Source organism: Peromyscus californicus, unplaced genomic scaffold (assembly GCF_007827085.1).
Source record: "Peromyscus californicus insignis strain IS unplaced genomic scaffold, ASM782708v3 Scaffold_16__1_contigs__length_79575227, whole genome shotgun sequence".
Taxonomy (NCBI): Eukaryota; Metazoa; Chordata; class Mammalia; order Rodentia; family Cricetidae; genus Peromyscus; species Peromyscus californicus.
The window spans coordinates 10,156,965-10,385,538 of NW_026294458.1; the positions used below are offsets into that span (position 1 = coordinate 10,156,965).

At 45.5% G+C, this 228,574-nt stretch overlaps 1 protein-coding gene, 1 long non-coding RNA gene and 1 pseudogene across 3 annotated transcripts; 2 read left to right on the top strand and 1 right to left on the bottom strand.

Moving 5' to 3' along the window:
* Positions 1-35,952: 35,952 nt before the first annotated feature.
* On the bottom strand, positions 35,953-163,757 carry St6gal1 (ST6 beta-galactoside alpha-2,6-sialyltransferase 1). Its single transcript, XM_052740312.1, is given in 9 exon segments — positions 35,953-38,725; positions 40,886-41,060; positions 42,606-42,704; positions 70,832-70,882; positions 70,885-70,931; positions 76,266-76,907; positions 80,585-80,712; positions 135,814-135,956; positions 162,990-163,757. Coding segments are annotated over 6 exon segments (1,209 nt in total). The 5' UTR covers positions 76,861-76,907; positions 80,585-80,712; positions 135,814-135,956; positions 162,990-163,757; the 3' UTR covers positions 35,953-38,483.
* Positions 161,689-164,688, top strand: LOC128111862 (uncharacterized). 2 transcript variants are annotated; one of them, XR_008218777.1, is made up of 3 exons: positions 161,689-162,359; positions 162,489-162,543; positions 163,766-164,688. It is a non-coding gene; the product is annotated as an uncharacterized LOC128111862 (long non-coding RNA). The 2 variants fall into 2 exon arrangements; XR_008218776.1 differs by having other exon boundaries at positions 161,698-162,359; positions 163,806-164,688.
* Positions 164,689-190,599: 25,911 nt separating this feature from the next.
* Positions 190,600-192,272, top strand: LOC128111669 (L-lactate dehydrogenase A chain-like; annotated as a pseudogene).
* Positions 192,273-228,574: the final 36,302 nt, after the last annotated feature.

Genomic DNA, 228,574 nt, shown 5'->3' on the forward strand with positions numbered 1-228,574 from the left:
ACTTCTCATCAGTGGTTTTGTAACCATCCCGGCAGCAGGGGAGATATTCAAAGGAGAGACACCTGGGCCCTTCCTTTGGCCATCACCCCAGTGAAACAAAGAACCCAAAGAATTAAAATTCCCCAGGAATCCCATGCTGGGGGGAAAATCCAGGCAGGGAGGGATTCACATTCCAGGAGGGGTTCACACAGTTCTGACAACCTAATGTGCGGGCATTTCCTAGGGACTGTCTATCTTTTTTTCTCTTTCTTTCTTTTTTCTTTCTTTCTTTTCTTTTCTTTTCTTTCTCCCTCCCTTCCTCCCTTCCTCCCTCCCTTCCTTCCTTCCTTTCCCTTTTCTTTTCTTCTTTCATCTTCTCCACAAATACAAGGGAAATTGGGGTCCCCTTTTGAGGGTCTTACTCTCTCTAATAAAAGAATTTTAAAATAGTCAGATAGAAGTGCCCAGACAATTTTTATTAGACTTTAAAAGGAAGCCGGCACGGTGACAAGCTGTAAATCTTGCCCAGAGGAGGAGAATGGAGCAGGGGGATGGCGGCCATGCTGTTTGAGTTAAGCAGGTGTGGAGGTCAGCCACAAGGAGGACAGGCAGCCCCGGGGCAGGGATGGGCACCTTAGGGGAAAAGTCAAGCCATACATGTTAGGGAAGGCATGCTGAGAAAGGGTAGGAAGAACAGCAAAGTTACTCTTCTGTGAGAAATTCAGAAAGGTGAGGAGGCTACCACCACCGCAGCGTGCCTGTCCTCCGAAGGAGGCTGTGCTGGCAATGGGGATTCTGGGAAGGAAAACACATTACCTCATTAGAGGGATAAGGAGTACTTACCCCTTGAGGTGGGTCATTTTTTCTGAGGGGTGGCTCCTTGGTCAGGTGATTGACCTGCCCCCTTGCCCTCAGATTAACTCTTAGTCAGGGAGACTGTAGCTTGTCTCCATGCAGAGGCAGATTCCACTTTATTATTCCTTAATGGGTCTCCAGGGATGCTATAACCCTACAGAAAGGGAGGGGAAGGGCTAGGAAGCTCACTCTCTCTCTCTCTTCTCTCTCTCTCTCTCTCTCTCTCTCTCTCTCTCTCTCTCTCTCTCTCTTTCTCCATCATTTGCAAAACTACAGGTAACTCCATCTCCCTTCATCAATGTTTTCTAATCTCTTTTTCCGGTGCAGCGGCTTTGTGGGCCCACAGTCTGCAATCACTTGCTTCCTTGCAAGAACAGGAAAGGGAAATAAGAGGTTAAGGAAATGCAGGAAACACTAGTTTGCAGTGGCAGGTGTGTGTATTCAAGGGGGCACAATAAAGAAACTGCCAGCATGACCGCTTCATTCCTGGGGGCGGGGTATTGTAGCTGGGAGAGAGAATAGCCAGAGGCATCAGGGGAGTCGGAAGTGGCTACCTCAGAGACAGAGAGAAGAGGAGAGAGAGAGAAAAGGGGAGAGAAGCAGACTGGCGATTGCCAGGGCTGTGGGAGCCAAGAGACAGCAAAACTAGTGGAAGAGACCTGCCGGTTCTAAGGGGCTATGGGAGGAGGGCACTTTAGCTGGAACAGTCCGGGAACTAGTGTGGGGCTCTACTCCGTTAGAGGCCTCTGAGTCCATAGAGAACTAGTTCATCTCCCAGATGATGGCTCTGGGAGACTGGGGGGCCATACGAGCAGATAAGAAAGTATTAGCTTTTCCTGGCAAACAGAAACCCACTTTACACGGTTTCTGAGAAATGTTGAGTGTCTACTGGTTCAGAGACCAGCCTGAGCTGAGCCCAAATTGTCATTTTGGGGGGTTGAGACCTGACAGCACACACTTGTAATCACAGCACTTGAGAAGTAGAAGCAGAAGGATTAGGAGCTCAAGGTCAGCCTTGGCTGCATGCTAAGTTCAAGGCCAGCCTGGGTTACATCACACTGTTATAAAACAGAGAAGACCACTCGGACACAGGTTCAAGACAACAAAAAGTATTAGTCAGTCCAGAAGTACACTGAGTGTTCGGGACTGGAGCACAGGTCTGAGCCCTTCTTAGGGTGGGCTTTTACACGCAAAAACTACATCCTGGGCTGACACACCTCAGTTAGCAAGAACAGTCAGCTAGAAGCAGAACTACAGAAACGAAAAAGCAGGGTTAGTACATCTAGGGACTTTCCCAGAACTGTGGACTTGGATGGAGGAGGTCTTTGTTTTCATTTTGGCAAGTGTTGCTGACTATGTGCTGAATTCCAAGTGGTACTTCCATCATGGCCTTACTGGTGCTGAGGTCTAGGAGCCTGTTACATTCCCAATAGTTCTTTGGGCATGAGTCAAAGAGTGCACCTGTCTGGGGGCAGAGGTTATATCGTCTCCTTAGCACTTAGTTTAGTGGAAATTATTCTCTGTTTTACAGAGTAGGAAGTTGAGCAAGCAGGGTCCTATCTATAGTGAGGACTAAGAACCAGAGAATTAAAGGTCCAGCCATGGCTGTAAGTGGAGTAGTCAACCAGGGGACCAGGAGAACAGAGATCGGCACCGGTTGTTGGATTCTTGACATCTCCTTTCACTGTCCTGAAGGTTGCTTCTGACCATGGCTAAGCCTTCTCTAATTACCCCTGACTGACTGACTGAGAAGCAATGAGTTTCTCCCAGTGTCCTCCAGAAACCTCCTTGTCTTCTAAAGAGGAAGTCCAGTCCTCTTTGACTCTGAAGAACAACCTCATCTAAGGAGTCTAACTGGGCTTCCAGATAGGAAGCAGAATTTTCCAGATGGCTCAGGTCTATGTCCACTTGAGCACTGAGTTCCTTAGTTTTTATCCCCCATAACTAAGACTGAAGTCCTGACTGCAGCGGAGCCCACGATGTCCACCCCACCAGCAGGGGAAAGAGAATGGGATGGTTTGCCACTCACGGGGGAGCCCAGAATCTAGATTAGGTGGACCCCGCCCTCTTCTCCATTACAGACAGACACCTGAGGTATAACATGCATGAGGATGCAAAGGAGAGGGTTTCCTCCAGTGCAAACAATTCAGAAGATGCAGACTTGGTTAAGCCATAGTGTGAGTGAGCCAGGTAGTCTATGGGGCTTGGAAATACACTTGGCCACCATCCCTGGAATTAACCTGCTAGAATCTGCATAGGGGGAACCGTCTTGTTGACATTAAATAGGCATCCTTCCCTTGGATGTTCCCAGGGGTGAGCTTAGGTTGGTCCCATTTACCGTTGTTAGTGTTGGAACTCTCCAGTTCCAGTCGTTCTTAATTTTCATACCCAAGGTCCTGACTAATGGGGATTTGGGGCCTTTCCCATGAGGAATCAAAAAAAAAAAAATAGGACAACACAGGACCTGTGTCAGTCTTATCTGCAGTGGGTCAGAAGAGTTGGTGATGATCCATCTGCCGGTTTCTTCTGTGGCCTCCTCAGCTGGGTGTGGTGGGTCCTCGGGATGACACTGGTGACCTTCACTGTTGTAGGGCTGGGGAGAACTACAGGATACGGGCCTTTCCATGTTGGCTTCAGGCTCTGGGCTGGATTCGCTTTACCCACATAACGTTGCCAGGCTGCAATTTGTGGGCAGGCTCAGACATGGGCAAAGGCTCAGCCTCTCGAACCATCTGATGAATAGCCCTCTGGGTCTATGGCAAGGCCTGTAAGGACTTGAGGAAAGAATGGTTAGTAATTTCTGTCTTATGAACTTCACGATATGGGGTGCACCTGGCCCTTAAGGGGTCAAAGGGTAGGAGGTTGGTCCAGTTTTTACCAGTCTCACCAACATATTTAGTTTACCTGTTCTGAGATTACAGCTTCTAGGAAGAAAGTAGTTTCTAATCAATATTTAGGATCTTTGTAAGATGTAGGGAAACTTTGGCTGTGAAGGTTGGGCCATCCATCATCAGACCCCAGGGAGAGGGGCAGCCCAAATCTATTGTTATATCTGGGCCCAAGCAACTCGGCAGTTTTAGTTGCCCCCCCAGATGGGTAGCCTGGTCGTGTTTGGCCACCTCTGTCTTCTGATAACACCAGGGAGAATGGGTCTCTCATCTGGCAAATACCACCACCCATTTGCCTCCTTTATTGGGTCTTTCCTCTTTGTCCACTTGGTTTATTTGTGGATGGATAGGTTGGGCTCTGGAGAAGTTCAGGTTCAGACAGGGTAACCAAGATCTGGAGAGGCCACACTGTTCTAGGGCACCTCTGCGTGGCCAAGTCTGCTGGCCTGTTCACGTGGGTCTCCGGGGATTCCTCTGTTGGGACCCTCTGCAGAAGACAATGGCTACTTCTCTTGTCAGCCGTATGACCTCTGGTAGGGCCAGGAACTCTGTTTTTGGTTTGTCTGTTTGTTTTTTTGTTTTTTCCTTTCTTGGCTAAGGTGTGGAGCCCCCTCGCTATACAGAGAGGGTCCCACGAGCATGGGCCCTGGTAGATGTTTACCGACTGTCCATGCACACAGTGATGGTTTTGCCCTTCCCCCAGTGAAGCGCCTGGGTTAACCCCAGAAGCTCAGCCCTTTGTGCTGAAGTCCCGCACCACACTGGCCAAGGTGACAGTTGTGGCCTGACTTCCTCTTGAACAAAACTGTTCCTCTTCCTCTTCTTGTAGCCAGACATCTGTTGGGTCAGGTTTGACAGATGGGACAGCATCAGTCACTTTCATGAGAATCTAGGATCAAAAAGTGGAGCAGGGGCTGCAGGTTCCCAGCCCACCAGCCCCAAAGTAAAGCAGAGGGAAGGATCCAGCAGGTGTGGCCACAGGGGTGGCAGATAAGCAGAGCTTCGAGCTCCTCCTGGCTGGAGCCAGGGGGGCCAGGGCCAGGGCAGTACCCAGACAGCACCTTCCCCCACAGCAGTGCCAGAGGATGACATTCGAATCCACTGCACCATCATAGAATCACACTTTGCTGTGCCTTCTATCTGGTTGGTGGAGTCTGATGACCCTGATGTGGCTGCTGTCTTGATGATGAAGCTCTCTGTTGGGTTATTGTCTAGGAGCAGGCTGGCTGGGCTGGCGGCTGAGGTTTTATAGCATCAGATATGGGTCTGATAATGTAACAGATGAGGAGAGAGCCGAGAGGAGTCATTGAGCAGAAAGTGAAGGACCAGGGGGAGTTGTTTTGGCCAGGTTAGGCCAGTTTGCAGAAACCTGGATTGGAGTCCTGAGCTGCAGAGGGGTTCAAACTTGCAGTGGGTTTAAACTAGAAAGCGAGGGTGCCACAGAGTTAGATGCCAACAATGGCAGCAGAGCACCTCTTCAGCAGTTCTGCAATACACAGACCAGGCAGGAACTGGGCCGAAGTAGGTTGGCGATCCATCCCATGCAAGAAATGATAGACTCAAGACAACACAGCTATCCATCCTTTTGGAGACTTTCAGGTAAAGCCCACTAACATGCTCACTCTTTGCCTGGCTCTCTCCCATCTGCATACACTCCTACGTACTTGTCAGGGGCCCTGGATTGTCAAGAGAGAGCAGTAGTCTCTATGTTGGAGAAGCAGTTAAATATGCTAGGGCATTCTCCATCCCTCTGCTCGGAGAAACGCGTTTATTCGGAACTGTGGCACTAACAGTGGTGTTGATCTGTGAGGCAAGAGCATTGGTTGCCCTCTGGGCCTGGGTACCATATCCGTGCCCACTACCTCAGCTGCCCTACGTGTAGTCAGGAGTTTGGGTCCTCAACATATCCTTTTCTTTTTCACCAATTCTGCTTTCTTCCTCTATTCAAAGGGTGCCTCCCCTAGACAGAGACTGTATCAAAGGCAACCCTGGAGGACTGATCCTCATCATCTCTGATTTGTTTAGAAGAGCCTTTCTTGCCATGGACTATAATAATCTATCTAAAACTCAGACCTTGGGCTGACTCATGCAAGGGTTCACTGGAAGGAAGGGAGGGCGGAAGGAAGTCTGTGTGGCTCCTGGTGCTCTTGGGAGCCCGAGGACACAGCAAGCCAGGGAGCATGTGCCTCCCTGCCTCAAGTGGGGCTTCCACTTTAATCAGACTCTTAAGCAGTGTACATCTAACTGCCCCTTCTGGGTCTTTGTCAGATGTAGTTTGGAAGCCATGGTTTTAATTCCTCTTCTATGTAAACTTCACAAAGGCATTTTTTTAAAGGTGCAAATACCGAGTAAAGAGGGTTGAGGATTTCATTCCGTGGTAGAATGGTTGCTTTGCAAGCAGAAGGCCCCAACACTAAAAATAACTAAATAATTTTTCCAAATTTGAGTGACAAGGCCAGCAAGAAGGCTTAGTGGATAAAGATGATTGCCACGCAACTCTAATGACCTGAGTTAAATCTCCTGAACCCATAAAAAGGTAGGAGAGAACTGACTCCACAAAGCTGTCTTCTGACCTCCACATGCATGCCATGGCATACAGCCCCTGACACACACACACACACACACACACACACACACACACACACATCACACAATACATACACACCACAATATATACACAGCAATCGTATTTTTTTTTAATGGAGTAATTATTTGCAATACCTACAGCAAAGAAAATAGTGGTATCGGTTGACCAAGAATGCAAAGACATTTTGTGGGGAAATTACTTTGGTGGGATGAGACTGCAGAAAGTCTTGACTGGCCCCACCACATGTGAAGAGATGGCCTGAGAGAAAAAGTAAGTGAATAAGACCATGTTAGAACCTTCGGGAACCACCAAAGCAGAGCACAGGAGCCAGGGCAGGCCAGAGACAGCTGTGGGTTATCTGATCAAATGATGGGATAAGAAGACAACAGCATTGGGTAGCAATGCCGTCATCGCAGCTTCCGATAGGAAACTAGGATGTGCTGAAAACTCATTCTTGAGAGATGAGTGGAGATGCCAGATGTTCAAAAGTCTATGGACATCACACCAGATGTGGGTGGCTATTGCAGGCATTCTGCTAAATGCTTCCCATGTGTTTGTGTCAGTATTGAATTCTGATATAATACCTATATGCTAGATACATAGTTATAGCCATCTAAAGAAGTGGTTCTCAACCTTCCTAATGCTGTGACCCTTTAATACAGTTCCTCAGGTTGTGGTGACCCCCAACCATAAAATGATTTTTGCTGCTACTTCATAACTGTAACTTTGCTACTGTTGTGAATCATAATATAAATATCTGTATTTTCAGATGGTCTTAGGTGACCCCTGTGAAAGAGTTGGTTGAACCCCAGAGGGGTTGCAACCCACAAGTTGAGAACCACTGACCTAAAGGATGAGGAACCAAAGACTCAGAGAGACTTTGCCAAGGCCCACACAGCTCCAAACTGCTTCCTGGACTGATCTGGCACAGACTCCCATCTTTCACAACACAAAATACTTCCTCTCATGTAATTCCCACAAGATCTAAAGGCCCAATCAGAAGGAAGAGCCATTGGGAAAGCTGTGCTTGCTTAACTGCTGAGGAGAAGGCTCTGTGTGATGTGTTCAGCTTTCCTCGCGATACAGAAAGTGTGGTCAGATCAGAGCACCAGCCCTTTCATCCCCTTCTCGATTACGCAATTTGTCATGCTGACCTCTGGAGGCTCTGTGGGGAAGGGAGGGTGGGTTCTGGTTGGGTTACTGTCTGTTTAAAGGCTCATGCCTGATGTGTGATGGTAATAAGAAAGCGATCATCTACCTCTTTCTCACTGTGCTGTTTTCCACGCTCGGCCTCTCAGTGCCCCTGCTAACCAAAGGAACCCAGTGGCCAAGAACAAACCACAGCACAGAACAGCATTTTCAACTCTTACTTATTTACAGTCCTACAGGAGTTCTGAACATGTGCTGAAATGTTCTAGAAGACTGGGAGGGGTTCTGCTGCCTACTCATGCTCAGCAGACAGAGCTTGTTATGAATCACAGTATATACAATACCATCAAAGAATCTTGAACAATCCCAAAGAGATTTTTGTTTAATACAAAATGAAATTTTTGTTTGTTTGTTTGTTTTGTTTTTTTTCAAGACAGGGTTTCTCTGTGTAGTGTTGGTGCCTGTCCTGTATCTCGTTCTGTAGACCAGGCTGGCCTCGAACTCACAGAGATCCACCTGGCTCTGCCTCCCGAGTGCTGGGATTAAAGGTGTGCACCACTACTGCCCGGCCCCATGTCAACTCTTATAAAGGAAAAACATTTAGTAGGGTAGCTTACAGTTTCAGAGGTTTAGTCCATTATCATCATGGTGGGACATGGCAGCGTGCAGGCAGATATGGTGCTGGAGCGGAGAGTCTTCCATTTTGATCAGAAAGTGAACTGAGACACTGGAGATGGTTTGAGCATATATGAGACCTCAAAGCCCATTCCCACAGTGACACACTTCCTCCAACAAGGCCACACCTCCTAACAGTGCCACTCCCTATGAGCTTATGGGGGCCAATTACATTCGAACTGCCAGAGGCAGTGAGTTCATGAGTGTGTCCAGTGTGCCATGTCCAGTGGAGACTTTCACAGCAGTACTCCCACTACAAACTCCAACTCTCTCTGAACCTTGAAAGGGTGACATGCATGTCCCATGTATGTCTGAGCATCTCACAGTCACTTAGTCTCTGTCCTTTGATGACTGATGAGTCTCTGTATTAACCGCAGTCCACTGTAAAGAGGAACTTCTCTGAGGAGGGTCGAGGGCTGCACAGATCTATGGGCATAAAGATAAGTATTTAGAGGGCAGTCTAAAACCATGGGGTGTTTTGATATGAAAAGTCGAGGTGGCAAGTTGGATGACAGAGGCACACATACTTTAAGACAATATTCTCCTCTGTGGAAGCAGAAGAGAGTCGTGCTAACAGAAAAGGCCCACAGCCACTCTTCTTCCATTACAGGGAATAAAGGCATAAGTAAATCTCAGAATTTTAGAAAAAAAAATTCTGCTCAGGCCTACCTATCTCAAACTACACATACAACTTCTATAAATATCTGGCACATCCAAAGTTTACTTTCCTTAAGACTGGGGTCATCAAAAGGAGCCAGAAAAGGTGTGTGCTGAATTTTAAGAACAACAGAGAAAAGGGACAAGAAAATGAATTGAATTTAAAAGACACTTATCCAGGAGAAAGAGTCACCCTGGACATTCTGAAACTTCTCAATATTCTGTCGTTAAATCTTAACACACATGAATGTACATATACATGCACACACACATGTATGCACACACGCATGTACACAGAAATATAAAAGCTGGAACAGTTCATGGGGGAGTGAACAAAAATAGAACCATCAAAGAAAGAAAAAAAAAAGACTATCATGGGAACACCACAGAGAAAGTACAAACTCCGAACCTCACTAATGGACACAGAAAAAATGAGGGAATAGACCCAAATTAGATGGAAATAAAGGTCAGAGGCATTACAGGGAAACTACACAAAACCCAGTATGCACTGGCATCTCCGTGTTTAAACACACGACAGGGGAGCAAAAGGGTGGTTCAGATGCAGTTTTCAAAAACAGGAGATCTGATTAAAACCTGAGGTGACACGCCATGTCCCCAGGAGAAGGAACAAAGAGACATCCTATAATAAAAGTTGCAATCTTCAAAGACAAAGGACTCTTTGGGCGACCATGGAAAAATGTTGTCACTTAAAAAGAGAGGAAAAAAAAAATAAAGCTGACCTCCAATTTCCCCAGAGTAAAACTCCAATCCCGAAAACAGTGCAGAAATGCCTTAAAGTCCTCAGGAAGACGAAGCTAAGACATGGACACTTGGACTATGTGATGAGCCCTTCTGATAGAAAATACGAACTGACGGACTTCAGTCGGCCAAGGGACCGACGAAAATGCAGCCGAACTCACATTGAGATTGAATCTACTTTGTTATCTGCCAAGGCTTAGAGGAATTCAGGGGCTGTAGTAACAGGGAAGAATGCGAACTTGTGGAAATCCTTGGCACAATAACTTTATACTCAGGCATATTGAATCATGTATAGAAAGGAGTGAAATGATATCATTAGAAGATGCCAAGTCAAGCAAAAACACTGAAAAGTTATTTACAGGACAGAGGTAACTGCTAAGAAGATAGAGTATTGCATTAGGTAGAAGAATACAAGGAAGAAAATTTGGACCAATTTGAGGATACTCATGGTATGGTCAGAAGATTATGTCTACCAAAGGGTTAAAAATTTCATCTTAAATCATGGGTATAGTAGTAGCCTTTATACTAAAAACAATACTCTGAAGTATTAAGTAAGCCTACACATTTAAAAAAAATCCTACCAAATATATTTCATGATAGATACGACATGAAAACATGAGTAATCTGACAGAACTAAGGCGAGCTGAGAGGTCCTGGTGCTGGCCATGCTTAACAGACAGGGCGTACTGGAAAGAGGACATGGCGTCTTCGTTGGTGTCCCCAGTGGACAGAGTCCTGCCATGGCCAGTATCAGCTATTGATCCGATATTGCTGATGTCAATTTGAGAAGAAATGGACACTTTTTTTTCTCTTACGAGTTGTGAACTGGCTTTGACACAGCAATACATGCGGCAATAAATAGAGTTCAGATAAGGAGAGAGATTTCTCCTTGGAGCACAAAGCAAAGCCAGTTTGGGGCTGTCTGCGAAGGGTCCTTTACAATGTGAGAGTTGAACGCTTTGACAGTGGTGGCTTGGGTGCTGTGGGGCAGAGGAAGGGCAGGAGGAGAGAGCACACTTGAAGACAACAGTATTAAATGAGATGTTTTAAAGAATGCTTCATAGTAATAAAGCGCACAGAAACAGAATACCGATTGTGAGAATCTATGCACCAAACAAGGAATATATATATATATATATATATATATATATATATATATATATATATATATATATATATATATATATATTCATGAATTAAAAACACTAGATGCTGCAAGGAGAAATGGATAAAGATGTTTGGGTTAAAAGAGATTTTTATCACTTCCATGCCAAGAAATCCTAAGTGAATAAAAATGAGTAAGTAAGGATATAAAAGGTCCAGGTGAAGCAAGTCATTGAAAAACAAGAAAACATAATCCTTTTTTTGTCAAATCTCCTACGCAGGGACCTTGCCTTCTTTACTAGAAGCCACAAAGGGACAGTCATGACAACCAATCACACACCAGACTATAAGAATATAGTAATTTTTTGTTTTGTTTTTGTTTGTTTTTTTTTGTTGTTGTTGTTTTGCTTTTCAAGACAAGGTTTCCCTGTGAAGCCCTGGCTGCCCTGGAATTCACTATGTAGTCTAGGCTGTCCTTGAACTCAGAGATTCACCTGCCTCTGCCTTCTGAGTGCTGGAATTAAAGATGTGTGCCACGATTGCCTGACTAGTAATATTTTTTTTTTTATTGGAGAAAACCTATTTGGGCTACTTTCTTTAACATAAATAACACAACTATGACATTTACACTAAATTTTAAATAAAATTCCCCTAACACTTGGAAATTTCAGCTTTACAACTTTAAAACAATTCTTGAATCAAATTTAGAGCTCAAATTATAGAACATGTGAGAGTGAATAATAATTATCAAATTATACCCAGAGTCCAGGGGTGTAACCAGAGTGTTCAGAGAAAATGAAGGAGTGTGTGCAGTAACCAGCAAGAGAGAACCCTCAGAACTGAAGGACACAGCCACCTGTTCGGGTCAGAAAAAAGAAAAAAGGAAATAAACAGTGAGTGGAGAGCATTCAAAAGAAAAATGCTGGGGATATTATGAATTCAAATTTTAAAGCCCACATGCTTGTTCTTTAGAGGACCATAAAGACAGCAGTAACGCTGGTCTGCTGTTGGTCTAATTTCGTAAAATTAAAAATTCAGTTATATAAAATGAACTGCAACAGAGGAAATCATTGCAGACAGAACCACACAAGATGCTTTTGCAAACCCAGGCGACTAAATTTGAAAACGGTGATGAAATATATAATTTTCTAATAAAGCTAATTTTATTGAAATATAACTCAGCCAAAACTGGTCAAAATAGATCAGTTGTTACCACAAACTTACTTAAAACCTTACAAAGGCCTGTCTTCTCCGCTCAAAATACTATTTCAAAACAGTTTCACATGGGACTGTTTCTGAATCTAAAATAAACAGATAATCCAAGAACTTCCATTTTGGAACCAGTTCCTTCAACAAAAGACAGAGGAGAGATGGAAAGAGTGAGTGAGGGAGGGAGGGAGGGAGGGAGGGAGGGAGGGAGGTGATTAGAGGAGAGGAGAGGAGGGATGGAGGGGAGGAGGAAATGAAAGGAAGACAGAGAGAGAGAAAGGGAGAAATTGTACACCCATACAACTTCATTCGGGTACATATATACAAACTCCTAAATAAAGATCCACAACCAAAGCAACACATTCAAGAACTTTCTACCCTGATCAAGTTAGCACCGTGAGATAGGACCGAGGTGCCTGCAGGGAAGAATGAGAACTCGGTGGGAATCCCTGGAGGTGTGAAGAGCGTGGAACTAGGCTTTGGAAACATCCTGAATCCTGGACTTCCTGGCATTTCCAGCATGCTCAAGCCTACCTCCAGACACTGAGTGACACACACAGATGTGGACCAAGAAGGGCTGGCATCATCCTACCCTCTGGCTGCTGGTGGTCACGGGTTTCTGATATGGTCCTGGCTTTTTTGTGTCTTGATACCTCTTTTGGCTCTTCTACTTCCAGATACTGGTCATTTTAATTTTACCAATTGTCACTATTAATGTAACGGGTCCCCAGACCTTAGCACAACTGGTTCCATGATGGAAGTACCATTCAGGGCTCAGAACCCAGCATGTAGGCAGCAACACCTGCCAACATGAGAACAAAGACCTGCACCATGGAAGTCTGTAGTTCATGGAAAGTCCCTGAATGTGCTAACTTTGGCTTCTGTAGTTCAGCTTCCATCTAACTGAGGTATGTCAACCCAGGATGTGGTTTTTTGTGCTTAATAGCTCACCCCAAGGAAGGCTGGGGACTGCACCCACGTCTCGAATACCCAGTGTAGTTGCTGGTTGGCTAACAAAGACTTTCTACTGGCTTGAACCTATATCAGAGCAGTCTCCTCTGGTGGCTATGTCACAACTTTAACATTTGGGACTGGGAAATTCTTTGTGCACAGGGTTGACCTATGCCTTACACCAGCCCTCTTGGCATTACGACTAAACACAGGCAACTCTACACCCCAGTGCCTACTGTCAACCCCACCACAGCAACAACCATGATGTCTCTAGACACTGGCAAACGTCTCCCAAGACTCAAAATTGCCCCAGTTAAGAATCATTTCTGTAGATGAGTTTGCCTGCCAACATGTTTTCTGATTCTAACATTTCCACTCGACACACATAGTTTTTAGACTCTACCAAAATCTCCCCTGACATCCCTCTGTGCATACTTTTGTCTCTTTTCCCTCTAGATCCTTTCATATAAACGAGGACCATGCCAACGTTACTCCAAATTCCTTCTTTCATATTCTAACACATAGGTTGTGCCTGGTTCTGTGGACTACCTTCTCTCTTAACTGAAATGGTTTAGCAGTGAATGAGGTTATTGCCAGAGTTAGAGACACAGCCTGTGTCCTTAGCAGCCCTAACAAGATAGTGCCCCTTCCCCCACTTCTAGCCCATTCTGGCTCCTTTGTGTCAACCACCAATAGCTAGAAACACTGTCTACCTGGGAACCCAGGGGCCATGTCGGGCTAGAAATCAAGTAGGTGACTTTGCTCTCCTTCCTGTCCTTCACTGCCAACCCCCAGGTCTCATCTGCAGCCCTACAGCAAATCACTTTTAGGGACCTGTCCTATGTTCCTTGGGGACTCAGTCAAAACCTTGCAGTGGACCCAGTTTTCTTCCTTCATGAGGACTCTCTCAATCCTCCCTCCTAGCCAGTTCCTTTAGCACAAGTTCCAACTGGTCTTAATAAAAACCCGGAGCCAGATATCAGGGTAAACACTAAAAGATCAGAGAGACAAAGGAAGAAGCCACAGCTACCTCTTACCTCATCAACTCCTCAGCCAAAAGGGAGTGAGCTCCTGTCTCTTCCCACCTTACATTCCTCTCTCTGCCCAGCCATATCACTTCCTGTTTCTACCTCCCAAATGCTGGGATCAAAGGTGTGTGCCACCTCTGCCTGGCTCTGTTTCTCTTCTAGACTGAATCAATCTTATGTAGCCCAGGGCGGCCTTGAACTCACAGAGATCCATCTGCCTCTGCCTCCCAAGTGCTGGGATTAAAGGTGTGTGCCACCACTGACTGGCCTCAATGGCTAACTAGTGGCTTCGCTCTGCACTCTGGTCTTCAGGCAAGCTTTATTTGTTAGATCACAAACAAAATATCACACAAACTCCCACCCTTTCGTGTCAACCACTAACACCTAGAAACACTGTCCACCTGGATTGCCAGCAGCCTCACCATACTCGGGCTGCTTGTCCTGCAGTACAACCACCCCCATTTTCATCCCCAGTCCTATAGCAGACTGCTGCCAGGGGCCCATCCTCCCACCCTACCTCCAATCCCTGTGGACTCGGCCGAACCACGTGAGGGACCTTCTGAGTCCCCTTATCTAGCCTGTCCCCATTCCTTCCTGTCAGACCCCCAATACCTTGAAACACATCCTACCTGGGACCCCCAGTGACCACCCCTGGCAGGAACTCAGAAGCGCTCCCACCAGACAACTGCAGCCACCACACATTCCTAAGATCCAGAAAGGGCGACGGAAACCCAGGAATGGAACATGCGCCCAATAAAGACAAGAACAGATATCAAAGCCTACAATCACAATCATCCCAAACCCAGATGCCGAGACATCAGCAGAAAACCATGATCATTAACACCCAAGACAACATGTCTCCACCGACCTAGCAAGCGTACTACAGTAGCCCATGAGAAATGCAATATAACTGAACCACAAGACAAAGACTTCAAAATAGCTATCATGAATATGCTCAAGGGCCTCAAAGAGGACACGAGTAACTCCACTAGGGAAGTCTGTGGAAACACAAATAGTGGAATGAAGTGAAGAAAATAGTTCAAGACTTGAAAGTAGAATCACTGGCGTTCCCTGGGCACCCGCCGGCCCTGCCAGCCAGGTAAGCTGGTAGGTGATCTTCAGACCTTCACTCTCCTTCCTATTCTCCATACTCAAGTCCCCAGTTTCAGCCTCATCTCTGTAGCAGACTACCTACAACAGGCTCCTCTTCCTCTCTGTCCCTATCTCCAGCAGATCACAGAGATGTTCTCCTACTGGCTCCTTCACACACACACACACACACACACACACACACACACACACACACCATTTTCCCTCAGCTGCCAACTCCCACAGACATTTCCTGGGAACCCACCCGTGAGGCTGCCCAGGGAACCAGGTAGGTGATCTTTAGATCTTACAAATCAGGTAAACAACACTCTCACAATAGCCCAAGATATATATATATATATATATTGGATAACTTTAACCAAGCAAGTGAAAGACTTTTATAATAAAAAAAAATTGTGTGACATTGAAGAAGACACCAGAAAATAAAAAGGTTTCCCATGCTCATGGATCAGTTAGACTAATATAGCAAAAATGGTCATCCTACCAAGAGCAATCTAAGATTCAGTGCAATCCCCATCAAAATTCCAGCACAATTCTTCACAGAAATTGAAAGAAGAATTTTTAGCTTCATATGGAAACAAACAAAACAAGCACACAAATAAAAACATAATAACTAAAACAATTCTGAATAATAAAAGAACTGCTGGAGGTATCACTATCCCCAATCTCAAATTGTATTTCAGAGCTATAGTAATACAAGCAGCATGGTATTGGTATAAAAACAGACGTATTGATTAATGAATTAATCAAATTGAAGGCATAGACATAAGTTCACACATCTGTGATATCTGATTTTTAATTTAAAAGATCAGGACTGCACACTAGAAAAAAATAACATCTTCAACAAATTGTGCGGGTGAAACTGGATGGCTGGATTCAGAAGAATCCAAATAGATCTATATCTATCACCCTCTACAAAACTCAACCCCAAATGGATCAAAGACTTCAACATAATGCCAGATAGACACCCTGAATCTGATAGAAGAGAAAAGTGGAGAATAACCTTGAACTCATTGACACAAGAAAAGTCTTTCTGACTGAACACTGGTAGCACAGGGGCTGTCTTAGTTACAGTTTCCATTGTTGTGAAGAGACACCATTACTATAACAACTCTTACGAGGAAAACATTTCACTGGGGCTGGCTTGCAGGTTCAGGGGTTTAGTTCGTTATCATCATGGTGGGAAGCATAGCACTGTGCAGGCAGACATGGTGCTGGAGAAGGAGCTGAGAGCTCTACATCTGGACTGGCAGGCAGCAGGAAGAGAGAGAGCCACTGGGTCTGGCTTGGACAGTTGAAACCCCAAAGCCCAACCCCCGTGACATTTCCTCCAACAAAGCCACACCCACTCCAATAAGGCCACTTATCCTTTCAAATAATGCCGCTCCCTAGGTGTCTATGGGGCCCATTTTCATTCCAACCACCCCCACCCCCAACAGCGCATGGGTGGTACTTCCCACAGTGAGCTGGGCTGCTCCTGTATCAGTGAAGAAATTGAGCCGCAGTTCTGCCCACAGGCCAGTCAGATGGGGGCACTTTCTTAACTGAGGTTTCCTCCTTCCAAATGACTCCAGCTTGAATCCAATTAACACACAGCCAGCCTTCACAGTGGACACCTTGTCAACTTGACACACAAACACACCACTGTTCTGCTAGAACTTTTCCTTTCCTTTGTCTCTGAAATGACTTGTCAATATTAGTATCACAATATAAAACATTCCGTCTTTTAAAATCCCACACACTAAAAATTCAAATACTTTAGAAGTTCAATCTCTTAAAACATCTGAAGTCTCTTTAAAGTTTCTATAAAACATCCAGTTTCTCTGAAACATCCAAAGTCTCTATAAAATTCCAAAGTATCTTAACTGTGTGCTTCTATAAAAAAAAAAAAGTAAAATACTTTCTTATTCCTTCTTCTTCCAAGAAGGAAGAACCAGGACACAGACACAATCACAAAAACAACTCCAACTGTGTAAATAACTCAGTATCCAATGGGCCCCAGTAGGCCTGGACAGCTGCATCTCTCTGGCTCTGCCATCCACACCACATACATCTTGTCTCCTAGGCTCAGGCCGGCTCCACTCCACAGCTCCTGCTCTCCTTGGTGGTCCTCCCATGGTACTGGCATCTCCAAAGTGTTATATCTCCATTGAAACTGAGCTACACCTTCACCAAGAGCCTGTCCTGGTCTCTCTTCGGGGACTCTGACCCTGTCACATGGTGTCAGGCCTCAGCTTGTCTCCATGACCCCCTCAGTCCTGAGGGCTTCACTGCTCCTGAGGTTATACTTGCACCAATGGCCTCTCACCATGCCAAGCCTCAGCTGCTCTCCCATGACTCCTTTGTGCTTTCAAAACCAATCCTACCTGGGAGGCTCTTGTACATTACCAAGTTCAGCTGCTATCATGAGATGCAGCCTTGGTCTCCTCTGGACCAGAGTTTCTGGGGAAAAAATACTCCCAGAAGAGTTCATCTCAGTGGAGCTGGTATCTTCTTAACCATCACTGACTTCTCAGCTCTAGGTAACCAACATCAATGGTCCCAGCAAAGCAAAGGTTTTATTTTAGTGGGTCTGGTTTCTTGTTAATCACTAATCACAGCTGACCTGGGCCACAGAGTCTTAATTCAAAATATCTAATGACCCTGGTAGTATGTTTAAGAGACTCTCAAAACTTCTCTCTGAAACTTCGCAAGCCAGGCCTCCGTCATCTGCCCGTGGCACTCTTACTTCCCAAGCTCCCACAGAATTACCCACTGAGCTCTAAGCACTCTATGGGTTTTCCAGCCCCAAGTTCAAATGCCACTCAGTTCTCTCCAAAACACATGGCCAGCTCTGTCACAGCAATACCCCCCAACCTGGTACCAATTTCTGACTTAGTTGGGGTTTCTATTGATGTGATAAAACACTGTGACCATGAACAATGTCTTTAAAGTTTGTACTAAACACCACGAGGATTCTTTTCCCTGCATCCATGTTGCTCAAGCATTCCTAAAGCCCACGTGGAAGGGCAAAGATGAAAAAAAAGACAGCTGAAAACCTTCCCAGGAGTCTATCACATGATTTCCCCCTCCAGCAGGCCAGCTAAGAGCTCGGAATGAGAGGTCAGCACCTGCTCTGTATTGTGCTCCAGGAAGGGTAAGAAATATGAACCTGTAATATGAAGAAAAACTGCCACCTCTCCAATATTGATCTCTTTTCCCTTACAGTAATACTTATTTTTCTCTGGGAAACTGCTACTCATCTAGTCTATGTAATTCTGGATGCTTCTTGTTAGAGTATCTTGGGACTGAGGGTGTAGTTCAGTGGAAGCACTCACCTAACATATGTGAGGTCCTGGATCCTATTCCAGTAAAATACACACACACGCACACGTACACACACATGCACACGCACACGCACACACACACACCTCATAATTGAGGCCTGTATAATCACAGCAGTCCCTTTTTCCAGCTGCAGTGATTGGATGGGAGACAGGCATTAATCATATCAGCCCTCTCTGCAATTTTATATGAGTCCTTAAGGGACAGGCTTTCAGTTTCTTCCAGGTTGTAAAGGTTATAAAGGTTGGAGGTTGCCATATACTTTGAGAAACTCTCATAGTCAGTGATATTCTTCATAGCATCTTAATGGCACAGAAAACAAAAGAAAAAAATTGACAGTGGGATTACATCAAACTAAAAAGCTTCTGCAAAGCAAACCAAGACAGTGAAGAGACAACCTACAAAACGGGAAGAACTATCTGCCAGCTATTCATCTCACCAAGGATTAGATCCAGATACGGAGAGACCTCAAAAGATTTCATAATAGTAGTTATCTAATTTCAAAATGTGGAACTGATTTGAACAGATGCTTGTAAAAAAATAAATAAATACAAATGGCCAACGAACATGAAAAACATGTTCACTGTCTTATTCCTTCTTCTTCCATTAGCCTGTCATTAGCCACCAGGGAACTGCAAACCCAAACTATAACTAGATACCAGCTCACCCCAATCAGAATGGCTTTCATCAAGACAAGAACAAAAAAACAAACAATTCCTCATTGCTTTTATATTTCCTTTCAAGAACTCCTGTCACAGATGTCCTGTCTCAGTTTAGGTTTTCATTGCTGTGAAGAGACACCGTGACCACAGCAACTCTTATAAAGAAAACACTTAATTGGGAGCTCTCTTATAGCTTCAGAGGTTCAGTCCATTATCATCGCAGCAGGGAGCATGGCGGTGTTCAGGCAGATGTGGTGCTGGAGCTGAGAGTCCTACATCTTGCAGGCAATAAGAAGCCGACTGAGACACTAGGCAGTATCCTCAGTATAAGAAACCTCAAAGCTGGCTCCCATGGTGACACACTTCCTCTAACAAGGTCACACCCACTCCAACAAAGCCAAACCTCCTAATAGTGCCACTTGCTATGAGATCATGAGGGCCAATGACATTCAAACTACCACATATGTCTGGCTCTCTTCCATGTCAGTTGTTTTATTCATGACTGTTTTTACTACATTATTTCATTAAATTCTCTTGGGGTTTGCTCATCCTTCTTTTTTTTTTTTTAACTTTTATTGATTCTATGTGGATTCCACATCATGTACTCTGTTCCCAATTAGCTCCCCGTCCCCTCGAATCCGCCTTCTGCCCTTACAAAAACAAAGCAGAATTTAAAAGAAAAATCCAAAACTAAACAAAGCAAACTAACCAAAAAAAAGGGGAGGGGAGAATAATCTCGTTGTGGAGCCACAGTGTGGCCCAGTGTGTCACACAGTTCACCCTTTAGGTCTCTCATCTTTACACGCAAGTGTTCATTGCCAGAGTAATTGCTACGGCTCGAGGCCTCTGGCTTCCGCTACACCACCAATAATGGGCTGCTCTCACTGGGGCTCCTCTTGGATGTCCTGTGGTTGTCCTGTGTCGTGGAGATTCTGATGTTTTGGATATGTAGCTTCGTCCCCTTCACATGCTCCAGCAGCTCATAGATGAGGTGGATGTTGGAGTGGGCCAACTCACAGCCCTGGTTCTGAGCCTGGGTGGTAGCTGGGTTGGTCAGCCCACCAGCTTTCCCCCATGGTCACTACCCGGGCGAGCTCTCCAGTACTGCCTCAGCCAGGCCACCCAGTGCAGCCTGCAGCAAGAAGCGGGGCCAGTTAGTTCTCTGTCTCTCAGGTCCTCAGATCTGGGCCACCCACACTCACACCGCTAGGGGCCAGCTCTACTGTTTTGCCCAGGCGAGGTGCTGGGCCCTCTCTCCTGATTGCTGTGGGTGTATATATATATATATATATATATATATATATATATATATATATATATATATACATATATATGTATATATATGTATATGTATATGTATATATGTGTGTATGTATGTATGTATGTATGTATGTGTATGTATATATATATATATATATATATATATATGTATATGGGGGGTGGTCTGCTGTCCTGCTCTCACACCCTTGGAGCTGGCTCATCTATGCCCCTGACAATAGGGTCTTTTGCTCAAAATCTAAATGGTCTTGTAATAAAAAAAAAAGAAAGAAAAAGAAAAAAAAGAAAACCCCGGAGCCAGATATTGAGGTAAATGTTGAAAGATCAGAGAGACAAAGGAACAAGCCATTGCCACCTCTTACCTCTAGCACTCCTCAGTCTGAAAAGCTTCAGTTCCTGTCTCCTCATGCCTTTTATACCTTTCTCCGCCCAGCCATCACTTCCTTCTTAGTGCTGGGATTAAAGGCGTGTGTGCTTCCCAAGCAAAGGCATGAGATCTCAAGTGCTGGGATTAAAGGTGTGTGCCACCACTGCCTGGCTCTGTTTCTCTCCTAGACTGAGTCAATCTCATATTGTCCCAGGTGGCTTTGAACTCACAGAGATACAGACAGATCTCTGCCTCCCAAATGCTAGGATTAAAGGTGTGTGCCACCACTGCCTGGCTTCTGTGTTTAATCTAGTGGTTCTGTCCTCTGATCTTCAGGCAAATTGTATTAGGGTACACACTAGATCACCACATTGTCAGCTCTAGTGTGCTCCCCAGACGGGGTGCAGGGCCACTACCCTGTGTGCTGCAGCTGGTAGTGGGCAGGGCCAGCTCTCTCACTTTCCATGACCCCCGGGGCCAACTCCCTCACCTGCCACCCCTAGCAAGGGGCAAAGAGGGGCAGACATCTTTCCTTCATCCATGACATCACCTGACAGACGAGGGGGAAGACGCTCTGTTGCTCTCACTCCCTCAGGGCTGGCTGGCCTGCATCCCTGACACCAGGGTCAGCTCTAGTGTGCTATGCAGACGGGGTGCAGAGTGCTCCTCTTTTTTTGGTACTCATTATTAAGTTTTCACAGGAGTATATGCTCCATGGGAAACTACAGTGGGTTGAATGATGACCTCTTTCCAAAGAAAAAATTAACAAGTTTATGTATAAGACCCATTTTGCAGGTCATGAGAAAAGTTACCCTAGGTCAGTGGTTCTCAGCCTGTGGGTTGTAACCCCTTTGGGGGTCAAACGATCTTTTCTCAGGGGTCTCCTAAGACCATCTGGATAGCAGATATTTACATTACGATTCATAGTAGTAGCAAAATTACAGTTATAAAGTAGCAATGAAAATAATTCTATGGTTGCAGGGGGTGGGGGCCGCCGGTCACCACATGAGGAACTATATTAAAGGGTCACAGCATCAGGAAGGTTAAGGACCACTGCCCTCGGTGATCTTGGTGAGCCCTAATTCCAATAGTAGGAGCTCACAAAAAACAGAAGAGAGAAAGGATAGGAGAGGACCAGAGAGGAAAACAGAGAAACATTCCAGGATGTAAACACTGGGAAGAGCATTCTGACTAGAATCCCAATAACACAGCAAATATCCCAGCAAGTATGATTAGTTGAAAATAAAAATCTTCCAAATAGCAGAAGAAGCTATCAGCAGTATGAACACACAGCGTACTGAATGGGGAAGAAAAAAACAACAATTTTGTTTGCTATACTTTAGACAAAGGGTTATTATACAGAATATATAAAGAACTGCAAAAAAATAAACACCAAACACCCTAAAACTGCCTACCAATAAATGGGTCAATGAACTGTACAGACGGATCTAAGAAGAAATGCAAATGCCCAATAGATATTTTATGAATTGTTCAACATCCTTAGTCACAGGAAAAGGCAAATTATAACAATTTTGAGATCATACCTCACTCAAGTCAGAAAGACTATCATCAAGAAAACACATGACAATGAATACCCATGAAGATGTGGAGAAAGAGGACTCTTTACTGATGACGGGACTGTAAATTGGTGCAGCCACTTTGGAAATCAGTACAGAAGTTTTTCAGAAAACTAAAAATAGAACTACCACATCACCCCACTATACCCATCAGGGTGTGTACCCAAAGAACTCTACATCCTACCACAGAGGGAATTGTACACCATGTTTACCGTCTTCTATTCACAACAGCAAGGAATTGGAACCAGCCTAGATGTCCTTTAACAGATTAGTGGGTTATGAAACTATGGTGCACACACACAATGGGATTCTATTCTGTCATTTAAAAAAATGAGATTAATAAATTTTCAGAAAGTAAGTGGAACTGGAAAAATACTGTATTAAAAGAAGTAATTTAGGTTCAGAAGGACAATTTCCTCCATTAACTCTTACATGTGGATCTTGACTTTTAATTTTTATACATGCATTTATGTGAGGTGAGTATGGACAGAGACCAGGAAACTAGAAGGGAGGAAAGAGATTTAAAAGAGGAGGTTGAGCATTGGAATAGCACATGTGATATGACTGTGGGATGGAAATAGTACAAATGGGGATGGGGTCCTGGGAGACAGGGGACAAGAGCAGGTGTGGAAGATCAACCCAAATTAGGCATATATAAAAATACCAAAAGGAAACTTGCTACCATGGGTACTAGTTCAAAAATAAAGAATAAACTATGCACGTTATAAATAAAAAAAATAAATAGCAAATAAATTTTAAAAAGAAAATTCCGTAGTCGTACCACATTTTAATTCCTTATTTTTAGTTTTAATTTGTTGTGTGTTATTTTAGTGTATGTACGTGTGTGTGTGTGTGTGTGTGTGTGTGTGAGACGGCCAAAAGTACCTTGATCACTTTCCACATTAATGTTTTGAGATAGGGTCTTTCTGTTCACACCGCTAATAGTTTCTTTTGCTATTCAGAGGAGTTTTAATTTCAGCTGATCATTTTTGCGTGATTACAAGCGTGTGTCTCACAGCTTTTTAGGCATGGGTCCGCACCCAGGTCCTGATGCTTCCGTGGCAAGCACTTCACGGACTGAGTCATTTCATCACCTTTTCCGTTTTCCTTTGGACACTCCAGATGTAATACATCCGTACTCATGGTTACACTGTTTTCCTTCTCATTTACCACCCCATTGGATTCCTTCCTAAAAGCGCCCTTTTACGTTTGGCCATAGTGTCAGCACGTAACTGTCATACGTTCTTGTAGAGTCTGTGGGCTCTCACTCCTAAACTTACTTGGAGGTTAAATATAGGGACAGCCATATTACACGCGATAATAGATTTTGATATTCTAATAGCACATGAGGAGGGTTTATGCCACTGTTAGAGTGGCATATCTCACAACTGAAACAATATGTTCTCGGTCCTCAAAGATCCACACATCCAAATTAACCTCTGCCAGATTCTGCCTAACCAGGTACCTGGAGACAAAGAAGCCCTGCTCTTTCTGGTGCCCCTTTTAGATGTAACAATGTATGCTGTTGTTGTTGTTGTTGTTGTTGTTTGTGAAATTGACAGAAACCTAGAGACATACCTGAGAAGAGAAAATCTTAATTGAGAAAATGTTTGCAGGCAAGAGAAAATTGGATTGTAAGCAAGTCTGTAGGGCATTTGCTTGATTAATGACTGATGTGGAAATGCTTCACCCACTGTGGATGGTTGCCATCCCTGGGACGGTGGTCCTGGGTGGAATAAAAAGGCAGCTGAAAAAGCCATGAGGAGCAAGTCAGTAAGCAGTGTTCCTCCAGGGCCTCTGCAGGCTCCTGCCTGAGTCCCTGCGGCGACTTCCCTACATGACGGACTGTTACCTAGAAATGTAAGATAAGCCCTTTCCTCCCCTGGTGGCTTTTGGTCAGGGTGTTTTAGCACAGCAATAGAAACTCTCGGACGGTTTCATTACTTACATACGGTTTGACATCTTGAGTAATAGCATCCTCCTCCGGGGTTCTATTGAATGATGCCAACACAATCTGCAAACTCAGGTGCTCTCATGTCCCCCTTAGATGCCACTAATGAAGACTGTCAGTCCCTGAATAGGGAGTGTCTAGCTCCCTGTTTAGTACCAAGTAAGTGACAGAAGATAGATTTTCAGCCTCATAAACCCTGAAGATTAAGTGATCAAAGTCACAGAGGTGGACATTGAGGCAGGATCGAAATGTAGAAGAGTCCTGGGGACATGAGAAGGAAGTGGAAAGAAAAACTCCTTTCACCCCTGAGAATAAAGAATCCCAACACAACAGTGTGTGCATGAGCCCCTTCTCCTTCTCCCTCCCCAGCTGTACACCTGCAGTTTCCCAGGAATCTCACCTGAAACCCCACTGAGAGCGAGAGGACAAGTCCTAACCCCTCGTGCGTCCCGGTGGCTCCTGCTCTTACCTCTTCAATCACAACTCCATCAGAAGCACCTCTGGAGCCACCCTAACCTCCATTATTGAAAAGAGGCTTAGAGACAGAGAATGGGAGGGTCTGTGCTTTTAGCTCAGTTTTTAATTTTAGGAGATTTTCCTTTTTCCTTTTTGTCCTGACTTCAAGCAGCAGTCTTAATTTCATCCTGTTTTTTTCCCAAATCATTCATCATTTATTTAATTTCTGATTAAAAGTCGTTTCCCGTATTTCCAGATATTTGTTTGAAGTCTCTTGATTCAAGTCTTGTTTGCCTTCCTGGCCATGTTTATTTACTTTGTCTCTGTTCCTTGCTTAGGGTGCACTGAGTTGCCGGCTCCTTTTCTTTAAATGGTCTTGCAATGACTTATTCGACCCAATTCTTTGTGGAGTTGGGATGAGTTACAGTATTCTTGGATTAATGGTGCCCTCTTCTGTCAGCATGGCAAAGAACAGTGATTTTAATGATTTTGTTTTGGATATTTATCCTCTCTGTGAATCCAAATTTGGGAAATATCGAATCATGCAAAGCTCTGTCTAATCCACCGTGGTCAAAATTAATATGAAAACAATATACTTTGTAGAGATAGGGGGCATTGGTGGGAATGGGAGGGAGATAAGGGGCCAGAGGAAGGGTAATCAGAATGCGTTATATACAGGTATGAAATGGTCAAAGAATAAAATTATTCAGCAAAAAAGTGAGTGGTAAGACTAATTACTATCATTTCCCACTTGTGGAATGCATACTTCTTGTCCCTCAAACTCATGCTCAGTGTATCTAAAGCCCTATTTCCTAGAAAATATAATCCCATCAGAAGATACATTATGAATTGTATTAAACTTCAAGCTTGGTGACTAACTGGTTACTACCTGTCAGACAAAAGATACAGACATCCGTACTAACAGGGCAGTTGACACTCAGCATCATGAGGTAGAGCTGTGCTACATAATGAAAGTAGGGAGAAATGTGCTGAGTATTCAGACAGTTCTTTGGAAACTTCTCATGGCTAGCATCGAATGTAAATGGGTGACTATAGCAGCCATGGTCTGGAAAAACATGGCAACCATGGGCTTGGACTTCCTGTTTCTAAGGTCCAACTCCCAGCACCCAGAAAACCATCTGAACCATCACTAGTAGTAGTAGTAGCTAAAGACAAGGAGAAATCTAAAAAAAAATAAGATAACAGAGGGGGAACTGACAGTTAAATACAAAGCGAAGATGAACTGCCATGGAGGGGGCCGTGGCTTACACCGTTAATGTATTCCTTGTAACTGTCCCCCTCAAGCTTTATCCATCCAGAATTTTGGAAAGGTGTGAGAAGACAGAATGAACTCAGGATGGAGAGAAGCCAGTTTGTGTGGGAGATACAAGATGAACAAGCGGACCACAACAGAACACATGATGTGTCTCCAGACCCTCTTCACCACACTTTTTCCGTTCTGTGCACCCACACCGCAGCTCTGCATGTTTGACTGCAGATAATAACAGGATTGATCTTCTGTGCACTCACACCGCAGCTCTGCATGTTTGACTGCAGATAATAACAGGACTGATCTTCTGTGCACCCACACCACAGCTCTGCATGTTTGACTGCAGATAATAACAGGATTGATCTTCTGTGCACCCACACCGCAGCTCTGCATGTTTGACTGCAGATAATAACAGGATTGATCTTTAGACACAGGAACTTACGATGGTCGATCTTGGTTGCCAAGATGATTGGCTCTGGAGACAAGCAGGTGACAGGCTTCAGGGTGGATCTGTGAAGGTTACTCCAAGAAGGAGCCACTGAAGGGGGAAGCCCCCCCACCCAGAGTGGGCAGTGCGGTCCTGCGGTGGTCCAGGTATAAAGAGATCAGAAAGGAAAGCGGCGTTGCCTGTTTGTCTGCCTTCACTTTGTCCTGGTGAGTGAGTCCATCTTACTCCAGCCACCATCCTCCGCTGGCATCAACGACTAGCATCTTTGGCTTGCCGGTACTGACTGAAGACCAGCATCTCTCCAGGAATCCTCCAGGCCTTCAGGGCCAGACCGGGACCGATTCGGCCTCCAGCCTGGGATTTGGGCAGCTACTGGGTTCTCAGCCTCTTTGGCACACTGCTAGCCATTGTTGGACTACCTAGTTCATATTGTGTAAGCCAGCCTAATAAATCTCACCTGTAATGAATTGGTCCTGTTCCTCTGGACAGCCCTGTGAAACACAGAACACTGTAGGCTTGTTCCATTACTCGACTGTCATACCCAAAGAACCTGGGGATTTTACACCTCCACACACACAGGGTTCTGGTTGCCAATTACTGGCTGGCAGGAACTCAAAACCCCAGTTTCCTTGTTTCTATACAGGTTAAGGTGCAATTTACACTCTTGTATTCCCCTTAGGCTCAGATTAAGACTGGAATTTCATCTGAAAGTACTCCTTTGCTGACACTTTATGTCTCTATCATGCATCCAATTCCTTTTTTTTTTTTTTAATTGGTTTTTCGGGACAGGGTTTCTCTGTGTAACAGCCCTAGCTATTCTGAAACTCTCTTTGTAGATCAGGCTGGACTCGAATTCACAGAGATCCATCTTGCCTCTGCCTCCCAGGTATGGGGATTAAAGGCATGCATCACCACATCTGGCATGTATCCAATTCTTATGGATTCCTTTGCATAGGTGTTCAGTCTTTTTGCATTGAGGCATGACAATCTAATCCACAATTATATTGGGACACATTAATAACTATCTTGGGACACTTCGGGTCCACAGGCTACAGGTTGGATGAGCTGTTTTGGAGGGTGCCTCTTTAATCAGTCACAACCACTGAGGTCCTTAACATTGACTTTTGAAAGAACCTAAGACATAGTCCTTTGTCCCACTTGAAATCATCCTATATCATGCACTGTTCAGGCTTGGGCAGATACTTGGATCTAACTGTGGACCTCACTGCACATAATGTTGCACATCTGACTGCTCTGTAAATGCCTTTGACAACAGGGGTCACGTCTAACTAATCTGCCCTTTTGTCTGCACAATGATAATGACAGTGTCTTCTCACTGGGTTTAATGACTTCTGAGAAGCTCACCAACTTCTCAATGGTTGCTGACAAGTCCCATACAAGAAACTGTCACTGATGTTGCCACTGTTACTTTTGTAACTATATCTTGTGGTACCAGGTCTGAGCACAATCTATGTAGACTAATATTTGTTGGTTGAATAAATGAATAGACAGGGAGATGCATGGGTGGACAAAGAATCACAGCTGGCCAGCGTTGTATAGAGCACAATTTGGCTGTGGCTTCCTCATTCCTAAATGAGACATCTGTATCACACCCTCTTCCCACAAGGCTCAGGAAGCATTGAGGAAGAAGGGGAAGAAAGACTGTAAGAGCCAGAGGTTGTGGGGGACTGTTGGGAAACAGCATCTTCCAGGCATGGCGTGGCTGATGCACTTATGGACTCACAGCCACTTGGCTCCCTGTACAAGGTCATCGTAGGGAGCAGAGGAAGTCCTGAGTGGGTGTATATTATTGATACAGGCTCGGCTATGTCAAGGACTCCATGCTTCAGACCCTTGGAAATGCCACAACCTTCCCCTGGCCCAAGCACAAATGTTGACAGCATGTGCAGAGAGCATGGTCCACAGCTTCCTCCTTCCAGATGTTGACAGCCCGAGACTTCTCCCCTTCAGAGACCTCGCACCATGACCAGCTCAGCTCTCCTCCTTGTGCTGTACATAAATGCTCTGAGTACTGGGTTACATAGTAGGTGGCTTCCATTAGAGTGGGTGCAGCAGCCCACCCGATTCCAGCTGTTCTGTGTGTGTGTCTGTCATGTCTCCACGCCCATGTCACCCCGGTCAGGTTTCCAGGACTAAGCCCCGCAGGATGCTGCGGGTCAAGTCAGTCAGCATTCCAGCTGGTGGTGGAGGGATACGGGAGGTTTCACCTTTAGCTGAGGAGATCTTGGCAGATGGCCGTGGAGAGGAGAGTCTGTTTTTTAGGGATGTGGCCATTGATAAATTGCTCATGCTTTTATCAATAGTGAAATAGTCCTACACCTAGACATCTATGGGCAGCACTAATTGGACTCAGAGGGTCATAAAAGTTAATTATTTGTTTTTAATCAATTTATTTTTATTTTATTATTTTATGTATATGGGTATTCTGTCTGAACATATGTCTGTGTACCTAGTGCATACAGGGCCCACTGAGGTCAAAAGAGGGCATTGGGATCACGTGGAACTGGATTTGGAGACAGGTGCGAGCTGCCGTGTGGGTGATGGGAATAGAACCTGGGTCCTCTGGAAGAGCATCCAGTTTTCTTAACCACTGAGCCATCTCCCCATCCCCCTATTTATTTATTTTGATAAATTCATTAATAGTTAAACTATTAACTTATTTAAAATTTGTTAATATGTTTTTAAGACATTAAGTTGAGAGGGATAGTTCAAGAAGAGTTAGAGCAGGAGGGAGGGCGATGGATATTATCTGTAAACATTGTATACATAGATGAAATTTCCAAAGAATAAAAAAAGACGTGGTCTATATACACACACCGGAATATTATATACTTATTAAAAAAAAAAAGAATGCGATCTTATTTGCAGCCAAACAGATGGAACAGGAGAAAACAATGTTAAGTGAACTAACCCAGACACAGAGAGACAAGCACTGTGCTTACCTCCCATCTGTGGTAGCTAAAGAAAATTGGCCTGAAGATAGATTAGTCCTAACTAGAGGCCAGGAAGGGAGATTAGATTAGTTCCATGTGTACTGTACGCGCGTGCTGATAAACTGGATGGATCCCCATTAATATGTACAATCCATCAATATGAATCAAGTGTACAACCTTTTTTTTTTTTTTTTTTTTGAGACAGGGTTTCCCTGTGTAGCTTTGCGCGTATTCCCGGAACTCACTCGGTAGCCCAGGCTGGCCTCGAATTCACAGAGATCCGCCTGCCTCGGCCTCCCAAGTGCTGGGATTAAAGGCGTGCGCCACCAGCGCCCAGCCCAAGTGTACAACCTTTAAAGTTCTAAGGAAAAGGATGGGAAGGCGTTGGCCGTGGCGAGGACGCCACAGTAAGAGTTTACGGTGCGCTCCGGGTGTGTTAGAGACTCACGGTCGTAAGTCACTGAGCCAGGTAGCAGTAAAGGCTCCAATGTGAGGAGAGATTCGGAAAGCCAGCAGAGCGCTTGGGAAGCAGGCTGGTAGGGCTGTTGTTCTCTCAGCTAGTAAATGTGAAACGTAGCCGTGTGGTTTCGGATGGCGTTTACCGTGATCTGATGAATGAGTTATTTTCACTGGGGTCAGAGTGGTTCCCACAGCGAGACCTGCATCTTGCTGTTCCTCAGTGTTGCTTGGGGTGCTGCCACCCAGCACGGCTGGATGATCTCATTAGAAAAGGGGGCTGCTCGGGGATTCTCTGTTGACTGTCTTCTCGAACTCCTGCGGAATGTCCCTTTAGTACATCACGCACCTCTCCCGTGCAGTACGCTGCTGCGGCAGGAATCAGGTACTTCACACTTGCTGAGGGGTCCTCACCACAGCTTTGCACATAGTTAGTTCTCTTTTGATCTCCGTCAATGGAGTCACAGCGCTGTCGTAGACTTTCTCTTAGCCTTGGCTGTCGGGTTCAACTGGTTTCCAGCCATCTTCTGAGCAGTATGCCCGTGTATGAGACTGCTTCTTTTCCATCCTGTAACCAGGACGCCACAGACGGCAGAGCCAAGTGGTTTTCAGAGCTTCCTGAAGAATTTTATGGAGCCTTTCCCCACCTGCTTTAAGGCTCTCACAACCCCCCTTTGGCAAAAGCTTAAAAGAGACCCCTGAGAAGGCACCACTGAGACCCTCTGGCAATGCCAGGCTTTAGGCTTGTACTCCTGGGCCCAATTTATTCAGCCGAGCTGTGGGTTTCCACAGAGCTGCACGGTGGCCATTAGAAACAAAACAAGCCCTGGTCACCACAGAAAAACAGCTTAGCTGTAACATCCAGAAAGAACCAAAGACTTTTAAAATCCACTTATTCAAACCAAACACACCAACTTGTGGTCCACTGCCACCCCGAATCCTGCCCTCATCCTGCCTGACCTATTTGCCGGTAAGCACAAGTAAACCCTACGTATCCACTTCCCTGTTGGGAGCCATTTTTACTCCCCAAGGTCTTGCTGTGACCCTGCTCCTATAGTTAGAAATCCAGGTCTCTCAGATTTTGACTGAAATGGGGCCAAGAGCAAGGCTCTGAGGGGGCTTTATCTTCACGGCAGCCATTGTGTTCCTCATTTTTTTTTCTTTTGTTAACACTAATGCTAGGCACCAGATATTTTTGTTTCTTCCTCCATGCTACCATATCCTGTTATTGGCGCTGTAGACTGTTCATGCCATGCTCGGATTTCAAATCCCATAGGTCTGAAGAATTAGAACTTGCACATCTTCTATTTGCTACATTCTCAAGATGGAGAGATTCATCTGATGACTGTCCTCCCTGCTCCCATTTCTATAGGCTCTTGTTATAGGCAAATGGCTAGAAAGTTCCCTATGGATGAGGCAAACCAATGCCCAAAGGATCCCTACTTCCTGTCTCTGCTGCAGATCCAAATGACTGAAAGAACTGTTCCCCTGAAGTACACCTCCGGTAACAAAAGTATCCACTTCAGTTTCAAATGAAGACCTTCAGAGGCCTGACTCTGCTGAAAGTAATCGGATTCCTCTCATGAACTCGGTGGTAATAACAGGTAGTAAGCAACCATGACCCTTAAGAACTAGGGAGGAAACAAACCTGCAATCAGTTTCGAGAGACAACAAATCATTGCCAGGAAGCTTAACTGTAATCCTAAAACAAAGCTGAAGATATCAGAATCCAAAAGTACACAGTAGGCGAGAAGAAACTATTTACAATGCCTGGCATCCAGTCAAAACTCACCAGGCAGACACCTAAGTAATCAAGCTATGCTGTTTCCAGGAAGAGAATATAGCTGCAGGTGGTTACAGTAAGTGAATAAAACCAATTTTAGAAAGAAAAATACTGTGCTTTTTTCGCTCATTTTTGGTTCTTAGATTTCATAGAGATACATAAAGTCATGTGTGTGTATGTGACATGAGAGACAAAGCGAAACCATCCAGGGGACAAAGGGACTGACGGGAGGGGACAGGTGCACAGGAAGGAGGTGGAAAACACACTTGGTGTATAATATACACTTGTAAGAAAATATTCTTATAGTTTCAGTGCACAGATGCCTATAACATGTGGTGACATATTGTGTACCCCAATAGAGCCAGCTGCTAGATTAGACTTAGAGGCCAGACAGTGGTGGCACACATCCTTAATCCTATCCCTCAGGAGGCAGAGATCCATCTGAATCTCTGTGAGTTCAAGGCTACCTTGGAAACAGAGCCAGGCAGTGGTGGCACACACTTTTAACACCAGTACTGGGAAGCACACACGCCTTTAATCCCAGGAAGTGACATGACTGAGCAGAGAAAGGTATATAAGGCGTGAGGAAACAGGAACTAAAGCAGTTCAGCAGAGACCCTTTCGGGTGAGGACTCAGAGGCTTTCAGGCTGAGGAAACAGGATCAGCTGAGGAGTTGGCGAGGTGAGGTTGGCTGTGGCTTGTTCTGCTTCTCTGATCTTTCGGCTTTCACCCCACTATCTGGCTTTGGGTTTTTGTTTTTTTTTGTTTTTTTTATAAGACCATCTAAGTTTCGAACAACAATAATAGAACACAAAAGACAGGAAATAGAACACCACAGGAAGAAATAATTAGGTTCTAAAAGATAAACTCTGAAGAAATGGAAATACACGGAATGATCAATAATTAATGCAGAATAGTTGATTTGTTGAACTTTTTTTAATCATGAAAGAATAATGAATTGTCGTTGAATGGCCTAGTATGTCCATTTTGGTCAAAGATGTCCAATACTGTGCTGAAAAGAAGTGTCAAGCATGCTATTTTCCTCTGGTTCCGGATCTTAAAGGAAAGACTTTAATTATCTGCCACTGAGGAAAATGTTAGTTATAGACTTTTTTGTTTGTTTGTTTGTTTTTTGTTTTTCAAGACAGGGTTTCTCTGTGTAGCTTTGGTGACTTTCCTGGAACTCACTTTGTAGTCCAGGCTGGCCTCGAACTCACAGAGATCTGCCTGTCTCTGCCTCCTGAGTGCTGGGATTAAAAGCATGTGCCACCACTGTCCGGCCAGTTGTAGTCTTTTCATAAAAAGCCTTTATTATGTGGGGTGTATTTTTTCTATATCTAATCTGTTGAGTTTTTCATAAGGAAAGTATATTTATTTTTAAGAACTTAGATGAAAGGATAATGTATTTTTAACTCATAAACAATATGAAATTAACAGTGACATAAAAATAAGAAAATTAGAGCCCCTAGAAATACAGAATTTCGATAACTGAGCTAAACATTTTAGTAGAAAACATGAGCCACAGACTAGTCAAACAGAAGTATCAGAGGATGTAAAGATAGAACGTTTGAAATTATACATTTCAGACAAGCGCAAAGAGTGCCGGGAGAGGACTCAGTAGGTAAAGGTCTAGCTGTGTAAACCTGACTCACAGAGTTCAATGCCAGACATTGATGTAACAAGCTGGATCAGGTGGCACGTGTCTGTAATCTCAGAACTCATAGTGGGATGGGAAGTTCACAGGCCAGCTAGCCTGGTGTACACAGCACGGCAGAAACAAGACAGTTCCTGCCTCCTCCCGGAAGAAAGCCAATGAGAGGAAGGAATAATCGCACCTGTAATTCCAGCAGCCCACCAGAGGAGGGGGAAGAAAAAGAGGAGGGAGGCAATGGAGGGAAGGAGGAAGACCAGAAGGGAAGAAAGAGAAGAAAGAGGAAGAGGAGGAGGAAAGAAAGGGAAAATCCTGCCGTGTTTCAAAATTGGTGTCCACCAAGGCTTCCCTATGTCCCATTGACTCTTCAGCCTCCTCTTTGAACTTGACCTGCACTACCACGTTTCTCCACTTTTTTTTCTCCATTTGCATGTATTTTCTTCGGGGCAATTATGAATGTGTGCTCAAGAATATAGCACTGTTGTCCAGGTTAATGTTGCTGAAAATGTCTATACGTAGGCAGGGCAGGCCCATCTCCCAGGCTCCTGTTTCACGGAGGGCAGAAGCCATGACACACATCATTATCTTTCGGTGCCAGGCACACAGTAGGTGCTCATGTGCACACGCCTTTGATCCCAGCACTCGGGAGGCAGAGACAGGCGGATCTCTGAGTCTGAGGCCAGCCTGGTCTACAGAGTGAGTTCCAGGACAGCCAGGGCTACACAGAGAAACCCTGTCTTGAAAAACAACAGCAATAAAAATTTGTTTGCCAATTAATCCTGAGAAAGACTGGGTATGAGCATGACAACATCCTTTGCACTCTCCTGAACTGATGGCAATCTCCCAGCCTGTGGGAGGAACTTTCTGGAGCACTCCTGCCTCCCAAGAGAGGGGAAATCCAGTCCAGGGCCATAACACACATCAGAGTACATCCTAGAGGCTGTGCTGAGGGCGACAGCATCTCACCAAGGACAAGGAGCCGGGAATAAGGTAGTTGACAGTCCCTGAGATCTGACATGCCCTTCCTCCCATTCCTAGTCTGGCGTTTGACTAGGGGGCAGATGTCAGTGGGAGTTCAGTGCACTAACAGTTTGTGAGCTGGCACAGAAGAACTTTCTCTAAGACACTGAGCACTGGGCTGACAGTGAACAGAGCCCTACAGGTGGGGTGGGCATGGAGGGTCAGGTGAGCCTCCCTCTTAAGGAGGCGTGCTTCTTCCTTCTTACAATCAGCCAAGGAACCGGGATCCCACTTTCCACAGCCCCCATCATTAACATGTATACCTTAAAAACAGAGTCAGATCCCAGAGTGAAGAACAAGAGAAAGCAGTCTCCAGACACAGATGGAGACGCACCCACCAGCTCAGCAGCCCAGCGGGAAGGTCCTCAGGCACAGAGCCACTGGAAAGTTGGCCAAATAGAAACATTTTCCTGTAACTTCTGCTTCCAACTCCCATTCTTGTGGGATCTAAATAGCAATGCTTCTCTATCAATTATGGAGATGCAGGAGGCCAAGGAGTTCACAAAGCCAAAGCATCGGATGAAGGGTCGGGGATACACTTCAGTGTTCTCTGGCCAAGCAGGAGGACTCGGGTCAAGGTGTGACCACACGTGGCTGCCAAGGGTCCTGTCTTCCGGAAGAAGCCCCACTCGCCTCAGTATCTATGGCTGTATTTCCCAAAGTCCTAGCCGGGTAGTAGGTACCACCCTTCAAGGGCCTTTCCCATCCCCAGCCCAGGAAGCTGCAGCTGAAAGTCGCAAGATGGGGTGGGGTGGTGGTGGCGCACGCCTTTAACCCCAGCACTCAGGAGGCAGAGCCAGGCGGATCTCTGTGAGTTCGAGGCCAGCCTGGACTACAGAGCGAGCTCCAGGACAGGCTCCAAAACGACACAGAGAAACCCTGTCTGGAAAAACCAAACCCCCCCCCCAAAAAAAGTGGCAGTGGTGGTGTGGAGGGAGGAGGCATTAGGCTTGATTTGTTAAGGGCCTCAAAGTGTGTGGCTTTGACAACACAAGTGTATTGTCTCAAACTTCTAGAAGCCAGAACTCCCAGACTGAGGTTAGTCCCTCTGAGGACTGTGAGGGAGAAATCTGTTCCAGGCGGCTTCCCCAGCTTCTGGCAGGTTTCTGGCAATCTTTGGCATTCCGTGGCTTGTACATCACCCCGACCTCAGCCTTCATCATTACATAGTGTTTTCTCTGTGTGTGCCTGTCTCTAGATTTCTCCTTTTTATGAGGACACCAGTCACACTGGAAGAGGGGCCCACCCTGCTGCAGCATGACCTCATCTTAAATAATTCGATGTGCCATGATCCACTTCCAAAGAGGTTCCATTCTAAGTCCTAAGGTTAGGAACTCAATATTAAGGATTTGGGGAGACGCCCTTATCTTGAAAGCCAATTTAGGGAAAAAGAAATCCCCCTCCAAAAACTCGGCTCTTCTTCAGGATTTTTCTCCGAACTCTCTTGGCTATTCCCTTGAAACGTTACTACCCTAAAAATCTAAGGGTTCTGGAATCTGGAACAAGGGCTTTCCTTTCATTCTGTGCCCTCCTCTCTCCTAAAGTGTAGTGTGAATGAAAGCTTCATCACCTGTGTCTAGCAAAAGTAAATAGAAAAATCAATAAACCATCAACATTTCTAAGATTCTGTCCTTGACAATAAATACAAACACCTGTACACCTTTTCCTGGAGTGGTAAAGAGGGAGATTAAGGCCAGAGACTCCTAGGGGAGTACGGGGGACTTGGCAGTCTAGATGTGTCTTCTCGGGACAGAAGAGTGGACCACTGGTCATCCCCTTTAGCAGGTATGAAGAAAAGAGGCAGATTTTTGGAAAAGATTTATTTTAAAATTTGTACAGTCTTTGGATAATTTAGAATTAACAGGTATGCTGTTAAAGTCTCTGTCACACTCTCAAACCCCAGACCAACAGTAGATTCAATTGGCAGAAAGATCCCATGATTGAGGATGCATAGATGGCTACTGAAGTCAGTGCCTGTGTACACGGAGGCCTTCCTGTCAATCACAGACTGTAAACTGTCTGTCGCAAATATTAAACATCTCATCAAATCAATAACACTTACATCCATGTCATAGTCTATTTTACTCAGGCCTCCACATTTACAGAACACAGAGAAAGTTTTACAGATGCCAGAATCACATTACATTTAATTAATTTATTCCTCCACATTAATAACAGTTAAAAACTAGAATCTACCCAGTGTAGTCTCCATCCCTACATCAACATGTACCTCCTGCTGACGGAATGTCAGCTTCCTGGGCGCTCCGTCCCCAGGTCCTGATGCGTTATAATGAGCACGTGAGACGAGAACTTGAAGGAAGCCAAGGATTCCCTAGCCTCGTCCCACACAGCAGCCAAGCAGGCCAATGCTCCGTGCACCCTCAAGCAGACAGAGACCTGAGGCGCAGGCAGGCAGGAGGGCAGGCTCGTGAGTGTTGCAAATGGGGCAGTTGCCATGTTCCTCCCCACTGCTCTCCCTTGCAACATGCATCACTGAGCAGGCCCTTCATGAGTAAATAAGGACAGCAGGGTACCTACTTCCTATGCACCATGGACACAGTCCAGCCACATGCCCTCCTGTGGTCCCCACACAGCCCTGTGAGGTAGGATTGTCACCCCCATTTTACAGATATGCAAACAAAGCCTTGAAGAAGAGACTCTGTGTAAAGTGGCACAGTGAGTCAGTGGGGGTCAACCTGAAAACCCAGGGCCTTTCCCTTCAGGCTTTCTATTGTCTGTATAAGGCAAGGGGTCAGCAGTAAACAGGTGTCTGAAGCTCAAACACTGGAGCCCTGTGAGCACACAGGGCCAGGCTTGGGAGTCCACTGGACTGTATCTCGGTGGCCTCGTTCCATTTGCACTCATTTTTTTTTTTTTAACCATAAACAAGTCATTGGACCACGGGCTGAGTGGACCACTGCAGTTCCCCACCAGGGAGAGAGGTCTCAGAAAATCCTTGTGAGAGTATGCTTGCCAAACACCGTGGGTGCTTCCTGCCCAGAGACCAATGTCACTCCCTGGCAGGGAACTGGTGGAGAGAGCAGGACAATCATCAATCACACACCTCACACCTTGTGAGGATCAGTTCTGATTAAGATTCTAACCTAAGTCCTAGAAAACATAGTCCCCATGCCCTGAGAGACCTTCCATGAGGTCAAAGAAGTTGGGGGTCAGGATATCTGTCAAACAGAAAATGATTAAAAGTAATCTGGGAGGGGTGACTGAGTTAAGGGAAGGTAACGAGAGCAGCTAGAAGGCTAGGGAGTAGACATTTAAAAAAGATAAAAAGAGCCCCAGGTCTATCTGACTCGCCTGGTGTCTACTGTGGGGCAGCACTTGCTGCCGGAGTGGGTAGGGGCATCCTAACAAAAATATCTTGGTCCCATGTCCTACCAGGTCTTAGAGAACGTAAGGGGATGATAACAGGAGAAAGGAAAACGCAGCCCTTCTGATTCAGGTGACATCTACTTGACATGTGTCTTCTCCTCTAAGACGGCCCCAATGCCACACACAGCTTTACAAGAACATGGTGGAGCCGGCTCCTCCTGGGTGTACAGACAGCAGCGCCCTCTCTCTAAAGCCCAGCACCCTGAGCACATGGAATGTTTACATTCGAGCTGCCTGTTGGGTGTCTGTCTCGTCTACTCAAAGTGAATGGGTTGAGGACGGAGACAGGGGGTTTCTGTACCTTTCGTCTCCACATGGAGAGGGAAGGGAGCTACTCCAGAGCCTTTGCTCATCAGCACCCAGGCTTAAGGATCAGCCTCGCCAGACAGGGTGACAACAGGGACTATGTCCCCAGGGAAGCGCCCTTGGGAATGACTTTGCTCTGCAGTCACTGAGCAAGCTTCCATGTCCCACACCAGTGGTTTGTTTTCCCTCCTCTGAGCCACCCTGCATCTGGAACAAATCATGCCTTGGGAGGGCTTCTTTAAGGTGTGAAATCAATACCTGCGTAGAGATTTCAAGCCGTGGAGGGTGCTGGTTTGGGAGGATGACATCATCCGGTTGGGAAAAACAAAGTCTGGTTTTGGCAACCCTGCTGAGAACCGTGGCTCTTTTCCCTGCCCGTGTGGAAGGAGAGGAGGGTGCCATCTAGGGTGAATGTGTGTGGCAGGAGTCTGAGCTCCTATGCTCTGTGGCTGCAGGGAAGGCTGGGTCTGCCTCCTTGCCATCAGGCTCTGGAAGCCCCAGGGTTCCTGCCAACAAAATTCCCTAGAGTGTAAGAAGCAGGCTTGGGCCTGGCTACCCCTCCTCTAAGCAGGGGTAACCAGGAGACTAGCCGTATAATGACCTAGGGAGAAGAATGAGAGTGCCTGGCTCGAGACACGTGCTCAACAGCGAATGTTCCGGAAGCCAGACAGCGTGGCTTTCCCAAACAAATAGATGTCTTCGTCTGTGCCCTCATTGAGATGCTTCACCATATTCTTCTCGAAGAGGAGGGGGTGGTAGGCACCCATCGTGCAGGCGTTGTCGAAGAAGTTCTGGTGGTAGTAGCACACGTCAGTCTTGCGCTTGGATGGGATGAACTCATAAACATCTACCTGGTCACACAGTGTCATCATGATGATGATGCCTACAGAAGGAAGCAGAGGTGAGTCACGCCCAGCAGCCCGGAACTCTGCCCGGTGACTGTAACTGCTCAGCACCTTGAATTTGGTGAGCAGTCACCCCGAGTCCTATCTATTCCTACGATCCCCAGTCTGGGCTTTTCTGATAAGCCAAGGCCAACAGACTGGTCCATTTTATAGCTTTGGACCCCCAGCACCAAGGCTATGGCTTCGGACATGTAGAACCTTCCACCATTCTACAGGATTAAAGGACTCCGTCAGTGAATTTATCAGTGGAGTAAGCTACAGTAAGTCAACGTGAAAGAGACAATGAGTGACACAAGGCTATCACTGTACTTGGCACTTCCTAGCATTACTACACCCTGCCAAAGCCTCACAGAGAACAGTTAGGAAGACTGACTCAGAGAATACCTGTAGGACACAGTTCCGAGGACAGAAAACTTCCCCCCTTTAGTTGGGGTGAGACAAGAGGAAAGCAGAACCAAAGCACGGCCCACTCTGGTGCTGTCCAGAGAAGCAGCGGAGTGAGATGCAAGCCCATCCAGGTGCAGAAGACTCATCTGACCACCCAGACTTGACCCTGACTGGCGGGGGTGTCTTGTGCAGGAAACAATGCCTCCATGTGCCTTCAGCTCTTCACATGCCCTAGGAGGGAGAGCCTTGCAATGCTCCTACTGTGTAGGTTATTGTTTGGGTCCAACAAGACCTCAACGGAAAGAGCCTTTTTCAGTGACTATTAATACAGGGTATCTTTAAAATGGAGCAGCTCCCAACCAGGGGTGAAGCTAGAGACGGTGGCGGCAGCTTTGTTCTGGAAGAATCACGTGCTGGAAGAACACTTCTGCCCTCCAACTGCTCCTGGCTCCATGAGGAAGAAGAGCATCTCTCTGACTGACAAAGGCACCCTTAGGAATGACGGGAAGGGACACTTCTCCTCAGCAAGGCCTGAGAGCACTGGTGTGGGGTCAAAGGGCAGTGTACTTCGGAGGGAGGACAGGGACACAGCCAACAGCAGGGCAGTGGGGCCACAGGCAGCGTGCTCCTTGGCATGTCAGCCGTAGCCGCTCTAGAAGCCCCGGGAAGAACCCAGACGCATCTACCTAAAAGCTGAAGCGGAGGTCACAGAGGGGATGACACACCGTAAGGGCCCTAATTTCCTCTCTGCCTCTAATAGGAGAGCTACTCATTCACTCCGGGAACATTTACCATGCCAAACCCACGAGGACAAATAAAACACAGTTAGCACCCGAGCCTGGGACGTAGACAGATACAACTGCACAGTGGTGGGTCCTGGAACCACCTGGTTCAGAGTGTCCCACTGTAGGTATCCATGGAAGGCGTGCCCATCCCTCTGCACAGACAGCCTGCACACTCACGGAAATGTCCCAGTGATCCATCCAAAGAGAAAGGGAGGGAAGGATAGATGGGCAGTGGGAACCAAGGGACGTGGAAAGAGCTTAAGAAGAGGGTCTTTGACCAGCAGTCAATCCATCCCACGTCAGCTTCCCGCTTCCAACATGACCCCACACGGCAAGCTTGCCCATCTTCTCTCAGGGTTGTGACCAAGGCATCCACAAAGCAGGAGAGGTACGACTGATTCAGGTTCCCAGCACGATTCTACAGAGCCGTGTTACCAGCTCTATCTGTATTTAAATATGTAACATTTTGTTCATTATAATTTTTGGCATTGTGATTTTTAAAGACACTGACTTAAAATATTACTTGATTAATGAGTTTTGGCATATGCTTTAAATTGTAAGCCTAAGACGGAGTCTTGCTCGCTCCATCCATCCAAGGTCCTATTTTCTCACTCCCTTCTCTTTGCTTGTTCTTCCCTTTAGTCTACTGCTCCATGTCAAACCCTCCACAGAACTATCGTCCTGACTTCTCTCCTCCACAGAACTATCTCTGACCATCCAGCTAGCGGGGTTCTTCTCTCCCAAAACAGCAAGGGTCTCTTTATTGTGGCACAGACCGAATATGGCCTGAGCTGTCGGACTGAACTCCCTCGGCAGACGTCCTAAGGAGAAAAATTGCATCTTATTTGATCTAGAACTTAGTACAGTGTACAAACTGAGCGACTGTTCTGGTGAATGACTGAGACCCAAGAAGAAAGCCAACCGCTTGTACAAAACAACACAGGACTTCTCCACACACGGACTCACCCAGCATGCCGGAGGACGGAGGGTTTGGCTGAATCCAATCCGAAGAGATCTCCTGAATGATGTCCCACAGTTCCCATGGCATCTGAGGCCTGAGCATGTAAAAGGGCTGGTTGGGGTACAGCCTGCGATAACTCTTATACGTTTCGAAGAAGTTGTAGTCTGGCTTCCGGTACCACTGGAAAAAGAGGAAGTGGTTGGATCAGTAAAGGAATGGGCTCCTTGCACAAACATTCTTGCCAGATATCAGCCTGGTCTTGCCGCAGATCACAAACATCTCCAAATCTCAGCCCTTGGTGGGTGGGACACACACACACACACACACACACACACACACACACACACACACACACACACATACATATATATGTATAGTGAGTAGGGCCCAGGACATAGTCTATGCTTATAGGAGTGTTGGACTGGTGACCTTGGAAGGGCTTTAGATGTCAGAGTCTGGGAGTGGTGTCAGCTTAAAGGGGCCTCTGCACCATCTAAACTGTCCTTTATTTGCTGCTCATTTGTTTGTGTGTAAGCAGTTCTCACTATTTGGCAAAGGCTGTCCTTGAGCCCCTGGTCTCAAGTGATCCTCCTGCCTCAGCTTCCCCAGGAGCCAGGACCAGTATACCTAAGTACTCTTACTATTGAAGGCGAGGAAACTGGGGCCCAAGTAGTTGCCTCTGTGGGTTCAAGAGTCCTTCATCTGACTCAGGCAGACTTGGGATCTAACTGAGATCAGTGGGAAACCGTCGACTTCAGAAGTGAGGGCACTGGTGATTGCCACAGCCAACTAGCCATCAGTGGGCGTTTCAGGATTAAGTGTGCCAAGAGAAGAGCTTTCTGTCCTGCTTCTGTAAAGCTATTCTCTCAAGGCTACTATAGCCCATGTCAAGAGAGGCTAACCTACATATATAACAAAAAATGAGGGGACAGTTTCAGATAACCTGTGACTCACATCTTTTTCCCTAAAACAATTGATATTGCAGATCTATGACATTGAGTTAGGAAAGCTAGCCTTGGCACAGGTTTCTCCTCGCTACACTCAGCTTACCCATCTGTAAAATGGGAGCCGCCACACTTCCACAGACTTCTTGATAGTGTTACAAGAGTGAGATGAGAATTCTAGACTTTGGAAGTGAGGAGCAGAAATGAGACAACATTATTGAGAGGAAAGATGGTAAATTCTTCTCCCACCAGGGCTCATCAGGAGTAAGCTGCCTTGATGATGAATACAGCAAGTAAGCATTGAGGAACACTGTAAGCATTGAGGAACACAGTAAGCGTTGAGGAACACTGTAAGCATTGAGGAACAGACCTTACTCCAGATTACCACTGGTCCAGGCTCCATCCCTCCCAATATGTGCCAGCACTGGAAAATACGCAAATGAACTCCAGGGAAGGCATGCAGAGGGGCTGGTTAGGATGGGGGGTCTGAATGTGCTAGCCCCCACGTAATGGGCTGCCCAAACCTCAGCCAGCCAGAAATGGCTCAGTCAGCTACGACTTCAAAAATCTAGAAACAAGCCGGGCGGTGGTGGCGCACGCCTTTAATCCCAGCACTTGGGAGGCAGAGGCAGGCGGATCTCTGTGAGTTCGAGGCCAGCCTGGGCTACAGAGTGAGTTCTGGGAAAGGCACAAAGCTACACAGAGAAACCCTGTCTCCAAAAAAAAAAAAAAAGAATTCTAGAAACACAGAAATCTAAGGGCAGATGGGAGGTCCACTTACGTTTGGAATATCTGCATGGTACAAAGATGGGTCCCACACAATGAGGATTCCTTCGTTGTACAAGGTGTTCTTCAGGAAGTGCTTTTCTGTGGTGATTAGCTGCAGTGAGAAGGAGACAAGATGTAAGGTAAGCATTTATGTGTACACATTTGGCTCATAATTACAATTTCACATCATCAGGTTGGGACCATCTGCGACCCAGAGCTCCATATGAGGACCTAAGCTGGTTTAGCGCTTACCTTCAATGGAAAGACAGGGACGATGCTCACGTGAATTGTGTTTATAACAAGCTGTTAGCCATGGAGTAGGAAGGGCCCCACTCAGACTCTGAATCTAAAGGGTCACAGTGAAATGGTACAGAACCCTAGTCCTATACTCATACCTTGCCAGGGGAAGAGAAATGAAAAGTAATGGCCCATTTTCAAAGATGCCACAGGCAAGCTTGGACCCAGTTACAGATACACTGAGGATACTGGGTCCCTGCTAGCGTCTGCCAGTCCAGCTACAGTCCCTCTCCAAATTCCTAACAGCCAAGTTTGCCGAATCACCAGGGACGTGACAAGGTCACGTGCCTGACAAGCTTTAAATAAACACGACGTAAAATATAACGATGAGCCCACCCACTATCTTTGGTAAGAAATAGACAATCCTAAGTGGCAGAGGGAAGGATAAACCCAGATGGCACGGACGCCACAGCACTCCTTGGCATGTGCCCAAAGACTCAGCATCCTAGTTCACAGACACTTGCTCAGCCATGGTCATTGCTGCTCTATTCATAACAGCTAGGAAACGGAAACAACCCAAATGTCCTTCAGCTGATGAGCAGATAATAAAAATGTTACCTATGCACCTTGGAATGCTATGGAGCTGGAAAGAAAAATGAAATCACAAACTTGGTGAGGAAATGGATAGAACTAGAAAAGATGATACTGAGTGAGGTAACCCAGGCCTCGAAAGACAAACGTCACATATTCTGTCTTAGTGGAGGTTCCTAGCTCCCAATCTTCAGGTGTGAGGACGCAGCCTGCAGTAACTACGGAAAGCAGGAAAGTGAAAGAGGACCACTGCCTGGACAGCGGGGCTGGGGAGTCATGGAGAGGGAACAGCGGGTACAAGCAATATAATCAGGGAAACGGAAAAGCGAGGCTCCCTGGGGAGTGGAGAGGTAAATACTGGGAAAGGAGGGATATGGGAAAGAGCAATACGGATGCCTGAAAAAGCCACAGAACTCATACTATTAACTATTTACCTTAAAGAAACCCTACACGTGTAATTTCATGTATAAATATACAAATATAGTTTAATTTTTCAATCTAGGCTAACAGTGCCCCCTCCAAGAGCCAAAGAGCACCTAACAAAAATGTCAATACCAGACACAGGAAGCCCACTTTTGAGTTGCTGGTCAGGGCTGTCCAAGAGACTCCCAAAACATACAGCCCATTGCTGTGCCCTTGATTCCAATGACACTAAGTGAGATCTACGTATGGTACAAAGAATAGCTATGTCATGAACTTCTCTATCCCTTCCAATAGACAGAGGATCCCTACAAGCCTGCAGACATAATCTTTGCAGAGCATGCTCTTCTAAGAGACAGGAGCTACCAGTGGAGGACTCACATCAGCCAGGATTTGTATAGTTAGATCGGTTGCTAGGAAGCCAAGGGTTACACACAGTCCCTGCCCTCCAGGTGGCCAGAGCCAGATAGAGATGGTAAACAATGAAACCATGTCTAGACATACAATAGTATGACACTAGAGACTATATAAGGATGACAATGGGGTGTTGAAACATTAAGGGATGATAAATATGAACATGCCATGCCATATGAACATGGGGGTGGCATGGTATTCTTGCTTGAGGGAGCAAGAATGTCCTGAACACAGAGAACAAGTGCAGATCCCCAATACAAGAAGATGTGAGAGTCTGGTGAAAATGAAGAGCTGTCGTCATGAACTCTTTCTTTCTTCCTTCCTTGGGAGCACCTCAAATATTTATTTCATTGAGTGGCAACCTAGAAGAGGCTATCTGAAAGAAATACTCGCCAGCTTCTCTTGTAGTTAAATGGCTATGTAACACATTCTAACCAGTAATATGTAATGAGTGTGGCTTCCCAGAGGGGACCCTCCTGTCCTGGTGGCTGAAATGGGGAAGTGGTGTCTGGAGCTTGAATGGTCATCATGATGTCGCATGCTGACAGCAGCAGAATAAAAAGTAGAAGGGCCTGGCATTTTGTTCCAGCAGATAATGTGCAACTCCACAGTGTCTGCCCTGAACTTTCAGAAGACGGAGGAATACATTTTGGTCTAATTAAGAAAGTTTGGGGGAAGAGACGAGGTGGTTCCTGTCACTTATAGCCAAACCTAATTTCCATTCTATAAGTGAGGTGTCTGTTTGGGGATTATAAGTTGTGGTTAGAATAGAGAGACAAATGTGGGCAGGAGCCAAGTGGTTGGTACTTCCCATCTGTATCCCAAAGGTGAGTCAGCTTCTGGTAGTCTTCGGGCGCGCGTGCGCGCGCACACACACACACACACACACACACACACACACACACACACACACACGCTCACAGCCCCCAGGAGTTTATATAAGTGGTACACGTAGGGAGAGGAGAGCAGAAAGTGGCCAGGGCTGGGATCTTCTGGAGGGAAAAGGGGAAAGCCATGAAGCATCACTGTACCCATCCCTCCCACACTCCCAATGACACGGTTCTGAACACATCCACATCCATTCCTACCAGGTGAAATTGAAACACTACCTCAAAGAAAGATTCCCTGAGACCTATGGAGGGCTGGCAGTGTGAATCTCTGCCCTGCTCCCCCCATAGCTACCTCTGTGGTCTCGGTAGACTTACCTCTCCTCTCTAGGTCTAAAATGTTTTGTTCACACACAACACATCCTATAAGGCCTTACCTAAGGTACCAGTCAATATTAGAAAGAGCAAAGCTTTTAACTGAGGGCCCTGTACTTATGTGGCAAAGCAGTAAGACCTGGTTCAAAGGATCCTGATGGGGGAGGGGTGAAATCATGATGAGGAAACTCAATCACCCCCACAGCAACAGAGCTTAGAAGAACATCTAGCAAGAAAAGGCTACTCCAGGGAGATATGTGTTGCTGCTCAAGGCAACCTTCCCAACCACAAAGTAACAAATACTAATATATAGAAAACAAGTGGAGAACGCACCCGCACACACACACACACCACACACACAGAAGGGGGTACTCATCTATGATTGCACATAACTCCACTGTTCAGACCTTACCTCTGACTAGTTCTCATTGGGACTTTTTTCTTCCCAGATCACTTTCTCTCTATGTAGGGCTGTGCTCCATTCAAATGATGAAAATCTGATTCATGGTGTGTCTGTATTTAGAGACAGGACCTCTAGGGAGGTACTGAGGGTTAAGTGAGGCCATAGGGTAGAGCCCTCATCCACTAAATGTGATGACCTTACCAGAGGAAGAGGCACCAGGGTCTTCGTGCATGCACTGGAAGAAAGGTTAAGCGAAGACACAGCACGAAGCTGGCCATCAGTGTATATGCGCGTGTGTGTGTTTGTGTGTGTGTGTGTGTGTGTGTGTGTGTGTGTGTGTGTGTGTGTGTGTGTGTCCTATGAGTATGCGTTGTTAGATACAGAAATATATCTGAACACCAGAGAAGGAATCTAAGGGCTTGAAGCTTCCAAAGATAAAGGCAACCACTTTTGGGAAGTCCTTGCCTGAGCAGTGTCTGGCTAGTATTCGGGACAACGGTCCAGGCTTTTGATGGATCATCTTTAACAGCAAAAACTTAGGCAAATGGGGTTGACTCATTAATTACTTCTTATTTAGAGGCAAGGTCTCTCTGTGTTACATGCCCTGGCCTTGAGTTCCTAGGTGTAAGTGATCCTCCTGCCTCAATATCCCATGTAGCTGGGACTCCAGGTGTGCACCATTATGCCTGCCTCTCACTCTTCACTGTACAGTATTTACTAAGGAACGTATCTCTGATCCCGAACATCTCACATGTACATTCACAACCAAATTAATAGTTAAAGCCCAACAAATATTCTGGAACATCTCACTATATCAGAAAGCACAATAGTGCTAAAAAAAATATTAGAGAGAGAGAACGGTGGGGGAGAAGAAGAAAATGTGAGGCTGTGTACATCTCAAGAATAATAGGATAATTTGCATACAACAGGAATTCAGAACAGTAATGAATTATAAACCACCGAAAGAATAACAATCTGTGATACCATGAAGGAAAGAAGTGGGGGGGGGGGGGCTATTTAGCTTGTACTGTAATAATCTGCCTCTTAACCTGCCTGTCACAACCTCACTGGGATCATGTATCACTGTGAGGATTTAAAAAAAAAAAAAAAACAATGTGGCAACAGGAAAGGGTTTCAGAACACACAACCACCAAGAAATAGTTCAAACGCCAACGTGCAAGGAATCTGAGGTGTCTGGGAACCGCTCACTCATACTGCATTACGGGACCTCCTTGTAGCTGTGGGTAGGAAGGAACACAGGACACTGCGTACTGCTTGCTGGCTGCCATGCCAAGCCACACCACAAACTGCCTAAGCCTCTTAGGCTCAGATGTGAAACTATTATGTGCTGTGAACTACGCATTTTTGCTGTACATAACAAAATTTTCTGCTCTTGCATAATAGTTTAATAACAGAAAAAATAAAATATTTTCAATTAAAAAAAAAAAGAAGTCTTGCTATAATGGGATTCTGAGGATTGACTCAGTAGTGTGGAAAGAGCTGCCACCAGCTGGAGCAAAGATCGACTCAAACTAAAGTAACTATTAATGCTAAGGAGGGAGAGAAATTTTGATGAACAGAATACAACCGTTCACTTAAGGAACACAGAGACAAGCAGTAATTATATGATGGGAAGGCAGGTAATGCTACATCTAGTGATCAAAATAAAGTCAACAACAAGAGGGAGATGGACATAGTCTCCTTATCATACAATATTTTGAGGCAATTGTAAGAGGCGTGGAGGTCCTTACACTCATAGGTAAGTACCAGGGAAAACAGGAATGTTAAACACTGGCGGGTTATCTCTTCAAAGGGAGAGGTGTATAACTTGTTTTCCACCCAGAAGACTGAGAGTGGACATGGTTGATAGCCTGGTGATCTCTGCACTATCTGTAAAGCACATTGTCCAACCCCCAACACTTAGGTTGGTCTCAGTCAATCTATGACGACATCCTCCCCTGGACCCTAACCATGAGAGCACTGCTTACCTTGAGCCTGCTTCCTTAGGTAATCTACAGAACCTATCTTTATGGAAGATGTCACTTGTACTTTACAAGAGTTTTGATGCAATCATGTCTTAAGCTTTGTTATACAAACAGGATTGAGTTAATTATCACCAGGAAACGTTTTTCCAAATTGTGCTGTACTTAAATATGCCTAAAACTACCTGGTGTCGGACTCCCTGAAGTTTGAACCGACACCAGCTACTGAGTCATATTGAACCTAGGTTCCTTCTTGTCTCCCCAGGATCAACACTCTGCTGGCCTTGGTGGTCGCAAAGTGCCCGCCAATAGGCAACAACATCATTTATGTAATTTTCCATGCAGGAATGCTTAAAATTAATCTAATACTGAGAAAACAATGGAGAAACCCAAAGTAAGAAACATTGAAGAAAACTATTAATTTCCCAAAATGTAAGTGTGTTAAAATATTTAAAAAGGAGCTTTGACACACAGGACAGCAGGATCTGTACCCTGTCTGGGCAGTACACTAGAACTGACCCTGTTGGCAGTGGTACAGGTGAGTCGGCCCTGGGGGTGAGAGAACAGGAGAAATGACCTCTCATGCCCCCGCCACCTGCATGTGGTGACATGGGTAAGGGAAAGATACCCTCCCCCTCCCCCTTGCTACTTGCAGCAGGCAAGAGGGCTGGCCCCAGGGTCGGGAGCTGCAGCACACAGGAGAGGGGACCCTGCACCCCGCCCCAGGAGCGCACTATAACTAAACCTGTTGTTGGGGGCAGGCACAGGTGAGCCAGTCCCAAGGTGGGAGAGCAGGAGAGCTGACCCTTGCATGCTCCCTAGAGCAATCAGGAGAGCGGGCCCTGCACCTTGCCTGGCCAAGACAGTGGAGCTGGCCCTGGTGGTGTGAGCAGGACCCGAGGGCCTGAGACCAAGAGAACTGGCCCCGTCCCTTGCTGCAGGCTGCACTTGGGTGGGCTGGCCAAGGCGGTGCTGGAGAGCTCACCCTGGTGGCGACAAGAGGAGAAAGCTGGCGGGCTGACAGCTACCAGCCAGGTCCGGGCTACGAGCTGGCCCACCTCAGCATTCACCTCATCTATGGACTGTTGGAGCATGTGAAGGGCATGAACCTACAGATCCAAAACTGCGGGATCTCCATGACACAGGACAACAGGCTATCCAAGAGGAGCCCCAGTGAGAGCCCATCATCAATGGTATAGCAGAGGCCAGAGGCCTCAAGCCAGACGAAGGACTCATGGTAATGAACACTTGCCATGGAAGGTGAAAGGTCTAAAGTTGGAACTTAAAGACAGCAGTAGCGCCTGGCAGATGGCTGTGCTGGGCACTTCCTGGCACATGCAGAGCCCTGGCCTCCGTTTCCAATGTTGTAAAACTAATAAACAAACAAACAAAAACACAAAAGCCGCTTTGGGGTTTCAGGTAGCACCGGGAAACAGACCATATCCAACCCCACCTCTGGCCCGCATTGCTTACTTTTTGCATGGCTCAGAGTAACAACTCCCTTCAGCTGCTTGAGCCTAAATGACCTTGTGTAACACAATGATCAAGCTTCACGTCATAAAAATCCAGCGAGCTAAGACGTGGAGCACCTTGGCAGTTGTTTAATAAACGGGGCTCACTGTTACTTCAGGATCAGCCCCAATAACCATCTAGAGATGTCCTGGATGAACCTACCAGTGCACTTATGGCTCACGTGACATAGGTTCTCTTCCTGGGCCTCCAGATGCTTCTAAGGAAGCCACTATATTCTCCTGTACTGGCATCTCTTCTTTGAGGTCCCCTGAGCACAACAGGTACACAGCTGAGTCTCACAGAAACCATCTCGAACTGAGAGTTAAAACCAGAGCATTTTCCTGCTGAATCTTACCACACCTGGCACGGGACATACATGGGTCAGCTGAGCCAAAGCTTTAGGTATGACACTCATTTCTATAAAAAGTCATTTTCTTAATGACAAAGGCACCAAGTTTGTTTCCTGTGCCTTTGTCTCAGCCCAGCTCTGCCCAGGGCTAGCCTCGGCCACAAAGACACAGGGATTATGGAGGCGTTTTCTCAACTGAGGTTCCCTGCTTTCAAATAACTCTAGCTAGTCTCAACTTGACATAAAACTAGCCAGCACACTCATTGTTGGTGTATGTTGTATAAAAATTCAACTGTTTTTCTACGTGTGGAATTGGACTCTGTGATTTTTATCAAACTAGTTATTAGTCCTAACTTTAGCTTAAGGGGGGTAAAATTTAAAGTTTTTACGGATAAGATGGTGATATTTGTAAATAGATGAAATTTTACTTCCTGTTTTCCAACTTCGATCTATTTTACTTTTTTCTTTCCTAATTGCTGTGGTCAGGACTTCCAGCGATATTTCAATACAAAGAGCACAAGCAGGTAGCCTTGTCTTGTTCCTAATTTTAATGGAAGGCTTTTGGTCTTTCATTGAGTACAGTATCTGCCTGTTTTTCATAATGGCACTTACTATGTTAAGGCAGTTTCTAGTTTATTGAGTGTTTTTAGTCATGAAAAAGAACTGAATTTTGTCAGGGACTTTTTGACCATCAGGTGAAATTATCATTTTTCCCTCATCCTATTAATTCAGCATATTATGTTATCAACATTTTATGTCAAACCATCCTTGCATTCCAGAAAGAAATCCCACTCGGTCATGGCTGCAATCCTCTTACAACACCATCTAATTTGGACTTTTGAATAGTCCATGAGGTACGTTGATCTAGTTTCATTCCTTCTGGGGTCATTGCTAATTCAACTATGAGGACAATGTTCACAGAATGAGTTAGAGTCTTTCTTCCTCCTCATTCTTTGGGAAAACGTTTGAAAAAAGAATGCTGTTAGCACTTTAATATTCAATATAGTTCACACCATGACGTCATGGGGTCCTGGGCTCTGTCTAGAACCTTTTAAAAATATTGATTCAGTTTTGTTACTAGTTGCAAGTACCAAAGGCTTTATGTTTCATTATGGTTTAGTTTTGATAGGTTTTGTTTCTAAAAGTTTGTTTATCTAGGTTGTACTATTGATTAGTGTAACTGTTCATAGCATAGTCTTTTTTAAAAAAAAATTCTTCAGAATTATAGTAATGTCTCCATTATAATTTCAGAGATCTACCTGCCTGCCTCTGCCCCCGAGTGCTGGGATTAAAGGCATGCGCCACCACCGCCTGGCTTCTTCTCTCTTTTTACCTTTGTTCCTTGAGCTAAGATTTATCAATATTGTTGAATTTTTCAAAGAACCAACTTTGGGGTCCTGGTTTTTCTTCACTGCTCTTTCTCTTCTCTTTTAAAAATCGCTCATCTTTATCATTTTCTTCCTTCTGCTTGCTTCATATTTAGCTTGTATTTCTTCTTAGGTTGTAAAGTTATGTTAATTTGAGGTCTTTCTCATCTTTTTTTTTTTTTTTTTTTTGGTTTTTCGAGACAGGGTTTCTCTGTGTAGCTTTGCGCCTTTCCTGGAACTCGCTTTGGAGACCAGGCTGGCCTCGAACTCACAGAGATCCGCCTGGCTCTGCCTCCCGAGTGCTGGGATTAAAGGCGTGCGCCACCACCGCCCGGCTCTTTCTCATCTTTTAATATAAGAATTCAGAGGTAAAAATTTCCCTTTATTGGTATTTTAACTGAATGTGTAAGTTTTATATACTTCATTGTGTTGTAAATCATTTCTAAGTATCAGCTGATATCCCTTGTTGTGGGCCACTGAACTATAGTTATGACATATCAGAAAAAGTATTCCTAAGAATACTGTATGTGCTAAAACAATCTTGGGTAAAACTGGTCTCAGGGCTAGCCCTAAATTCCTATGCAATATGACTCTGAGCTAAAGGTTAACTGCTGTCTCTCTGCTTCAGTAAACAACACTTGCTTGCTGCAAATGTGCAGAGCTGCCTTTCTGTATATGTCATAATTGAGTCTTGTGACCTTCAAAACTTGAACCAGCTGGAGGTCACGGCTGATTCCCGAAAATCTGTTTGGGAAAGTCCCACCAGTGGTTAAGACTCCATTGAACTTATTCAGGCCTCTCAGCAGTTTCTCTCTTCAGGGATCCCACAACACCTTTGTGATTTCTTTTATCCATTGGTTACTTAAGAGTGGGCTGTATGATTTCCAGAGTTTTAAAAGGATATTGGAGATTTTAATACTACACTCTCAGTAAAGGAGAGAACACACAGAGGATAAGGACATGAAGAGAATCACACAATAAGCTAATGAGATCTGATCTAATAGGCATGTGGAGGTGCTCTCCAACCAAGAGCATATCTACTCTTCTCAAGGGCAAATGAGATATTCTCCAGGATAAATTATAAATTGCATGACATACTGGGAGGGCTAATGTTACGTTTTAAGTTTAAATTATTGTATTTAAGAGATCTATAGAGCACAACCTGTAAGCCCCACTTGCCCGAGGACAGATAACTTCCTGAGATGCTGGGGGCTGTTGTTCATGTAAGACAACAAGTCATGTGTTTTTGCTCCTGTAAAAAGCTTGGTTGCCCCAACTGCACAGGATGTGCTTGATTACATGTATGCAGGAGATACAGAGGCAGGAAGTATGTCAAGATGTGTGCTTGCCCCTAATTGGATGAAGGTGGGAAGTACATAGCCTTGTGGGTTTTGCCTTTATAAACCTCCGACTAATATAATTGGCGGCTAAACTCTGGGAATCTTGGGTATGGACCTGGTTAGTATCTATAGTCCTGGCCATTTAATAATGCTTGCTTCAAATTTGGCTCAGAAATTGTGGCAGAGGCCTTATTCTTGCCCAGTGGGATGAACATTTTCTGGAAGCCTTCAGTGAGATCAGACCACCCACCCAAATTCTAAAGCCAGACTCCGGGATTCCAGGGCTGAAGGGCCACCTCAGGAGGTGCGCACCTTGAGACATTCCAAGGCTTCGAGGCTTGCTTTCAGTTCTGCAAACTATCAGAGTGAACTGTCGTGCTGAAAAAGACAGCAAGTATCTACGAAGGCCTCCCTTTTCTGTGACATCTGGCTCTGTTGGGATTCCAATCTGGGATGAGAAAGGGTTCCATGGGACCCAATGTCCTCCTGTCCAGGATAAAAAAGCAAGATATTGACCCCTCCCTTGGTTCTAATTGCTTGGATACTGGAAGCCTGGACAGAAATTGATTAGGCCCAGTTAAATGCCGTAAAGTTTTGTCTGTTTTGTGTGTACGGATAGGTCTGTGTTTTCTGGTATACAAACATGGGAACCTAGAGAGAAATTGATCAGACTCAGTTGAATGTGTGAATAGTGGTAGCCACCACGCTTTTGGTTAAAAATCTGTAAAATCTATAACAAAAAGGTTAACTGAAAACTCGTAACATGGGGTTGATAGTTAAAAATCTATCCATAGGTCATCTTACAGGAACCATGTGGGCACAATCTTGGATATAAGCAACAAGTGGCTGGCCACCGTCTTGGCTGCTGTTCCCACTGGGATGAGGCAACCATGTGGCTGGCAACCATCTTTGCTAGAGTGGATGCCATGGGACTTCACAACCATCTTAACGAAAGGGGACATGGCATAAGCTAACCAAGGAGGCAACACCAGGTCTCCAAGATATTTTGGACTAGGATGGACTTTTTTGTATGGTAATTCTTGTCATAAAAACAAGGTTTATGGGGGGCTGGAGAAATGGCTCAGAAATTAAGAGCACTGACTGCTCTTCCAGTGGTCCTGAGTTCAATTCCCAGCAACCACATGGTGGCTCACAACCATCTGTAATGAGATCTTGTGCCCTCTTCTGGCATACAGGTACATGTGAGGGTAAAACACTGTATACATAATAAATAAATAAAATTTAAAAATAAAAAAAAAGGTTTATGAAAGATTTTTAAAACAATGCTTGTTTAATAAGGTCTGAAAGCTGCAGCTCCATGTATTAATATATAAGAATGTATCTCATGCTGGCAGCCACACTTGGTCGCTTAAGAGCCTCCCAGGTGGTATTTGTTTTAAAGACCTGAAGGGGTCCGGGAGAGCAGCTGAGGTATGGCACTGTGTGGCAGGGCTGGAGTTCCTAAAGAGAGTCCAGGTGCAATGGGGAACCTCAGCAGTTTTGGAGGTGCCGGTGCCACGTGACAGCCACTAGAAACACCGGCCACAATGAAAAGGAGCTGGCTGGAGCCTGGAAGACAGGCTGTGTGTGCTGGTGAGGCCGGGATGGGAGAGGTGACCCAAGCGCCTTGGGGAAGCCCAGAGGATTGCAAGAGAACCCCCGATGTTGAGCATTGAGTTTAGTTGGCGTTTAGGCCTTGTTTTGTCCAGACTGTGGCTGTGTCCTGTTTCTCCCCTCTTGAAGTAAAAAAAGGTACTTAATTTATTTTTTGATGTTGGAGGAGCCCACAGTTGAGATATTTTAAGCTTTTTCTTAGTAGGAAAATTTTGGTGTTTTGTTAAAAAAAAAAAAATTAAATTAAAAAACTGGATATTTTCTTTAAATGCTTAAACTTGTGAGACTATAAGACATTTTAAGTTCATAAAATGTTTTATATTATGTTGTCTTTATTAATATGTAATCTTAAAGTAAATAAATAAATGAGTGAATGAATAAATAAATAAAAAGCTAAAGCGGTAGGGTCACAGCTATGAGCACCAAACACTAAACACCAGAAACTGGAATATTCCTTTCCTATGATACAGGAAGACAATGACCTAAGCAGTCTGGCAAAGAGCCATAGAATGTCTCGCCTTGCCAAAGGTCTAGCCAGGCTAATGAAGACTAACTTAGAAATGCATGTCTAACCTCCTGGGTCTTTGCTAACTTTGTTCAGCTTTAGCTATTTTGATAAATTGAGTCACACAAGAAACGGATATTCTGTAACAGCGCACCATAAAAGGACCAGGAAAATAAAGTTGCCAGTCTCCCTGTGGACTGTATTTATGATTCAAAGTTTTCTTCTGATACTAAAAGAGCTTCAGTCCAAAAATGGTTATTTTTTTTTAAAGCTACTTATTGTAAACTGTTAAAGACGATTAAGACATTCGCGTTAATAGCCACCTTATAAATGGTCAAATTCTTTAATTGGTTCAGAACCATACTTGTAGTCTTGCTACGTACTAATGTAATTTACTTATAGGAATAAGCTTTATTTAGCCTCTTCTACATGTTGTCAAGGTTAAGCCGAAAGCAAGTAACTGAAAACCAGTGAAGTCTACTTGAAATCAGGCATGTTAATAGATGGTCCTCCAAACTTCTCCGAGGCCTGCTGAATACGGCATTTAAAATGTTTAACGGAAAAAGATTCCTGTGACAGAGAGAAATACCAGTTCCTCGCGGCAACCCTAAGGCCTCCAAATGGCTCACAAAGCTGGACTGTGGTGACACTAACCACTGCCCCATGCCTTGCCTGCTGCCCGGGCCCTGCACAAACTGTGAGCACTGTTGAGTGGCTTGCTTTACTCTGCCTACGTCAAACAAAGCAGGCCCCAAGTTCCTCATCCACAGGAAAATCTCAGACCTTCTGGGTCTGGCAGCTGGAGGCCTATGCTGTCCTGTGTGACTACCAAAGACCTTTGACATCTGCCCCCCAATGAAGCCATCAACACCACAGGCAGCTGATGAGTGTCTGTCATTTTAATCGATACAGAGGTCATTTGGTTTATACTCCTTGCTATAATTTATCTTCTCAGGTCTCTGATGGCTGTTGGTAATAACTGTTGCTTTTTTGGCAACAGCGGTCAACCAGGTTCATCCCCCAAAGCTACAGCCACCTGGTTAGTTCATTTCATATGTAAAAATCAGGCCTTGCCTTTTCTAGAGCTACTAAGTCTCCTACTGAAAAGGTGGACAGGTTTGGCTGGCTAACAGGCTTCATGTTTAAGGATCAACAGGTTGCAGATGTAACTTTTTACTTTTCCTTTATTTAAAAGAACTTGCAAGTCCTTCTCCGAGTTCCAGGGATGCCTAGGGTGCTCAGGTTTTGGACTTCTGTCTGCCTCATCCATAGGAACTGTGTCATAGACCTCTTCGCTCCTATTGGGACATTTGTTGAAGACCCTCTGACCATCCCTTTCAAATCAAGTCGGGCCTCGGTGTACCATAGACTGAGTGGCCAGGGAAACAAGAAAGAATTCTCCACTCTGTTTCTTTTTCTTCGCTCCAACACCTGTTTGTTTCTGTCTGCTCTTTCTCCCTAAATGGCGTAAATGTCCTGTTCATATGTTTGTTGGAACGTGGGAGTCAGAGCCGGAGAGGCCAGCTTCAGCGTGCTCAGCAAACACCTGTCCCCCTGCAGCGTCTGCTGATTGGCCCGCGGCAAGGTATGTATGAATCATTTGTCTGTGACTGAATCTGATTTCAAATGTTAGAGTCCGATTCTTCAGCGGCTGCTTCCCTCTGCCCTGCGTTACCTCCACCTGGGCTCCTGCAGCCTGCTGCACCCACGTGGACATCTCCTCTCCTGCTCGCTCCCCTCTCCCAGCAGCCTGGGAGACCCAGGTTTAAGCTCTAGACTGCTCTATTCTCCACGTGGCTCTGGCTCTTTCTGCCTGCTGATCCACATGGACACATCCCTTCTCTCTGCTCCCTCCTGGCTTTCTCTCACCTGTGCAGCCAGCTTGCAGACCTACTGCACTGTCTCTCAGTTCCCACCTGCAGTCCTGCGGCTCGGCCTTCACTCTCATGGGCACAGTATTCCACTCTGCTACCCCCCCCCCTTCCTCCACAGACTCAGATTTTATTGCAACAGCCTGGCCTCAGTGCAAATCAATGGCCAACATCGGCAAACTTTATTTCCAAATTCTCACAAATCATTAACAACTGCCACTGCCACAGACAAATGACCCCAGATATCTCTATCTGAACTCACCAAGCTCTACACTTACCTCTACTTCCCCACTCCTAAAAATCTTTTATCTCTATGATTTCTTTGCACTCTGTTCTCACACACAAATATATATATATATATTAGATATACATATCTTATATATCTATATATAAGGTATATATCTATATCTATAGATCATGCTGTAAACTCTTATCTCAGGATTTGCAAGTTGCTCCCTGGGCATGACTTAAAATCTATATAATTTGTAACAAAGTCTGTTTTCTGGAGAAAGTTTTGTCCATCTTGTTGGAAAGTTTTGTCTATTTCTTGAGAAAGTTGTGTCTGCCTGTGTCATTGGGAAGTTTTGTCTGTTTGTGTTTTCTGGTGTGTCCATAAGTGTTGTTTAAACATGCTGAGACAGAAATGGGTCGGATAGTTTTCCTGTCTCTCCTACCACCATGTGAGTTCTTTGGCCACTGAATTCAGCTTAGCAGGAGCTCAGATGTCTTTTTAGTGTGGATAATATTAAAGTTGTTTTATGTTATTTTATTTTATTTGAAAGCTGGCTCTAGAGTTGGATCATGGCTCTCCCTTCTCTAGACTCAAGTATATTTAAAACTTTCCTCTATAAATTAGACTTAGTTTATGTGAACATTCTGTACCTCAATATTTATGTTTATTGGATATAATTAAAAATTCTATAAAATCTGTGAGAAAAAGTTAACTTAAAACTAGTAACACTGGGAGTTGATAGTTAAAAATCTATGAATGGATGATATTAAAGGAACCATGTGCACGATTCCATTTGGGGATACAAACAACAGGTGACTGGCAGCCACATGGCTGGTCACCATTTTGCTACGGATGTCATGTGACTTCACCACCATCTTGACTAAAGGTGGTCATGTGGAATGGGCCTACCAAGGAGATAACAACAGGTCTCCAAGATATTTTGGATTAGGATAGAATCTTTTTTTTTTTTTTTTTGCATGATGATAAAAACTTAAGGTTATATCTACTACGACATTTCGTATATGTGGTTCAACTCTTGTTTAGGAAAACATGTTTTAAATAGCAAAACATGTTTTAAATAGCAACCATGTGGCTCTCCTCCATCTTGGCTGGTGACCTCATGAGGATGTAGGCGGCTACATGACTGGCAACATCTTTCCTAAAGTTAAAGAGTACATGTCATGTGACAACTCTTAGTCCTAATGAGCTCTGTTCATTGTATCTCTTTTTAGACCAAGGAAGCAACAAGTCTCAAATATTTTGGATTGGTATGGACTTTTTTTATGATCATAGAAATGTAAGGCTATATTTGCTACAACATACTGTATATGTGATTCAACTCTGGTTTAGAATATACTCTATAGGGTGATAAAAATCTAAGGTTATAAAGGTCTATCCAGATGAACAAAAGCTAACTTAGAGATTAATGTCTAAGTACTTACGTCTTTCCTAAGTGCTCAACACCAAGCTTCTAGAGAACTTAGATAAGTCTGATAAATAATATATTTGATAAATAAGATTTATAGACTCCGAAGGTCTACTCAGGTTCACGGTAATATTTGTCTAGCTTCAGCTTTGCTCACTTTAAGCTTCAGCTATTTGGATAAACTAAGCCATACAAAAAACTGCGATATTCTATAATATGAGTGTCTGGTCCCCCAGAGGGTCCTTTTTCCCAGGGCTGGGCATTTGGGCATTTCCCCCATTCCCTCCAGTGCGTAAGGAAAGTTGCTGTTTGCTAGGAAGAGAGTCACCCTCCTTCTCTCTGGTGGGGGAGCTTGTGGCCCTTCCATTATCATGTGAACATGGTGTCCATTGGCTTGTCAAGGGCAGTGCTGGCCTCTGGGCTCCCTCAGTCCCTGGCTCATGGGTTCCACCCCAGCTCACAGGCCCCCTTTTCTCCTGTTCTCAGTTGACCCTGGGGATCTTTCCCTTGTTGCCTTTTCTTGACTTCTCTGGAGACTGTCTTGGCAGTTTGGAACAAACTTGTTTTGCTTTCACCCACAAAATGGCTATTTTGGTTTCTTTACTGAGCCCATTTTCTATGATACTACAAGAGCATCAATTCAAAATTTGCTTAAAAAAATTTTTTTAAGGCTAAATCTAACAGGAATGGAAAATGGAGTGTAAAGTCCTATTCTTATAAAAAGCTACTAACTTATTGTAATCTGTTAAGGATAATTTAAAAATGCAAGTTAATGGTCGGTCACCTGAAACAGGGATGGGACATTCAAGTCCTAGTCTTACAAAAGCCGCTTGTTGTAGACTGTCAAGGAACACAAACGAACAGTCAGTCACCTCATAAAGGATCATATTCTTGGATGTGGTCAGATTTAACTTCTTATATATGTTTTTCAAAGTTAAGCCTAAAACAAGTAACTAGAAACAAGCAATGTTTGTCTAGTTTAGCTATACTTAACAGGTAATGGTCCTCAAATGCTTCAGAGATCTGAGAATTTGGCATTTAAAATGTTTAAGAAAACAGCTTTTCCTGAGAGAGACATGCCAGCTCCTGGCAGTCCCCTTATCTTCTCAAAAGATGATAGGCACAGAGGAACCTCCACCTGGAGCTTGCTTTAAATGTGGCAAAGCCAGCCACTGAGTCAAAAACTGCCCTTCACCTCAACTGCTGCCAAGACCCTGTCCAGACTGTGGACAAGCAGGACACTGGGGAGTTGACTGTCCTGCTTTGCCTAGACATGGTAGGCTGGTCCCTGCCCACCCCCCCAACACACACACCAAGTTCATACTCCACAGGAAAGTCTGTCAGCTCTTCTGGCCCTGGCAGCCAAAGACTGATGTTGCTCTGAGACCTCTGCCCCCAACAACCACGGAGGAACCTAGAATGGCCGTCTAGGTAGCCAGTTTGTCTGTCATTTTTAGTAGATTCAGAAGCTGCTTAGTCTGCACGTCTGCTTACTCAGGTGAAATTTATCCTTCTCAGAACTCTGATGGCTTTGAAGATGAGGCTAGTGATGACTTTGTTGGATTAACAGCAGCAACCAAGTTCTTTGTGTGTAAAATTCAGGCCACAGGCCACACTTTCCTAGAGCTCCTATTAGGTCTAGACACAGTTTATCTTGTTACCAGACTCAGAAAAGAGATTTAAAAAACACACTCTACAATGACTGCCCTCAGTAATCAACCACCTGTGTCTCCTGGTGAATGATTAGATAGAAAGAAGGTGTTTTAAGGTATAAAGTTTATGTGAGGATGTGAAAGCTTAAATTGTGATAAGAAAGTGACTTAAGGTGTGTAAATCCAAGTTATTAAGGTGTGTAAATGCAAGTTATAAAGGCCTGAGGACATGAAAAGCTTAAGTGGTGATAAGAATGTGATTCAAGGTATATAAAAGAATGAAGTGTGTTTCAGATTTCTTTCCTTCGCTATGCTACTGTTTAATTAAGAGTTCAAAAGTTCAGTCTTAACTTTAACCAATGGAGTTCTGATAAGCTATTTATCTAGCTCTGGCACAGTACTACCTATTATACTATACCACTATATTATCATAGTCACAAGCTCCCTTTGGAATTCCCTTTGGTTGTTTTCTAACTATAGACTTTAAAGTGCTTCTCATTGTGATAAAAACATCTGTATAATCTATCTATACATATCTAGTGTTCTAGATAGAGGAAAGAGTGTTAATATTTTTAACCAGAATCATTTTTGTGTCTCTATGACTCAAAGGCGAGAGTCTACTGCCTTCTCTACAATGTGGATTCCAGTACAGATTACAAACAGTGGGAATACTAATGTGTCTAAAACTTACCTCTTTTTGTAAACTCAATAAATTCTTGTAAGCTCTAGGGAGTCAACTTGAATCCACCTCAAACAGGTCAAATGGATCCCAGACAAGTACTGTCAATCAACAGCTTTAGTTTTCCCACCCACTGCCTGTTCCAAAGGGTGTGATCTCCCCCCACCTTTTCTGGGTCTTGGGACTCCCCTCCCTCAATTACCAAGAAAAAAATTTTCCCTAAAACTTAACTTTATCTTCTGCCAGTATCCTGCCAGGTCCCCTCAAAAATCTGCATCCTGGACAGCTTCAAAATGGCTACCCCCATGTGGTCCAACCTCACAGGATGCTTCAACTAGGGCTGCACTTTCCTAGTGCTGAACGGTCCCACAGAGCCTGCACAGCGAGTGAAACATCCAGCTATCCCAGCTTTCTCAGGTCCCCCAAAGATGCTGATGCCCCCAGATAACAGAAAGCAGTCTAGAGAACACGGCGCTCCCATCCCCGCCTCGCCAGCTACCCCTTCCTAGTTCCTCACTTCTTAAAATAAACAAAATGGAGGAATGTCAGTTCCTGCCATGGCAGCAGCCGGCCTTGGCTGCCAAGACAGTTACACCATCACCAGTTGCCATGTGCACCCCTGAAAAGTGTCCGCCAGGCACAGTTCTCTCTCTTGCCTTTCTTGTCTCTTGTCTCACTTCTTGCCTGTTCCGTTTGTCTGTCTGCCCCTCTCCTGTCTCCACTCTGAGACAGTCTTTCATTCTTTCACTCCTCCGTCCCCACTCCCCCAGTAAACCTCTTGCACACACACACACTGAAGTTGCTCTGCAATGACTGCTCTCAGCAATGACTACTCCTGTCTCTGGTAATGATTAGACAGAAAGAAAAGGATTTAAAGTTACAAGGGTCTAAGAAAGTAATTTCTGAGGATGTGGAAGCTTAAGTGAGTTCTGAAGGTCTAAGGAAGTTATTTAAGGTATGTGAAAAATGAGAAATGCTTCAGACTTCTTTCCTTTTCACTGTGCCAATATTACACTAAGACTTCAAAAGGTCAGAGTTTTGACATTGATCAATGGAGTTCTGATACGCTGGTAAAGCACTGACCACTATTATTCAGTCACAAGTTCAAGATTTTAAATTTCTTTTGGTTGTCTTCTAAGTATAGACTTAAAGGTGCTTCTCACTGGGCTAAAAACATTTCTGTCCAATCTATATATCCAGCCCTCTGGACAGAGAAAAGAATGTTCATGCTTTTTAACCCAAAGTCATAGCTTTCGCTATTAGGCCTGAGTCTACTCCAGCTGTTCTACAGACACCTGTTAGCTGCTTTTTCTACACTATGGATTTCAGTACAGACTACAAACAATGATGATACTAATAGATTTAAAAATTTTATCTCTTTTTGTACACTAAGAAAATTCATGTAAGCTTCAGGGAGTTACAATTTGAATCCACCTCTCACAGGTCAAACAGACTCCAGATAAGTACAGCCTGTTTCCCCACCTGCCTATAAAACAAAACTGGTTCTCAATCTTGCCAGTGCTGTGACCCTTTAATATAGTTCCTCATGTTGTGGTGACCCCCAACCATAAAATTATTTTTGTTGCTACTTCATAACTGTAATTTCACTACTGTTATGAGTCTTAATGTAACTAATTATCTATGTTTTCCAATGGTCTTAGGCAAATCTGTGAAAGGGTCATTTGACCCCATAAGAGTAGTAACTGCTCTAACCTGTATGCCCCACTTGCCCAAGGACAGATAACTTTCCGAAATACTGGGTGCTGTTGTTCACTTATGTAAACAAGGTTGGTTGTCGCAACTGCACGGGATGTACTTGAGCACAAGTAGGTAAGAGGTACATAGGCAGGAAGTACATCAGGATGTGCTTGCCCCTGATTGGACAAAGGTGGAAAGTGCATAGCCTTTTGGATTTTGCCTTTATAAGCCTCTGACTAATGTAATTTGGGGACACATCCTTGGAATCCTGAGTATGGACCTGGCCAGTGTCCATTATCCTGGCCAGTATTTAATAAAGCTTGCTTCAAATTTGGCTCAAAAATTTGTGGTAGTGATGTTATTCTCATTTGGCAGGATTAACAATACTAAGTCTCAGTAAACCTTAACAGGCAGGTGTCATTCAAAAGGTCTTGTCTTTTGAAAATAGGATGAAGAGAGACAATAGAAGGAAAACTGGCCATTAAAGGGATTGCATTTGCTACCTTAAAGTTACAGCACTCTAGTCTGAATCTACAGCAACTGAATTCTAACAACACACACCTCTGATCTTCCCTTTTGCTGATAATTCTATATTTTGCTGCACCATTTAAGAAACTAGAGTATTGAAATTATTAGTTTAATATTTTAAAGTTACAGCACTCTAGTCTGAATCTTCAGCAACTGAATTCTAACAACACACACCTCTGATCCTTCAGCACCTTCCAGTCTACACTCCTTCCAGTCAACGAGGGAAAATAATCACATCCTCACACACTGTGTGCCCCAAAACACAAACGAATAATTTTAATGCGCTAAGGTTCTTAAAGTATGCGGCAAAATATAGAGTTAGGAGCAAAAAGTAAAGCAGCATTGGCTTTTAGACTAATAATCTGGAAGTCAGGTTCTCTTTTTCCTCAGGGTTAGCTGCTTCCGGGTTCTGTTTCTTGTTGGTAATAGACTATGAGTATGCTTAGGGTATAAACTCGCCGTCTCCTCAGGCCTACTCTAAGCTAGGTCCTTCCTCTGCACGGCGACTTTCTAGGTTCCCCCGTGACATAGCACGCATCTGGAATGGCCCTCAAAGTCCCACGGTAAAGGCTGGCTCCTCCTAATGGCTCTATTTGGAGGTCATGGAACATTTAGGAGATACACTTGTTTGTTAGGATCATATCTTGGAAGAGGGCACTTGGGTGCCCTGCTGCTCTTTCCCTAGTCCCAGACACGAAGCAAGCCACTTTCCTCCCAGCCATGATACGCTGTCTCCCACAGCCTCGAAATTTAACTGTGAGACAAAGTCAGCATTTTCTAGTCTTTAAGATTTATGATCATTTTAAATTGTGTGTAGGGGTGTGTGTTCACGAGTGCAGGTGCCCCCCAGAGGTCAGACTCTCCTAAGCCAGAGTGACAGACAGTGGAGGGTCACCTGGCATGGATGCTGGGGTTGATTTAATTATCTCACCCTTGTAATTCTACCAGCTTCCCCTCTTAAGGCTTCATAAACCTATTGAACTCCACCGCAGCAGTCACTTAAATTGCTGCCGATGACATCGCTGTGGCTTATGAACTTACTGTCATTCAATAAATCCCGGCATGGTGGAGAGCCACTGTAGTAGGCTACTGAACTATAGTTACACCATCTCGTGGAAGGATTCTTAAGAAAAAACTTCAACTGCTGAAATTATTCCTCCTGTTTACTGGCTTACGGGTAGGTACATTCCTTAGAGAGGGAGATTTTTCCGTTTGAAATTCCTTTGGGCAGACTTCCTCCTCTCCTACCTATACTACGAGATGTACACTCAGTGGAAATTTCTAACCATTCCTTTCTCTAGGCCCTGCGGGCCCTGCAACAGGTTCTTCAGCATGTCTGCAAAACCTCAAGAGAAACTCAGCCAGGAGACTCCAACATGATACCCCACCCTTACCAGGCTGGTAACACTGTCTGGGTTAAGAGACATCATCCAAAAGACATTTGAGCCTCCTCGCTGGAAGGGACCATATCCCATGGTTTTTACCACATCCACAGTTGTTAAAGTTGCTGGGATCACTCCTGGATTCATTAGACCCAGCTCAAGTGAGCAACAGACACTCCTGGCCAGTGAGTGAGCCATGACTCGTTCGGAGGAGCCTTTAAAGGTTAAGTTCACCTGGCTCCCAGAGGTGGATCCTGGTCACAATTTCCATATAAAACACAAAGACACCTCAGTACTCTCAAATTTGGTTCCCCTTTCTACTGTCTTCTCTGCCTTGACTACCCAATTCTAGGACAAAAAGAAATAGAAATAAACTCTGTTATAATAGGACAGTGTTTACATTATAGCACCTGGGTAAACTTAGCTCATATTGTAAGTACTACTGACTTCTGTCTAAAAGAGAAGTCAAATGCTGAATGTTTGTTAGGCACATGTCTTACACCCGTTTGTAAACTTGGCCAGGATATTGCCAACCTAACCAGGTGAACTCTTCGACAGGTATCCTAAAGCCCGTCAGTTATAAAGATGCTTACAATTGGGAAAGAGCTTCTAATGATGAACACTAGATGCCACAGGACTCCATACTCCCGGGGTTAGAGTGCATCCAAACTACAACACTGCCCCCAGACACGTTCCACATCCCCAAGGGACAAATAAAAGTGTTCCCGCACCGAGGCCGTCCTCTATGGGCCAGCCATATTTCTTTCCCTGAAGGATGGTTTTTCACTTGTGAACAATACACCTATAATTATATTCCTATATACCTATAATTACATTCCTGTTAACTTGTCTCACAATGCCCATTGATACTTAAAGAGACCGTCTATTGTTTTTCCAGCGGTCCAGGAAGAAAGAAGCACAATATGACACTGATGTCAGAGACACAGCAAGCCCCTAACTAGAGGCTGCGTGTAGGAGGCCAGCTCCCACCTTTTAAAGGGTTCCTATGAGGAGGAGAGAGGAATAAGAAACTTTTAGCTAGAAAGACAGCGGAGAGGAGACAGACAGAAACACAGGATAGCTTCAGGAGGACCTGGATCAAAATCCACCAGCCCCTTCTGGCTCTTCCAAAGGGCTCTTTATAACAATGCCAAGGGCGGGCAAAAGACCTACCCCCTTGCTAAATCAGAGCATACCACACAGCCAAGTGCAGACCTTTCCAAACACCTGGGAACCATGTCTGTGGTCAAGCCATCCCATTATGCAGCCCTGCTGGGTAAAGCAAGCTCAGATTCTTGGATCCTGAGTAAGTTCTCACTAAGAAACCTCTGTGGGTCTCCACAGCTGTGGTGACAAAATAGCCCTGTCACAAAATCTGAGGCTGTGGCCATCACTCTCCTGCAATAGGTCTCCCCAGTCAGGTTGTGTACACCAATAAGGAGCTTAGCCAGATGGCCTGTAAAATAGTTAAAGGTTTAAACGATACCTCCACAGCCACTGCATTATTAAATAAAGAACAAAAAGAACGTGGACAGGCTATACTAGATAACAGAACCACTATGGATTACCTACTGTTACTACTCAGAAGTTAGAGAAATGTGCTGTTTTAATCTGACAGGAGCAATTCAATTAAAGAAAAAAAAAATCAGAGAGTGACAAGACGAGCGCTGAGATCTGATTGGGCAGCTCCCTTCAGGACTATCAAATTTTACTTGGGAAAAGCAGGTGTTCATTTTTCTCTGTCTTGTTTTATGCATCCTGATGCTCATTTGTGAGTGGCAGTGTTTACCCGTTTGTATCTTGCCCCCCCCCCTCCAGCCAATCAGAAGCCAAAGACACTAGAGACACCAAGGGCCCTAAAAGGAAATTCCCCAGACTGACCCAATCATTTGACTCATTCTACGAGAACCAGAGAAGAATGTGGTGGGCTACTAAACTATAGTTACGCTATCCCGTGAGAGTATTCTTAGGAAAAACTTTAAGTGCTAAAATTATCTTGGGTAAACTGGTCACTGGTTACACAACCGTCTACACAGTGCGTCCCTGACCTCAAGGTTATGAGAAGGCCGAGTCTCTGCTATTTCTCCGCTGCTGCAAACAGCACTTGCCTGCTTCCCACCGACGTCCACAACCACCTTTCTGTCCAATCACACAACTGCAGTTTTGCCTTTAAAAGCTCAAGCTTTTAAATCTGAGGTTGGGGCTGCTTCCAGCTACTCTGTGTGGGACAGCCCTGCCGTTGGAGAATAGAATTTGACTTATTCAGGCCTCCTGGGTGGTCTTTCTACAGGTAGCCCATACAACAGAAAAACATGGTCTGAGTTGCTGACATGGAACACGGATACACTGGCCCTGGACATCTCAACCCCCATCTCTCCCCGGTCATATAGAACTAGAATTCTCAACACAAACAAACAACAAACCCCAAAAGTCTTGCTAAAGAGAGAAGATGCCACTCAGCCTTCGCCTGAACTGGCTCCTCAGCAGCAGCTAATGCAGCTCACTGTTCATCTTCTCTCTCCTTAGTTAGCCTAAGCTCCTGGTAGGACCTCCCTTCTTCCTCTCTCCTCCCTGTCTTTCTGTCTGTCTGTCTCTGTCCTTCTCTGCCTCTGTGCGCGCTCTCTCTCTCTCTCTCTCTCTCTCTCTCTCTCTCTCTCTCTCTCTCTCTCTCTCCAACCCCATTGTTTCCTTACCACATACATGCAGACAGGTCCCAGCTCCTCCTCTCCCATCCAGAGCTGCCTAAACTCCATCCCTATCTGGGTAAATGTCTACCTGACCTTTCTCTACAGATACCTAAAAGACATCTTAAATAAACCCCATTTTGTCCCAGCTCTGCCCTTCCTGTCAACCATAGAGTGAAGAAGCTCTTACTCACATGCTCCCACTACAGTACTCTGGGTCAATAAGAAGAGGGACCAAATAACCATGGCTGACCCATCTGAAACTGTGAGCCCAAAGTGTCCTTCCCCTTAAGTGGGTCTTGTGTGTTTAGGTCATAGTGATGAAGAAGAAACTCAGAGTAATAGAAGCGATTTGCTTAGGAGACATTAAGTAACACTGTGGTGGTCTGAATAGGAACGGCCCCCATACACTCATGTGCTTGGATGCTTGGCCCATGGGAGTGAAACTATTAGGAGGTGTGGCCTTGTTGGAGTAGGTGTGGCCTTATTGGAGGAAGTGTGTCACTGTAGGGGGTGGGCATTGAGGTCTCAGAGGCTCAAGCCCAGGCTCAGTGGCTCACAGTTATTTTCCTGCTCCTGGAAGACCAGGATGTAGCAACTCTCAGCTACCTCTCCAGCACCATGTCTGCCTGCATGCCGCCATACTTCCCACCATGACGATAATGGACTAAACCTCTGAACTGTAAGCCAGCCCCAATTAAATGTTTTCCTTTATAAGAGCAGCCATGGTCATGGTGTCTTTTGACTAATAGAAACCCTACTAAGACACACACAAAGTAGAATTCAGCTAAGGGAGCACTGCCTCCAAAGTACACCCTGTATAAGCAGTCTGCTAAAGAGGCCTGTCAGGGCAAAATTTAGGATGCTAAGATGTAAATACTTGTTCACCAGGTTTGACCTGCCACTGGACCCCATTCCCATAACAAAGGAGACAACCCTGACTTAACAACCATCCATTAGGCCTATCCCCATCTCAAGGACCACGCCTTTAACAGGCAACTCAAGGGGGCAGCCCCCAGTAGTTCACTTCTTGAAAAAACAAAATCCTGCCAGGTGAGCAAGATGACCCTGAGTAACAACTGTTTCAACAAAAACCACACTGGCGTACTTAAAACAATTCTTTAATCTACGGAACCACCCAGCTGCCCCCCACTAGCTCTCAAATGTAGTCTTTACTCTGGTCCAAGCGCACTTTTACAGGCAGCAGGACCCTCCTAACTGAGGCCAAGGAAGTCCCTGCACCTGTAGTGGGTAGCCATTCCAGCCTTTGATCTGGAAGTTCCAACCCCCATTGAGACTTCAGTAACTATCAGGCCTACAAGGCGGGGCCAAGAGAAGGCCCTGAAGACCCGAGTTCCGGATGTGCCCGCTCTCTTGTTTCTTGTACCCTGGACTTCCTTGGCAGGGCTCCCCGCTAGCTCCATGTCCCCACTTGTGAAGTTCTCTGTTGTAACTTGAGGCTCCTTTGTGTGAGTACTTGCTTTTATCTAGGGGGAGGTCAGAAAAGAGAGGCTGAGGTTGTTCCACTCAGGACTGCGCTCTCCACTCCTAGCTCCCTGTCTGCAGATAAATAGTAAGAGCAGCCAAGGACTGTCCTAGGAGTTAGGAACCGCCCACATCCCAGGACCAGGTGATCGCTCCCCCACCCCGCACCCCGCCCACCTTCAGTGGCCCAGCACCAGCAGCCACGTCATCATCAGCCACCAAATGTGATACATTTCCACTGTCGCTATCAGTCAGCATCCTTTATGAAGTCCACACCATCACGGCCCTCTCTGTGTCTCCGTCTCTCTCTCTTGTGCTCGCTCAGAGGCACCCACCCCCTCTCTTGTGTGAGATCTGTTATGCAATACTCCAAATACCTCCCACGTTTTCTTCATCTGTAGTTCACAATGACTCTATGAGGAAAATACTGTTATTCTCCTCTTTAGAGAGTAAACTTATGCGTGATGATTCTGCTAGTAAAAGAGTAGGGCTGTCCTGCCAAGCCCTCAGGCAAGCTATCTGCGGAGGCCAAGAACTGACTGCTACTAAGTATCTAATACTCTAAACACTCGCTGAATGAATGGGCACATGTGTGCATTGTCATCAGTCCATCTCACATGGAAGCAGAAGATAGCTATCAGTGCTCCCTAAGGTGCTCCCAGCTCGGGGTTCCTGTGTCTGGGGCATGAGAAGAGAAAACCAGGTAAAACATTAAAGGCAAAACATAAAGAGATTTTAGAGGGGGGAAAAGATCCTAGCGGCATATCAGATTTTCAGGTGTGTTAATCTGAGCAACCGGGAAGCCCAGATTCACCCACTTCACCAGGCAACGTGAGTCCTGCTACCCTCTTCCTTCAGGCCAGCCGCAGCTAGGAAGAATCTCTCACTTTCTGAGTCTCTCTGTCCTGTCAATCCCTCCTTCAGGCAGGCCTCCCTGTTGGTATTGTTCCGAATCCAGCCCCTTTTGGAATCAAGACCAGAGAATCTTGTTAATCAAACCATTTCTCTAACATTTATCTCTTCTATTGCTGAACAAAGTGATATAAAAATCCAAACTGTAGGCCTAGGGAGATGGTAAAATGCTTCCCTGCAGGTGCACAAGGACACATGCTCCATTCCTAGCACCCACAAGAAAAACTGGGCATAATGGCATGCTCCTGTAACCTCAGTGCCGGAGAGGCAGAGATCGATCCCTGGGGTTTGCAAGTCAGCCAGTGTAGTTGAATCTGCAGCCCCAAGTCCCTGTGAGAGATCCTGTCTCAAGAAAACAAAGGAAAAATCCCTAGTGGAATAACAGAGACACTGAAAATATCTGGGCACTGGAGATACCGCCAGTATAGGAAGTGACGGCTTGTCTTTAAATTAAAATGACAATAATACAAAGGTTTAAAACTGGGCATGGTGACTCAAGCAGGTGACTCTCTGCACTTGAGAGAGAAGAGAACTGAAAGTTCAAGGCCAGCCTGAGCAGCATAGCAAGATATTCTCTTCCCCAAAAAAGATATGACAGGGAAAAAAAAAAACCAAGAAACAAGTTTGCATGCACAGCAGTTCTGTGCCTCCCCCGCCCCCCTTCAACTGTGGGCCTCCCCCAGAAAGAGCACTGTACAGGAAGCAGTGCAGGGTCCAGCTTCTTTCTTTTTTTATGGACACATCACAAGGCTGGCCATAGGATCACTGTCCCTTCTTCAGTGACGTATCTGGACTCGGGAGGTCAAGAAACTGAATCAAGCTGGCAGCTTTGATGGGGACACACTCAGCACCAGGGCCCTGCTACAGGACAAGCAGCAGGCTCTATACTAGCCAAGTGCTGGCAGGGCTTCTCTGGTCCTCTCCAGGCCCTGGAGTCCTCAGAGGCAGACAGATGAGACACTCACAGAGGAACAGCTAAGGCTCCTGCCTTTGCTCAGGGAAGAGCAAAGCTCACTGCCAACAGTGCTGGACTGGAGGCCCTGTCGAGAACTGGTTTATTTATTTAGAGATGGAGTCTTAATCCTGGCTCAGTCTCCTGCGTGGCTGGGACTGCATGTGTGCAGCGCTGTGCCTGGCTACAGGCTATGTATAATTCAGTGTTTGTCACTAAATTTAGTAACAGGAATTTTGGCAAGGACGTGTCTAAAGTTCTTGCTGGCGTTGAGAAAACAGCATGTCTACTACTCAGAAATACTTTCAGGAAGGACTTAGGAAACTCAGGAAGCAATGCGTGGATTCTAGGACATGGTCTACAGACTCCGGCGGCGGCGGTGGTGTGTCCTACGTTGGTGCAGTGTTTTACAGCCCACCTCGAGCTCTGCGTGGATGCTTGCTCCCTTTACACAGCCTTCCTCCTTCTCTCTCCTTCTCTCCTGGATGCCCTGGACTCGGCTGTCTCTTGTCCAAAATTACAGGCACAATTGCATGGTTACAAGGAAAACCAGAACCCCGTATCCCTAGACCTTAGGCAGCCCCATCCATACACGCTATCAGCATCAGCATGGGAGACGATTTTAAGGGCACATCACAAGGTTGGCCACGGGATCACTGTCCCTTCTTCAGTGACGTATCTGGGACCCGGGAGGTCCAGAAACTGAATCAAGCTGGCAGCTTTGATGTGGGTACACTCGGCACTGGGGCCCACACTGTAGTCGCTTTAGTCTCATGCACTATCTGGAGGAAAGAACTCTTACCTGAGAATTCATCAGGCGAATGGTCGTTTTTGTGCCCACATCCTGTTGGAAGTATGGCGGACAGGTGCCCCATTAAACCTCAGGACTGCATCGTGATTATCTGCAAACCACAGGAAACGGAAGTAGGTGGGTGAGTGCTAGCAATATGTAGGAAGAAAGACAGAGAAGAGGAAGGAAGGGGAGATCAAAATACATGACATTTTTATCTCATGGTGCATAGAGGCTGCCTGGAGCTGTTTCTACCCCAAGGCATACCAGGGCAGGAGGAGCAGAGACTCTGATCAGAGGAAGGTCACTGTCCCCAGCTGTGCCCTGCAGGAGAGGAACACTGCTTCTCCCTAACATCCAGCCAGCAAATAGACTGAGGGAGGGAATCAATCCCTCTCCCTCCCCCTCCCCCTCCGCTTCATCCCCCATCTCACAGAACTGAAGGGAAATGAGAGGTAAAACCAGAGTTGGAAAGTCCCACCTGATGGGATCCCAGAAAACCACAGCCAGAGGTCATCCGGGGGGCACTAAGTGAAACTGAGCCCTACCTTGCTCCTTCCCAGATGCACGCCAGTGCTCCCCTGAGCCAGCTCCAGACAAGCCAGAAGGCAGGGCATACCCACATACCCACTGACATAGTCCAAAATTTCAACTTCCAGAGGCAGGTGGGAAGGGGACGGGGGCGGGGGTTGGAGGGAAAAATGGAGGCTCCTCCTTGCAGAAAGTTTTGGATAGGTCCTTGATGTTGACCCTAAGAAAGGATGATCGTTTCTTCATGCAGAAAATACCGGTTGAAGACTACTATGCCAGGCACAGTTTTAGGCACTACAGACAATGATATGGGCAAAAAAAAAAAAAAAAAAAAAAAAAAAAAAAAAAAAAAAAAAGACAAGATCCTTGCCCACGAAGACCTTGCATTTTACTGCATAGAGACAGAAGGTATACACAGCAATCTACGCCTGTCACCGACTATGATTCATGCCATGACACAGGCACTCAAAAACTCTCCTTTTAATGGTGTGGTGGTTCAGAGTTGAGACAGAAAGGCTAGGCAGGCATGGCCAGGAGTCCCTCCAACCAGAAAGCACAACACAGGCAGAGAACTGGCCAGGGCGGTGGTTCTCAACCTTCCCAACGCTTCGACCCTTTAACACAGTTCCTCATGTTGTGGTGACCCTCCCCGCAACCATGCAATTATTTTCATTGCTACTTCCTAACTGTAATTTTGCTATGGCTATGAATTGTACTGTAAATATTTGTATGTTCTGATGGTCTTAGGCAACCCCTGTGAAAGGGTCATTCACCCCCCCCCCCCAAAGGGGTCATGACCCACACAGGTTGAGAACCACTGGGCTAGGGAAAGGAAAATAAAGAGAAGAAAAAAGATGCACAGCTCAGCACGGATCAGCACGGATCAGCACAGGACTGGGGCATGAAGTCTGGATTGATTTTTTTTTTTAAAAACCAAAGACCAAAATCCAAAGTCCTTGTGGAGCCTGTCATCTCTCACGCTGATTCCTGGAGATCTTTCCGACCTAAGTCTTCACCCTTTCTCCACCCACTGGGCCCCACACCCCAACACACTCGACCATGCTCCGTGGAGTTTTCATTTCCTGCTTTTGCCTCAGGATGCTGTTTTTCTTTCCGCTGGGGAAGCAAGAAAGGATGAAGCCGGCCAAATTCACTTAGAGGCCACTATCATTATGAGACATAAGAGAGGAAAACCTAACCATGGGTGTCTTTGGATCATGTGGCCGCTTTCAACCCCTCCTCTGCTCACGAGCAAGTGGTGTCAATCTCTTGGGCCTCCAGTTAGCTCATGAGGAGGACGGTGGGACTAAGACAGCAGGTGGTACTGCACAGGACAAAGCCAGTCCACACCCCAGCAGCTTGCGGGGGGGGGGGGGGGGGGGGGGGTGGGGGGGGGGGGTGGGGTGGGGGGGGGTGGGGGGGGGGTGGGGGGGGGGTGTGCCCCTAGCTGAAAAGTCAGGAAGAGTTTATGGCTTCTAAAGGAAAATGAGTCAGTTTTCTTTAAAGGTGTAGCCCCTAGAGGGTAGACGAAGCTACATGGATGGCCCCACACCCATGAGTGCGTGAGCAACACAGACTGAGCTCAGTGACTATTAAGACAAACCGAGAACTAGAAGTTAGGAGGAGCCAGAGGTGGATCTGAGAGGAGTGGGTGTGGGTGTGAGTATGAACAAAATAAACTGTGTGTATGGATGAAATCCTCAGTGAACAAAAATGTTATGTGTTTGAAACTGGGGGGCTGGAGAGATGGCTCAGCAGTTAAGAACACTGGCTGCTCTTCCAGAGGACCCAGGTTCAGTTTCCAGCACCCACATGGCAGCTCACAACTATGTGTATAACTCCAGTTCCAGGGATCTGATGCCCTCTTCCAGCCTCCATGGGCACTAATTACACATACAGTACATAGACATACATGTGGACAAAACACCCATACACAAAAATAAAATGTAAAAACCAGACAAAAGCAGGCATGCCAAGCACACAGTGAGTACACAGTATGTCATTCTTATTGGTGAGAGTATGTTAAAATATGCCATTATTTGAAATAAAATTCAACTTACCTACATAGCTTATATACGTAAATACACTATTAATAATAATATTTTTTAAAGGTCCCAATGATTATTGAGCCACGATAGTCTGATCTGTGGGACTACTAGAGGCAAAAGACAGTGAGGAGTCTCTCTAGCGAACAATCTCGTCATGGATGGAAGAGAACCACCACAGCAGTGGATCTCAACCTTCCTAAGGCTGAGATCCTTTAACACAGTTCCTCATGTTGTGGTGACCCTCAGCCATAAAATTATTCCATTGCTACTTCACAACTGTAATTCTGCTACTATTATGAATTATAATATAAATGTCTGCTATGCAGGATATCTAGTATGGGACCCTGCAGGGGTCACGACCCACAGGTTAGAACCACTGCACCAAAGTTCTACACAAGTGGGCTTTCTAACCCAATTCCTGGGGCTATTTCTCCATTGGAGGAAAGTAGCAGCCTCTCAGATGATCTGAACTTCATTGTTAAAAGCAGTATGTATGAAGTCATCATTAGACTCCACAGTCATGACATGCCCAACAGCTTCAATGTTGCAACACTTCTTGAGCCTTAGTATTTCAGGCTGCTATTCGTGGTGTTGATGAGTCTGTGAATGAACTCAAATGTTTTTTAAAAACTGCATTAAAATGAAGCTGTGGCTCCAGTTTACAAAGAGGTTTGGCTTCCTCTTTCACCCTGAACACAATGTTAGCCAGACAATAACTTGAGAGAAAGAACTAGGGTCGTCCAACTTGAACCATCCTAAATGCCATTATTTTATAGCAAATGCAAAGGAAAAAAGAAAATTAATTCTATTACACACAGCAGAAATCAATCACATTTAGTTTTCTAGAAAGAAATTCAAAGAAACCAAAAGGGTAAAACCAAAGTTGGGGTGAGGCTAGCCAGTTGTGGGGGCCTCATTAGGATCACTACGGACTTGGGGAGACAGAAAGTGTGTTTTCACCTTCTGCTCTAGAGAATCCAGTTTGGGTCTGCATTCCCCTTTGAATGTTTCTGCCTGGTTCCAGGTTGTTCTCCTGGGCAGTCACCAGAAGGAAATTAAAAGGAGCATATGACCTCACCTTCTCCAGGACCCCAGCCTGACGGCAAAGCTTTCCCTATAGCCAGAGTTCTCTCAAAATAACAGAAATAAATGGCTTTGCACAAATTAGTTAGCCCTCAGTTGCAGGGTTGCCAATATGAAAACAGACTTCGGCTCTTTATTAGCTGCTAGGGGTTTCATGAATAGCAAACCAGTGTATTTTGACCTGGGGTCTCTTTCAATTACAGAGCACTCTGAGAATCAGGTGCATGATTAGAAAAAGGCAGACAGGCTTGCAAACACCTAAACCCCAGGCAGCTTTGCAGGCAACTTTAAGGATTCATTTAACACCTGGTGTTAGCCTATGTTTTCCCCCACTCCCTTCCCCCCAAAATTTAAGAGTTCCAGCTGGAAGGCCTGCAAAGGCTCATCAGCTAAAGGCGCTTACTGCCCACATCTGGTAACTGAGTTTGATCAGCAGAATACACATAAAGGTGTCAGGAGAGGACTAACTCCACAAAGTTATCTTCTGACCTCCATATCCAGTACATGTACATGTGTGTATACACACATACATACACACACACACACACACACACACACACACACACACACACACACACAAATTACTGCTGAGTTATATATATAATGGTTTTTCTTTTTAAGAGAAATCTGAAAATTAGCCAGGTGAGACTTAAAAGACTTTGCCATGTATCAGAATTGCAACTAAGGAGACAGCTCGGGGTAAAATACAAGCCTGAGGACGTGAGGCCCAACTCTCAGTACCCACCTGAAGGCAGACACAGAGACAGGAGAATCCCTGGTAGCTCATAGGCCAGCTAGCCTGGGGTACCCAGCAACGGCAAAGCACAGAGAGACCCTGTCTGAAACAGGGTGGAAGGTGATGGCCAAAGCCTGAGGCTGACCTCTGTGGCATGTGGCTGCCCACTCTGCACAGGATTTTAAACAAACATAAGCTTAGATACCCGAAAACAAAGTCCGGTTCTCTGCTTCAAGTATTTTGAAGGTCACTGTGGGGCAGCGCTATAATTCTCTGTTTGTTTAGTGGAATACTCCATAGAACACCAGTATTCGAAAGAGATAAAAAAAAAAAATCCTAATGGAGAAAGACACAGTAGACCTTCAAGTGATGTCATGGAAGAGAGGATAGAAAGATTGTAAGAGCCAGAGGCCAGGGAGGACTGGGGCAAACAGTGTCTTCCAGAAATGACAGAAGCATGGCACTCGTGCACTGACAGCGGCTGCGGTTGCCTACCCAAGACCTACATCACCTCAACAACCTCAAATCAGCATGGGGTGGGGGGGGGGGCCGGGGGGGGGGGATGCTGGAGATCCCACCCCTAAGTGGAGAAGGAGTAGCAGCTGATGGCTTCGGGGTGAAGGACTGTTTTCTTTAGGGGTGTGAGACCTGGTAGGTGGATCACACTACAGTGGAAGATCACATCCGCGTGTATGTGGGCAGTATTCATTTGTCTAAGTCGGTCATTAAAAGAAGAGGGGGAAGGGACATGGAGATGGGAAGGGGATGTGGTGGGGAATCTGGGAGGAGTGAGAAGGAGGAAGTGGATCGAATACAGTTAAAATAAATATACTCAAAGAATCAATTCTTAAAATTAAATTTAAAAAAAAATGCTTAACCCTTGGTCCCTGTCTTTTTAGACATCTTTGGGGGTATTTTTCACTCCAAGCTGAAAACATTGCCTTGGGACAACTCTCCTGGTCCTCTAAGCTATGTATGCATGGGTTCTTGTTCTAGGGCCTTGAAATTCCCCCAACCAGTCCCTGCCCAGAGAGCGCTCTTGACATACCAATCTCTCTGCCCAGCTGGGAGGATTTCAGAGCTCCTGCGGAGGACACAACGGCACACCTGTGCCAGGGCCCAGCCTTGGTCCTAAAGTTCTCCTTGGGCAGGTAACCCTTCCATTCAGTAGTGTTGAAGGGAAAATCTGTGGCCTCTATCATGGATACGTTCACATGGTCTCGAAGGTAGCAGCGCAGGGCCTCGGCACTGAACTTGACTCCTGGCCCTGGCCCCTTGTAGGACACTTTATACTTGTTCATGTTCAGATAATTCTTCAGGATCTTTTGCAGCCTGGGGTTGAGGTTTTTGGATGAGGAGTCCTTGTCCCACACCTGGTAGGAGGGCTGTGGTTTGACCTTGGCAGTGACCCTGAGATGACTGAGGAGTTGACTGTCCTGCTTAGGGTCTTGTTGGCTGCTTGCAGACCTAGACTGTAAACCAGACCCCATGGCCAGCTTCTCCAGGCTCTTCGGCACCTGAAATTCCTTGGCTTGCAATTTAAGAGCCTCATAGCTCCCTTTCTTCCACACACAGATGACTGCTAACAGGAGAAAGGCCAGGATGAAGTAGCTGAATTTTTTCTTCAAGTTGGTGTGAATCATAATGACAGGTATGGGCAGGAAGCCACTGTTGTGAGCAGGAACCAAGCCTAGGAAAAGTAGAATAGGGAAAGAACGATGATGGAGAGGATATCCAAAGTGGCATGCAGTGGGGTGGTGGGCCAAAGCAAAGGGTCTAGCATAAACGGACTGGAAGTCCAGCCCCGACTGCCTCCCACCAACGATGCAGCCTTGAGCAAGCCAGGAGGAGGTGGGGGCGGGGGGGGGGGGGGGGGGGGAGAGCAGGGGGAGCCTTTGTTTGGACTCTGAATGTAGACAGCATTCCTCTGAATTCCTGACTGAGCCCTGAACATTTATGCATCTTCCTCCGACTTAGTCTGCACACCGTGACTCTTGACCTTTGCTGTTATACCCTAGCTCACTCAAAAAGCTTAGACCAGAGCCTCTCATATCGTTCCACTCCTATAGCCCATGCTCTCTGTGAAACCAAGACATGTCTGCTTGAAAGCAACAAACAAAAAGGGAGCGGACTAACTCATCCATACACAAGACCCAGATTCTCTGAAGTCCGACATCAGTCAAAAGAGCCAGAGAAATCCCGCATGCATTTGGGATACAGTTCTGGAAGGCCTGTGATCTGGGACTTCTAGACAGGAGTTAGTTAGCCTCACAGTCCAATATTCCGTGTATCTGAGTAGCTACATCATTTTGTGACAGAGAATAGGAATCTTGTAAGTCAGCAAAGAGAGTCCCTTCCCATCTGGGCAAAGGGCTGCTTTGTTTTCTCAAAATCCTGTGTGTAACTAAATGGAAGATGGGAGCCCTTTGAACTCAAACAAGGTCTGTGTCCTTTGGAAAACACTAAACTCTTTCTTCAGAGTTTACTCACTGTGATGAGTCAAAGCAACTGCACCTGGGGCTTTGTCTACACTGGGAGTCTGAAGTCCTTTCCCACCAAGCTTGTTTATAAGGCCGTTTGAGACAAAGCAGTGAAACTACTAGACGGGACGTTCAGGAAGCCTGGGTTCTTGATTCCACTCTTAGTGACCTTGACCAAGTCAATATGTCTGCCCCTGAGTAGTAGTCAGTCATCTCTGCTCACTTCCCCTGTGGTGTGTTAAATAAAAGGATGTGTTGACCAGCTGGAACTACATACAAGCAAAGGCTGGAGAGGTACTCTGAGAAGGGAGAGCAGCCTTTTGACAAGAGGGTCGTGTGGGGAACGATACCAGTGAGGGAAAGGTGGAATGGAGGGTATTTTAGAAACAATAATGTACTCAGAGGGATAAGAATTCAGATACGCTGGGCAGTGGTGGTGCACACATTTAATCCCAGCACTCGGCAGGCAGAGGCAAGCAGATCTCTGTGAGTTCAAGGCCAGTCTGGTCTACAGAGCGAGTTCTAGGGCATCCAGGGCTACCTAGAGAAACCTTGTCTTGGAAATCCAAAGAAAAAGGAAAAGAAACCCTATCACTTGAGCACTTTACCTCAATGTCCCACCAGACAGACACTACAAAGTAAATGTTTACAGCTCTGTGTGAGAATGAAGATATTAAGGCTTTAGCAGTCTTCTCCAGTGTCACCAGCTCACTGCACTGCGAGAACCAGGATTCCAGTTCAGATTAGTCTGTAGCTACCGGTTAACAGTAGCGGTTCGTAGCCTGTGGGACGGAATCCCTTCGGGAGTCACATATCAGCTATCCTGAGTAGCAGATATTTACATTACGATTCACAATAGCAGCAAATTTGCAGTTATGAAGTACCAACAAAGTAATTGTAGGGTTTGAAGTCACAACAACAGTTTGAGGAACTGTATTAAAGGGTCGCAACATTAGGAAGGTTGAGAACTACTGGTTAGAACTCAGAAACTAGAGCGTCCAGAAATGAAACTCTCAGTCAGAGCAAAGCAGCCTCCATCGGGCATCGTTGATGGGCTCCCCTTACTAGGGCTCTTTCACGTGAATTAAGTGTTACAATATCCAGTATGATCCTCCCATGAGATCTCTGTGTAGGTTTGGGAAATACATGCAATCCTGACTCCTGTGAGTGACGTGGAAATGGTGAGTTGGAATGTGACTTACGGTTCTAAGGGAAAGGCCATGGCAGCAAGGGTCCCACTTCACTGTTACCAGAGCAGAGGCTCAGGGGAGCCTGCCACTGCCTTTCCCAGGATGCTTAGGAAAAAGGAATTTCTACCAATGACAGTCTGAGAGCCCTCAGCTGGCCTGGGCCTTCAGGGCCTTACCACACTCATCTGGAACCTTCCATCAGTGCTTGTGGTCCCTTCATTTTATCTTTACCTGAGGCAAGGCAAGCAAGGGTTTCTAGTCATGGTCACTCAGAGCTGAAGGGCCCATTCCCACTTGCCTAGCTCTGTTGTTGTTCGGTTTCACCCTTTTCTTGGGGGACCCGCCACTCAGCTCCCAAATAAATCACACACGGAGGCTTAGTCTTCATTATCAATGCCCGGCATTAGCTTGGCCTTGTTTCTTGCCAGCTTTCCCTTACTTATTCCGACTACCTTTTGCCTCTGGGCTTTTCCCGTTCTCTAACTTCTGTAAATCTTACTCTTACTCTGTGACTCACTGTGTAGCTGGGTGGCTGGCCCCTGGAGTCCTGCTCCTGCTCTGGCTCCTAGCTCTCTCCTCCCAGATTTCTCCCTGTATATCTTCTCTCTGCCTGCCAGCCCTGCCTATCCTCTCTCCTGCCTTGCTATTGGTCAGCTCTTTATTAGACCATCAGGTGTTTTACATAGGCACAGTAACAGCTTCACAGAGTTCAACAAATGCAGCATAAACAAAAGTAACACACCTTGAAACAATATTCTACTACGAAGCTCTCTGAGCAAGACACAGAGAAAGACCCCACCTAGCACCTACCTCAGGGAAAGGAGAGGTGACCTTTTCGCCACAGTTTTTTGGAGAACAATATATGCTTCAATTGTTTTCTATCAGCAGAGTTAGTGTGTAAACTTCTAGGCTTTGCAGCTGATGAGTTCTCTGCCCTTGACTTTCACCACAAGCCCTACTTGTTAGCAAGCTATGTTTACAAAGCTTGGATTTTGAGCCTAGCCCTTATCAGAGGAGAATGCTTCCTGATATCATGTCTAAACAACTGGCCCCAGAACCGAACCTGGAACAGAGTGACGCTCAGTAAGGGATTAGTAAGGAGACAAAGCCGAAGCAAATGAATCCTTACACCTGGAGAAGACGTCTTGATTAAAGGATACTGCAGTCATTACCACCCACGGAGACCAGACCAACACTAGATAATACAGAAAACCTCTGTAAGGAAGGAGTCTGCCCTAGCTACTCCTTGAAGCATGTTTAATGTCAAATGGAATCCTTGGCATATAAACTGAAAAAGGATACTGCAGTCATGTACATTACCACCCACGGAGACCAGACCAACACTAGATAATACAGAAAACCTCTGTAAGGAAGGAGTCTGCTCTAGCTACTCCTTGAAGCACATTCAATGTCAAATGGAATCCTTGGCATAGAAACGCTCTCATAAAAGGCTGGCAGTTATAGAACAGTTCAGACCTTTTGTCTGTAGTTTACAGAGTTGGACAGACCTGCTGTCCCCACCTCCTTGGCCCTCACTGAACAAGTGCTTAGAAGACTAAGAAAGGAAGAAACTGAGGAAAGCTGCAAAGCTGTGGTGAGAGGAGAAAGACCCGAGCCGCTGCCAGCTCAGTCAGGCTCGCGCTCTTCTGCTCAGGAACGGCCCCCTCCACCTTCTCAAACTTGTAGGCATTTCTTACCTGCTAATCCCTCTGGGGCTGCAGGCCTCCAGGTCCTCAGGAGCCAGCACTACTGTCCATGGGAAGGAGGTTTACTTGATTAGGTCTGGCGGCCAGGGCTCATTTTTCTCAGGATGATCAAAAACCATCTTAAATACAAATAAAAGGGGGGGGGGGGTTAGAGTGATGTTTCTGGCAGAGTGGTGTTAAACATTAACAGGACGTTTGGGCGCTTTTGTAGCTGTGGGCTATGGCATATCTCAGGAAGCCCAGAGCATGCCGGAAAACGTAAAGACAAATTACAGACGCAACACTCAAGATGCAGGGACAGTGTAGAGAGTAGGAATGTTTTAGAAAGGTTAAAGTGGGCACTACAAAACCATCTGGGGAGAAGCGTGTGACCAGTCTCTCCTTAGAAATAAACAGCAAAAAGGTTCACCACCCCCAAAACACTCCAGATAGATTTTTAAAAATTATTTATTTGTACAGAATATTTAATGATATGGGGAAGTTCAATTCATCATGTATTTTTAACATGGTTACCGAACTATAAATACTATTCAAATTCAGAAATAATACTTTAAAAAGAAAAAGCACTAGGAAAAAATGGTGCCTAGGGTTGTGGAATAAGGGACATTTCCATCTTTGAAGTTTTATGTACATTCAACAATATCTAAAATAGACATGAATTACTCTTTAAGATTAAAAAAAATAACCAAGAAATATAGCTCAAGGGGGGGGGGGGATAAAAAGGTATTTAGCTCAGTGGTAGAGTATCTGTATGGTAAACATATAGCCCTGGGCTTGATCCCTAGTGTATCAAAAGAAAAGCCAAGCTTTATATGTTTAGCATAACATATATAACATCTTTAAAGCTAAAAACAGAACTCACTCTATATTATTGAGTCTTTCCAGTTTTGATGCTATATTCAAAAAATAGCAACGGGAAAGCTAAGTGAATTTAATTGCAAGAAAATTTAAAAATAAAAATAAAGGGCTAGTAGGGTAAAAAAAAAAAAAGCCTCCCAAAAGAAAGAGGCAAGTAACTTGAACAGATAAATCATCGATTAAAAACAACAGCTGAGAAGCATATGATATTTAAGGTTGATCTTAAGAGAGACCTGGAAGGAGGGTTAAAGCCCCAGGTTACAGACTGGACAGCAAGCACTTGGTGGTACTGGAAACAGTCTGAGGCATTGCTGGGCAGATCACATAGTTGTCAGAGCACTGAAGGAAAAGCACATAGCTCAACCCTTCTAGAAAGTACGCGAGCACTAAGACCCTGTGCCTACTGATCAAACTGCCATAAATCTAGGGCTGAGTAAACAAAAAGGAGGAGATATGCATTTCAGTCTCCTGAAGTGTAAAATGAGTTCCTACCTCCTACAGCTGAGGGGATTAAAAGAGGATTAATGAGGAAAGAATGTGAACTCTATAAAGCAATATGTGTATAAAAGAAAGGGGTTTTAATCTCAAACCTATTTATAACGGTTTTTAAACCTATTTATATCTAAACACCCCTTAAAGTTACATCCCCATGAATATAAATACATGTGAACTTTTGTAGCTATAGAGAGGAAAACACTTCAACTATTTTAGTGGAAACACGTTATCCTTACACCCATGATCGCAGCTACAAATCAAGCATGTTCAAGGGTCAGGCCTGGAAAGTTGCTGAGGAGCTGGCATTCTTTCTGATTCTGATTCTGTTTGTTAGGTAACTAAGGCGAACTCTTGGGGACAATATTGAGAGTACACTTCATCTGTATTCATCTTCCACTGGCTACAAAATACCAAGCGGGCCTTGAAGCCACTTCTTGAGACCCAGCACCATAAGGCAGAAAGCAAGCTTGTAAGCATAACCTTTGACTACTGAGTCTCCTAACACTGCGTTAGCTTTCCTGTAAAATGGAAACCGGAAGAGATCCTGTCAGAGAGGACTGGCCGCACCCACAGGGTTCACCTCGCTACCCCGACAGCCAGCTTTGTCAGCAAAATGGAGAAGCTGCTCCATTGAAGACCGAAGGCTCTGGCTGAAAGAAGATGCGGCTATCATGAGCAGGAGCAAGACAGAAGGCAGGCTCTGGCCATGACAGAAGCACACAGTGGAAGATGTCATTTTATCCTTTACCAAAGAGTTCAGGGCTGGGCTTGGGGATTTAACTCAGTGGTAGAGCGCTTGCTTAGTTAAGTCCCAGGTCCTGGGTTCAGTCCTCAGCTCAGAGGGAGGGGAAAAAAAAAGTTCAAGGTTTTCTTTACCAATTCCAAGAATAACTGGATTTGGAGCAGTCTCCTGGGAGAATCAGAAAATGGCTTTGACGCCCCCCCCTCTATCCATCAGTTCCCTTTGTGGTGTCAGTATTTACCACTGTATTGTACGCGCATTCATATTAAGGGATTGCTGCCTCTTTTCACTACGGATATAAGCGACCTTGTCGGCCTTCTTCAATGCTACTGTCAGCGAGTAACTGCAGACACTTGGTGAGTGTCGAGCTCTTAGCAGGAGCTCAGGAAGCATTTGCTGGATGAAGCAGGTCTTTAAACGGTTTTGCTTGTTTCAGGCATTGTTGACGGAAGAGGCTCTTTCATAACCCCCTCAGAGAGCACTGACCCTTGGATGAATCTCTTGCCTGCAGATGAAGGTTTCCTGCCAATCTTAAGACACAAGCTTTTGGGTCATGAGATTTTTGATTGGTAGCACCCTCAGACAGAAGAAGAAGAAGCAGCCATCTACCCAAGCTCTTCCTTTGTCATGTCAACTGCATTTCCTCAGAAAGTCTTGCCTCCTGAGGATTAAAAGCCATGCCTGACTTGATCCCAAAAGTAAACCAGTTGAGATGGTCTATCTAGATCTAGCATGGGTCAGAAGGGTCTTCCAAAGGTAGTCACTGCCACTGATGAGATGGCTAGTCTGGTGATCTTCAACCAGCTGTAAACGTGAGACCAGGGCCCTTGGCCCTGGAGGACAAACTAATGACTGTGGTACCAACATCGATGATTCATTTAGCACTGGATCATACAATTCAGAGCATGTGACCTGTTATCTGTCTGATCTGGGGGAAGAGTCCATGCTCTGTTTCTCACCAGTCACGTGATCTTGGTTGACTCAAGCCCCAAGCCTCAGCTAACTCACCGTAAAGTGAGGATGGTCACTGATCCTACATCCCAGGCTTGTTTTAAACACCGACTGAGGTGAGACACCCCCACCCCATCCCCCCATCCCCCCACCCCCGCGCTGAGGACTGCAGCCATCCCTGTGATAAGTGTTAATGCACAGCACTTCACTGACTCCTCACTAGCCCCTACTCATAGAGGCCAATACTATCCCAGTGTTACAAATAGAGAAACAGACAAGAAAAAGAAATGATTTATCCGGGGAACGCAGGGAGAGCTCTCAATGTTCCAGACACTTTCGTCCCTTAACTTTCCTTCTGAGGGGACTGTCTTCCATGTGGGCCACGCCTACTTTACCTTCCAACACCAACTTCTCTCTTTCAAGCTTTCTGAATTCTCAGTTTTTGTTTGTTTTTGAGACAGGGTTTTTTTGGGTAGCCTCAGCTGTCCTGAAACTCACTCTATAGACCAGGCTTGAACTCACAGAGATCCACCTGCCTCCCGAGTGCTGGGATTAAAGGCATGCGTCATCACCACCCGGCTCATTATTCTCATACAGATCAATATGACTCTAATGTGCCTATTCTAGCCCTCTTCCAACTATGGGACATTCCCCTGATGGCAGATCTGTTCCAACCACATAGAGAACTTCTTCCTTTCAGACATCTCTGGTTCCCTTTGTCTAGCCCATAACTAATGCTCAGCCATTTTTAATGAAAGAATAAGTTGCTTCTGTCACAGCCCCATCCCCCTTCATCAGTTCCAACTGCTAGAATCTCCTTTCAAGCATTCTGCAGATGTTCCTTTAGTCTGTTGGTTACTCAAGACGACGTGACAATTTCCACCTCTAGGGAAATGTGGCTGTGTAAGCAGCTGTTTCTCTTGTTCAGAAAGACTTTAACATGAAAGAAAAATCACCCTCCTTGTAAAAATACACCTAGTGGCTTAAGCTCTGCTCCCTGAGCCACGTGGACTCAGAATGACAGCCACGGATACCAGCTCAGCACATGTACCTGAAGGCTCAGAACCTTCTCGTCACAATCTTGCAGCAAACACGCTGTACAGTCTATGTCATTGACTTCTGTTTCCCACTTGGTGTTGACATCTCCTGTCTAATCCAGAAAGAGATGCTCCTTTTCAGTCCGGAAAGATCTTCCTACTGACTCACTGTCATTTTCTCCACCACTTCATCTGTCACAACGCTCAGTGAGATATCCTTCACTCCCTGAACGTACTCTAGTCCCCAGGCAGACCTCACAGCTCTTCAGTCTTCTCTACTGGAGTTGACTGTGATCTCAGCCACTCACTCTCAAGGGCTTAACTCCGGTTTCATGATTTCCAAAGAAATTTACCCAATGAAAAACCTTGGTTTCAGACATCGTCTTTCTAATCATCACTTCAGTCTTTGGAACTTATTCTAATGATTACCTCAACCCCAACAATCTTCTCTGGATGTCCCCCTCTCCCCTCGCGTCCTCACTTCCTCCTGGCCACCTTAAAGTCTATGGTCAATCCTAGGATGGTTCCCTCCTGACTTTCATTACACATGGTTTGTCAAATTGCAATTCTGGCTAAATCAAACTCTATCCTATTCGACCCCCAAAATCATGCAGTTGAACTGACTAGAAACACACACAGACAGACACACACACACACACACACACACAGACAGACAGACACACACACACACACACACACACACACACACACACACACACACACACACTGATTTCATTTCACATTATTGATCACTGATGGCCAGTCTATGCTTAATGCTGTCCCTCAGTTATAGTCTCTTCCAAATGTACTCACCTGTCACCCTTCTAGAGTTCTGCTTGATCCCCTCCCCTCCTAGTCTCACTCCACTCTGATGAACTTGCTCCTTGTTTGCTAGAAAGGCAGAATGTCCCAATGTCCCCGCACAGAACTTTCTCTGCTGCAGTAATGGCCCACTTTACCTGAGTTCACCCATATTCCTCTTGTTGTTTCAAAGGAACTGGCTGGGGCCAACACCTACAATGACTACTACTCATCCACTAGATTCCATATTTAAGCCCGTCCCCTGAGGACCTCTACTTACCAGTTCCAGCTGTAAGCATTGCAGCTCAGATTACCATACGCGTAACAGTTCTGCTCTGCTCTGCTCCTGTTCCTGAGAAAGCTGTTACTTTTCTGCTCTGGCTCTAAATTTGGCGAAAGGTCATCATCCAAACCTCATTCAAGAGATTTATTGGGAGGGAAGAATCCAGGAGAGTGACTGTCTCTGCCAGGGTAGGAAAGGGCAGCGACAAACTAAACAGGTACTGGGCTTATATAGGGCTTCTTAGGGGCGGAGTTTTTCCAGGGCGAAGATTTTCAGGGTGGGAATTGGTCAGATTTCAATCCCTGAGTTTGGACACGCTTGGAGATTGGCTGGATTTTGTGCTCAGGGATTGGTTGGCTTCATGCTCAGGGATTAGTTGGTTTTCCTGCTCAGGGATTGGCTGGTTTTTGTGCTGATTTGGTCAGGGCCAAAGTGTGTTTCTTTCACTGGTCCTTTTTAACCTTTGTCTCTGGTTTTAGGGCCAGTGAATTGCCACTGGTCTCAGGGTCAGGTTATGTTTCTTTGGCTGGCCCATTTACCCTAACCACCCCACAAATCACTCTAACTGCCCTTACTTCTGGACTCTGCCCTCACCCTACAGAGTAAAGAGCCCAATCTCTGGACATGAAATCCCACTAACCTCCACCCTGGAAAGCTCTACTCTGAAAAGTTCCACCTCGTTCCCAAGAAACTCTATATAAGCCCTGTCTCCTGTTCAGTTTGCCGCTGTTTCTCACCCAAGCAAAGGCAGCCACCATTCTGGGGTTTTTTTTTTCCCCGCTCCCAATAAATCTCTTGTGTGAGGTTTATTGTGCGGTGTGACTTTGTGGTATTCCTTGCCTCCAGGTCGACACGCTATCTTTCCATCTGAGCTGAACCACTTACACTGAATACTCCTGCCTACATAAGGAAATGGTTTCATGAAGTCCTCCCCTTTACCTCTATACTAATAAGTGTCCCTTTCTCAAAGGTGACCCGATCTTCAGATAAACACACTATTATTCTCCTATCAAAAAAAAAAAAAAGAAAGAAAGAAACTAAATACAAGTCATCTCTCATGATTCAGGAAGCCCCATGAACAGTGAGTCTTGGCATCACCAAGCAGGGCACCTGGACAGCATTTGCCCCCAGTACAAGATAACACAGAGCACAGAGCACCACCTATGAACACCCTTACCACAGATGCTCATCTATATATTGCCCGGGCTTCAAATGTAATTCCAGTTATTAGGAAATGGGGGTGGGGGTGGAGGGGTGGTAACTTAAAATAGTAAATAGGAAAGTTTACAGACATTTCTTTTTACTAATTCCGAAAAGAAGATTTCTATAAGACAACTGAACTGATTTTTATCATCGAATCAATAGACATATGAAAACCAGGTATTTTAAAAGCTATAATAATAATAATAATAATAATAATAATAATAATAATATGTAATTAGACCTTATTTGAACTTTAATTTGAACAAAAAAATCTTGGAGGAGAAATGGGATTACTTGCATACGTAGTGGGTGTTTTTACTTTAAAATGCTTCAGGCAAAACCAAACCACAGATAAAGCACACATGGGAAAAATTCTTTTCAAACGTGTTTCCGTTAAGCTATGTAGGGAAGAGGACTGATCCGTAAACTCCGCCCCTCTGGACCAATGGCTATGATTTGGGGGTGGGAAGAGCTCAAACCCTGAAGAAAAAGGTTACAACAGGCAACGCTCCCCCTTTTGCTGAAGGAACTAACTGTAAAGTCAGATGCGACTTTACAAAAGGTGACCCACTGTGTGGTTCTAAATAAATTCAGTGTCCACCCCCCCCCTCTCCATTTCTCAGCCCCATTTCACCTCCTAGCCCTGGCCCTAGTATCCTCTGTAGTAAAACTCTCTGCGAGATAGTCCACATGCACTGTTCCTCAATTCCCATCTTCCCGTTCTCGCTTGAAAATCCCCCAACTTCATGAACCTGCTCTTGTTAGAGGCACTGGGACCTCCATGTTGCCAACCACGCAGTCCACACTCAGCCTCCCTTTCACTCAGCCATCACCAAGGCTCTGCGCACCTGTATGTATATCCTCCTTGACGCACACCCTTTACGCTCCTGGGCTTTCTCCATCTTTTTGGTCGCATCCCCTCTACCAGCAGTCTGTAGCTGGCTCCTCCTCCCCTCCCCCATCTCTATGCACTGAAACGCCTTAGCTTGTGTACTCACTCTCCACAAGCTGTTTGCATCTCACGGTCTATCTCCCTCTACCCGGAAGGCATTTGCACTCAAAACCTGCTCACTACAATTCATCAGGTGAGTTCTGATGGAGAGAGGTGGAGGTGACGTGAGAATAAAGAGTGCAGGGTGGCGATAGGGGAGCCGGGAGCAGCTTCACTATCTACCCTCTCAGCCATTACCTACAGAGGCAGGATTGCAGAGAACCATGATTCTCCAGGGAGTTAGCCAACCGTCCCGTCAAAATGTAGCTTCCTAACTTCTATCATAATCTTTCTGATCTCAGTGGTCTGTGCTGGGCATGAGCAATGTGCATTTAAGAAGCACCACGAATGCTCTTTGTTGTTTGGGGTCCTGGGAATCAAAATCAGGGCCTCTTGCCTCTGCCACTGGCCTACACTCCCCATCCAGTTCAGATGCAGCTGGGCCGTCTATAGCCAGGCTCTGAGGAGGAGGATGCTAGAGCAGCGCAGTCACTCCAAGTGAGGTGTGGAGAGAAGCAACGGCCTGGGAGAGCCTTTCAAAATCCAGGAAAAAAAAAAACACAGGAATCAAGACTAAGTCACGTTCGCAGTGATTTAACAAAACCACTCAATGCCTGACTTACACACGAAGACTTTGAAAAACGGGGCTAAGATTTTGAATGTCCTTTCTTTGCGTATTTGCCATAAGCCGTGTTTTGAAAAAAATGATGACATATGAGAAATGGGGGTGGCTAGTAGCACTTTATCACAAATAGAGAGAGATGCCCAACTTTGGAGAAAGTCTCAGCTGGAGCTATTGTCTCAAAACTCCAGGCTGAAATCCTGTCTTTTCTACTTGTCCATTTTGTGACACCCACCCCACCCCACCCCCCACCCCCACCCCAGCCAGTGAACCGGTGAAGTTCAGGGAGCCTTGGACTTCATCTGCAAGACACAAGTCTCTACCAGATATGGTAACGACTCAATGGCATGCTTTTGTCACACTATCTCATATTCTCAAGACAATGATACTTGAGCGCTTTCTGCGTGCTCCTGCGATGTGGTGGGGCTCACTTCATGACTGCAGCTACGGTGGTTCCTGAGGGAATACAATTAGCAGTTGGGAACATACTTCTGCTATCTAGGTTCTAACACCCAAGCTTCCAAAGTTGGAAACCCCCATGGGTCAAGATGAAAACTTTCACTGTGGAAGCAAACTTCTGCCCAAACACTTCCCACGAGTCACTATTTTGCTAGCAAGGGCACAAGATAAGCCACAGGAAAGTGAGTGGTAGCCGGAGACTCTGGAAAGTGAGTTTAGGAAGTGCTGGATGAGCCGTTTGCCGTTGGAGGGGCAGCAGCCCTTGTAATGTTTACCCAAAGCCAAGCTTCCTAAGGCTAAGGGTGGGGCAGGGGTAGAGGAGGAATCCTGCTCAGATCAAAGCTTCAAGGATAAAGGGGCTTTCTAAAAAGCTCAGGTTTCTAAAGGGTTCTCTTACCAGAGATCTGATGTTTCTCCAGCCTGGCAGACAATGACGGAAAAGATGCCAAAGTCTTCAGAAACACCAGAGCTTATGACCACAGAGGTTGTGGGACAGCCTACTGGACCAGAACTTGTGGGGAGGAGAGCACTGACCCCACAGCTATAGTCCCTGACCAAAGCCAGTTAATTGGAACAAATGAAACACTTCCTGGCCGTTTGCTATTTTCTGCCTTGTAGCCTACAGGCAAATCAGCAAATGTTGGCCAGGCTAGTGTACAGGTTCTTGATGAAAAGCAGCCCTTCACGTCCCACTAGCTCTCCTTCTGTATAACACCCACTCCCCAGGGCATTAGCTCTCCTTCTGTACAACACCCACTCCCCAGGGCACAGATGCCATATGCCCAGAAGGCATCTCCCCCAGTCTTACCACACCAAAGACCAATCTGCATTCCGCTCCATAATCAAAGGGAATAAGCAGAGGAGGAAGGCACAGAAGGAGCCTATAAAGAGGACTGAGCAAACACCATACGGCTAAGCAACATACCCACCTCTTTTTCTCCACTCCTCCCCTACACTACACCACACCCCTATGCTTCAGAAAAATAGAAGACTAGGTCTGTCTCCACAACAGGAAGGGGGACTGTTTCACTTCCTTCTAATCTCTACTGCCCCCACCATATATATATATATATATATATATATATATATATATATATATATATATATATAAACTTTTCCTCCTTGAGTGCTTTAGGGTTTCATATCAGTTTCCCATCCCTACAGCTTTTCTCAGCTAAGGTTCCATGAGGAAAGGGAATCCAAATATCCTAAAACATTCTTTGTTTACAACATGTAAGGTCATTAACAGGGATCTAGACTGTCTTAACTGTGCTATCATCCTTGGGAGAACAGAGAATGTGCCCTCAAAGAGTTTCCTATAAAACTTGTTTTCTTAAAGATGGCTTCTCCCTGGTATTATTGACCTTCTCCCAAGTCTTGCAAAATGAGCGTCAGATTTCAGACCTGGAATTGATACCCGATCATTTCAAGTTGAGCAGTTCTCACGGTTTTCCTCACTGTTGCTTTGGTTTTATCTCTAAAAAAATCTAGACCCTATCATCTCACAGCCCGAGAGTAGGGAGTGAGGAAGGTTCTTCTCCCTTGCAGTGGTCCAGAGTGTGGAGGAAACCTACACCCAGTGGTCACAGTGGGCACACTCAACCAATGAAGACTGAGGTGGGAAGTCCTGAAAGTGGCCAGAGACTCTGGTGCCTAACATTCGCCATGTAGTTAGGGGGAAATAAAGAAGCCAAGCAAATACGTATGCAGGTGGCACTTCAGAAAGAGATAATGTTTTCTGTTTGTTTGTTTTATTTATTTTTTTAAAAGAACATTCTTATCCATTGTCCTTATTATTTTTTTAAGATTTATTTATTTATTTATTTGCTATGCATGAAGTATCCTACCAGAGTGTATGCCTGTAGGCCAGAAGAGGGCACCAGATCTCATTATAGATGGTTGTGAGTCACCATGTGGCTGCTGGGAATTGAACTCAGGACCTTCAGAAGAGTAGCCAGTGCTCTTAACCTCCAGCCGAGATAATGTTTGTTGCTGTTGTTGTTGTTGTTGTTGTTGTTGTTACTATTGCAGGCAAAGGGAGTGGGCAAAGAGACGGGTGGGCTGAATGGACAATAAACTGGGTGTGTGGAAGGCCACTGAAAACAGAGCATCTTCACCGACTGGCAGGAGGTGCAAGGAGGGGCCATGCAGTCTTCTGAGAGAAGAGGGCTCTACAAGGGAGGAAGGCTTCCCAGACAGGGGCAAGCCTGTCATGCTTCCAGAACAATGCAAGGCCTGCAGCGGAGAGCATACGCAGAGAACTGGGTCCCGAGAGACATCAGATCACATGGGGCTTTAGACTAACGTAAGAATTTTGGCTTTTTCTGGGTGACATGTTGGAGAAGTCTCAGTCCTCCTACTGAACTGAGACTTCACTCCAGCAGGATTGGACTGGACTGAAGAAGGCTCAAAGAAGACCTCCAGAGAAGCTACTCCAACAGTACCCAAGTCTAGTGACTCATGCCTACAACCTCAACCCTCAGGAAAGAAGCTGAGGCAGGAAGATAGAAAGCTTAAGTCCGGCATGGGCAACAGTGTGAGACCCTGTCTCAAAAAGCAAAACAAAGAGGTGATGGTGGTGCTGTTGTTGTTGTTGGTGGTGGTGATGGTGGTGGTGGTGGTGGTGGTGGTGGTGGTGGTAAAGAAGAAGAGGGTGGGGAGGAGGGAGGGGAAGAGGAAGGAGAGGAAGAAGAGCTGCCATTGCAGCCCATAGATTGTAGCTCATAGAAGACATGTAGACTTCTTCACTGAGATCCTACTGTGTGCTAGTATTTTATGTTACCAAAATTGATCTTATCACCCTAGGAGCCAGGGTATTGACAAGCGTCTCCTTTAGTGAAGAAATGAGGTTCAGAATTTCCGTCATCATTTTAAGACATCTTTCTATGTTATATAGCAGTTTCCTCCAAATCGGAACATTATCCTTCCCCCACCCAGGAGGAAGGCAGAGGCTCACGAGATGGCCTCCCCCTTACGGCAACAGAATGAACATTTGAGCCACCAATGGGAGCGACTTGAGCTGCCTGGCAGCTATGTAGAGCTCTGGAGGCGCAGCCTTCCTCAGTTGTCGCCCGCCCAGGCTGGGCTCTTCGGTGACGCAGCTGCATGTGAGTCATCCCTGTAAGTTACCCCGCCACCAAACCCCGGTTAGTAATCCCAATAAAAACTCATTGGTTCACCAAGTTGGACTTTGGTGCAAGCATCACTTAGGTCTGTCGTGGACTCTCTTTCTGGAGTGAATAGATCCGTGTGTGTTATCTCTCTCCAGAAAAGATCTCTCTCTCTCTCTCTAGCTGGGCAGTGGTGATGCACACCTTTAATCCCAGCACTCAGGAGGCAGAGGCAGGTGGATCTCTGTGAGTCCAAGGCCAGACTGGTCTACAGAGTGAGTAGTCCAAATGGAGTAAGCCACATCGTCCTAACACACAAATTAGCTGTTAAGATAATAAATAACATTCATTGTGCTACCAAGTCATGGCTGCTGCTGGCTACCACCTTGACCTGATTTCTGTCTCCTTAATCATTTTACTAGTTACCATCAAATGTTATGCAAAATAAAGTCGGTCACTTCTGGGTCAAGGCAATTCAGAAGTCTGTTGTACAGTCCATGTTGTCTAGTTTTGTTGTGGCAACTAACTTTACCCTACAAGAGCCACCCAGTAAAAACAGCCTGGAGGGTTATTTCTACCAATCTAAGAACATGCTCTGACTGTTCAAATACAGATCCTTCATCCCTCCTCTGCTTCCCAGGGGTTTCAGTCAAACCACACGCTCACAAGAGCTCCATTTAGTCAGAGTCAGTGGTTTCTAAACCATTTCACACCTTTTGTATTTCGTTTTAGCCTGACACAATCCCTGGATTTTGACAGCTCTTGTTAACCAGGAACCTCAGCTCCTGCATGCTGTTAAATAAGCAGACATTTCTCCCCGTAAGAGGTCTGCCAAGGAGACAGTCACTGTTAACACAAAACGCTAATAAAAGTGCAGCATGACACATAGAAACCCAACTTCCTTGCTATGCCTATTTATTGTGGAACACAGGCTTTTCCCATCATGCTTTTTGAAATACTGAACATTTTTAGTGGTTCCCAGGAGACCTTATGCAAGGAATAGTGGTTTTCATAGCTTACTTTAACTTTATCATCACTTTCTTATCTAGGACCACAGCACCTAGAATGTACACCCAGTCTCGCCTTATTTAATAACTTCCAGCCCCAGCAGTGGACAGAATCACACCTCCAAGAGAGCAGGTCTCCCCAGATGGCCAAATGGTAGGCAGGCACTTAAATGCCCCCAACTGCCCCTCATTTGGCAGGGGTAACTCATTCTAAGTTTATCCAGAAGAATCAGACTGAGTGCTTAGAAATCAGCGCATCAATGTAAACCCGGGATTTCAGTGATTGCAGATCAGACAGGAGTCTCCCTCCCCAGCAGAGGCCTCAGCAGGCAGATGCATCTACATCACAAAGAGGGAGGGTGTGGGCACCAGAGCTATGCAAGGAAAGGGGGAGTGCACTAAAGAAACTGCCAAGAGGACTGACTGGTCCATGGTATGGTTAAGGGGAAGGTTTTTACAGCAGACAAGAGGAAGAAAATAGCCAGAGGCATCTGGGAAAGTCCAGAGCAGAGAGAGAAAGTAGACTGAACCTGGCCAGCCGACTGGCCAGGGCCAGAGCTATCTGCAAGAGAGGGGAGACGAGCAGAGGATAGAGAAGAGAGGGAGCATAGTGAGAAGAGCAGGAGCCAGGATCAGTGAGAACAGCAGGTTTATGAGAAGAATGAGTAGCTGCGGGGAGGGAAGCCCATGAGCGGGAGGGAGTTGAGGCTGAAGGAGGAGGTGAGAAGGAGTAGGGTGCTAAAATGGACTTTGAAATCTGTAACAAGTCCTTTCGAGTAGGGACTGAGGGAGTTTGGAGGCTACCATGGACCTTGATATGTTGATAGGAGCCACAGGTATGGGTTAATTTGAGAGCCACGGGTCCGGGTCCGTTTCGCCAGAGGTAAGGGAACTGACTCCTTTCGGCAAATGGGGGACAGCTTCACTAGTTCCTAAGAAATTATTTAACTGCCAGAAATCCTCCTACGGTTCAGGTTGAGCTGAGTCTAAACTCAGTTTTGGATGAGGCAGCAGGCCTGCCCCTTTATTAGGGAAAGGATGCCCTTTGGCCCTGACAGGTCTCCGAGTTGGACAGTCAGCAGCGTAGTTATAGCAAGCAGGGGAACAGACTGCCTGCAAGTCCCATATGCTGAATTGCAAAAGAGGACCAGATGGCTGGAAAGGAAAGAGAGATAGGAAGTAAGTCAAACATTAAGAATTGTCTCAAATCCTGGACGTGCATGATGGTATACAACAAAATTCATGATGGTATACAACAAAATTCCGGCACTGAGGCAGAGGTCAGAGGATAAGAGAGGCCAGCCAGGCTACACTGTGAGTTCAACGCCACCTGTGTGCTACATAGCAAGATGCTGTCTCAAAATTAAAGAGTTTTCTCTTAAGTCTGATGTCGTCAATTTCTCTATTGGAACTGTGTCTTTTGTGAGGACAGGCTTCGTGTCGCCCCTCCATGTCTACGGGGCATGTCAAGGGCTGTTCTTGGCATTCTATCGTGTCCTTGCCCATCTGTGTAAAAGGAAGTCAGGGCCAGAGTGCCCTGACATTGTTTTAAATTATAGTCTTATGTGTATGGGTGTCTCGATGGCATGTTTCTCTAAGAAGCATGTACATGCCTGGTGCCTGCGGCGGTCAGAAGCGGACCTCTAGAAGAAGGCTATGGATCCCTTGGAACTGGAGTTACGGGCAGTTTTGAGCTGTGGATGCTGGAAATGGAACCCAGAGCCCTCTGGAAGAGCAGCCCCTGGTCTTAACCTGGAAGCCATCCCTCCAGTAGACATTTCCTAAATGCCACAGTCACTGAATACAGCTAACCACACCTTAAGGCTACCAGGGTAAAAAGTGCTTTGCGCTCTCATCTAAGTAAACTAATATCTTCTGGAGGACCAGGCCAAGCTCACACAGGGCGCCATGCACAGAGAAAGGGCAAGGAAATCCAAGGAGTAAAGGTTGCTCAAGTCTGCTAACAACAGCATCCGGGCAGCACTGTTAACATCCTGGTGCCCAACACTGCTCTCCGTGGGTTCTGACTGAACCAATCCGAACCATGGGCAGTAAGTAGTTAAAGAATGTTACAGCTTACAATAGGGTGGCCTTCACAGAATGGGGTGAGGCCACACCTTCCCTGGGAGGGGCACAAGCAAGAGCAATACCAGCCCGGCCCCAGGTGGGACACGGCTGAGTAAATGCCTGGCCCAGGCACCTAATTACTACAGACTCTTCCCAAGACTTTCCTGCCAGATAGGAAGTGGCAGGTCCATAGCGTCAGGCCAGGTCTCTGGATTCACGTCATCGATTCTGGACATCCAGACACAATGGGGGCTGCTGCTTCAAAATCTACACAGCACAGAGCACTCCGTCCTCACAACAGGGCTGTGAAGTTGGTCTTTTCACAGGTCAAGAAGCTGAATCCAAGGCCCTTGAAGGACTTCTGCTGGTAAACGGCAGAACCAGCACTTGAACCCCGGATCTTCTGAACTCAAAGACGCTCTGTGTTTATTCTCATATTTAACTATTTTATAAACTGTCATTTTCATGTGACTTTCAGTGAATTTCTTCCAAATTCATTAAATAACTTAATACTATTTTTGTAAAGTTGTTTTTATTTAATTTAGCATTTTATATTTATTCTTTTTAATGATTTGGGAAGTTAGCATAGAAACAAATGGGTTCCACAGTGACATTTTCTTTGTGGTCCCCTTTCTCTTCCTATATAGCCCCCCACTCCTCCCATGACACATATATCCCATTCCCTTCTCTTGTTTTAGACCTCTTCCTCTCCAGGCTCCCTTCCTACACCTACACACACACACACACACACACACACACACACACACACACACACAAAACTAGAATCTATATATGAGAAAAATGAACTCTTTCTGATTGGCTTATTTCTTTTAACATAGTGACCTGACCTTCAGTTTCATTTTGCTGTGCTGTGCTGTCACAATTCTTTACAGCTAAATAAAAATCCACAGTATCTAGGTACCTCATTTTCTTTTTCCACTCATCCACTGATACATTTAGGCCAGTTGCATGTCTTGGCTACGAAAGAATATTGCAGGACTCCCTAGAGATGTGAAGGTATCGCTGTGATGTGCTGACTTTCCATCCACTGAGTCTATACCCAGGTGTGGTGCAGCTGAGACATACAGCAGTTCTATGACCCACTCATGCCATCAAAACTGGTACACCTGGGGGACTCTTACACTACCAGGTTTGACTTTCAGCATAAGGTACAATTTAGCCATCTTCTGTGTCCTCCAGCATCTGCATTTCTCTGAACCTTCTAGACTCTCATAGAATAGTCCACTACGCAGACCCAACAGCGTTTCACACCCAAAGTTTAAATGCCACTACAATCCTCCCCGAAATACATAGTCAGGTCTGTCACAATTCCTCAAGGACCTAGAACTAGTTTCTGTCTTAGTCAGGGTGTCTATTGCTGTGACAAAACACTATGACCAAAAGCAGCTAGGGGAGGAAAGGGTTTATTTTATCTTAAAACTCTCGGGTCACACTCCATTACTGAGGGAAGTCAGGGCAGGAACCCAAGGCAGGATCTGATACAGAGGTAATGGAGGAGTGCTGCTTATTGGCTTGTTCCTCATGCATGGCTTGCTCAGTCTGCTTTCTTATAGACCCCAGGACCACCATTCGGGGTGGCACCTCCCACATCAATCACTAATTAAGAAAATGTACTGCAGACTTGCCTACAGGCAGGTCTTATTGGGGCATTTTCTCGATTAAGATTCCCTCTTCCAAAATAAATCTGGCTTGTGTTAAATCGACATAAAACTAGCCAGTACAAAGCCCCAACTTAGTGCATAGGGAGCTCACACTGTCAAACAAGGACCCAGTCTTTCAAGTTCTCTGTAACCTCCGTGTATCCAGAAGTGAAAAGTAAATGCTTGTAACCCATGGCTCCCAAGAAACCAAACAGCAAGCTTATGCTAAGGATTTTTGTATTTGGTGATGAATTTCATTCAACAAATGTAGACATTTCTATTACCCTCTGTTTATGGACTCAGTGAGGGACAAAAGTCGAGTACGTGTTCAGTTATGCCTGACTGCACAGAAAGAAGACATGACGTGCTCTGGAAGAATGTGCAGGGACGCCTTATCTGTCAGCCAGAACGGCTCACGTCAGCCGCAACAGAACAGATATCAGGTTATCAGGTAAGCCTGGCCTGGGGATTCTCCGAGATTTCAAGATAACTCTCTCATGAAGGTCAACAATAAGCCTACTATTCCCACACTCTAGATGTGGAGAGACTGAGGCTGAGGAATGTCGGAGGAACATTTTTAGGTTTTTCGTTTTTTTTTTAAAAAAAGAGATTCAGGAGAAGTATGGAATTCTCCACATTCACCCTGCTACAGAACCAGGACATTAGTCAGCCTTGCTTCTGGCTCACAGTACATGGAAACCTGGGTGCTGGCCCTTAGACTAATAAAATGAGCCCCAAAGCAGAAATTGGGAAGTCCTGGACAAGGCCCAAAGTGGAGGATTTGTGGTAACTGTCATCGGAACCACACCCCAGAGACAGACAAAACTAGATTTGGATCCCTGCTTTATTATTCAATCTCTGAGGCAAACAATAGGAACATCACAGGATTTATTTCCTCTGCTGTAGGCTGTGTACAACTGGACTCTCAGGAGTAGGCAAGAGTGCTAGGAGCCTGGAGCCTGGCTCAGTTGCTGTGGGATGGGGAAGTCTTCCTTTCTGAGGTGAGATGGCATTTCTGGGAGTGCCGTGAGCCAATATTTGCCTTTGGCTTAACGCAAGACTTAAACGTTCATCTCAACCAAACTAATATTTGCCCCTTTCAAGTCCTCCCGTTTCAAACACTGCCCCATGGCAAAGGGAACAGGAACACAGAACCTTAGGGGAGTCAGAGCCAGAGTGGCTGACACCGAGGCCAACAGGACACCGAACTCTAGAAAAACCCCCAAATGGGACACCCATGTAAGGTGTGTTCGTTCCTGAATCAAATCACGGTCTCCACGTTCCCCTTAGAAATCACGCACCCTCTGCCTCTATTTGGACAGATGAAAAGGTTTATGATCCCTATCTCACAGCTAAGAGCGGTACTCAGAAAGTTGGCACAGAAGGTTCACTGAAGCCCCAGAACTGAAGACAGGCCTGCCACATTTAGTGAGATCCATGTCTTATGCCTGTAATTCCAGCACTTACAGAGGTGGGTCAGTGAGGAAGCCCACAGAGGTTTCCCAATGAGATCTGAGCTTGTTTTACCCAGCAGGGCTGCATAAGGGGATGGATTGACCATGTGCATGGTTACCATGTTTGGAAGGGTCTGCACTTGGCTGTGCTGGGGGGAGGTCTTTTGCTCCACCCCTTGGCATTCCTTTCAAAAGCCCTTTAGAAGAGACAAAAGGGGTCAGCTGATAGGATCCAGGCCTGTGTTTCTTTCTTTCTTTCTTTTTCTTTCTTTCTTTCTTTCTTTCTTTCTTTCTTTCTTTCTCTCTCTCTCTCTCTCTCTCTCTCTCTCTCTCTCTCTCTCTCTCTCTCACACACACACACACACACAACCAAAATAGCAATAATCCTCCCTATTCACAGAATTGTGATGAAACACAAAGAAAATAATAATAGACATGAGAGTTTATCAAATGGGCATATGAAATCTGTTTTACTTTATCCTTTCCATGAAGCCACAGACAACAAAATGTAGACAAAGCTCTGCCCAATTTGAACTTGGTCCATCCAAGAAACACAGCACTGGAGGGTCCTCCCACAGCACTGGAGGGTCCTCCCACAGCACTGGAGGGTCCTCCCACAGCACTGGAGGGTCCATCCCCACCACTGGAGGGTCCTCCTCCAGCACTGAAGGGTCCATCCCACAGCACTGGAGGGTCCATCCCCAGCACTGGAGGGTCCTCCCACAGCACTGGAGGGTCCATCCCCAGCACTGGAGGGTCCTCCCACAGCACTGGAGGGTCCTCCCACAGCACTGGAGGGTCCATCCCCAGCACTGGAGGGTCCTCCCACAGCACTGGAGGGTCCTCCTCCAGCACTGGAGGGTCCATCCCCAGCACTGGAGGGTCCTCCCCCAGCACTGGAGGGTCCTCCCACAGCACTGGAGGGTCCTCTCACAGCACTGGAGGGTCCTCCCCAGCACTGGAGGGTCCTCCCACAGCACTGGAGGGTCCATCCCCAGCACTGGAGGGTCCATCCCCAGCACTGGAGGGTCCATCCCCAGCACTGGAGGGTCCTCCCACAGCACTGGAGGGTCCTCCCCAGCACTGGAGGGTCCTCCCCAGCACTGGAGGCTCCTTCCATAGCAGCTGAGATCTGAATTACTTCAGATGTCATTATTTTGGTTTTGGTTGTTTTGCACTGGTTTCTGTTTCTCTGCTGAGGATTTCAGCTTCTCCACTAATCTCAACACTGGAGCATGGATACAATGGCTGCCTCAACCCATCTGAGTCATCTCAGAGTCAATGCTTGTTAATTACTTTTTCTTTAAACACTGTTTGAATTTTCCTGTATTTGTCTCTAATACTGAGTAAACTCAGGCTGAATTATAACCTGGACATTTGAACGCTGTCATTATGAGATGCTGGGTCCTGTTGAAATCCTCTGGGAAATGTGGCTTCTGTTTGTTTGGGCAGGTGATTAAGCAGCTGACACTGTCCCTTCCCCTTTTACGAGTGACAGCTGACATTAGTTCAGACTCCAAAACCTTGGCTCCACGGTTCACGTTTGCATACCACATGGGCCACTCAGAAAGCTGTCTAGGACTTGCTGGTGGTTAATACCACAATTCTATTTTCAAAGCTTCTACAGTACATCTTTAGATCTGCTCCAAGCAGGTGCATCCCTAGTGTGCCCAGGACCTCTTTGACCCCACGCTGAGGTTATGTTAGCGAGTTTCCTTTACCATCTCTCTCTTCTCAGGATGTCCTCACACTTGCTGGCTTCCAGCGGCTTCTTTTTCAGGTACCCATAGCTAAAATGACCGTGGGGGTGTCACAGAAGTTCAGCCTTCTGTGTGTAATTCTTGGAGAGAGGACTGTCATGAGTTCATGTTCTGACTCCAGGACCTCTCCTATCTGTTGTTTTCCAGCGTTTCTCAGGTGGCTGATTTCTGAGAAGCTATGGCAGAAAACCAAATGTCCCGGTTTCTTCTTGTCTCTTTCATAATAGAAATGCTATGCGGGTTTCCCTGCCCAGCCAACAGACACCAGCAAAGTGTCCTTAATTCAGCTCACTCTACCAGTTGTCTGCCTGAAGACAGCATGGGACCCCTCAACTCTCTTAACCACCATTATACTTACTGCCTAGGGATCTAGAGAAGTGGAGTGGATGGTAAAAGGCTGTGGAGTCAGGCTGCCTCCATCCCAGCTAACTGTAGGATGTGTGACCTTAGGCAAGGCAACTGCTTCTACAAACTTTAGTTTCTATAAAATACAAATCACGATGGTAATGACACCTCCCCAAGCTTTTGGGGGGAGATGAGGTGAGTTATTGTCTAATAGTCAGGATGGACCTAGACGAGTACCACATGTATGTATCCTCAGAGTCTCACAGGTTGCCACAGTGATGCTGCAAAAGAGGGAGCCCTGTGCAGGGGAAGGGGGCAAGAGCATGGGAGGAGGCCATTCTCACTTCTTCCCATTTGCTGAAAGCGAAAGCGATTTTTGTTTTGAAAAACCCCCAATTGTTTATCTGTGTGGATCCTCTGAAAAGTCCCACAGCAGAGAGGAGGAGGGTAATATGAGACGGATCAAGAGATCTGTGCTCTGGCCTGGTCCTCCTTGGGGGTCTGCATCTTCTACGCCACATCAGGACACACAGACAGTGTACTCTGCATATACATAACTGACAGGGACCTTTAAGGTCCAGTGGGACAGGGCCATTTCTCCAGTTACTCAACAACCCTAAACAGAAAACAAAATTGAAATCTTTAAGCTGTCTTGTAGGGCCTAATGTGACTCTTGCTCTTTTTATTTGTCCCTCATTCCAGAAGGTTACTACTCCCTTAACAGCCTTCACTTTCCAGCCGTACTGAACTAAGGTCAACCCACCCACTTCCCTTATCCTTGAGCTCAAATGGTTATCTACTCATCAGCGTTCCATGTGTCTCCCTTCCCAACAGGATGATTCTAAGAGTTTCCCAGAGAAAGTGACTTTCCTGTGCCAATACTTCCACAGCCCTCTGTACACAACCCAGGGTCACTTTATAGTAGGTGATTCTGTCCAGTCTAATGTATACAACCCAGGATCACTTTACAGTGGGTGGTTCTGTCCAGCCCACTGTACACAACCTGGGATCACTTTACAGTGGGTGGCAATCACCTGTTCCATGAGCTTTTGTCTCTGTGCCTACACCAGCATTTTCCAAAACAGGTATCATTTCACTGTCTCAAAGTCAAGCTGGCGCCCATGGCCATACCATCCTGACACACCTGGTCTCAGGGTCAAAGTTAAAGTATAATAACCAGTTTTATTAAAATAAAAGAAGTTATATGGTTTAATATCAGAATTCACACATAAAAGGACAAGCAGTGTTTCATGAAATTTTGTCTCCAATAGATAATGAGAAAGATGGGTATATATACATGGATATAGAGAACTCCCATGGACCAAAGTCAATGACCAACTCATGGACATTCTTGTTTACAGTCCCATCTATTTCTGAACCTTCTAGATTATTTTTAAACAAATCTCATGAGTCATTCTACTCCCAAATACTTCACTGTGTGTGTCTTTAAAAAATAAAAACTTCTGCTGAACGTAGTGGTACATGTCCTTAATCCCAGCACTTGGAAAGCAGAGGTATGTGGATCTCTGGGAGTTTGAGGCCAGCCTGGTCTACAGAGTGAGTTCCGGGGTTGCCGGAACTACACAGTGAAATCCCATCTCAAACAAACAAACACACAAACAAAGAAGGATTATTGTCAGCCTTCTGGATACCAGTGAAGTGTAGGTGCAGCCTTGCAGGGTATAACCATGAGTAATTTTTGGAGCACTTTACACCTGTATGCTATTTTATCATTACCAGAACATTCTCTTCCTTTGGTCCTCATAAGGGCTCTTGGGAGACAGAGGGATTACTTTCCTCCAAAGAAATGACCCTGAGGTGTGGTCTAGGACTCCTGTGGCTAGCAAGGGGGCAGAATCAGCCTCCGGACCCAGAACTTGTCCTGAGAGAGGCCCTCCTTCCTCCTGTACCAAAGTCCCTCTCCATGAAGCTGACTCTTTAGGACCGCTACTGAGAACACATCTCCAAGGGCCTCGTCTCTGTGGAGACTCTCCAGCTTGGGCCTTCCCAGACAATGCTGGAGCGGGAGACGAAGGTAACGGAGAGGGAAGCTACAGCAGTCGGTTATGTATCAAGTCCTAGAGAAGGGAGGACAGCCAGGGACACTGCTGCTTTTATGGGGTGACCCATGCTGCAAGCTGTGTCAAGGGTCGCGCCCCCGGGGTTAGCCGAGACACCCGGAAACCTTAATTATCCAGGAGTGTGTTGAGGCTGAGAAACATTAGCTCATGCTTATTTTATTTCTCTGCTACTGAGAAATTTATGAATAGGACTTTCAAAATGGTTCAAAGCTAAAAGAGAAGAGATTGATTTCTCTCCTCCTTTCTGACTTCCTAGTCACTCTCTCCTTCCCTCCATTACTCGGTCTGTGCAGAGTTGTGCATTCGGACACAGACACGGGTGAGCTGGCCTGGCTCCTGTGGGTTTGTGAGTCTTACAAACTTTTTACTTCTATTTCCACAAACAATAAGCAATGTGGCTGCTTTTTTAAAAAGCTCTTTTGTTTGTTTGTAAGTTTTGGTTTTTGAGACAGGGTCTCACTACGTAGCCCTGACTGTCCTGGAACTTGCTCTGTAGACCAGGCTGGCCTCGAATTCAGAGATCCACCTGCCTCTGCCTCCCAAGTGCTGGGATTAAAGACGTGTGCCACCACCGCCTGGCTTGACGTTCACCCTTCTAAAGCCTCTGCATGTAAGTCCTTAAAAGTGTCAGTTCACAGATACTTGGGAAATATATTTTGCATTCCATTTTCAGTTGAGAAAGACCACATGCCATGTACAATTATTGCATCTCAATTTGAAGAAACAGTTTAATGAAAGATGAGCAGGATCTTCTTGAAAACTACGTAACATCCTGGGGGTCATTTTCAAAAGACTTAAATAAATGAGAATATATTTATGTTCATGATTTTGAGGGTTTGGTTTTAAAACAATCTGACCCCCAAGCAGTTGTGAGGGTTAGTTTTATAGCAGCTTAACTACTCCACATGTGCCAGATATCCAGTCAAATATTCGTCTGGATATGTCTGTGGGGTTTGGATGGGATTACTATTTACACCAGAAGTCGGAGCACGTAGCATTTCCTTCCCCCCCTCAACCCCCCCAGGAAGGTCTGACCTAGTCAGTCAAAGGCTTATATAGAGCAAAAAGGCTGACCTGCCCACAAGCAATATGCAAATCATCCTGCCTTGAGCTGGGCCACTGAGGGTTCTTCTTGCCTGAAATGTCATCTCTTCCTGGGTTTTCTGCCTTCTAGCATTTGGTCTAGGGTTTTCTGCCTTCCAGCATTTGGTCTAGAGACACCATTGTCAATTCCCAGGTCTGAGACCCAACACAGACCATAACCCCATCCATCTTTAGCACTCTTGTGTCTCCAGCTTGCCAACTGCAGATCTGGAGACTTTTCAACCTTCCCAAAAGCATAAACCAACGGGGGAATGGGGAGCACGATTGGTTCTCTTTCAAGCTTAGCACACTGATCAACAGCTTCAGTACACTCTCAATCAAAATCCCAGCTACTGTTTTGTGGGAATCAACAACCAGCTGACTCTAAACTAAGAAAAAATGATTTAAAAATCCAAAGTGTGGCAATCTTAAGGAAACAGTGGAAGGGTTTCATCAGACTTCTCATAAAACTACCATAGCCAAACAGAGAAGGACAGCATAACAGACTCACACAACAGGCTCTTGAAGAGGACCACACACCAAGGGTCATTCAGTTTCTTACAATGGTACCAATGGAGTTCAGTGGAGGGAGAAAAAAAAAAAACAGAAAGACTTCTTAATAAATAGTTCTGGTATGTCTAGATAGCTACACAGGAACAGAGAAAATTCCCTCCAGACCACTCTATCCAGAACACAAATTTGAGGTAGATCCCGGGTTGGTTGCCTTTCTCTTTGCCATGACCAGATAGCTGACAGAAACAACTCAAAAAGGATTTCCTGTGGCTCAAGGTTCCAGATGGTTTTTAGGTCCATGATCACATGATCGCCTGGCCCCATGCGGTCAGAAAGCCATAATGGCAGGAGTGTGTGACGGGCTGAGCTTCATGTCGCATAAGCAGAAAACAGGGGAGAACAGGTAGGGGCCAGGGCAAGCCATGATCATGAACTTCTTCCAAGTCGGCCCTACCTGTACCTTTCACCACCTCCCCACAATGCCAATGTCATTCATAAGCCCATCAAGGGATGCTCATTGAGAAGACTGAGCCCTCATGGTCTGTCTCTGGAACACAGACACCCAGACATGCACTTCACAAAGCCCTCCGTGTTTTCTTCATCCAACCCAACTGACCATCAAGATTAACCATCACACTGCTGTGCTACCTAGTGTTGTGTCCAAGAAAAAATAGGCCTGTCTATGATCTCTGTAGCATGAAGTCTGAAGAAGGAAAATAGTCTTACCTTCTTTGACATGCCCAAAGTCAGTTTGATCCATAAAACACAGGCAGACACACCCAGAACTTCCCCAAGCAAGGGGCACTTATATAGAAAGGTGTCTGAGATGGGTGCTGAGAGCAAGCAGCTGCTTAGGCTTGTGAGTGGGCTGGAATAAGGATTAGCCAATGCTTCGGGGAGGACAAGGTCATTTGGGCAAAGGGAAAGTCCTTGGCATTTCCAGGCATAATCACTGCTTTCACTTTTCCATAGCGTCAATGGATAATGGCACATACCTCGCCCTAGTCTTGCTTTGCAGATCCACTTGTCAGGACTACCCATCTTTTAGCATCTCAAACAGATATGACCAAGTTCATCAGTGTAGCCAACAGACACTCATGACCAAGCACCTACACCAAACATCACAGCATTCCCAAGTGTCTCAGCTCCCAAGAGAGAGGGGCAAAGAAGAAAATTACAGTTGCAAGGTGGTCTACACTTGGAGGTGCTAGAACCCAGTCTACAGGTTTCCAGGAATGCTCTTGGGGACACACAGCTCAACCTAGATGTGAAGAAAGGGGATTCACATCACACATGAGCCCCATCAGTGATTTATCTGTGCTTCTTTGAGAATACCACTTTTCCCTTCACTGGTAGACATCTCTGATAAGTGTTGATGAGCTAAACACATGGCGTTTTCCATAAGCTTGACAGTTTCTTTGGAAACTGCCTGTAAGAGACTCCCTAAACCAACGACCATATCAAGTATAATACCCTTTCTGTGAAATTTTGCTCTGGTTACCTCAATGAGACTTTGTTAAAAAGATGAAAAAAAAAATCTTGATTTGCCACCCATGTTGATTTGTGGTATCACACCTACCAACTGAAAAATAGTCCACAGAAACAAATGCCGTCAAAATCAACACTGTGTAAGGGAGGACCATCTTTTTCTAAAGAACAACATAAAACTGAGGATGGGTGCTCCTCCATTGCTGCCCCTGCGGAGGGCCCTTGGCATGCAGGATGTGGTGTTCAAATGCTCTGAATACGATCCATCACTCACACCCCTCTGTGAACACAAGTACCGCAATCCCACTTACAGAAGCCTGTCCAGGGGCAGCCTCTAGAAAGTGTTAGGTGAGCGGGAAACCAATGCCTGCATTCACTGAGCACTGCTCTTAGGACTTTCTTTACGAACAGTATAATCCTTGCACTAATGCCATACACAGAGACACTGCTGTCACCGCTATGTTATTGTATTTGGAGACACAATTTTGCCATACGTGTGGATGAGTCTCAAACTCGAAGCCTCGACATCCAAGTTTTAGTGTCAAAGGCATGAGCTACCACATCTGCCCTTATTAACTAAGAGGTAAACAAGATTTGAGCTATATAAGAAAATATGATTCAGATTTCATTCTCTTGCTATCCTGCTGTTTTGTTGAAACTCCAAAGGTTCAATAAATTTGCTCTGACAAAGTATCACCACTGTTATCATGTTGCTAATATGTCTTTTTCTTTAAGAGGATTCTTATAAGATTTGGAAGACCTAAGTTCACCATCGCCCACAAGCTGAAAAGAACTTGAGAGGAATACTACCTGACTACCCACCTACATTTTTTTTGAGGGGGGGAAGCATTCCCTCTCTCCTTGCCCTTCTCTCATCTGCTAAAACTATATATTTAATATTCCAAATGTACACCTAAGAGAAAAAGTTTCCTCTTTAAAACTCCTTGACTTCATGTTCTGCCATTAACATGTATTTGTTCCAGCAGAAATTCTAATCATTTAAAGAGTTACAGGTTGTTACCCTCTGGACCACAGACGTGCTGTCCAGCAGCAGATCTGCATCCTGCCCTCCAGCCCACACTCCAGGGGGTTCTGCTGCACTCTCCAGCTACCTCTCTGATTCAAATGCCGCCTGCATGGACAACACATGAAAAGGCCCACTCTTCCCATATTTCCACCGTGTTCCAGCCTTCTGAACGCACAACTTCACCCCATATTAGCATAAGGCAACCACAAACGAATTCTACACCCCCATTCCTTTTTGCTTATGGAACTTTCTTGCCCAGAGACTGGACTTCCTTTTAACAAATGTTCTATAATTAATTGTACACATTTTGCTCATTACCCTGAAATGTGTGTACTTCAGATATTTCCCTCAGGTACTTCTGACAATTGTTCTGTATGTAAAGCTTGCTATGTATGCCTCAACACATGTTGAGACTGTCCTCTCCATAGCTAAATGGTTTATTATTGCCTTGATTACAAGTTTAAATTATTAGGTCAACTTCAACTACAGCCTTGGTCCCACAGATGCTCGTGACTAATTCTTTATCTAATAATACTTCATTAAAATACAGTTAATTTCAAAATCATTACTTATCAATTTTTCCAGTCATCTCCAAGCTTTTAATTTATCCACATTACTTGCTGCCCTAGAGAGAATTATACATTCCTTTCTTTCTTTTTTTATTAAATGAAAAAAGAAGAGATATTGAGAGCCGCTGGTAGCAAAAGACAATAGGAGTATACAGCAGTGACAACTAGTGTTCAGAAGGTCAGAAGGTCAGTCTATCAGAACTAAGGGTTCTGTTAGAGGAAACCATCACTCAAGGCGTTATGGGATTACTGCCTTTTGAATGAACTGGCTGTCTCTTGTTATAAACTTCTTGTGCAATAACAGCTAGGATTCTCCCCATTTACCGTGCATCTCCATGTTGTGTGTACACGTAATCTCATGATTACACCTCAATCTTGGGCACAACTTTCCCTATATATTTGGGGTATTTGGATAACTGTCCCCAGCTGTGTTTATTTTTCATTAACATAAATCTGGCCAGGGATATTCTCCAGACAAAAGTATTTCAGCAAAGATACTTTTTTCCAAGGACAAAACTGCACACCGTTAACATTAGCACATCTCATCTACAGATAGAGAAAACAGCCACTAACAATTAAATCCTCAACTCCTTACCTTCACCCTGGGTTATTTACACAAGACTTTTTAGAATTCCCTAATTGACCTGAGCCTTTAGTTGACCCTACCAGAGAACTCCCCTTCAGTCACTCCCCTTTTGGGTTGTAATTGGAAGCTGGGAGTGTGTCTGCACCCATGTCTCAGACGATATGGAAACTACAGCTCGGATGCAATTAACCTCCTCTCAGAGCTGCCAAGTGCCCTTCCCAGCAAGTGGTCATCCGGGCAGGGGTTCCCAGCCCGGCTTCAACAAGCATTTCCTCCCCTAAGGGAGTATGGCTCCACCTTGTGGGACAGATTCACGGGCAGACCAGGATAGGTGGCAGAGACTCCACTCCCTCCCTCCTAGGGAGACACCTGCTGCTATTTCATTCGGGGGTCTTACTAGAGGTAAAACAATATTATCACACTTCGAGACCTCCTGAGGAGGCAGGCCTGAAGGAGCTTCAGGAGAAACAACCTCACGACAAAATGGCAGCATTGGTCGGTCGTGCTTGTGATTGGGGTGGTCAGCCCAGAGGGTTGAGGAGAGCAGGGCACTATCAAAGGAGTGACAGGGAGGACTCCAGGCCATACCCTTTGACAAACAGGGGGAGGCAAAGGTCTGAGCAAGCACAGACTCCATGGCGTTTGGCCAGTGTGCGGGATACAGGCGGGTCCTCCCTGCCGGTGGGAAGCTCTCTGGCTTCTCTGCCGGTGCTGCTCCGGGCCCCTCTGGCTCACCCCACAGCCTACTCAGGGATGTGTGGGGTAAGCTCTTGAGAGCTCGAGTACCACCTGGGACATCTGCACCAACCTCAGCTACTTTCACAGAGGAACTGGTGAGTGTAGGCGAGCCTGTCTCCAAACATCCTGTTCCTGCCAGGTGTGGCGCCACCTGTAACCCCACCAACCACTCAGGCTCCTCACTGCTGGGGCGACGGGTTGGTTGCAAGGCCAGCCTGGGCTGCTGCATAGCGAAACCTTGTTTCAAAATAAAAGAAAAAAAAATCTAAAAATAGGTAGAGGAGGAGAGGGGGGAAGGGGCAGCCCCACTCGGCTTCTAGAGTCAAGAGTCAGTAGCGAGTGGTGAGGACAGCCACCGATGACCACACAGCGAAGTGCAGATGAGAAGGGACGCAAACTAAGACTGGCTCAGGGTGCAGGCGTGCTCTGATGACACGGGCTCTGTCTACCCACGGGAGCGGACACCAGTGACCACCGTCCTGCCCTCATCATCATCGGGTCATTACCGTCATCGTAAGGAGCATTTACACAAACGACTGTGCTGGGCACTGTATTCGAAACCTGCGGGCAAATTCTTCACCTCTGAGGACACTGAAGCCCACAGACAGTGAGTGCTTTTCCCAAAGGCCACCCTCGAGAAAGTGACAGAGGAGTCACTTCGCATTCACAATCCTAGCCCTCTCTTCTCAGCATGCGACGAGGCGGAGAGGCCTTTAAGTTACTTCACTGGACACACTTTGTTTCCTAAAACAATAAAACACACACATACACACACACACACACACACACACACACACACACACAGACGCACACACAAACACAGACACACACACATATACACAGACACACACACACAGACACACACACACACACACACACACACACACACACACACACACACACACACACACACACACACAGCTGAGCTGTCTAAGATGCAGAGACCATCCCCACTCTGTGATACCCATGGGATGGCGTATGTTGTTGTTGCTGCTGCTGCTGCTGTTGAGGACCTTCCCTTCAATTCCGCTGATATGCTTGAGAAAGCAGAAAATGACTGTATTTAGACTAAAAAAAGTACCCGTAACAGAGCTAGGATTAAAAGTGGAAAGAAAGTTAAAAAAAAAAAAAAAAAAGGGAGGGGGATTTTTTTCTCTAAACCTCAGCCCCACTGGGTTATTATGGCCACTTAGTAATTGAGTCAGCTTGGCTGCTCACAAGAGAGACCCACAAAAGATATGTTCTGACCAAAGCCCAGTCAAGCAGTGACCACAGAAACCCCAAGGCATTTGAGCTGCAGATTCCTTGGTGAACTGTTCCTTGGAGTCTTCCCTAAGGAAGAGCAAATGCCTCTGAAGGCAGCCTCTGCCCCAGCTGCACAGTGTCAGAGACCCAGCTCACAGTGAGGTCCAGCTCTCAGAACTCAGGAATGCTGTCCTCTCCATGAGGATGCACACTGTCACCCCAGAAAGTCCCCAGAAGATGGGCTGCAGTGGGAGAAGAAACAGATTGTCATGGGATCCATGACATTAGCTTCTGAGTGTCTTAGGGGTGGGGGTCATATCCACTCTGCCTTTGTAGTTCCCTAAAGAGTGCCCCCACAGCCGGGTGGTGGTGACACACGGCTTTAATCCCAGCACTCAGGAGGCAGAACCAGGGGGATCTCTGTGAGTTTGAGGCCAGCCTGGTCTACAGAGTGAGATCCAGGACAGGCACCAAAACAACACAGAGAAACCCTGTCTCGAAAAACCAAAAAAAAAAAAGAGTGCCCCGCCACCCCCCCCCCCCCCCCCCACCACCAAATTGCTAGCAGTTTACTTTTAACTCGTGATCACGTCCTATGTTTGGAACCTTTAAAGATACTTTTAGATATTTAGATACTGAAACTAGTCTCAGGTGCCATGGCACTCTGAAAGATTCAGTTTGACTTTTTTTGTGGGAGGTGAGGGGGGGTAGGACCCACAACATCATACTCGCCAGGCTTCCACAACGCAGCCCCATTCTTAACATTCCCAGACTTGGATGATTTGGTTTGAATCACTGGATTCCCATCCTCAGGAGGAGTGTGGCCGTATAGGAAGTTGGATGGAGGGGAAGGAAATGGGAAATGGCAGAATAGCAACCCAGAGCCTCTCAAATCACCAAAACCACTGGCAGCCCAGAGGACGGCAGCCCAGAGGACGGCAGCCCTGGCATCTTTGAGAAGGAACTGAAAGGAAGCCCAGTCCAGCTTCTATTACAGGCCGGTGTTGTGGTTTCTCCGTGAAATGTCCTCACAGGCTCATGTGCTTCAACACTTTTTCCCCAGTTGATGGTGCTGTCTGGGATCATTGTGGGACACTTAGAGGCTGAAGCCTGGCTGGAAGAGGTATGGCAATGGGCATAGGCTTTGAGGTTTTCTAGCCAGGTCCTACTGCCTACGTGCTCATTCCCTCTCTCGCTCCCTCCCCCCTTCCCCCTCTTCCATCTCTCCCTCCCTCTCTCCCTCTCTGCTTCAGGACTGTCAAGGTGATGGGGGAGCCACCCCATCCCTGCTGCTACACCTTCCCATCATGACGGAGTGCATCCCCTCTGGAAGTTGAAGCTAAAAATATACACACACATCCTCCCGTAAGCACTTTTTGGTCAGGGTATTTTATCATAGTAACATAAAAGTAACTAAGAAAGATGGTCCGCAGAGTCAAGCGCACGCCCTTCTGTCTACAAGTTTGATAGCTCCGGACACAGCACTGGCGTTATGGGAACAAAGTATGATGATCAGTGACCACCACAGAGTGTCTGGAGCAGCGGGCATCCATGTTTGGTATAGGGTGAGGCCATCGCCTGAGCGATCCATGCTTCAAAAGTTACAGATTAGATTTATCTGTGAGTTCTGGAAGATGGGGGAAATGATCCCTTGGGCAGAGAAACTGAAAGACTGTATCAACCACCCCAAAGAGAGCTATAAGTGCCTTCTGACCTGATGTGTGAAAAGAACCAGTGGGTCGTTACCTATAGCTTGTTAGATACAGGGATATTCAGAGGCATTCCCTGTATGAGGAACCCCTGCCCTGCATGCTTACACATCCTAGGTGAAGGAGTCCCTTTCCTGTATGCTCACAAACCCTAGGTGAGGAGCCCCTGTCCTGTGTGCTCACACACCCTAGGTGAGGAGCCCCTGCCCTGTGTGCTCACACACCCTAGGTGAGGAGTCCCTGTCCTGTGTGCTCACACACCCTAGGTGAGGAGCCCCTGCCCTGTGTGCTCACACACCCTAGGTGAGGAGCCCCTTTCCTGTATGCTCACACATCCTAGGTGAGGAGCTCCCGCCTTGTATGCTCACACATGTTAGGTGAGGAGCCCCTGCCCTGTGTGCTCACACACCCTAGATGAGGAGCCCCTTTCCTGTATGCTCACACATTCTAGGTGAGGAACTCCTGCCCTGTATGCTCACACACCCTAGGTGAGGAGCCCCTGCCCTGTATGCTCACACATTCTAGGTGAGGAACTCCTGCCCTGTATGCTCACACACCCTAGGTTAAGCCAGGTCATGCACTTCTCCCACAGTCTCTCTGTCCATCTATTTGACCGGGTATGGATTTTCAGAAAGTAGGAACCTCCTGAGCCTTCTTTGAGGCTCAGGCACCGAGCACACTTCTCAGCCCAGACTTAGTCCCAAGAGGTGGCTTTTGCACACCTGTGATGAATGCTCACAAGTGAGTTGCCTGCCAGCAAATCAATCATGCTTCCCAAAATCCAGGCCTAGCTGAAGAGTCCAATCATGGCAGGTACGGGAGGGGGCAGCTACAGGCACTACCTGCTTCTCCTGTTATAAATGGAAAGCTTCAATTGTAAGGTCTTGACTACTCTCATAGCTTAGTTACTAACAATGACAAAGGACAGAAGCCTTAATGAGGTGACTCATGCCCATACTGTGAAATTGACCAAGTATCTGCAGGGTAGAGGCTGGGATAAATAAAGCAAGGCCTGTAGGCAGCAGTGGAGTGCTCACTGGAACAAATATCAAAGTTAGCTGCTTCAGAATAAAGCCAGAATCTGGTTCATATAGTCATCCCTGGGGGAAATCCTTAGAGAATTAGTTCCCAGCACCCTCTGACACCAAAACTTAGATGCGCAGTCCCTTACACACGATAGTGTACTTGCATGCGACCAAACACATCTTCCAACGTACTGTAAGTTATCTCTAGATGATTTATAATACCCAACACAGTGTTGATGCAGTATAGTCATTAGACTGCGTATGGTCAATACAGACACAGAAATGTTTTTCCAAATAGTCTCTGTCCAGAGTTGACTGAACCTACAGCTGACAGATACAAAGGAACATCATAATGATTTGTCCAAGTTTTCTTCTAAAAAGGAAATCAGGAAGGAGCTATCACATGGGAAAGGGTTGCAATGGTTTGAAAGAGAAGACACCTCTATCAACTCCAGCAGCGCTCAACAGGGAACTGTCCCCAGCTCCATGCTGGAAGTTAGGTCTGATGTCAATCAACCATCGGTACCGCTGCTGGTGAACAACGCGTCAGAGCTATGCTGCTCAGTGGTCTGTCTCTTTCTATTTTAAAGATCATGCAAGGTGGAAACAAAGCCTATGAGTCTTATAAATAGAGGTTAGAATCTCTGTTCTCTTAAGACCACGCAACGAACGCAGAGCTGAGACTCAAACCCGCGTCTCCAGCACACTGAAGAAAGCCCATTCCCACAAGGAAAGCTGATAAGGAAGGTTTCCTGTGACAAAGCAGGAGTTGGGCCTGGACCTGTCTAAAACAGTGCTGAGGGACAAGCAGAAGAAGGTGCTGAGCATCCCTGAGGTTTCCTGGGAGAAGACACTCAAATGCCCAGTGGTTAGCTGATGTTTTTCAAATACTAAATACTACTTCGTGGACACTTTGCTATACTCGCATTGGCCAGTTCTCCATGCCGAAAGCAAGTCAAATGCGTGTAGATTTTGATCCCTAGTTCTCCATCCAGAGCTCACGCCTTCTGTACTATGTCACACACACACACACCCTCCCCACTTCCTGCCCGCCAGCAGTCCTTTCCTGGATTGCACGTGGCCACTGAGACCACGGACACTCTGAGACTGGGCATTATTGTCCGGATTCTGCCACTCCAGCTATATGACCGCCCATGCGCAGTTCAGCAGCTAAGCAAGGGGTCTTACATCTTACGTCATCGGTGCACTGTGTGATTGTGCAAATGTGTGCAGCACAGTCCCGCAATCAGCACATGTGTGGTGTAGCTCCGTAAGCCCACCTGCGCATGTACAGGGGCATCCTTAAAAACCCGGACACAGGACTTCTCCCCTCCTTTCCTTCTGCTCTTCCCCCCCACACCCACCCACTCTCTCTCTCTTTCTGCACGTGCCTCTTCCCAGGCCTGGTCACTCTCTTCTGTCCCCCACCTCCTCCTAATGAAGCTCTGATACAGGGTTTTGTCGTGTCTCTGACCTTTTCCTCACATGGTCACCAGCGCCGCCTACTATTTTTTAAAACCAACAATTATTACCACTGTGGTTAGAAAAGGTTGTAGAAGACAGGCTGGCCACCCTTCAACCAGCAAACACAGTTCCACTCAATTGCACAGAGAAAAAGGAAATGGGGCAGGCAGCTTACTCCAGCTTGATGCCTATAATAATGCCAGTCTCTACACCACGACAGCACACGTCTAGGTATGGAACACATTTCATCTGAACTCCTCCCTGCGGCCTTCGGCTCCCACTGTTGGTTCTAATTCTCCTCTCTAGACGGAAACAAATCTTTCTTAAGACAATGCTATCTCCCCAGAACCTTTGCTCGTTCAAGTTAAATAATCTCAGCCTCTGAACTGTTCCTTAAGATAACGTAGTTTCTGAACTCCTCGTTCTCCTCTGGCCTAGTCCCATCTGTCTGCACCTGCCTTTCAGGACCCACACACAGTTCCCAGGTGTGACCAAGTCTGGAAAGGATGGTAAAGCACCTTCACTGGCAACTGCTAAGTTGCTAGGTAGTTTCCATTGGGTTCATTTGAATGACTCTCGGTTCAGTATCTCAAACTCACTGACTTTCCTTCCAAGTCCTGCTTTTCAGCCAAATGGCCCCCCTTGTCTTTCTTAGCTATTGGTAGCTGGAGCCTGTGGTGGTTTGCATGAGAAATGCCAACCTCCCCTCTGCGCCCCCAGTCTCAGGCATTTGAACATCTAGTCCCCAGGTGGTGGTTATGTTCAAAGAAACTTAGGCCTGTGGCCTTCTTGGAGGAAGTATGTCCCTGGAGGTGGTTTAAAGGCTCCACCTCATTCCTAATGTGCTCATTCTGCTTCATTCTGGCTGTTCAAAATGTGAGCTCTCAATTCTTGTTTCTGTTGTCATGCCTGCCACTTGTTGCCATGATGGACTTTTACACCTTTGGAGCTGTAAGTCTAAGTTCCCTTGGTCAGCATGTTTTACCACAGCAACAGAAAAGCAACTAATACAGAGCCTACAGGCAGATCCTCACATCCACCTCAGCGTATCCAGCCTAAGTATACAGAGAACACAGACCCTGGCATGCACAGCATTTGCTAAGTCCTCTGGCTTCCCATCACCCGGAATGTGATCAAGAAGCCCCCTATACATTCATCTAAGTCACTAGTTAAAGTTGAGGAAATGCAGCATCTCCATGCGCACCCTTTAAGGTCCCTGACAAACACTACTCCCGCACTACATTTAAACATCGTCTCCCAGACCACATTTTCCATCACGTCTATAAAATTGCGCCATGAGTTATTACACAGACATGATCGTGTCTAACTTTAAGCACAAAGCATGGCACCACACACCTGCAATTGTAGCACTCAAGAGGCTGAGGCAGGAAGATCTTGGGTTCCAGCCCAGTCCGGGCTACATAATGAAGTCAAGGTTAGCTCAGTGGTAGAATGCTTGCCCTAGCATGTCAACCTACAATCCCTAACACTGAAAAATATTCCAAGTCAGCACCATCACCAAACACAAAGTTTCCCTAGGTTTTTGTATGAATGGTGGTGACTCATGACCTTTTTTTTTCAAAGATTTATTTATTTATTATGTATACAGTGGTCTACCTGCATGCATTCCTGCAGGCCAGAAGAGGGCACCAGATATCATTGTAGATGGTTGTGAGCCTCCATGTGGTTCTGAGAATTGAACTCAAGACCTCTGGAAGAGCAGCCAGTGCTCTTAACCACTGAGCCATGCCTTTAATACCAGCACTCAGGAGGCAGAGGCAGATGAACCTCGGAGTTTGAGGCCAGGCTGGTCTACAGAGTGAGTTCCAGGCCAGCTAGGGCTACACAGAGAAAGTCTCAGGGAAACAAAAAGAAGTAAAAAAGTGGTTTGGGATAGCTGGCATTATCTGCGAAGAATAGGCTCCAGGACTTCATGCAAATGTCTCCGTGTTGACACGCAAAGAAAAGCTAAAACAGAGGTGCAGGGGGGTTGTTGTTTTGTTTTTTGTTTCTTTGCTTGCTTTTTGAGACAGGGTCTCTCTACATACCCCTAGCTGCTCTGGAACTCACTATGTAGATCAGGGTGGCCTCAAACTTACAGAGATCTTCCGGCCTCTAGCTGCTGAGTGCTGGGATTAAAGGTTTGTGCCACCACCCCCGACCTCTAAAGATATTTTAACTGAGAAAAGCTCTAGCACTTCCCAACATTAGCCTCTCTGTCTCATGTCCAGGTGTGAAGAGAGTCCGTGGGCATACATTCACTTAATAACAGTAACCCCTTTAAACCTCAAAGTGATCAGTATTGAATACTACCACATGCTACGCGTTAGACATAGGCCATCTTAACCACTTGCTTGATATGGTGAGTTTATAATTTTCTCTTTTGAAAATTTATTTTCCTCTCCCCTTGTTCTTCCATTCTCTGTAAGATCCAGAGTACTTCCAATGTACTTCAGCAAAAATAAATGAATAAATAATAAAAGCCCAGAAGTTTCCTCCAGGGTCTGATAATCCCTTCTATTAATAAATAGTTCTCAAGTCTCCTAAGAATGAGGCATTGTGCTAGCTGCCGGGGAATTGGTGGGCTTGAGGCACCTATGTCTCTTAGATTTGTTCTTCAATTTTCTCTCCCCTTGGCATGTCCTGCACTCTCTCTGCTGTCAGCCATTTGACTTGAGCAGGCTGCTTCAAACATTGACACAATATCCTCTATAAGGGTGGTGGTAAGTTGTCCGTGTGCCTAGCCCAGGTCTGGAGACACAAGATGCACAAGCGCTCCGTGGTTTGGTTTTGATTTTTCCTCTCTTTCACCCTTTCTTGTGCAGTCTGATAACGTGTCCCTCCCCAAAGATGATGAGATTAAAACAGAAGTTGAATAGTTCTGCTTTCTCCCAGGACGTCTGCCAAAATTCTATCATTGGCTACCATTGGGGAACTAGATCTGCATTCTCAGCACACTGCTCATTTAAAGGGGTCGGGGGCTGAGATTTTTCACATGGTTTGCAAGTTATGGTTTAATTTTTTTTTCAGTCCTTTCCTCCCACTATTCTTTCCGTCAAACCACAAACAACCTACCTGGAATCATTTAAATCTACCTTTCAGAGGGATGGCTCAGCGTGCTGCAAGAGGTAGCTGCTTTGATGCCAACCTCGGATCTGCGTGCCGAGGTCACCCCGCCATGTTCGGGAAACTCTCGTTCCCTTGGTTTCTCTAGACGGACTGTCACGTTCTCTCACATTTGTGAAGGACTCGGATAAAACACTATTCTAGTCACACAAGAGAGCTTCGTGGAGATTTATCTGTCCAAATCATAACCACGATGCAGTTAAAAAAAAAAAAAAAGGAAGCTCATAAAACCACATACAGATGCACAAGGCACCAAGGGATGTGTTGCTAAGGCAAGAAGGCACCCAGAGCCAGCCCTCCCATGAAACATATTTTGTTGGTGCTCATCAGCGGCCTGCTTCTAAGTTCTACAGTGTTTAATGGACGCGACACCTTCTCTTGTGGACTTACTGTGTGACGAGCACGGTGATGGGGCCTTGAACTGAGTAGCAACTGTTCAACATGGAGCAAATTTTCAGGCGTAATTGGATGATGTTTCAGAAGTCAGTCACATGTTATCTGTTCACTGAATGCTCCTCCCCCAATGACTTCCGCACAGCTGGGGGGAAAAAATGCCTTTTCTGTGGCAGAGTGTTCTGAATTGCTCACACTTCCCCATTCCCTGCAAATAGTTGAAATTAACTCACAGAATTCCACTGAAATTGCTTGTCTACTAGGAAAATCTAGAGACCACCCCCTCCAGGTCTTACTTGAGTTGGGCCTTGCTGACTGTCTTCAGACTCCCTCCACATGTCCCTTCTCCCCGCCCACCACTGCATTGACAGTGAGCAGCAACTTGTTGGCCCAGGAATGCTTACTTCGATCTACCTCTTGCATGAAAATTCCTATATGCATGCAGCCAGACCCCTAGCATTGTCCACAGAGTCCTCTGAAAATGTCCAAACTGGAAACCTGTTTTAGAATATTATTTTAAGATGTGTTACATTTGTTTATGCTGTGGGACATTTGTTTAATGATGCAAAGATGTGTTACATTCTTTTATGTTGCATTTCTTTAACTCTGTGAAGCTCTGTTACTTTGCCTGTCTAAAACACCTGATTGGTCTAATAAAGAACTGAACAGCCAATAGCTGGGCAGGAGAAAAGACAGGTGGGGCTGGCAGGCAGAGAGAATAAATAGGAGGAGAAATCTGGGAGGAGGAGGAAGAAAGAGCAAGATCAAGAAGCATCGAGAAAAGAAGGGGCCAGTCACACAGTCACACAGTCACACAGCCACACAGCCACACAGTCAGCCATGGAGTAAGAGTGAAAGTAAGATTACAGAAGTAAGAAAAGGAAAAATCAGCCGGGCGGTGGTGGCGCACGCCTTTAATCCCGGCACTCGGGAGGCAGAGCCAGGCGGATCTCTGTGAGTTCAAGGCCAGCCTGGGCTACCAAGTGAGTTCCAGGAAAGGCGCAAAGCTACACAGAGAAACCCTGTCTCGAAAAATCAAAAAAAAAAAAAAAAAAAAAAAGAAAGAAAAGGAAAAATCCCAGAGGCAAGAGGTAGATGGGGTTAATTCAAGTTAAGAAAAGATGGCAAGAAATAAGCCAAGCTAAGGCTGGGCATTTATAACTAAGAATAAGCCTCAGTGTATGATTTATTTGGGAGCTGAGTGATGGGCCCCCCAAAGAACAAAGAGCCAAAAGAGTAAAAAATAACCAATTACAGAAACCTATACAGAAATGTTATGTTCTACATTTACTCATTTTTAAACACACATACAAACACACACATGTATACACACACCACACCACACCCACATCACACACACACAACACACACTTTATACATATTAACTACTTACTATGTGCCCGGCACAATTCTTAGTGCTAAATAAAAAAGAACAGAACATAGAATAAACAAGATGACAGCCACCGCCCTGACAACATTCTAGTCCAGCAGCAAGAGACACAAAAAACCATAATGTAACAGTCAGAGGTGCTTCAATGGGAAAGGGCTATCTAATGCAGGGAGAGTCCTAAAGCAACCGAGGCAGAGCACCTCAAACAGAGGAAGGGTGTGTGTGTAAAGCCCTGAGGGGTGTGTCTGGTAGGAGGGATGGAAGGTGATGGAGAACAGTGAGGAGGAGTCAGGAGGTGCTGGATCAATGGTGTGGACACGGAGCAGAATACCAAGTGCATCCTTCGAGTACATCCCGTGGTCGTAATAAGACTGAGCACAGACAGAGCCCACTCTGACTTAATGCCACCAGAACCACTCAAGGAAGTCACTGCGTGGGGACAAGGACAGGAAGACACACAGCAGCACTCACGGCTTAGCCTAGGCTGTCTGCAGTGGAGTTGGTCAGAAGTGGATGCATGTGAGATGCGCTTTGAAAGCATGTGACTGCAAACAAGATTGGGGTTCCCCAGCGATAAGGGTGGTCCCACTTTCAGTGGAACATGAGGGGCCAGAGAAAAGCAGATCCGGGGCCATCCATTAGAAGTTCAACTTGGGAAATTTCCAGGTCCAGGTCAGGTTGTCAAACAGTGGGCAGCGGGGAGGCCTTTCAGATGGGCTTGTCTATCTCACTCCTGATCGGCCATGAAACCTCACTGGCCTTCTCTGGTCCTGGCGCTGCCCAGCTGCTGGAATACACAGTCATGTGCATTTTGTTTTGATTGACACTCTCTTCTTTCTCTTGGAGAGACGCCGCCCTCAGCCCTCATTCAGCACACTGCTCATCCCTCTCAGTATTACAGTCACACCAGGAGCACTTCCTGGGGGAAAGGCCGACTTCAGCCTGCAAACACAGAATATGGGCTGCAGAATTAGCTTCCTGAGCATCACCCCCAGATCATGGTAGCCTGATCCCAAGTGATAGGGACAACGGAAGGCAGCTCATTCTAGGCACACATAGTTACGGATTTAGACTTGGAGAATTACTCACTAATCCAGAATCTATAGCCTCTTTAAGATCAAGTCCTAAGACTAATGAATTTTTTAAAAGATGAATACCCTTTGACAGTAAAGTTTCTTTCCAATCATAACACACACACTAGCTGACCAGAGGGCCCACCATGAGCCACACCTTAACAGGCAAGAAGTTACCATACAGTATTTCTAAAACTTATTACAGGGGTGCCCTCCTTCACAGCTGGGCTCGTTTTTAACGAGAGACCCGGGGAGTTTCAGACCACTGGCAAGCGATGGCATAGTAGTGAAGGAGAAACGCACCTGGTCCACAGCAGAGCACCATTATTTACCTGTATTACTTTAGGCAGCTAACTCTGCTGAAGTTTAGGTGTGTATCTATGATTTCACAGTGTCACCAGCACTGTCTTACAGGGGACTTAGAGGCATCAGGAAGGCAATGGCCATGTGCCACAGCCTGCACAATGCCCAGCTCATAAAAACACTCATCAGAATCGGCAGCAGCCCTGGGCCTAAGGACCTTAGAAAACAAGACACCTTTGCTCTTCTCGGAGCTGCACAATTAGCCATGAGAGTGTCCGAGATGAGGCCTTAAACTCAGATCTGGCCATCCGCAGAATACGAAGCACGGCCACCAGCGACTTCCCACAAGCCTCAGAAGTAGGATGCAGACGGGCAGGACGCCAGTGCGGTAGCATGGCCTCTGTGAGCGCTGGCTCGGAGTCGAGACTTGGACACAGTTCATGTTGCTTCCTCAGGAGCTGCTCTCAGGGAGGGGCACCAGCCAGCGAGGTGCCCCGAAGCACCTCAGGGAGGAAGGGAAGCTTGCCTTGGGCTTCCTCCAGTCCCCCGGCTTTATCCCACCCTGCAGGGCTTCCCCTCGACTCCCTTGGGGAATATTCAGTACTCCCATTCCTCCTCTCAGTCTGTACTCAGCCCCACCTCCTGAGGCTCCTCTCCTGGAAGACAGACTGGCCGGAGTCTGAGAGAGAGTTTTACCTGAGGAGCCTGGGCTCCACTCTCTACACAGCCGCCCCCACTATGTGACCCTTAATAGGGCAGGGGGGTGGGAAAGACTGGGGTTAGGAGTGGGAAGGAGGCTTTTGGTACTGTGCTTGGGGCCTTCACATCAACCAAACCCATCACGTCTCTTGTCTCTCAACAACTCAGCCCAGGATTTTGATCAAAGTAGTTCACGTGTGATTCGCCCACTAGTATGCAACTTATTAATCAGTCCTCATTCTTTTCTGACACAGATGTGTCCCAAGTCCAGGTGATTCAGGAAGGAACAGGATCCACCCTCTGCCGCTTAGGCCTTCAGGGAAGAACACGGCCTGATGGGTGAGACACTGTTGTGTGAAGAAGCATTAAGAACTACAGGCTGGGGTGCTGTCAACATTGTCAGAGGAGGTCAGAAAAGGGAAGGCTCATCCCATTTTGAAGCATGAATAGGAGTTTACCAGACAGAGCAAGGTAAAATCCGGCTGAGGGTGGCAAGGTCAAACTGAGTCATGAAATGGGCCTGTTGTGTTCGGGGCTGGGGAAGCTGGGAGAATAAGCAGCTCTGGGATCAGTACCAGGAGGCAGCTGCTCCAGGAAGGAATGGCTCCACTCCAGAGAACATCATGACATGGCTGGCCTCTAAATCAGTGGTTCTCAACCTGTGGGTCTAGACCCCTTTAGCAACCTTCTATCTCAAAAGAAAAAAGAAAAAAAAGTTACATTACAATTCATAACAGTAGCAAAAGTATAGTCATGAAGAAGCAACAGAAATCATTTTATGTTTGGGGGAGTCACCACGATGTGAGGAACTGTACTAAAGGGCCTCAGCATCAGGAAGGTTGAGACCCACTGCTCTCTCTAAACTGTGATGAGCTTTGGGGAGCTGTAAAGAGCCGAAGCATTCCAGCAGACGGCAGGCAAGGTGTGGCCCATCTTCTCCCACTCCCGGCCGGTCAGCACCACAATCGCCCTGAGCAGCTGGTGTTGAACCCGGTCCAGTCCACATCAGAACGCCAGGCTTAGTCACAGGGACAGAGGTGAGACACCAAGGAGACTGTAACCGCCCTAAGAGGAAGGAGGACATTTGAGGACACTTGGAGCCATCACTTGGGCTGCCAGACTACAGAAACAATGGACCCCAGGAATCTGGAGTTCCCCTCAAGAATCTCACACTGGAAGAAGGAAAGGCTGTGTTTCTGAGGACAACCAGAGGAGGAACATGTCTGCTGTAGCAAGGGTGAGCTGCCAGAAGGCCTTTCGTGGGGAGGCTGGGGTGGGGTTAACAGTAGGCAAAGCTCACACCTTGGCCAGGATTGCTTAGTGTACATACTTCCTGACACCTGTTTAAGCCTTAGCTTCATCTTAGATCCCAAAGATGGACTCGAGGGAAGAAAGAGGTCATTGGCTCTTTGTCTCTCTTCCCAGGCCATCAGGGCTCGGAAGCTCTCCCCAAAACTCAGGGACAACCTGGGAAACACTATGCTGTGTCTCAAGGCACCAAAGTCCTGAAAGGAACCTCAATCCGTCACACCTGGGTTTGCATTCTACGGCTGTCCTTTACTACCTGCACAAGCTTGAATAAGAAACTATCTTCTTGCCAGGCAATGGTGGCGTGCGCCTTTAATCCTGGAACTCAGGAAGCAGAAGCAGGCGGATTTCTCGGAGTGTGAAGCCAGCCTGGTTTACAAGTCAGTTCCAGGACAGCCAGAGCTACACAGAAAACCTGTCTCAAAAAACCCAAAACGACAACAAAAGAAAAATTGTCTTCTCAACTTTGAAAGGATAACACACACACACCCATAGCTTAGTTCTGAGCACTAAAGCTAATTTCCTTCAAAATGGGGCTGCTGTATGCAGCCAAGCCTCTCTGTTGCTAAACTAATTACTAATATCTTTGTTTTTTATCTTGCTGAGGCTTCAAAGAGCCCCACAGGGAGCAGGTGGAGTCAGCCCAGAGGCACAGCACTGCTCTGTCTCTATGGGAGACAGAAGAATGCTTCCAAATGCTTTCTGCCTCCCCCGCTGCTCTCCACCTCTACAGGATCAAGTTTCCCCCTGACCCAGTGGGTCCAGGAGAGCTCTGGGTCTCACATGACAGCCTGGCAGGCACAGCTGTTCCCGGTGAGGGCATTAATAATACAGGCCTTTTTCCGCAAACTCTGGCAAAGCATCTGAAAAGTGAAAACGCTGTGTCCAAATTCTACTGGGACTCAGGGTGGGGTGGCCAGAGGAACTCACCTTTAGCAAGAGGAACTTAGAGCTCTCTGGGAGAGGCTAAAGGAAATGGCTAGAGCTCGGAGGGGGGGGGGGTGCTATCACAGGGAATTCTGTAGAGGCCAGAAGCAAGGGGATACAGCCCCATGACTTATTGGCCCAGGGGTGAACACAGCCATGGATTTCCTCTCAGCAATAGCAAACTACAGCAGCACAGTTGCCTGAGACAGGAGACATAGGAGAGTGTTGTGGAATATTATTTTAACTATGTAAAGATGTGTTACGTTTGTTTATGTTGGAGAATATTACTTTGACTGTATAAAGGTGTGTTACATTTGTTTATGCTGCATTTGTTTAACTAGGCAAAGATGTGGTATGCTTGTTTATGCTGCATTTGTTTAATTATTAAAGATGTGTTGCTGTTCCACCTTGCCTGCCTAAGTCACCTGATTGGTCTAATAAAAAGCTGAATGGCCAATAGCTGGGCAGGAGAGGGATAGGCGGGGCTGGTGGGCAGAGGAAATAAATAGGAGAGGGAAGAGAGAGAAGAGAATGAGAGGAAAAGAGAGGGACATGCCCAGGGCTAGAAACCAGGCAACCACAAGTCAGTCAGAGAAAGAGAAGCAGGAAAGTAGGGGAGGGGAGGGGAGGGGGAGGGGAGGGGAGGGGAGGGGAGGGAAGGGAAGGGAAGGGAAGGGAAGGGAAGGGAAGGGAAGGGAAGGGAAGGGGGAAGGGAAGGGAAGGAAAAAGCCCCGAGGCAAAATGTAGATGAAGAGAAACAGGTTAAGTTATAAGAACTAGCAAGAAACAAGCCTAAGCTAAGACCGAGTATTCATAACGAATAAGAAGTCTCTGTGTCATGATTTGGGAGCTGGTACAGGAGAGCACCCTGGGGTGAGGGGCAACAGGACTTGCATGCCCTTTGTTCCTAAGGTCTCTGCACTAAGGCAGTAAGGCACTCAGTAAGTACCAACAACTGAAGGAGGATGGGGTGCACAGGAAGAAAACCCTAGCTCTGCCTCCACAGCACAGTCCACACAAACTGAACCCAGCCCTTCACTTGCTCTCAGCCTCTGTCTCCTCAGTAGGAAAATGGGATGGTGCCACGGTCTCAATGTTCCTTTAAAAATGGGATGTAGAACATCGTACATTACCCTGAAGCGATGCATGGAAACAGCGGGCACCCTATAAATGGACTTGTCTCCTTCAGATACAGAGCAGACCCCAACTGTCAATGAAGTCTATCTTCAGTTCCTAGGGAAAGGCTGTGGGGAGGTGAACATGGTACAAAACAACTGGCCACACCTCCCAGGGTCTTGCATTAGTCAGATCTGATCTGGGGTCTGGGGTCAGCTCTGAGGCATCAGTGCTTAGCGGACCAGGACTTTGTCGTGGTCATCAGCACCCTCCCAGCTACCACTGTCTCCAGGGCCAGAACAGGGACAGGGCAGGGAAAACACGTAAAATTTAGATTTAAGGAGAAACTCACTCAGTTGTGCAAGCTCAGATTGGCACCAAAGGTAGCATAAGCTTATCTGGACCTGATCACAACCCTGAGGGTCTGGCCTCCCTCATCACTTCTGTGGTGTAGGACAGCTGGGCACTCTCTCATGGAAATCTCTCTGTCCTGCATTGACGCTCAGTGGAACAGTATACACACACACACACACACACACACACACACACACACACACACACACACACACATGCGCATGCGCCATAGGTGGAGGGAGAGAGACACAGGAGAGAGACAGGTTGAAACGTGGATAAAGAGGAAATCTTGCTGGGGAAAGAGAAGTGTGGTGTGGAGAAGCTGCTGGTGTGTCTGTGGACAGGCAGAGTTCAAGGTTCAGGAGCAAAAACAGATGGCCAGGGCAGAAGTAGAGCTGAGGAGAACATGGGGACGGAGGAGTGATTGGCTATGTTCACCCAGCACAGTTTCGCTCCCAGCCACTCCTTTTGTACCATTCCCCTTGCACAGAGTTGGGATCCATTGTCTACCTCCAGGACCCTCACCGCAGCCTCCCAATCGACCTCTGCTTCAAATGCCTCGCCTGTACAAGATGAAGTCTCCCTCAAGTCTATAATAATAATAATCAAAAGTGCCTCGAACACTTAAAACAATCCCTATGTTTAATCCACTCTGTCGCAATTTCTCAGTCTAGCAGACAAAGTACACACCTTGCCCCTCAGCCACCAAACAGCACCATCTTTGGAATCCACAGACCCTTAAACTTGGGTTAGGCCCCATCACTGGCCACTGGCCCTTCATTTGCTCTAGCCAGGTGTCCTCACTTGTTCAGATCTTTCCCTCTTCATGCAAGCTTCGTCTCAACTCCACCTGACCAATCTGAGCACCCTAATCAGCTCACCTCATCTCCTTCCTCCAAAGACTGTGCACCCAGGGCCTGCCGAAGCCTAGAGCTTTTTACAGGTGTGGGAGTAGCTTGATCCTGCTGCTGGGCCAGTACCTGAGCATACCACACCGGGCTGCAGAAGCAAGGTCTCTGCTTGCTCTACACATGAGAGTCATGGAAACAAACACTGGCCCCACACCAGAGAGCCGGAAGGTCGGCTCAAGGTTAAACTTGTCTGCAGCTAGAAGCTGGTGAGCCGCAGAAAAGCAGCCATCAGCACCTGTTTATTTCTTTATTCGCTTTTGCATCTGGCCCAACTGTGGACTTCAGCAGGCTCTCAGTAAACAACAATTGAATTGGTTAATCAATGAGGTCCTCCTCCTGGAAACAGAACAATCTTAGGCAAAACAAAATTTTCTCTCATCTATTTGCTTGGAAAGATGACCCAACCCATAATGGATTGTAGAAGGTTTACACAACTCAGTAATTTACTTTAAAAAAAAAAAATCACTGAGTTTCTCTCTCTCCTCTCTCTCACACATATTTATTATGTAGTTATTTTGAGAAAATATGTGTGGGTGCATTCACACAGCATTTGTGGAGGTCAAAGGGCAAGCTGTATGCTCTCTCCTTCTACCACGAGTTCTGGGATGGAACTTGGGTCATCAGGCTTGGTAGGAAAGTTTTTACCCACAGGGCCAGCTCTGAATCATCTACCCTGGCTCATTTTCATGGACTATTGAGTGCACCTCATTAAAGCTGTTTCAAAACTCTGTATATTGCTATCCACGCCATCATGGTGGCCCTCTAGATTCACTGAACAGAGTCATAAGCACACTCCACAACAGAAAAAGAGGCTACCCCTTAAGGCACAGTCTCGGAGTATCCCCTCATACCCATGGGTACATCAGCAGGTAAAAGGCTGGACATGGGTAACCTGTAGAGCAGTCTGTGTTGAGGGGGAAGGTCCTGGATGGCCAAGCATTGAGTCAGGCTACAGTTATCACCCAGCACAAAGCACCAATACCTTCTTGAACATCACCCAAGGACTCTGCCTGTTGCCCACAGCTAAGGCTGAAAGCCTCAGGTCAGAATCACTTCCTAAGGAAGCGTCCTGTCTCTCAGACCGTTCACTTACACAGTATGGGAGTTTCCCACAGATTCTGAGACTTCACATTTCCCAGTGTTAATATTTATGTCTTTCTCTTCAGACAATGTGTTCACACAGAACCAAGATGCTCCACTAAATGAGCAGATGGGATGCTTCCCCAGAGGGACAGGGTGAGGCATACCTTTGATTTTCATCCATCAGCCCTGCCCGATGTGTTCATGCAGGGGGCACCTCAAGGAGAGGCAGCCAGATCTAACACTCCCCGCCCCCAGGGCCATGCACCCCACCACCCCAATCTCTCCTCTCTGCTCATAAAGCAGACATTAATGCTGTCTTCCTTAGAGGACAAGCTACTGGAGCCCAGACTCCTCAGAATAAACTACTCACACTCTCTTCCTCCATTCCTGACGGGCAGAAGTGGGGGGAAGCGAGAGCAGTCTCTACAGTTCGTTCTCAAGGTTACCTCTGCCCAGGGCCAGCAGGTGAGACTCTTAGCATCAGTGAGGTCACACGCTATCCCCCAGGTCAGGGATCTGCACCACCCTCCTTCAGCCTCTCCCCAGGGTGTGTGTGAATGGGCCCTGAGCACACAGCTGGCTCAGAAACAGAGCTGCACCCCCCAAGTGGGTTTGGTATTTGGAACCTAAGCTCCACTCATCCCTGCGCAGCAGAGTGGATCCCATCAGCTCTCCAAGGAAGTTCCCGATCTCCCGGGAAATACACCCACTCCCATCAACCCTATTTTCAACGCGATATCCCAAACTGCTTCTGCTCCAGGAAAAACTGGCAGCAAATTCTCCTCTGAGTTCCTAAGGGAGACCTGTGACCATTCAGACACACAGCGGTGTACTCACCACAGCAGGGTCTCCTCACAGACTCAGATAGCATGCTGCAACACGGCTGGGGTTGCAACGGCTACCTATTAGCCTGCCGCAACACCTTTCTGCATGCCTGCTTCTCTGCACTCAAATATTTAAACTATGACCCTCTTGGATTTGTGTTGAAGACAAATGAACTAACCGGAGAACATTTGGTGCCCACAGCACGTTGTCACTCTTAATTGCCCTTGTTCCTTCTGCAGTGTCCAGAAGCTGCCTCTCTGCCTAGACAGAACAAAAGCAGAAGGCACTGGGTCTGAGGTGGCCCTGAAGATGGGCAGCTGCGCTTGGCACGGTCACACCAAAACACACTGAGAACACAGTCCTCCCGGGCCAGTTCCAGAGGTCCAGATGATGGTACACTGGAGCCGGGGAGGGGCAGGCTGGGACCACAGCAAAAAAAAAAAAAAAAGCACTTGTAAGTTGTTTGCTCAACTGTGAAGCAAAAGAAAAAAAAACAGTCCTCCTTGGAAAAATACACAGCTCTGTGAAGTATCTCCTTCCTTAGCCACCCAGAACAATGAACTGGGTCAAAGGATAAATAAGAGGGAACACGTCCAGGGCAGTTCTGGAAATGGTGAGGGATGGAAGCCAGCACTGGATCCGTCCGTTTGCCCATCGGAGGGCACGCTAGGCTGCAACTGCAGACAGGTCTACTACATTCAGACAGGAGGCCTGAGAGGGGCACGTCGCAGGAAAACAAGCAGTTGGGCACAGGAGCTGCCATTGCAGTTACCAGAGCAGCTGAAGGAAGCAGGGTAGCATCACCCGACGTGGGCAGGAAGATGAGGTTGGGGGAGGCGGAGTGGGTCATCACTCTACAAAACATTCTGGCATTCTCTTTCAAAAAGAAACAACACGTATGCCATAGAAACCACTGTTTCTAGTCCTGGGCACTTGTCCCGGGGGGAGGAAAAAAAAAAAAAGGAACTTTATGTTTATACAAAAGCTGATGACATCAGCCCCAAGCCAGAGAGTAACCAAAATGTCCTTCAGTAGGTGAAGGGCTGTAGTGAATGAGAAGTGAGTTCCCCACAGGCTGAGGTGTTTGAACACTTGGTCCCGGGTGGGGCTGCTGTCTGTCTGGGGAGGTGTGGCTCGGCTGACGTCAGGTATGTCATTAAGGGAAGGTTGAGAGTTGACTCTTGGTTTCCTTTGCGCAGTTGACACGTGAGCCCTCTGTTTCCTGTTCCAGCTAGCATGCCTGTCATTTGCTGCCATGCCACCCCCACCATGATGAACTCTAACCCTCTGGAATCATAAACCCAAAGAGGCTTTCTTCCTTGACTCGCTTCTGGTCACGGTGGTTTCATCACAGCTACAGAGAAGTGACTAAGACACAAGTCAGGCTAGCTTACATCCATACCATGGAATAGTACTCAGCGATGAAAAAGAAGAGGGAAAAAAAAAAAACTAGCCCTAGAGTTAACAACCTTGCTGGGCTTGAGGGGCACCCAAAATGCATCTCAAAAGACTGCATGCTGTGTGTGAGACAACGATCCAGGTGGAGAACAGGGAGGAGGCAGGGCGATGACGAAGGCAGAGCACCAGGGAGGTCTCTGGCTGTGGAACACTTCTGAGTCCCAATCGCAGTGGCGGCTGCCCTGGTCTACGCACAGAAGAGCAAAGCACTGCCCGGTCGGTCGGCACGGTAGTTTCAGGGCCCGCCCTTCCCAGCACCCCGTCATTATGCAAGATGGAGGCACTGGAGAAACCACAGCTGGGTCTCCCCCCTCTCTCAGCCCCCTGTGCAGCTTTCTGTGGATTCTGTAATTATTTCAAGGCCAAGGGGGATTTAAAAACAGGAGTGTGCAGCCAGTAATCAGGAGCTGGGATTACAGACCACTCCGTCTACTCCACACCCTCGTTAGTGCTCAAAGCAGATCAGACCACCCTTAGCTCTGTGCGACAAGCCTCAGGGCAAGCCACTGTCTACCCTACTACACACAGCCATCTCTCCGTGTCCGGTAAAACCGTCCCTACTCCCCCAGGCACTTCCCACTTTAGGACCGCTGTTCTCCTCTTACCAGAATGCACATCGTACTTACGCGACTCAATTATAATTATTAGGTTATTGGTTTGTAGCTCCAGTTCCACGCACAGCACAGAACTGGAGGACATATTTACAAAACCTAGAGAACAAAGCCTTGATGGTAGAATATATAAGGCAATCTTCCAACTGAATTGTAGGAAGAGATTCAATGCAATTTTTAAGACAAACTTTTGTTTTGAGACTTCTTTTATTATGTATACAGTGTTCTGTCTACACGTCTGCTGGCACACCGGAAGAGAGCATCAGATCTCATTACAGATGGTTGTGAGCCACCATGTGGCTGCTGGGAATTGAACTCGGAACCTCTAGAAAAGCCGTAAATGCTCTTAACCTCTGAGCCATCTCTCTAGCCCCATAAAAACGATTAAATAAAAACCCAGAGATTTGAGCTGAAATTCATGTAAGGAAATATGTAGATAGTAGATGCATCCATGAAAAGAGGCTGATCAGCATTAACCCTGAGGGAAATGCAGACAACGCCATAAAGAAGACATCCCAGGGAAAGCGGCTGAAGCTAAAATCACCCGGCAGACAGGAACTGGCAAGGACGAGGGACACCTGCAACAACAGTAGCAGCTGTTCATGAAGGCAGATTGCAGCTTCCTGAAAAGCAAATGCACACTAAATGCACAACACAGCCATTCTCTGCCTCGGGTTTTCACAGGAGAAATCTAGGTCTATGACTACCTAAAGACTTTTTTTCCCCCACAAATTCTTAGTGAGTAGTTCAATTTAATAGTTGCAAATTGAAAGCAATCCAAATATTTGCCCAAAGGTGAGTGGTTAAACTGTGGGACACCCACACCCTTTCAGCAATAAAGGCCGAGATGACCGACTCGCACGGCAGGGACCAACACCGTAACGGTGCTGAGGGGAAGGAGGGTGCATGCTGCGGGATTCCACCTTCCTGAGGCCCTAGGAAATGCGAACCGTGGTGACAGGAAGCGGACTGGTCATTGCTGAGGTGCGAAGGAGATAGAAAGGAGCAGAAAGAAAGAATACAGCACAGGAAGGAACGTGGAGAGGCAGGCAAGTGGCCGTGAACACTAACGTGACCCACAGCCGTATACATATGCCCAAACTCCTCATGTTGTGTGCGCAATGTCAATACAGACAGGGTGGTTGTCTATCAATCATTCCTAGGTAAAGACAGATGAAGCATGATAATGGGACTATTTAGTAGGCATCTCCTGTAAGGAGAAAAGCCTTATGTAAATTATTAATCTTCCTTTCAGATAGGAATCTTGCAAAGTATCTGATACAGGAGGAAGCTGGATCAGGAAGCCTCCAGGGCCCATGGGGGGGGGCGCGTGGGAGTGGGGGGAAGGTGGGGGAGAGGTGGGGGACTACAGCTGTCATCAAGTCAGGCTCTAGCATCAAACCCCTCCAAAGCTGAGCAGATCTCCGTGAGAGCTCAACGGCAAACTTCTGGCCTGAAGGCTGAGGTGGTAGATCCTAGCAAAAGCATACACTAAAGACTGGGAGGGAGGAATGGCAGAGACCTCTGGTAACTGAGGTGCCACCTCCCCGTCCCGGGTTGTCACTGCTATGAATGCCTCTAGCAGCAAAGCCGACTGCAGACTGCGACTGAAAGGTGGTTGTGCCAGCCTCCAGAGCAGCATTCTGTGTGGCCAGAAGGGTTTGGGGACACAGACCCTGGTCAGTCCGGAGACCAGATCCCAGCTCCACTTGAGGAGTGAACCAGGCCTTCCTCTCTCTGGGCCTCTACTTCTGCCAAGGAGGGAGGTGAAGGAACTCTTTCAACCCCATTTTATGTTCTCTGGGTGTCCTGCAGAGCCTAGCTTTTCCTCCTTCTCAAATTGCATGGGTGTCACAGTCAAAAGGAGTCTTGATTCTCTGTGAAACTGCAACCCCTGGTCCCCACCAGCCCCAGCTCAGAGCAGAGCACCCTTCTCCATCTGGCAGGGACTTTCTAGACAGCCCCTGGCCACTCTGCCTCCTCCCTCAGTTAGCCCGCTGGCCTCCGTGTCCTAGTTAGGGTTTCTATTGCTGTTGTAGAACACCACGACCAAAAGCAACTTGAGGAGGAAAGGGTTTCCTTCACTTACACTTTCATAGTCCATCATCAGAGGAACCAACGCAGGATCTCAAGGCAGGAATCTGGAGCCGACGTGCAGGCCATGGAGGAGTGCTGCTTACTGGCTTGCTCCACATGGCTTGCTCAGCCTGCTTTCTTATAGAACCAGGACCACCAGCCCAGGGTTGGCACCACCCTCAGTGAGCCAGGTCCTTCCATATCAATCACCTCTCAAGAAAATGCATGCCAGGCTTGCCCATAGACTAATCTAGTAGGGGTGTTTTCTCACTTGATGTCCCCTCTTCTAAATGACTAGCTTGTGTCAAGTTGACATAAAACTAGCCAGCTCTCCATGTGTTGCTTAGTGGGCTAGTCATAGACTGAACACTTCAAACTGAGGTTAGGGGTCAGGGCACCCTGGGAGGCACAGTGGCTCCAGATGTAGTTTCTGCCTTTAGAGTCAGGGAAAGACAAGCTGGAGGCGCATGGCTCCAGGAGGAAGGAGAGCCTATGTCCCATAGGGTCTTGCCTCAAGGAAGTTCCTCCCTTGTCTTTGTCAAATCCCTGTGCCCAAGGCTGGGCAAGAATTTCCTCCCAAGCCAACTGGGCCGTTTGGCTGCCACGTAGTAAATATCTATGAAACTAGATCAAAGTCTTCTTGCCTGAGATTTTTTTTTCTGAACAGGACTCCAATAGCACAAGGAATAATCCTGAGGGTTGAAATGAAATCAAGACGCTTCCATATAACAAAGAGAACAACCACTGGAATGAACAGACAGCCTACAGAATGGGAAGAAGTCTTTGCCAAGTGTACCTCAGGCAAGGGATGTCTATCCAGGAAACATAAAGAACTGTAAAAATTAGAGACACACACACACACACTCCCACACACAATCAATGAATGTGTCACTGAACTGAACAGACAGTCCCCATAAGAACAAATGCAAATATATGGCAATACATATATCCTAAAATGTCCAATGTCCTTAGCTACCAGGGAAATGCAAATTAAAACTAGTTTGAGATTCCATCTCACCACAGTCAAGAAAATCAACAACAACAAATTTTGGTGAAGATGTGGGGAAAAGGAACCATTTTATTCACTGCTGATGAGCACGTACACTAGTCTGGCCACTGTTGACTCCCTGTGGAGGTTTCTCAGCAAATCGACACAGAACTACTGTAGAGTCAGCCTTACCACTCTTGGGTACATTCCTGAAGGGTTCAGTCAACACATCAGAGAAAAACGCCTTACATATCTGTGTTTGTAGCAGCACCATTCACAACGCTAAGGAAAGGGGACCAGGTAGATGCCCATCAGCTGAGGAAAAGATAAAGAAAAGGCAAGTCTCTCTACAGAACAGAATTTTACACAGCCATAAAGAGAAATGAAATCATGACACTTGAAAAATAGACGGAACTGGAAATCATTGTGGTGAGCTAAGGAAGCCAGATTCGGAAAGACAAATGTCTTACGTTTTCTCTCACATGTGGACCCTACCCTCAACCACAGAGGAAAATGAAGTATATCCATCATACTATGGCCCTTGTAAAGAAATCTGAGAACTTGGGCGGGTGGGGGGGGGGGGATGACGAACGGACACACAGAAACCCTGTTTCTAGGCAGCTGGGAGGGCTGGGACAGCTACAGCAGGCCCACTTCCTGGAGCATCGAGTGGGAGCTGCAAGAAGCACAGGCTCCCGGATCTGATGTTCCCTCACGCTACAAGAAAGAGCAAACCTCTGGGATTTAGCAGATCAGTTCAGAGATTTGCGAACTCCACTGCGCCTGTTCACTGCAACTCAGAGGTGGAGTGATACTCCCTTAGGGGAGGAAATGCTTGTTGAAGCTGGGCTGGGAACCCCTGCCTGGATGACCACTTGCTGGGAAGGGCACTTGGCAGCTCTGAGAGCAGCTTAATTGCATCCGAGCTGTAGTTTCCATATCTGAGACATGGGTGCAGACACACTCCCTGGGGTGCAGAGTTCAGAGAGCATGCAGGCAAAGCACAGAGCATGGGGCCTCCATCCGCGGCCTGCCCTTTCTTACCTCACAAAGATTCCTCGAGGTTCTTAAGAGTCAGGCCTTCGCCGGCATCATCATTGAGAAGGAAAACCAAGTCCCTGATGAGGAAGGAGGCTTATAGCCAAGAAAACTACAGGCTGCTTCTGAAGGGTACTGGGGCTTTGGCCGTTATGCAGGGAAAGGCCTGGGAAGGGCAGAGGCAAGGCTGGCAGCCGGAAGCAACAGTCATGTTCCCTTTGCTGGTTAAGTACACCAACAGCTCAGGGTCGGACAGACCAGGCCTGCCTCCCAGCCTAGCTTCTTCCTCCCCAGGATCCCATAGCTTCACCCCCAGCCGCGGCTAGGTGGCCTGGATTCTTAGGATGAGGGGGAGGGAGAGCCCAGGCGCCTGCTGAGGACCCTTCCTACCTTTCTCATTTCCTGAACCACAGAAGGAAACTGGAATGTCACAGATGTCTCACCCTGTCCCTAAACCCTCTTTCAGGGAACGTGTAAGACGTGCAAAGTCGGAGCCAGAAGACTCAGAAAGAAGAAGGGCAGAGGCCAAGACTTCATTATGCTAATTTACTTAGCTCTGATCTCCTGACAGTGGGGCCTTGAAGAAAGGGGCTTTTGTTGAAGTCTCTTGTTTGGCAGGAAATCACTGGCCCTCTCCCTCAGAGAGTCAAAAGCTCCGACCGGGTCCTGGCCTTCACATCTAGTGTCCCTAAGGCTTCCTTTCCCCACTTCCCTGGCCAGCCCCTCAACTTTTCCAGGAAGAAAATGCACCCCAGATGTTGGACAATAAATGGAGGTCTCTCATCCGCCTTTATGAAAGGGTATCAATAATTCAGAACCCCCCAAGATGTCAGTCAGAGAGAGGGAGAAATGCAGCCAGTTTCTCTCCATCAATAAACCAAAGGTTTCCGGGTGGCCCAACCTCCTCCCCGCAGCCAAGGAGCCTCCCCACATCAGACATTCTCACTGCCCTTATGTAGTGGGCCCCTCATCATAGCTACCCATGAGGTACTGGGAACAGACCACAAACCACACTCTCTTATTCTCACGGATCGGATCCTGCATACTGAACGCCTACTGTTCATAGGGGAGGCGACTCAGAGTCAGTGGTCCAGCACTTCCCTCACATGCTCAAGGCCCCGGCTTTGATCCCGAGCGCCAGCACAAGAAAAAAGTCCTAGAAAGTCTGCTTTGGTAGCTTCTCCAGTTTCCAGGGCAATTGGTCACTTTCCCACAATAGTCAATTTTAAGCTGCTAACTGTTTTGTATCGTTTTGTCTTTTTTTTTCCCCCCTGGAGTTCTTTTGACGGGGGAGGTTAGTGCTTTGTTTTGTTTTGTTTTTAACAATTGTTTTTGTTTTGTTTTTCCAAGACAGGGTCTCTCTGTGTAGCTCTGGCTGTTCTGGAACTCACTCTGTAGACCAGGCTGGCCTTGAACTCAGAGATCTGCCTGCCTCTGCCTCCTGAGCGCTGGGATCAAGGGCGTGTGCCACCACATTTTAACAACCAGTTTGTACAATTCCTGGATGCTTAGAACCAACTCTGGAGAGATGCTAGACTAGACGAGAGTTCTCCTTGGCCCCTCATGGGGTCATCCTTCCACCTCCAGGCAGAAGGGACCAGTAACCCATGGGAGCCTAAGAGAAACTCTATAGAGAGCTATTTTTAGACCCTGCTTTATTTTCTTCCAAATGTTATAGGAGTACTTATTACCTTTATAATCGGAACACATCTAAGTTTATTAAAATCATTTTCGTTAAGCCTAGCGGAATGCTTTGCCATAACCTGCCTGCATAATTTCTGTCATCTCCATATATGTCTCTTAGACTGGTGTGTGTGTGTGTGTGTGTGTGTGTGTGTGTGTGTGTGTGTGTGCATATGTTTCCTGGGAGCTTGCTTTCCCGTGCAGAACAGAGCACAAAAGCATCCATCTGAAACTGGTGTAACCTTTGGGGAGAAGTTCATTCTCTTCGGGGTTCAAATTTCCTTAGCAATGGAGAACATGGAAAGACTCTGGAAGTTCTGCACGAACAAGGCTTCTTTGGCCTCCAATGACTTTGCCTCCATATGAACTGAGATGGAGGCAGAAGTTGGGACTGAAAACACCTGTTCCTTCTTCCCTGAGCCTTAGAGAATTGCCCAAAGAGGCATCCTGCTCTCTCCCACCAACTTGATTTAAAGGTTCTTACCTCAGCATTGAGATGGAAAGCGGGTACCAGGCCTTTGGGAGGGGCTCAAGGGGGCCGGTTCATTTCAGTTGACTTCTGGGGCACTGATTGCTTCTCTCCGGGTGGCTGGCTGCTGTGGTTGGCACAGTTGGCTCTACCCCTGCCTGCAGGGAAAAGTGAGAACGCAAGCTGGGCTCAGAGGCACAGGCGTCAATACAAGCATGTGAGTGAGCACTCTTCCCCGCCACCCTCACCGCCTCCCCCCTGCCCCACTTCTGAGCCCTTCCAGAGTACAACACTCTTCCAAAAGACCTAAGTTGGCCGTCTGTTCACCCATGTCCATCTGTTTTTGCCCAGTCTGAGTAACAAGTTAAGTAAAGCAAACGTTACTAGAGCCACTGAAGCCTGACGCTACTCAGGGAGAAAGGCACGGTAAGACATCTTCCAACCCGGTCCTGTGTTCAGACAAAGCCTGCGGTTTTGTTGATCTCGTCAACCCAGAGCCTGCCCTTTCTGCTCTTACAAATGTGAAACTTCTCATTCATTCTGGAAGCACTTCTAACTGGGTCTGAATTTTCGATCCATAGATTACATCTGAACAGAGTGAATTAACTGCATTCTTGTGCCAAAGAAATTTAGCTTCCATTTATACATTTAAAAAATAAAATAAAATTTAAGTGAAAAAATAAAATAAAATTTAAGTGAAAGGAAAAAGTTACTCCGTCTTGCTCTACCCAAGAAAACTACCCATGATAGGCATATCCTTTCTGATTCTCGTATTGTCTTTCTTGTTAGCCAGATTTTTTTTATAAAGATGGAGAAGGGTGAGGTGTGGCTTAATGTCGCCCCAGTGTTCTGCACTGTCATTTAATGGCTACATAACATGCATGTGCCCCTGGGTTCCCTATGATCTACATGCAGTACCCTACATAGTTGGACTATAAATTCTACATGACCCTCAAAGGCTCGGCATTTAAGTCCCCATGAATTGTTTTTGTGCTAATCACATACAGTATTTGAAACTGTATCCCCCTCCAAAAAAATAAATATTTAGAAATACAGAAAAACAAGAAAGCAAATGACCTACCTCTACAACAAAAACAGATCCAATGCAATACCTATCAAAATTCTCATGTCATATTTCACAAGTTTGGGAAAAAGAACAGTTCAAGGATTTGTATGAAACCACAAAAGACCATGAATAGCCAAAGCAGTCCTGAAGAGTAAGAGTACAGCTGGAGGGACCATAGTACCTGGCCTCGACTTACACACTCCAGTACGCTAATGATGAACACGGCCTGGGGTGGCATCGAAATCCACAGGAAGATAGATGGAATAGAGCAGAGGACGCAGGAATAAATGCCAAGATATTTAACCTAAGTCTTGACAGTGGAGGTAAAAACATACCATGGGGTTCGGGGGCGGTGGGGGGGGGAGGGAGAACGGGGACGGGGACGTCGACTGAGACAGCCTGGGGGAGGGGAAGACAGAGATAGCCTGTTCAACAAGCTGTGCTGCAAAGCTGGATTTCTACCTGCAGAAGCTGAAATTAGATCCATATCTCCACCGGATACAAAAATCAGTTCAAAATGGATTCAAGGCCTTCATTTACCACCTGAAACACCTCGATTTCTAGAAGGAAGCCTAGGGAATGCTCTCCGTGGGGGCAGGTGAGAACATTTTTAAATAGAATGCGAATAGCACAGGCACTAACCCCACCTATTAACAGATGGGACTCCGTGAAAATAAAAAGTTTCTGCGAAGCAAAGGAAGACACCAGCAGAGCATACACACAGCCCACAGAGTAGGAGAAAATCTCTGCCAATGACACGGCAGACAAGGGGCTGGCATCCTGAGTTACAAAGAATTGCATAAACTGAAACCCAAGGAAATTAACAAATGGGCAAAGAAACTGAATAGCTGGCTTTCAAAAAGGGAAAAGAAAAAAGAAAGAGACACAAATGGCCAATAAGTATTTTTCTAAGTCTTCAGTATTCCCAGCCATCAGGGAACTAGGAATTAAAACTACTCTGAGATACTATCTAATATGTTCTGATACCCGGTCAGAACGCCTGTCATCAACAAATCTGACTACAAACGTTGAAGAGGATGTGGAGAGAACGGAATCCTTATTCACCGCTGGTGGGAGCACAAATTAATACAGCCATTGTGGAAATCAGTCTGAATATTTCTCAAGAAAAATAGAAATAGAACTACCACGTGACCCAGCTATTGCACTGCTGGGCACATACCCAGAGAACTTCCTTCCCTTACCGCAGAGATGTTTGCACATCATTTTTATTGCTGTTTTATTCCCTCTCGCAAACTATTGGAACCAACCTATTTGCCTATCAACAGATGAACAGATAATGAAAATTTGGAGTGGGTGTGCGTGCGTGTGTGTGTGTGTGTGTGTGTGTGTGTGTGTGTGTGTGTGTGTGTGCGTGTGGGTGTGTGTGTGTGTGTGTATGTGTGTGTGCATGTGGGTGTGTGTGAAATCACAAAATCTGAAGGAAAATGGAAGAACTTGGAATGCTTGGAATGAATAACATCAAACAAGATCACATAACCTAAGAAAGAAAAAAACAACAACACACGTCCTCCTTCACATGTGGAACTGAACCAACAATATATGTTTATATGTAAACAAATGTACTTGTGAGCACAGTATAGCACACAGACAGGAGAACAGGGACCAATTAGATAACAGGAAAGACTGAATGTGGGCACAGGCACAAGCCACGAAAGAGGATGAAAAGCTAACTGTTTTTATAGCTTCAATTCTCTCATGCACTTTTCCATTTTTGTAGCGGAGGAATACGTGCACAAAATATATTTGATACTGAAAACTTAAAATCTAATGTGAAGCTCTGAAGTTCATTGAGATGTTCAGACTTTGGGTCTGTTTAATTTTAGGGTGGGGAATTTTTTTTTTTTTGCAAATATATGTATGTGTGTATGTGTGTGTGTGCGCGCGCGCACGCGCGCGCGCATATGTATTTGTATGTTGTGCGTGTACTGGGAAAACCCATAATTAATTCCTTAAGCCACAGTCGGGGAGGTCAAATTGCTGGGTCAAAGACTTTCCAAATTGCCCAGGTGTTTGCACAGCGGAGATGGTCAACCTCCAAGGCCACTGTGTAGAGAGGCGTGGCATCTCTCCCATGGTGCTCTCTCCTCCACACCACAACCACACTAGTAGAAATGAGTATGCGGTGGGTACCAGGAGTCTGGATTAGCCTTTCTTGTGCTCACAACTAGCTCAGCTTCCATCTCAGATAAGATCCTTGATGCTAGATCCAGGGACCAGTGCCTGAGTAAGAATAGGCAAGGAGAAGTCAGAAAGCCATGAAAGGCAGGGGAGGGGTGGTCAAATCACAGAGAAGTGTCCAGGTGGAAATAGGGAGGAAAAAAAAAAAGCCTTTGAGACCAAGAAAAGCAAGGGCCGTGCCCAGAGGAGACAGAGGTGAATGGAAACTAACAGAAGACTGAAGCCAACCTTGCCATTTGCAGGGCTGGAAATATCAAGGCCTCGTAAAAATTCAGGGCAGCGCACAGCAAACAGTAAAGGCAACAGGTGATATCAAAAAAGAGTTGCTGGAGGCCTTGGCCACTTTGCTGCTGTGTATAATTAATGTCAACAAAACACCAGAAGTCAGCCAGAGGCACTGTGGTGAAGGCGGGCAGCCAGTGCTGCATGCTCACAGCCAGCTAGACATCAGCAGCAGGCCTGCAGGAAGGGGCCTTCCCCAGAACAGGAAAGCCATGGGCAGCCAGCTCATCAGCCTCCTTAGTGAGAAAGCCTTCCCCCAGCCCATACCCCACACCCATATTCTCTCTGCAGTCAGCCTGCTTACCTTCTTTCTTCTAGGCCACTTTTATTTCATGAAGGATAGTAATTCACTAGGTAATCCGTCCAAACAAATGGCTGGGTTTCTGAGACCCTGATGTCCTAGGGAGCCATTCTCCTGGCCTTTCCTAGTGGACTATCCCTTTATACCCTGCACTCTGGCAGGCCCCTGGGGGGGGGGATTGTGGGCTCCCTGGGGGCGGTTTTCCCAACTCCTTAAGTAAATAGCTTGCAGGTTTCCAACGTTGATAGTAAGTCACTCACACTTGTGGGCCTGCCATGGGAAATGGAGGGGAGAACTTTGAGAACAACTGGAGAAAGAAATAGGCTGACCAGGTATTGTTTGAAAGACTGGGCATTGAGGAAAAGCAGCAGAACCTGAGATAAGCAAACGACACATACAACATTTAGGAAGGACCAGTAGGGGACCTGCTGGAGGATGAAACTGTCGTGCAGAGACCCACGCCATGGCTGAGGGAGGCAGATAAGAAACCATCAGACCCAGACAGCACATGTTTGGTGGCCACAGTAGCTATGAACTCTGCTCTTTTATTGTATTCATCCTTTATCTCTTTCACAAAACCCCCTTTTTGATGGAATTTGGGTGAGTTAGACTACCCCACAAAAACAGTCTCTCCCAGGCCCTGAGTCTGCAGCAATAACGGACTTGTGGAGCAACTGGGCTTGCTAAAGTACTAAAGTTGCTAAAGGTGAGTTTGCCAAAATTTTTCTACCCACACTGGGGAGGTCACTGGGCCACTTGCATAATCAACCTCCTTACCGTGCCCCACCCCCATGGCTTGAAAGAAAATGGCTCCCAAAGGGAGTGGCACTATTAGGAGGTGTGGCCTTGTTGGAGGAAGTGTGTCACTGAAGGGGGTGGGCTTTGAGTTCTCCTATGATCAAGCTACTCCCAGTGTCACAGTTCACTTCCTGTTGCCTGCAGATCAAGAGGTAGCCGATACCACGTCTGCCTGCATGCTGCCATGTCCCGCCATGATGATAATGGACTGAACCTCTGAAACTGTAAGCTGCCACCTCGATTCAATGTTTTTCCTTGTAAGAGTTGCCGTGGTCATGGTGTCTCTTCACAGTGGTAGAGACCCTAAATAAGATGTCCCCATGTGCATCTTGTAGTTTCCACGCAGCTCTCATTCAGTCCATACTCCCAACTCTACCTGTTTCTCCCAGCAGCTCTCCCCTGGTCACCCTCAGATCCCAAGAGGGTCACTCGCTGGGTTTGACATCTGAATCGGTTTCCCATTTTTCTCCTGGGGTCTAAGCAGCCAAGGCCGCCTTCTGGGTCTGCTCTGTTTGAATCTTCCCATCTCACTGGACTGTCCCCCTATCTTGCTACTCTGGCGGCAACCCAGGCAATCTCTCCTTTCTTCCACAGACGACTGTAAGGAAGGGGCTGCCTCGGTGATATTTGTCTTCAGGGTGTTCCCCCAGAGTACTGATGTCTGAGGTACTGACCTCAGACCACAGCCAAGACTTCAAGAGCAGTGCCTGTTGCCCAAGCAGTCCACACACTGAGCAAGAACATACACTGAGAATTTCATGGCCCAGCCTTGAGCAGAGCAAAGCTAACAAGTTCTGTGTCCGGTCAGGGTGCTATAGCCTGTCACAGGAATGAAGCAGAGGCCAGGTCCCTGGGATCCATGAGCAGCCACCACCAAGCACTTGAAGCCTAGGGTAAAGGAGTACGCTATTGACCCTGGAGCCATTATTCCACACCACTTGGGATGTGGGCAGTTTTTTCTGATAATGGGGCATGAACATAAATGAGCTAAGTGCTTTTGTAGATCCTTACACAGAAGACATCCCAAGACCTAAGCCCTGAAAATTTGCTGGGCACTGAAGTCAAGTGAGAAAACACTATACTGGAAATCCAATAAGAACATCTGCTAAATTCAAGCAGCTTATGGGATGGCCCCTACCCCCTCTACCCCTTTTCCCCCCCTCGACCCCCCTCTGCCCCTCCCAGGACCCATGCTCCCCCTCAAAGGTTCATCTGTGAGGCCCCAGCCCAGCATTAATGGGATTCCTATCTCAGACCAAGGATTAGCTGCAGCTGTCCCCGTGGGTTTCATTCTCATCATTTATCAGCTGCCATCCTAGACATGCGGTGTTCTAACCGACTTTTGTATTCCTCACATACTCCTGTGAGGCAAGGAGTGTCCTGCCCATGTGCTGATGAGGTGACAATTTTAGAAAAGAGCCTAGGCACGGAGCTGAAGAATTTCACTCCCAAACCTGCCTCCCAAAGGCCTTTACTCACTCCATGTCAAGAACTGAAGTTAAATCCGAGCTGAAAACAAAATCCAGGAGTGGTTTCTAATGCCGAGAGAAAAAGCATAGGGGTTCATTTTCAGAGCTAAGCACCACCTCTGACACCACCATACAGAAAAGAGCCCCACGGAGAATATACGTGACCACGTGGTGAATGTGGTGTCTCCAGCCATCACGGTCCTGATTTCAACACCCTTCCAGATACTGGAACCACTGAGCCCTCTTTTTAATCAAAGCAGAACACATCCATGACCCTTCATGTCAAGGGGTCCCGCCAGGTCCCGTAGCAGCAACCCCCTCCCAGCCCTCCAAAGCCTTGGTGTCTGTGGCTCAAATGCAACAACTTTGATCTCTTAGCTACTTCTATGCTGCTGCAGTGTCTGTAAACCACACACTTACTACATGCCTCTTGTTTTCAGCATGAAGGGTTGTTAGTCATGGACTTCCTGTTATGCAAAATAAAGGTTTAGTTCACTCTGAGCCCACATGCTGCCCCTAATGAAGTTACACCAATTCTATTACATCCACCTCAGAGCTTCTCATTATTATTATTATGACCATGTGGTTATGCTCACAGGAGAGCCAGGTGAGGGGTCATGACTCACTCCTTTCACATACACCTCTTATCTGTCATTTCTGGAGTCTACAACTGTCTCCTGTTTGGATGCCTGTGTTTCAATTTAACTATCACTAACGAATTCAGTGTCCATCTGTCCCACAAAAACTATACAACTCACAGTACAACCCAATGCTGTTTGTTTGTTTGTTTGTTTTTAATTTCTTGAAGCTCTCCCTTCTGGAAATTTCTCTGCTCCTACACCAACCCAAACTAGTTGGCTTCAGGGCTTAATAGAAGAGCCCACTTATTCTTTCTTGTTTACTCCCTCGGCCGAGGAACAGAAGCTGTTGCTTCTCAGAAAGCCTCTGTGGGAGGCAAGAAACTGGTTCTTCTCACATCTGAAAACACCATCATTCCACCCACGCGTTTGATTAATAATGTCTCTGGCAGAGTTTCTCAGAAATCGTCTCCTCTTGGAATTTTTCTTCATTTTTAAATGTATTTATTTATTTAGTGTGCCTGTGCGCACAAGGATGCCATGGTGCTTGTGTATACATCTGAGGACGACATAAAGGAGTTGGTCTGGGGGATCCTGGGGATTGAACTCAGGTAGTCAGGCTTGGTGGCGAGTGTCTTTATCTGCTGAACCACCTTAAGAACTCTCCTCCAGAATTTTAAAGGTCTGGATTCAGTGTCTGGTAACCAGTGTTACCATCCTGTTCTCACACAGAATCCATGCAGGCTCCAGAGTTTGACATTTCACCTATTTATTTGCGTGCACAGGCTATTTGTTCGGTGTTCCTCCACTGAGTCACACCCCATCGCTCTCTAGAAGCTTCCATTTGCATGCATCTTTTTCTTTCTTCATTTGTAGGCTTTGTTCCAAGTACTCAGGTGAAATGCTTCAATCCAGCAGCCTACATCCTTCAGTTCTCTCTACTGGTTTCTGCTTTTCTTTTATTGAAAATAGATTTTTTTTTTTGATAAAATATATTCTGATCATGGCTTCCCTCCCCATCTCCGTTCTCATGGGGATTCCACACCCTTTCCGTCTCTCCACAGAAAACAAACAGGCATCTAAAGAATAATTCAAATAAGACAAAACGAAAAGAAAGAGAAGAAAAAAAATCCTATGTATTTAGGTATTTGTTTATTTGATTGTTGAGACAGGTTCTCTTGTAGCCAGGCTGGCTTATGCTTGCTGTGTAGCCGTAGATGACAGTGACTTTCTCATCTTCTCCACCTTCTGAGTGCTGAGATTACGTCTCCTGCCACTGTGCCTAGTTTTCTGTGGTGCCGAGGCCAGAGCCCAGGATCTCCTGCAGCTAGGTAAGCTCTCTACCAATTCAGCTGCCTCCTCAGGCCCCAACACTTTTTCTTGTTATTTCTATAACGCTTTCTCCTTCAGTATCCTTATTCTCTTGTTCTGTACCTCTCACTACTCAGACATCGGACTTTGTAGAATAACCCGCTCATTTTCATTCCACTGCCTTCTTTATTTGTTGCAACTTTTTATCCAAACCCTGTAGCTATTTACTTCTGCTAGAATGCTTTTAATTCCAAGAGATCGTTCTCCTCCTCTGAGCTCTCCTTGCTACACGTCCCTCGTCACCAAACCTTGCGACTTCTGAGTCTAGCATTACAGATTGGGGGGTTGGTTGGTTGGCTGGTTGGTTTCCGGGACTGTACCACTGAACCACACCCCAGCCCTGAAGTTTCCACTGCTCTCTATGTTGCCTCCACTTCTTTGAGCTGTTGTCGTGTGTGTTATTGTGTTGCCTCTTGGTTTCTATCTTTCACGTCTCAGTTCCCCTCAGATAGCTAATGTTCCTTAGATATCCTATTACATTCAAAAGTGAAGCATGAAAGGGGTGTGGAGGCATGGACTCTGGGCTGGCAGGTCTTACCCCAGGGAGACTGACATCACTCTGTATATTTTATTGGGGAACTCCTAACCTAAGCATCTGTAGGCCTATGGGCCTCTCAGTTCGGACTATTTTCCTCTCATCACATGACTGCAAACAGAGCATCACCCTGTCTAGCCAGTGTGGGTGGTTGGCCAGTCTCACTGGGGACCTTGTAGGCACACACCCACTCCTTCTCTCTGGGGCAGAACAGCATGTCACACATCCTTCTCACATCTTGGCCTTCTATGCTAGATTTTGATTTTGAAAGATCTATTTCTTTTTCTTTTACGTATATGAATGCTTTGCTCACGTGTGTGCTGAAGGCCCACGGACGTAAAAAGAAGAGGACCGGGTCCCCTGGAACTGGACTTATGGATAGCTGTGAGACACAAGGTGGGTGGCTGGGAATTGAAACCAGGTCCTCTGAGAGAACAAGTGATCTTAACCACTAAACCATCTCCCCAGGCCCCTGTAACAGATGCTAGTCAGCTCTGAAGGCTTAGTATGTTCCTCTGAAGGCTTAGTATGTTCCTGGAAAGATCTTTAAAGGAAATATTAGTTACAAAAATTTGCATAACTTTATATAGGCCCTCACCTCAGTCCCACCAAATGAGCTAACAATGTAACTTGATTTCTGCATAGAAATTACATGCATGGCATTCAGTTTGTGTTTCCTATACCGCCAGTCACATTCAAAACATTGTTTGCAGGGATTTTGTTATTCCATGGGGGCTGTTGCTCACAACAAGGTGTAGAAAACTGGGGCCACTTAAGGAGGTGAGTGCTTGGGGAAGCAAGCTTGCCAGATGATGACAACAATGATGATGATGATGATGATGATGATGATGATGATGACGATGATGTGGACACCGGGGAGGTCTCACTCATAGCTCTATTCTAGCAAGCTGTGGTATTCTGAGAAAGTTTCTTTCCCTCTGTGGGCCCCAGACTTCTCATCTATAAATTGTGGGTTACTCGAGTTAATTCTGAAGTTGTGTTGGGAGGATTTAGTTAAATTCAACCCACTAGTGTCTTATTTTGGCTCTAGGTCCAAGGGAAATCGTTGTGAATAGAAAATTAAAAAAAAAATTAAGCCCTTCCTTGGCCTCACATGGAAAAAATTCACTAATGGAAAAAGAACATAAGTAAATCGGGTGGCCTTGTATGCTACTGGAGGACTGCACAGCTGGTTAAAAGGGAGAGAGAGAGCCAGGTGTGAGAGTGGAGGGGTGGATCATTACTTTATATCAGGTTGTTGAATTGTCTCTCTGTCCAGATGACATTCACGCACAAGCCTTAAGAAATGAGGTGGGACAAACCATGGGACTGTGTGAGGGAACAGTCTGGAGGGACCAGCAAACACAGAGGCCCTGGGGTAGCAATACACTTGTGTCTGAGGTGCAGACCTCATGGTGAAGCGAAAGGAAGAGGCAGAGAAGAGTAAAAGTAAAAAAGCAACCTGTGGAGACAGACGTCTAAGAGCATGAGATGGGAGGGCTGGAGAGGTGGATCAGCAGTTAAGAGCATGGGCTGCTCTATCCAGAGGACCCGGGTTCAATTCCCAGCACCCACAGAGTAGGTCACAACTGTCTGTAACTCCAGTCCCAGGAGATCTGACACCTTCACACCAATGCACATAAAATAAATTTTAAAAAAGAGAGAGAGAGAGAGAGAGAGAGAGAGAGAGAGAGAGAGAGAGAGAGAGAGAAACAGGAAACCTTGACAGTTTTTGAGCAAAGAAGTTACATGTTACTACAACTTTTGAAATGACCACTCTGTGTTTTTTGAAAACAATCCACAGAAGTAAGAGTACAAGCAGGCCGAGGCACAAAATTATCCTGAAGATTCAAAACAGAGATGAGCCTGTCCTGAGCCAGCAGGAACTTGGTGAACCAAATAACTAATCTGTCTCCTGACTTACTACAAAGGCACAACCAGCGTGGTTTGCACTCATGAACGTGGCATGAAAGAAGCATCTAGAAGGACTCTGGAGTCCTAAGTTCTGACTCTCGTCTACTGGAGTAGGGCGGCTACTTCAGAAGGGCAGCAGCTCATTTCAGGCTTGTTGAGTTTGGGGTCTCTGCCACATGCCCGAGGAAGCCTGTTCGGTGGATGGTTGAAAATATGGGCCTGGGGTTCAGAGGAAAGGTCTGGCGTGTAGGTACAAAGAGAGTGTGGTCAGCATAACGGACTGCATGAGATCAGTGGGGACTGAGGTGCGGAGAAGAAGCCACAGTGAGCAGGTGATGATAAGCCAACCACATAGTGAGGGGAGATGGCTAAGGAAGAGAGCAAGAGAGTGCTCCAGAAGCCAAGAGAAGACGCCTGTAAAGTGGGACGGGGCAGCCAGTTACACAAGCCCCTACAGAGAAGCCAAGACAAGGCTTGAGATGTGGCCATTGCATCTGGCAGATGAGCCTTGGAGAGCAACAGGGCAAAAAAAAAAAAAAAAAAAAAAAAAAAAACCCTGATCAGACCACACTTAAATGGGAGTGAGAGAAAATGAACCACAAGGCAGAAACATAGAAAATTATTTGCAGGAGCAGAAAAATAAGGTAATTACTGGAAGTCAGGAGAAATGTGCAGGTATACACAAATGAGTAGGATAGAGACAAAGCCACCATTTAGAGATAGGTTGATGGACAGATGGACAATTAGGTAGATAAATTATAGAGATGGGTACAAGCAGAATGTCACGACAGAGAAATAATATTGGAGAGAGAAGGAAGAGTTGCCAGAGCCACACCTTTAATTAAGGTAGAATAAGATACATTCACAAATAAAGAGGGTGAGTAAGCAGGCGTGTGGTGGTTTGAATAAGAATGGTCCCCACAGGCCCATATATGTTAATACCCAGTAACTAGGGAGTAGAACTCTTTGATGGGTTGAGAAGGATTAGGAGGTGTAGAGGAAGTGTGTCACTAGGGGTGGGCTTGGAGGTTTCAAATACCCAAGCCAGGCCCAGTGTCTTTTCTCTCTTGGCCTACAGATCAGGATGCAGCTCTCAGCTCCTTCTCCAGCACCATGTCTGCCTGCACGCCGCCATGCTCCCTGCCATAATGACAACACAGTACACCTCTGAAACTGTAAGCCAGCCCCCAACTAACTGCTTTCCTTTATAAGAGTTGCCTTGGTCATGGTGTCTCTTCACAGTAATGTAACAGTAACTTAAGACACAGCTAAAGTGTATTTTATTTATAGGTAAATATAATTACGCAAGCACATAAAATATTAACCTACAACACATAATGCATTTATTGATAAAACGTAACCTGAGAAGTACATATTTCACATTGGTCTTTTGTATTGTTTTTGTTTCACTAAGGTAGCTAATCAGGCCTCTCTGTAGATCATAGCACAAGAGGAAACCACAGACTTTGGAATTCAGAGAGCCGATGGGGTTCAAGTCACAACTTCACCCTGCATGACTTTAGGTAAATCACTTTTCACCTTCAGTGCCCTCGTCTGCACAGGAGGAACAACAATGGCGTGCTCCACAAGGCTGTTGGGTTTAGAGACACTGTCAGGTCCAAAGAAAACTCAACTCCCCCAAAATTCTGGCACCCGTTCCCCTCTCTCAAAGAAGCAGTTTCCTAATCACTATCAAAGGGGACAAATGACCAACTGTGGTGCCTATTAGCCTACCAAAGTGTATACTGGCCTCCAGGCTCTCTAATTATCACAACCACCTGCTACAGAGTCCATGCAGGCGTCCTGGCTCTTCTCACCCTGCCCCTACCCTAACTGTCTCCATCTCATGGGCTTCCCTCCCCCAGCTTCTCATTCCTATATAACCCTACAGTCTCTCGTGTGTCTTCCTCTCTAGGCACCCTCTCTCTTGGTCTCCTTTGCTCACACTCTCTTTCTCTTCCCCATCTCACTCTCCCCATCTCTCTCCCTCTCATGGCCAAGTCCAGTCTGCTAGCCATGTCCAATCTACTACTCTCTCTCTCTCTCTCTCTGCTCTGGAGTCTTCCAGGTGCCTATGTCTACAATAACCCCTTCCCCTCAACCATACCTTGGAGCAGTCATGTCCTCAGTTCATACCTGCTGCCAAACCCCCAGTTCTTTTTTACACCAAATGCTGCACACAAGGTCCCCAAACTTCCAACAACTGCAGAAGTCGCTCCGTCCACTTGACTCTTTCCCAACTTGAGACAAACACGTCAGGGCTCCTGTATTGTGAGGCCCTTCCTGGACACACTACCTGGATCCTGCTCTTGGAGGCTCTGCAATGGTAGATTCTGTCTAGCGACGAGTCTCACTCCTTTGGAGAAACCCACTTATGACCTGAACCCTGAGCCTGGGAGGAACTCTGGAATGACAACTAGCCCATTAATGCCCTCTTAGAGTTGGGCTTGGCAGGGTTCCTTGCCCATGTCCACCCACCTGTGGAAAAAGGACTGTAGACCTTGTCCTAAGCCAGTCTGAGTGGGCTCAAACGCCAGCAGATGCTCCATGGGTTTGTTTGCCAACGGAGCCTCTCCATCAGCTCCTGCCTTCCTCGTGAGGAAGTCTCGGGCCAAATTCCAACAGTGACCCTCCTGTCTGGTCTGGCTACTTCCTCCTCACTCCTACTTTAACTGCCTGGAAAACTGCTTGCGTCCTTACAGTCTTGCGGGGTGGGGTGGGGTTCCTCTCTCTTCTCTGGCCTTGCCCTTCCTCTCCCTCCCTCAGCAACTGGTCCAGCTTTTGTGCCCCACTGCACGTGGCCATCTCTCCTCACAGACTGAAGCTCTCCAGGAGGAAACTCTTTCTCATCTGCCTCTGCATGTGCAGTGCCTAGCAGAATCTGGCCCATTCGGTGAGCAATAGCTGAAAAGAATCATTAAAAAGAGCTGCCATATTTCATTTTGTAATTAAAGCCACACTTTATGTGCAGAAATATAATTTACAGGTTAAATAATGTGGTACTAGATTATTTGATATTATTTGATATAGTTATAAACAAAGAAAAGAGGGGAACTGTCGGGTTACAAAGTCCCTCTCCCCAAAACCTTTCTAAATCCCTTCTTCAGGACTAGGGGATGCTGGCTGAGCAACGAAGGGCACTTGTTGCTCTTGCAGAGGACCAGGGTTTGACTCCCAGCACCCACATGGCAGTGCACAACCATCCTTAGCTCCACTTCTAGGAAACAGGATGCCTTCTTCTGACTTCCTCAGGAACCAGGCATGCATGTGGTATGCACACATACACGCAGGCAACACATTCGTACACATGAGATTAAACAAAGAAATCTAAACAAAAAGATAACTTTTTCCAAGTGGGTCAGTGTGACAAGTCTTCCACACTAGTCATGTCTGACGCTGTTGCACTAATGGTCAATGGAATTAAAAAGAAAAGTCAGCTTTCACAACCACTGCCTCAAAGGAAGAGCACATGTCCTGCCATGATGACAATGAACTAAACCTCTGACACTGTGAGCTAGCCCCAGTCAAATGTTTCTCTTTATAAGAACTGCTGTGGTCATGATGTCTCTTCACAGCAATAAAAACCCTAAGACACCAACCACTCTTACACCTATTTACATACATGCATGCATATATTATAGGCTAGAATCCAAATATGAGGGTGAACGTGTGGTTTGTTTCCAAGTTTGAGTCACCTCGCTTAATATTATACTTCCCAGGTCCTTCCATTTTCCTACAGTTTTCATTTTTGTTTACAGCTGTGTAATATTCCACTTTGTATAAGTACCACATTTTCGTGATCTGTTGGTGAACATCTAGGTTGGTTCTGCTTTCTTCGAATTGTGAAAAGAGCAGCAATGAACATGGATGGATGTTCAAGTATCCCTGTGGTAGGGTATGGAGTTTCCAGGTCTACGCCCAAGAGCAGAATGGCAAGGTCATGTGGAAATTCTACTTTTCGTTTTTTGAGAAACCTCCATACTAATTGGCACCATACTGACTTGACTGTATAATTTGCACTCCAACTAGCAATGAACCAGGGTTTCTCTTTCCTGATATCGTCTCTAGCACTGCCTATCAGATTTATTGATGACAGCCTTTCTGATGAGGATGAGGTAGTATCTCAAAGCATTTCCCTGATGTTGAACAGGTTTAAAAATATTTCCTGACCATTTGTGTCTCTTCTTTTGAGGACTGCCTGCTTGTTTCATTAGTCTGTTGTTCATTGACAGCTGTCTTCTTGGTTTCTTTCTTCCTTTATTCCCCCCAGCACTCTGTAAATTCTGGGTACTGGGCTGTGGTCTTTAAAACAACCATTTATTGATCAGTCATGTGTTCAGCTCTAGTTTAAGCACGCATGTCAATGCTATGATGTAGGAATAACTAATGCAAATCATGTCTTTGCAATGAGGAACGGAGAGGCTAAGTCTTCAAGTTCACAGAGTGAATAAACAGCACTTGGCAGATTGAAACAAGCCGTTTAAATCTCGGATGTAAACCCAAGTCCATCTAGCTGGAAAGCACATGACTCCTCCCCCACCCCAAAATGCTAAGGGCTTCCTGAGGAAATGAGACTACAAAGAAAACTGGATGGCAGCAAGCCACTCCGCCTCACCTTGTGAGTCACCACAGACTGTCTGTGGAGATGTAGGTAGAACTCCTCTTCAGGTGCAGGAGCACTCCCTGGGCAAGGCTTCAGGGCTCCTCTTGGCCTGTTCTCCTCCCTCCTCTAAATTGGCAGCCCAGAATAAGTGTTCACTGTGAAGATGAAAAGAGAAGCTGCCACATGCCCTCCAGCAGGAAGCATCTCTGGGAAATATATTCCTCTCACTGTCATTAACCTCCTCCAGGTCAGGCTCTGGGCCAGCATCCTCCGGCCCCACAGCACTCAACCTGACAAAGGTTGTCCACAGATGAATGACTCAGCCTCATTGCTGTTGTCAGAGCGCCGGCCGCCTGGCTGCCTCCCTCTCTCACCTGGAACTAACTCCTATGTCCTTGGTTCCGAAAAGGCTCAGACACACATAGCTCCAAGCCTGGCTCCCCACCAGAGTTCATATCCATAGCCATACCAGATATGTCCCCTCTTCCGTTCCTGCTTGACTCTCCCTCCCAAGACCATAATTTAACAGGTAGAAAAAAAATATTCTTTCATGGGCTGAGCACAGATGCAAGGTGTTGCTTGCCCGGACTGTTACGGCTTCCTCTACCAGCTCTCTTGGTCTTCTCTGTAAGCTGCTGCTCACACAGCATGGCCAAGTATGGCCTAGGAGCATCAGGAGCTGAGCCCATTCCATGAGATGCCCCAGTTCTCAGCCCTGTGCTGGGCTTGGGGCTGTGCACAATACCTACCGTCCAAGAAACCACAGTCCAACAGATAACTTCACGGTTCAAGAAATGAAGGAACTTCTCTTTTCTCTGTGGGCTTCAGAGGCTTTGTCTGAACTAAGGCTAAGGCTGTCTGCCATTGAGTATGATGGCATACAGCCTGGCTCTCAGGAGCTGAAAGATCAGTGGATCCTAAAAGGTAGAACCCCTTCAACAATATAGAGTACACTGGATATTTAATCTGCATGATCACGTCTACACATGGGCACACATTCTCCTACTCTAAGGATTTTGTACCTCCAGACCATGACAGGCCCCTCCCCAGACCTAGAATGATCCTGTTCTTTCTAGAGTAGAAGTAAGGAATGTGCTCCAGGCCACGTCACATCAGTGCTGAGGTCTAGATTCCCTTCCTCCTGGATTGAGTTGGTCCAGGCCCAGCCCTGTCCTCATGGGTACCTCCGCAGAGTGAAGATGACCACCGTAGTCCCAGACAACCCCATCCTGCCTGTCTCTTTCCTGAACACCAGCCTCTCCCAGATACGGCAGGGAACTGCTGCTCGCCTGGCAGTCGTCGTCACATTCCTCACGGCATGGCTCGTCTGGACACTCTCCTCCACCCTCACCGAGCTGTTGACAGCCATCCGGACCAACTCCCTAGCCCAAGCATTTTCCAACAATCGGAAAGGCTGGAGGAACACTCTCTCACCAGGCAAGGGCAGCACCCGTGCCTGCCCCGCCTTCTCTGCTGCCTCCCAGGGCAGCCCGGGGCTTCTTATCTGAGACAGGCTGGCACAGTGCCATGCCTCTTGACCAAGTTGCTTTTCTCAATGCTTCAGGGACCCTGTCCCTGGCTGTGAGCATTCTCTCGGACAACTGTGGATGCTTTAGCCATTGTATAGTTTTTAGGAAGGCAAAGCCCACGTGCACAATAATAAACCCTCTATGTGGCTCTTCTGTCCTTGTTTTTCCTGTGACATCTGTAACCTAATCTGAACATAAAACTTCCTGAGACTAGGTGGTAGCACAGTTATCACCCCTTTTATGAACAAAGAAATTAGGATGTCATCAAAGGGCAGGCCAAAGCTTAAGCTCAGAACTCATCTTCAGCACCCAGGCAAACTATCTCCTCTGTGAGGTCCTCTCTGGCAGCCTCTGGGTTTGATGATCTACAGCATGCTTTGTTTTGCCTGGAGGTGAGTGTTTACATAACCCACTCCCAAATGCCCACGAATAGACATTGTCCTGGTCATCAGTTTGCACCACCCACCCCACTCTCCATTCACTGAGCACTAATGTCCAGTGACAGCATTTTAGATGAGCCTACGTAGGTTTTTCTGTTTTGTTTTAGAGACACAGTCTGGTTCAGAATTCACTCTGTGCCTCTCGTACACTCAGTGCTAGAAAGCTTTCTCCAGTCCCAGCTCCCAGGAGATCGATCACACAGCACCCAGCTGGAGACCTGCTAGACACCTTTGCGGCCAGGTGTGGCAGTGTGACCACGTTTTGGACAACAAGAACATGAACAAGAGTGACATGTGTGCCTCCAAGAATTCTCTGACGATTGAACATAAGGGTTGGAGGGGAAGGTACTCAGAGTACACTATAGGCTTGCATCAAAGTGGCTTTTATGTAGTCCTGCATGATAACATTTTTGAATAAAATGTAAAAACATTTTTCTTTTTTTTAAAGATTTCTTTCTTTTTTAATTTATTTTATTTATTATGTGTAGTGTTCTGTCTGCATGTACGCCTGCAGGCCAGAAGAGGGCGCCAGATCTCATTACAGATGGTTGTGAGCCACCATGTGGTTGCTGGGAATTGAACTCAGGACCTCTGGAAGAACAGCCAGTGCTCTTAAGCGCTGAGCCATCTCTCCATCCCCGTAAAAATGTTTTTCTAAAAATCCTCCTACTGCCATTCTAAAGGCTCACTTTTGTACAACCTTCAGACTGCAGGTGTATCTTTGTCTTGTCCTCAGCACACGCTATGGTTTTTCCTTGGGCTTCGCATCTCTGCCACCAACTTGGTTTTTAATGGATCCCGTTGGATTCCCTTACCGAGGTGTGTGTGGTGCTGGGGGTTGTGCCTCACTTCCGCTGGAAAGTCCTTTGCTGCTGAGCTGCTGCTGCACTTCCGGCTCTACCATTTGTGTTTTCCTCAATTGTTTCTCTCGTAATTCTGTAACTTTACTTCAGCCCGCAATTCCATCGCTCTGTCTTTGAGGTCTCAAGTTATTAATTTTCAATAAACTTTACTTGGAACAACTACCCTAAAGTTCCGCTCCCTAACCCAAAACCAACTGCAAACCAGAAACGATCCTGAGAGATGAAGACAGCAGCGGAAGAACCCGCTCATCTTTGCGTAAGACAGAGCAGGTCTGTTTTCAAGCGAGCTTTGTTCCTACCCAAATCTCTCCCACCTATCCAGTCCCGCTGAAGACCCTTGCCCCGCCCCTCCGGCCCCGCCCTCCGGCCCCGCCCCTCCGGCCCCGCCCCTCCGGCCCCTCCACGGTTTCCATCCCAATCCCAGACATTTTACAGGCAATGCTTAGACTCCCATATGAATCTGGAACATTTTAAGAAAAATAACACTCTTCTTCATCTTCATCACATAAAGGTTTCTTTGGGGATTTCTGATCTACTGGTTGGCTAAAGAATAATGGGAGAGTGAAACCGAGAGCCAGGCCACAGGAGAGGGTCTACATCAGGCGAGGGTCTCAGTGTAACCGAGGTGGGGAACACCAGCAGACAGGTGGAAGGCTGAAGGCTTGGCAAGGGATGCTCCCCTTGGAAGACGAACGAAAAGGAGCGGTATCCCAGCCAGCAAGCCAGAGCTCAGCCTGCCCCTGCAGGCCCTGGAAAGGAAGCCTGGCTGGAGAGCAAGATGCCCACGCTCAAGTCCAAGCACCTCCGCTCCCTGGATGGCCCGCCTTTGAACAAGTCGTCAGGCCACTTTCGGCTTTTGTTTCCTCGCCCACGAAACAGGGAATAACAGTGTGTGGCACACAGGAAAGCATGTCCTACACATTCAGTTAGAGGTTCCCCACAAACAACAAAACCAAGCATTTCTCAGACACCCCCCCCCCCCCGCCCCCGGGACTGGAGAACACTGGCGGTGAAGAGAACTTCAGCAGACTGTAGAGAAGGAGCCACCTCCACTCTCGACTGTACCCCAACAACTGCACCCCAACAGCAGCAGGACCGTGTGGGGGCAAGTGTCTGGCTCCCCTGGAGCTTGATTTTCTCATCTGCAAAATGGAGCTACTAATGCCAAGATACCAACCAGTCTTGCTGTCAGGGTCGGGTTAAAAAAACACACATACAGTGCCTCATGAGAACCAAGAACACAGCAAAACCTGTGCCATGTCCCCTCATCAAACTAAACTGCGGCTTAAACAAAATGACACGGCAGGGGCTCTCTGTTCCAGCCCGGAAGACCATCAAGAGGTTACAAAGGGTTGGTTGATGCAAATTTTAAAACTGTATTGAGAGGCTAGGTCACACAGTTTAACTGATACGAGTACTTGCCTTACATGCATGAAGGCCCGGATTTGAATCCCAGCCCTGTAATTTAAACAAGAAAACCTAGAAACATCAGAGCACTGTGCTTCAGAAAGCTCTACTACCCAGAAGACAGGAGCAGATTTAGAAAGGCTAATGAGGAAGAGAGCTCCACAGTCATCCTCCTAGGACACATAGTTCTCTCCCAGTTGCCAGGTTTCCCAGTCAGCTCAAGTGTATGTGATATATTTATTCATGTGAGCATAATTTATGAATATGAGGTCAGGCCGAGCTGAAGTCAAGGACAGAACAGGGGAGGACTGCCAAGATCCAGGGAAAACTACAGCGGGGCCTCTTTGAAGGCCTCCGTTTCATCCCACATTTGCAGAGTAGGTGAAAACTGGCATTCCTGTCCCCGACTTGTCCCATATCCTCAGTCCTATTATGCATCTCTTGCTTCTTCCTACACAGTCAAAAGACTTCCTGGTCTTCGCGTCTATCGGTTCTGGAGTATCTCCCTGATAAGGAGTTCTCTGCCTTGTTTCCTTCACCAATCACCACCCTCCCAGTCAGACGTTCCTCAGAGCGGTTCTCTTTCCCACAGCAGTCACTCAGTGAGACTCCACGAGAGGCCTCTTTTTTTTTAAACTCCGAGAGGATAAAAAGCTCCAGTTTCCACATCTATTCCATCACCAGTGTGTCATAGGCTCCCCACTTCCGGTAGCCCACCTCTGTGGGTGGGACTCTCTCGGAGGCAGAGCCTTCTCAAAGATCTGAAAGCAAGATGGAGTAGAAAACCCCCTCCTCCAGAGCCTGGAGAACAAACATCACCTTTTCTCGGTTTCCCCCTCACCCTCTTCCTCTCCCTAAGATCCCCAGGCCCGACCCTGAGAACATAAACAGACTTGGAAGGCTCCATGGGGGTGGGGGAGAAGGTGATGACGAAGCTCGCAGCTCCGTTTTCTGCACTTGCAGCTGAGGGCACCCAACCAGGTCAGGCCAGTTCCAAAAATAGCTTTTCATCCAAATAAAGTCTCTCGGTAGCGTTCTAGGTAGCCTTTGGTGCAGTTTTCCAGGACTGGTCCTCAGTGTCCCCGCACCATGCACTTGCCACCCTCCCCAGAGCTCGATGAACTGGCTTTCCTGTAACTCACTGACATTTACAACCAACTCAAAGTGTACACATTGGAAATATGGTTTCTGAAAACAGATAGATGTATCTGCCAGCAGAAGACAGGTTAAGTGAATATACTCAAAATATAGATGGTGATGCAGAGATGAAAAAAAATAGTAAGTGCACACTGATATGGAAAGACTTCTCTTTCATACAACAAATCGAAAGACTCATTTGTAAAGTGGCAATCATGATGTAATCCACAAACTGAGTTTGTAAAGGACATCTGAGCCACGCAGGCATGGCGGCCCACAACTTTAATCCCAGCACTGGGGAGGCAGAGGCAGGTGGATCTCTGTGAGTTCAAGGCCAGCTCGATTACTAGGCCAGTCAGGGCCACACAGTGAGATCCTGTTTCAAGAAACAAACAAATAATGCATTTGTACAGGACCATGAATACTTAGCAGAAAGTCCCGAAAGGGCCTTCCTCCAACTGTAAAGGGGAATCACTTTAGAGAAGTGGACAGGCTGAGGCCAGGGCTTACTTGCCTAGGATGCGTGCAGCTGGGCTCGATCTCCAGGGCTGCAGGCAGGCTTACAAATGGAGAATGGGAGGGACAGCATATGGCGAGTAGGTTAATGACTTATTATCTGAATATTCTAAGATAATTCCCTTTTCTGTTTTTGTAAGAAAGCCTCTCAAACTTGCATACGTCTCGGATTTGATTTCAGAGCCAGAAACAGGGGACAGGAAAGAAAACAAGCAGTTGAGGCCCAGGCATGCTCCCAAGCTACACAGCTAGTGACTGACTGACTGCCGGAGACCACAGGTCACAGGCTAAGCTGAGGAATAATGAGAAGTCCAGGAGACCGAGGCTCTGTTGATTACCGTATCAGACCCTCTCTCTTCCTTCTAGGGTCCAGCACCAGAAGAAACTAAAACTCACCCACGTCAGAGACAGACAGGCATGGACACTCACCCCTTCTCCTAATAGAAAGGGGCTTTCACAAGGACACGTGACTCAAGGACTGAAGGGCAGAACCAGGACTTTTTTTGGCCCCCATCCATAAAGAGGGGAGGGGGTAACAACACAGAAAGAAGAGTGATAAGCAGAGTCACGGGTGGTACATCAGAGAAACCACACCTTCGACACACCTCGGGGGGAGCAGGACAGTGGCAGTGGACCCTCCCCAACCCATACGAGAACCCTGCCTCTCAGGAAGGAAGGCTGGGCATGATTTAGGCCTAACTAATACTGCCCGTCTGTATTACCTTGATCAGTAGTTACCAAATCTTTGTAAATGTGCTGGTTAAAAAAAAAAAAAAAATCCAAGTCACTAGTAAGAGGTGGACTCTGGCTCAAATCAGGTCTCCTGACTCTATAGTCTGTGTGCTGTATACTCTCCCTTTGTCTTTTCGGGACATGCATGACCTCCATATTTGAGCAGCAAAGCTTAAAATGTTCCCAGGATTGCTGTGCCCCCTCCCTCCTTGGCCCACTCCCCAAAAGCTTGAGCGGTTCCATAATGGCAAGAGAGAAGAAGAAAGGCCCCAAGCCAGCACAAACTCAATGCCTCAAATATGCATCATCAGGCTGAGTGAAATATTTATGGCTTGGCTGATAAGATATCTAGGGCATGCTTCAAAGAAACATGAGGTCCAGGCAGGGCCCAGAGTTTCTTCAACTGGCATGCCTTTTACAGTGTGCCCCAATAATCCCAACACTGGGGCTCCATCCTATAGAAATTCAGGAAAGTCAACTGGAATTCATCTGTGAGCGTGCTAGTCACAATATCGATTGAAACAGGTAAAAATGACTTTGCAGGCGTGGCTCCCACAGACATGTCTACTGCTCCAGGCGCGACAGGTGGTCTCCTCTGTGATCACCCATGTTTCTTGTCACTCATGTCTCCTCCTTCAGACTATGAGGCTTTTACTCAATATGTCCAATGAATTAAAAAAATAACCCTGGAGTTGTTCACTGAGCAGTTACACAAACTTTACTATTTAGATGCTGGAGGTCACACGAGCCAGACCATAGCTCAAGGCCATGCACAGGGTCCTTCTCCCTCTACTCTACTGTATTGCCTGTGCTTCTGAATTTCTCAGAGAAAAACTGTGGCTACCATTTGAAGACTTGAGGCAGGGCTGGGATAGAAGAGGGAAGTGGAGGCTCCTTCCGTGGCACGCCCTCACGGAAACAAGCACTAAAGCGATCAGATCTCATGGGACCATGGGAACTTGAAAGTGCTAGGCAGCTAACATAGTCGTCGTCAAAACTTTAAACTGTAAAATACAAGAACCAAAACTATACGTACAATTGTTCTCAATTATTTTGAAAAAAAAAAAAAGCCATCAGAATTTTTGTTTGGTTTGGCTTTTTTTGTTTTTGTTTGTTTATGAAATCCAGAAACAAAATTACCAGATAGTACATGGCTGTTTGGGATAGCGGAATTTTTTTTTTCTATTTCTCAATCCTTTCTTGTATGTTCTTCAACAGGAATGTCTTATGTTTTATAACCAGAACACTTGGATTCAGAAAGCTGACATGATCTTTCTGGTAATGACTTAGGAAAATCATCCCTAGTATTTTAATATGGAATAACAACATTGCACAATATGCAGTGTTGCAGATGAGCTTGTGAAGACACATCCATGGGAGTCAGAGGGCTATCGTGAAGCAAGAATGCATGAATACAAGCAAGAAAAAAAAAAAAAAAAAAAACATGTTTCCCAGAAAGTTGGGGGGTGGGTGGGAACAGGAGGGATCAGGTGCGAGGAACATGGAAGGAGAGAGTTCTGACTGAGACAATTGGAATCTGGGGGCATCTCTGGGATGAGCTAGAAACCTAGTGCAATGGAAACTCCCAGAAACCTACAAGGGCCAGGACCCAGACACCTGTGGTAGAATCAAACATGACTGGCAAAAAATAAAGTCAATGAAATGATTCCTAATGACATTCTGCTGTCCTCATAGAGTGGTGCCTTGCCCGACTGTCATCAGAGAGACTTCATCAGGCAACTGATGGAAACATGCAGAGATCCACAATCAAACATTAGGGGGCGCTCCGGGAATCCTGTGGAAGAGGGACAGGAAGGATTGTAGGAGCCAGAGGAGTCAAGGACACCTCGAGAAAACCCACAGAATCAACTAACCTGGGCTCATAGGAGCTTACAGAGACTGAACAGATAACCAGGGAACCTGCATGGGACTGACCTAGGCCCTCTGCATATATGTTACAGTGGCATAGCTTGGTCCTCTTGTGAACAAGGGCTGTCTCTGACTCTTTTGCTGGCTCTTGGGACCCTTCCCCCTACTGGATTGCCTTGCCCAGCCTTAATACAAGGGGAAGTGCTTAGTCTTGCTGCAACTTGATATGCCATGTTTGGTTGATCTTCGTGGGAGGCCTTCCCTTTTCTGAGTAGAAATGGAGGAGGAGTGGATGGGGGAGCGGGAGGTGGAAGGGAGAGCCTGGGAGGAGAGGAGGGAGGGGAAACTGGTCAGGATGTAAAAACATACATAAATAAATAAATAAATAAATAAATAAATAAATAAATAAATAAATAAATAGTCATTGCACTAAATATGAAAAAAAAAAAAACATGTTTCCCTAATCAAGTTCTTCTTATCCATGATAGTCACACACTGATGCCAGGTATGAGCAAGAAACCATATGTCCATGCCCTCCTCAGACTCTAAGGCCTCCAGCAGCATCTACTTCCCAGGAGAGCCAGGGTAGGCACTGACAGATCCACCAGGCCAAAAAAAGAAAAATGGAGCCCAGGAGGTTAACTATGGTGAATAGCTAAGGAGTCTCTTGTCTTCTGACTTCCAACTGCCCTTTGCTTTGCAAATATCTGCAAAGCAGCTCCCAAGGACAAGAGCAAAGTGACCCACTCAGCAAGCCAAAAAAAATGTTAACTGCAAAACTTCTCTACACCAAACCTACCATCAGCATCCATTCCTCTGCTTAACAGCCAAACCTACTTAAATCCTTAAGGAACTCATCGGCTTACTTTAAAGGGTGTTGTTATAGCAACCATAATAACTTTAGTTTTACTCTGGGGTACCAACAACAGTTTGTTTGATGCAACACCTTCCCTTGGACGCAAAAAAAAAAAAAAAAAAAAAGAGGCACTAAGTGTCGGTTGACAGTGTTTCTGTGTATTTGGGAGCAAGCAATTTCTCTTCTCTGGTCCTTAAATTTCCCATGTGAGAAGCAAAAGGGTTGAGGAGCCTCAAGTTCATTATAGGGGTAGCACCCTGAGGACACACACACACACACACACATAGCTGTGAAGAAAACTTCCAGGAAGGAATCTGTGTCTGCAGAGACTGGCTGGCTGATTAGAATTTTAGTGCTGTGGAGACTGGAATTTTGCAGGTCCAGAGGCTAATGACTTTATCCTGGGCTAAGTTCTGGCCCTCCAGGGCAGCCATTCCTTGCACCCCCACCCACAAGCCCGTCCATTCTTTGCCCCACCCTCATCCCCATGCTGGACCTAACGTCTCGTCTCGTGACAAAAGATAAAAAGCCTTTTAGAATCTACTAACTTAGCAGGAAACTAACTTCCACCAATCTAAAAGCTGTGAATGCCAACAGATAGCATCTCGAGTCTGTGGAAAAGCTCCCAGCACTTCTATGTAGCACGTCTAGATACCTGTCTCTCTGATGTACCCACCTCTCTTCTGCAAAACTAGAAAGGCTCTGTGTAACTGCTTCCACCTTAGAACTCGGAATTTGGGGTCACCTAAAGCTGCTTTCCCAGGCCATGGTCACTCAAAGTGGCTCCGGAATAAACCATCTCTTATCCCTAAGTTGAGAGCTGCGGGTTTTTTTACGTTGACATTACAAAGTTAAACAACCTGGAAACCAAGGGGAAAGTAAACACACCTAGGAGGTGAGGGGTGGAGGGAGAGGCCACAGACCACAGCTAAGCTTTGGGGAAACTGGCCTCAGTGTTCCATGATTTGCCTGCTTTCTCCTCTGCCAAACACAAAAAGCACAGTTGCTTCCATGGGACTCATAAATAATAGATAAATTAATTAAATAAAATCAATGAAAACAATGCTTTGTTTTCCAGCGAGGGGCTCAGGAACAGCCGGTTACAAGGGACACTTTCCTCCCACTGGGGCTGATGTCAACAGCCCCTGCTTCTGCCCAGACAAAGGCCTCTTAGCGCCGGGATGTGAGGCAAAACATCTAAGTCTCTATAGTTGGCCCCAGTTCAATGTGAGAACAAGGGGGCAGCCAGGAGAGCAGAACAAAGTTGTGGGAGCAGGATTGGCTGGGGAGTGGGGAATTTCTAAATCTCTCTTCTCCACTGAACAGAGAACTCTGGAAAGGCATAATGGAAGGGTGCAGTTTCCAATTTGAATTATTTTCTTTGTTTAACTCCCAACTGCTCTGCCTAAGGCTACTGCCTTTTAAGCCAGCCGCAGAATCCTTTGGATGCAGGCGGAGCAGCTGGGAGATCCACACTCAAGAGGCTGAACTTTCAGACCTCAGCTTCCTGCTTGTAAAATACAAGGTTCCCTAGCTGCCGCCTGGACCCTTTCAGTAACAATGGTGCATGGCTGGAGGCTGTCCAGCGGTCCTCAGAGACAAGTTAGTCTCTAGAGGAACTATCCGAGGTGAAGCATCAGTTAGGCATGGTGCCCGTCACTCCTGCACAGGTCGCCTAGGATCCGTTCACCCGCTCTCCCCACCCCATCCTCAGGGCTGCCAAGCCCAGACCTCGCTAACTAAAATCTGGCTGCGTGAGCAGGGTGAAAGTAAAGCGAAAGCAGGCAAACAACGCACCTACCTCTGCGAGCCTCGGATACAAGAGGACCTGGGTGGCCTTGTGTGAAGAGGAGGAGCCAGTGACACCTGGACTAGGCACAGGGACCTCGGAGAAGTGCAAACGAAACCCAAGACCTCACTGGTGGATGTAGCTTAAATTGGGCTATTCTTTCGGTAGGCTAGGGAGGCGCTCGAGGTTCCCCAACAGGGGCAGTCGCCAGAGCACGGGGACAATGGTGTGTTTGGCAGAGTCTATTTTAAAGGATAACTACAGACTCTTGGTTCAACCCACAGCTCTAGGAAACCTCGGGGGAGAGGTGAGGGCTTGTCATCTCTAGGCACGTGCCCAGGAGTAGAGCACACAAGGCGGGGGGGGGGGGTGAGGGTGGGCAGGGGGTGCTTTTGTAGACTCTTTCTTGTTTGCTTTTTCCTTTTAAAATCTACAGGTTTAGTACGACCCCTCACAGGACACCTTTACGAAACGTCTCTCACCCTCTGGCAGTGAGTATCCTAAGCGCCGCACCCATTGGTTTGACTGGGGCAATAACCTGGCCGCAGGCGGCTCGGCAGAGCAGTTCAACAGGGCTAGCTGCACCCCCAGATCCCCAGCGGAGCACACGTGCGTTTGTTGTGGTGCATGCGTTCCCTCTCCCTCCACCAGGCTCAGTTTCCTGATCGGTTACCCCAGTGGATAAGATCGGAAGGGACCCGCGCTCTGCCAGGCTACGCCTTACACAATACGGGCTCCGGCGGCCCCGCACACGTGGATTTGTTGTGGGTGCGCAGAATGGCGAGCCGCGGGAGGCCAGGGCACCCCTCTCCCCTGGGCCAGCGACAGACACCCCTAGCCCGGGGCGGTGGCTTTTGCCCAAGCAGCCGAGGCTGCCCCTCAGCGCACCCCTGCACCCCTCCTCCCGGCCAGTGCCGCCCGCCTCGCCCCTACTCACTCTCAGTGCTCTCAGCCGGGAAGGCGGCGGCCGCTGTGCCCACCGCGCGCTCGCGCCGCCCGGCAGCCCAATTCCCTTTGTTAGGGTCAGGCAGTGCCAGGGCGGCTCCCCAGCCCGGCCTGGTCCTGGACTCCACACCTCCAGGTGCCTCTGGACCTCACCGGGCCGGGGAAGAAGAGCCTTGGGACTCAAGCTCCGAGTAAGTCCCCCGAGAAGGGGACCAGAGGGGAGCAGTGAGGGACTGGGGATGTAGGTGCCGGGGAACGGAGGAGGGAAGAAAAACACTGCAGACCGGCGGGAGGAAGCTCGGTCTTCGTTATGCAAATAGAGTCGTTAAAACTAGCAGAGTCCTCATTCACACCGGTCCCCAACCATCCTGACCCTCTGGAGGTCGCCAGCGAGCAGGCTCAAGGTTAAAGGTGCCTGCCTAGGACTCCCGGGAAGGCAGGGAATCTTGCGGTCCCCCTACAAAGAGCAAGCCTAGGGGCGGAGCAATGCGGCAGGCAAGGAAGCCCAAATGCTGTCTCCACCCTCACCCCACCCCCTCTGCGTGTCCCGAAGTTTTGGATTCGGTGTGGTCTGGTGAAAACACTCTTACAAGGGTGCATGTCCTGGCTCCACAGAGGGATCCTGATCGGGCAAGTCACACTTTAATCCTCTGAAAGTCAAATTTTCATGTAAAACATATACACTTTAGACCGTAAAATTTAGGGTTTAACAAAAATATCCCAACATCAAGCGTGGCCTGTACTCAAACTTTTTTTTTTTTAATGGAGATGTCCTGAAACCCCGCGACCAGGATGCTTTTCCCTGCAGGTATGCAGGCAGACAGCCCTCAGCAAAATGGTCAAGACAGCCGGGTACCTTCCTTCCACTGGGGTTAGGATGAGGCTTCTGGAGATGTCAGGAGGAAACATCTTGTTTAAGAAGCAGCCTGGCAGTGGCCATATCTGATTACCCAGAGGCCACTTCCGAAAGACTGAAAACGTCTGTTGGAGGCCTGGAAGCATATCCCTTCAGTTCTTCATATATTCCAGAGAAGAGATGCGACTACCACTGTCAGTAATCACATCCCAAATATCGGCTATGTGTTGGGAGAGGAACAAAACTGAGCACCAGACAATTACTGGGCTGGGTCTTCTCGGACAGCAAAAATCCCCAGTAAGAATGCTTGAAGACTGGGGCAGAGCATTCTCTTCAAGTCCAGATAGCCACCTCCCACCACCAACCTGGGAAAGAAAAGATTGCATCCTCCTCCCCAACACCCTTCTTTCAGGCTGTACTTCCTCCAGCCTTTGATTCCAAGCCCCTCTGCTGCTGGCCTTTCCCCAGCTGCTCCGGAGTCTGTGGCTTAATACAGAGACCTGAATCAGAAGTGCCAGACAGTGAATTCAGTTCTGTGGCCAAGAAGCTATTTGTTCTTGGGTGAGTTCCACGGTCTCTCCGGGCCATTCTTTCATCTTCTGCAATACGGAGATCTAGAGGACAGCACTGTTCTCAGGATTATATGAAATGATTCGTAGGAAGTGAGTCACTTGGAGTCTACGTATCGAGCGTGCTCATAATAGTGAACCACACAGTGTGAGCGAATAAACAGGCAGACAAACTCAGGTGACTATTTCTGAAAGGGGTGCTTACTGAAGGTTGACGATTTTGTGCTACCACATTAAGAAGCCATTAAACGATGTTCTACATGGTGCACAGTGCATCTTTGTGTTGTACATTGATTCTCTTGCTGCCATACTGGGAGATAGAAGCTGGAGCAGGGCCTGTAAGGGAGAGGACTGGCTTGGAAACTGACATCAGTGGAGATCTAATAAGAACCTGAACTTGACACTGACGGCGGCGGGGCGGGGGGGGGGGGGGGGGGGGGGGGGGGGGCGGGGCGGGGGGGGGGTTTAAGAAAGGGCATCTACACAGTAACTGCCAGAGGCACGTAGCTTGTTCCAGAGTCTCTTGGGCTACAATAGGTGTGAAGCCCATTTATGAATAAGGAAATCAGGTCACCCAAGGCCCCTGAGAAGTCAGAATCCCCCACATTCACTAAAAGCTTCAATTCTTTTTTTTTTTTTAAAGATTTATTTATTTATTATGTATACAGTGAGTGTTCAGCCTGCCGGCCAGAAGAGGGCACCAGATCTCATTATAGATGGTTGTGAGCCACCATGTGGTTGCTGGGAATTGAACTCAGGACCTCTGGAAGAACAGCCAGTGCTCTTAATCTCTGAGCCATCTCTCCAGCCCCCTCAATTCTTTTTTTCAACATCCTTGTTTCAACTCAGCTTAGGAACTCTTAGGAGAGCAACTCTTTTAAAATGTGGGACAGTCCCTAGTCTTGACCAATCAATGGAGAAAATAAGAGGCTCACTTGGGATTTTGAGCTTGCCAGACTGATGATAACCACACACACCGTGGCAAGCGTAAGAAGTTCTGGGGCTCTGGGACAGATGAGCAGACGTGTGGGGGTGTTCCCAGAAAAATTCCAGGGCAGGGGGGATAACCATCTGGTGGCTTTCCCAAGGTGGCTCTCTCATAAGCAGGGTCTCCTGACCTACAAGTGAGAGACATGATGAACTACTAACTTGGGGACTGTGGTGTCGCCGCTACCTCGACTGGTTGTTTTCCTTAGACGTGCGCATTCTGTAAGTTCTACTCCACCATCTGCATGTACCTTCCGTTCACAGGTTGAAATTTCAACCCTGACCCCAGTGATAGCATTAGGAGACAAGGCCTTGCAGAAGCAGAGAGGTTAGGAGGGCAAAGTCATCTTGAATGAGACCAATGTCCTTACGAAGGAGACACCGGCGTGTCCTTTTACCACGTTAAGACGAAGCTAAAAGGTTCCAGCTACGGACTGGACACGGTCCTCACCAGTCATCAAAGCTGTTGTCACCTAGACCTTGGACCCACTAAACTTCAGAATAGTGAAGAATACATTTCTAGTGCTTGAAACCACTTAATTTGTGGTGTTATTGTGGCTGCAGCCTTAATAAGACAACCCCCTCGGTGTCTTAGGTCATGCTTTCTCAGTCATCTCTTCAGGCAGTTTACTGAGGAATATAAAGGAGATCTTGCTTCGTAACAGTCAGTTACAACAAGCTGCTTGCAAACAGTATTTCCATGACACTCTTGAGAAATACCCTGGGGGCAAAAGATATGGCAAGCAATTAGAAGTTTCCTCCCAAAGTTTTTTTTTCAACCCCACAATCGATGCTCACGAAGACCCGGAATAGGTTTTCACGGTTCTTCTCTGAGCAGCTTCAGCACACATTGTCCAATATGAGGCTGGTCTCTGGGACCCGATGAACTGGGATCTGCCTGGGCTGCCCACGTTGGCCCTCAGTGCTGCCAAGCTTGAGGATGAGACTCACACAGACAGGGAAGTGTATAGAATGCAATCTAGAAAATAGGAATAAAATAGCAGTGTCTCTAAGCACATAAAAGGGCTTCTACTGATGGTTGAGAACGGATGGGCCAATGGCGTGTCAGGGACTAAGGAGAAGAACACCACCAAGTCTCTGGAGAGAGGACAGTAGCCACAAGAGGGGTGAGGGGAGTGGATGGCCACAGAGCCCGTAGTGCAGCAAGCAATGGCCTAGCAGTGCTGGAGAGTCAGGTTAGACATATTATGTGGGCACATGGGCTACACTTCACCAAGTTGACCTCAGGTCCACCCTAGGTCCTTAGGGAGAACGAGAAAAAGGCGTGAGTCTCCGTTAGTAAATCACTTACGTTGTAGCCAAATATCTCTTATTGTATAATACTAACTGCCATATATTCCGCATTTGAACGCAAGGCAGTTTGTGTAAGCGTTCTCACTAACCTTCCCTTTGGGAGGGTTATCCTTAGAAGGCCAGTTTTTGCAGGTCATCCATTGATGCTTGCCCTGTTTTTGCCTAAAGCCAATGGTAGTATGATGTTCATTCCTGGGAGTGGGAAGATAACTAGAGATCTGACTTCAAAGTGTTTTTGAAGAATTATTTTATTTTTAATTATGTGTGAGGGAGGGGGTTTGTAGGTGTGTGCACATGAATACATGTAGCCTCAGAGTCCAGAAGAGGGCATCAGGTTCCCGAGAGCTGGAGTTCCAGGTGATTGTGAGCCACTCACCCATCATGGGTGCTGGGAACTGAACTCAGGTCCTCTGCAAGAACAGGATGTGCTCTTAACTGCTGAGTCATCTCTTCTTAAATATTCAAAAACAAATTTTTTAATTCCAAACAAGGTTTCACAGCTCTCTTGGGTTGGTGATGATATTATTACAGAAAATATGTGCTATTAAAAAGGCAAAATGGCCGGGCGGTGGTGGCGCGCGCCTTTAATCCCAGCACTCAGGAGGCAGAGCCAGGCGGATCTCTGTGAGTTCGAGGCCAGCCTGGGCTACCAAGTGAGTTCCAGGAAAGGCGCAAAGCTACACAGAGAAACCCTGTCTTGAAAAACCAAAAAAAAAAAAAAAAAAAAAAAAAAAATGAGGTCAAGAGTCCTGGGTATTGCTGACAGTGAAACTTTCTTTAGGCATCCTCCTAGGTTCCTATGCCTCCATCCCCAGCATCCATCCATCCACCTGTTTCCCAGATCGTCTCATCTGGATGGCTTGATTAATTGTTCTCTTATAGAAAATACCAGCTTTCCTTGGTATCTGCAAAAGAGAAAGAAAGAAAGAAAAGAAAGAAAGAAGGAAAGAAAGAGAGAGAGAAGGAAAGAAAGCAGGCAGGAGAGAGAGAGAGAGAGAGAGAGAGAGAGAGAGAGAGAGAGAGAGAGAGAGAAGAAGAAGAAGAAGAAGGAGGAGGAGGAGGAGGAGGAGGAGGAGGAGGAGGAGGAGGAGGAGGAGGAGGGAAGGAGGGAGAGAGGGAGGGAGGGAAGGGAGGGAGGGAGGGAGGAAGGAAGGGAGGAAGGAAGGGAGGGAGGGACAAGGGAAGTTGGGGCCTGCTGCTCTTGCAGAGTCCTGGCTCAGTTCTCAGCACCCACACAATGGTTCAACAACCATCTCTCACTCCAGTTCCAGAGGATCCAGTGCCCTCTTCTGACTTCCATGGGCACTGGCACACAAATGGTTCACATATATGTGGGAGCACTCATCCACATACATAAAATAGAAACCAATCTTTTTTAAAAAGGAAGTAGAAAGCTACAAAAAAAAGACAATTCACATGAATTAAAAAATACATGTATTTTTACATATTTGTGTGTATTTACATATTTGCACATGTATAAGTACATCTTTTTTTCCTCCCCATGAGCCCACTTCAGACTCAGTCACCCGAGTGGTGGGTATGTACCATCTGCATACAGGTAAAAACAGATGCAGAGTCTGAGGTGAGTGAGCCGCCTGAAACCCATTTGTAAGCATTGAGCTGGGTCTGGCTCCAAGGTCTTTTTCCTTCCAGCTACCTCTGGCTCCCTGGCTACCAAAAGCAGTCCCCATGGTGGCGCACACCTTTAATCCCAGCCCTCGGGAGGCAGAGGCAGGTGGATCTCTGAGTTCAAGGCCAACCCGGTCTAGAGAGAGATTTCCAGGACAGCCAGGGCTACACCCTGTCTCAAGAAAGGGGGGCGGGATAAAAATCCAGAGATACCTCACAATTTACCACTGCCAAAATTGCTACTCTGCCGCCCTGGAGCGAGCCTCATAAACTGCCCCCAGCTATCAAACTCACTAGTGATTCCAGGAAATAGAGGCACTCAGGACTTTCGAAGTTGCAAAAGTGCTTGTTGTAAATTCTCTGGAAAGGAGCTGGGAAATCCACTTTCCTTGGGGGACTTGACAGTGGATGCGGTCGGCTGTGTATTTGCTGCCCTGAGAATGGACTGCTGTCACAGTAACCGGCAGTAGTAGCTAAAGCTTTGTGTAAGAGTGTATATGGGTTCTAGAAACTTCTTAGAAGTTAACTAATGTTCTGGGGGAGAGGTGGACCAATACTTTGTGCCTGTTGGTCATTTGTTTCAAACTTGCTTCCTTCCATAAGGCCTCACATTATTATGGTTTTTTACTCACTTATTTTTATGTCTCACTGAGATGTCTAGACTTTGGGTCTGGTTAATTTCAGTACCTAATGTTCTTTATTTCCAAGTTTTTTATTTTTTAAAAAAATGTTTATTTTAAAAATAAACTTTGAAATAACTCTTTTTTTTTTTTTTTCTGATTTTCCCAGTAACATGTGCTTTAGGAAGTTTGAAAAAGGTCAAGCAAATATACAAAGCAGTGAGGAAAATCATCAGCATATCAGCCCCAAGCAAAGTGAACCTTTGGGCCTTTCTCCGTCCGGTTATTTCCTATGTGCGTTTCTTCAGCTTCTCGTTGCAAAGATTACAGTGTGTATATAGTGATGCCCTGCGTTTCCCCTCATTGAGAGCACGTCATCGGTACTTCTGGTGCAAATTTGAGAGCAGATTTTTTTCTTCATCTACTTTAGCCTTTATTAGATGCAAGGCAATGTCCTCAGAGACGACTCGGTTAATGGCAAAGTGTCCTGACAATGTAGTGGGGCTGTTTGAATTTGAAGTCCGAGTTGGCTATATAACCATGGGAAAAATCCCTTGCCCTCTTCTGGCTCTTTTTCCTTGCTGTCAGATGAGGATGGTAGTGCCCACTTCATGAGGTTGTCCTGAAGACTAAGTGAGTTGATTTTAAGAGCAGTGGTTTTTAACAGCGATGCCTGGCACAGGAATCTGGAGCATCGTTCTAATCAGCTTTCTCCTACGGCTGGACAGCGAGGTTGTTTACACAATTTCAGCTGGTCTAAATGATTTGCAGTAAGTCATTTGCCAAATGCACAAGGGTAAGAAAGATGAACTTATATCTTATTGGCAAAGGACCAGACATCAAGATGTGCTATTCATAATTGATTAAGAAATGCAAGCTGGGCAGTAGGGGCGCATGCTTTTAATCCCAGCACTGGGGAGGCAGAAGCAGCTGGATCTCTGAGTTCAAGGCTAGCCTGGTCTACAGAGAGAGTTCCAGGACAGCCAGGGCTACACAAAGAAACCCTATCTGGAAAAAAACAAAAAACAAAAACAAAATAAGAAAGAAAGAAAGAAAGGAAAGGAAAGGAAAGGAAAGGAAAGAAGGAAGGAAGGAAGGAAGGAAGGAAGGAAGGAAGGAAGGAAGGAAGGAAGACTGAGTAAGCGTGCCAGGAGGAAAACTCTTTGTGGACAGGACCTCTTGTAACCCAGACTAGCTGAAAACTTATTATGTAGCCAAGGCCAGCCTTGAACTTCTGATCTTTCTGCCTCCACCTCCCAAGTGCTGGGGTTACAGAGTTAAGCCAACATACCCTGCTCAAAACTTCATTTTTTGACAGGACTTCTGTCCTAGTTAGGGTTTCTTTTTCTTTTTTTAAATTAATTAACATTTTTTTTCATTTATTTTACATACTGACTACAGTTTCCCCTCCCTCTTCTCTTCCCATTCCCATCCCCCCACCCCTCCTCCCTTCTACCCCCCCCCCCCCACCTCCATCCACTCCTCCTCCACCTCCCTTCAGAAAGGGGCAGGCCTCCCATGGGCTTGGACAAAGCATGGCACACCAAGTTGAGGTAGGATCAAGCTTCTCCCCTAGATCAAGGTTGGGCGAGGTAATTCAGCATGGGGACAGGTTCCCAAAAGCCAGGTAGGTACCAGGGATAGGTCCTGATCTCACGGCTAGGAACCTTACAAACAGACCAAGCTACAAAACTGTGGCACATATGCAGAGGGCCTAGGCTGGTCCCATGCAGGCTCCCTAACTGTCGGTCCAGAGTCCATGAGTTAATTAGGGTTTCTACTGCATGAAGACACACCATGACCATGGCAACTCTTATAAAGGAAAACATTTAATTGGAGTGGCTCACTTACAGTTCAGAGGTTTAGTCCATTATGCTCATGTTGGGAAGCAAGGCAGCATGCAGGCAGACATGGTGCTGGAGCTGAGAGTCCTTATATCTTGATCCAAAGGCAATAGGCAGTAAACTGTCTCACTGGGAGTAGCTTGAGCATATATGAGACCTCAAAGCCCACCTCCATAGTGACACACATCCTCTAACAAGGCCACACCTCCTAAAAGTACCAATCCCTTTGGAGGCCATTTTTTTTCAAACCACCACAGTAATATTTATCCCAGTTGACATTTACTGAACTCAGTAGGCCAGAAAGGATCTAGACTAGGTTAAGGGACAAAAAGACAAATGAGAAACATGCCCCACCCTTAAGGAGCTCTAATCAAGTTGACAAAAATGACACCATTATTGCCTCTAGGAGGACATTTTTTTATGGTGAGATTATTTCTGAAGGTCACTCATGTGGACAGAGACCTCAAAAATGCCCCATTGTGACCAACCAGTACAACAGTAGGTACACGTAACATCGCTTCATTAGTAATGGCTATTTGAGAGGACTGTTGTGGACCCCAGGGATGGTATCCATAAAACACGCAGGACCATAAGCTTTACAGGGAGTGCTGTAAACCTGACAGCTGCCACATACCAGCCACTTGGCTAAGACCTTTGCAAACACCATCCCAAGAGCTGTACTCCACCCCATTAGTTATCGTTTACAGCTAAGGTATTTGGGAGGCAAGCAACATAATCAGGGCGGCCCCACACAAGTGATGAAGTTGGATTTGTAACCAAGACATCCAACCAGTCACAGTAAACTGACCACAAGGGGTGAATGCTGCTGGCCTTACGGATCGTTGCTTATCCCCATGCATTTTATACATCTCTCTCAAGAAAGAGCTGATATTTTACAACAGCCACACCTCACACAGTGTAAGGGAAGGAGAAAGTATGTGACATTCTACATCCAGTTCTCACGGCCCACCCTGCCAAGATATTTTCCTCCTGGTTCTCAGTTGTCTACTTAACGAAATAAAGGCGGGTGGACTGATGTTTCTGAGCTTGACTGACCAGCAAGAATTGCGTTCCCCTCCTCCTCCAGATCCAGTGGTGTCTGCAGGTGGGAAGCTCCCGCTGTGAGAAGCTGATCAAGTCAGTGAGGTTCCCTCCACAGGTTTCTGACTCCTCTCTGAGAAGTTCCTTCGCACAGTGAAAAGTCAGTCCCAGTGCCTGAGGACAGTGAAACTCTGTTTGAGCCATTGTCCTTGAGGGACAATATGCTTCGGACTATCTAAACAGAGGTCTGGCTAAAGCCTCAGCCACATTCTCAGTCATAACCACCACCCAGAATTAACTGGGTACAAATAGCAGGACAATAAACCTTATTTTTTTAATGACTCTGTGTGTGTGTGTGTGTGTGTGTGTGTGTGTGTGTGTGTGTGTGTGTGTGTGTGTGTGACGTGTGGAAGTCAGAGGACAATTTTTCACTATTGGTTCCATCCGTCTGGGCTCCAGGAATTGAACTCGGGTCATCGGGCTCTCTTTTTTCTCTTGTGCAGCCAATGCTTTTACACACTGAACCCTTTCAGCAGCCCAACAAATTTCAGGGAAAAGAGACATATTTCACATCACTGGAATCTTCCCTAAAGTTTCCACACTTCCTGGAAAACTACATCAGTTTTTCACTCTGTCTTGTGTAGGTCATAATGTAAACCTTTGACAGCTTCTAATTAGATCCGTGCATGTGACAGCCAGTGTCCCCTGGCAGGGGCTGATGAGGGTTTCATGATTTGAATTAATCCAGAACCAGCTCAGCTGAAGTCTAAGTGGGTGGAAAATCAGATATGCATTTGGGAATCACTGGCAGGCCTCATTGCCGGAAACAGCCTCTGCAGGATGGAGCATTACCCATTACAGCCTAACTTAGTGGTGTCATAAGACATTCAACTGTCCAGTTCAATTAGCAAGCAGATGGTGCATAATGAGAGCAGGAACCTGATAGGCTTGGAGCACCACAGGTCATGACCCTTCTGAAGGCCTCTAGATGACTATTTGAAAGGCACAGCTTCCAACCATGACCACAGATGCTGAAGGTTTGTGAGTGTTTGTGCTGGGCGGTCGGGGATGTAGGCACATGTATTAAATCTATACAGCCATCCATGCTTAAAGGCCTGCATCACATCTGTGTGGGAACCTAGTAGGTGACTGTCATCCCAGAAAGCAAGGAATACCATCTGTCCAACACCTTCAGTCAGTTCTTTGGTGAGATGTTCTTCAGACTCTTAGGAAAGAGGGATACTGAAATTTTTGCCTTGCTCATAATAGATTCAACAGTTACAACCTACATTCGGAGTGAGCTCCTGAGGAGAGGTTTGATGATGGAATTTGAGCTCATCAATGCTTGGCTAAGGAGACATGGATGCAAAGTCCTGTCCCACCCCCATCCCTCATTCATTTTGATGCTCATTATCCAGTTGAAGGATTTCTAAGACACTCCTCCATACATCTTCCCGTCTATCCATTTCAGACAGATAAAGACTACAATGGCCTCCCAAAAGTCACCTGGGTAATAAGTGGCAGAGTTGGGCCAAGTGTCCATATCTTCTGACCCTGTCTTTGATACTAATAAGGAGCCAGAGGGCAGCTCCCCTCCAATATCTGTAGAGCTGAAGGTGAGAAACACCAGAAACTGCTGAGAAGCTTCCATAAAGAGACCTCCGAGAGAAAAGAAAACCTGCTCACAGCTTTCTGATTTGTCCTAGTGGCCAGGGGTCATGAAGAAGGTTTTCAGCCCACCTCTTCACAGTGATAGGAGAGGGGACTGCAGAGCAGGAGCAGAAAGGCCTGAAGGAGATCAGTGCTCCTGGAAGAGAGAAGCCATCAGCCTACAGCAGGACATTCTTCTCACCCTGTTGTTTTCCCCATGGAGGATGAGGTCCTTTACAGCTTTGCGGTTCTCATTAGCTAGGATAAATGTTTTCAATTGTTGGGTCCTGAAGGGAAATAGAGCACAGTAAAGTTAGAATCTGGGTATTGCAGAATGACCTGAGAGATGATAATGACTTCCTTAAATTACTAAACCAACGACTGAGCGATGCCTCACTGGAGATCAGATAACTAAGGCTTAAGGAACTAGAGTAATGGGCCAAAGGCTTGCAATTGCCAGCAGTGGTGGCTGGATTAGGATGTGTGTGACTTCAAAGCCACGCCCTTCAGGTTTCTCCTTGCATCCTCACATGCAAAGATGTGTCTTTGCCATTGGAACGTTCTTATACTTTTTCATCCCTCTGACATACCTCATCACTCTTAGCTCTCTTGAACACAACCCATTCTGCAAGGCCCTAGTTCAAGTCTGAACTCTCTTGGGAAACCTCAGATCTACAACTATTCATTCCTTCTGCAAAGTATTAAGCATGTGCCATATTTCCCAAGACCATATCTTTGGTGTTCCTTTAAATTATTCGTTCAAGGCTCAGGGAGCCCTGCGGAAGAGGAGGCGGAAAGAATGTAAGAGCCAGAGGGAATGGAGGGCACCAAAGAAACAAGGCTTCCTAGACACACTTGGACAATGCATCTATGAGCTCACAGAGATCGAGGCAGCGTGCACAGGGTCTGCACAGGTCTTTACCAGATGGGATCCTAGAGCTGAAAGGGGAAGTGGTCACTTGTCCACAGCCTTAACCAATTGATAACCACTTGCAAATGAAAGTGTTTCTTTCTCCAAGGGGAAACCAATTACTCTTAAGGGTAGGCCTCATACCCAGCAGGTAGATGTGCAACAGAAAACAAACACAATGGCATCTTTGAAGGTACCTTGTCTCAAAATTTCATATCTTTTTAAAATTTTATAACTTTTATTTATTTTATTTTTTCTCTTTTTGCACTGCAGATCCTTTGCATGTATATTATGGCTTCTGGTCTTGTGTTTTCATGGGATTCCTGAGTGTGTGAATGAGTGGGTCTCTGCATCTATATTTGTTTCTTGTACTTTTTCTTGGGCTCCTTCCTTCTGTTTGTTTTGTCCTATTCTGATGTGTTGGCTTTTGTTTTATCATAATGCTTTATATATTATATTATATTATATTATATTATATTATATTATATTATATTATATTATATTATATTATATGATATATATTATATTATATTCCCTTAAAAGCCTGTTTGTTTTCTAATGAGAGACAGAAAAGGGTTGGACCCAGATGGGAGGCAAAGCAGGGAGGAATTGGGAGGAGTAGAGGGAGGGGAAACCATAATCAGAATATATTATATGAAAAAAACCCTATTTTTAATAAAAGAAAAATAATAAATTATTCATTCAACATATAACTCTATGAAATTTGGTTTTTATGTACTTTTAAGTGAATAAAGTGTGTCATAAAACCCACTTTGTTCCATTTAAAAGTACAACATAAATCATGATGAAATTGCATTTTCCAGGTTGAGAGATGTGGACTCACTCAGCTGAGGCTCATCTTTCATTCTCAGCCAGGCCCCCTGTGGATAAGGGTCACAGAAGTAAGGAAGAAGGACTCCCGCTCCCAGCTCCATCACGGCCAGGGAGCAGGTTTGTTCCACTTGGCTGGCACTTCCTCCCTGATGCCTTCCTAGATCTTCAGTAAATTCTAAAAGGTGATGCCTCTGTGGCGTACCGCTCCACCTGCTTAGTGACAGAGCTTAGTCCCTAAATAATGAGCCAGTCAGTAACTCAGAGTCATGGTGGCAAGCAGAACACGGTTTAAATCTCCGTTTGCTTTTTACTGGCTCTATAAAGTGTCTTTGAGGAAGACACAAACTCTCTGGCCCTGAGAAATGGTAGAGTTCTGTTCCTTGAGAGCTCTCGGTAGAAATCAGCAATGATTCCACTAGCTCCAGTGCTAGGCATTAAATGGCTTCCCAAAAGTGTAATTACTACAAAGGAGCCCATCTTAAAGGAAGTAAATAAGCTGGAGATGTATCACAGTTGGGAGAGACTTGCCTAGCTCATGAAGCCCTGGGTTCCCTAACACCAGGCGTGTAAGCACAGCGGTGGCCCCCACCTTCAGGCCCTGCACACTCACTCAGGAGGCAGAGGCAGGCAGATCTCTGAGTCTGATGCCAGCCTGATCTACAGAGTGAGTTCCAGGGCTGCACAGAGAAACCTTGTCTCAAAAAACAAAAACAAACAAACAAACAAAAACAAAATAGGTATGTTCTCCCAGCATTTGGGAGGTGGGGTAGGAAGATCAGAAATTTAAGGCCATCCCCAGCTACATAGCAAGTTTGTGACTGGCCTTGGCTGCATGAAACATAAGGCCTTGTCTCAAAACATTTCTGTAATCTAAAAAGAAGAGGGAGTGGGGGCTAGGTAAACATAATTTAAGAAAGAAAGAAAGAAAGAAAGAAAGAAAGAAAGAAAGAAAGAAAGAAAGAAAGAAAGAAAGAAAGAAAGAAAGAAAGAAAGAAGAAAAAGTAAATGCTTATGGCTGTCCGCAGGAAGACAAGAAAACTTTCTACCCTTTACTTTCTTTACAGAGTTTCCCATGTATCCCAGACTATCCTTGAATTCACACCATTTTCCTACCTTGGCTCTCCAGTGCTAGGACTGAAGGTGGACATTACCATGCCCAGCTTCTTTTCCTTTTTTTTGGGGGGGGGGGCGTTTTTTTGGTTTTTCAAGATGGGGTTTCTCTGTGTAGCTTTGTGCCTTTCCTGGATCTCGCTCTGTAGACCAGGCTGGCCTCAGACTCACAGAGAACCACCTGCCTCTGCCTCCCGAGTGCTGGGATTAAAGGCGTGCGCCACCACCGCCCGGCCCTTCTTTCCTTGTTTAAAATCACTTCTTGTGACGACAACTATTTAATAAAACAATGTGTATTGGTGAGAAAGTCAGCACTCTTTCCGTCTCTGAAAGATTGGTGGCTACACCATTCAAAAGATGTAGACTGGAAATGGTTTTCCTGACATTTAACTCTGAAATCACAGACACTGGCCAAGACCAGAGAACTGGGTCTACGGGGGGGGGGGGGGGGGGGGGGGGTCTGCCCAAGTGGTTACTCATGACCAGATTAGAAAAACCTGAGGTACTGCATGAGATTGGGTCCTTCAGTACTCCATCTTGGATTGGGGCAGAGTGGGGAGGAGAGGTTTTTTTTTTTCAGTAGTGTAGCCACTGGCTAGTGGCCCATGCTCCAGTAACTAACCATTCCCAAACATGCTCATGTGGGCAACTCTAAGTAAACTCAGTGGGTCACAAAACAGAAGCCAGAAAAACGTGAAAGCAGGAGATGAACTTGTTGGGAAGAAATAGATGTTCAGAGGGAGTGGGTGGAGAATAAAAGAGGGTAATATGGGGCTAGAGAGATGGTCCAGTGGTTAAAAACACTTGTTGTGCTTCTGAAGGGCCAGTGTTCAATTCCCAGCAGTTCACAACCATCTGTAACTTAGTTCCAAGAAATCCAACACCCTCTTCTGGCCTCCACAGGCACCAGGCATGTACATGGTGCACAGACATACATGTGAGCAAAACAGAAAGAGAGAGAGAGAGAGAGAGAGAGAGAGAGAGAGAGAGAGAGAGAAAGTAATGAAAGTAGATATGATCAAAATATGTTATACACATGTATGGAATAGCCCAAAAATACATTTTTAAAACTAAGTAACTAGACTGGAGAGGTAGCTCAGCAGTTGAGGGTGTGTACTGCTCTTGCAGAGGACTGGAGTTCAATTCCCAGCATCCACATCAACAGCTTTTAATGCCTATAACTCCTGCTCTATGTGGATGTGATGCCCTCTGCTGGCCTTTGCAGAAACTGCACTCATGTGCACAAACACACACACACACACACACACACACACACACACACACACACACACACACACACACGGGCACATAATTTAAAAATAAAAATAAATACTTTTGTTAAAACTAAGATAATAGTGGGAGATTGTCCCACACTTGTAGAATGCCAAAGATGACCTTGTTTCCCTTGTGAAGACGCTGACTCAAGAGTGGTCAAGAAACCACCCTGTGTTTAACAGTTACTGACCAAGCAAAGCCTGGGCTTCACACTCCAGATCTCTTTCTGCTGCCTTCTAGAAACCTGCTAAGGTCTTGCTGTAGCACCTATGAACTAGTTACATGCTGCTTGGAGATGGGAAAAGACAAAAGCTGTAGCTCAGACTTAGAAGGGGTCATTAGATGGAAAAACAAAGCTGCTCCCAGACAGCCACAAGGATACTTCAGAACTCAGAGCTAAGTGGGAAATAATAGTAACAATACAAACAGGAAGTGGATAGCCCCGTCTGTAAGCAACCTCCAAGAGACAAGAAGTATCCAGCCAAGAGTCTGTCAACAATGGGATCTGTCTTACTGGAGAAATGTGTTTGTCACTGTGAACATTAAGGGATGTATAAAGCTAGATGGTATACATCAGTCACTGGATAGGACCCCTTAATGCAATCAAGGGACACTGTAAGCAGATGTATGAGGTTGCTACTGTTCAAAGCTCTTCTAATATACAGAAGGACATGGTAAGTAATCATAAGCGGCATGATACAGCAAGGATAAAAGCTGGTTACAGTCCTTTGAGGTCATTATCACGTGTTACACATTATATACAATTGCATCTGCTATGCTTGGACACAATTAGCCGTGAAATCTCTTCGCTCACCTCAGGGTCACCACAGACAGTTGAGGATACCATGTATATCCTGATAGACTATACATACTGATACATAGTTACATACATGTATCCTGATACAGTTACAAGGGCTGTGGCATCACTAGCCTGTCAGAGTCTGAGGGCACCACTGTGACAGATACAGCCCATCTAGCCACAGTTCTATTGGGATTGTCGTTGTTTTGATCACTTCCTCATCCCTAGAAGAGTCTGGCAGAGGCAGAAGGTAAAACCATCAGTGCAGAGGAGGACTCTGGAGCCGCAGTGGCTGGGACTGCGACTCAGTTCCTGTAGGTAAAACCGATGGTACTGAGAAGATAAAAAGAGATGATCCTGAGCAAGCGCTTCTGAGACTTGGCCCTGATTATTATACTAGACAAAAGTACTGGAGAATGAGTTGCTATTTGACAAGCATGTGCGTACACATACGCATATTTTAGTGCATATTATTGGGGTCACAGGAAGAAAAGATCCCTGCAGGCTGGAGTGCTCAGTGCAGTTTTCCTAACAGGAGCCAAATATCTAAGTTACTGTAGGACACAGGACAAAAGCCAAGACGAATGCGAACGTTCTCAGACTCTCTTTGATAGACACATTTAAAGCTGTTTATTAATGTCAGCAAAATAAATATTGGAAAATGCCTCAGCCACTGAGCTATTAAGCACATTTTTATAAATCTCTAAAATAAATTACCATGGATTTACTAAAATATTTTCTAACAATGTTTAATGGTACATATGCTCATATTATAAAGCTGTTACAAAGGTATTGTTTGGGTGGTAGCTCCACCTCAACCTCTGGCACCCTGGCATGCCTATACCCAAAGAGTCTGGAATGTTCTGGTGGAAGATCCACCTCAACTCCCTCCCCTATCTCTTTCCCCAAACCCACCCCTTCAAAGCCCACCAAACACAGCTCCTCCTCCAGAGAGGCTCAAGACCACTCCCACAGGGGATATAAACTGCATCCCAGAAAACAAACACATGATTGTCTGGTCTCTAGTTCTGGTCTCCTCTCTGAGGGGCTGGAGAATCATCCGGGAATGCTTTACCCATTAAACCAGGGCTTTTTCTAATTTGGTCTGATTTGGATTACTGCATCAGTAGAGAGGCTTATCAGGGTGCAAAAAACTTATCAGATACAATATAAGCAGTATCATCTCAAGTTTAAAAAATCTAAAAGGGAAAAAAAGACATTTAATGCCTCTTTAAATCTTTCTTAACTTTTCAAATTGTCTACAACAGGCATATAAATGCAACTCTATAATAATTTCTTTATTGTGGTAATACATGCCTAACATAAAATCTGTGATTTTAACTTATTTTTAAGACAGGATCTCACTACTTAGTCTTTGCTAGCCTAGAATTCTCTATGTAGACCAGGCTGGCCTCAAAGTCACAGAGACCAACCTGTCTCTGCCTACTGAGTGCTGGGATTAAAGATGTGTACTATCACATCTGAATCATCTTAGCCATTTTTTCCATGTACAATTTAATTAATAACATATTTGGTTGATTGATTGATGACGATGATTTAAAAAGTCAGACCTGGGGGACCTTGTTCATACATGTCTGCATGGAGGTGGTGGGGCATATGCTGTGAGTTGGCCTCTTAGCCAGGAGTAGACACATTATGGTTTTGGAGTGTGTGACTTACCTGCTGAGGACTGGCTGGTGCTTCTGCCCCTGTGGACTTCCCTGTAGTCAATGTGTTACAAGGTTGTCATGCCTGCAAAATGAGCAAGTCCTGTATTCATGCTCAAATCTCTCCAATCTCTCTCTGCTCCAGCTCCACAGTAATGCAGTTTCACTCACTTCCTCTAATGCTCATCGGTCAGGAGGGCTCTGCACTACAGAATCTTTCCAGAAATTTCTCTGTGCTCCCTGGCAAGTGTATAAAGTGGATCACAGAGATTGTGATCCTTCTTCCTCAGGACTGGCCCGGTGCTGCTGCAGGAGAGCGGTAATTGCTACACAGTAGCGAGTTAGGGAAACTATCTCCCGTGTTGAAGCCTAGCCAGATGGAAGAGCGTCCTGATCACAGGCCCGTGTGTCTGATGTGAACACAGATCCTATGAAGGGCCATCAGTCTTGAAGTTTAGTGCCACCCCTCCCCACCCCACCCTGCTTCCTGATCTACTGAGATATGAAAGAGTGACTGTCCCATGCTCTGCCTAGGACAGAGCCACGTCCACTGTCATAATAGTCCACGCTCTCTGACACCAGAAACCTAAACGAGGCCTTCCATACAGCTGTTTTCTCAGCTATTTGAACACAGTAATGCGAAAGTAACTGATACAGGCGCTGACACCATAGATCATAGCAACAGTCTTTCAGCTGCCAAACTCCCCACTGAAGGACCTCACCGGCATTACTCACTCCTTGCAACCGTTCTCAGAGAACTGTTTGCCCTATTTTATAAACCGTAAAGCCAAGCAAGCCTCAGGAAGAATAAAGCACTCTCCCAGGATAACTTGGGAACGTTTTTTGTTTTTGTTTTTGTTTTACATTTTTCAAGACGGGGTTTCTCTGTGTAACAGCCCTAGCTGTCCTGGAACTAGCTCTGTAGACCAGGCTGGCCTCGAACTCACAGAGATTGCCTGCCTCTGCCTCCCAAATGCTGGGATTAAAGGTGTGCACCACCATCACCTGGCAATAAAGATTTAAAAAAAAAAAAGAATTTTTGGATTATAGAATCTCCCTCTCCCAACATTTAGCACAATCAATAACAAGAATAAAAACAATGGGACTTTTTTTTAATTACCAGCAATTTCCACTTCTAGTATAGATAGATAAACTCCGATAGCTGTAAGATCTAGCCGAATTAATTAATAAAAATACCAATCTGAAGACAATAGAGACGAAATAGAAACAGTCTAGGGAAGGTGGATGTTAAGAAAATGGAATAGCTATGTTTGTAGGGTTGTTGTTGTTTCAATGCACACTGAGGTTTGTTCCACGTGGGAACTACAGAGAATATGCTAGAAAGAAAGGGTGGAAAATACTAGAGAGAAGGGAGACCCAGATCCTGTGTACAAACTCAGACCAAAGCCTAGTCAAAATCTAGATTACAGAGCAAATGCCTAACAGCCCGCCCAGACACAGGAAGATGAGCAAAGCCGAGGAGCTCCCCAAAGGACAGGCTTTGTAGTTAAGTCCAAGATGATTTTTCACTAAAACAAATCACCAAGACTTAACATGGGAAGTACTGGGATGTAGAATAGCCACTGAGCTGAATTTACAATCATCAAGACACGATCCAAAAGCATCCACCCTACAAAGAATAAGGAAATATGGGCTGGAGTTCAGAGAAAACACAATTATTCAAGACCAAGTCAGATATTACCTCATTCTGACTCTCGTATTCCATGTTGGGGAGAGTCTCACCGAGGGAGCTTAAAATGGAGCAGAGAAAAATCAACCGAAAAGACACTGCCAAAATCCTCCTTTGCGTCTAACAGATAAGCAATCGAGCCACAAAACCGATAAACAGAACCTGTTGTTTTCAGGAAGGGACCGTTCGATGTTATCACGATGGAAGTTAGGAAAACGGACAAAGGATTCAAAATAGTGACTAAGTGGCGGGCACAGACCGGGTCGCTGCTGTTCTGCAAGTAGAGAAAGTGTTTTGAAACGTAACGCTGGACATTTCTCCAAAGGGTTCTATCTTTCAAACAACACGATGTATGTGTTCCAGTATTCAGGCATGTGCTTCCTGATTGAAATCACAGGCTTGTTTTGAGATGGAGCCTCACTCTGCAGCCCATGCTGGTCTCAGACCCTCAGCCTGCACTCTACCTAGCTCACTCTGCAGCCCATGCTGGTCTCAGACCCTCAGCCTGCACTCTACCTAGCTCAGCATCCCAGTCGCTAGGATTGCAAGTGTTCAGCAACAAGTCTAGCAATCCTAATGTTTACAAACAGAGAAACCTTTTTATTTTATTTATGTGCACCTGCTTGACCGTATGTGTGCCACACGTGTGCAGCAGATTCAGAAAGGGGCTCTGGATAGCTTGACACTGGAGTTCCAGGCAGTTATGAGCCGGTCAGTGTGAGGACCAGGAACTAGCTGGTCCTGTGCAAGAGCAGCAGCAGGTGCTCTTAGCTGCTGAGCCATCTCTCCAGTCCGAATGTTAATGTTTTACGTACGTATCTTTTTTTTCCCTAACTTCAGCACAGACAGTAAGGCATACTCATAAACGTTGAAGTATGCAGTACCATTCCAAATTCCTTACACATATTGAATTACCCAATGTCTTTCCAGCTTTGTTTTACAATTAAGGAAGTGAGACAGAAAGCCATTAATGAACTCACCCAAAGTCCCCAAACTAGCAAACCATGGGTTTGAATTCAAACCCGGACAGTCTGGCTCCGCAGCCCAGGCCCTTCTTGCCCTCTTTTCCCATCTTCACTGAACATTTGAAGGAGCCATGGTGACGCAATACATGTGGTGGACAGGAACCTGGCAAATTACAGTGGCTCTGCTCTTGCCCCTTTCCAAGGCACTCAGTTAAATAAACTGCGTACAGCCAAATGAAGTGCCTCTATGTGTCAGCATGCCAGCTTGGCCCGGGCCGTAAAATAATTAAAGTCTGGATCCTAGGGCGCCCCCAGGGTGAGGAAATACTCATTTTCAAGTTCAGCAATCCCTTGAATTTCACTTTTTGCTGATCATTTACCTTTAAACAACAGAATCCAGAAAACAATTTTAAGTTTTAAAATTTAAGTTGTTGTTTTTTTTTAAATCCATATATCGTTCTAACATGCAGGTCCACTTGGAAACACCTATAATCATGCTCACAAATAGTCCTTTTCTTGCTGAATGGTGAGATGTGCTTCTCAGAGCCCCGGCAATGTGAGGTGCAGTGAGCATGGCCACCCAAGGCTCGCCCGCGCAGGCAGGACCCTCAACTGTTTGCCCTCACGATCCCTCACCATCTCCTCACGCTCCCCTCTTCTCCCAGACTTGGTGGTCTGGAGTGGATCAAGCAGGGTGAGGTGGTTGATGGGACCAACAGAGGAGGTTCGGCCATATCTTAATGAGCCCCAGAAAGCTGACAGCTCTCTTTAGAAGGGGCGGTATGAGGACCCACTGTCTCAGCTGTTGGCCCTGCCAGCCAAGGCAACAGGAAAAGCCCTCTCAGCCTCTTAGTGAGGAGCAGGAGAGGTGAGGAGCCGCCTGAGCTGTGAGGGATAAGCTTAGAGAGAAAAAGCGAAGCTATATCTCAAGGAGGCTGACCTGGTTCTAAGTTTTATGGGTGTCTTCAAAGGGCTTTGTGCAAGGGAATTATATCCAGGATTCAGGTGGGAGGCAAGAGGTGTCAAAAGACCACAAAAAATGCCTGAGGAGAGAAATGATAAGAACCTGTGCCAGAGGTGATAGAAAGAACAGCCTTTGTTCTATAAACATGCAGGGTTGCTTTTGGTAGGCTTTGGAGCTTGGAGCTGGCATCTCTGTGCACCCCCACCATGCTTTGTAAACCACCGAAAAACCCCTCTTCCTCAAAAAAAGGCCAAGAATCATGACATGCTCAAGTTGTCAGATCCTGTGCTGTCAGGATCTACAGTGGGCCTCCTCCCCACCCTCCTGTCCTCGGGCTGCAGGCTGGCTTTTCCAGAAGACAAATCATGTTCTGTGTTTAATATTTCAGAGATCAGGAGAGTAAATGCAGGATCCGGCCCAAGACACAGAAGACTGTGATACAGGCCTGACAGAAGTTTGGGCACCTGTTCCGGAGCTCTGGGGTGATACCTGCCTGGCATGGCTCACATCAGTTTTGCATACTCCCTTCATGAGTCACTAAATGCAGAAGGACCCTAGGAAGGACATGAATACCCAGGAAGTCACTCATCTGGAAGTCTGGGGGCGGGACAATGAACCTTCCCTTGGAGCCAGTTCCAAAGGATGATTCTTCAGCATCACTGCACCTACCCACCCCCATCCCCTTTGAGCTCCTGGTCAGGCCAGCTCTTTCAGTCTCCCTCACCACCTCTGAGAATCAAATAGGAGACCCAGGGAGGCTTGCCAGCATGGCCTCGGAGAAGGAAGCAGGAAGAAGTTTAGACGAGGGAAACACTACTTATCTGTAATTGTAGCCACAGGCATCCATAATTAAGAAGGCAAATTTACTTCCAAGACAATTGTATAATGCCTTCCTTGCCGAAGGATGTTTTTGGGGAGTTTTCTGCTGTGCCAAATAGTATCTGATTCCCACTTCTACATGAAGTCACCTAAAATTGACTATGTTCGATCGAGGAGATATAAAGGCTTGGTGAGACGTGGGCATGCCCTCTTCACCTAGATTTGGGCCTCACATTCACAAAGGCTCCCTTGTCTTGGAGAAGCTCATATGCAGATTGAGCAACAAATGATAACAGCTATCTAAAATCCTCTTGGGATCCAGAATCTGCAGTCTGTCCATGCCAGAGGCCCAGGAGGTGCTCCGTTAATGTTTGTCCAACTAAACGGCTGTACAGATCTGATTCTATCAGGAAATTGATCTGCCATAAGTACTGTCTTAGTTGGGGTTTCTATTGCTGTGATAATATATCATGACCAGAAGCAACTTGAGGAAGAAAGGATTTATTTCATCTTAGACTTCCAGGTAACAGACCTCACTGCAGGAAATCAGGGCCAGAATTCAGGCAGGGCAGGAACCTGGAGTAAGGCCATGGAGGAGTGCTATTTACTGGTTTGCCCCATCGCTTGCTCAGCCAGCTTTCTTATCTACCCAAGGACCACCTGCCCAGGGATGGCACCACCTGCCTAGGGATGGCCCTCCCCCATCAATCACTAATTTAAAAAATGCCCTACAGGCTTGCTTACAGTCCCATCTGATGGAGGCATTTTCCCCATTGAGAGTCCCTCTTCCCACATGACTCTAGCTTGTGTCAAATTGACATAAAGCCAGCCAGAAAACGCATTCACAGCTAACCACCCACCCTCACTCTTAGAGTTTCTCTAACAATGAAGAAGCAGATTTAAATGTCTAGGAAGGTGAACAGAAAGACATGTAGCGAGCGAGCGAGCGAGAGAATGTGGCAGAGGCAGAGGCACTTCCAGAAGGGCAAGTTCTGACCTCAGTTGATTGTCCCAAGTCACAAATTGTATAAAACTTAGGTGGAGATGACCAGGAGATGATCTTAACTGCTGAGAACCTTAACCATGTTACTTATCGTGTGTAAGCCTTCATTTCTAAAATAAGTACATTCCTGCCTCCTTAATCACAGGATATCACGAGGCTGAAAGACATAACAGGCCAGGTACCTTAGTTGCCCTCACCTGTGAGAAGTGAAGATCGGCATGTCAAAAGGCATAAAGTCCCAGGCCAGAAAGGAAAGGGACATGGTCAGCAGACGGTCATGTGCTCTGCTTGTCAATCGACTGATGATTACCACGTGTTTATATGGGCCAGGCATGACCCCAATTGCTTGGGATTCATCTGCGAACAACCTAGACAAAGATTCCTGGCAAAAAGCAAGAAAATATATAGTGTGTTCCAAAGTGTTAGGTGCTGTAGGGGGAAAGTGAGGAGGAGGAAGAAGTGTGTGTGTGGGGGGGGGATTGAATGGGATCCAGGACATAGAGAGTGCTGGAGAGCTGCCCACAGATTGTCACCATCAATTCAGTGGCTAAGGTAGGTAGGTATCCTTGAAACAAGACAGAGCCAAATATTATAGAGACCGATGGCCCTCGATACCTGGGGAGGGCAGCCTCACACTAGAATGGCTCTCAGGCCTTCCCCCAAGCACTTCCTCCAGCACCCCACCTCCAGGGAAGCAAAGGAATGATTTGAGTGAACCAGGAGCCCAGGAGCACAGACCAGTCACATCCATGGGGACATTTCTCTGAAAAATGTCCAGCACCGTTCCGTGTGGCTGACATAGAGGAATCTGATTCAGGATAGATTGTATAATTTTCTCAGACAAGTCTCAGCAGGTTGATACTGGAGGTCTCTCTCTCTCACACACACACACACACACACACACACACACACACACACACACACAAATGCGTTTCTGGTTGGAGAAACTCAAAAGGAGACAGATCTAGATCTCCCTGGCTAATTTTAATGCCTAAAATATTTGAACTGTGGCAAAGATTTAAGAGGGCATGTTTACAATGTAGAGAAGAAACAAAATTTTCTGTTTTCTTCTTATTTTTATAGGTGACTATTGTGGGGTATCCACCAGAGAAGACTGCTTGAACATGGGTTCAAGCCAGTGGAAAGTCTTTACTAGCCAGCCGGCAACCGCACTGGGTGTTCAGGATCCCAGCGTAGCCCTGAGCCTTTCTCAGGGTGAACTTTTAAGCACAGTAAGCCATATTCTTTGTTGACATATTCACAAGAACAGTTAGCCAGGTGTAGAATGATAGAAGCCAAAAAAAAAAAAACAAGGTTAGTACGTTTAGAGACTTTCCCAGAACTATGGACTTTGATGAAGCAGGTCTTTGTTTTCATTTTGGCTGGTGGTGCTGTTTCTGTGCTGAATCTTCTGGCCTAAATGGTACTCCCATCAAGCAGTCAGTTGTGCTAAGGTCCGGGAGCCTACGAATGTCTGGGGCCCAGTTACCCCAATTAAGTTTCACAAGTCTGCGTCACATACGGAAGACAACATAAACTTGGAAAGGCAGACATGGTTTCTTTTCTCACCTGTTCGCAGGCTCAACAGCTTCCCTCCCCCGGGACCGGCATTGGTCATAGCTGGTTGTGCAACTTCTCTGAGGCACAGAAAGGGATCCCTTCTTGTTGTGAGCTGACTGCATCCCCTTCCTCGGCTCAAACTCCCCCACTGAAGTCCAAGCTCCTCGTACTTCAGAATGGGACTAAGGTACATCTGGAGATCATTGCTTTAAAGAAGAGATTGGGATGAAGAGCTGTCACGGAGGCAGACCCTTGGGCATGTGTTATCCTTATGCAATTAGGACAGATACACAGACAGAAGACCTCATGAAGACACCGGGGGAAGCCATCTACAAGCCAAGAAGAGAAAGAGCTCAGAAGACAAAAATCGCTGAGGACACCATGAGCTTGAAGTTCTAGAGTCCAGATGGATGAGAAATGTTTCTGTCGGTAAATCACATGGTCTGTGGTAGTTTCTGAGCGCTTCAGCAGCCCTAGCAACAAGCTGTTACACATCACACATGTAACTAAGCCCCAGGTGGATGGGAAACAGGTAACCAGTCCTTTTTATTTACAACTTTTAAGATGATAGGACTACTGTGTACTTCACATGTTGGGTGATCGCTACTGTTTAAAGCCGCAGCTTAGTCAACATTTCCCAGTCAGTGTACATAGAGCTGTTTCCTTCTTTCAAAAATCCACAAAGTTTTTCGCTGCATGGATGCTTGACAATTTATTTAGTCCTTTCTTTATTAGTTGATTTCAAGTCGACTCTAAAAGAAATGGTGAGGGAGGCAAGCTTGGCGACCTGAGTTTGATTCCTGGAACACATATAAAAGTGGAGAGAAAGGACAGACGACACAAAGTTGTCTGTGTCCTCCACATACATGTCATGGCACAGGCACCTTCACACACACACACACACACACACACACACACACACACACACACACACATCATGCATACACACATCATAATAATAATAATTGTTTTTTTAAAAATCTCTGATGGGGCAGGAAAACTGGTACAGCAGTTAAGAGTACTGACTGCTATTCTAGAGGACCCAGGTTCAATTCCCACCGCCCATATGGTAACTATCAACCATCTGTAATTCCAGTCCCAGGGGAGCCAACACCCTCTTCTGACCTCCATGGACACTGTACACACGTGGTGCACACGATATACATACAGGCAAAACACTCATAAACATAAAATAAATAGAATAAAATCTCAAAACAATTTTTTTAATCTTATGATGGATAGCTTTACCTGCATTTCACTGCATGCATGTGTAAGCATGCTAGTCTGATAAACAATGACTGGCTGGCCAAAAGTAAATGGGTTTCTTTCTTTCTTTCTTTCTTTTTTTTAGTTTTTTGAGACAAGGTTTCTCTGTGTATCACTCCTGTCCTGGGACTCACTTTGCAGACCAGGCTGACCTCAAACTCAGAGATCTGCCTGCTTCTGGCTCCCAAGTACTGGGATTAAAGGTGTTCACCACCACTGCCCGGCTCAAATTTTGACAGACACTCTCAAGCTGCTTTCTAAAAGTATTACATCATTCTATCTCCCATTAGTCAATGTTCTGTCTCTCCTTAACATTTTAAAAGTATTGTGCCACCGGGCAGTGGTGGCGCACACCTTTAATCCCAGCACTCGGGAGGCAGAGGCAGGCAGATCTCTGTGAGTTCGAGGCCAGCCTGGTCTACAGAGCGAGTTCCAGGAAAGGCGCAAAGCTACACAGAGAAACCCTGTCTCGAAAAACAAAAATACAAAAACAAAACAAAACAACAACAACAAAACCAAACACAAAAGGATTGTGCCATAAAACTTTTTGATTATTTCTAATATCATAGATGAAAAGTAGTATCTTAGCCGGGTGGTGTTGGCATAGCCAGGCAGTGGTAGCCCACAACTTTAATCCCAGCACTTGGGAGGCAGGGGCAGGCAGATATCTGAGTTTGAGGCCAGCCTGGTCTATTGAGTGAGTTCCAGGACAGCCAGGGCTACATAGAGAAACCTTGACTCAAAGGAAGAGAGAGAGAGAGAGAGAGAGAGAGAGAGAGAGAGAGAGAGAGAGAGAGAGAGAGAGAGAGAAGGAGAGAGAGGAAGAGAGAAAGAGAGAAAGAAAGAAAGAAAGAAAGAAAGAAAGAAAGAAAGAAAGAAAGAAAGAAAGAAAGAAAGAAAAATAGTATCTTAAACTCATTACGGATATGTTTGAGTGATGTCTCACATGTTCAAATTACTGTGTAACTTGTAGATTGAGGTTGTGAGCATTTTTTTTTTTTTTTTTACTCTGTGTAGAAGTCAGGGTAGCAGAACACTAGACTGGCTTTACCTGTTTGACATTTCATGTTCCCATTGCCAGTAGAATTTCCCCCCATTCCTTAATGCCACAGGGTGCCTTTCCGGCCTGCTTCACAATTGAAATCACCATGACTATAGACGTCACTAAGACATTCACAATCTAACTCGGTTAGCAAACATATGAACGAAGATTCGCATGTCTGGGTCTATTGGAAATAGCGTGGAAGATTTGAAAGTGGAAATGATATTTAAAGGTACTGATTGCAGCCAGCCAGCTAAGAAGCCACTCCCGGCACATGACAGAACATAATATTGAGCCCAGCGCACACACATGGGACTTGGAACAGGGCTGTGGGGCATCTAAGGGAAGTCAGGAATAAACACTGTTGGCCAGCCTCAGCTCTTTCACAGGTCAGTGAATGGGGATAACCACAGCCACTTCTGCTTCATTCTAGGACCCACAAGATGGCCAACCCCAAGACCCCTCAGAACTCTCCTCTCTCCAAGAAACCACTTTTACAGAAACTCAAATGACCACAAATAGCTTATTTAACTTGTAAATTATACTAAACTCTTATATAGAAAATTCTAACAATATAAAGAATACTATGAAAAAACAGAATATTAATCCCTAAAAGTCACTACTCTTGTATTTTGTAGGAAATCCTAAACATATACTATGAATATTCACACACACACACACACACACACACACACACACACACACACACACACACACACTGTGATGGTTTGAAAGAAAATGGCCCCCAAAGGGAGCAGCACTATTAGGAGGTGTGGCCATATTGGAGTAGGTGTGGTCCTGTTGGAGGAAGTGTGTCACTGTGGAGGCGGGCTTTGAGGTCTCATATATACTCAAGCCATGCCCATTGTCAGAGACCACTTCCTGTTGCCTGTGAGTCAAGATGTAGGAATCTCAACTCAGTCTCCAGCACCATGTCTGCCTTCATGCCAGCTTGTCCCACCATGATGACAATGAACTAAACCTCTGAACTGTAAGCCAGCCCCAATTAAATGTTTTCCTTTATGAGAGTTGCCATGGTCATGGTGTCTCTTGACAGCAATTGAGACCCTAAGACACACACTAATTACATTAATATATTTATTAACATTAGTGGGTATGGACATGGTTTGAATGTGTTCCTCAGTAGTTTCAGATACTCAAATTTTCTTCCAGAATGGGTATTTAGGAATGGAGGAGGAGTGGATGGTATCCCACACCTGTAACCTCAGCATCAGAGACACCGAGGTGGGAAGATCATGAGTTTGAGGCCCATCTGAGCTACATGGGAAGACTCTGTCTCAAAACAAAACAAGTGAAGCTTTAAGAGGGAGACCCAGTGCTGGGGCCACTGTCACTGAGCCCTGACCACGCCACTTCGCATCCAGCACTGCCCAAGACAAGAGCAGTGTCATTGGTGGTGATTGGCATGGCTTGTACCATCAGTATCCTTTGTTTTTTTAGGGGGAAGTTTGTTTGTTTGTTTTTGTTGTTTGTTTCTTAAGACAGGGTCTCACTATGTAGCCCTGGCTGTCTTGGAACTTGCTCTGTAGACCAGGCTACCCTTGAACTCACAGAGATCCACCTGCCTCTGTCTCCCAAGTCCTGGGATTAAAGGCGTGCGCCACCACCGCCTGGTGTGCCATCCGTATCTTAATGAAGGATTTCGCAAGAGAAGCTTGCTCTTGTTGATGTCACAGAAGACAAACCCAAAGGGAAAGGTGATGGATCTCCAGCATGGCAGCCTTTCCCTTAGAACGCCAAAAATTGTCTCTGGCAAAGGCTATAGTGTGACTACAAACTCCCAGCTGGTCATTATCACAGCGGGGGACCTGTCAGCAAGGAGAGCTGTGACTCAATTTGGGTCAGCGAAACGTGAACATCTACCACCAGTTCATCCTTCCCAACGCTGAGAAGTACAGTTCAAACTGCAAGCTGCTTATCGTTTCAAACCTGGTGCCTATCTTTATCTATGTGACTTAGAAAACAAGTGGTTTTCCCCCAAACTGAGTTATCAGATTACAGTCTGGATTCAGCTTAGTTCTGTTACCTGATGGGAGAAAGGCTGGGTGTTCACCTGCTGAACTGTCATGGCTGGGGCCTAAGGGAGCATGGAGACTCCAGTGCGCCCATGTGGAGTGGCATGAATGTTGCTGGCGTCTCCCCGAAGAATCTGAACCCAGAGCTGGACACTGATGCAGACAAGGAGCAGTGGAGAGAGGTTTACAAGAAGGTGGTTGACAGTACCTTTGATGAGATCAACCTGAAAGTTTCCACATCCTGGACCACTGGCCTCTCTGTGGGAGACTTGGCCCAGAGCATAATGAAGGATCTTAGGTAGTTTCATCCCATATTTACCATGGTAAGTGGTCTCTATGGGATCAAGAATGATTCCTCGGTGCTCCTTGTGTCCTGGGACAAAATGGAATCTCAGATGTAGTGAAGGTAACTCTGACTCCTGAAGAGGAATCCCGCTTGACAAAGAGTGCAGATACGCTCTGGGGAATTCAGCAAGAGCTGCAGTTCTGAAGTCCTCAGATGTCCTAGAACTCCATGGTCCAGGCTGTAGCTGGGTTTCTATGGAGAACACACTCTGTCTCCTCATCTGAGCTGTGGCTAATGCTGTTGTGTTAAGGTGGCCTGGAGAAAACCTCAGTTCCCACAGCTCCATCCTGATGTTAAGTGGTACTTTTGTAGTGGTAACCTGGTTGATGTGACAGTCCCACTGTCCCTGAGACACACTGCCAATTGTGTGCAGGCTTCAATTATCCTGTGAACCTGTTGTGTCGCTGTGCTGTGGGCCCTCACCAAACATGCCCAGGCCAACGAGTTCCCAATTCATCATACCCTGGCTCCAGTGTATAAATCCATTATGCATATCTTGTGCAAAACTATTCTAAAGGATGTTATTGTGTGTGTGTGTGTGTGTGTGTGTGTGTGTGTTATGTGTCTGTAGTGCACATTGCAATATTATGTAAAAAGTAAGTTCTGAATATGAATGATGCAACCAACTCCCCAAGCATCATGCCAACAAAAATACCAAATAAACTTTGAACAGTGAAAAGGAGAGAGAGAGATAAAACCTAGTGGGATTTAACTAATTAGGTAATTGGGGCAGCTTGTACCTGGAAAACATTTCCTGATGCAGCCCTCCTGGCTTGGAATGTCCTGAAGGCTATCTTTTTCTCATCTTTTCCAATGAACATTTTTGAAGGATGTTGTCATAGTTATACCTGGGAGTTTTCAGTGTTGGCAATGGGTAGGGTCTTGCCTTTTCTTGTTGTCTTAGTGCAAAGTGTACTGGTTGCCGCTTATTTCTGGTAATCATAACAATTGCAGCCACTTTGTCCACACCCGTCTTCCAGCCTGTCCTGACACTTGAGGACACTTCACACTCTTTTCTTTGCCAACCCACAAGTTTCCACATCGTTCTGCTTTGAATGCTCACTACAGATCTCACTAAATAGAGTGAATGATAACCATAAATGCCATGCTGTCTTGCCTCTACCAAACAATCGAGTTCATTACTTTTAAACCCTACTTCCTTCAGATTTTCAGCACATGGCAAAATACAACCAGATTCTTTGCCAAAATAGCACAAGAAAGAATGGCTTGGAACCCTGTTCCTTTCTGGAACTTTCTGCTCCTGGCTTTCACTGTCTACATTTCTCTCAGGAGTCTGGTCTTCAAAACTATCACACTAGAATGTTCCCTTGAGCCATACACTCAGCACTCTAGGGGTTCCCGAGTGTGCAGCTCCAAACTCTTCCACATTCACCCCACAAACAAGTTCCAAAGGCTAAGAACCCACACATTCAGGTTTATCAGAGCAACAAACCCACTCTTGAGACCAATTTTTGAAAAAGTAAGGAAAATTTTGGCTTGTTGGGGATTACAAATTGCTCCTGAAAAAATACAAGGAGTAGATTCTATTAATTACCTGGGATGTAAAGTAGGTTTACAAAACATTCAACCCCAAAAAGTACAAATCAGGAGAAATCAATTGCAGACTCTTAATGACTTTCAAAAATTGCTGGGAAACATTAATTGGCTATGGCCACAACTGGATTGAATAATTTGTTTCAAACCTTACAAAGTCACAAGGACTTAGTCCAAAAGAATTATCAGCTGAAGCTGAGAAAGAATTGGCTTTGGTAAAAAAAGAAATTATAGGAGGCACATGTGTGTAGAAGTAACCAACTGTCTTATTAAATAAGAAACACAGAACCAATGCAAAGAAGAAAGCCAAGAGGTCAGAACTAAGAGCTAAAACCTTACCCTTCCTCGTGCGGTGGTCCTACCTCTCCGAACCAGAGCTACTTCCTGTGTTAAAGTCTTTATGTAGAGTTTCTGTTCTGCCTTCTCATTGGTTGTAAACCCAACCACATGACCACCTCATCATGGCCTGTCTGTATAGACCTCCAGGTTTTCTATGATTGGTATTGAGATTAAAGGCATGTGTATCCAATACTGACTGTATCCCTGAACACACAGAGACTTACCTAGCTCTGCCTACCAAGTGCTGGGATTACAAGTGTATGCCACCACTGCCCTGCTTTCATATGGCTTGCTAATAGCTCTGACCCCTGGGCAACTTTATTTATTAACATACAGATAACATTTTAATACAAATAAAATATCACCATACATGTGGATCGTTTGGATCCAGAGCTTAATTGCATTCTGGTTATTATACCCTCTACACATTCCCCTACAGGGATTTTAATGCAGAGGGAAGATATTATCTTAAAATGGATATTTTTACCACTCAAACAGAATAAAAAATTAAAGACTTATGTAGAAAAGGTTTCTGAATTGATTTTAAAAGGAAAATTAAAACTTCATCAATTAGCAGGAATAGACCCAGCAGAAATTTAGTACCTTTTACTAATGCTGAAATTTCCTCTTTATGGGCAGAAAATAAACATTGGTAAAGAGCTTGCAATATTTTTTTAGGTGAGATTAACAACAAATATCCCAAAAGCAAGAGGATTCATTTTATAAAGAGAACTAACTGGTAATGGGGAATTTATTAAGGCAACTCCACATAGTTAAAAGGGAGGTTTATTTGGGGGTGACTTCCAACAAGTAAAGGGATAGGTTACAGGGTCCAGGAGAGGTGGAATACAGTCCATCAAGGTTCTCTGGAGAACTCTACTCAGTCTACCACCCAAAATCCATGATCACCAGGAACCAAGAGAGCCAGCACATCCAGATCTTGGGCCTTAAGGGCTCCTGTCTCAACTCCACCTCAGGGGCAGATCATAGGTAGGCATGGCAGTTACCGGAAGCCTCACTAGGGGTGGTATTTCAAGGTCAAAGCTGGAACAGCTACCCACTACAAACTGGATCCTTCTTCACATTGTACAGGGCACATCAATTTCTGGAGTCCCTGCATTCTATACTGATGGAAATAAGTCAAGAAAGGCAGGTTGTAAATCAGGAAATTTAAATAAAATGTCTCAAAGACCTTATGGTTCTGTCCAAAAGCTGAAATTATTATATGCTATTCTCCTGGTACTATTTTTCAGAACCTCTTAATATAGCTACTGACTCTCAATATGCAGAAAGAGTTGTTTTACACATGGAAACTGCTGAACTTATTCCTGATAATTGAGAATTAACTTCGTTATTTATATAATTACAGGAAATAGTCAGGAATAGAAATCATTATATATATATATATATATATATATATATATATATATATATATATATATATATATATATATATATATATATAAACATATCAGATCCTATACAAGTCTGCCAGGCCCTCTAACACAAAGTAATGATGAAATTGTTCAATTATTATTAGAAAATATGCTGGAGGCCTCTGAATTTCATAAAAAAAAAGAACACCACATCAATAACAAGGATTTAAAAAAGGATTTTTCTATCACTTGGCAACAAGCCAAGGAAATTATAAGAAAATCCTACTTGTTCCTTATATAACCAAACTCCACTACCTGTAGGAAGTAACCCAAAGGGTACTCAAAGAAATAAAATTTGGCAAATGGATGTGTTTCATTTTATGGAGTTGGGGAAACTAAAATATGTACACCATACCATAGATACATATTTAGGATTTCAATGGGCAACTGCCTTGAGTTCTGAAAAGGCTGATTCTGTAATTACACATTTATTAGAAGTTATGGCAATTGTGTGAATACCTGTACAAATTAAGACTGACAATGCTCCATCATATGTCTCTACTAAAATGAAACAGTTTTTGCATATTACAACATAAAATATATTGCAGGTATACCACACAATTCTACAGGACAAGCAGTTATAGAAAGATCTAATAGTACTTAAAAATGCTTAATAAACAGAAAAGGATAATAAAGACCTCCAGTTGTTCCACACAATAGAAACAGAAGGAACACTACCAAACTCTTTTTATGAGGCTACAATTACCCTGATACCCAAACCACACAAAGATGCAACAAAGAAAGAGAATTACAGACCAATCTCCCTCATGAACATTGATGCAAAAATACTCAACAGAATATTGGCAAACCAAATCCAAGAATACATCAAAAAAATTATCCATCACGACCAAGTAGGTTTCATCCCAGGGATGCAAGGATGGTTCAACATATGAAAATCTGTCAATGTAATACACCATATAAACAAACTGAAAGAAAAAAACCACATGATCATCTCATTAGATGCTGAAAAAGCCTTTGACAAAATCCAGCACCACTTCATGATAAAGGTCTTAGAGAGATCAGGAATACAAGGAACATTCCTAAACATAATAAAGGCAAATTACAGCAAGCCAACAGCCAACATCAAATTAAATGGAGAGAAACTCAAATCGATTCCACTAAAATCAGGAACAAGACAAGGCTGTCCACTCTCCCCATATTTATTCAATATAGTACTTGAAGTTCTAGCTAGAGCAATAAGACAACAAAAGGAGATCAAAGGGATACAAATTGGAAAGGAAGAAGTCAAACTTTCACTATTTGCAGACGATATGATAGTATACATAAGTGACCCCAAAAATTCTACCAGGGAACTCCTACAGCTGATAAACTCCTTCAGTAAAGTGGCAGGATACAAGATCAACTCAAAAAAATCAGTAGCCTTCCTATACACAAATGATAAAAGGGCTGAGAAAGAAGTCAGAGAAACATCACCCTTTACAATAGCCACAAATAATATAAAATACCTTGGAATAACACTAACTAAACGAGTGAAGGACCTTTTTGATAAGAACTTTGAATCTCTAAAGAAAGAAATTGAAGAAGATATCAGAAAATGGAAAATCTCCCATGCTCATGGATAGGCAGGATTAACATAGTAAAAATGGCAATCTTACCAAAAGCAATCTACAGATTCAATGCAATCCCCATCAAAATCCCAACACAGTTCTTCACAGACTTGAACAGAAAAATACTCAACTTCATATGGAAAAACAAAAGACCCAGGATAGCTAAAAGAATCCTGTATGATAAAGCAACCTCTGGAGGCATCACCATCCCTACCTCAAGCTCTACTATACAGCTATAGTAATAAAAACAGCTTGGTACTAAGTGTCTTTATCACTTGGTGCTCATAAGACTTCTAAGCTGAAGACTTAACAAGATCATGGGAGAAGCAGCAGGAAAACACAGAATTAAGCATTTCAGAAGGAATGTCAGGAGACAAAGGCCAACTGATAATAAATCAAAATACTTCAAAGACAAAAAAAAAAAGACAACAAAGCAAAAACCAAAATGCCCTCAAAGTTCCAAAGGTAAACAAAATATTGAAAATAAGTTAAACAGTTGGAATCCACAATGCTTTTAGAGATCGGAAGTAAACAAGCAAGCAAAGCCAAATGTCTAGACCAAAAATCTTTCAAAACAAACGAACAAATTAGATGCCTTAAACCAAACATTTTGAAAGCAAAGAAAAAGTTATCAAAGTAGAGTCCTTCTTAACCAGCTCAGCTTAATTAACCATTAGACAAAAGGACCAAAGACCAAACCAAGGGAGGTCTGGAGCCCCAGGAAGTACTCACCAACAATTCACCAAAGGGAATAGCACCAGATAAGACAGACTCCATAGGTCCATGGTCTTGGCTTCCATTCAGATGATTCTTCCAATGAAAAGTGGATCATCTCAGGCCCTGCATTGGGCACCATTACTGTTGAGGCAAAACCACAGCTCTCAATTTAAAGGGAATAAGAAATAGTTTATTCTGGAAACATTTTGAGTGCCCATGGTTTAGGAGCAAAGATTCAGCTTACAAAATTACAAAATTCCTTGTTCCAACATGGAAGCAGTTTCACAGAGCTTTTCCAGTTTTACAGAAGAAAGAAAGTTATAAATCAGGCCAAGTTTAAAATGCAATGGTGGGTACACAAGAGGGGTGGGTACAATGAGATGGGGGAGCTACTCTGTGTCCAAAGATGCCATCTAATGACATTCTTAACTCTTGGATAGGTGGAGTTTAGTATGCTGCTAAGTTATTAGCTTCTAAGAGGTTTTTATTTATTATCATGAGATGTTAATTCAGATACAGAGTGGGGCAAGGAATGGCTATGCCAGAAGGCTAAAACTAGCCCAAGAAAAGTAGCTAACTTCTGAACCTGCAAAATTCCAATCTCTCCACAGTACTGAAATTCCTATCGATCCATCAGTCTCTACAGACACAGACGCTTTCCAGGAATTTGTCGTTAACAGCCAGATATAGCTTCTTTTTCAGAAATTTTCATTCACAGACTCATGATATACACAAATAAAAACAGAGTGAAGCCTAAACAGTACAACTGAAACTATTAAAAACTCTTAGAAGAATCTGAAAGGGCAAATTTCATGGCCATCGAGTCAGCCACGATGCCTTAAATGTGACATTAAAAAGTCAAATGACAAGAACAACATTGGATTTCACCAAAATTAAAAGTTTCTTTTCAGAGGACATATTGTACACTGAATTATTTGCCTCTCCCCACCCCAAGTTCATATGTAGAAGTCTCAGCCCTGTACTACCTCAGAAAGTTAAGTAAAACCACTGGACTGGGTCCCAACTCAGAATAACTTGACTCCTTATAAAAGAAGGAAATTTGGATGCAGATATGTACAGAGAGAATACAATGTGAAGATATATGTAGGAATCAGAAATCCATGAGATAAGGAGAGAGATATGGAATAGACTCTCCCCTAGTGACTCTCAGAAGAACCCATCCATCTACAAAAAGGCTGATGTTGTACTTATAGTTTCCAAAACTTCAGGAGAATAAACCAGTCCTGGGTCAAAGCTGGTTATGATGACTCTAGAAAATTAAAATAGAACCGCATTAAGAGTCTAAAAAACTCCCCAAGCAATACAGGCTATTGTATGCTGTTGCCTGTTGTGGAATATTAGTTGAAGATGTGTTACATTTGTTTATGCCGTGGAATATTTGTTTAGTGATGCAAAGATGTGTTGCATTCTTTTTTGCTTTGTTCTGTTTTTTTCGAGAAAGGATTTCTCTGTGTTGTTTTGGTGCCTGTCCTGGATCTCACTCTGTAGACCAGGCTGGCCTCGAACTCACAGAGATCCGCCTGGCAGTGGCTCCTGAGTGCTGGGATTAAAGGCGTGGGCCACCACCGCCCGGCATGTTGCATTCTTTTATGTTGCATTTGTTTAACTCTGTAAAGCTGTGTTACTTTGTTGCCTAAAACACCTCTAATAAAGAGCTGAACAGCCAATAGCTAGGCAGGAGAAAGAAATAGGTGGGACTGGCAAGCAGAGAGAATAAGTAGGAGGAGAAACCTAGGCTAAAGGAGAAGAACAAGAAGAGGGAGGAGTAAAAAGAGAAGGAGAGAAGGACAGCACACAGCCACTCAGCCAGCCATGGAGTAAGAAGGGAAGACAGACATATATAATAAAGAAAGGGAAAAATCCCAGAGGCAAAACATAGAAGAAAAGAAATGGGTTAATTTAAGCTACAAAAGCTGGCTAGAAACAAGCCAAGCTAAGGCCAGGCATTCATAAATAAGAATAATTCTCGGCTGGGTGGCAGTGAAGCACGCCTTTAATCCCAGCACTTGGGAGGCAGAGCCAGGCAGAGCTCTGTGAGTTCGAGGCCAGCCTGGTCTACAGAGCGAGATCCAGGACAGGCACCAAAACTGCATAGAGAAATCCTGTCTCAAAAAAACAAAAAAAAAAAAGAAAAAAAAAAGAGTAAGTCTCCACGTATTATTGTATTATTTGTATTTCCCCAAAGAGACAAAAAAACAAAAAAACAACTACCTACAGTTGCCCTTGGTTGCTTCCCAGAATTTAAAAGTAAGTCTTAATTGCTAAAGTTACCACATACTTCAGACACAGGACTTGAAGGAATAGAGCCACATCTGTCCTGGAATCCTCCTCCCTGGGGATGCTTTCACAGTTTCAGAGGGTGCTATACAAGCTACCAAGGGAGAAGAGCATCCAAGAGCCGGCTGTGGCACCTACAAATCACAACAATGACTTGTGTGGCAAGATGTCCACAACCACACAGTAGCAGCACTTATATCTTAGGGCTAACCAAGAGCTGTGTAATTGGATTTAATGCCTGATTAATAGGAAGGAATTTATACCTACTACTGGAAACCTCACTAACTACTCACAGCAGGTAAGGCTTTGGAGCCTTAGGAAAGAACCTACTACTGCCATTTCCCAAACTAGTATAACTTCTAAGTGCATTCTTATTTATTTTGGTTTTATGTGCACTGGTGTCTTGCTTGTATGTATGTCTGTGTGAGGATGTCAAATCCACTGGAACTGGAGATATAGACAGTTGTGAGCTGCCACGTGGGTGCTGGGAACTGAACTCGGGTCCTCTGGAAGAGCAGCCAGTGTTGTAAACCGCTGAGCCATCTCTTCAGCCCCTCTAACTGCATTCTTAGTACCTAACTGATGAGAGAAGTGTTCTCATCCCTCATCAAAGACACTTCCTCTTGCAGCATACAGAGACCATTACATAAAACCACAACTGCTAAAAATGCAGAGAAAACTGACTCAGGGGTGCCTAGTCCTAGTTGGTAAATCTACAACAAAACTCCGACATCTAAGGCTCAGAGATAACTGCTGCAAGATTGTGTCTTCTGTGTATTACATGAGAAGCTGCCCCCATGAAATCTCAACAATATGGTCACCTAAACAAGACCTGACCAATGACTATATCAGCTGACATGCCAACCTGATGGGGGAAGTCTCACAAGACCCCAGCCCTAGACAAAGAAGTTTAGGAAATTAGTGACTGCTAAGAAAAGGAAAACCAGTCTTCTCCAGGAACCAGTCCCAGTTGGTTATCTAATACCAAGTGGCCCTCCCTAAAAAGAGTATGTACATCAATGATTGCATTCAGGAATGAAAATAAAGAAACTTCCCCTTGAAGTAGTGTGACCAAGAATTGAGTCCGGTCCACCTCTCCCATGTTTTCCATCTATCTGGAGTTTGGGGTTACTGGTCTGTAACTTGTCTGCCTGCCGTCTGTGTCTGATCTGTCTGTCCCTGTTGCCTGTGTGTGCCTTTATCTGTTCTGCATCTGTCTATGCCTGTGTACCTGCTGTGCTGTGTCTGTCTGTGACTGTGCTGACCCCTGGCAAAGGGCTTTCCTCTGCATTTAGTTAACAGTGCAGAAAGCACAGTATGGGAAAAGACGAGAAAGTCTTCACAGACATCTTTAACAGAATTTTACAAGAGAAGTTACTTTATTGACCTCAGCTCCCCTCCCCCCGCTCTTCTGACAGCTCTGTCTCTTCTCACTCACCTCCCCTTCCTCTTTCTCTTCTTTAAAAAAAAAAATTATTTATTTATTTTTATTTCCTGTGCGTTGGTGTTTTGCCTCCACTTATGTCTGTATGAGGGTGTTGGGTCCCCTAGAACTAGAGTTACAGATGGTTGTGAGCCACCATGTGAGTACTGGGAATTGAACCTGGGTCCTTTGGAAAAGCAGTCAGTGCTCTTAGATATTGAGCCACCTCCCAGCCCCCTTCTTTCTCTTCTTTAGATGATTTTTTTAACCCAACCAGAGGAAGGGGAGTTGAGAAAAACAGAACCCTTCCATGTCCTCAAAGACCTAGACGGGGGTTTGCAAAGTGGCTGTCAAACCCACAGCCTTAGCATAGAGACTTTAAAAATACAGAAAACTTGGGTACCGTCCCGCACCTGGTAAACTGGATCTCATTAGGGAGAAACCAGTAATATGTGGTATGAAGCCCTCAAGGCAAACACATAGCCTTGGCTTGAGCACCCCTGACCTGGGTGGAGTTTCAAAAGCTGTCAGTTCAAGCCTGTTTAACCATGTGCAATCACATATGAACAAGAGGTGCTAACCTCTTGTTTCTGCTCAGCAGGGCATTGGTGAGATGGCTTTGCTTCACAGTCTTCCTGTTTTTCTCATGTGGGTCTACTGATCTCCTGTGTCCTCTGCTGTTCCCCAACCTTTTCATATAGAAACTAAAACTATTCAAAAGTTTTTATAGCAATACAGAAGATTAAAAGATTGGGGCTGTGCTCTTCTGAATCACAGATCATATCATCATGGCTGTCTCTGTTTTGCAGCAGCTTTACTGCAGTGTAGCATCATACAGTTCAGCCATCTAACCTGGCCCTCTTCTTTCATGGGTTTTCAGTGTATTCACAAAAGTATAGAACCACTGCAGTATCGTACTGGTTGGTTTTGTGTGTCAACTTGACACAAGCCAGAGTCATTAGAGAGCAAGGAGCCCCAGTTGGGGAAATGCCTCCATGAGATCCAGTTGTAAGGCATTTTCTCATTTAGTGATCATTGGGGGAAGGCCCAGCCCATGGTGGGTAGTTCTGGGTTGCAAAAGAAAGCAGGCTGAGCAACCCATAGGGAAGGAGAAACTGACGGAGGGCCCGGGAGACAGAGAGAGCAAACAAGAGAGAGCTGTGATGTCGGGGGGAACCTCTTAAAGGGTACTGGTGTTGCATAGGGAAAAAATGCGGTGTAGTGACAGTGGAGATGTGACAAATTTGTGGCGCTGGCGCTAAGTCCCTGAGGGCAGCCTGGTGGAGCGCCTGATTTCTAACGCAAGTGACTCTGGCACAGAACATCAGTAGAAGCCAAAACCATTGCTCATGAATTGGGAAGAAAGAAATGCATGCTTACTGTGGAAAGATCCAGGCGTCACCACCTTAGCTCACTGACTAAATTTGGCATCAGTGATTATGGGGCAGTCAGACATCACAAACTCCATGATATGATATGATATGATATGATATGATATGATATGATATGATATATGATATGATATGATACGATACAATATGATGATATGATATAGTATGGTATGGTATAATATGGTGTGACATGATATGATTTGATAGTTTAGTATGATGACATGATATGATGATATGAATACCATCAACTTACCAAGGAACAATTCTTGCCTGACATTTTAACTTGCCAATCAAGCCCTTTGTAAGCTTCCATATCGTAAGAAGGAAAGGGGATGTGAAGTGACTTTATAAGCAACAATAGGAAAAACAGTCAAATCCAGAACATGAGGCTCTCCCAGAATACGAGGCTCTCCCCGTCTGGCCTGTTGACATAGAAAGCTCGTGTCATGTGGGAAGAAACCACCAGTGTTAGTCTCTTCTGAGTTCCCGTGATAATCACCTTGTAACGAGAACATGTGGATCTGAGCTCCCAGGTTTAGAGGCTTTAGTCCACCGTGGGTTTTCCACATTGCTTTGGGCCTATGGGGAGGCAGTGAGTCACCGCAGGACAGTTTCTGACACCCCCAGCAACATAAAACTGGCATCCATGTTCAGGGGATCCTCATGATCCAGACTGCCATCCTGTTTCAGATTCAATGATTGAAAAAAAAATACAGCAAAGCATAGGTTTTAGGTTTTATTTCCCTTTTCTTTTTTTTATTTTAATAAGTGGGTGTTTTGCCTGCCTGTGTGTCTGTGCACTACATGCATGCCTGGTGCCTGAGGAGGTCAGAAAAAGGTGTTGAATTCCCTGGAACTGGAGTTCCAGGTGGTTGTGAGTCACATGCAGGTGCTTGGAATAGAACCCCAGTTCTCTGCAAGAGCAGCCAGTGCTCTTAATTGCTAAACCATCTCTCCAGCCCCTAAAACACATTTCTTGACTGAAAATTAACTGAGATAAATAAAACTTTGGAGGATTAGAAAATTTTGAAGCCTGCTGTCGTGGTGCATGCCTTTGATCTCAGGGCTTGGAAGGTAGAGGTAGAAGCAGGCAGATCTGTGTGTTCAAGGCCAGCCTGGTCTACAGAGCAAGTTCCAGGACAGCCAGAGCTACACAGAGAAACTCTGTCTTGAAAAACCAAAAAAAAAAAAAAAGATGACATTAATTATTAATTTACTCAAGTATAATACATGTAATAAATATTAATAAACATGGTAACTATATTAAATACAAACACTTTATTAACTCAAGTATATGTATAATAGATACACAGTGTTAAAGTCGTGCCATATTTGATTTAATAAATGCTAAATCTAGAAAATTTATAATAGATGCAAAGGAAACAATTGTACTATCCTTTACAATTTTTATATTTGAAACTTTTAACCAAATAAAATGTGTGAGAAAAGAAATTACTATGATTTTATTATAGAACATTATATATTACATAAACATTACCATTTCAATCATTTCAAGAATCCACTGGTGCTGGGCTTGATGGCACTCACCTTTAATCCCAACACTCGGCAGCCAGAGACAGGCAGATCTCTGTGAGTTCAAGGTCAGCCAAAGATACATAGCAAGTTCCAGGTCAGCAAAGGCTACACAGCGAAACCCTGTCTCAAAAAAACTACTAAGAGAGCCGGATGGTGGTGGCACATGCCTTTAATCCCAGCCAGATGGATCTCTTACAAGTTCGAGGTCAGCCTGGTCTACAAGCAAGATCCAGGACAGGCACCAAAACTACACAGAGAAATCCTGTCTTGAAAAAAAAACAAAAACAAACAAACAAAAAACTACTGGGGGAGAGAGAGAGAATTCAATGGCATCAAATACATTTATATTATTGTATATCTCACTGTGGTTTTATCAAGTTAACTGAGGTATGATCCACATGCTATAAACACACACTCTTTAACTGGGCAATACAGTGGCTGCCCCTGCATTAAGATGCAGATTTCCACCCTGTCGGTGTTCAGGCAGTCCCACTCACCATCATCTCAAACAGCAATCACTGAGCATCCGCCCTTCACTGTAGATTCATTCTCTTCAATGCTTCCATGTAAATGGAGTCACACAGTGTTTGTGTTCTGAAACTCGCTTTGTTTTACTCAACAGTTTTTCCATTGATTACGGGAATGTGTTCCTTTTGATTGCTGAATGTCAGTCTCTTGCATCAGTGAGCATACAATGATTTGTTTAACCATTTACATGTGGGTGAGCTTTTAGGTTTTCAATCCAGAGCTACTCCATTTTAAAGCTAAAACTGTATGAATATTCATCTGCAACTCTTTTTATAGACAGATGCCTTCCTTTCCCTGGGTTGTGTGGTTAATACATATGCAATAACCAAATTGCTTTTCTGTAGTGCTTTTACAGTGACTACATGGTTACATTGTCAGACTTTTTTTTTTTTTCTGTTTCTCTGTGTAACAGCTCTAGCTGTCCTGTCCTGGAACTCACTTTGTAGACTAGGCTGGCCTCGAACTCACAGAGATCCACCTGCCTCTGCCTCCCAAGTGCTGGGATTAAAGGCATGTGCCACCACTGCCCAGCACATTGTCAGACTTTCAAATGCTAAATAACTGCTTTAGTGCTTATGAAGTAATATTATAATTTTTAACTAATATATTTCTGATGATTGATGATTTTCATGATTTTGTGGACATTCATGAAACTTTTTCACATTTCACCTCTTTTAATGAAGAAATGGTGTTTGTCTTGTGTAAGCCTCAGTCTGCTCTATTTGTTTTTAATTTTTAGTTATGTATTTGGAGGTGGGTGGGCATATAATACATACAATACAATACAATACAATACAGTATAACACAACACAATACAATATAAACTACTCTTGTGCAGTTAGAGGACAACCTGTGGGGGTCAGTTCTCTTTCCAGTCCTTGGGTCCCAGGGATCAAACTCAGATCCTCAGACTCGGCAACAGGTGCCTTCACCTGCTGAGCCGTCTCACTGGCCCAGAAGTGTTTTAGAGGTGGGAACTCTTTTGCTTGTTTCTCATCAGCACTAGGGCTCGGACCTAGGGACCCTTGAATGCTAGGCAAGCATGCCATCACTGAGCTGATCCCAAGTCCTTCTATTCTTATCTATCAGTCTGTACAGTCAGGTTTCTACCAACACAACTCATTCTTTGATCATTGGGAGTCCCAATATTCGACCTAAAGGAGAAGACAAAAGACACTTGACATCTCAAAAATGCTGTAAGTGAATGCTATAATCTGTGTGATTCCCCGAAATTTGTGTGTTGAGAATGTTGTGGAATATTAGCTTAAGATGTGTTGCATTCATCATGCTGTGGAATATTGGTTTGATGACAAAAAGTGTGTTGCATTCTTTTATGTTGCATTTGTTTAACTCGTAAAGCTGTGTCTGCCTAAAACACTTGATTGGTCTAATAAAGAGCTGAATAGCCAATAGCTAGGCAGGAGAGGGATAGGTAGGGCTGCCAGGCAGAGAGAATACATAGGAGGAGAAATCTAGGCTCAAGAGAACAGAAAGGAGTGAGAAAAGAAAAAGAAGAGGAAGACACCAGGGGCCAGTCACCCCGCCACACAACCAATCATGGAGTAAGAATTAGGGAAGAAAGACATGTAGAATTAAGAAAGGTAAAAAGCTCAGAGGCAAAATGTAGAAGAAGAGAAACGGGATAATTTAAATTAGAAAAGCTGGCTAGAAACAAGCCAAGCTAAGGCCGGGCATTCTTAAGTAAGAATAAGTCTCTGTGTTTTATTTGAGAGCTAGGTGGTGGGCCCCCAAAGAGTAAAAAGAACAAAAAAACAGTTACATGAGAATTTGATCCTTAATGCAGCAGTGTTTAGAGGAGGGGTCTAATGAGAGGCTCTTGGGTCTTATAGATTCCACACTCATGAACTGATTCACGAACTGATTCATGAACTGATTCATGACATCATAGAAAGAAGTTGCAAGGGGTTCGCTCTTCTGCTGTCTGCCCTGATGACACACAGAATCCCTCTCATCTAGAGAATGCAGTATTCAGAGGACCATGCAGGGTTCAGAGGCCAAACCCTGACAAGATACTGGCATATTGGTCTTGGAGTCCCCAGATACCAGAACTGTAAAAAATAAATTTCTGTTTCTATAATTAACCGGTCTCGGGTATTCTAAGATAGCAGAACAAAATAAACGGGGACAGAGATCATATTTAGTGCCACTCTTCACTCAGAAGAACATCAGCACCTTGAAAGAAAACCTTACGAGAAGAAGAACGCAGCAGAAAGGCACTCGCTTCGCAGCAGGCTTTAGCCTTTGGTTTTGGAGACAAGCAGTGTGCTGGTTAGAAGCATTCTTAGATAAGAAACATCTATTTCTAACCCTAACTGGTTTGCCATTTGAGAAGAATGCTCTCTTTCCACATACATAGGCAACAACTTCCATGGAGAGTCTTTTGTTCATTGGTGTCCTGTCCCCACAGACCGCTGCCCCATAGGGAGGGATAGTAGGCTGGGGACCTGAGGCACACTGAAAATGTTTCCAATTCAAATTCTCTCACCATGGCCATCCTTACTGATTTCTCCTGCTTGCTTGAGGTTTGGTTGCTGGAAGACTTTTCGTCAGAACAGGAAATCGTTAGGGAAGTGCTGACTCGGAGGAAAAACAGGGATGAGGAGGGGATGTTTACCCAACCAAGGAGGAAGCCTGAGTCTGTGACCAGTGCTCAAAGGGGAACGGTGCCTCTGGGTTATCTGGCCAACTGACGCTGCCATGCACACTTCCTGACTCTTTCTTGGAAACAGTAATTGACTCGAACATGAAATGTGGATAAGAAATATCGTAATTGTGGGGAAAGGCTCATTGGTTGGGATCAACTCCTGGACTTTTTTCATAAGACTCAACGTTACACAAATTCTAAATACCTCACTCCCAACTATTCGTAATGTTATCCTTCAGCATATAGACAGCCCTAACGTAAGACACCTCAAAATGCAGCATGGAAATCAAAGGTGTCAGTTACTAAAGGCAGGACCCCTCAATACAAAGACAACATGCAAAGACCTCTTTGAACTTTCTAGGAGGGTGTGAGCCCTGTCTCCAGTTGTCCAAATGGCAAGGAGGTCACCGAGTGTTTTCCTGACTGTACTTACAGACAACCACTTTCTCAAGAGCACAGCACTCACTTGACAGGACAGAGAAGAGGCCAAACACCGGGTCAGTTTCTCTGGGGTGGGGGTTGGGTCACTCACTGCCATCCAGCACACACTCACCCTCCTCCTTTCCCTTGATAATAGCAGCAGTCTAAAACTGAGGAAACAGAAAAATTGAGTCTATGATCGCATACGCTAGTGTTATTATTCTAATACAGAACAGCTGTGTCTCTAGAGCTGAGCCTTTCCGCCTGAACTCCGTACCTCTGTCTGCTTTTGCCCTCATTGCCAGACCAATGACAAACACCCCCAACTCTGGCCTGTGAGCGACGGCTGTGCCATCAGGTGTCCTTAACCCAGTGCCAATCTGCTTATACTATGCCCTTGCTTAAAAGGTCCTTATTAGCTTTCCATCTAAAATGTACCTTGCCAGTTGCCTCTCTGTGCGTTTTCTCTGACATGTTTTCCACTGGCTGTCCTGAATGGCTCATTTTGCCATATCAGCCTATATCTGCTTTTTCACTTCTCCTCTGCTGTCTACTATGAGTGGGTGCTCTCTCTCTCGTCCGCCGCAGTTTAGTCAGAGCCTCCTTCAAGCGGTATCTCCAATGCAAAGACTTCCTGACCAACTTGTAGTTGGGGCCTAGAACATCTGCTCCTCTTAAATGGAAATCATATCTTATACATTCTATGAAACAGATGCAAAACTCAATAAGTCTGGCTAACCAGCTTAGGCCAATGCATGAGCTGAAGGTTCAGTGAGAGACCATGTCTCAAAAACCAAGATGGCGCACACACATAAAGACATACACATGCCTGCACCACACACACAATAGTAATAATAGTAACAATGATAATGAAAACACTGGAAGATGGAAAGCTCTCTCATGTTCACTGATAAACAGAAGTGACACTGTTAACATGTCCATATTACTCAAAGCAATCTACAAACTTAATGCAATCCTCATCAAAATTCTAATGCCATTCTTCATAGAAATAGAAAAAATTGCCAGGCAGTGGTGGCACGCACTTTTAATCTTAGCACTCAGAAGGCAGAGGCAGGCAGATCTCTGAACTCAAGGCCAGCCTGGTCTACAGAGTAAGTTCCAGGACAGCCAGGGTTGTTACACAGAGAAACCTTGTCTCAAAAAAAAAAATTAATCCTGAGGTTCATCTGGAAAAGCAGGACCCCAAAGAGCCAAAGCAATCCTGAACAAAGCCACATTGGAAATAGCAAGTTTGAGGTCAGCCTGGGCCATATAAAAAGATCCTACATCAAAAAACAAAAACTAAGTAATGAATAATACAATGAAAAACAAGTTCCCCCAAAGACAACTGTGCTCTTTTGTTATTTGATACTAAGTTTAGATATTTTTTTGTCTATTTGTTTTTGCTTTTTTTGAGACAAGCTCTCACTATGTAGATTTGGCTGTTCTGGAACTCACTATGTAGACCAGGCTGGTTTTGAACTCATACAGCTCTGTCTGCCTCTTCCTCCCAAGCACTAGGATTATAGATGTACATATCTTGAATGCCCCTCCAAGGCCAAGTGTGCAAGATTTGATGCCCTGCCCAGGGCACTGTTGGTAGACTGTGAAATCCTTAGGAGGTAGAGCGTAGAGAAGGCCATCATGGTGATGTGCTCAAAGGGGTGCTGGGACTTAGCCTGTGCTCTGTCTTGCTTCCCACAGACTGTGGAGTAGCTTTCACTGTCACATACTGCCACCACAAGGTGCTGCCTTACCACAAGCCAACCAAGCCAACTGGCTTCCAAAACTGAATGTCAAAATGAAGCCTTACTCTTTGCTCTCTACACTGGTTCTCTCCAGTGTTGGTTATAGTTACAGAAAGGCAGCACAGGGTTTCTCCTCTGATTCCTGGATGCTAGGATTACCAGGTTCACTAATTTTTTTCTATGCACAATTTATGCATACTTACAATCATTATATACTACAGTTCTGTACTTCTGCTTAGCGTAATTATTTAAGCATTTCACAAGTAATTAAAAATTCCTTGTGGATATCACTGTTCATGAATATGCAATATCCTGCGCTGCCATGTAATGATGCTATAATTCTAATGTTCCGTTACTGAATATTTAGCTCATTTCCACCTTCTGTCTATTATAAATTATACTAGTAAATACCAAGATGATCTCCTTACAGCTAGGATTATTCTCTTCCTGTGCGATGTCAAGAATATAATTATTAGAGAAAAACCTATAACCATTTTAATGTCTATGATAAAATTTTGACTAATTTACTTTCAAAAAGTTGTAAACTAATAAAATAGCCTTAGCAAGATTCCAAATTCATGTCCTATGCCTACATTAAATATTGCTACTTCAGAATCTTTAATTACATAGTGGAAAATGGTTATAAGTAAAATATGGGTTTTTGCTGTTTCAATCTTTACTTATTATAGAAAATGTATTTGCTAAATGCACAATTCACTTATTCTCATCTCTGTGTGACTTGCCCCCTCATACCCTTGGCTATGAGTGGGTTTATTATCCTGTGTTTGGCCCCTTTGCGTGTTAGGGACATTAACTTGTCACACTTTTTGCAAATAACTTCAAGTTTACTGGTTGTCTTATAACTTTAGACAGTTTTTTAGATTTTTTGACAGTTTTATACATGAGTGGTATTTTGGCGGGGCAGGGGGGAGTTGGGAGGTGTTAAGAGACAGGGTGTGGTCCTGGCTGGCCTGGAACTCACTCTGTAGACCAGGCTGCCCTCAAACTCAGAGGTCTGCCTGCCTCTGCCTCCCGAGTGCTGGGATCAAAGGCGTGTGCCACCACTGCCTGGCACCTGAGTGGTGTATTTACACTGTGTGTGTTCCTTCTACCCCTCCACCTCCTCAGGTATCCTCCCCTACTCCTTCTCAAATCCATGACCTCTGTGATTATGTTCTCTCTCTCTCTCTCTCTCTCTCTCTCTCTCTCTCTTTCACACACACACACACACACACACACACACACACACACACACACACACACACACAGAATGATAGACATATGGCCTACTGAGCCCGTTCAGTGCTGTTGGAAAGGCAGCAAAGTTAATTATTAATATGTTGTCATATCTATCTATCTCTTCTTCTACAGCAGCAGTTCTCAACAGGGGTCGCATATCAGATGTCCTGCATATCAGATATTTGCATTACGATTCATAACAGTAGCAAAATTACAGTTGGGAAGTAGCAATGAAATGCTTTTATGGTTGGAGTCACCACAACACGAGGAACTGTATTAAAGGGTCGCAGCATCAGGGAGGGTGAGAACCACTGGTCTATAGTCTTTTACACATTTTCTTCTTTGATCCAGAGATTTCATGATCAGTTTTATTTAACTGTTTGAGGAATTTTCTTTTTTAACTTTTGATTCCTTTTTTTTTTCCTAACAACATCTCACTTTATACCTCTGGCTGGACTGGAACTCCCTATGTAGACTAAGCTGGCTCAGAACTCACAGAGATCCTCCTGCCTCTGCCTCCTGAATCCTGGGAGTAAAGATGTTGTGTATCATCATACATGGCAATTTTTTTTTGAAACAGAGTCTCATATAGCCCAGGTTGGCCCAGAATTTGAATTTGCTATGTTTGAGGATGACCCTTAACTTCTATGCCTACTGTCCCAACTTTCCTAGTGCTGAGCTTCCTGGTGTTCAGTTTATGGGTGCTGGGACTTGAACCCAGGACTTCCTGTGTGTTAGGCAAGCGCTTTGCTAACTGAGCTACATTCCCAGTGCTCCTGCAAATTGCTTTCCTGATCTATTTGCACATTTGCTCAGGCATTTCTGAGGACAAGACTCTAAGTAAGTGGAATATATAAGCTTCACATACTAGACCCCAATTCTAATCAATCTGCTACAGCCTGCCTGCTGATCTTAGGCCAGGACTGATCCACCTGGTTTCGTATCCCAGCAAAGCCAGCTCTTTATCCCACTCTGCCACCCATGAAGTACTTCCTTCCTTCCTTCCTTCCTTCCTTCCTTCCTTCCTTCCTTCCTTCCTTCCTTCCTTCCTTCCTTTCTTTCTTTCTTTCTTTAGAAAATCTCTCTGCAGCCCTGGCTAACCCGGAATCTGAACACTGTAGATCAGCGGTGTCCTCACCAGAGTACCAACTTCCGTGGGCCACACTAATGTTCACTTCACACCATTTCACATTCTTCATTCTTTACTGTGTTAAGGCAACCTTATTTTGTTTTTACTTCTTCACGTTTAATTTTATGTTTAATGTTTAACTGAAAACCTTTTATTGATGTTTTAAATAAGGAATCCTTGACATTGACTCAGCCTCGTTCAGCTGGTACAAACAAACCCCTTTTGCGAGACCGTCCTCTCATTTTCCTTCATCATACCACAAAGAACCCCAGTGCGGCCGAGCTCGTCCGGCTGGACGACGGCTCAGACGTTTCCTCATGTTTCCTAATACCCAGACTCTCTGTCATATAACAAATTCGGTGACTCACTTTCTGAGGCAAAATTTTCCACAAGGCGGTGAATACTCACGCAAAAGCTCCCGTGAACAACCTGTGCCCCAAATGTCTCAGCCCTAGCGGTGGAATGGCCACGGGGATTCTTCCTCCCCACGGCCTGGGCTCTGGGTGTGAGTCCTTGCTAGACCATCTAAGAGCTGGGGCTTTGAACCGGTTAGCTAGCTTCTCTTACACCCAGCTTCCTTCCTGATCAGCTTGGTCGGTGATATTTAATTTATAAAGTGCCATGAGGACTAAATAGCGTAATATCTTTTAGGAGCTTCGATAATATTATTGATATTTTTCTCATTGTAATATGTCTGGTACATAGTAGGTGCTGAGTAAATGTTTGCTGGATAAATGAAGGATTTCTGTAAACACTCCAGTGATGAAATGGGACGTTTCTCGGGGGTTTCTAAGCTGGGTGATTCAATGCTAATAAACAAACGGGCAATGATAGTTCTGTTTTTGTCCTGTGAGGGCCTAATAATAGAGCCTTTATTGCTCTATTAACAAACAACTTGCGTGACTAGACCCCAGCCTGGTCCCTGGGCCCAGTCACAGAATAATTCCTGGCCTTATAGCCTTGGATGCAAAGCAAATATCTCAGCCCAAGCTTCAAAGAGAAACTGGGTATAAATCTAGGAACCGTTGTCTCAGAGGACCCATGAGTTGAAACATAGGAAAACCTTCAGAAACCAAGGTGTTTCTCTCTCTCTCTCTCTCTCTCTCTCTCTCTCTCTCTCTCTCTCTCTCTCTCTCTCTCTCTCTTTCCCTCCCTCCCTCCCTCCTTCCCTATCTACCCCTCCTTCCCCCATTTATTTCTCTGCTGCTAGGCATCCTCTCTCTGCACGGCATGGCAGAAGATAGCTCCCCTGCGGCATAGTTCTTGTCCTAATCCACACTCACAGAGGAATCTGGCTGCCCCAATATACTAGTCTGTCTGGAGAGGCTATAACAGAATTCCACAGACTGGGTAATTTATGAGGCATAGAAATTAGCTATAGCCGGGCGGTGGTGGTGCGTGCCTTTAATCTCAGCACTCGGGAGGCAGAGGCAGGTGGATCTCTGTGAGTTTGAGGCCAGCCTGGGCTATAGAGTGAGTTCCAGGACAGGCTTCAAAGCTACACAGAGAAACCCTGTCTCGAAAAACAAAAACAAAAAGACAAAAACTAAAACAACAAAAAAATGCTCTTTCTGGACTCTCTCCTTCCATATTCTCTCCTCTTTGTGCTCTCTCTCTCTCTCTCTCTCTCTCTCCCTCTCTCTCTCTCTCTCTCCCCCTCCCAATAAAGCTCTAGAAAGGTTAAAAAAAAAGGTAATCCCAATACTTGGGAGGCTTAGGCAGGAAGATCTCAAGGTGGAGGCCAATCAATCTAGTTTATACAGCAAACTGCTTCAAAAATGTCTTTCATTAGCTCTAACTCCTGGAGAGTGGGTAATCTAAGATTAAGATGCCAGCGTGTGGCCAAGTCCTTCTTGCCGGCCAGTACTCCATAGCAGAAGCTGTCACAGGGCAGAAATGTAAAAGAGTAAAAGGTGGAATGGCCTTCCAGAGTTAATGTGCTTATTCTTTTATTAGAACAGAGCCCTTGTGCCCAAGTCAGAAGCAAATGCTTCCAGTTTGGTTCCTGCCTCGGGGTGGGGTGTCCTATTTCAAACTTAGATTTATTTTCTTTGACTTTGACTTGATAGTTCAGGGAAATCATGTACATTCTTGAGGAGGGCACCTGCCGTCCCCAAATCCCTCCTTTTCTTTTTGCAGGAGTGTTAGCACAGGAGTGTTAGCACAGGAGTGTTAGCACAGGAGTGTTAGCACAGGAGTGTTAGCACAGGTGGGATGTCCTATGCCAGCCAAGCCAAAGCAAGCCAGCTGCGGTTTACCTTTCCCACTAATGGCAAAACAAAGTGCCTGAAGGCAACCCCTGAAGGAGCCTGAAGAGTGAACAGGCGCAGGCAGACGGGACTGAAGCCTGAAGCGGAAGAAACTGCAACCTCGCTGAGTATCCCGAGTGCGTGTGTCTTCTTCACCTCCTCGACTCAAGCCAAAGGCAGGCCAGGTTCTAGAACTGTGTATCCAGGACTATCAGGAAAACTCCAGAAATCACCTTTGCAAACCAACAGGCCAAGAAAAGCAGCCTCTGCCCCGGAAACAGTAATAGGAACTTCTGACTTTCTTGAGAAGCGTCCCTGCCTCCCGGTCCTGGTGCTGCAGGGTTCCTGTGCCTCAGTAACAGCACCAGGCACGCATCTACAGCAACCAGAGAGAAGTAGGAGCGAGGGTAGCGCCTTTCACAAGTTCAAGAAAACCTCAGGCTTCTTTTTCTTCTCTCTTACTGCTTTACTCCAAACCAGCCCTAGTCACACAAAACAGCTCCGGAGTTCAGGGATCACAACTATCAGATACCCCCTAGCCTCCTGTCCTGAAGATCCAGGAAAGGGAGGATCCTGTGAGCTGGAGGATGCCAGGAAGTGCCAGAGAGCATACAGGAAAAGGGTCCTTCTCACTGTATAAATTCTACGTAATTCCCGAGCTCAATTCCAGGCTGCACAACATGGAACAGATCCAAGGTCACAGACCTAGCTATCAAGTCCTAGACTAAATGCCACACGGAATGGAAGGTGGTAACTGCCAGGGCTCCGAGCCTGAATTCATGAAGGAACCAACCCCATGGAGGATGAGACACTGTAATCTGAGCCTAAGCCAGTTACCTGTTCTCACCAACATCACGATTTATGTTGTGGTAACGCCTGCGCTACCACCACCTGATCACCATGTCTGCGAGAAACCCTGTCTCGAAAAACTAAAAAAAAAAAAAAAAAAAAAAACCCACAGAGACAAGAAACAGCGAGTCATTTGCCCCAGCAGAATGCCAAATGCCGTTTATTGAAGGAGGGAGGAGGTCTTAAATACAGACTTACAGCACAATGGGAGAACCCCGGAGGGCAGAAGTTCGCTACAGATGTTTTACATTTTTGTATCTAAGCTGTTTACACCAGATGCAGGATACACAAAGAACCTCTGGCGTTCGGCGTTCAGGAAGAAGGAATCCGGCAGGGAATCAGCATAGGGAGGACAACTAGTCAAGGTCAGCAAGCAAGACAACAGCTACCCAAATTGGGGGGCCAGGGTCCTACACATTTACATGAGGGTTTTAACAGAACCCAGAATCTTGCTTCACAATACCCAACTGTGCTAGATCCAATACAAAATTCCAAGCCAGTCCAGTGGCAGGAGGGCGGCTTATGCAAGGACCATGGCAGTTGGAGACCAAGCTGGGCAGCATAAGGAGACCTTCCTCTACAGAAAAAAAAAAAAAAATCATTTAATGCTTTAGAAGTCTGGAAGATATGTGCAATATTCAGGAAGAACAGAATTATCAAAAGATATTTTCTTGTTGCTATGATGAAGACCATGAGCAAGTAGGCAAGGCAAGGGTGTATTTCAGCTCACAAGTCCTGACCACAGTTGCTCATGGAGGGAAGTCGGGGCAGGAACTGAAGCAGAGATCACAGAGGGATGCTGCTTACTCGCTTACTCCCTTGTCTTTCTCATCTTGCTTTCTTACACAGCTCAGGACCACCACCATCCACAGTGAGCTGGGACCTCCCCTACCAGTCATCAAAAAGAAAATGCCCCCCAGGACACAAACAGAAAAGGAAGAAGCTGAAGTGTCTGTATGTGCAGATGGTATGATTTTATACATAAAAAACCCTGAAACCTCCACTAGGAAACATCTACAGTTGTTAAAATCCTTTCAGCAAAGTAGCAGGATACAAACTTAACACACAAAAATCAGTCACCTTCCTATATATAAATAACAGACGGAGGAAAAAAAAATCAGGGCAACAGGAGCTTTCGCTATAGCCTCAATGAATAGATAAATATAAAACCTTGAAATAACTCTAACCAAGCAAGTGAAAAACCTGTGAATAAAAACTGTAAGATGGGGGTTGGGGATTTAGTTCAGTGGTAGAGCGCTTGCCTAGCAAGCACAAGGCCCTGAGTTCGGTCCTCAGCTCTGGAAAAAACAAAAAGAAAAAACTTTAAGATGTTGAAAGGAGAAATTGAAGACGTTATCAGAAGATATGAAGATCTCCCATGCTCATGGATTGGCAGGATTAATATTGTGAAAATAGCCATTCCATCAAAATCAATCTATAGATGCAATACAATCCCTTCCAAATTTTTCAACATATTTTTTCACAGAAGTTGAAAAAAAATTAAACCTTGTATAGAAACACAAAACACTCAGGATAGGACAAAACAACCTAAATAATAAAAGAATTGCTGAAGGTATCACCATCCCAGATTTCAAGTTGTATTATAGAGATATAGTAATTAAAAAGCATGGTATTGGCATAAACACAGACACACTGATCAATGGAATAAAATTGAAGACCTGGATATGATTCCATATACCCACAGAGAGTTAGTTTTTGACAAAGAAGCCAAAAATACACACCGGAGACAAGACAGCATCTTCAGTAAATGGTGCCTGTCAAACTGGACGGCTGTGTGTAGAAGAAGGCAAATAGATCCATATTCATCACCCCGCACAAATTTCCATTCCAAATGGATCAAGGACCTCAGCATAAGACCAAGTGCTCAGAATCTGATAGAAGAGAAAGTGGAGACTAGCCTAGAACTCATTGGCACAGGAAAGGACTTTCTGAACAAGAAGCTGACAGCACAGACATAAGAAAAATAAGTATAAAATGAGACCTCATCAAGTTAAAAAGCTTCTGTAGAGAAAAGCTATACAGACACTGTTATTTCTGCAAAACAGCAGCCTACAGAATGGGGAAAGAGCTATACAAAGTACACATCTGATTGAGGGTTAATGTCCAAAATACATAGAGGACTAAAGGAACTGAACGTAAGAAAATAAATACCCCAAATAACATCCAAAAATAAATACCCCGATTAAAAAATGGGGCCGAGAACTAAATAGAGGGTTCTCGAAAGATGAGACTTTTTTTATGGCTGAGAAACTCATAAGGGGTCAACAGCCTTACCCATCAGGGCAGTGAAAATGAAAACTACTTTGAAATATCTTACACCAGCCAGCCTGGCCAAGATCAATAAAACAAATGACAGCATGTGCTGGCAAGCATTCAGGGAAAGAGGAACACTTATTCATTGTTGGTGGAGTACAAGTTTACACAGTCACTATGGAAATTGGTGGGGCCGCTCCTCAGGAAGCGGGGAATAGATCTACTTCAAGATCCGGCTATATCACCCTTGGGCATACACTCATAGGACTTTCCATCTTGCTCATCTGTGCTCCTTGCTGCTTAATTTGTAGTAGCCAGAGACTGGAAACAGCTTGGATGATAAAAATGTGGTACATTTACACAATAATGGAATATTATTCGGCTCTTAAGAAAAGTGAAATTATGAAATTTGTAAGTAAGTGGAAAGATCTGGAAGCAATCATCCTGAGTGAGGCAACCCAGACTCATTGCATGCTTTCTCTTCTGTGTGGATGTTAGCACTTAAGCCTTAGGTATGTGTGCTACAATCCACAGACCCTCAGAGGTTAGGTACCTAGTAAAGGATAGGAGTGCGGAGAGGACTGCCCAAGGATGAGGAAATATAGTATATGATTATAAAGAGATGGGAAAAACTGGAACAGGAGGATTAAATAGGGAGGGGACTGGAAGAGAAGGGTAAAGAAGGAAATACAGAGAGGGACAATACCAAAGGCCACATAGAAAACCGTATGGAAACCTACTACTGCAGAAGCTTTCTAAAATATACACATACATGAAAGAAATCTAAATTGAGACACCAAATACTAGGGGAGAAAAATGACCCAACTATATATCTTACACCATCAAGGAAAACCTCCATTGCCAAGAATAGTTTACATCTAGTGGAGTCATTAGCCAACAAGGCTCCTTGGAAAGCCCCAAATATCACAGGCTATTGCCAAAGCTATTTTTTTATCTTCCTCAGCCTGATGTGTGGTGGTTGGAAAGATGGCCACCATAGGCTCATGAGGAGTGGCGCTATTAGGAGGTGCGGCCTTGTTGGAGTGGGTGTGGCCTTGTTGGAGGAAGTGTGTCACTGGGGGTGGGCTTTGAGGTCTCAGATGCTCAAGGCAGGCCCAGTACTTCACTCTTCCTTCCTGCTGCCTGATGATCCAGATGTAGAACCCATCTGGATCATCAACCCATCCAGCACCATGTCTGCCTTCACTCTACCATGCTTCCCGCCATGATGATAATGAACCAAACCTCTGAACTGTAAGCCAGCCCCCAGTTTAATGTTTTCCTTTATAAGAGATGCTATGGTCATAATGTCTCTTCACAGCAATAGAAATCCTAAGACATGATGAAAAGTTCCTATTGGGAAAGACAACATTTATATACCCCACCATACACAGAGCAGTCAACCTGGTACTCACTAGAAATGTCCCCGTGATGACTAGCATTCATGCTTCTAGAAGGTGTTCTGCATGCTACCAGAGGAGAAAGGTAATCATCAACTCAGGAACAAATCCTTAACCTACAGTGGTAGGAACACCTACCGCCATTATTCTGCTAAGTGAACACAGCAATAAAATAACTCCTAAGGACATACTGCTGTGCCCTAGCTCAGCACCTTGATCAACCCACATCAGAGAGGCTTCTTCTTGCAAAAGATGGGAACTAACACAGAGACCCACAACTGGATAACACGTACAGAGTGACTTTGAAGCACCTTCCCCAACGGGATGTCTTCATCAAAGCCCTTCCCTCCAATCGGGCTCAGGGGTCTGTGTGGAAGAGGAGGCAGAAAGATGGTCAGAGCCAGATGGGATGGACGATTGCGTGAAAACAGGGTATTCCAGATACGTCATAACTGATGCATACATGAGCTCTCAGAGACTGTGGCAGCATACACAAGGCCTGCACAGGTTCAAGCCAGATGGGTTCCTAGTACTGAGACAGGGAAGTGGACACAGATTCCCACCTCGACCAGACAGCTATCTGCAATTGGTGCCCATTGGCAAAGGAAAAAATAATCGTTTTCTCCACTGGAGACTCACTGGGTACACTAGCTACAGTTCAGGGCAGGCCTCTTCCCCTGAGGTGACCAACACAAAATGAACTCACTGGTATATTCATAGACCTTTGGTCTCATTAACTTTGTTTGGAAATTTTTTGTCTTATTGACCTTTTGCTTGTATATTTTTATTTCTACACACTTAAATAGACATACATACAGGCAAAATCTCAGTGCACATAAAATAAAATAAAATAAATAATTAATTAATTAATTTTAAAAAACAAGACATTATGTAGTGAATGAAAGGCTCTCCAGCAGGCTGGAGAAGGACAAACATGGCAATAGCAGGTCTTGCCCTTCCCCCTTCCCTCCCCTTGCTAAACCCTTAGATGACATTCTTAAAGCTAGCCACCAAGGTCTATCCCCTTGTTTGGCCCCTTCCTTATGCCTGACTAAAACTCCAAGGTCCAGCAATCAAAACTCATTGTTTGGCTGATGGACATGTCCAACCAGGACTTACCATCTCCTCCTAACACAGACTCCCCTTTTCCTCCTTAAAAACCCACTCCTCCCAGCACTCGGGAGGCAGAGCCAGGCGGATCTCTGTGAGTTCGAGGCCAGCCTGGTCTCCAAAGCGAGTTCCAGGAAAGGCGCAAAGCTACACAGAGAAACCCTGTCTCGAAAAAAAAACCCACTCCTACAGAGACACCCGCTGCCGCTGCCATCTTTGCCCATCCAGATGCAACACCCCCTCCGCCTCCACCCCCACTTGTCCCTCCGGAGTAGCAAAATCTCCATTTTGTTGAGAATTTGGATCCTGAATGTGTTCTCTGCCAACTCCGAGGCCCTTTCAGGGTTGAAAGAGTGAATTCTCCAAGAAGGCACAGTATCAAGTGTGTCTGTGCCTAATGAGAGAGCTTCAGAATACGTGAAGCAAAAGCTGTCAGAACTGAAAATAAATAGACAATCTTAAAATTATTCATTTTTAGTATAATATTAAAACTTTTATTAAATCTTTGAGAATTTCTTACAACGTATTTTGGTCATATTCACCCCTACTCCTCTCTTAACTCTTCCCAGATCCACCCCCACCCCCTTAACCCCTTTCAACTTTGTGATCTCTCTCTCTCTCTCTCTCTCTCAACCTAGGTCCAATTTGTGCCCCCTGTGTACTCACAAGTGTGCGGCCGTCCCGTAGAATGTATTCAACCTACAAGGAGCCACACCTTTAAAGAAAACTGACCCTTCCTCTCCCAGAAGCCATCAACTGTCCATAGCTCCTCAGTGGAAGGGGCTCCTGAGTCCCTCCCACTATGTGCTAGAATGTCGACAGACTTGAATTTGTGAAGGTTTTGTTTGTTTGTTTGTTTTTTGTTTGTTTGTTTGTTTGTAAGCAATAGAGCTGCTTTGAGTAAGATTTCAGGATCTTGTCCTATCCAGAAGATCTGCTTCAATCTGGTCCTCCCCAACCTCTGCCTGTTGTAATTTTTTCACCTTCTCTTCTGCAATGGCCCCTAAGACTCAGTGCAGGGTGATACATATGTACCACCTCTGGGTGAGGTCTCTCCTGGCATATATTTTCTGCATTTTGACCAGCTGTGCATTTCTGTGTTAACCGGAGAAGCTTCTCTGATGAGATCTGAGAGCTGTCCTAATCTATGGGCCTGGAGACAAGAATGTGGAGGGCAGCTTGCCCCTATGACCATTTAGTGGAATAACAGTAGTATGTTCACCGCTGGGCCCTGTGAGCTCCCCACCATGTATTCTTGGTCAGATTTACAGCCCCAGGCTTGAGTGTCCTCCAATCAGAAGTCTGTTGATAACCCCATGACTTCCATACCACTATTGCAGCCCTAGTTCATACTGTGACACATCTGTCATTTTTGTAGTTCACAAGGTTCACAGCTGGGTAAGATTGCTAACGATGCCTTTCCCCCAATAGTCCACAGAGGACTTTCCGGTACCATAATGCTAGTCAGCAGGGAGGACATGGTTCTTCTTCAAGATATTATAAGCCCATTCATCCTAAAATCTTAGCTACAATTTCTCTCTATGCCCTGGAGCTCAGATGGAATGGAGACCCAAGTTCAGTAATGCTAGGCTGCCCCATTATCATGGTTCTTGTTGATAATGTAGATAAAAATCAGTGGTAATTTTCCAGCAATATCTCTTGAGAATGTTCAAATAGTTTGTTATAAGCAAGTTTTCATTTTCACCCATAAGCCGTTCTCCTACTCTGGTGACAGTCTCCAGATCTTTAAAAAAAAATTTTTTTTAAGGAAAATACCTCTAAATACTCATGCCTTGACCTACAATTGACCTAAAGTCAGTAAGTATATTCTATTCTCCTGACTCTAGTGATTGGTTAGAGATGGGCACACACACCCCCAGCCACAGCCAATGAAATGCAAGGACATGCATGCTGGGACTTCTGAAGAAAACAAAGCCTTCATTTCAATTTGGGAACTATCAGAAAAGACAACACTCACTTGGATAAATGGTGTGACATGAGACTGTGGTGACAGTTAGGCAGGCTGTAGCTTCTTTGCCTGTATGAGACAGAGTGTGGAATCAGAGTTCTGGAGTGGCACCCACACTGTGAGAGGCTGTGTGGAGGGAAAGACAGAAAAGGGACTTGATGACTCTGAGCCTCTGTTAAAGCATTCCCAAAAAAAACAAGAAGAAGAAGAAGATAACTCTATTATTAAAAAAAAAGAATAAATGTTATTCATCATATTTTATAATTTTTTTATAATTTAGATGTGGGTAAAGACTTCTTCATTGTTATTATAATTATTATTTTGATTTTTTCAAGACAGGGTTTCTCTGTGTAGCCCTGGCTGTCCTGAAACTCACTCTGTAGACCAGGTTGGCCTTGAACTCACAGAGATCTGCCTGCCTCTGCCTCCTGAGTGCTGAGATAAAGGTGTGTGCCACCATACCCAGCTAAGACATTAATTTTTATTGGCTGTTTTCTTACAGTAAATTTTGATCCTTCTCTTCCCCTCTCCCAACTTCTCCCAGACCCTCCCCATCTCCCTCCCCACCCAAGTTCATGTTTTCTCTCTCAGAAAAATAATTAAGCAGACAAAAAATACCAAAACAACAATAAAAAATGAAAAAGCACACACACACACACACACACACACACACACACACACACACACACACACAGAGCTGGCTAACTACTCTTGTGCACAGAGCTTGCCCTGAAGTGTACTTGATACACCCAGTGACACTCCATTGGAGAAAACTGATTTGATTTCTCCCTTTTCCAGAAAGTACTAATTGCTAATAGCCTGTTGGTTAGGGGTGGGATTTGATATTCACTTTCCACTTCTCTTTGTTGGAATTTTGTCTGGCTTGAATTTCTGCAGGTCTTGCGATGTTGTCAGTCTCTGTGAGCTCATGTGAGCATCAATCCTGTTGTGTCTGGAAGTCACTGTTTCCTTGGAGTCATCCATCACCTCTGGCTCTTATACTCTTTCCACCTCCTCTTATGCATGGATTCCCGAGCCTTGAGGTGAGGGGTTTGAGGAGAACATCCATTTAGGACTGAGTGTCCCTAAGTCACTCTCTGTGCATTTTCCAGTCGTGGGTCTCTGTGTTAATTACCATATACTGTAAGAAGAATGTTTTCTGGTGAGGGCTGAGTGAGACACTAATCTACAGGAATAGAAATGTTTAGTGTGTCTATTGCTGTGAAGAGACACCGTGGCCATGGCAACTCTTTTAAAGGAAAGCATTTAACTGGGGCTGGCTTACAGTTCAGAGGTTTGGTCCATTATTATCATGGTAGGAAGCATGGCAGCATACAGGCAGACATGGTGCTCGAGAGGTAGCTGAGAGTTCTATGTCTGTGCTGGCAGGCAGCAGAAAGAGAGAAACACCTACTGGGCCTGGTGTGAGCATTTGAAACCTCAAGGTCTGCTGGGAGCCACAGGAATATGCAGTAGGAATTCAGCTGGCTATGGCAAAAGCTATACCTGGAAGAAGCCAAGGGCCTTCCAGAGGATAAAGCCAAGACTCAAGGAAGTCTTGGTGATATGGGCTCTTGAGTATTAGCCATTTTTCCTGCTATGAATTTCTTGCTTGCTATTGTAGCTTCTCCATTTTCAGAACAATGTGTTGATCATTCATTGGGCACAATCTCCCCTATGCTATTGGAATATTTAGACAACCTTCCCCAACTGTGCTAAAGCAGCAGTACAGGCAGACCCCTAATTTCAGGCCTTTCTGTCATTGTCATTAGCAACATCTGGCCAGGACCTTCTCCAGATGAAAGTATCTTATCCGAGATACTGGCAGATGTGCTAATTAAGCTTAACCTTCTTTCTTCCTAATGCTATCTCTGCTCCAAATCAATTAACTCAGAAGAAAAGGGTTTTTACTTACCAGGTACGTCAAGCTGTGACTCGGGATGCCTAGCTATGGAGTGCACTCCCCGGCTCTGCCAGAAAACAGTGGCAGCAGAGATAGCTTGGACAGATAAGGTGCCAAAGGAAAATAAGGCAGTTTTATTTTCGCTCATCACTGACAGACTCCTTGCACTTTACCTAACCACTTCTAAGAATATAGTTTGAGCACATAATTTCCCTTCTAACGGAATTTAGCCCTCAGGTGATTCTATTCCCCACTAGTCACTTCTCTTCTGGGTTGTAAATGATAGCTGACAATTGCTGCCCTTTGTGGAGATCTTATTTCGCCTACTTTTGTCCCTGAAGGAATTCAAGCCTGGTGTGGTGACCTTTCCTTATCCAGAGCATTGCTATTGATGGGTATATAACTGTAAACCTCAAAGACTTAAGAAGAACTGGATTGGAAGAGAACTAAATTGGAGGACTAGAAGACAGAACTAGAAGAATGAGAGGGAAGCTGAGGAAGAGCCAGGTGGGGAAGAACAAGATGAGGAAGAACAAGGGGAGAAAGAAGGAAAGATGGGAGAGGAGCTAAGATGGAAAAGAACTAGATGTACAAGAACCTAAATGGGGCAGAACTAGGTGAAGGAATTAAAATAGCACTTAGAGGGAACAGCAGAAAAATGTAGAGAGAAATCAGGCAAGAAAGGAACCACATAAGAGAGCAGAATAGAAGCTGTGTAGACAGAGAACTGACTCAAAAGAATATAATGTATAGACTAAAGAGTTTTGTGTACATAGATTTATTTGAGTATCCCTCAGATTAATTAATCCACCACTGGTAGCATCTCTTCTGGTACTCTGGGAGAAGGCTATTGAGGGGCTAAACCCCAGTAGTCTTCGTTAAAAGTCCATTCTCCAGTGACAACACTTCTTCCAACAAGACCACACCTAATCCAACAAGGACACATCTTCTAACAGTGCCACTCTCTATAAGCCAAGGGGAGCCATTTTCACTCAAACCACCCAAAGCAATAAATATGTCATTAGAAGTCATTTTTACTACTATGCTCATTTAGCAGAATAGTAGCAGGTTTCCCCCTAGGGCCCATAACCTATGTAGTCTCGGATTCTTGGCTACTTTGGCAGTATCGAAGTATAAGTTCCATCTCACGGAGTGGGCCTTGAATCAAAACAAAAGGGGGTTGGTTACTCCCCCAACGTTTGTGCCACTATTACATCAGTATAACTTGCAGGAAGGTCTCTATTGTAGGTCTCAGTGTTTGCAGCTTGGTAGTGTTAATGATTACCTTTCTCCTCTGGCAGTGTGTAGAGTACCTTCCAGCAACATGAATGCTAGTCAGTCAGGGTGAAGCTTCTTGTTGAGGACCAGCTTAACTTTTCCATATTCAATGACATAAATAAGTGGTCTCTTCAACAATAGGGCCTTACCACCAGGTTATAGAGGGTACTCAATATCCTTGGCAATAGCCTGGGTGTTTGGGGGCATCTATGGGACTACTTTAGTCAATGACTCAGCAAGATGTAACTCATTCCTGAAACCAAGCATTTTATTTGGTAGCATAAGATGTCTACTTAGGGAATTGTCTCTTTATTTAATGGTGACTCCATTTAAATTCCTTTCACATATGTATATATTTTAGGAGGCTTCTACAGTAGTAGGTTTCCATTTAGCTTTTTAAATAGTCTTTCGTGTTAGTTGTCCCTCCCCATACTCCCTCCTTTACCCCGCCTTTCCATATCCCTCTATATTTAATTCTCCTATTCCAGTTTCCCTTTCATTCCTTTATAAAACTATATTCCATTTTCTCTTCCTTGGAAAATCCCTTCCTCATCCCCCACCTGGTCCCTTACTAGCTACCTAACTTCTGTGGTTAGTCTAATTGAAACACATTTATTTAAAGCTTAAAAGCTAACATCCACATAGAAAAGAAAACATGCAGTTTGTCTTTCTGAGTTCGGGTTACCTCACTCAGGATGATTTTTCTAGTTCTACTCATTTACTTGCAAATTTCACAATTTCATTTTTCATAACAGCTGACTAATATTCCATTGTGCAAATGTCCCACATTTTCATTATCCATTCATTAGCTGATGGACTGATGTTTTGAATTTCTGCAATTTAGAAAGGAATGAACATGGATGAGCAAGTATCTCTGTAGTAAGATGTAAAGACCTATGGGTATATACCCACAGGTGACATAGCCAAATCTTGAGGTAGATCTGTTCCCGGCTTCTTGAGGAATGGCCACACCAATTTCCAAAGTGACTGTATAAGTTTGCACTCCCACCAACAATGAGTAAGTGTTCCCTTTTCCCCACATCCTCACTAGCATCTGATGTCATTTGTTTTATTAATTTTCGCAGTTCTGACTGGGATAAAATAAAAATCTCAAAGTAAAGTTCATTTGAAATCTCAAAATCTCTTTAATTTTCATTGCCCTGATGGCTAAGGATGTTTTACATATTTTAAGTGTTTCACGGTTATTTGTGTTTCACCTTTTGAGAACTCTCTATTTAGTTTTCTGCCCCATTTTTAAATTGGGCTATTTGTTTTCTTGACGTTCATAGATTTTGTAGTTCTTTATAGATTTTAGATACTAACCCTCTATAAGATGTGTAATCGGTAAAGATGTTTTCTTTACAGTTCTGTAGGCTGCCACTATGCCCAAATGATGGTGTCCTTTCTTGTACAGAAGTGTTTTAGCTTGAAGAGTTCATTCATTAATTGTTGATCTTAGTGTCTGTGCTGTCAGCTTCTTGTTCAGAAAGTCCTTTCCTGCACCAATGAGTTCAAGGCTGGTCTCCACTTTCTCTTCTATCAGATTCTGAGCACTTGGTCTTATGCTGAGGTCCTTGATCCATTTGGAGGTGAAATTTGTGCAGGGTGATGAATATGGATCTATTTGCATTCTTCTACATGCAGCCAGCCAGTTTGACCAGCACCATTTACCAAAGATGCTGTCTTATCTCCAGTGTATAGTTTTGGCTTCTTTGTCAAAAATCAGCTTCCTGTGGATATGTAGAACCATATCCAGGTCATCAGTTCTATTCCATTGATCGATGTGACTGTGTTTATGACAATGCAATGCTGTTTTTATTACTATATCTTTATAATACAACTTGAAATCTGGGATGGTGATACCTCCAGCAATCCTTCTATTATTCAGAATTTTCTAAAGCTATCCTGGGTATTTTATATTTCTATAGAGAGTTCAAATGTTTTTCAACTTCTGTGAAAAATTGTGTTGAAATTTTGGAAGGGGTTGCATTAAATCTGCAGATTGCTTTTGGTAGGGTGATCATTTTCACAATATTAATCCTACCAATCCATGAGCATGGGAGATCTTCCTATCTTCTGATGTCTTCTTCAGTGTCTTAAAGTTTTTATTATACAAGTCTTTCACTTGCTTGGTTAGAGTTAGAGTTTGTTTTGGTTTTGTTTTAGACTGTTGTGAAAGGAACTTTTCCCCTGATTTCTTTCTCCATCTGTTTGTTGTATGGATATATAGGAAGGCTACTGATTTTTGTGTGTTAATTTTGTATCCTGCTATTTTGCTGAAAGTGTTTATTAGCTGTTGAAGTTTCCTGGTAGAGTTTTTAGGGTCATTTATATTTAAAATCATATCATCTGAAAATAAGGATACTTGAGATATTTTTTCCTTATTTTACCCCCATAATCTGCTTCAGTTGTCTTATTACTCAAGCTAAGACTTCCAAGTATTGTACTGAGTAGTATGGATAGAGTGAACTTCCTTGTATGGTTTGTAATTTTAATAGAAATGCTTTGAGTTTCTCTCCATTTAGGATGATATTGGCTGTGGGCATGCTGTAAATTGTCTTTATTATATTGAAGTATGCCCCTTATATTCCTAGACTTTTCAGAATTTTTACCATGAAGGGGTATTGGATTTTGTCACAGCCTTTTTCTGCATCTAATGAGATGGTCATGGTGGGGGGGGTGTCTTTCAGTCTGTTTATGCAGTGAATTATAGTTATTGATTTACAAATGTTAAACCATCCCTGCATCTCTGGCATGAAGCCAACTTTATCATCATTGATTTTTTTTATGTGTTCTTGAATTAGGTTTGCAAGTATTTTATTGAGCATTTTTGCATCTATGTTCATAAGGGATATTGGACAATAATTTTTTTGTCAAGTCTTTGTGTGGTTTTTTTATAGGGGTAATAACAGCCTCATTTTAAAAAATGGAACTTTTTCTTCAGTTTCTATTTTGTGGAATAATTTGAGGAGTGTGGTGTCAGTTCTTTGAAGGTGTTGTAGAATTTTGCACTGAATCCATCTGGCCCTGGGCCTTTTGGGGGAGGGAGATTTTGATAACTTCTATTTCACTAGGGATTGTGGGCCTATTTTAATTGTTTGTTTTCTCTTGATTCAACTTTGTTAGGTCATATATTAAGAAATTTATCCATTTCTTATTTTGTTTTCCAGATTGGTATAATACAGATTAAATTTTAGAGTATGCCCTTATGATTCTCTGAATTTTCTTAGTATCTGTTGTAATGTCTCCCTTTTTATCTCTAATTTTATTAGCTTGCCTCTTCTCTATATGTTTTGGTTAATTTGACTAAAGTTTTGATTTTTCTCAAAAAAAGAAAATTCTTCATTGATTCTTTGTGATTCTCTTGGTTTGTTTATATTTCATTGATTTCAGCCCTAAATTTATTTCTTCCTGTCTACTCTTTTTTGGGTATTATTTCTTTTTATTTTTCTAGAGTTTTTGGGTGTGTTATTAAGTTATTAATACAATATATCTCCAGTTTTTTTGTTTGTTTGTTTGTTTGTTTTTTGGTTTTTCGAGACAGGGTTTCTCTGTGTAGCTTTGCGCCTTTCCTGGAACTCACTTGGTAGCCCAGGCTGGCCTCGAACTCACAGAGATCCGCCGGCCTCTGCCTCCCAAGTGCTGAGATTAAAGGCGTGCGCCACCACCGCCCGGCCTATCTCCAGTTTTTTATGTAGGCACTTAGTGCTGTGAACTTTTTTCTTAGAATTGCCCCATTTCAAAAAGAAAGTAACTTT